The sequence below is a fragment of the Oncorhynchus keta genome, chromosome 7 (genome assembly GCF_023373465.1).
Source record: "Oncorhynchus keta strain PuntledgeMale-10-30-2019 chromosome 7, Oket_V2, whole genome shotgun sequence".
Classification (NCBI taxonomy): Eukaryota; Metazoa; Chordata; class Actinopteri; order Salmoniformes; family Salmonidae; genus Oncorhynchus; species Oncorhynchus keta.
In genome coordinates, this window is record NC_068427.1 from 32,954,516 (window position 1) to 33,177,231 (window position 222,716).

Consider the following 222,716-nt stretch of genomic DNA (forward strand, 5'->3'; position numbering starts at 1 on the left):
GGGGGAAAAAGGTCACTGATCACAAGCAATGGCAATTTAATTTTGTGACATCATGAATACAGTATACAATATACAGTATCAAATATTGTAAACCATATCCCAAAATAAACTAATTATAAACATAACAAAGCATTAGGCTATACAACCTTTTCAGGTGTTTCCCAACATCTGCAAAATGGCGACGTCCTAATTGCAAAAAGTACCAAATCATTTTGTTCTTCTTTTAATAGTGTAGCCAAGGTGGGGCATTGAACATAAGTTGTGGTTACTGAAGATACCACGGCATCTTACAGCAAGTGTATGGCTGTTAACCCTGTTCTGAACAAATACTCAACCTGGCCATACCATTATGGCAAGCTTATTGTTCCAAGCTTCAAAAGCTCATTCACCCCTCACTTCTCCATTTTGCATTAGCACCCAGATTATTGAATGTTCTCTATCAATTTGCTAGTCAAATAAACAATACAAAAGTTTTGGTTGGGTTTAACACCAAGTTAATTCAGGAATTGTCCATTTTTTTCCAATAGGATGCTTTCAATTTACAGTTTATTGTGAATGATCCCATATATTAGTCATTTTACAGTCATTTCTCAATATACAAACGTTTCTAAAAGAAATAGGATGTCCAGATGTATACATGATGTAATATGCTTGATTCAGAGGGGTTGGGTTAAATGTGGAAGACACATTTCAGTTGAATGCATTCAGTTTCCTTTCCTTGTTGGTTACAATCCTTTTAGTTGTTACATTTTCAATAAATTATTTTGACAAAAATATTTCACAGCTAGATATGAACATGATTGGCATACTAAACCGGTCAAGGCATTTAACGTTTCCCAGAAGAAGGATGTTGAACATCTTCAAGCAATGTTGTTACCAAAGCAGGTTACAAAACCTAGAGTTATCTAACACTCAAGTCTTACTAACTAACTTGGCACTAATTATCAACACATATAATCTGCACTAAGTCTACTGTACATGTTGGTACAGTACACCAACATATTGCCAACAGTTTATATTATAATTTGTTTAAATCTATGGGATGTAACTAGCATGGTGACTAATAGTGTAAATATTGCATTTGTTCCTCTTGTAAAGGGGTTCGTCTTTAGTTTGAGTGACAGGGACAGCCACTCTCTCCTTTTGGTCACCAGCTATTTAATGAGTCAGAGTTACTTATTTTTTGTACATTAATTACAATATTAGTTTCTGAAGTGTTAAGTTGATTTAAGTTAACTCCATGTTAATTATCACCTTTTATGAAAGAGTAAATATTAGTACCCAAACAAAGAGCAATGAAACGCTGATCTCCCACCAGTGTGGAGTGAGTGACAGGTGTGAGCTTGCATAAATGGCTCCTTTTCCCATGATGCCTCTGACAGGGTGGCCAATGGGGAGTGGCAGTGAAGTGATGATGCTGTTTTGTCCCCAAGTATATAAAGTTAAACAACCATATTGGTACTTCTGAGCAGTTGGAGCATTCCCAGCCTTGCCTCAGGTGTAGGGATTTGCAAGGAGAAAAACAGAACTACACAGCTAAGAAACTGTGTGGTTTTGTTTTTGGGTGGTTATTTTGGAGGCTCAACCGTTCTCACCTTGGATTTTCTGGAAACATTTCTGGATAAAGAGATAGCTGCTGAGGCTATAGCCATCTGGGCACTGTCCCATCTGTTCAAGGCACCCTTGTGGATACAAGTAAGTCATTTTTACTTGGTAATCAATGATGCAACATTTCTTATTTCCTTAATCGTTCTTTACATTGTTTGTTGCTAAACAATAGTTTTAGCAAGAATGGTTCCACAGTATGAACATTGTTATATTTGATTGTAAATATTTATAATACTTTGTCACTTACTGTTAATTGAATATCTTTACATTAAAAACACTGTTGCTGATAACTGCTGTTTTGGATCCCTCAAGGTTACTTTATGGTGCATTTGGATTGGTGCTATGATTCAGAAAGCCAAGAATAGCCCCTGATAGCATTAGAGTGGTGTCCCAGCTGCGGAGCAATGTCTTTTTAAGGGAATCAGCAGCAGGGCTATCAGTTGCACCTCCAGTTATGTGCCACATGGTGACTGTCAATCAAGCAAGCGGGGGACAGATTATTTTTGGAGACTGCCATATCTGTCGCTCAGATTCCAATCTTGAAATATCTGAAGTTAATTCAGTTTTGTACAGGTTTTTATTGAATGCTAACGTCTAATGACATTTGACATGATGGTCCAAGTTTTTTGATGTATTGGAAAAACATGTATTTATGGTGGTCATAAACCCCCTAAAACAGGGGATTTGAGCAGGCCCTCCCATAGGAATTCATAGGAGTCAAATAGTTTTGCATTATCACTTGGATTATCCTACGTTTAAATCCATGACATTATGATACTCTCAAAGCAATTCTTATAGACTATTGTGTAAATGTAAAATAAGGAAGATATTTGTTTTTGGATAATGTTTTGATATAGGTAAAGTTCCTCCCCAGTGACAGAGTTGATTGAGATTTTGACTGACAGGGACAGTCTGGTAGTGTCACTTCAGTTATAGCAAGGCCATGGTATCGAAGTGAGTTTACAGAAGGGCTGCCTGTGATAGAAGAAATACATTGCCCTCAATTTGATGTTTAAAGAGATATTCTGTTGGAGTTTTTGATTCATTTTATTGATGTAGTATACGGATGCAATGTCATGATCAGAAATGTGTCAGATTAATGTGGACAGGGACATTTGTGTGCACCTGGCCTTTGTCATTTGCTTGACATAAAACATTCATTTTTCTCCAGTATGTTTTAATCCCAGGCTGATAACAGCCTATCCATTGACATTCAATTGGGATGATTTATTAGTATATTGATGTTGACAGTTCACTGTTGCATGGAAGTAGGCCTACACAGGTGTCTCAGAGACAGTTTCTAAAGAGGAATATTACATTTCCATATTGGATATCTGACTGCTTCTGAATAAGAGCTGATGGAGAAAGTTGTTGAGCCAGGGCAGATTTGAACTTGAGTAACTTATAAAACATACAGACTGAATTTACTAAACGTTTTGTGAATTGTGACTATGGTGAAGTAAATTGGTTTAAATGTTATAAAATGTAGCCTATGTTCTATGTGCCATTGTAGAATAACATGGTTACATCCTAATTTATTGTCAAACAACATAGACCTAGTATTTTGTTATATTATAATGAAAAAATGAAAGTGACAACTGAACTTTGGTCTAATTGGTTAAGTTGGATATTGATATCTTATAAATTGTATAATGTAGGCAGAAACTTGGTACTTGTAATGTAAGCCCAGGCCTGATTCTTCTAGAATGTAGGACTGGTGCCTGTGAATGTCATGAAATAAGCCTAGCTATTTACGTCCAATCTTGCTCATATGGTTACATGCATGGTAATGTTTTTCTGAACCTGCCCATTGCAAAACTTTTTATGATCTATTTGAAACATTGTAGTGAAATATAAGACTTCATGGATTGCAGACTTGTGTTTGTGAGAGCTCTATAATACAGGTTAACTTCCAATTACATTTACATTACATTTAAGTCATTTAGCAAACGCTCTTATCCAGAGCGACTTACAAATTGGTGCATTCACCTTATGACATCCAGTGGAACAGCCACTTTACAATAGTGCATCTAAATCTTTTAGGGGGGTTGTTTGTTAATATAATAATCAATGCAAAAAGTAGGCATACATTTCTCATGGCCATTTCTGTTGTGTAATTACATAGATTTTTAAGTTTAGAGTGGCACTGTAAATTGTCTGTAGGCCTAAGCATTGTAGGCCACATGTTAACTGCCATTGAGTTCTGCTGATGGTCAGCCTCCAGTTGTTATTGTCTTGTCTTTGGGCTGACACTACTGTGTCCCAGGGTTTGGCCGGGGTTTGGCCGGGGTTTGGCCGGGGTTTGGCCGGGGTTTGGCCGGGGTTTGGCCGGGGTTTGGCCGGGGTTTGGCCGGGGTTTGGCCGGGGTTTGGCCGGGGTTTGGCCGGGGTTTGGCCGGGGTTTGGCCCTAACATCCAGACCCCATGGAGCCTCTGATTTCTGGAACTGACAGACAGACAAGCTGCTTTGGGCCAGGTGGAGGGAGCATTTCTGAGGAGTCCCTCAGCCTCATTTCTCTGCTGCTAAAAATATCCTGTTGTGCTGCTCTCAGATTGTTTCGGACCCTTCATATACTGTATTAAGTAAAACCATTTCACTCAGCTAGATATCAAATGGGTATTGTTGTGAGGCCAAAGTATAGACTGCAGATTAAAATGTGCTGTTTAGCTAAATCGGGCACTAATACACCTCAGTATTGTCTAAATTGTTGATTATTGTGTCGGCCTAATAATATAAATATATAATATGTCCCTGTTAAATAGCCTAAATGATATAAATAAACATGTCGTTCTATTGGATGTAGGCTATTTTGAATTAGTAGTTTAACTCTGTGATTTCATGTTGTGTCTTTCTTCCAGGGTGCCGTCCACAATGTCAACACAGGCGCCAACATTTACACAGCCGCTGCAGAGCGTTGTGGCACTAGAGGGTAGTGCCGCAACGTTCGAGGCGCAAGTTAGTGGTAAGACATCTTTTTTTTGTTCTTGTCACGAAGTTCCAGTTGTCTGCAATTCTATTCACATCACACATGTTGACCTATCCACCGACCTTGTTTCTAGAACTTTAGCTACCAATTGATAATCTGAGTCAATTGTTAATTGATTCAAGCAAGCAACATGAATCTTAACACACGTCAGATAGTCTAGATGAATACATATTAACATTTGTCAACAGTATCATTAATAAAACAAATGACAAACTTTACCTCCAGGTAATCCAGTTCCCGAGGTGAGCTGGTTCCGTGATGGCCAGGTTCTTTCCGCTGCCGCTCTGCCCGGCGCACAGATCTCGTTCAGCGATGGCCGAGCTGTTCTGATGATCCCTGCTGTGACAGCCGTGCACAGTGGAAGATTTTCTGTGAGAGCCACCAATGGTGCTGGACAAGCCACTAGCACCGCTGAACTTCTTGTTACAGGTGACACCTTGTATTTATTTGACCTGAGACCTGTTTTAATTGCTGGTTCAGTTATTGTGTGACCCTAACTAACACAAACGTTCTCTTACAGTGGAGACCGCACCACCCAATTTTATTCAGAGACTACAGAGTATGACCGTGAGACAAGGAAGCCAAGTGAGACTGGATGTTCGTGTTGCAGGAATCCCTACACCTGTGGTAAAGTTCTACAGAGAGGGAGCTGAGATACAGAGCTCTGCTGACTTTCAGATTGTTCAAGAAGGAGACCTTTACAGTTTGTTGATTGCCGAAGCCTTCCCAGAGGATTCTGGAACTTACTCTGTAAATGCTTCAAACAGCAGTGGACGGGCTACCTCCACTGCTGAACTACTGGTTCAAGGTGAGACTGCATTACTCCTTTTCCTTGAATCATTAATGATGGGAAACAGGAATCATGTGGGTAGATGAGCAGAGAATGAGCCAAAGCTTACTCATATTGGTATTTATGGTTAGAACTAAAATACATTAGTAAAAAACATTTAAGAAAACATGTAAACTAATGTAATTTATTATTTCTGTATTTTGAATTCATGCTGTATCAATAGATTAAATGCTCATCTATATATATATATATATATATATATATATATATATATATATATATATATATATATATATATATAGAGAGAGAGAGAGAGAGAGAGTTATATATATATATATATATAGAGATGAGCATTTAATCTATTGATACAGCATGAATGTCAAGTATTTATGTTAATTCTACATATAATTATTTTCCAATGTCCAGGTGAAGAGGTAGCAGTCCCTGCTAAGAAGACAAAGACTATTATGTCAACATCTTCTCAGATGACGTCTTCTCAGTCCCGCCAGACCAGAGAGACCAGAGTAAGATTCTACTGTCGTCTTAGTCCAAAGTCATATATAAGCTTAAATAAAAATTGAACTCAGTGAGAAAAACTACATTCTCCATTGAAAAGACATAATTTCAATCAGTTTCGCCGATTGAAAAGACATTTCAATCAGTTTCGCCATTGAAAAGACATAATTTCAATCAGTTTCACCATTGAAAAGACATAATTTCAATCCGTTTCGCCATTGAAAATACATAATTTCAATCAGTTTCGCCGATTGAAAAGACATTATTTCAATCAGTTTCGCCATTGAAAAGACATAATTTCAATCAGTTTCACCATTGAAAAGACATAATTTCAATCCGTTTCGCCATTGAAAAGACATAATTTCAATCAGTTTCTCCATTGAAAAGATGTAATTTCAATCAGTTTCTCCATTGAAAAGACATAATTTCAATCAGTTTCGCCATTGAAATTACATCTTTTCAACCAGTGTTGCTCACTGGGAAGTATACCTTTAACAATAGAAAATGCTATAAAAGATATGAAACCTTGCTTACTCCAACTAATGTTCTTCTCTTTCAATTCAGAGAGTGGAGTCACATTTCCAGTCCAGCTCTATGATGGAAATGCGCGTTGAAGGTGGTGTAGTGACCCAGACATTGGCACACAAGACCCCACCACGTGTGCCTCCAAAGCCAACCTCAACCTCCAAGTCCCCAACACCACCATCTCTTGCAGCCAGGGTTGCAGGTGGACGTCATCAGTCACCATCACCTGTGAGACATGTCAAGGCGCCCACTCCGGCCCCTGTCAGGTAAGACATTTGATTTTCATCCTATTGGAAAACACAGAGCTGGTTTCCTGGACTCAGATTATGTCTACTACTGATCTACAAAAAGCATGCTCAATGGGGATTCTCCGTTCAAAGATCTTTGTAGTCCTGGACTAGGCTTAGTCTAGGTCTGGGAAACCGACTCACATTGCTATTGTAGTAGACTTCAAACTCGTACATTTGTGTCTATTCTGAAATAACTTCTGTGTGCCTGTTTTCCATTTTCAGGTCTGCCTCTCCCACTTCTGCCTCAAGACTGTCTGTGTCACCAATCAGACCAGTCAAATCCCCACTGACCACACGCAAACAAGTATCCCATAGTCCAGATGTGCCTCCACCATGGAAGCAGGGAGAGGGATTTGTGGCGGAGTCCAGCTACAGCATGACCACTGCCTCTAGTGCCAGTCATGTCCAGTCTTCTGCCACCCATGCTCACATGGAGCAGCACTGGGAGGGCTCTTATGGATTGAAAACGACTGGTGCCGCTGTATCTGGTGTCGCTGTGAGAGAGGTAAGGAGATCACCATCTGGGCCGCTCACTCTGTGGGAGTGGATCCATCTAGTGGTCTACTGCAGGGTTTCCAAACTCCCTCCTGCCCCTCCAGCTTGATGATTAGTTGATTATTTGAATCAAATGATTTGTGTCGTGCTAGGGCTAGGGCAAGAAACAAAATGTGCACGGGGGGAGAAAAGAGCCTCAATAGATGTGAATATGGCAAGTTGAATGGTTACACACAACAGAATGTTTTAATGAGCAAATAACTACACGGATATGTTGACTTTTTGTCATCAGTGTGATGTTTTCCTTGTTCAAAGTTATTACCGAGATCCACAACAGGAGGTTTCAATAGGAGCAAATTACTACACAGATATTACTGATAGTCATACATGTGATACGTTTTCCTTGTTCAATTTTCTTATATGATGTTCATGCATTTGATTGCTTCCTAATCACACTAACAAATGGAAGCACCAGCATCATGATACGGATGATAAAGTGATTGCTGTAGTTGCCGTGGTAGCAGCGGTGGACCAGGCACGTAGCTGCAACTCCCAGTCTGTAGATGGATCTTGCACACATGCACGCTCTGCTGCTGTGTTTATTGCACCAATACAGGAGCAGGTAGTTTAGAAATAAAACACTCTCCCCTCCATATCCACCAGAGGAGGCTGGTGGAAGGAGCTACAGCAGTACAGACTCGTTGTAATGCTGGAGTGGAACAGTCAAACATGTGGTTTCCATATGATTAATGTGTTTGATACCGTTCCATCCATTCCATTCCAGCTATTACAATAAGCCTGTCCTCCTAAAGCTCCAGCCTCCTCTGATATCCACCTAGTCAAGGTTTCCCCTTCATATTTTGAGTGTCCCTACTGACTTTCCCCATCAATCTCATACTGCATAAAAAAATTGCAACTCTTTACAATTTTCTACCTTCTGTCCTTGCACCTCTCCTTGTCCATATCCATCCCAGATATGCACATTTCCCCCACGCAATATGAATGCTGACGAGGAAACAAACCGTTTCAACCTTTCATTGCTGTTTGGCAACATTTAGCTTACACCAGACATCGTGAAAATAACAACAGCAACCAAGGCAATAGTGGTGGCAGCAGTTGTCAAAATGGCTAGTGAAGCAGAGGGAGAAACTGTCAGCACTGAGATCCAACATGGAGATAATATGGGAAGCTTCACTGCTTCAAGTGTGATGGTGACTACTGAGGAGCAGGTGACTGAGGTGTGATGGTGACTACTGAGGAGCAGGTGGCTGAGGTGTGATGATGACTACTGAGGAGCAGGTAGCTGAGGTGTGATGATGACTACTGAGGAGCAGGTAGCTGAGGTGTGATGGTGACTACTGAGGAGCAGGTAGCTGAGGTGTGATGGTGACTACTGAGGAGCAAGTAGCTGAGGTGTGATGATGAGTACTGAGGAGCAGGTAGCTGAGGTGTCATGATGACTACTGAGGAGCAGGTAGCTGAGGTGTGGTGATGACTACTGAGGAGCAGGTAGCTGAGGTGTGATGGTGACTACTGAGGAGCAGGTGGCTGAGGTGTGATGGTGACTACTGAGGAGCAGGTAGCTGAGGTGTGATGGTGACTACTGAGGAGCAGGTAGCTGAGGTGTGATGGTGACTACTGAGGAGCAGGTAGCTGAGGTGTGATGATGACTACTGAGGAGCAGGTAGTTGAGGTGTGATGGTGACTACTGAGGAGCAGGTAGCTGAGGTGTGATGATGACTACTGAGGAGCAGGTAGCTGAGGTGTGGTGATGACTACTGAGGAGCAGGTAGCTGAGGTGTGATGGTGACTACTGAGGAGCAGGTGGCTGAGGTGTGATGGTGACTACTGAGGAGCAGGTAGCTGAGGTGTGATGGTGACTACTGAGGAGCAGGTAGCTGAGGTGTGATGGTGACTACTGAGGAGCAGGTAGCTGAGGTGTGATGATGACTACTGAGGAGCAGGTAGTTGAGGTGTGATGGTGACTACTGAGGAGCAGGTAGCTGAGGTGTGATGATGACTACTGAGGAGCAGGTAGCTGAGGTGTGATGATGACTACTGAGGAGCAGGTAGCTGAGGTGTGATGGTGACTACTGAGGAGCAGGTAGCTGAGGTGTGATGGTGACTACTGAGGAGCAGGTAGCTGAGGTGTGATGATGACACACCAGTGATCACTCCCCATTTCCGTCTTTGTTTTTATTCATTACACAAAATTATCAACAACTTACATCTCTACATCAAACATGTCTAACAAAACAAAACACAGGTATAAACAAGAAAATACTAAATACATAATATATATATATATATATATATATATATATATATATATATATATATATATATATATATATATATATATATATAAATAAATAACATAAATAGAAATATTTCTTCCATTTTACTCTCTCACTTTCCCCATTTCTTTTGTCACATTCTTTCTGTTTATAGTAATTATGTGACTAACCCACTTCATAATATTGCTGTGAATGCACGGTATGATGCCATGATATGTTCAATTACACAAAATGTTCTTTGTAGATGTTTTGTTACATTCATTTGTATGTTATGTTTTGTTATGTTATGTCAACTTTTTGTTGTTACTACTGCCATGGATGATGTGTATGATCTATGTGCTGTATGTGTTACATTCACTGCTTGTTGTCTCAAAGGTTGAGGGTGGGAAAAAAGCGGAGGCAAAGGCTACAGTGGTTGCTGCTGTTGACCTAGCACGTGTTCGGAAGCCAATGCACGGAGAGAGGGGTCATGCTGAAGAGGAAACCATAGATTCTGATATAAAACAGCAGTCGATGCTGTCTACCACTGAGCAACAATTCTCAACGAGGACTGAGGCTGGGCAAATGCAAACAACAATTCAAACACTTGCTCCTGAACAGAGTATTCATGTCTCCCAGGTTAGACGTGACTTTTAAGTAGACAATAGAAGAAGAAAGAAAAACCTTTAAAAATTAGTCATTTGTTATATTTTGGGGGTTGTAATCACTCAATCTGAACTCCATTGGTTATTTTAGATGCAAAGAACTACCACTCAAGTGGATACTGGCCTTGCACCATCCCCAATTCCACATTTCACAGTTTCAAAAGTTATGGTTCCTAAACCTGACCATAGCTATGAGGTAAGCATAGGTCAAATCAGGCAAGCAGTGCAACATAACAGAAACAAGAAAATAAATCAATAATTGTCTATCTTATATAGAGGTAGATATTTATACATATGTAAAAGTGGTTCCTGCTTGCCTGAGATGCAACTTTCTATCTTTGTAGCAATCATTCAGATGAGAACTTAATACAAAATGTAATCTAAACAATAATGATTTGATATATTTGATTTTGGTCTTAATCGCTCCCGTCCTATTACCATTAATCAATAATTATACTAATAATGTCATATTCATTTGAATAATCCTCTAACATACTGTAGTTTTATACTTTATTTAAAACCCCTCCATTCATATAGGCTTTAATCAAACTAACTTAGATTCCCCATCTTGTGGCTAAACAAAACAAACCCAAGACGTTCATAATGCTTTGTTCTGATTCGTGATGATAATGGTATTCTCCTTGGGTTGATCAGGTTTCGATAGCAGGTTCTGCTATTGCCACACTGCAGAAAGAGTTATCCTCTACCTCTTCACATGCTGCTCAAAAGATCATCAAGACAGTGAAGCCTCCATCTCATAAGATTGTGGTGGCGACAAGAGTGACGCCAGAGCCGACCCCGCCTCCGTTTAAAGATATCGCAGACAGATATCAGACACATTTCGACACTCAGTCACAGCAGAAACAGATAGGCACTTCGTTTTCAGGGGGCATGGAGCAAATTTATGAGGACTGGGAACAACAGGTTTGTAACCCAGGTGTTTTTCAGATACTAGTCCCCATGTGTTAGAACCTCTCCTCTCCAGTGTCTTAACAGTTCTCCTTAGTTGCTACTAATCTTAACATCAGCCTTGTATACCTCCCCTCCTACGACAACCTCTAACTAAACCAGTCCATTTGTCTTTTGTCGTCCAAGTACATTTTTGTCCACTGCAAAAAAAATGCACACACACACACACACACACACACACACACACACACACACACACACACACACACACACGGTGCTAGAAATAGTATGACATTAACAGAGATGTGTCTATTCCCTAGGTTGTTGAAACAGCAGTTGTTCCATCACCAATGGAGGAGCCAACTGTGCCACCTACTCTTGTGGCTGTAAGTATTGTAATATTTTTGATTCCTCATTCTTTAAAAAAATATAAATATATATATTTTTCATTACTTTTACCTATAGATTAGCATTTTACTGAACATGTGTGTGTGTTGTTTTCAGGGCTTGAACAACGTGACTGTGACTGAGGGTGAATCTGTGACTCTGGAATGTCAGATCACTGGTCACCCTGCCCCTGGCATCATGTGGTTCAGAGAGGACTACAGAATTGAGAGCTCCATTGACTTCCAGATCACTTATGAGAGTAAATGTGCCCGTCTGGTCATCCGCGAGGCCTTCGCAGAAGACAGCGGTCGCTTCACTTGCACTGCTACTAGCGAGGCTGGAACTATCAGTACATCCTGCTACCTGCTTGTCAAAGGTAAAGAGCATAAAGATAATGTTATGTATGTCTACCTATACCTTATTGGAATGATTAAACCTGACTTTGATTAAACCTGACTTTATATTGCAGTGTCAGAGGAGATTGAGAGCAGAGAGGACACTACTGTGTCTGAATATGTTGAAACTTCTGCAGAGCATCAGTGAGTAGAAAACAGCATGAACTATTAACAAATGTGTTATTTACGAGTTTGCATTGAAAGCATACAACTGGATAGTTTTTTGCTCAAGATATTAGATAGTTAAATCATTAAACCTTCCTTTTAGGATTAGCATTGGAGCCAAGGAGGAGACCATGTCGGAGGTGAGCGCTGTTGCAGAGACTGTGGAAGCAGCTCCCTTCTTTGTCAAGAAGCCAACTGTGCAGAAGTTGGTGGAGGGCGGAAGAGTTGTCTTTGAGTGCCAGATCGGAGGCAGCCACAAGCCCAACATTATCTGGAAGAAGACTGGAGTGCCCCTTACTACAGGATACAGGTAACACATTCCTAGTCAATCACAATATTGCATTTTTGTATTTTTTATTGTGTTTTCTACATTACATTATATTTCCATCCATTAGATATAAAGTGCACTACAATAAGGAGAGTGGAGTGTGTAAATTGGAGATCTCCATGACGTTTGCTGATGATGCTGGAGAGTACTCCATCTTTGTCAAGAACCCTCTTGGAGAAGAGTCTGCCTCAGCCAGTCTGCTTGGGGAAGGTCAGTCGGTTTAATTTGTATTAGAAAATGTTTGCGGGGTTGAGTTATAGCCTTACACTAAATTGGTATTTCCTATTAAAGTTGGTATATCCCTTATTACAGAGGAATATGAAGAATACATGAAGAAACATGAAGTGACATATAAGACTGAAGTGACTACAATGGTACAGGAGTCTAGAGTGGCAGAAGTACCAACTGTTGCTGTTAGTGGCTATGAGACAGAACAGAGGATGTACATGCAAAACAGAATGGCTCAGCAGGCCCAAGCGACACGCACCTTCATCTCCGAGCAGGTATAGTGATCAGCTGAGGCACCTCACACTAAACACTACATCAACTTCACACTAATCACTACATCAACCTCACACTAAACACGACATCAATCTCACACTAAACCCTACATCAACCTCACATTGAACACTACATCAACCTCACACTAAACACTACATCAACTTCACACTAAACACTACATCAACCTCACACTAAACACTACATCAACCTCACACTAAACACTACATCAACCTCACACTAAACACGACATCAATCTCACACTAAACCCTACATCAACCTCACACTAAACACTACATCAACTTCACACTAAACACTACATCAACCTCACACTAAACACTACATCAACCTCACACTAAACACCACATCAACCTCACACTAAACACTACATCAACTTCACACTAAACACTACATCAACCTCACACTAAACACAACATCAACCTCACACTAAACACTACATCAACCTCACATTGAACACTACATCAACTTCACACTAAACACAACACCAACCTCACACTAAACACTACATCAACCTCACACTAAACACTACATCAACTTCACACTAAACACTACATCAACTTCACACTAAACACAACACCAACCTCACACTAAACACTACATCAACCTCACACTAAACACCACATCAACCTCACACTAAACACCACATCAACCTCACACTAAACACTACATCAACTTCACACTAAACACAACACCAACCTCACACTAAACACAACATCAACCTCACACTAAACACAACATCAACCTCACACTAAACACTACATCAACCTCACACTAAACACCACATCAACCTCACACTAAACACTACATCAACCTCACACTAAACACTACATCAACCTCACATTGAACACTACATCAACTTCACACTAAACACAACACCAACCTCACACTAAACACTACATCAACCTCAGACTAAACACTACATCAACTTCACACTAAACACAACACCAACCTCACACTAAACACTACATCAACCTCACACTAAACACAACACCAACCTCACACAAAACACTACATCAACCTCACACTAAACACTACATCAACCTCACACTAAACACAACATCAACCTCACACTAAACACAACACCAACCTCACACTAAACACTACATCAACTTCACACTAAACACAACACCAACCTCACATTAAACACTACATCAACTTCACACTAAACACTACATCAACTTCACACTAAACACCACATCAACCTCACACTAAACACTACATCAACTTCACACTAAACACAACACCAACCTCACACTAAACACTACATCAACCTCACACTAAACACTACATCAACCTCACACTAAACACTACATCAACTTCACACTGAACACCACATCAACCTCACACTAAACACTACATCAACTTCACACTAAACACAACACCAACCTCACACTAAACACTACATCAACCTCACACTAAACACTACATCAACCTCACACTAAACACTACATCAACTTCACACTAAACACCACATCAACCTCACACTAAACACAACATCAACTTCACACTAAACACAACACCAACACCAACCTCACACTAAACACAACACCAACCTCACACTAAACACTACATCAACCTCACACTAAACACTACACCAACCTCACACTAAACACTACATCAACCTCACACTAAACACTACATCAACTTCACACTAAACACCACATCAACCTCACACTAAACACTACATCAACTTCACACTAAACACAACACCAACCTCACACTAAACACTACATCAACCTCACACTAAACACTACATCAACCTCACACTAAACACTACATCAACTTCACACTAAACACCACATCAACCTCACACTAAACACTACATCAACTTCACACTAAACACAACACCAACCTCACACTAAACACTACATCAACCTCACACTAAACACTACATCAACCTCACACTAAACACTACATCAACTTCACACTAAACACCACATCAACCTCACACTAAACACTACATCAACTTCACACTAAACACAACACCAACACCAACCTCACACTAAACACAACACCAACCTCACACTAAACACTACATCAACCTCACACTAAACACTACATCAACCTCACACTAAACACTACATCAACTTCACACTAAACACAACACCAACACCAACCTCACACTAAACACAACACCAACCTCACACTAAACACTACATCAACCTCACACTAAACACTACATCAACTTCACACTAAACACTACACCATCCTCACACTAAACACTACATCAACCTCACACTAAACGCTACATCAACTTCACACTAAACACTACACCATCCTCACACTAAACACTACATCAACCTCACACTAAACACTACATCAACTTCACACTAAACACTACACCATCCTCACACTAAACACTACATCAACCTCACACTAAACACTAAATCATCCTGACACTAAACACTACATCAACCTCACACTAAACACTAAATCATCCTGACACTAAACACTACAACAACCTCACACTAAACACTACATCAACCTCACACTAAACACTACATCAACCTCACACTAAACGCTACATCAACTTCACACTAAACCCTACATCAACCTCACATTGAACACTACATCAACCTCACACTAAATACTACATCAACCTCACACTAAACACTAAATAATCCTGACACTAAACACTACATCAACCTCACACTAAACACTAAATCATCCTGACACTAAACACTACAACAACCTCACACTAAACACTACATCAACCTCACACTAAACGCTACATCAACTTCACATAAAACCCTACATCAACCTCACAATAAACCCTACATCAACCTCACATTGAACACTACATCAACCTCACATTAAACACCACATCAACCTCACACTAAACACTAAATCATCCTGACACTAAACACTACATCAACCTCACACTAAACACTAAATCATCCTGACACTAAACACTACAACAACCTCACACTAAACACTACATCAACCTCACACTAAACACTACATCAACCTCACACTAAACACTACATCAACCTCACACTAAACACTACATCAACCTCACACTAAACACTACATCAACCTCACATTGAACACTACATCAACTTCACACTAAACACAACACCAACCTCACACTAAACACTACATCAACCTCACACTAAACACTACATCAACTTCACACTAAACACCACATCAACCTCACACTAAACACTACATCAACCTCACACTAAACACTACATCAACCTCACACTAAACACTACATCAACCTCACATTGAACACTACATCAACTTCACACTAAACACAACACCAACCTCACACTAAACACTACATCAACCTCACACTAAACACTACATCAACTTCACACTAAACACCACATCAACCTCACACTAAACACTACATCAACTTCACACTAAACACAACACCAACACCAACCTCACACTAAACACTACATCAACCTCACACTAAACACAACACCAACACCAACCTCACACTAAACACTACATCAACTCACACTCAACCTCACACTAAACACTACATCAACCTCACACTAAACACTACATCAACCCTAAACACTACATCACCTCACACTAAACACTACATCAACTTCACACTAAACACAACACCAACATCAACCTCACACTAAACACTACATCAACACTAAACACTACATCAACCTCACACTAAACACTACATCAACCTCACATTGAACACTACATCAACTTCACACTAAACACAACACCAACCTCACACTAAACACTACATCAACCTCACACTAAACACTACATCAACTTCACACTAAACACCACATCAACCTCACACTAAACACTACATCAACTTCACACTAAACACAACACCAACACCAACCTCACACTAAACACTACATCAACCTCACACTAAACACTACATCAACCTCACACTAAACACTACATCAACCTCACACTAAACACTACATCAACCTCACACTAAACACTACATCAACCTCACACTAAACACTACATCAACCTCACACTAAACACTACATCAACCTCACACTAAACACTACATCAACCTCACACTAAACACTACATCAACCTCACACTAAACACTACATCAGATGTTATTTGACATATTTTTGTTTTTGTGGTCTTTTTACACTACAATGGAAATCCAATAATTCACTCAATAGCTTTACTTTTAAAAAAATGTTTACAGGAACTCAAGATTACTGTCGTTGAGGAGAGGATTATCCATGAGATTGAGGTCCGCATCATGCAGATTACATACCAACAAATTGTGACTGAGGATCGGGAAGAGATGGTGACTTGTGCAGACCGTGAGGCTGTACAGTCAGCCTTTGCCACTCCAGTTAAAAACTACAGAATCATGGAAGGAATGGGGGTCACTTTCCACTGCAAAATGGCAGGAACTCCATTGCCCAAGGTAGTCAGAAAACATGTATTTTTATATTTTGTGTCCATTCTACTTCATATAAATGTTGAGATGAAACATTTATCCATAATTTCGTGTCTCTCAAAAGATCGTATGGTACAAAGATGGCAAGCGTATCCATCATGGCGGCCGTTACCAGATGGAGAGTCTTCAGGATGGTAGAGCCAGCCTACGTCTTCCTGTGGTGCTGCCAGAAGATGAAGGTGTTTACACAGCATTAGCCAGCAACATGAAGGGCAACTCTGTAAGCTCTGGGAAACTGTACGTGGTGCCCACTGCAGGAGCAGAAGCTCCACAGATGCCTGAGTCACCGGCAATGCAGAGAATGAGGTGAGATGTTATGCTATGAATCCCACATGTAAGTGATGTAGCTGCTTAATAGCCTAATCATAAAGCCATCATAAGAACTTTTCATTTCTGTGTTAATTTCTCAGGTCCACATCCCCACGCTCTACAAGCCGCTCTCCCGGTCGTTCTCCCGGACGCTCTCCTGCTCGCAGACTTGATGACACTGATGAGAGTCAGCTGGAAAGACTATACAAGCCTGTGTTTGTCTTGAAGCCACAGTCATTCAAGTGTGCTGAAGGGCAGACTGCCAGATTTGACCTGAAAGTAGTTGGTAGACCCATGCCAGACACTTTCTGGTTCCACAATGGTAAGTGATGTGAAAACATGATACATCGTCTAAGATATGTTTCATAAAAAAAAATATTAAAAGTATTATTCCTTTCTTTGTTATTTTCAGGACAACAAGTTGTCAATGATTACACCCACAAGATAGTGGTGAAGGAAGATGGAACTACGTCACTGATTGTGGTTCCAGCCATGCCCCATGATTCTGGAGAGTGGACCGTGGTCGCTCAGAACAGAGCTGGAAGGACCTCTGTCTCCATGACACTTACAGTTGACGGTAAAGGCTCCATTTGAAATATGTGACTGACTCAGGAAAAAGGGAAACATTTTGATTTGTGCTCCAGTTTATATTTCAGGACATGAATCTATTGTTTATTTGTTATTTATTTTTATTCCATTCATTTATATGTGCTTGATCTTTGTTACATTTACAGCCAAAGAAAACTTGATCAGACCCCAGTTTATTGAGAAGCTGAAGAACATCAGTGTTAAGCAAGGCACTCTGGTTGAGTTGGCTGTCAAAGCCATCGGAAACCCCCTGCCTGATATTGTTTGGCTGAAAAACAGTGACATCGTCTCCCCAATGAAGCACCCAAATATCAAGTGAGTGTCTTGTCCATATCATGAGTTAAAATACAGTTAGTATGTTGTCCTCACATGTTGAATATTCCGAGTCTATTCAGATACATTACAGTAGCCTAGCAGTTAAGAGCATTGGGCCAGAAACCAAAAGGTCACTGCTTCGAATCCCTGAGCCGACTAGGTGAAAAAGCGGTTGATTTGCACTTAACCCTATTTGCTCTGGATAAGAGTGTCTGCTAAATGACTAAAATGTAATACAAAATGTATATATTTCAGGATTGAAGGCACCAAAGGAGAGGCCAAATTCCAGATCCCCCAAACAGTAGGCACTGATAGTGCCTGGTACACAGCCACAGCCATTAACAAAGCTGGAAGAGATACCACTCGCTGCAGGGTCAACATTGAGGTGGAAACTGCTGAACCTGCACCAGAGAGGAGACTCATTATTCCCAAGGGAACATACAAGGCCAAGGAAATTGCAGCTCCAGAGTTGGAATCCCTGCATCTACGTTATGGCCAAGAGCAATGGGAGGAGGCTGACCTATATGACAAGGACAAGCAGCAGAAACCACAGTTCAAGAAGAAGCTGACGTCCGTCAGGCTGAAGCATTCTGGTGCTGTCCACTTTGAATGCAGACTGACCCCTATTGGTGATCCCACTATGGTTGTTGAGTGGTTACTTGATGGCAAACCCCTTGCAGCTGCTAACAGATTGCGCATGGTTAATGAATTTGGCTACTGTAGTCTTGACTTTGAAGTTGCCTATGCCAGAGACAGTGGTGTCATCACCTGCAGAGCCACTAACACGTTTGGTGCCGATCAGACCTCGGCTACACTGATTGTAAAGGAGGAGAAGAGCATGGTGGAGGAAACTCAGTTACCTGAGGGCAGGAGGGGACTACACAGAATTGAGGAGATGGAGCGCATGGCTCACGAAGGAGGTCCTTCTGGAGTCACTGCAGATGAAGGGGCTGAGAAGACAAAGCCTGAAATTGTGCTTCTTCCTGAGAATGCAAATGTGCAGGAAGGTGAAATTGCAAGGTTCCGTTGCAGAGTAACTGGTTATCCTACACCTAAGGTCAACTGGTACCTCAATGGGCAGCTCATTCGCAAGAGCAAGAGAATGAGACTTCGCTATGATGGCATTTACTATCTTGAGATTATCGATATCAAGTCATACGATGCAGGAGATGTCAAAGTGTTAGCAGAGAACCCTGAGGGCACAGCTGAGCATCTGGTGAAGCTGGAGATCACACAGAAAGAGGACTTCAGATCTATTCTTCGTCGTGCACCAGAGCATAAGGCCCCAGAGCCTAGCACCATGGCTGAACATGGCAGAGTTTCCTTTGATGTGGTTAAGGTTGAAAAACCAACTGCCATCAAAGACACCAAAGAGGTAGTGCAACTAAAGAAGACCGAAAGAGTCATCCATTCAAAAGCCACAGAGGAGACAGACGAGTTGAAGGGCAAATTTAAGCGCAGGACAGAGGAAGGATATTATGAAGCCATCACTGCTGTGGAGCTCAAGTCTCGTAAGAAGGATGAGTCCTATGAGGACATGCTTAGGAAGAGGAAGGAAGAACTGCTTCACCATCAGAAAATGTTGTCTGAGGCTGAGAAGAAAAAAGAGGAGGAACGCAAGGTTCATGTTCCCTCAATGAAACCAGAGAGAGTAAAGCTCTCTCCCAGCATGGAAGCTCCAAAGATCATTGAACGCATTGCTAGTCAGACCGTGTCTCAGATGGAAGAAGTTCACTTCAGAGTCAGAGTTACCGGTAGACCAGACCCTGAGTGCCAGTGGTTCAAGAATGGAATTCTGCTGGAGAAAACAGATCGCATTTACTCATTCTGGCCTGAAGACAATGTATGTGAATTAGTGATCAAGAAGGTCACAGCAGAAGACTCTGCTAGCATCATGGTCAAAGCCATAAACATTGCTGGAGAGACTTCAAGCCATGCATTCTTATTGGTGCAAGGTAAAGTAATAATTTCAGTAATTTTTCTACATTGTTCATAGCATTAGTAGCCTATTGTCTGAGGTTGTGACACAAGATGCACAGTAGTAATGTTTCAGGGCCGGTCCTCGTTAGTACCAGGTGCTATAAGCAAAAAAATAAAATAAGCTGCCATTGATCATCATTCAGTGGAAATTATTAAATTATTGCAATCTGAAACCTAGATATCAAACCTTATTTAAATCTGTGTAATTGATATTCTGTATGAATCACGGCATCCCTGATACATTATACCATCTTCATCCTTTTAGCAAAGACAGTCATCACCTTCACACAAGAGCTAGAAGAAACCAACGTGAAAGAGAAGGACACCATGGCGACCTTTGAGTGTGAGACCAATGAGCCTTTTGTCAAAGTCAAATGGCTGATGAACAATGCAGAGATTTTCTCTGGAGACAAATACAGGATGCACTCAGACAGAAAGGTTCATTTCCTTTCTGTACTGACCATCAACATGAAGGACGATGCAGAATACAGTTGTGCTGTTATTGAAGATGACCACATCAGGACCACTGCCAGACTCAATGTGGAAGGTTGGTCATTTTTATTACCACTGGTGTACAAGTACTTTAATGACTGGGTTCTCAGATACAGATTAAGCCTAGTCCTAGACTAAAAAGCAGGTTCATTGGAGAAGAACTAAGTTTAATCTGTGGGAAACTTGTCCTTTTTCATCAGTAAATGTACTCTTTGTTTTCTGGAATAGATATACTAACAGTGCTCTCATTATACAGGTGCCCCACTGTCAATTGTAAAGAGGCTGGAGAACATTGAGGTGCCTGAGACCTACTCTGGGGAGTTTGAGTGTGAAGTGTCTCGAGAGGATGCTGAAGGTGTTTGGCATTTTGAGAACAAGGAGCTCACTCCCAGCAGCAAGCATGCCATCTCCTCCCGCCGAGGACGCCACAGTTTATCTGTGAAAGATGTAAAGAAAGAAGACCAGGGAAAATATACATTCACCACGGGTGAATTCAAGACTAGTGCCTCCCTGAAAATGAAACGTGAGTGTTCTAAGGATGAGGATTTCTATCTAGATGAAAGACAAAAATTATATAGTTTTTTCATGACCTATTAACATGTGTAGTTGCATGAAATCAAGTCTTACTTCAATCTCTTCTCCTTTAGTGCGCCCTGTGACCCTGTTGCACCCCCTCTCTGATATGACAATCTGTGAGGGTGACATAAGCCAGTTTGAGGTGCGATTCTCTCAAGAAGATGTTGAGGGCACTTGGATGAAGAATGGTGTTGTCATTGAAGCTTCAGATCGCATCCACATTGTTATTGACAAGCTCATCCATAAACTTCTCATAGAGGATACAGGCAGGCTTGATGGTGGAATGTACTCCTTTGTAGTTCCTGCTCAGGACATTTCCACCACTGCAAAGCTGACTGTTCAAAGTAAGTGATTTGATTTCATACTGTCCATACTAATTTGGAGTATTTCTTTATTTACTAGGCCTTATCGTGTTGTCTTTTTCTGTGTGTATTACAGCGATTAGCATCTTGGCCCCACTCAAGGATATTACATCAGTTGAGGGCACCAAGGCTGTTATGGAGGCTAAAATCTCTGCTGCAGATATTAGCTCAATTAAGTGGTTCCACAATGACAAGCTTGTGATGCCCAGTGAGAGAATCCAGATTGTTCCAAAGGGATCCAAACAGCGTTTGGTGTTCAATAGGACCTTCGCCTCTGATGAAGGAACCTACAAGCTATGTGTTGGCAAAGCTGACTCGAGCTGTAAACTGATAGTCCAAAGTAAGCTTTTGCACAAGTGATTAAATGCAACATAACTTCATACAATACTTTTTGTCAGTTACAGATATTATCCAACTACAACATACTTAACTTTTTTTTAACAGAAATTTCAATTGTGAAGCAAATGGAGGATCAAGTTTGTACAGAGACACAGCACGTCACATTTAATGTGGAGGTGTCCCACCCTGGCATTGATGGTATCTGGACCTTCAAGAAGCAACATCTGAAAAATGATTCCAAGTACAAGATAGTGACCAAGGGCAAGAACCACAGTATGACTGTCATTAACACCATGAAGGATGAAGAGGGGCAATACACATTCGCTGCTGGTGAACAGACATCCAGTGCAAAGCTTACCGTGTCAGGTAAGATAACTCTTGTCAAAAAAGTGCATTACACTGTAAACATATACACGTTATGGTGTAAAAGTTCAGTTGGATATTACAACAACCATTCACCTACCAAATCTAAAAACTTTTTAGGGCAGTTACCCAATTGGAGGAAATAAATCCAAATGTATTTGTGTTCCCAGGTGGCGCTATATCCAGACCGCTGCATGACATCATTGTGGCTGACTCTCAGACAGCTGAATTTGAGTGTGAGGTGGCCAACCCAACTGCTGAGGGCAAGTGGCTGAAGGATGGACAACCTTGTGACTTTGGTGAAAATGTCAGGAGTGAGAAAAATGGAGCTGTCAGACGTCTTGTTATTGTCATCACCAGACCCAATGACATCGGTGAATACACTTACCAGGTTGCAAACTCCAAGACAACAGCCAACCTGAGAGTTGAAGGTAGGTGTTACCTCCAGAGTAGAAATGTTAACTTATTTTCAACTGGTGTTAGCATTAATATATGACTATTATATTATTACTATATGCCTGCTGTTATGTCATGTTTGTGTTTGATTTCATAGCTGTGAAAGTCAAGAAAACCCTGAAGAACCAAACTGTCACTGAGACACAAGAAGCAGCATTCATTCTGGAGCTCACCCATGAGAATGTGAAGGGCTCACAATGGATTAAGAATGGTGTAGAGATCCAACCTAGTGAGAAATATGAAGTCACCGTTGATGGCATGATCCACACCTTGAAGATCAAGAACTGCACCATACACGATGAATCAGTTTATGGATTCAAACTTGGAAAACTATCTGCTAATGCCAGACTGAACGTTGAGGGTAAGTTAATATTTTTATGGTCACAAATTGCAACTGTTTGTTTACTTAAGATTTTGAAAGTTTTGACTCTCAATCTTTTTTTCAGCAATTACTATAACGAAGAAGCCTAAAGATGTGACATCACTATTGGATGCCACTGCCTCTTTTGAGCTGAGCCTGTCTCATGATGACATCCCTATCAAATGGATGTTCAATAACGTTGAGCTTAAACCAAGTGAAAACATCAAAATGCTGTCTGAGAGAAAAGCTCACAAGCTGATAATCCAGAATGTGGATGACCACAAGGCAGGAGAGTACACTGCTATGGTCGGACATGTGCAGTGCAGTACTCATTTATATGTTGAATGTAAGTGTTGACACATGAACAAATAGATGACTTAACCCACACATCAAATGTATCTTCAATATATTCATTATTGTTCGTTCTCTCCAGCTCTGCGTGTCACAAAACCCATCAAGAACATTGAAGTCCCAGAGACCCAGGTGGCCACTTTTGAATGTGAAGTGTCACATTTCAATGTCCCATCCACCTGGCTGAAGAATGGAGTGGAGATAGAAATGAGTGACAAGTTCAGGATTGTGGTGCAGGGCAAACTTCACCAGCTCAAGATCATGAACACTGGCAGTGAAGACTCTGCAGAATACACCTTTGTCTGTGGAAATGACAGAGTCTCTGCAACTCTGAAAGTTAGCCGTAAGTTTTCAACTAACCTGTACTTGAAATAATTTGTATCACATAGGTCTTTTTCTCTAATGACATTGTTTTTTTCCTTAGCCATTTTGATCACCTCCATGCTGGAAGACCTCAATGCACAGGAGAAAGACACCATCACATTTGAAGTGAATGTCAACTATGAGGGCATCACCTACAAGTGGCTGAAGAATGGTGTTGAGATTCGCTCCACTGACAGATGCCAGAGCCGCACCAAACACCTAACTCACTCTCTCACCATCCGAAATGTTCATTTTGGTGATGGTGCAGAGTACAAGTTTGCTGCTGGCTCTGCTGCAACTACAGCCAGCCTATATGTTGATGGTATGTTTTTTTTCATCCAGACCCTTTCTAAATATTCATCAAGAAAGTAATTTTTCTGTTGTTCATTAATGTATTTGCTCTCTCACAGCACGTGTTATTGAATTCACCAAGCACATCAAAGATATCAAGATCACAGAGAAGAAGAGGGCCACATTTGAATGTGAGATCTCTGAGCCTAATGCTCAGGTGATGTGGATGAAGGATGGACAGGAGCTGGAAATGTCTGAAAGGTACGTCTCATTCATTTATTTGTATATTATTCCTGTGAGATTCCTGTGAAATGCTACATTTGAATGATTCCTCTGTATCTTAAGAGTTATTTCTAAAATGCCTTGACAGATACAAGGTCTCCACTGAGAAATTCTTGCACCGTCTAATGATCCAGTCAGTCCGCCTGTCTGATGCTGCAGAGTATTCTGTGGTCGCTGGTGCAAGCATGTCAAAGGCTCATCTCACCGTGGAGGGGCGTGACATCCACATCACAGAACCCGAGGAGAAAGAATTCACGGTGAATACGGACAACATTACATTGAAGGAGGACAGTTTAAAACTGAATAGTTTAAAAATTATCAGTGTTAATATGAACATTTGTATTATTTATTTTCAGGTTGTTGAGAAACAAAAAGCGTCGTTTGAGTTTGAAGTCAGTGAGGACGACGTTGAAGGTCGCTGGCTGAGGAACGGTGCTGAGATGCAGTTCAACCTTGACGATAGGCTCCACTACATTGCCATTAGAAAGGTCCATCGCATGACCATCTCTGAAACCTATAGAAGTGATGCAGGGGAGTACACATTCATCGCTGGCAAGAACAGGGTCGTGGTGACTCTACATGTCAATAGTAAGTGTTTGCTCTCTTTTAACTCCCAATAACAAAAGTCACACTGAAATAATAATGCCATTTTCAAATAATGCAAATTTCAAATATGTTTTTACAAGGATGTATTTAAACAACTAAATCACAGGGTTTTTCTTCTTAAAAAAAATGTAAACTACCCAGTTTTCCCTAAGCTTGGTGTTCCTTCCTTTCTTCTCATCAAATGTCTTTGTTTGTTCCCATAACTTAGTCCCTGAGCCACCTCAGATAATTCGCGGCATGCAGGCCCTGTCTGTGGAGGCTGGCAAACCTGCTAGATTTTCTGTGGAAGTGACTGGCGTCCCCCAGCCCCAGGTGTTATGGTACAAGAACTCCCAGGCTCTCTCCCCTGGTTTCAAGTGCAAGTTCCTGCGTGAAGGAAATGAGCACACTCTGCTTCTCATCGAAGTGTTCCCAGAGGACGCAGCCTTGTACAACTGCGAGGCCAAGAATGACGTTGGGCTTGCCACCAGCTCAGCACCACTCAATGTGGAAGGTAAAGTGGAAAAACAATCACATATAAAGTACTGAAATAACCTCTTAATGAAAAAAGGGAAAAAAAAAGAAGATTTATTTTATTTCAGTTTCAGAAGTCGTTTCTCCTGACACTGGATCTCCACTGTCCAAGCCTGTGATCATAACACCAATGAACAACACCTCAGTCAATGAGGGAGAGGCTGCTAGGTTCCAGTGCAGAATCTCTGGTGAAGGTATCTATCTCTACTTCCACCACTAGGCCTATCTCTTACTTTGTTCTCTAAACTGTTCAATTAAAATAATAATAGTATTGCATTATTCATAAAAAGCAGCATTAATAATCTTGCATTATTAATACTATTGACATTAACCAAACGTTTCTCTTGCTAGATCTAAAGATCTCTTGGTACGTCCATAAGAAAGAGATCGGCCAGTCCGATGCCTTCAGGATGTCTCAGTTCGATGACACCTGCCAGCTGGAGATTTCCAGAGTGTACCCTGAGGATGAAGGGGAATACACCTGTGTTGCCAGAAACTCGGCAGGAATGGTCACTTGCGCAGGATATCTGGCACTTGAAGGTGAGTAAAAGTCTTAATGAACATAGTTAGTTCTGTATGTCCAATTTAAGTGTGCTTTTGTATTGTTAAAGGTTGAAAATAGATACCATTTGTCCTAGAACTTATTTTTGCTCTATGCGTGTACTTGTATGATTCAATTGATCTTTCTCCTTATCTTCCTATTGCCCTGGGGGATAATCTGTTTTCAAAGTTATTCAAATTTTCTTTACTCGTAGTATAGGTTCATTTTGATAGCAGTTGATTGTTGACCAAATTACACTCTTCTAATTCTCCCAGATCAAAATATGAAATCTGTAGCTAGGCAAAGTGTGTCAAGCACTGGGGGAACAATGATCAGTCATAAAATGGAAATGTATTCAGAAGGGTACCAGTCAGTGGATGTCAGTGGATCACACAGTGTACAGACCTATGAGACTGTGTCTGAGATGTCCACAATGAGGACGTCATCTTCATCAGTAAAGATGGTTGAAGTGACCACTGTTGAGAATTCTGAAATGAGCATCCCTAGAAGCCCTAAGTTGCTCTTGAAAATGAATGACGTCAAAGTTAAAAGTGGTGAGATGGCTCAGTTCAACTGCTCGTTCGACGGGCAACCCTTTACTGAAATAGTGTGGGATCATAATGGAAGGAACCTCACAGACACAGAGAGGGTGAAACGTACCCAAAATGGAGGTGTGCTGTTGCTTGTCATACTCAATGTTCAGCTTGGTGACCAAGGGACATACCTCTGTACCACAAAAAATAAACACGGAGAGAACAGAACTTCGGCACAACTCACAGTTGAAGGTGGATACAGTTTCTATTTAATATTTCCACTCTCTGGTCCATTTCACCTCCATTCCGCTTGATTCTTTTGTAAAACCTTTAAAACTTTTAATATTTCCTTTAGATTGTAACCGATTGGAATATAATGTAATAACATATTTATTTTGTAAGTATAGTTTTTTCCCCCATTCAAAGCATGCCCCTAATACCATCTCGCCATCTTACTAACTCCCAGTGTTTAGATCTAAGATAACCTCTTACTGATGTCCTCTGACTGATGTTCTTAATACCTAATAAATCTCCCTTAACTTTATTCTCACCCAGCCAAAGAAGTGAATCCCAAAGCCGAAACACCCATCCCTTCCGATTCTGTCAATAAAGACTCTAAGACAGACAGGGAGTCGTCTAAAAAGCCCTCTGACCAAGACAAGCAGGAGTCCTTAAAGAGTCTTGGACCTCTACCTCCATTCTCACAAAGAACTCAAAGGCAGATAAGCCATGAGTATTACCCTGATGTTATACCCTATGGAGAATACGAATGTGATTACATTGGTGCCACCTACCCAGAGTTCCTTGTGACACTGTCCCCAGAAATCCTTGCCAAACCTAGAGACACCGTGTCTCTCTTTTGCGTTATAAAGGGAATTCCTACTCCGTTTGTTTTCTGGCTACACAATCGGTTGATTGTCGAAGAGTCCATTTCTTACTCTCTGAAACACAAGGGGCCCTTGTGCTGCTTAAATGTTATGAACGTTGGTCCTAAGCAAGGGGGCGTTTACACTTGCAAAATTGTCAATTCAGCTGGAGACGCTGAATGCAGCACAGTGATGAAAGGTTGGCAACTGCATGCTTTGGTCCTTACCACCAATATGCACTCTTGGCCGTTATTGGCCGTTCTTGTCAATTCCACATTTCACACTGTTCCAAACTATTGGCCGTTCTTGTCAACTCCACATTTCAGACTGCTTTCAACTATTGGCCGTTCTTGTCAACTCCACATTTCACACAGCTCCCATACTGCCCTATACAACAAGAAAAATAGATTATAAAATGATAGCTCATGGACAAATGTGCTAAGAAACAGGTTGTCAAGTACACTGACTTAAATGTGAAAAGAGAGAGAGATGTGCTCCATTTACAACATGCTTTCCAAGAGACGGAATTCACTGTATGATCACATCGAAACCAAAGCATGTCAGATTGTTTTCATCATTGCAAAATAGATGTTGACAATATGGATGTAACTTATGTTACCTGGTTCTAGCAGTAAGTACTATATATATATATATTTGATAAAAATCACTAATTTATAAATGTTTGTCTATTGACAGTGGTTGAAAAGGAGGTGGAGAAAAAGGAAAAGGAAGTTAAAGGTAAATATATTTTCTTTATCATTAACATGTGATTGAATGTCAGATTCCTGGACTCAGATTAAGCCTATTCCTGGACTAAAAATCACTTTCAGAGTTGGAGGTTCTTTGCAGACCATGAGTCGGCTTGATCTGGAACTGGGAAACAGGCCCTTTATCTTTTTTTTTGCACAGGCCCATATCCTCTATATGTTGGGCATGTGACTATCCTGAACGGTCATAATATTTGCCTTGAATTGTAATGCAATAGGTGAAACCTACATGGCTATTATGTGAAATTAAAATAATGCATGTTTTTTGTCTTGCTGATTTCAATTCAAGAGGTGCTATCGTTAAAATGTGTTCCTTTATTTATTGCTTTATTGTTTTTTAAATCTTAATATTTATACATTATTGTAAGTGATAACATTATGTAATTATTTTACTCAGCTTTCTCTAGCTTCACTGTCTCAGCTGAAGAGGAAAAACAGGAGTCTTACTTCACTGGTCTACAATTAGGCAAAAGCAAAACACTTGAACTCAAGCCAGAGTCCAAACTTTATTCTAGTACAACAGAGAAGAAAAAAGAAAAGCCTGTTTTTGTGACCCAACTCTCACCAGTAGCTGTCACTATTGGAGACATAGCTAGATTTACTGTCACAATATCTTGTCTTCCAAAGCCTAATGTCCAGTGGTTCCACAATGGTCGGGTTATAACAAGTTCATCAGTTTACACATTTGTTCAAGAGCGAGACGAATATACCCTCGTCATTAACAAAGTAGAGAAGGAATTTGAAGGAGAATACTCATGTACTGCAAGCAACAGGTTTGGCCAATCAACCTGTACTACTTTCTTGAACATCCAAATAAGTGACACAAAGAAACCAGAGAGGCAGGTTGAGAAAATGTTCAAACCCACTGGCCAACCACCTGAATTTATTAAAACTATTGAGCCTGTACAATGCTCTGAAGGTGGTCTAGCTCTCTTCAAGTATATTGTCACTGGGAATCCTCTTCCAGAGGTTCAGTGGCTTAAAGGTAGTTATCAAATTCAGCCCAGTAAGTATTGTATTGTGGTGAACAACCCAAATGGCTCTGGCTTCATCAACATGAAGGGCATCCAACAGCAGGACAGTGGCCTCTACACTTGTAGGGCTTCCAACCCATCTGGGGAGGCCTCTTGTAGTGCTGAGCTAATCGTGTTCAGAGAGTCTGTCTCTATATCTCAGCACCAGGAACAACATGTGGTTGTTCAGAAACAAAAAGGTTATAAAGTATCCATGACTGAACAGGCTACAGAGTCACGCTTGTACATGGTCAACCTTCCTGGAGAAGCCAGGGCCAGAGATCAGATGGTGTACACCATAGGTACTGAGGAGAGACAGGTTATTTCCAGTGAGCAAGTGGACACCCTTAGAGAGTTGGATATCTCTGCTGCTACCCTTCATAGAGAGCAAGTCACCCACCAGGCTGCAGTGCTGCAGTCACATGAGGTAGAAGAGAGAGTGTCTGTGACTCCCACCAGACCACCTCCAGCCTCAGCTGCGCCTATTAAACAACTGCATATGGCCGCTTTTACATCTGCTGTCCAAGAGAGCCAAAAGCTCATAGAGCAACATTCTGATCGTATCCAAAGTCCGGAAATCTTAGAGCTTGAGCCTGCAAGGGAGCATCATTCAAACATAATGTCTGCCACATCAGAAGAGGTTATTCCTCTAATCACCGTGAGAACTGAGGTTTTAGGAGACAGAAAACCAGAACAGATTAAGTCATCTAAGGAACCAAAACAGGTTGTCAGTAGTCATCTAGTTGAAACCAGGTTACCAATTCTGAAAGAGAAATTAGGTATAACCACTAGGCCTGAGGAAGAGAGAAGCTTCAGAGTTACAGAGGGTGATAAGATTTTATATACCGCTACATTGACTGGGCAACTGCCACTATCAGAGCGCCATTGTGATACGCTATCAACATCGGATAAACCCACTCAGTCTCTGCTAGAGAAGGAACGTCCTAACCCAGTGGTCGCACCGGTCAGTGAGACTCAACATACTTTATCCAAAGAGCAGAGATTTGAAATACACAAACCTAAACAAGAGAGCGCTTTGGTAAGTAAAGATAGGTTATTGAAATCAGCCATGAGTGCTGAAGAAAAACATCTGCTCCAGACTGAACACTCAAAAGCTATTCCAGGTTTGGAAAGCGCGATGTCTTTGCAATTTGAAAAAGAAGAAGAACAGCTCTTACATCTACAGGCGATTAGTAAGCCAGATATATTACAGTCTGAAGGTAGATTTACTTGCGAGAAGCCATTGCCAGAGAGTGCAGATGCAAGAAAAAGCCCTACTTTGTTGCACACAGTCACCCACAATGAATGGAAATCTGTCACTTGTGAGAAGATATCTGAGTTTTCAGCTCAGCTGGACACAATTTCAATTGAACCAAGAAAAGAGGCCAAAGCTCCTTTACATCTTCAGTCTATTCAGTCAGAAAGTGTATTACCTAAAGAAGGTATACTTAGTCCTGAGAAGCCAGATCAGCAGACTGCAGTACAGAAACAGGAAAGAGCCCGCAAACATGCAGCAACCTCAGAGGATAAAAGGGAGTTTAGTGCAGATTGTTCCAAAGATCTTGATGTGTCCGTGACAGGAGTTCAGTCAGAGCTTAGAACAGAACACAGACCTCAGAACATTCTTCAGGTCACATCAATGCCCATGCAGATATCCAAAGAAACACCATTTACTAGTGATGTCAAACAGCACCGTGCATTAATCCAAAAGGAGGATCGCTGGAACATTATGCACTCAGTAACTGTGGTTGACACTCAAAGTATAGAAGAGGGGCATACCATAAATTCGAAAGCAAATGATGCATTCAAACCTGTAGTAAAAATTGAACCAAAGATCCCAACAAAGCCTGTCTATATTGAAGAGAAGGCAATAGCAACTGAAGGTTGTGCCATTTTACATGCAGCTGAACAGGATTTTGCTGTTCAGATCCACGAAGGTCAGTCAGTGAGACAATCAATATTATTGGAGGAGAAACACATCATTGTTGGTGAGCAATCAAGTGAAATTGGAAAATCCGCTGGATTGGTTGTCAGTGTAAAGACTCAGCCTAAAGGTGTATTATTTGTGCACGAGTCTCAGGAGAGCCAAGTTCTTCCAAAGGAACTTACCTTTGTGATCCCAATGCCAAAACCAACAAGTTTGGGCATCAGACATCAGTTGAAAACTGCGCTTCAGTCTGCTGTGGCTTGTGACCAGCCACTTATACTAGCAGACGTTGTTGAGAGATTGGAGGCTGTTGAGGTACAGGAAGTGAAGTTAGGCAGGGAAACTAAGGGTGCAATGTTCACCTACCTTATCACAACACCAGGTGCCTCCATGGAAATAACAATTGCTTTTGAAGGAGAATACCCTCAGACTGCTGATCTGAGGACAGAACTCCAAGCAGCTTTCCATGCTATAGTTTATAGAGAGCAACAGACCCTCATTTTGGACCAACCTGGCACAATGCAAATAGTCAAGCCTCAGAAAACAAATGTTAGCAGTGCAAAATCCAAAGAAATGCTATCATCGGTGGTGGAAACTGTCAGAGTAACAGAGAGTGCAGAGGGTTTCGAATCCCCTGTAACACAGTCTGCTGCTCAGAAGACTGAAACGATGGCTTCGTTCCAAAGCATAACAGCTCAGGATCGCACTGTGGTGCATGAATCCAGGCAGACTACTAGGCAGGAGACCAGATCTGTGACAGTAAAAAGCCATGATGAGAGAGATGTAGGTGCTGCAGATTTAACCACAGCAGTACCCTTCGCCTCTGTCCCTGTCGAACAGTCTCATGTGTTTATACAGAGAGAAACGATGGAGGAGTTTCTGTCAGAGGCAGTTATGATTAGTAAACTTCCTGAGCAATTCACTAAAGCTTATCCCATTATTGTAACTCCCCTGGAGGATATTTGTTCAGAGAACAATAGCATGGTTACTTTTAGTGTGACCATAATGTGTGTCACAAAAGTTAACTGGCTTTTCAATGGAAAGTTGGTCAAATCTGGCAAAGAATTTAAGTGTTCAAAAGACCATGACACATACACACTAGTAATCTGCAAGATTGTCAAGGAGAAGCACGAAGGAGCATATGTCTGTGAGGCTGAGAATGAAGCTGGCAAGGCTACAACAACATCAAGACTCACTGTTGTCTCGAGAGGTTGGATAATGGGGATATTTTCATATTTTCATAAAAATAGTAACTAACGCGACATAAACTTCCATTGGTGATTCCTAGCATGCATTCACTTGACTTTACTTTAAAATCACTATAAATTAACAGTAATATTTTTCGTTGATACCACCCCCATATCCTCCTACTTTCTTGTTCCAAGGTATCTTCTTTTTACCCATATCACTCTCTTAAAAATCCACCTCTGGTCCATTCCCCGTCATCCTCTTTGACTCCACATCACTCTTGTCTTCCCCATTGAGTCCTGAAACCCTCTTTTTGCATGCCTTCTTGGACATCTCATCTTGGTCTCATTTTCTTCATTGAAGTGTTTTGATCCAAACCTAACATCATTTCCCTCCACAGTCCCTCCTGGTCAGTCCTGTTTTGCAACCTTCCATCCCAGGTTCACCATTTCACCACTTTTAACTACATCAACTAGAATCATAGCCAGTGTGCTAATTGTACTATTTTCTTCCCTTTCCCTGCACATTATAGTGCCACCGGTTTTCAGGTACAAAATCCAGCCCCTGGAGATCAATGTTGGCAGCGGAGCCAAGTTCGAATGTGAGATTGAAGATGCACCAAATGTGCAGTTCAAGTGGTTCAAGTCTGGCACTCCTATCAAAGAGAGTTCAAATTGCAGGATCATCAGTCGGCAACTGACATCTTCATTGGAGCTTCTGAGCCCAACCAAAGCTGACAGTGTTGAATATACCTGCAAGGCTACAAACCAGAATGGCAGTGACACCTGTGCCGCCAATCTCAACGTAACTGGTGAGTGAACTGAACTTTTTCTTAATTTATTTCAACAGGTTGTTGTACCAAAGGTTATGGTTTTAGGAATATGATGTGCTTCTTCCCTCCACAAATCTAGTTATGGTCTCATCTATACTCGCTAAAAAAGCTCAAACAAATCATCTCCCTTGTGATTTGTCAGGTTATTGGATTTTGTCAGGTTTTGAAATAAATCTTAATATGTTGTTAATTATTATGTTTTATTATGTATTTTTTCCCTTTGTTATTTTCAAATTTCATAGAACTTTTCCCACCTGCCTTTATTACTAAGCCTGATCCATTGACATTGTATGTTGGGAAAAAGGCAAACATTCAGTGTGTAGTCACTGGATCTTCACCGATGACTATTGTCTGGCATAAAGACAACAATGCCATTTCTTCGGGGGGAAACTACAAAATCTCCTCAGAAAAGAATAAATATATTCTTGAAATATCAAAACTTGAACTTACGGATCAAGGTGTTTACCTGTGTAAAGCGTTCAACAGTGTTGGAACTGCTGTGTGCAGCATGGAGATGAAGGTCATCAACAAACCCTATTTTGTGAAAACACTTGAATCAGTGTCAGTCGCTGTTGGAAATCCACTGCACCTTGAGTGTCAGTTGGATGAGGATACCGGAGTGTCCATCACCTGGATAAAAGATGGCAAAAAGCTCCATCAAACAATGGATTGTAAACAGTCTTTTGAAGATAAGATGGTCACTCTTGATATTCCAAAAGGAAAACTTAAAGACACTGGAAACTATGTCTGTACAGCTGCCAATGATGCTGGAAGCACAAGTTGCTCCACTTCAATAAAGGTTCAAGGTAAGCCTAATCAGTTTATTTCCAAGCTTTCTGCAGTATTTGTGGCACAATATATATGCAGTTATGGAAATTAACATCTTTGGATTATGATCAGATAGATTTATAGATTTTGCAATATCTTCACCCATCTGTATCTTTTGGCTGCATCTTCAACTGCCTTTTGACAAAATCTCATACTTTTAACTTGTATTTGCTCCTCTTTTTCTGAGTTTTGTTCATTAGCAATGACTTCTTAAAACATTGTTTTGAATTGTTCAATGCATACATCCTGCAGAACCCCCAGTCTTTGTAAAGAGACTGGAACCCAACTTGGTTTGGAAGCAAGGCATAAGTGCACGTTTGCAGTGCACAATCAAAGGGTCACCTGAACTCCATGTCACCTGGTTTCTGAATGACAAAGAGCTCTCGGCTGGCGAGAAATACAAAATCACTTTCAAGGACGGTTTTGCTACTTTGGAGATCATTGAAATTGCTTTGTTAGACAGTGGAAATTACACATGTGAAGTCCTGAATGAAGCTGGCTGTGAGAGCTGTAGCACCAAGTTAACTATAAAAGGTTTGTTGTGTCAGTTATGTAGATAATTACGATCTTTGATATTGTCTTCTGAATATTATGTTATTGTGAAATTGTATCAAATATCTCTTCTCAGAACCACCATCCTTCAAAAAGGAATTGCAAATGGTTGAAGCAGTCAGGGGCACTGTTGCTCTCTTCCAATGTGAAGTTGCAGGCACTGCCCCATTTGAATTCAATTGGTTTAGGAGTAAGAAATCACTCACTTCCGATAGGAAATACAAGATTGTTTCTCAGGACTCGATTGCTTCTTTGGAGATCTGCTCATTTGAAAGTGCAGATGTTGGGGAATATCAATGTGTTGTGTCAAATGATGTTGGTTCAATCACTGCAAAGACAATTGCCAAACAGAAAGGTTAGTTAAAACCAAACACTTTCATGGAGGATATTCTTCTTCTTCTTATTCCTCTTACCTATGTATTCCTCTAAATTATAATGACTATTATTGCTATAATTGTAATTTTTTTTAGAACCACCATCATTCGCAAAGAAGATTGAGAACACTACAGCAGTTTTGGGCAGTGCTGTTAAACTTCAGGGTACTATAAAAGGCTCTGCCCCTATTACTGTCAAGTGGATGAAGGATGCTGAATGGCTTAGGGATGATGACCCTAATATCACCATGGCATTTCAGAATAATATCGCCATTTTGACAATAGCAGCTGTTGACATTTGCCATGGTGGAAAGTATACTTGCCAAGCAGAGAATGAGGCTGGTCAGCAAAAATGTGAAACCTCTTTAGCAGTTCAAGGTTAGATTCAGAATATTTCACACAAGTATGTTATTTTGGGCCACTGTTGATGTTTCAAATCTAAAAATCTTTGTATAATTACATTTTAGAACCCGCTAGAATCTTAGAGAAAGCCGCATCCATCAACGTGACTTCAGGGGAATCAGCAACCTTGGAATGCACAATTGCAGGAAGCCCGGATCTTAAAGTGAAATGGCTCCAAGATGGAAAGGAGATTACAGGAGGCCGAAAATATAAAATCACTCTTAAAGACAATGTAGCCATCTTAAAGATTGTTGCGGCAGAGAAAGGAGGCACATGTGAATACACGATGGAAGTGTCCAACCGCGTCGGAAAAGACCAGTGCTCTTGTTCAGTCACAGTGCTAGGTTTGTTTTGTAGTTTATGCTTTTTCCATAATTACGACTTGAGGAGCCACAAGAATGTTATAATGAAACAAGTTATATTCTCCTCAACAGATCGTGTTCTTCCACCATCTTTCACAAAAAATCTTAAGAAAGTTGATGGAAATATTGGTAACAACATTACTATGGAGAGCAAAGTATCTGGATCTCAGCCCATGTCCATCTCTTGGTACAAAGACGATAAAGAAATAACGTCTGGACAGAAATATCAACTTGAAATGAAAGAAACCACGGCTTCATTGGGAATAACCCAAATTGAAAAGTGTGATGAGGGAGTATATACATGTCGGGCAACAAATTCTGCTGGATTTAAAGAGAGCAGTGGAACCTTGTGTGTTAAAGGTTAGAATAACTATACTTATTAGAGTAACATAGTTTAATAGTAGTATAATAGTGTTACATTCTTTTGGCCATAATGAAGCTGAACGAACACATTCACATTTTGTCTCTTCCAAACTGATTTTAGAACCTCCAATCTTCACATTAAAACCTGACAACCAAGATGTCGTACCAGGATCTACTGTTGTCTTGAAGTCTGCTTTCACTGGATCAGCTCCTTTTACGATTAAGTGGTTCAGAGAGGACAAGGAGATAACCACTAGAGGCGCAAGTTTTATCAAGAAAGACGCTTCTTCAAGTTTCTTGGAACTTCACTCAGTGAAACCCAGTGACTCGGCTAACTACACTTGCCAAGTGGCCAATGATGCCGGGAAGGTGGCACACTCTGCAGTCTTGTTTGTGAAAGGTGCCTTTTCTTTGATCAATTATGTATATTTTTTTGTACAGCTTTTCTTGATGTTACTGTCTTCTGAAATAATTGTTATCATCAATTATTTCCAGAACCTCCTCAGTTTTCAATGAGGCTTGAGCCATTAAAACTGGTGAAAAATGGACAACCACTTACATTGACGTGCAAAGTCACTGGCAGTCCTGTGATCAATGTTAAGTGGCTTAAGAATGAGACTGAAATCACTTCAAATGATAAATGCAGACTGTCCTTCACTGACTCAGTTGCTTCACTGGATATTGTGAACTGCTCTGTTGATGATAGTGGAGATTATGTTTGTGTGGCATCAAGTGATGCTGGTAGTGACCACTGCAGCAGCACAGTTACAGTCAAAGGTGTGTATTCAGTATTCACTTTTACAGTTTATCTGTACTATGTCATTGTCTGTGTAGAATAATAACTTTACTTTATCTTTGTTGTAGAACCTCCCATGTTTGTGACAGCTTTTGAGTCCAAAGAAGTTGTGAAAGGGTCTGATGTTATATTCGAAGGAGTTATTTCAGGCTCAGCTCCATTTGAAATATCTTGTTATCAGGACACCAAGCAGATCAGAAATGACAAAAGGCATAAGATAAATATACAAGATGGTGTAGTCACTCTTCAGATTCTTAAATGTGAGTCTGGGGATGCTGGAAAATACCAATGTAACATAGAAAACGAAGTTGGGAAGACAACATGTGATTGCCAAATGACATTAAAAGGTTGGTTAAAATTCTCCATTACATAAATATACTGTAGCTATCTGTATTTGATAGACTGTGACCTGTTGTTATTATTGAATTATATCTTGACATGTATGGTCTTCCTTCAATAGAACCACCCTCGTTTGTACAGAAAATAGAGAACATCAGTTCTTTAGTTGGCTCAGAGATTTCTATGCAGTGCACTTTAAAGGGATCACTGCCCATGACTGTATCATGGATAAAGGAGGATCATGAAGTTAAAGAAGGCGAACATATACAGATATCTTATGAGACCAGAACGGCAGTGTTAACTTTAAGAAACACTCAGATGACACATGGTGGAAAATATATTTGTCAGGCACAGAATGAGGCTGGAAGTCAGAAATGTCTTGCCACGCTTACAGTCAAAGGTTGGTTGGATATTTATTTAGGTCTTTAACTTTTGCAATTTATACTTTTTATCACAGTATTGTACTATTGAATAGTGGATTGTTCATTTAATATTTTGTTTATCACAGAACCTGCAAATATTACTGAGCGAGTCAAGTCTATCAGTGTAACAACAGGAGATCCAGCTACTCTTGAATGCAGGTTCTCAGGATCTAAAGTCCTCAAAGCCATGTGGCTGAAGGATGGAAGAGAGCTGACATCAGGTCAAAGATACAAAGTACAGAGCAGAGATAAGAGCTCTGTACTGAAGATACTCTCTACAGTGAAAAGTGATAGTGGTGAATACACCTTTGAGGTTTCAAATGATGTTGGACGCAGCACTTGTGAGGCTTCAATCACTGTCCTAGGTTTGTTGATCAGTGGATAATTTTTATTTGAATCAATCTTAAATGTATGTATACCCCGCCGTCTTACAGTGTACAGCTACTCACCATATACTATTTACTTTTATGATAGATCAAACTATTAAACCATCTTTCACAAGAAGACTGGAGAAAATGGAGAGTATCAAAGGATCTTTTGCCCACTTGGAGTGTCTTGTGTCTGGATCCCTGCCAATATCTGTACTCTGGTACAAAGATGAGAAGGAGATCAAGAGCGATGAGAAACACAAATGCACATTCTTTGAGAACTCGGCATTTCTAGAAATTACTCGTCTTGATAGTGCTGACAGTGGCGGCTATACCTGCATTGCTAGTAATAAGGCAGGCAAAGACCAGTGTTCTGGTGCCTTGCTTGTGAAAGGTTTGTTAGCTTTGGATTGTCTTTTGATGTTAGATACAGTGTATATCCAGTATATTGGAAGGTAACAGCAACTTTGACAATGCACATCTTCCCCTTTAATCAACAGAACCGCCATCTATTCTAGAAAAACCTGAATCAATGGATGTTTTGCCTGGATCAAAGGTTCAGTTTAATGTCCTTTCGTCTGGCACGCCACCCTTGACCATGAAATGGTTTAAAGACAAGAAGGAGATCTTATCAAGCTCGGATTGCTCTGTGATTAAAGATTACAACTCTACTTCACTGGAGCTCTTCTTTGCCAAAACGTCAGACTGTGGAAACTATGTCTGTGAAATACATAATGACGTCGGCTCTGATGTTTGCCAGGCAACGCTCTTTGTCAAAGGTTGGCATTGACCTTCAACTTACCTTTGTTAATATAATTGGGCATTTTTATTGACGTTAATATGTATTTACGAATAGTTCATCTTTTTTGCAGAACCTCCCAGTTTCCTTGAAAAACCTGACAAATTATCAGTTGTGAAACTTAGAGAAAATAAACACTTTGAGTGCCATATTGGTGGCACTCCAGAAATACAAGTGCACTGGTTCAGAGATGGGAAGGAGATAAGTCGCAGTGACAAATACAAAATGTTCTTCGTTAAGTCTGTGGCGAGCTTAGAGATAATTGGTGCTGATGCCAATGACAGTGGAGTATACTTCTGTGAGGCCCGTAATGAGGCAGGCAGTGAGAGCTGCAGCATGGAGTTAGCCGTGAAAGGTTGGTTTAGCCTACTTCCAGTCTTTTGAGCCAGTAATTCAACATTTTACTCAGATGTTTATTGACACAATCCCCCCACTCATTTAAACCTGCTTCCTTATTTCAGAGCCCCCAGCATTTATTGGAGAGTTAACGCCTGTTGAAGTCGTGAAGGGCTCTATGACTGTCTTTGAATGCCAAGTGGCAGGAACTGGTCCATTTGAGGTTACATGGCACAAAGATAAAAAGCAGATCAAAACCAATAAGAAGCATGCAATTTATAAATATGGTAATGTCATGAGCCTGAAAATACAGGAATGTGATGCTTTAGATGTTGGTGGTTATCAGTGCACAGTTTCAAATGAGGTGGGAAGCTGTTCGTGTAGCACCACAATGTCAATGAAAGGTTAGTCACTTATGATGATCATTATTTCTCTAAGTCAATTTTCACATTGAAAATGTCAGCATTTTCAATTTATTATTCTGATGAAATGTTTTCTTCACATTAGTGAGACCGTCTTTTGTAAAGAAGATGGAAAATGCTTCCTCTGTTTTGGGAAGTGTCGCTACATTTCAGTGTGTTGTGATGGGATCGCCATCTCTGTCTGTACAATGGAAAAAAGATGAGAACTGGATCTTGGTAGATCCTAAAACTGAAAGGATCTTTGAAAATAATGTGGCAACTCTAAGGATTCCGATCTGTGAGGCCTGTCACAGCGGAAAATATACCTGCCAGGTCGCAAATGAGGCTGGACAGGACAAGTGCTTTGCAACCCTGATGGTGCAAGGTGTGTCTTTGCTTGATTTAAATGATGATCAAGTTTAACATTTTGAAGTTGATTGTTACGTTTGTAGCTAATCCTCATGTCTGCTTGTTTGTATTTTAGAACCACCTAAGATTATAGAAAAACCAGAGGTGATAAATGTCACTCTAGGTGATGCAGTCAGTTTGGAGTGCAAGGTCTCTGGCACCCCTGAGATCAAAGTAAAGTGGACAAAAGATGGAATAGAACTCACACCCAGCAGGCAAAATAAACTTAACTTTGAGAATAACCTCAGTAGTTTGAAGATTCAGTCTACACAACTGGAAGATGCAGGGGATTACCTGTTTGAGGCGACAAACTCTGTTGATACCTGCAGCTGCAAGGTTAAATTGATTGTCGTAGGTCAGTGCAAAATTACTGTGAATTTCTCAGTTCTAAAAACCTTTGGAATACAAAAGTCGATTTTACTCTCCATTGCTAATGGATTTTTGTTGTTGTTTTGAAACAGAACAAGTCATTGCGCCTACATTCATCAAGAAATTAATGGAGACTCAGGAGGTTTTGGGCTCTGTAGTTTATATGGAATGCAAAGTCGCTGGTTCTTTGCCAATATCAGTGCAATGGACCAAAGACGGCAGTGTCCTTGCAAGTAAAACCAAGTATCAGTTAGAGCAGAAAGACAACACTGTGTCTTTGGAAATTAAGAGTTTTGAGGAAGAGGATACAGGGGAGTACTTGTGTAAAATCACAAACAAAGCTGGAAGTAGTGATTGCAGTGGTGCATTAAAAGCAAAAGGTCAGAGTCATACTTTTAGTTTTTACTTTTACTCTTAAATCTTACTCTTACATTTCTCTAGGCACCAGTTGATGAACTCGTCTCTCATGTAATCTTTCTTCCAATGGTTTTTAGTGCCACCGAGCTTTGTATCTGAACCTGAGTCCCAGGCTGTCATTCCCAAAGCCACTGTACACTTCCAGGGTGTATTTCAAGGAACACCTCCTTTTACAGTCAAATGGTTTAAGGATGACACTGAACTGATCACTGGACCATCCTGTTCAGTTGGACTGGAAGGATTATCTTGCTTCTTAGATCTTTACTCAGTTGGATTTTTGCAAAGTGGAACGTACTCTTGCCAAGTTAGCAATGACGCGGGCACTGTGAAGTGTACAACCAATTTATTGCTGACAGGTTGGATTATACTCTCTTTTTGCCACCCTTCATTTATTTCATTCCATCTCTTTTTTTCATTTTCATCGCTCCTTCATCACTCTGCCTATAACCCATGCGTAACTATTTTTTTCCAGGGTTGTCTTTCTATGTAATATAACAAATGTATTCTCCCATCTAGCGAACCATTGGCTTCCTCCCATCATCATCCCATTCTTTGTTGCTGATAATTTTTCAATCCTTGAAGTTTTCCAAATTCTAACTTCATATTCTTGGGCTTTGCAGAACCTCCTGAATTCGTACTGAAATTGCCACATACAACGTTCGTGAAGCAGGGCGAGCCACTCCATCTTGAATGCAAAGTTACAAGTGCGCCCTCTCTGCGAATGCAGTGGTACAAAAATGACAATAAGATAACAGATGGTGACAACTGTAGAACTTCATTTGTTGACTCAATGGCAGTCCTTGAGCTGTGCTCCACAAGATCTGCTGATGATGGAGTTTACACCTGTGAGGCACAGAATGATGCTGGGGCTGTAAACTGCAGCACCATCATCACAGTGCAAGGTCAGCCACTGTAAAGGGACATTGCCTTTTGCAGTTAATTCATTCTCTATAGCATGAACCTGAATGTATGATTCCTCCTCCCTTTCACTGACAGTGACTTATTTTTGACATTGCCTTTTGCAGTTTATTGTCTGTGTTATGATGTCAGGTTTTACTTTAAAATAGTTGCAGCATGAACCTCAATGTATAATTATTCATTGACTTTCCCACCCTTTTTAAATTCCATTGATTGTGTTTAACTTACACCAATCACAGTTAGCATGGACTACAAAGCATGATCCTTTGAAGCCCTCTTTTCTCTTATGATTGCCAATATCCACTTGCTTGGGTAGATGCAACTTGTTTGCCCTGGAATCTTGAAACCTGCTTGCCCTGGAATATTGAACTTTAATGAAACTGATCGGCCAATTGGGTTGTTTTTAGATCCACCAAGTTTCATGAAAGTACCGAAACCTGTAGAGGGGATCAAAGGAAAAGATGCTATGCTATACTGTGAACTGAATGGCACAGAACCCTTTAAGATAATCTGGTACAAAGACAAAAAGCCACTTAAGGAAAGCAGGAAATATAAGATGATGAATGAGAGTAGCTCTGCCACTCTCCATATTCTTGCAGTGGACCCCTCAGATGTTGGTGAATATGAGTGCGGGGTCACAAACAAAGTAGGATATGAAACATGCCATACAACAGTTACGCTCAGAGGTCAGTAAACTATATCTTCAATGGATGTTCAACATATCTTAGTTATATTCATACATACAACATTACCAATATGATTGCTTCACCTCACCACAATCAATCCTTTCTCACTATTCAGAAGCACCTGTTTTCGTGAAGAAACTGGTAAACCAGTCAGTCAAATTGGGTGAAGAAGTCACTCTGATGGCCACCGTCAAAGGCTCTCAGCCTATAACTGTTTCTTGGGTGCAAGATAAGGATCATGTTCTTAGGGATGGAGACAACCGGAAAATCACATTTGAGAACAGCGTGGTCACCCTGAAGGTCTTTAAGGCTGACCAAACCACAGGTGGCAAATATACCTGCCAACTCAAAAATGATTCTGGAGTTGTGGAATGTGTTTCCAACCTCACTGTCTTAGGTTTGTAGGACTCCATGTCCCCACTCAATGAAGATTACATTGACATACATTTGGTAAGTTTCTGCTTTGTAAATATGAAGTGTGGTCCTACTTCATTTTCAGAACCGGCTACCATTGTGGATAGTCCAGAGTCATTCAATGTCAAGGCAGGTGATTCAGCAACTCTTGAAGTCACCGTAGCCGGAACACCAGAATTGAAATCTAAGTGGTTCAAGGACGGTGTCGAGCTCTCCTCTGGCACCAAGTATAAGATAACCTTCTCAAAGAATATCTCCAGCCTGAAAGTCCTGTCGACAGAGAGAGTTGATACAGGAGAATACAAATGTGAGGTCACAAATGAGGTTGGCAGTGTTTCCTGCAAGACAACCCTCACTGTCCTAGGTTGGTACCACTAGTATCATACCTTCCGATTAATTCAATTTGATATTTATAATCCATTGCCATTTTATTACATTTACAATCTGTCATTACTTATTATTTTTTAAACAGATAAAAAGATTCCACCCACATTCATCAGGAAACTGAGAGACACACATACTATTGTTGGTAAACCTGGTGAAATGGAATGCAAAGTTGCAGGTTCTCCACCTTTCACTATCTCTTGGCACCACATTGGTCAGGAGATCAAGAGTGGACCAAATCACGAGATTATTTGCAGTGACAACACCTGCAAAGTTAAACTGCCAACTCTTAAGTTGTCAGACTCTGGAAAATACACATGCAAAGCCGTTAACACAGCAGGAGCCAGTGAAACAAGTGCTTCTATGATTGTACAAGGTCAGTAGATATGTAGATTTGTCAGCATGGATTTTTATCCTATGGAGAAAAATAAATCCAACATGAGAAGTGATGTGTTTCCGAAAGAGAATACTTACGCTATACAACATTTATTTTTTCTTATTAAGAACCTCCATCCTTTGTGGAAAAACCTCAGGCAAAGGAAGCTCTGCCTGGTGCAAATGTAACATTTTCAGCAACAGTCCATGGAAGTGCCCCACTGAAACTTAAATGGTTCAGGGGCACCAGGGAAATTGTGTCTGGAAAGGGCTGTGAAATTGCTCTCCAGGGGAATGCAGCTACTTTGGAGCTATACAAAGTGGCCAAATCAGATGCTGGAGAGTATACATGCCAGATTATTAATGATGCTGGGAAGGAAAGTTGCCCAGTTAATCTGTTCATAAAAGGTTAGTTAACATGGTAATGAATTCTGAAATTACAAATTTTTTTCATGCATATTCTAACATACCGAAACTACAGCGATGTTACAGATTTGACTATTGCTCTTCCCAGAACCAGTACAGTTTGTGAAGAAGCTGAAGGACATGTCTTCTGAAAAGGGGAAACCTTTGAAACTTGAATGCACATACAATGGAACTCCCAAAATATTTGTTACTTGGTTGAAAGATGGGAAACAGCTCTATGCCTCTTATCAGTATAACGTGTTGACCACAGAGACTTCCTGCGTCTTGGAAGTACTCAATAGCGATAGCATGACTGCAAGTGGGAAATACTCTTGCGAAGTTACCAATGGAGTCGGAACTGATATCTGCCATGCTCAAGTGACCTTATTAGGTAAAAGCATCTCAATTCATTCATATGCATTCAATCATATCCATTTGATACTTTTTTTATTTAACCATTTTTATCTGTCACTTTAGAACGACCATTCTTTGTTGAGGAACTGGAACCAATGGAAGTCACTTCTGGTGATCCAGTTTGCTTGAAATGCCGCATTGGAGGAACCCCTGATATTAGTGTGTCCTGGTTCAAAGCTGACGGAAAGCTTTGTGCTACCAATACTTGCCAAATGGCATTTTCAAATGGCATTGCGACTTTGATACTAAGCAAACCGTCAAAGGATGATACTGGTGAATACACATGCAAAGCTGAGAACAGAATTGGATCTGCCTCAAACAGCTGCCGCTTATCAGTGAAAGGTGATGCTCGTCTTAGTTTTCTTTGCTTGCTTCATTTTTACCTTCACAAATGTTATGCATGGTAACAAATGTAAACATGCCTTCTGTTTAATTGCTCCATTCTAGATGTCAAAACACCACCTTCCTTCCCCAAGAAACTTACTAGTCTTGAACAGGCTGTAGGACAGCCAGTCATATTTGAGTGTCGTGTTGTAGGATCCTCTCCTTTAGAAGTCTCCTGGCTAAAAGACAATGGATCTTTAAAAAATGATGGAGAATACTTAATGTCTTATGATGATAACACTGCTGCCCTAAAAATTGCACGAGGTGAAATGCAACACTCTGGGGAATACACTTGTATTGCTACGAATAGTGTTGGAACTGCATCTTGTAAAGCTAAACTCCAGCTTCAAATTCAAGGTTGGTTGATTCTTTTACAGATTTCCTGTTCTTGCTAAAGTCTTTCATCGTTAAAAGTATGGCTTCGATAAGCTACAGCAAATACTACCACTGTGTTTGTGTTGAAAGAGTCTTTTTTTCATGCACAAACCATCCTAATAACAGTGATGTAACATAATTTCACTATTGCTCCTCTCAGAACCAGTACACTTCATCAAGAAGCTGGCAGACATTTCAGTTGTCAAGGGCAAACATTTGAAACTCGAATGCACATACTCGGGAACGCCCAGCATATTTGTCACCTGGCTGAAGGATGGGAAACAACTCTATGCCTCTTATCAGTATACTGTGACAACCACAGACACCTACTCTATGTTGGACGTCCTTAACAGTGACAGTTTTGAGGCAGCTGGGAAATACTCTTGCGAAGTTACCAATGGAGCCGGAACTGATATCTGTCATTGTCAAGTAAAAATAGGTAAAAATCTTTACAAAATCTTCTTACATGTATTTCTTATACATGTTTCAGGTACAGTATTTGATTACTAGTTGTGCAAGGTACAGTAAACACTAGTAGGCTGTATGGTTACCATTACTCATTTTTGTAATTTGTTGTATATATGGTTACCATTACCTTGCAATATTTTTGTATTTCCTGTTATTTCAGTACAGTTCCAGAAAAAATATGCCTGAACGCTTACAAATAATATTTGTTATCTACATCTTGCTATAGTGCACCTTATATTTTGATTCAAGGACATCATTTTCATATTGATGTATAATTTATTTTGTCACTAGAGCGCAAAATCTCCCCCAACTTCACCAAGAAGCCTGCAGAGACAATGGAAGATACAGAGGGTCATTTGGTGAACATTGAGGGTCGTTTATCTGGATCTCAACCCATTGACATCGTTTGGTCCAAGAATCACAGTGAAATTCACGCCTCTGATAAGTACGAAATGGAATTCAAGAGCAACGTGGCCATGCTGCATATCAAGAGCTCCCAACTCTCAGACAGTGGTGCTTATACCTGCACAGCCACCAATGAAGCTGGTAGTGCCTCCTACCAAGTCTCACTTAACATTTCAGGTACGTATCTTTGTGTGTATTGTCATATTATATTTGTATGCATTATGTTGCATCACTAGTCAACATTTTTGTGCATGCTTCTATGAAAAAAATCTTTGTTGTTCACTAAACATCACCAGAACACAAGAAGGGCCCAGTATTCGACATCCCTCTCAAACCTGTGACTGTAAACGAGGGTGAGAACCTGAAGCTTAGCTGCCATGTCCATGGAGCCCCTCCTCTGAAGATTAATTGGTTGAAGGAAAGGAAGGAGATAAAATCCTCCACAAACTGTAGAGTTGTTTTTTCTGATGGCACTGCCTCTTTGGAGGTCCTCCGCACATCGAAAACAGATGCAGGGGACTATCTCTGCAAGGCTACCAACGATGTTGGAAGTGAATTTGCAAGGTCCAGAGTGACAATTCGAGGTAACAAGGGCATATTGTGCAAAAGTATTTACTTGACATTCCTATGTTGTATACTGTTGCTGCAATTTGACATGTCATTGTGATTTTCCCTCTGGGCAGCTGCTTGACTGAAATTCTGTTTGATTTCAGAAAAAGAAGTCAAACCTGAGGCCACTGCTGCAGCCCCAGCTCCAGCTCCAGCAAAGACTCCAACAAAGAGATTTGACAAATTGTTCTTTGTAGATGAGCCCCAGAGTGTCAATGTAACAGAGAGTAAGTATGATTAACTTATTCTCAATTACATCTAAACATTTACCTCAACATCCTTAGAAAATACTTTACTGTGTTTGTGCATGATGCCAACTTTGTTGTTTCTGACTCACAGAGGGCACTGCAACTTTCATTGCCAAAGTTGGAGGTGATCCTATTCCTAACGTGAAATGGATGAAGGGCAAGTGGAGACAGATCACTCATGGTGGTCGCATCACTATTGAGCAGAAAGGCCCAGATGCCAAGTTGGAGATCACAGAAATAACCAAATCTGACTCCGGACAGTACAGATGTGTCGCTACTAACAAAGCAGGAGAAATAGAATGCAGCACTGACCTGAATGTTGACGAAAGGAAAGACACCGGGGGAGTAGATGGAGACTTCAGAGCAAAACTGAAGAAGTATGTGTAGTTGTAAAGAAATATGTAATGCCACCAATAACTTTAACATCTAATGAGAGACACTTGAAATTATTTGAACTACTATATATATCCCTCTCTTCACACACAGGACACCATCCAAACAGAAAAGTCCAAAGAAGGAGGGAGAGATTGACCTCGTGGAGATTCTTAGGGGTGTGGACCCCAAAGACTATGAAAAAGTTGTTAGAGAATACGGAATCACTGACTACCGTTGTCTTCTTCAGGCCATTGAGCAGCTGAAGAGGGAGAAAGAAGCGGAAAGTGGAAAACCGGTAAGATAATAAATAATTGAAATGGCCCATCTTGGACTAAGCATGGATCGACATTGGCACTGGCCCAGGAAAGGTTTCACCCTACAGGGAAGTAAGTCATCCACGATAACTTGCTGCCCACCACAGCTTTTTCAGAAGCTGTTTTGGGGCAGCAAAAACTACTCTGCTTTTATGGATTTATCATAATGTTGAGCCCTGCTGTAAATAACTCTTTATTGTGAGTATGATATATTATTATAACTATACATTTTTCTGATCCAGGAAACTGAGCATGGAGGAGAATCTAAGGATACGGCCAGGTTTATGGCTGAGTTGCAATCAAGAATGCAGGCTGAGGTATTAAATGTTCCTAAAATATTAAGTGTTGGAACTATCTGAATACGTCCACTAAAATGTGTTAGGTTAGACAGAATATCCACTGATAATAATACTTTTTATCTACAGCCTGTCACTCTGGTGAGCGACATCGAAGACCAAGATACCACTCCATTAAGCACAGCAACCTTTGAGTGTGACATCAAGATCAACTACCCTGAGATCACCCTGTCCTGGTACAAGGGAACTCAGAAGCTTGACAACAACGACAAATATGAAATCAGCATTGTTGGTGACCGTCACATCTTGAAGATCAAGCAGTGTCAAACCAAAGACCAGGGCAACTACCGTGTTGTATGTGGCCCACATATCTCCAGCGCCAAATTGACCGTTGGGGGTAGGTACTCATTTATGTTTTTTGAGTCCTCATGAAAGAGATGTACGGAATTGTTTATACTGGGAATTGATCTATTTCTTATTCCCATACTAATTTACAGATGGAGATCAACAAGGTAAGGGACCATAGTTTGAACAAATATTTTGGATTTAGGATATCATTTAGTTTGCCTCCAGGATATCACTTACTAACCTCTTTGCTGCTCGTATTGTACATGTCTTTGTTTGTTAGATTGTTCTTGTTCTTTATGTTTGACTTCTTTATGTTTTACTGCATTTAACATAGATTCACTTCGATATTTAAGATCCCACTTAAGAATCACAATTATATTTGTAATAAATGATTTTAAGAAAGGGTGTAACACTTAAGATAAAAAATGTTACTCATAGTTTTAAACAAAACCAAACTGCCAACGCTAAGAGTGATTCCCATGATCTGCTTTTAGCTGGCATAATTAACTTCACCAAACGCATCCGGAGCATTGAAGTGAATGAGAACCAATCTGCTACCTTCGAATGCGAGTTGTCCTTCGACAATGCTATCGTTACATGGTACAAAGACACTTGGGGACTTAAAGAGAGCCCAAAGTATAACTTCAGAAGTGAAGGCCGACGACACTTTATGACCATCCGCAATATAACCTCTGATGATGAAGGTGTGTAGATTTGAGTCAAGCAAATGTACTTTATAGTCGTACAAATAAAAAGATAATCATGAGAAACTCAGCCATCTTCATTACTAATCCTGTAGGCGTTTACTCGGTGATTGCGCGGTTGGAACCCAACGGTGAAGCTAAAAGCACAGCTGAACTTTACCTTTCAGGCAAAGGTCTGTACATTTACTAGCTAGATATGCCTATAGGCATTTATATACATCAATTATTATTCTTGTGTTATAATACCTTCACTTCCTCCTTTCACAGAAATTGAATTAGGAAGGGTTCCTTTTGGTGAGTATTATTTTCAAATTAACCAAATGCCAAATTAACAAATGTAGGACCAAATTTCAAAAATTCCCAAAGACCTTTTAAAGTACAGTAAAACCGCACGGCAACCTTGTTTGAACCAGAGTTTATAGGTTGGTCATTGCAATAGAAAACAACTGAAAATAATCACTGTGACAAAATATTTAGTAATTTTTTGAAACCCTTTATACTAAGGGTCTTCATGACATGAATATCAACATGAAATGTAAGGTATATTATTGGACAGGCATTGTTGGATATGTGAGGTTTTACTGCCATAGCAAATAACCACCCCAATCTAATATTCTGTAAACATTAACCATGTGTATATTGTCAGATTATATGTATACTTATTTATTACAACACCCTTAGATGTCCCAGATTCATCAATACAAGCATACAAAGGTAAGATTGGCACATGTTAATTGTTAAGTTGAACATTTACATAAACTAAACTGGAATATTTTATGGTACAATTAAGAATTTCTTCCGTTTTTAACCCAAAGAAGAATCAGCTGAATACTATTATGAAGAAAGGACAGAAATGAGAGGTACAATACCTTGTGATTTATCTTAATCCCACATGCGACTTCTAATACTTACTTAAATCCTTCATCCCTAATAAATACCTCATCCCTCATCAAGACCTCATCCCTCATCAATACCTCATCCCTAATATTAAATACTTATCATCCTTTAGTTGGGCCTGTTGTTTGGGCACTTTAACTCATCACAAAAAATCTAACAATCCATCATCACTTCCTTATCATTCATTCTTAATTTCATTGTTTTTGTTTATTCATTGTAGTTTAATTGTTTTTAGTGTCACTAGTAAGTTGATGTGTTTATTCTCTCATTCCTACAATGTATTATTACCATTGATTATTATCATTTGATATACTAACTAGAATTTGAGCGAGAAATGCAAGAAAGTTGGGAAATGCAAGAAGAAAAGATAGAACTTCAGTTCTCTTCATACACAGGTATAATAATAGTATTCTGGAGATAACATGTATCAGTCGATAAAATAACAATAATTACTAAATATCTGCATATGTCAAGCATATGTCTCTCTGTTTGTCAACTGTAATAGGTTCAAAGGTTGTGTGTGTGTGTGTGTGTGTGTGTGTGTGTGTGTGTGTGTGTGTGTGTGTGTGTGTGTGCGTGCGTGCGTGCGTGCGTGTGTGTGTGTGTGTGTGTGTGTGTGTGTGTGTGTGTGTGTGTGTGTGTGTGTGTGTGTGTGTGTGTGTGTGTGTGTGTGTGTGTGTGTGTGTGTGTGTGTGTGTGTGTGTGTGTGTGTGTGTGTGTGTGTGTGTGTGTGTGTGTGTGTGTGTGTGTGTGTGTGTGTGTGTGTGTGTGTGTGTGTGTGTGTGTGTGTGTGTGTGTGTACTTTATGTACTGTATGTCATGTCAATGTTCCCTTGTTTTCTTGTACTAACACTTTCATTTTATCCCTCTTTTTGTGTTTCTTCAGTTGTTGTACTGTAAATACAGGATCATTGATTAATCCCTAATATCACCATTACATCTATTTAAATGTTGTATGACATTGTTGTTTCTTCCATCCTATTTGATGATTATGATTTTTTTTAGGATATGTTGTGTCAGTCCTACATTTGTTAATTTTAACTTCTTTAAATTCCCTTAGCTAAGTTTGTTCCTTGTTTTTCATCAGGAGAAAGGATACCCGTTGATGAAAGTGTTTCCAAAACTCAAGTGGGAACAAGAGAAGGAGTACCTAAAGGTATTGACACATAAGACAGCTTATGGCTGTGAATTAAACTTGTAAACATGCCAAAATCTATGTTACTTTGTAACTTCTCTTATGGCCATTGGGTCTACATGTTGTCAAGGAAAAACACTCCTTTATGTGTTCGTCCAACCAAACTCTTTTGTCTGTCCAACTACTGTACATACCTGCTGTCGTCTGTGAGTCTGCCAATGTGAGGCAATATCTATTTGTATAAATATCAATTTAAATGTAAAGTGCTTCATTAACACAGTATTAATGCAACACCAAATTACTGCAGACAAAGCTTTGCAGTAGTATTAGCCTACTTACTAAGTTACTGTGTTTTTGTCTATTGGCATGTAAGGCAGTAGAGTTTTTGCAATAGTATTAGCCTACTTACTAACTTATCCCCTTTGTGTCTACTGGCGCATATGGCAGTAGTATTTGTGCAGTAGTTAGTATTCTAATGAAGGAATTATCTTTGAAGTTCCTGAAGCTTACAAGAAACCTGAGGAAAGGCCATCAGCTCCAGCTCCGACCAAAGGTATTCACATGACCCTGTGCTTCTAAGGTCATTCTTTCCTTTCTCTTTAATTCTATGTTGTTTGTCAACCATTCTTAATGACTGTTCATTTGTGTAAAAAATGTTTGGTTTATGTCAAGTATGTTTGATGTCATCAGTTATGTAGGATGTAAGATCTACAATGTACAGCGTACTGTATGTGCAGAGAAAGACATTTAAACAGAGTCACAATGTTTTCAAGTACCTGAAGCAAGGAGGCCTCATGAAGAAAAGATCACTCCACTGGTTGAACATGAAAAGCCCTGTCCCACTCCTACAGGTACAGTAATGTTGTGTGTTTGTGTTACTTTGTCTGTCCCTCGCTCTTTTCTCTGTCTGTCCTTTGTGTCTTTGTCTGTTGATCTCTTAATGCAAATAGCACGCTGATTTGATTCTTAGCATTTTAAATGTGTTTACTTTTATCAGATAAGTCTAGTACCTTTTTCATTTATCTTAGAAGAATATGTTGAACCAAAGCGGCCCATTTCACGACCAGAACCCGGCAAAGGTATTACACCTTTTTTTTATGTCAGCCAATGCTTTATATAAACTGTTTTTGATTCGTCTCATTTTCTGTGCGTGTTCAATGTGTCTTTTCTATGTGATTTTATTCCATATTTTTGAATGTGTCTGTGGCTTGTCATTGTTTGTGGTTTGCCAGTGGTGAAACATACTCACTGTTAGTATCATCAATGCCTGTGAAGTAATTCACTTGAGAGCATTGGATCATTTCTTATTGAACTGTTTACTGTCATGTGTGTATTCTTGCTTTCTCTTAGTCTTACATCTTTTATAAGTATATTCTTTACATTTGCTAATGGTAGTGTTTCTGTATTACCTGAAAGATGTGCCTACAACCATACCTCATATGGCTACTGAGCCCAAAGTGGCCCCTGAGACAAAAATGGCAACTGCAGCTAGGGTTGAAGCTCAACCAAAGCCAAAACCCATTCCCACAAAGACACCAGAAGCTCCTCACCCCAAAGGTACTGTTATATATTGTCTTTATTGCTCTTTCCTACTCCCGTCCTTTTATGACATGTATGCATTATTTTTGTCCAAGTCAAACACAATGTCTTTATGTCTACCTGTGTTTATTGATGTTTGTAATGAGATATGTATGCATCTGTTTGTTTTGTTTGCTTCACTCTGAATTCATTATTGAGCATTAAAACAAAACAAATGTTCTTTAAAGTTCCTGAGGAATACCCCAAAGCTGAGCCCATTAGAAAGCCAGAGTCACCTCCACAAGAGGAAATTTCAAAAAAAGGTAAAGCTTCCAGTTTAGCAAAAATGTTAACTCGTTGCAATATACTTTACATCTTAAGCTGTGTTGTATGTACATGTCTTCTAAGTGTTGTGAACAAGCTATCTCTTCATTCTTATTTATGCTAACCTCTTTAGCAGTGTTTTTTTATTGTTCCAAATTCTCCGAAATTACAATTCTTAAATTATCGTATGGATAATTAGCAAGCAATATTCGAGTCAGCAATCCAAGATTTGTTTGGTTTCCTTAGCCACAGCTTAAACAAACCCAAATATTGGATTGCTGACTCAATAGGTCCATAGAATATGTGCTTGCAATTTGTGATTTGGGTGAATCATCCATTTAATCACAATGTTCTTAAAAAGTGCCAGAAATAATCATCAAGAAAGAAGAACCCACACCTCAACCACCTGCAGCTAAGGTTGTTCCCAGAAAAGTACCAGAGATCACAAAGAAAGAAGAATCTGCAATTCCACCACCTAAACCTAAAGATGTTCCCAAAAAGACAGACACTACTCCAACAAAAGGTACTTGAAAGTCATATATCCTTGAGGGTATATGTACTCTTCTTATGCAATCCACAAATCTGATTGTTTCTTGATTTAAATAATGTGTTGTTTGCCAGTATGTTGAAGGTTTGTTTGTCAGAACTTGTTTTCTGTAAATTGTTGTCTTTTTGTGGTTATTTCTTGACTTAGCATGCTCTTTGTAAATGTGCAAAGCACTCGTTAGAGTGTGATTAGCACATACTGGTTTCTCTTCTTCATCCATCGATGATTTAAGTAGCAAAAAACAACTGACGAATGTCCTTTTAAGTTATCACGGATGTTAAAACAACGGAGAGGCCAAAGACAGATGCCGATAAGAAGCTGGAAACTAGCAAGCCTAGGCCCGTTGCAGCACCAACTGCACCAACACCAACAGATGCCGATAAGAAGCTGGAAACTAGCAAGCCTAGGCCCGTTGCAGCACCAACTGCACCAACACCAACAGATGCCGATAAGAAGCTGGAAACTAGCAAGCCTAGGCCCGTTGCAGCACCAACTGCACCAACACCAACAGAGACAGCTAAAAAAACAGCAATGAGCAAATCAGAGCCAGTTGCAGCACCAAAGGAAGAGGCAGTTAAAAAGCCACAGCAAGCAACAAGCACGGCAGAGCCAGTTGCACCAAAGGAAGTCCACACAGAGAAAGGTATATATTTCAACGTCTTTGGATATTGAAAATGCTGATATGGTTAAAAAATGGTTTTCTTTCCATTTTGAACTCTTCTTTCATCTTCAAAACTCTTGGTAGTCTTTTGAACAGAATGAATTCCTTAAGATTCTGTTTATATTGTGTTTGTGCTGTCACGCTTGTACTGTATTGCGATTTGTTTGGTAATGTCATGTGTGTCTTCAAAAAGTGAAACAGAAGGATGAGCCGCCTGTGAGAACACCAGTAACTAAACCTAAAAAGGAGGATGACGTTGCTGTCACAAAAGGTATGCTAGAAACCATGATTTCTCCTAAAGCACATGTTGGTACATACATGATTCTCAGTAACTTTGAGCTCCTTTTAGTGATTGCTTTTATTATTAACTTGTTTGAATAGAAGTCCCCCAGAAACCAGAGAAAGTTACTCCAGCTGCAAAATTAGAAGTCACACCTAAGCCCAAAGAAACCCCTGAAGTAAAAGGTATTGTACTGCATTACATGTGTTCTACAATTCTACAATCTAAAATGCAGTCATTACAGATCATTTGAAAGTCACATTTTGATATACATTGCTTTCGGAAAGTATTCAGACCTCTTGACCTTTTCCAAATTTTGCTAATCTACAGGTTTAAAATTTATAATTTGTTTTTATTTATTCATCAATCTACACACAATACCCCATAATGACAAAGCAAAATCAGGTTTAGAAATCTTTGCAAATTAAAAAATAACAATAATAATAATTCACATTCACATAAATATTCAGACCCTTTATTCAGTACTTTGTTGAAGTACCTTTGGCAGCGATTACAGTCTTGAGTCTTCTTGGGTATGATGCTACAGGCTTGTCACATCTGTTTTTTGGGAGTTTCTCCCATTCTTCTCTGCAGATCCTCTCAAGCTCTGTCAGGTTGGATGGGGAGCATCGGTGCACAGATATTTTCAGGTCTCTCCAGAGATGTTAGATCGGGTTCAAGTCCGGCTTCTCAAGGACATTGAATGGCCACTCCTGCATTGTCTTGGTTGTGTGCTTAGGGTCATTGTCCTGTTGGAAGATGAACTTTCACCCCAGTCTGAGGTCCTGAGCGCTCTGGAGCAGGTTTTCATGAATGATCTCACTGTACTTTGCGCCGTTCATCCCCACAGCATGATGCCGCCACCCCCATGCTTCACCGTAGGGATGGTCCCGGGTTTCCTCCAGACATGATGCTGCCACCACCATGATTCACCGTAGAGATGGTGCCGGGTTTCCTCCAGACATGATGCTGCCACCACCATGATTCACCGTAGAGATGGTCCCGGGTTTCCTCCAGACATGATGCTGCCACCACCATGCTTCACCGTAGAGATGGTGCTGGGTTTCCTCCAGACGTGACGCTTGGCATTCAGGCCAAAGAGTTCAACCTTGGTTTCATCAGATCAGAGCATCTTGTTTCTCATGGTCTGAGAGTCCTTTAGGTGCCTTTTGGCAAACTCATAGCGGGCTGTCATGTGCCTTTTACTGAGGAGTGGCTTCCATCTGGCCACTCTAATGGTTGTCCTTCTGGAAGGTTCTCCCAACTCCACAGAGGAACTCTAGAGCTCTGTTAAAGTGACCATCGGGATCTTGGTCACCACCCTGACGAAGGCCCTTCCCCTCCGATTGCTCAGTTTAGCCGGGCGGCCAGCTCTAGGAAGGGTCTTGGTGGTTCCAAACTTCTTCCATTTAAGAATGATGAAGGCCACTGTTTTCTTGGGGACCTTCAATGCTGCAGACATTTTTTGGTACCCTTCCCCAGATCTGTGCCTCGACACAATCCTATCTCGGAGTTCTATGGACAATTCCTTCGACCTCATTGCTTGGTTTTTGCTCTGACATGCACTGTCAATTGTGGGACCTTTTATAGACAGGTGTGTGCCTTTCCAAATAATTTCCAATCAATTGAATTTACCACAGGTGGACTCCGATCAAGTTGTAGAACCATCTCAAGGATGATCAATGGAAACAGGATGCACCTGAGCTCAATTTCCAGTGTCATAGCACAATTCAAAAAACCTGTTTTCACTTTGTCATTATGGGGTATTGTGTGTAGATTGATTTGAGAGAAGAAATATTCAATCCATTTTAGAATAAGGCTGTAACGTAACAAAATGTTGAAAAAGTCAAGGGGTCTGAATACTTTCAGAATGTTATTCAAACACATTCACATCTTCCAGGCAACCTTTTATGTAAAAGTGTCTCTGTGTTTTACTGTCATCTTCTTAGTCACCGCTGTATGGTGCAAATCTTGAATTCATATATTCTTCTTGTGCAAATCTTGAATTTGTGTTGTCATCGCAGTTCCTTCAACAACTGAGCTAACTGTAACAACAGAGACTGAAGCAAGAAAAGATGTTTCAGTGAAGAGGGATTCAGTGACTGAACAGCTGAAAGAAGTTTCACCAAACCTTAATTCAGCTTCTGAAGTGTGGCAAGAACTTTCAGTGAAGAAGACTTCAGTAACTGAAATGAGACAAGAAGTTTCAGTTAAGAGGGATTCCGTGACTGAAACATGGCAACAAGTTCCAGTGCAGAGGGATTCTGTGACTGAAGTGCCACAAAAAGTTTCGGTGAAGGTGGATTCAGTGGCTGAAAAGAGGCCAGAAGTTTCAGTGAAGAGAGATTCAGTGACCGAAGCACGGCAAGTAGTTGCAGTGAAGAAGGCTTCAGTAACTGAAGTAAGGCAAGACGTTTCAGTGAAGAGGGATCCTGTGACTGAAGCAGGGCAAGTTTCACAGAGAACAGGTTTCATTGAGAAAATTTCCCTGGCAGAGGAAGTTAGTTTCAGAGAAGAGGTATCATATGGAGACAAAGCTATGATATATGAGAGAGAAAAGGAATTGACTCAGATAAACGTAAGGGATGATATTTCTTTAGAAGAGGAAGATATACATCAAACTGAGATAGTAAAGCAAGACGTTCCAATAAAGAAAATAGATGATCAACCAATTCAAGCCATTGTTGCAAAAAAAGAGGAAGATGCAACCCAAAGAGATAGTGTTAGACACATTGACCCAGCGACAGTGGTTCCACCAAAGAAATCAGCTACTCCTACCACTAAGAAAGAAGCTATCTTAAGTATAAAGGTTATTCCTCAAAGGAAAGTTGTCTTGCCTAAGGTAGAAGCCATTCCTTCTAAGAAAGCTGTCTTATCTGAGGTAGAAGCCATTCCTTCTAAGAAAGCTGTCTTATCTGAGGTAGAAGCCATTCCTTCTAAGAAAGCTGTCTTATCTGAGGTAGAAGCCATTCCTTCTAAGAAAGCTGTCTTATCTGAGGTAGAAGCCATTCCTTCTAAGAAAGCTGTCTTATCTGAGGTAGAAGCCATTCCTTCTAAGAAAGCTGTCTTATCTGAGGTAGAAGCCATTCCTTCTAAGAAAGTTGTCCCACCTAAGGTAGAAGCCATTCCTTCTAAGAAAGCTGTCTTATCTGAGGTAGAAGCCATTCCTTCTAAGAAAGTTGTCCCACCTAAGGTAGAAGCCATTCCTTCTAAGAAAGCTGTCTTATCTGAGGTAGAAGCCATTCCTTCTAAGAAAGTTGTCCCACCTAAGGTAGAAGCCATTCCTTCTAAGAAAGCTGTCTTATCTGAGGTAGAAGCCATTCCTTCTAAGAAAGCTGTCTTATCTAAGGTAGAAGCCATTCCTTCTAAGAAAGTTGTCTCACCTAAGGTAGAAGCCATTCCTTCTAAGAAAGCTGTCTTATCTGAGGTAGAAGCCATTCCTTCTAAGAAAGCTGTCTTATCTGAGGAAGAAGCCAATGCATATAAGAAAGCTGTTTCACCTAATGAAGATGACATCCCGTATAAATCTAAAATATCACAGAAGACAATCAAACAAAAGGAAAAAGAAGAAGAAGAGAGAGTTCAGCCTCCAACACCTCACAAAGGTATTTAATCTGAGGGCCTCATTCTTATATATTGTCTGTCTGTCTTTGTGTATTCTTCTTACGTCTTTCCTTGTTGGACTGTATATTGTCATGACTAAATCTTTGTGTTGTCTAAATATTGCATAATACTTTTTCTTGTCCAGACCAAAGGGTCGCCCCTGAAGTGGTCCCTGTTTCAATTACAGATGATACCACTCGTCCACAAGGTACTAAAGGGACTCTTACGACTTCATCAAAAACTAAACTAAACTCTTACATCTTCTTCTTCTTACATCTTCTTGTTGTATTGTGTTTTCCTAAGTGTTGTCCTTAATGTTTCATGTCGCAATCTTCTTCAATCTGTTTCATTGTGTCAGTGTTTGTTTACAAATCTTAAACAAACCAAAATAGTTTTTTCTTGAATGTGACATTGGTGTACTTGTATTTAAAGAACCACCAGAGAAGAAAATCTCTCCTCCAACACCAAAGCCTTCACCTGCTCCCTATGTAGAAAAAGTATCATCCCCTGAAGGTAGTGTGTTTGTGTCATGCATGTTGTTTTCCTCAAATGATAGTCTGCTCTTTCAGTGTTTCTTTAATGAGTCTTTGGCCAAAGTGGTCAGTTCTTGATTGTGACCTTGGGGTACTTGTATTTAAAGCGACACCAGACAAGAAAATCTCTGCACCGAAGCCAAAGCCTTCAGATGCCCCCCATGTGGAGAAAGCTTCTCCCCCTGAAGGTAGTCTCTTATGTTTTTGTCATTCATGTTATGTTCTGTCAATGTTTGTGTTTGTTTAACAACTCTTAGCTCAAGCTGTCAGTTCTTGAATGTGACCTTAGAATACTTGTATTTAAAGTGAAACCAGTGCAGAAGAAAGCCTCCCCACCACCTCAGATACCAAAGCCTTCACCTGCTCCTCTTGTAGAAACAGTGTCTCCTACTGAAGGTAGTGTTTCTGATGTTTGTTTCAATTGAGTTTTTTCTTAATGTCTATCTGCTCTATTAAATGTTTGTAGTTGGTGAGCAAATTTTAGCTCAAACACTCTTGATTGTCCTGATGATGACCTTTGGCATATTTGTATTTAAAATGTCACCAGCTGAAAAGAGATCCTCCCCACCGATGAAAACGCCTTCACCTGTTTCACCTAGTGCTTCACCCCCTGAAGGTAGTCTTTCTTGTTTCTGTCATTCATGGTGTGTTCTTCAAATGTCTGTTTGCTCTTATTGACAGGTTCCTAAGGGCATGTGAGCCTCACACATGCTGCACTTAAGTAGTATGAGTGAACACACCTGTATGTATACAACATGTATACTTGCATTTTACACTGGCACTTAGAAACCAAATTTTATGTTGCTTCGTTTGTCTGTCTACTCTACAGCATACTTTTAAACCTTGTTAGAGGTTTATCTGTTTGTCTTTATCTCATGATACCTACTCACTTTAAGTGTGTACTTCTAACAAAATGTGCATGCTTGATAGTGCTTGCTTAGAATAAAGACACTTCTACACTATACTAGTGTAATAACTAACAGTAGTTACCCTGTACAGGCTAGTAAGTACATGCAGTACTCTTTTCTCAGAAAATATTGGCAATAGGGGTAAGTCGCATGCAACTGCCTGTACTTACACACCTGCTACAGTGTCATTACATTTCAAAAAGTCTTCATCAATGTGAAAAGGAATACATTGCTCAAATCATCAAAAGTCAACATATTGCATGACACACTTCTTCCTCTAACCCAAATATTGATACCCCTGCTTCTTGTAGTGTATATATGTACATAGTACATGTTTGATGTATGTGGCTGTAAGAGATGTGTATAATCTTTATGACATGGGTAATGTCCAATGTATGTATAGTGTATATGTTGAGTGTGTAATGTACAGTGTTAATTGTATACAGCTATACTGTGTCTCAAAGTACATTTTCCCCTCTTATAAGACAGTTTATCACATCCTATCCTAGTGATTAGCCACAAACGTATGGGTGCTTTCCCAAATCCCTTACAATATATTTTCATCCTATACCTTAACTGGAATCTTACATTCCTACATTCCTACAGATAAGGGCCCTGTAACAGCACCCGGGGGAGCTGGCAAAGGTAAGATTACAACAATACATCAAAGGGTAGAACACAATAACAATATATCAAAGGGTAGAACACAATAACAATATATCAAAGGGTAGAACACAATAACAATATATCAAAGGGTAGAACACAATAACAATACATCAAAGGGTAGAACACAATAACAATACATCAAAGGGTAGAACACAATAACAATATATCAAAGGGTAGAACACAATAACAATATATCAAAGGGTAGAACACAATAACAATACATCAAAGGGTAGAACACAATAACAATATATCAAAGGGTAGAACACAATAACAATATATCAAAGGGTAGAACACAATAACAATATATCAAAGGGTAGAACACAATAACAATATATCAAAGGGTAGAACACAATAACAATATATCAAAGGGTAGAACACAATAACAATATATCAAAGGGTAGAACACAATAACAATATATCAAAGCATTATTTTTACCTATTAATGCAAAACATAGTAAACAGATTAAGGGATCAAACATTAAAAGATAGCTTCATCATTTGATCAATGAATTACTCATTTAAATACATGATAGATACCAATTTACTTTATTTGGGAAAATGTCTGTTTAACTTGTCTGTTTGAAAATATGTCCCGTGAACTGTCCTAAATCTTTTGTTGCCGAGTGAATGTGGAGTGTACAGTATTGCTTTAAAATGTTTAATATTGGAGTCCTTTGTTGTTTTGTGATGCAAATGAATAATTGTTGGTCGTTGCTCTCTGTCTTAAACAAAATCTTACTACTTCAGCAAAAACAACTGCGGTGCCAACGATTATTAAGAAAAAGGGTAGAATTCCTGTTCTGAAGGAAGAAAAACTTGAAATGCCAACTTTGAAGAAAGTGACCAGAATTTCAAAGGACACTGAGGAAGAGCAGGATATCATTAAGCTGAAAAGGGTGACACAGATACCCTCAAAAGAAGAGACAGTTGAACCGGAGGTTCCGACCCAGGAAGCCTCAAGGACCATAGTTGTTGAAAGTTACGAGAGAGAGGAGTATATGTTTGAAACAACAGAAATAGCTGAGAGAACCTCAGTATATGTTAAGAAGCCAATTGAACAGGTGGAGTTTCACAAACCTAAAGAAGTTGCATCAAAAGATTCTACTGAGGAATCTTTGGTTCACCTGAAAAAATCCCAAAAGGTTCTGAAAGATGTCCAAGTTGAGGAGAAAATGGGTTTGAAGAAAACACCAAAGTTGCTGAAAGAAGAATCACCTGGCCAACCTAGTTTATCTCTGAAGAAGGTATCGAAATTGCCATCAGACGAGAAAGAGCAAGAAACTGTCAAGCTTAAACCATTTGAAAAACCTGCTAAACCGGGAACTTTTGAGCCAGAGAAAGACAAAAAAGACACTGAATCCAGAGCTGCTTATGATAGAAGTGAGAGACCACAAAGAGATGAAGCAGTTAAAGAATCAGTTTCTGCTCCTATGAAGAAATCTGAAACCATCTCAAAGGATACGAAAGAGCCACAGGCAGCCAAATTTAAACCAGTGGCCAAAGCTCCTGAAGATGAACACGTCGAAGAGTTTGACAAACCACTGACAAAGGTGAAGACAATTCCTTCGCAGGAGCAAGAGAAGGAAGAAGTTAAATTGAAGCCATTTTCTAAGTCACCAAAAGCTGAAACTGTGAAGCCTGAGAAGGAGCCTGAGAAGAAGAAAGAAGCTGAAAAACCTCTTCATCAAAAGCCAAGTCCTCCAAAACCAGTACCTGTAAAGAAAATTGAAAAGAGTCCTCAAGAGGAAAAACCAACACAGTTAAAAAAGGTGGAGATTGTGCCTAAAGAACCAGAAGAAAAAGAAAAAGACAAACCTTTGAAGCATGAAGAGACACTTAAGAAAAAGGTGGAACTGAAAAAGACTCCTTCACCTAAGGTTGAAAAACCAAAGCCAAAAGAAATTGAAAAAATTATTATGGAGAGGAAGCCCAGTGCAGAACGCACCAAAAAGCTCCCTAGACAGGTTTCACCTAAAGATTCATTTGAAGGTGTTACCCTAAAAAAGGTTCCAAAGAAAATATCACCAGAAGAGGAAGCATCACATAAAACTGTTAAAGAGAAGGTGCCAGCAATGAAGGAACTGTCCCCTGTACAGTTACGAAAGATTTCAACTCAGTTGGAGGAGGAAGTCTTTGAGGAGGAGCCAGAGAAGGAGCTGGAATCTGACAATGAAGGTTGGGGATGGGAACTTGTCCCTCGAGATAGTTCTGGGTCCACAGAAGACTGGGGAGAGGAACCTTTGGAAGGTGATGCACGTGAGACCCCTGGAATGCCAGGTGCCAGCAGAGGTGAGATTATGGCTGCTGAAACTTACCACTGGTGGCTCAGGAAGTGTCTCACCTGATCCATCCTCCATTCATCCATTAATCTATCTGTCCAGTTATCGTCGAGCTAGACATCCATCTTTCATTACCTCCATCCATGTCCATCTTTTTGCCTCACATCTTGTCCTCATTCTATGTAGACCAACCATGTCCATGTCCACACTGTGTTTTCCAACCATGTCCATCTTTTTGTCTCACGTCTTGTCCTCATTCTATGTAGACCAACCATGTCCATCTTAATGTTTTCATCTTCTCATCTTAATGTCTACATTTTGTGCAGTCCAAGTATCAACGTCAGTCATGTTTGTCCACTGTCTAGATGTACTAATATTTGTCTCCATTGTCTTGTACACATCAATTACAGCGTGTTCAAGCTCTCCATGTCAATTTCTGGCATTTTTTCAATTCTCTATGTCCTTGCCATCTTCTCATGTCCAATAATCTTGCCCTTGGTGCTTCATTTTGTATCCATTCATCTTTCCCATCTTTCACAGTTTTCTGTGTAATGTCCAACCATTTTGCCAGTTGTAGTCATATATTTGATTTCTTAATGAGAAAGTCATACAATTGTCTTTACTCAGATGGGAAACCAAAAGAGGATGCTGCCGGTAGAGGTAGAGGTAGAGGCATTCAAGGTGAGAATAAACAAAAACATGCATGTTGGTAATATGGGTGTGATAAAGATATAGAAACTTAAAGTGCTCAGAAATACCATGACTTTAACCTATATCCTTATATGGGTTTCCCTTATAGGTGTTTGTAATCATACCTATCTTGTCTTATTTACTATGAAAACTATTTTTTTTAAATGTTAAATGTGTTTGAATGTTTGAGTCCATATATTACTTCCTTATAGTCCGTATAGTATTGTTTTATTGTGTTGTTAACTTGCTTCATACTCTTCATCCTCTTTGGGAAATACGGTAATGCCACTTGTTTGTTGCCCTTGGCGACATGTCCAAGAGAGGTTTCTCTCTGAGGTTTTATGTTGACGTTCATGTACTGAAAAAATACAGTTCTTAAAAATGAAGTAAAACAAAACGTCTTAGCAAAGGTAGTGTTGTTGAACTTATCATGCATTTACATTTTTACGATTTCAGCTAAGCAAACCCCCTCACCTGGTGGTGGTCGGGGTAGAGGACTGAAGCCCGGTGCTGGAGGAGACAAACCCCCAGATGCTAATCCTTTTGGATTCCAGCTCAAAGCAGTTCCACTGAAGTTTACGAGACCACTCAAAGACATAGTGTTACAGGAGGCTGAGTCAGTCGGCGCTTCTGCTACGTTTGAGTGCGAGGTTTCGCCTTCTACTGCAATTACTACATGGATGAAAGATGACGCCAACATAAGAGAGAGCCCAAAACACAAGTTCTACTCGGATGGCAAAGATCGCAAACTGCTCATCATTGATGTGCAAGTTTCTGACACTGGTGAATATACTTGTGTTGCCAAGCTGGGCAACAAGGAAAAGACAACAACTGCCAAACTAATAGTAGAAGGTACTTATTCTAAATCCATACATATTTGTTCTGTGTCACAAACTTCTTTACATCTTTTCAACCTCTCTGATTACTTAAAGATAAGTCATATTTGATGTATGCTTTGGAATATGACTTTCTTTCCTCATAGAATTGCCTGTGAAATGGGTAAAGACTCTGGAAGAGGATGGTATGTCGGTCCTCAAGAGTCAGCCTATGTACCTGACCTGTGAGTTGAACAAAGAGAGAGATGTGGTCTGGAAGAAGAGTGGTGTCCCTCTTAAAAACATCCCTGGAAAAGTGGCTATCAATGTCATTGGAATGCAGCATGCCATTACAATCCAGGACACAGGAGATGACGACGCTGGCATTTACGCTTGCGAGTGTGATGACATCAGGACTAAAACAGATGTCAAAATCATTGGTATGTACAGGAGAATATCTATATTTGTAACTAAACAAATGCACTAATCATTTTAGGAGCAATTCATTTAACCAATCTAAATAATGCATTACTAGCCTATTCATAAGCACGGGAAAAACATTGTGTAATTGCTACATAGCTTGACATACTTGACTTCATCCTCTTGTCCCCTTTGGAAGCATACAGTGGCTTGCGAAAGTATCCACCCCCTTGGCATTTTATCTCTTTTGTTGCCTTACAACCTGGAATTAAAATAGATTTTTTGGGGGGTTTGTATCATTTAATTTACACAACATGCACTTTGAGGATGCAAAATATTTTTGTTGTGAAACAAACAAGAAATAAGACAAAAAAAGAACTTGAGTGTGGATTACTATTCACCCTCCCCCAAAGTCAATACTTTGTAGAGCCACCTTTTGCAGCAATTACAGCTGCAAGTCTCTTTGGGTATACCTCTATAAGCTTGGCAAATCTAGCCACTGGGATCTTTGCCCATTCTTCAAGGCAAAACTGCTCCAGCTCCTTCAAGTTGGATGGGGTCCGCTGGTGTACAGCATTTTTTAAGTCATACCACAGATTCTCAACTGGATTGAGGTCTGGGCCTTGACTAGGCCATTCCAAGACATTTAAATGTTTCCCCTTAAACCACTCGGGTGTTGCTTTAGCAGTATTCTTAGGGTTATTGTTCTGCTAGAAGGTGCCATCCATCATTCCTTCAATTCTGACCAGTTTCCCAGTCCCTGAGGATGAAAAACGTCCCCACAGCATGATGGTGTGGTGTTGGGGATGTTCTCGGGGTGATGAGTGGTGTTGGGTTTGCGCCAGACATAGCATTTTCCTTGATGGCCAAAAAGCTACATTTTCATCTGACCAGTGCCACCTTCCATATGTTTGGGGAATCTCCCACATGCCTTTTGGCGAACACCAAACGTGTTTGCTTATATTTTTCTTTAAGCAATGGCTTTTTTCTGGACACTCTTTCGTAAAGCCCAGTTCTGTGGAGTGTACGGCTTAAAGTGGTTCTATGGACAGATACTCCAATCTCCGCTGCAGAGCTTTGCAGCTCCTTCGGGGTTGTCTTTGGTCTCAATGTTGCCTCTCTGATTAATGCCCTCCTTGCCTGGTCCGTGAGTTCCGGTGGGCGAACCTCTCTTGGCAGGTTTGTTGTGGTGCCATATTCTTTCCATTTTTTAATAATGGATTTAATGGTGCTCAGTGGGATGTTCAAAGTTTCAGATCTTTGTTTTAACCCAACCCTGATCTGTACTTCTCCACAACTTTGTCCCTGACCTGTTTGGAGAGCTCCTTGGTCTTCATGGTGCCGCTTGCTTGGTGATGCCCCATGCTTAGTGGTGTTGCAGACTCTGGGGCCTTTTATATACATGTGTATATATACTGAGATCATGTGACAGATCATATGACACTTAGATTGCACACAGGTGGACTTTATTTAAGTAATTATGTGACTTCTAAAGGTAATGTGTTCATAGCAAAGGGGGTGAATACATATGCACGGACCACTTTTCCGTTTTTTATTTTTTAGAATATTTTGAAACATGTAATTTCTTTTCATTTCACTTCACCAATTTGGACTATTTTGTGTATGTCCATTACACGAAATCCAAATAAAAATCTCTTTAAATTACAGGTTGTAATGCAACATTCTGTGTGAGGGCTTCTGCCTCTTGCCAGGAGATCCCCATTTTACTCAGTTCCTGTGGATCGTCTCTAGTTGGTCTTCGACTTTCCCTGCTATGTTTTTGTATGTGGATTGTAGTCCTGTGCCTGTCTTCTCATGTTTGTTGTGTCTTGGCTACATGAAAAGGAGCCATTTTTTCAATATTAATTTTTATTTTATTTTACAGAAATTATCAGAGACTGGTTGCAGAAACCATTGAGAGATCAGCATGTGAAACCCAAGGCCACTGCCACTTTCAAATGTGAGCTCTTCAAAGACACCCCCAACTGGAAGTGGTTCCATGGCGACAAGGAGATTCCTAATGATCCCACTGACAAGACTGAGGTCAAGAAAGAAGGAAAACAACTGACTCTCATAGTTAAGAAAGTATCGCCTGATGATATTGGGCAATATGCCATGGAGGTTGAAGGCCGCAGATACACAGCTAACCTGACTCTTGGAGGTTGGTTGCACATTCTTATGTTACTTGTATGTTATGTTACGGTCTGCAATTCCATGTTATGTTGTCCACTAACGCTATCTACATGATAGCCTTTGCCAGCAGCATACCACCCTGCATCCCACTGCTGGTTTGCTTCTGAAGCTAAGCAGGGTTGGTCCTGGATGGGAAACCAGATGCTGCTGGAAGTGGTGTTGGAGGGCCAGCAGGAGGCACCCTTTCCTCTGGTGTAAAAAAATAAATAATAATAAATCCCCCAGGGCAGTGATTGGGGAAATTGCCCTGTGTAGGGTGCTGTCTTTTGGATGGGATGTTAAACAGGTGTCCTAACTCTTTGTGGTCACTAAAGATCCCATGGCACTTATCGTAAGACTAGGGGTGTTAACCCCTGTGTCCTGGCTAAATTCCCAATCTGTCCCTCATACTATCTCGGTCACCTGATCATCCCCAGTTTACAATTGGCTCATTCATCTCCCCTCCTCTCCCCTGTAATTATACCCCAGGTCGTTGCTGTAAATGAGAATGTGTTCTCAGTCAACTTACCTGGTAAAATAAGGTTTTAAATCAAATAAACATGAAGTGAATCCTTTAAAATATTTTTGATACTTTTACAGAACGTGAAGCTCAGATCTTGAAGCCTATCTCCAGTATGGAGGTTGTTGAGAAAGAGGAGGTTACGTTTGAAACTGAAATATCTGAAGAGGATGTGGCTGGAGAATGGAAACTTAAAGGGCAAGTCCTGCAAAGATCACCGGTAAGACATATCATTTGACTTTAATATATTTCTGGATTCTAACCACAATGATTGGAAATATGTACCGTACATGTTGTTTAAATGTTGATGTATTTACACTTTTGTTCAAATTCTATTTACATTTTTAGATGGTTGAAATCAAATCTGAGGGCCAGAAACGTTTCCTCACTCTGAAAAATGCTCAGCTTGACCAGTGTGGTGAAGTGTCTTATCAAGCTCTGAACGCTATCACGAGTGGGGTGCTCACAGTCACAGGTAGGAAAGTGTCAAAAATGAACAATATATACTGTCATGTGCTGTATGTGTTTGTAAAGTCTCTGTGATCCAAAGGAAGATGGATAATGCGTCAGTCATACTTAATCATTATTCATACCTCACAGAACTGGAAATGGACTTCACAGTCCCCTTGAAGGACGTGTCTGTACCTGAAAAGAAACAGGCTATGTTTGAGTGTACTATCACAAAGGATGTGCCTAAAGTCATGTGGTTAAAGGGGTCAGACATCCTGTCGACAGGCGATAAATATGACATTATTGATGATGGAAAGAAACATATATTGGTCATAAACAACAGCGAATTTGATGATGAGGGACAATACACTATTGAAGTCTTGGGCAAAAAGTCAACAGCCCAGTTGACTGTGGAGGGTAAGTACTGGCTGAAACGATTCTCAGTTAACTCTTCTGTTTTACATGGCGCTGAATCTTTGATCTGGCTTTGTGTTAGATATGAGCTGCTTTTAGTATGTTGTCATCTTAATTCTTTATTGATTCATTATCTTACTGGGCAACAAGACTGTTTATTGGGCAAAGACAGTAACACTGTTATGCACTCAACTAATATATTGTAGGTATGAGGCTCAAATTCATAACACCACTAAAGGACCAAACTGCCAAGGAAGGTCAAACAGCTCGGTTTGAGGTTGAGCTCTCTCATGAGAAGGTACCCCTGACATGGTACAAAAATGAAATCAAACTCCATGTGAGCAGGACCGTGCTCATCCATTTTGAAGGAAAGAAACACACCTTAGAAATCAAGGAGTTGACTCTAGATGATACCTGCCAGATTAAGGCAGAGGCTAAAGGAATTCCCTCAACGGCAAACTTGACGGTGCTAGGTAACCCCTACTCTGTACCTCTTTCTTTCATTCTCTTTGTCCTCTTTATGGCTCTTTGTTCATCTCCTGTTTTCTACATTGTTCTTTTATGCTATGCAACATGGAGAGATGGCATCATTCGAGAGTGTTATTGTTATTTGATCTACAGCAATTGATAAAATATTTTCCTGTTCCAGAGGGTGACGCATACTTCACAGTGAAGTTGCAGGATTACACCGCAGTCGAGAAGGACGAGGTCACTCTGGACTGTGAACTCAGCAAAGATGTCCCTGTGAGGTGGTACCATAATGAGACTGAAATTAAGGCCTCTAAGATGGTAACCATAAGGGCTGAGGGCAACAAAAGAACGTTGTCTATCAAGAAAGTGGAAGGAAAAGATAAGGGACAATACCTATGTGATTGTGATACGGACAAGACCATGGCAACCATCAGCATTGAAGGTAAGTCAATTCATTTTTACAATCATAAAATCTAATAGTAAAGATTGTTTTTGTTTTCTTGGTTCAATTAATTGCCCACTTTCCCCTGTTCAATTGCAGCTCGTGATATCAAGGTATCTCGCCCAATGTATGGTGTTGAGCTCTTCGATGGCGAGACCGCTCGTTTTGAAGTGGAAATCTCTGAGGATGATGTCCATGGCCAGTGGAAACTGAAGGGAGAAACCCTTTCACCTTCCCCAGATATTGAAATCATTGAGGATGGTGCCAAGCACACTTTCACATTATACAACTGCAAGGTCTCCCAGACAGGAGAGGTTGGATTCACAGCTGCCAATGCTAAGTGTACAGCCAACCTGAAAGTGAAAGGTAAGATTTCTATTTCTGATCTATTTTCTATTCTGTATTCTCCTTTTTTCACAATTGAAATAGTAGAACGACTGATATTCAATCTACTATAATATGTTGCCTATTGGTTTTATTCCAGAACTGCCACTGACCTTCATCACACCTTTGAGTGATGTGCAAGTGTATGAGAAAGATGAGGGAAGATTTGAGGTTGAGATTTCAAGACCAACCAAGACCTTCCGTTGGCTGAAGGGATCTCAGGAGTTGGAAAATGATGACAAGTTTGAGATTATCCATGAAGGAAAGATACACACTCTGGTGGTCAAAAAGGCTGCATATGAGGATGAAGCTAAATACATATTTGAGGCTGAGGACAAGAGGACCACAGGAAAACTAGTTATCCAAGGTAATTATTGAGATCATGGATGTTTTGAAATAATCAAATAATAAATAAAGAAAATATTTGAGATTGTATTAATAAAATGGTGATTTTTTTGTGATAAGGTATACGCCTTGAGTTTGTCAAGCCCATCAAGGATGTCACAGTGAAGGAGCGTGAAACAGCAGAGTTCAGTATTGAACTGTCACATGACAAAATCTCTGTCGTCTGGTACAAGAACGACGTCCGTCTGCACCCCAGCAAGGTTGTGCACATGTCAGACAATGGAAAAATGCACACCTTGACTTTCAAGCAGGTGTCCATTGATGACACATCCATGATCAAAGTAGAAGCCTTGGGCAAGAGCTCTGAGGCCATGCTCACTGTTCTTGGTAAGCTATTGATTGAACTGTGGTGTCATTTAGTTTGAGTCATTTAATTCACATAAAGCCTGCTGTTCAAATCAAATGTATCTATATAGCCCTTCGTACATCAGCTGATATCTCAAAGTGCTGTACAGAAACCCAGCCTAAAACCCCAAACAGCAAGCAATGCAGGTGTAGAAGCACGGTGGCTAGGAAAAACTCCCTAGAAAGGCCCAAACCTAGGAAGAAACCTAGAGAGGAACCAGGCTATGTGGGGTGGCCAGTCCTCTTCTGGCTGTGCCGGGTGGAGATTATAACAGAACATGGCCAAGATGTTCAAATGTTCATAAATGACCAGCATGGTCAAATAATAGTAAGGCAGAACAGTTGAAACTGGAGCAGCAGCATGGCCAGGTGGACTGGGGACAGCAAGGAGTCATCATGTCAGGTAGTCCTGGGGCATGGTCCTAGGGCTCAGGTCAGTTGCAACTGGAGCAGCAGCATGGCCAGGTGGACTGGGGACAGCAAGGAGTCATCATGTCAGGTAGTCCTGGGGCATGGTCCTAGGGCTCAGGTCCTCCGAGAGAGAGAAAGAAAGAAGGAGAGAATTAGAGAACGCACACTTAGATTCACACAGGACACCGAATAGGACAGGAGAAGTACTCCAGATATAACAAACTGACCCTAGCCCCCCGACACATAAACTACTGCAGCATAAATACTGGAGGCTGAGACAGGAGGGGTCAGGAGACACTGTGGCCCCATCTGAGGACACCCCCGGACAGGGCCAAACAGGAAGGATATTAAACATAACTTACATTTCCTCATAATTTCCTCTTTGTGCTTGACAGAGGGAGAACCTTACTTTGTCACAAAACTGCAAGACTACACTGCCGTTGAGAAGGACGAAGTGATGCTGGTTTGTGAACTTAGCAAGACCTCTGCTGAGGTGAAATGGTTCAAGGACGGCCAGGAAATCATGCCTTGCAAGAATCTGATCATTAAAACCGATGGAAAGAGGCGTTTGCTGACAGTGAAGAAAGCAGAGAAGGGCAACATTGGAGAGTACACTTGCGATTGTGGTTCTGATAAAACCACAGCCAGGCTGGACATTGAGGAGCGTGACATTAAGGTTGTTCGTCCACTGTACAGCGTGGAAGTGACAGAAACTGAAATTGCCAAGTTTGAGACTGAGATCTCTGCCGATGATGTCCACGGTCACTGGAAACTCAAAGGAGAGGCCCTTCATCAGTCTCCTGTAAGTGGTATTTGACTGATTTATTTGAAATATTTGATTTATTTGAAATAGCCCATGTGAACAAGACCATTTATTTGGTTGTATTATGTAGTGACTGATGTTTCTGTGATCTGTGTTTTCAGGACTGTGAGATTAAGGAGGAGGGTACAAAGCATGTCCTTATCCTATACAACGTTCGCATGGATCAGGCCGGAGGTGTCGACTTCCAGGCTGCCAATGCTAAATCCAATGCTCAGCTCAGAGTTAAAGGTGAGAATCCTATGACACAACATACATACACACATTTTCATTTTGACTAAATATTATGGCATTCCTCTGACAAGTAACTTTTTGTACGGCAAGTAGTACATTTTGGTAGTGCAAGTTGTACTCCACCATTTTGCTAGTTGACTGACGGCAAAAGATACTAAAGCTCAGCAAGGGAGAGCTGTTGTCCAATCAGGTGTTGTGGCTATTTTAGAAGCCTCATGCCTTATCTGGAGTGGGTGGTCAGTGGTTATGATTGGTGGAGCTACAACATTCACAGTGAGAAGACACTCTAAATGCAAATAACTAGGACAGTCCATGATAACCCGATTTTCCCTCCAGCCCTTAGTTGTCCTGGTAGTTTAGGGACCAAGGAGAATATGCCTGTTAAGAATTGGGATACAAAGATGTCTGGTGAAAGGACTTGTTTCTTATGAGTCAGTCAACTAACCATGTCTTCTCCTCGATCTGAAGCGCGGAGTATAGGGCTTATGCGGCCTCTCAAGGATGTTACTGTTACTGCCGGGGAGACCGCCACTTTCGACTGTGAACTTACTTATGAAGGAATCGTTGTAGAATGGTTCTTGGGAAGCACCAAGTTGGAGCTAGGTGAAAGGGTAAGTACTGCAGAATTTACATTCACATAAACTGCTGTATAGCCATAAGCAGATATTCTTTATGAATTGATATATGCAAATGCAACTAATAGTTTATAATTGACTTTACAAATGTCAATATTATTCAGCTCTTTGTTGGCTTTACAAATAATTTATATGACTACCTCAGTCATTACAATCACTTTAAGTAAATGTTTTCCACATCTTTAGAGCAAAGTGATAGGGTAAGTACAGTACAACTTGCATTCACATAAACTACAGTATAAGACTTTACAATACTTAATAATTGACTTTGTACCCGCACATGTCGTGGAGGCAGCTTCCATTTCTTCCTTTAAAATGCAACTAAATACCTACCAATCTGAAGACCAAGATAGCTTTACATTTGTATTTGCTTAATCTGCTTAATGTCTATGTTTTGCATTAGTAGGTCATGTTTTTATGTATTGTGATTGTTTATCTATATTTTAATGTATTGTTGACAGTCTTTGTTTTGTTTCTACCTTAGGCGCATTGAGTGTGGAAAATATGCTCTTCAAATTATATGTTATTATAATATAAAACATATCTTCACCACCCACATACCCCACTTACCTCAGTCATAATAATCACAAGTGAAATAAAATACATATTTTTGTCACCAACATATTTTAAACATATAAGGACATCGACACTTCAGGTCATTGTGCAGCATTATCTGTGTTGAGATAACATTTGACTGTTCATTCCTGTGAGCGTTGCTTGAGTTATTTTTAACAGCTTCAAGGGTTGGTGAGCCACCCAAGTGTTGGTGAGCCACCCAAGTGTTGGTGAGCCACCCAAGTGTTGGTGAGCCACCCAAGTGTTGGTGAGCCACCCAAGTGTTGATGAACCACCCAAGTGTTGGTGAGCCACCCAAGGGTTGGTGAGCCAACCAAGTGTTGGTGAGTCACCCAAGTGTTGATGAGCCACCCAAGTGTTGGTGAGCCACCCAAGTGTTGGTGAGCCACCCAAGTGTTGGTGAGCCACCCAAGGGTTGGTGAGCCACCCAAGTGTTGGTGAGCCACCCAAGTGTTGGTGGGCCACCCAAGTGTTGGTGAGCCACCCAAGGGTTGGTGAGCCACCCAAGTGTTGGTGAGCCACCCAAGTGTTGGTGAGCCACCCAAGGGTTGGTGAGCCACCCAAGTGTTGGTGAGCCACCCAAGAGTTGGTGAGCCACTCAAGTGTTGGTGAGCCACCCAAGTTTTGCACTTTTGCTGTAATATTTCATAACTGTACATTTAAAATGTCATTAACAACGCGTTACATGTTTGTAATCAAGACAATTAATCAGGCTTTATCAATCTGTTTGACTGGCGTCCAGGTGGTGTACTTAAAGCTGCTTCACTCTACAGATACAGGAGAAAGACTGCTGCCCTGTGGGCCGTTCTGGCTCAGACAAGGCTTACATACATATTAAACTGTTTCATTTCCTCAGGTGGTCACCAGAGCAGAAGGCAAAGTACACAGCCTAACTATCAGAAATGTCAAGCTGACAGAGGCTGGGGAAGTCAGGCTCACTGCAAAGGACTTCAAGACCCAGGCCAAACTCATTGTCAGGGGTAGGTTATCATTTACATTTACATTTAAGTAATTTAGCAGACGCTCTTATCCAGAGCGACTTACAAATTGGTGCATTCACCTTATGACATCCAGTGGAACAGTCACTTTACAATAGTGCATCTAAATCTTAAAGGGGGGTGAGAAGGATTACTTATCCTATCCTAGGTATTCCTTAAAGAGGTGGGGTTTCAGGTGTCTCCGGAAGGTGGTGATTGACTCCGCTGTCCTGGCGTCGTGAGGGAGTTTGTTCCACCATTGGGGGGCCAGAGCAGCGAACAGTTTATTTGTTAAATCATTATGAAGATTATCTGACATACCACTAGAGCTCCCTGAAACTGAGAGGTCCTTGTTATTAAACATGTTAGCACACATTTGTTTGTCTAGTTAAGCATGGCATGCAGATATTTTCAAATGGAAGAAGATCAATTACATAAGTGTGGGTGCAGTTCATTTATCTACAGTGCCTTCAGAAAGTATTCACACCCCTTGATTCTTTCAGCATTTGTTCTGTTACTGTCACGTTGGCATGAAGGATCGGAAGACAGGCACAGGAATGCGTAATAGTTTTTTTATTAAGCCCAAATTACGAAGTGCCGTATAAAGGCACGGGGGCGAAGACCAAACAAACACAGGGTTGAAACCCAAACAAAAGAGCGAGGAGTACCTCGAATAAATACACATGCGCGCATGATGATTAACACACGGGACTACACCTGGAATCATCTGCGCAATCCACAAGGGCAGGAAAGCCCAAAACACACAGCACAGATACTCAGACACACCAACGGACATTGTAACAATAATTGACAAGACCATGGAAACCAAAGGGCACATATATACAAATACTAATCAGTGGGAATAGGGGACAGGTGTGAGTGATGAAAGTTCCGGAGGGATCCGTGACAGTTACAGACTGAATTTAAAATGTTTTAAATTGAGATGTTGTGTCACTGGCCTACACACAATACACCATAATGTCAAAGTGGAATTATATTTTTTTCAAAATCATTACAAATTAATTCAAAATGAAAAGCTGAAATGTCCTAAGTTAATAAGTATTCAACACCTTTGTTATGGCTAGCCTAAATAAGTTCAGGAGTAAAAATGTGCTTAACATGTCACATAATAAGTTTCATGAACTCACTCTGTGTGCAATAATAGTGTAACATTATTTTTTAATGACTACCGCATCTCTGTACCCCACAAATACAATTATCTGTAAGGTCCCTCACTAGAGCATTGAATTTCAAACACAGATTCAATCACAAAGACCAGGGAGGTTTTCCAATGTTTCGCAAAGTATCCGGAATCAGAAAGTATCAGGAATCAGGTAGGACCCAAGTGCAGACCTTGTCGAAGTTACAATGTTAATTGCAGCAAACAGAGGCAAAGGTACAAGGCGGCAGGCAGGCTCAGGGTCAGGTCAGGGAGAGTTCAGAAATCCAGATATGGGCAGAGGTACCGGACGGCAGGCAGGGTCAGGTCAGGGAGAGTTCAGAAATCCAGATAGGGGCAGAGGTACCGGACGGCAGGCAGGCTCAGGGGCAGGCAGAGTGGTCAGGCGAGTGGGTTCTGGGTCAGGACGGGCAAGGGTCACTAACCAGGAGGGCGAGAAATAGAGATGCTGGGAAAAGACAGGAGCTGACAGGACAAAACGCTGGTAAGCTTGACAAACAAGACGAACTGGCACTGACAGACAGAAAACACAGGTATAAATACACAGGGGATAATGGGGAAGATGGGCGACACCTGAAGGGGGTGGAGACAAGCACAAAGACAGGTGAACCAGATCAGGGCGTGATGCATAGAAGGATACCTATTGGTAAATGGGTCAAAATAAAAAATCTGACATTGAATTACACTTTGCATGGTGTATCAATATACCCAGTCACTACACAGATACAGGCGTCCTTCCTCACTCAGTTGCCGGAGAGGAAGGAAACCACTTATGGATTTCACCATGAGGCCAATGGTGACTTTAAAACAGAGTTTAATGGCTGTGATAGGAGAAAATTGAAGATGGATCAACAACATTGTAGTTACTCCACAATACTAACCTAAATGTCAGAATGAAAAGAAGGAATCCTGTACAGAATATAAATATTCCAAAACATGCAACAAGGCACTAAAGTAAAACTGCAAAAAATGTGGCAAAGAAATACACTTTATGTCATGAATACAACACGTTATGTTTGGGGCCAATCCAACACAACACATAACTGAGTACCACTCTTCATATTTTCAAGCATGGTGGTGACTGCATCATGGTATGGGTATGCTTGTCATCAGCAAGGACTAGGGAGCTTTTCAGGATAAAAAGGAATAGAGCTAAGCACAGGCAAAATCCTAGAGGAAAACCTGGCTCAGTCTGCTTTCCAACAGACACTGGGAGACAAATTCACCTTTCGGCATTACAATAGACTAAAACACAAGGCCAAATATACACGGGAGTTGCTTACCAAGATGACATTGAATGTTCCTGAGTGGCCTAGTTACAGTTCTGACTTAAATTGGCTTGAAAATCTGTGGTAAGACTTGAAAATGGCTGTCTACCAATAATCAACAACCAACTTGACAGAGTTTGAGGAATTAAAAAAAAATAATAATGTGCAAATAGTGTACAATCGAGGTGTGCAAAGCTCTTAGAGACTTTCCCAGAAAGAAAAGCTGTAATCACAGCCAAATGTGTGAATACTTATGTAAATGAGATATTTCTGTATTTTATTTTCAATACATTTGCAAAGAATTCTAAAAACATGTTTTCACTTTGTCATAATGGGGTATTGTGTGTAGATGGGTGAGAAAAACATATTTAATCCATTTTGAATTCAGTTTATAACACAACAATAAGTAAAGGAGTATGAATACTTTCTGAGGGCACTGTATATCTATATTGCAACTAATATAATGGTCTCCTGCTTTACAGAGCCACCAGTTGAGTTTACCAAACCTCTGGAGGACCAGACAGTTGAGGAAGAGGCCACTGCTTCATTGGAGTGTGAAGTCTCCAGGGAAAACGCTGAGGTCAGGTGGTTCAGAGACACACAGGAGATCCGCAAAACGAAGAAATATGACCTTATTGTTGATGGCCGAAAGAGAAGACTCATCATTCATGGCTGTACTCTAGATGACTCAAAGACATATACATGTGATGCTAAAGAATTCAAAACCTCTGCTTTCCTGAATGTTGAACGTAAGTAAAATAATGATTCAACAAAAATAAATATAGCAAATGAACAGAATTCGCAAGCAGAGTTTTAGAGAGTATATAATATATATTTTTGCTTACAGCTCCACATGTTGAGTTCTCTAAGCCACTCCATGATGTTGAGGTCAAAGAAAAGGAATCTGCCAGATTTGAGTGTGAGGTGTCTCGTGAGAATGCCAAGGTAAGTGATTATGAATGAAAATACTTAAAAATAATCAGCTCTACCTAAATGAAAACAGAGGAATCAATTATCATTGGTTTACACGCACAAGAATTCTGATGATATATTGTTGTCTGTTCAAACAGGTCAAATGGTACAAGGACGGCAGCGAGATCAGAAAGGGAAAGAAATACGAGATCATTGCCAATGGTGTCAAGCGTATCCTTGTGGTCACCAAGACAGTCTTCGATGATGAAGCAGAGTACGAATGTGACGCTAAGACCTCCAAGTCCTCTGGCATGCTGACAGTTATTGGTAAGGCTTTGTTTTCATTCTCAGTTACTACGAGATTCATATCTATACCATCAACCACATATTTGACTGATTACAATATCTTCTCCTTGCAGAGGAAGAGGCTAAGTTTACCAAGAACCTGTCTAATGTGGAGGGAACAGAAACAGACAGTGTGAAGATGATTTGTGAAGTGTCGAAGGCCAGCGCTGAGGTCACCTGGTGGAAGGGAGATCAGGAACTGCCAGAAGGAGGAAGATATGAACAGGTCACGGATGGAAGGAAGAGAATCTTCATTATTCAAGATCTCAAGATGGAGGACGCTGGAGAGTTTAACTGCAGACTGCATAACGCCAAGACATCTGCAACATTAACACTGAATGGTAAAGAAATCAAATATGAGCTGTAAATTGAAAACATATACATTCTTAAAAATTATATAAATTATGTGCATATGTTTTAGTGCAGGTTAAGCTGCTGATACAAATGATATGCATCTCCACTCATCTTGCTTTTTTGTTCTTCTAGAACTGGCTGCGGAGTTCATTGCCAGGCCTCAGAGTCTTGAGGTGGTTGAGGGAGAAAAGGCTGAATTTGTCTGCTCAGTCTCTAAAGACACCTATGAAGTCAAATGGCTCAAGGGTGACAAGGAGATTGTATCCGGAGATAAGTATGACGTTGTCTGTGATGGCAAGAGAAGAGCACTGATAGTGAAGAATTGTACACCACATGATGAAGGAGGCTATGTCGCCTTCATTGGGACTACCAAAGCCTCAGCTGACTTGTTTGTCATTGGTGAGTACTTGTACAAATACTGCATAATTTGTTTATTGCTGTCTTCTGTGTCTAATAGAAAACTATAGTTATGCTGACACTGTTTTTTTCTCTCAACAGAGAAACTCAGAATCATCACACCCATCAAGGATATGCAAGTGAAGGAAGGACAGGAGATCATTTTCAACTGTGAGGTGAACACTGAGGGAGCTAAAGCTAAGTGGCTGAAGAACGAGGAGACCATGTTTGAGAGCAGCAAGTTTGTCATGATCCAGAAAGACAACGTGTTCTCTCTGAGGATCAAGGGTGCTCAGAAGGCAGATGAAGCCACGTATACTATTACATTGACAAATCATCGTGGTGAACATGCCAAGAGCGATGCCAATGCCAAAGTACAAGGTAAATACAGTAACTTATTTAATTTTGCTGGATACAAATACTGTAGGATGTTATTGAGGAACTAACTTGTCTATCATGTGAATTCACAGAGGAGAAGCTCAAGATTATTGAGCCTCTTGAGGACTGTGAGACACAAGAGAAGAAGACCATCAGCTTCACTTGCAAGGTGAACAGACCTGATATCACCATCAAATGGATGAAGGCTGGTCAGGAGATCACCATGAGCAAACGAATCCTGTACCGTGTGGAGAAAGATAAGCACACACTGACCATCAAGGACTGTGTCATGGACGATGAGGGTGAATACACCGCCATGGCTGGTGATGACAAGTGCACTGCTGAGCTGATCCTCAACGAAGCTCCCACTGACTTCTCCACACCACTCAAAGACCAGACCATCACTGAGTTTGAGGATGCTGAGTTTTCTTGCAAGCTGTCTAAAGAGAAGGCTGTTGTTAAATGGTACAGGAATGGTCGTGAGATCAGAGAGGGACCCAGGTACAAATTTCCCATTGATTGAATGGTTGTGTGTTGATAACGTTATGAGTATTGAATAGAAAGGTCTGAAAAAGTTGTCTTGCTTGTGTTTTGACAGATACTCATTTGAGAAAGATGGCAGGATTTGCAAACTCAAGATCAAGAAGTGCAGACCAGACGATGAGTGTGAATATGCCTGCGGCGTGGAAGACAGGCGATCCAGGGCCCGCCTCTTTGTTGAAGGTAAGTTGTTCATTTTCTAATGCTTTCTAATACACAATCACGCTTTGGGAGATTCGTTATCCTGATGTATTATGTTGTTCTTTCTCACAGAGACACCAGTTGAGATCGTCAGACCACCTCAGGATGTGTTTGAGCCTCCAGGCTCAGATATTGTGTTTGAGGTGGAGCTCAACAAAGACAGAGTTGAGGTCAAATGGATGAGGAACAACATGATCATCGTCCAGGGTGACAAGTACCAGATGATGAGCGAGGGCAAGGTCCACAGACTCCAGGTGTGTGAGGTCAGGCCTCGGGACCAAGGAGAGTACAGAGTCGTTGCCAAGGAGAAGGATGCCAGAGCCAAGCTGGAACTGGCAGGTATGTCAGAGTCACCATCCTGAACTCTTGAACACTTCTCAGTATAAACGGTTGTTTTGTATTCACACTTGTCATTTTCCATCACAGCTGTGCCAAAGATCAAGACAACTGATCAAAACCTGGTCACAGACGCTGGAAAGCCTTTTGTCATGGCGATCCCCTACGATGCCTATCCTCGTGCAGAGGCTGAGTGGTTCTTCGACATAGTTAGCCTGCCTGTGCAGAACATTGACACCTCCGCAGACAAGACAGAATACAGGCTGAAGAGCCCCAAAAAGACAGATCAGGGCAGGTACAAGATTGTCATCAAGAACAAACATGGACAGGGAGAGGCATTCATCAATCTGGATGTTATTGGTAAGTTTAGGACTGTCATGGTTCTACTCTTTTTGAAAATCATCTAATGGATTACAGTAGTAAGATAGTCCAGGATGCTTGAAAAGTTGGTCATTAATGTTTTTGTGATCTCCAGATGTCCCTGGACCTGTGAAGAACCTCAAAGTGGTTGACACCGCCGACGGTGAGGTCAGCCTGGCCTGGGAAGAGCCAGAGAGTGATGGTGGCAGCAAGATCATTGCATATGTGGTGGAGAGGCGTGATATCAAGCGCAAGACATGGACCCTTGCCACTGACCGTGCTGACGCTCCAGAATACTCTGTTAGCGGTCTCCAGAGGGACAACAAGTACCTCTTCAGAGTATGTGCTCGCAACAGAGTGGGCACTGGACCCACTGTGGAGACAGACGAAGCTGTCCAGGCCAAGAATAAGTTTGGTAAGCAATACTTGACTACTGTAGAACACAAATGCATGAATTTTCCCAATACTAAGTACAACTGTACTGTGATGTCCTATGACCATTATAGCATCAAAAGCTAAACAAATAGGGCCTCCTGGGTGGTGCAGTGGTCTAAGGCACGCATGGCTCTCAACCTTCATCTCTCCTGAGCCCGTATGGGAGTTGTAGCTATGAGACAAGACAGTAACAACTAACAATTGGATACCGTGAAATTGGGGAGAAAAGGGGGGTGAAAGAAAAGCAAAACAAATAATCATCTTTAAAATTCTTTCTCTCTGTTTTTACTTCAGATGTGCCAGAGGCACCTGAGGACGTTGTGGTAGGCATCGTGAACAGGTTTGGAGCCACAGTCTCCTGGGAAAAACCAAAGTCTGATGGCGGATCTGAGATCACCTCCTACATCATTGAGTTCCGTGACAGAACCTCTGTGAGCTGGGAGGTAGCTATGATCGCCAAGGCTCTGGACCGCACAGCCACTCTCACTGATGTCGTTGAGAACAAGGAATACATCTTCCGTGTCAAAGCCGAAAACAAGGCTGGCATTGGCAAACCAAGTGCTGCCACCGATCCAGTTAAGATCATGGACCCTATTGGTGAGTCAAGATAATGTTGTTCTGACCAACTGACCCCAATGTTTATATGGCATAGACAACAGTTGAACACTTTCAAATCTATTACAGAGAAACCAAGCCCACCATTGAACTTCAACTACACTGACCAGACAAAGAACTCTGTCCAGCTGACATGGGAGACCCCCGCCAGCAATGGAGGAAGCATGATCACTGGCTATATTATTCAGAAGTGTGAGGATGGAACAGACAAGTGGCTCAGATGCAATGCCAGGCTCTGTCAGGACCTTAACTACAAGGTAATTGCCACTTTCTTTTTTCAAGCAGTGAAATATGCTTGTTGCCAGTTTGTTCAATTTGTACTGTCATTTGTATTGATTCCCCTCCCTCATTACATTGTACTGATTGACTTTTGTTGTTGTCCTAGGTATCTGGACTGAAGCAGGGGATGCAGTACCACTACAGAGTGTGTGCAGAGAACGCAGCCGGAGTTTCAGATCCAGCTGATAAGCTTGGACCTCTCTTGGCAGACGATTGTCATGGTGTGTTGTTATTCAACGTTAACTTAAAACAGAGAAAATTGATACTTTATTTATTTTTTATTTTTTTTATAAATACAAAATGCAAATATTTAATTTGGTTGTAAACATAATGTTGTTTTTTCATTTTAGTTGGACCTTCCATGGATCTCAGTGGATTTAAGGATGGCCTGGAGGTCATTGTTCCTCATCCACTTGTTATCCGCGTCCCTCTTCTTGGATATCCCACACCCACCGCCAAGTGGAGCTGTGGTGATAAAGAGCTCACTGCTGGTGACCGTGTGTCCATGGTTACAAGGAGCACCTACACAGAACTGACAGTGGCTCCAAGTGTGCGTCCAGACAAAGGCACATACACTCTGCACCTGGAGAATGATGTGACCAGTGCCTTTGGAGAGATTGAAGTCAATGTTATTGGTAAGTTATACCCTTGTGATGAAAAAACAACTAGTCTTCATGTTACCAACTTAATTAATATGTTACAGCCCTCTCACCGTGTAGTAGTACTGGCAGTATTTGCTCATTATTTGCAATTTGTGTTTAGCATCACCAAGTGCACCCAAAGACTTCAAGGTTTCTGAGGTGACAAGACACCATGTCCACCTGATGTGGGAGGCACCAGAGCATGATGGAGGAAGCCCAGTTATTGGCTACCAAATTGAAAAGAAGGAAGTGTCCCGCAAGACCTGGGTCAAGGTATATCTTATGAGTACACTTTGAATGACAAATTCGTGTTCCTATAACCATAACCGCTAAGGAATAAATGTGTCTATATGTATATGCTCCCCATTCATCCTAATACTCATTTATATTGTGATTGCTTTTCAGGTTTGCATGGGTGTACAGGACCTGGAGTTCACTGTGGCAGATGTCATTGAAGGCAAAGAGTATTTGTTCAGTGTTACTGCAATCAACAAGTGTGGCCCAGGAGAGCCTGCCTACATTGACGAGCCAGTCAATGTGTCCTCGCCTGCCAGTGAGTACTTACCCTTCTCAGAAACTGATTACAGTAACATATTCATTTGTACACTTCAACTAAATCATACACAAGTTCTACCACGATCTGAAAATGTAAACCATGTGTTTATTCCAAGCTGTGCCGGATCCACCTGAGAACCTGAAATGGAGAGACAAGTCAGGAAAGGGCATCTTCCTGTACTGGGAGCCACCCAAGTACGACGGCGGAGCTTCAATCAAGAGCTACGTTGTAGACAAATGCCAGCGTGGCACAGACAAGTGGGAGCCATGTGGAGACCCACTGCCTGAGCTGAAGTAAGATCCTAATCTCTATCATTGTTACTCTAAATTAGTGTTGTACACAGCCTGAGGTTCAATCAGATTTAGATTTTTGGATAGTGGTGCATTTCCTGATAGTTTAGCATTCTTTCAGAAGTATGTTTAATTTGCAATTGATCAAACCCCATGCTGAAACTTTTCAGTGACTAAATAATACTAAAACTGACAGTTGATCATGTTCTATTCACAATGAAAGGGAGAATACTTATTTTCTAAGTTTAACCAGATTGTTGGTTCCCTTTAGATTCCAGGTGACAGGTCTGATTGAGGGACAGTGGTATGCCTACCGTGTGAGGGCCATCAACAGGCTGGGAGCAGGCAAACCCTGCAGGGCTACAGATGAGATCCTGGCTGTTGATCCTAAAGGTAATCAAATCAAATCAAATTGTATTAGTCACATGCGCCGAATACAACAGGTGTATAGTGAAATGCTTACTTATAGTGAAATGCTTACTTATGAGCCCCTAACCAACAATGCAGTTAAAACAAAATACAGATAAGAAATCAAAGTAACAAGTAATTAAAGAGCAGCAGTAAAATAACAATAGCGAGACTATATACAGGGGGAACCGGTACAGAGTCGATGTGCGGGGGCACCGGTTATTTGAGGTAATATGTACATGTGGGTAGAGTTACTAAAGTGACTATGCATAGATGATAACAACAGAGAGTAGCAGTGCTGTAAAAGAGGGGGAGTGGGGAGGGGGGACAATGCAAATAGTCTGGGTAGCCATTTGATTAGGTGTTCAGAAGCCTTATGACTTGGGGGTAGAAACTGTTTAGAAGCCTCTTGGACCTAGACTTGGCGCTCCGATAGCAGAGAGAACAGTCTATGACTAGGGTGACAGGTGTCTTTGACAATTTTTAGGGCCTTCCTCTGACACCGCCTGGTATAGAGGTCCTGGATGGCAGAGAACTTGGCCAGATGTACTGGGCCATTCACACTACCCTCTGTAGTGCCTTGCCATCGGAGGCCGAGCAGTTGCCATACCAGGCAGTGATGCAACCCGTCAGGATGCTCTTGATGGTGTAGCTATAGAACATTTTGAGGATCTGAGGACCCATGCAAAAAAATGTCAGCCTCCTGAGAGGGAATAGGTTTTGTCGTGCCCTCTTCACGACTGTCTTGGTGTGCTTGGACCATGTTAGTTTGTTGGGTGATGCGGACACCAAGGAACTTGAAGCTCTCAACCTGCTCCACTGCAGCCCCGTCGATGAGAATGGGGGCGTGCCCTGTCCTCTTTTCCCTGTCGTCCACAATCATCTCCTTTGTCTTGATTACGTTATTGGAGAGGTTGTTTTCCTGGTACCACACGGCCAGGTCTCTGACCTCCTCCCTATAGGCTGTCTCGTCGTTGTCAGTGTTGTGTCATCAACAAACTTAATGATGGTGTTGGAGTCGTGCCTGGCTGTGGGTTCAGGAGTGAACAGGGAGTACAGGAGGGGGCTGATCACGAACCCCTGAGGGGCCCCTGTGTTGAGGATCAGTGTGGCGGATGTGTTGTTACCTACCCTTACTACCTGGGGGCAGCCTGTCAGGAAGTCCAGGATCCAGTTACAGAGGGAGGTGTTTAGTCCCAGGGTCCTTAGCTTATTGATGAGCTTTGAGGGCACTATGGTGTTGAACGCTGAGCTGTAGTCTATGAATAGCATTCTCACATAGGTGTTCCTTTTGTCCAGGTGGGAAAGAGCAGTGTGGAGTGCAATACAGATTGCATCATCTGTGGATCTGTTGGGGCGGTATGCAAATTGGAGTGGGTCTAGGGTTTCTGGGATAATGGTGTTAATGTATAGGTAATGTATATAATCATGATAATAATACATAGGATTTACATAGCTCTTTTCTGAATCCTAAAGACACGTGCCCTAGTTAAACTCTCATTGGTTTGTTGCAGAAATGTCACTCTGTTTCCAATTGATCCCAACAGAGCCTCCAGAAATTCAACTGGACGTGAAGTTGCTGGCTGGTTTGACTGCCAGAGCCGGAACCAAGATTGAGCTTCCAGCTGATATTGTCGGAAAGCCCGAACCCAAGGTAAAATGGACCAAGGCTGACCTGGTCCTGAAGGGAGATGATCGCATCACCATCGATACCAAGACGGGAAACTCCACTTTGTCTATCGCCAAAACTGTCAGAGAAGACACATCTACCTACATCATTGAGGCAGTCAACAGCAGTGGTCGTGCTACCGCAACTGTTGATGTCAACATTCTTGGTACGATATATTTTTTACCCTATACAATATATTTCTTTCCCCTAAATGTCAATGTCAATAAATGTCAATTAAAAACTTTGGAACAACACATTTTTTCATGTTTATAACAATATTTAAATGTCACCCTACAGATAAGCCTGGTCCTCCAGCTGCGTTTGATATTTCTGAGATCACCAACCACTCCTGCTACCTGGCCTGGAACCCTCCCAGAGACGATGGAGGTTCTGTCGTTACCAACTACATTGTGGAGCTTAGACCCTTCGACAAAGAGGAGTGGACTAAACTGTCATCCACTGTGAAACAAACCACTTTCAATGCCACCAAACTCACTCCTGAAAAGGAATACGTCTTCAGAGTACAGGCTGAGAACCAGTACGGCATCGGCGCCCCTAATGAGCATGTGCCAATCATCGCCAAATACTCCTTTGGTACGTTATCTACTATCTTATATTTATGTTGTCACTGTAATATACTTTATACACTGAAACTCATTAAACATCCTCTGTTCTATTATTGCATTATATATGTGTTGCTGTTGTCTTTTAGATCCTCCTGGTGCTCCATCCAGATTGCAGCCTTCTGATATTGCTAAGGACTCTCTGACTCTGACATGGTACGAGCCAGATGAGGATGGTGGCAGTCCTATCACTGGGTACTGGATCGAGAGGTTCGACCCAGAAAATGACAAATGGATCAGATGCAACAAGCTGCCCATCAAGGACATCACCTTTAGGTACAGTTGGCCTGTTTAGGTTCTATAATTACACTATACTATAGTTTACTATTATTTTACATTTTGTCATTTTGTATGTGTATATCCACAGTCGTATCAAATATGTCTATATATTAATTTCAGGGTGAAGGGCCTGCCTACCAAGAAGAAGTACAAGTTCCGTGTCTTGGCTGAGAATCTTGCAGGACCAGGAAAACCAAGCACTGAGACTGATCCAGTCTTGGTCAAGGATCCAATTGGTATGCTGTGTTATATTGATCATTTAGTTATATTATTTTCAGATAGCTATATCATTTAAAGAAAACAAGTATCATCAGCAAAATAACACCTGTCATAAACCTGTCATGTTACTTGTTTTCCAGATCCTCCATGGGCTCCTGGCAAACCCTTCATCAGAGAAATAGCTAAGACATCTGCCTCCCTGCAATGGACCAGGCCAGAGCACGACGGCGGTGCCAAGATCGAGGGTTACATCATTGAGTTCCTGAAGACTGGTACCGAAGCATGGATCAGAGCAGCAGAGGACGTGCCCCAGACTGAGCACTTCCTGAAGGGTTTGATGGAGAAACAGGAGTACTCATTCAGAGTCAAGGCTGTCAACTGCGCAGGAGAGAGTGAGCCCAGTGACCCAAGCGATCCTGTGGTCTGCAAGGAAAGACTCTGTAAGTCATTATGCTAACTCCGACAATTAGGCTGAGAGCAGGGATCCCCAACTGGCGGCTCGCTGGCCAAATTTGATTGTGGGTGATTTTATTTGGCCCCCCAAGCTTGATGAAAAAATAAAGTTTATAAATGTTTAATATTTTTATTGTTGTACATAATAGACTGTAAAAACACCAGCAAATCAGCTCCAAGTGATTTGAATCTTGGAAATCTGTTCCAAAGTATTCCCATGCATAATATAGAGGTATATGTGATCGTATACAAATGTAAGCAAGATTTGAAATTCTTATGTTTTTGTGAAATATTATATATGTTTGGTCTTCTTGCGGTCACATTGCAGTCTACAAATTATTTGTAATTATGTTCCGGCCCCCTGACCATCTGCTCAACAAAAAATTGTCCCTCAGCTGAATCCAGTTGATGATCCCTGGCTTTGAGAGACAATACCAGTTGGATGACTATTTGGAATTGGAAATTATATGAGCTTAATTTTGCCTTTTCTATTCAACAGATCCTCCATCACCTCCTCAATGGCTTGAGGTGGCCAACATCACAAAGATCAACGCTGAGCTGAAGTGGCAGGCTCCTGACAACGACGGTGGCTCTCCAATCACCAACTACGTTGTTGAGAAGAGGGATGTCAGGCGTAAGACCTGGACTGCGGTGGACACCACTGTGAAGGAGCTGAAGTACACTGTCACTCCACTGAATGAGGGCTCTCTCTATGTGTTCCGTGTGGCTGCTGAGAACGCAGTCGGACAGAGTGATTACTGTGAACTGGAAGACTCTGTTCTAGCTAAAGATACTTTCAGTACGTTTCTATCCGCTCCTGCTTCAGTCATTCTGTTGTTGATGGAGAGTTAAAGTCAGTGGAGTAGTTCTTACAACGTATGAACTTTGCTTTCATCTTTTTCTTTCCAGCCACTCCTGGGCCACCCTATGCCTTGACTATTGTGGAGGTGTCCAAGAGACACGTTGAACTGAAATGGGAAGCTCCAAAGAGTGATGGTGGGAGACCCATTACAAAGTAAGTGAATAACAAACTTGTAATTGTCTATATGTTTGTCATGACAGTATTTGTATTAAAGTAATTTTAAACCGTTTTAAAATAATACATACCATTTGCTTTTTAGGTATGTCATTGAGAAGAAAGAGAAACTTGGAACCCGCTGGGTGAAGTCTGGAAAGACCCCCGACGCTCTGTGCACCTACAAAGTCACAGACGTGGATGAGGGATCTGAGGTTCAGTTCCAGGTCCGTGCTGAGAATGAGGCTGGTGTTGGACACCCTAGTGAACCAACAGAAGTAGTCACCATTGAGGATGCTACAAGTGAGTTGTCTGTTACATTTTCAATGTATATTCATATTATACTGTAGTATGATTATTTAATATAACTTTGTCTTGGCATGGCAAAGGCAATCAATATTAGGAAGGAAAAGGTGCAACTCTCGCTCACACCCCACGAGACACCTCTTCTTCCATTGGTAGAGTGCCTTCCACTACTTTTCAAAGGCAACCAATGTGAATAATGTGTTTTTTCTTCTTCCCAGGTCCACCATCTCCTCCTGTTGACTTGGTCATAGTTGATGCCAGTAGAGAGCATATCAACATTACCTGGAAGGTACCATTGAAGAATGGAGGTAGCCCCATCACAGGATACCATGTTGAGCTCCGAGAGGCTAAAGCTGAGAAGTGGATGAGAATCAACACTCGCCCAGTCAAGGAGCTCAAATACAAAGCAGAGGAAAGCATCAAGCCAGAGAAACAATATGTCCTGAGAGTCCGTGCCATCAACTCTATTGGTGTCAGCGATCCTTCTGCCATTTCTGAGAAGGTCTTTGCCAAGGATCCAGACAGTAAGCATACTTACCATAACCCAAAGTGGCAAATGGAAATAAATCTTATGCCACTTATTGAAAATAAATGGGAAGTAACATATACATCTCTTTATCCACTCTCTCAGGTATTCCTACTATGGATATGGAGGCCCTAGACATTGTGGTGGTTGAGGGTGACAAGCTGCATATCAATATCCCATACAATGCCGTCCCCAAACCAGAGATGGTCTGGAGCAAAATCATCCACACAGATACTGCCTCTGACACAAAGTTACAGAATGACGACAGACGGTTGATGACTTGTGAGCTCAACAGTGTTCACCTGGAAGTGATGAAGTGTGTGCATGATGATGCTGGAGAATACTCCGTCACTCTGGAGAATGCGATTGGAACAGCCACCAGAATCATCAACGTTAAAGTTATTGGTAAGATTCACGTATAGTATGTACTTGAATTCTTCAGTGTGAAAATATTTGGTGTTAAGTCAAGATATTTTTTACTTCAAATGCAGAAAACAGACTGTATAGCATATTCTGCGTTATATTCACAGGTCTGCCCGGCCAATGCAAGGACATCAATGCAGATGAGATCACTAAGAACTCCTGCAAGCTGACATGGGAGGCTCCAGAGAGTGATGGTGGTACTCCAATTCTCCACTACGTTCTGGAGCGTAGAGGGGCTTCTAATAAGACTTTCAGGCCTCTGATGTCAGGAGAAAACATCCTGACCTACCAGGTCAACGATCTCAAGCTGAACGAAGAATATCACTTCCGGGTCAAGCCTGTCAACAAGGTCGGCTCTGGGCCATTCCTGGAGCTCCGCAACCCTGTCATCACTATGGAAGTGAAACGTAAGTGTTCTGGAGCACTTTCCAACTTTTCACAGTTGGTTAGAATTGCTTGATAGTTTCTTCACCACCATTTTTGAAGGAGCAGGAACGCATTATATAGGAGAATGTGTTGGATTTATGAACCTTTCCTCTGCTCCATGGATTATGGATTGCAGAGATATGTATTGATGTTATTTTTCCTGCTTTGTTATTTACAGAGAAACCAGATCCACCCATTGATGTTGAGGCTCATGATCCAACCGCCAACTCTATCACACTGACCTGGAAACCACCAGTGTCTGACGGTGGTTGCGCCATCACTGGCTACATCCTGGAATGCATTGAGAAGGATGGTGATAGATTCCAGAGAATCAACCCATCCCTGGTGCCTGGTTTCACCTATGTGGTGAAAGATATGACAGAAGGCAAAGAGTATCAGTTCCGTGTTCGCGCTGAGAACGCTGCTGGAGTCAGCGAGCCGTCTCGCAGCACTCCACTGACCATGATCGCTGCTCCCGTTGGTATGGCTACCTTTTTGACACTGTTTCATTTTTGTTTGTTACTTGTTCTGTATTGTAAAACGCCTTTGGGTCCTTGAAAAGCGCTCCAAATGGACTCTGATGGCATCTGATGTACACCAATTCGAAAGATCAAGTGCTAGATTCTATCAGATCCGTGCTAGCCGACACGCGCATGTTTTGCCGGTGTCGGAGATACAACTGTGTTAGAGCTGTGAAATCCACAAGCAGCTCCTTGTGCTACCTTGTCGTGAAAACTGCCATTGGATGCAACGAAACCACACCCAACTTTATTTCTGACAAATCCCATGCAGCCGCGTTAGAAGTTCATGCAGCCACGTTACAAGTTCAAACACTCGAATGCGTGATGTTTTCTTGTCTACACTATTGTCTACACTTTGATTAGACTGATAGGCTATAAATCCCCCCATCCAAATTAACATGAAAACATGCATTAGCCTGTCACTATTTCTATAATCGATAGAGCTTATACGATATTGCCGTTTTGAACTTCTAACACAGTATAGGGATAATAAGGAAGGGAGTGGTTCGCTCATACCACAGCTACACCTCCAACACACTATGTGGATGTCGGCCAATGCAGTTGACGCTATATCTGATTGAATCGAGGCCGAAGTGTATGTCTAATAATAACATGTAGTTTAACCCATACAAATAGAATAAATAGAACAGGCTTGGAAGCTTTAACCCTAGCAATGTTACTGGAAAATGTATTGTACACTCGCAATGGCTGCCTGGTCTTGTGATGCAATAACTTCCATGGTGATTTGAAATGTTCTATCAACCATGCTTGATTGCCATGGTAATGTAGAATGTTCATTGAAATGATGCAGCTCATGCAATGGAATGTATTTTTTATGTCAGTTGAGTTGACTCAACAAATCAGATTGAAGGGTACACTTCCTGCTTTTACTTCCTGGCATGGATACACTCACAATGGCTACCAGTCTTTCCATTATGCCATTATTGACTTGAATGGGGACACCTGTTATATTCATTCTATTTCTATGGTTTATTCTTTGTGTTGTAAATTCTTTCAGAAAAACCCAAGGTGTCCCTCCATGCTCGTCTGCAGCACGGCCTGTGCATCAGGAAGGGTGAAGAGATCCGCCTGGACGCCTACATCTCTGGCGCTCCATACCCAACTGTCACCTGGCTCAGGAACAAGGAAGACGTCAATAATGTACCAGAGAAGAAGCCAGTACTGCCTATTCTGAAGAAGAAGGGGGGCAAGGTTGAACCTGAAGAACCTGAGGTGTTTGTAACCCCTCTTCATGAGCGTCTTTCTTATGCTGTAAAGAAGGGCGAGACCTCAATCATGGTGCGAGACTCCATCAGAGCTGACCACGGTCACTTCTGCATCCAGGCCGAGAACTCTCATGGTGTTGCAACTGCATACTGTGACGTCAACGTCCTTGGTAAGCCAATGATCCTCATCACAAACTATTTTTGGTCATTTTTCAGAACTTTACTTACTTACTTAGTCATTTTACTCCTCCTGGAGCATAACCCATCAACAAGAGTTTCAACATTCTCTTTTCTATGATTTGTACAGATAAGCCTGGACCTCCAGTGAACTTTGTCTTTGAGGAGATCAGGGACACCTCTGTCATCTGCAAGTTCGACCCTCCTCTTGACGATGGTGGTAGTGAGATCCTGAACTACATCCTTGAAAAGAAAGACAACAAGAATGAAGATATTGGATGGATCACGGTAACTTCAACCCTCAAGGTTTGCAACTATCCTGTTACCAAACTGATTGAAGGAAAGGAGTACATCTTCCGTATTACCGCTGAGAACAAGTTTGGCTGCGGACCTTCATGTCTCTCTGAGCCAGTCGTTGCCAAGAACCAATTCGGTAAATATCTACAATGACATTTCTGTTTTTCCTTTACTATCAGTTATAAACGTTTGTTGAAATGTGTATTTTCCCTTTACTATCACTGGTATAAGTGTTTGTTTTTGTCAATAACTGCCAATTACAACATTCTACTTTTCCCCTTCTATTCTTTCAAGATCCACCCGATGCTCCAAACACACCCAGAATTGGAGAGGTGACTGCCAACAGTGTGTTCATCTCCTGGCATGAGCCCAAGGACAACGGTAGTCCCATCCTGGGCTACTGGATCGAGAGGAAGGAAATTAACAGCAAACACTGGACTAGGGTGAACCGATTCCTGCTCAATACCCTCTCTGTGAAGATTGAGGGTCTTATGGAAGGCCTGGTATACATATTCAGAGTCTGTGCAGAGAATCTGGCTGGCCCCGGACCCTTCAGTGTCCCAACTGATCCCCAGATTGCTATGGATCCAATCTGTAAGTTTATCTGAGAATAGATACCAACACTGTAATATATGGTGTAATCCTGAGTTTTTTTTCTTTATTACTTAGACAAACATTGATGTCAATGGGAGCTTATGTGAAAATTTGTTATAAGTGGAAGTTAGGATTCACCCCTATATGTCTTAGTTGACCCACTATCATCAATATTATAAGCATTGACTCAAGTTATCTCTTTCTGCCTCTACAGTGCCACCTGGCCCACCCACTCCAAGAGTTATCGATACCTCTGCGACAACAGTTGATATCGCCTGGGTTCCCCCCCTGTACAATGGAGGAGGAGATATACTTGGCTACCATGTTGAGAGTGTTCTGGCTGGAGAGAAGGAATGGAAACGTAGTACAGAGTTCAGATGCAAGGAGCTGAAGTATACAGTGACTGGGCTGACAGAGGGCGCTGACTATTACATCCGGGTTATTGCTGTCAATGATGCCGGACCGGGAGCACCTGGCATGACTGAACCAGTCACTGTGAAGGAGCCTCAAGGTATCTATAAATCAATCAATCAAACAATCAAATGTATTCATAAAGCCCTTTTTATATCAGCAGTTGTCTCATAGTGCTTTACAATAACCTGGCGTTGACTCCAGAGAACAAGCCAGTTAACTCATATCGTGAAATCATTCAGCTTCACCATTTAGCTCAACCAGTCAGCTCATATAGCGCAAATATGTCACCGAGCTAATGATATCATACTACCATATAATATTTATATATTTTTTTATTGGCCTAAAGTGTACTCATTAAACAAACATTTCTATGTCTATGTCCCCAGAGCCCCCAGTGGTTGACTTTGATGCCTCTGTGAAGAACGGAGTCATAATCAAAGCCGGCGAGGCACTGAGACTGCCAGCGTTCGCCATCGGCAGACCACAACCGGAAGTCAAATGGATGAAGGATGAGGCTGAAACTGACAAAGAGCATGTTGTGATCGAAACAGAAGGAAAGAACAGCCTTTTGTTCATCAAGTACGCCAAGAGAACTGATCACGGAAAGTACCAGATCTCTGGAACCAACAGCAGTGGAACCAAATCTGCTGTCACTAGAGTTGACGTCATGGGTAAGTGCGCAAGCAATCAATTGCTCACATAGGCCCCATCTCAGAGGAGAAGTGCTGATCTAGGATCATGTCCCCACTCTCCATATAATCTTGTTCATTATAATCTAAAAGGCTAAACTGATCCTAGATCAGCACTACTATTCTGAGACGTTTTATGAATACAGGCCATAGTTCTCCTATCATGGGTTTTCTCATCCTCTTAATTTTGACCCTTTTGTGTGGTTGTAACTAGATGTCCCTGGGCCTGTGGTTAATCTGAAGACTACTCATGTCACTAAGAAGAACATCAGCTTGAGCTGGGCAGATCCTCTAGATAACGGTGGCAGCGATGTCATCGGCTACGTAGTGGAGAAAAAGGATGCAAAAATGAAGCTATTCAGACAACCTATCGAGATTGCTTCATGCAAGTGTGACATTCAGGGTTTGCTTTCAGAGGAAGAGTACGATTTCCGTGTTTTTGCAAGGAACAAGTACGGTGATGGCGCCCCAACGGACATTGGGCCTATTCTGGCTTCGGATCCCAAAGGTATGACGAGTGAAGAAAATGGCTTTATTGGAGAAAAAAAGCTAATTCAAAGATGTTAGAATTTTATCTGGTTCTAAGATCCATTACATTGTTTGTGGAGAATATACAATCACAATGTGCTGGAGTGTCTTTCTTTTTATATACAGATTTTAATATCTAAAAATCATTCTGAAATTGAACTCCTCTCTTCCAGCTGTTCCATCTCCACCATTGAAACTGCACTACACCGAAAGGTGGACTACTGCTATTGCTCTTGCTTGGGAGCCACCTCGCAGTGATGGAGGTAGCCCAATCACGGGTTACTATGTTGAGAAGATGAGAGCAGATGGAACTGAGTTTGACGTGGCCAATCGCAAGCTCTGCAAAGACTTACACGTCAAATTGGAAAACCTATCAGAGAACCACGTGTATCAGTTCCGTGTGTTTGCCGTGACTGAGGTGGGAGAGGGCGAACGCTCCAAACCAATCAGTGCTAACATACAGGATGATGAAAGTAAGTAATGTTACACTCTTCTATAAACCCTACCATAAACAATATATTTGTCTTGGATAATAAAGCAACCACAGTAAACTGCTTTTTTTGTATTCATCTTAACGAAATGCCTTGTGTGGTCTGTTATCATAGTTCCCCCCGAAATCTCAATCTTGGAGCATTTCAAGAGAGATACAATCATTGTGAGGAAGGGAGCAGCAATTGAGATCCCTGCTGAGGTGGTGGGTCTGCCAATGCCAGAGGTTCAGTGGTCTAAGGATGACGTCGTCATCCCCATGGCTACTGAGACACTGTTGATGGAGTTCGAGGAGGTGGCCCGCACCAAATGCACCACCAAGATCAGCATCCCTGAGACTATCAGAGGAGACAAGGGAGACTACAAACTGGCTGCCACCAACTGCCATGGCAAAGCACACCGCATCATCCATGTGGAGGTTCTAGGTAAACATTTTCAGCGATCATTAACATTTTCAGCAAACAGATCTGTGATAAACATACAATTATAATATTAGTATAATCGTACGTAGGTGTGTAAGCGCCACAAAATGTCTTAATGGGGCAATCAGCAGTTGCTACATCAATTTCTGGACTTACACTCAGTTAATTAGGTACGCCCATCTAGTGCCAGGTTGGACCCCCCTTTGCCTCCAGAATAGCCTGGATTCTTTGGGGGATTGATTCTACAAGGTGTGACATTCAAATGTTGCTCACTTGGCATCAAGGGAGCTAATGTGTGCCAGGAAAACATTCCTCACGCCATTACACCACCGCCAACAGCCTGTACCATTGACACAAGGCAAGATGGGGCCATGGACTACTGCTGCTTATGTCAAATCCTGACTCTGCCATCAGTATGACACAACCGGACCATTGTCGGACCAGGCAATGTTTTTCCACTCCTCAATTGTCCAGTGTTGGTGATCTCGTGCCCACTGGAGCCGCTTCTTCTTGTTTTTAGCTGATAGTAGTGAAACCCGGAGTGGTCGTCAGCTGCAATAGCCCAAGACAAGGACTGATGAGTTGTGTCTTCCGAGATGCCGTTCTGCACACCACTGTTGAACTGCGCAATTATTTGCCTGTTTGTGGCCCGCCTGTTCGATTGTACGATTCTTGCCATACTCCTTCGACCTCTCTCAGCTGTTATCGCCCACAGGACTGCCGCTGACTGATGTTTTTGTTGTCACACCATTCTTTGTAAACCCTAGAAACTGTCGTGCGTAAAAATGCTGTTTCTGAGATACAGGAACCTGAACGCCTGGCACCGGCAATAATACCACGCTCAATGTCGCAAAGGTCACTAGTTTTGCCCATTCTAATGTTCAATCTAACAGTAACAGAATGCCTCAATGCATGTCTGCCTGCTTTATATAGCAAGCCATGGCCACATGACTCCCTGTCTGTAGGAGTGAACCATTTTCGTGAATGTGGTGGTGTACCTAATAAACTAAATTAGTTATACACTAAGTGTACAAAACATAAAGAGCACCTGCTCTTTCCGTGATATAGATTGACCAGGTGAATCCAGGTGAAAGCTATGATCCCTTATTGATGTCATCTGTTAAATTCACTTCAATCACTGTAGATGAAGGTGAGGAGACAGGTTAAAGAAGGATTTTTAAGCCTTGAGACAATTAAGACATGGATTGTGTATGTGTGCCATTTAGAGGGTGAATGGGCAAGACAAAATATTTAAGTACCTTTGAACGGGGTATAGTAGTAGGTGCCAGAGATACTGGTTTTTGTCAAGAACTGCAACACTGCTGGGTTTTTCATGCTCAACAGTTTACCGTGTGTATCAAGAATGGTCCACCACCTAAAGGACATCCAGCCAACTTGACACAACTGTGGGAAGCATTGGAGTCAATATGGGCAAGCATCCCTATGGAACCCTTTCGACACATTGTAGAGTCCATGCCCTGACAAATTGAGGCTATTTTGAGGGCAAGGGGGAATGCAACTCAATATTAGGACGGTGTTCTTAATGTTTTGTGCACTCAGTGTATGATTTTTGAAGAATTTAACTTATAAATGCCTCATGACCTTAGTTCAACTATCCTATCTCATCATAACCCAAATATAAACATGGTTTACTCCAATGTTTGTCAACAAAGTAAATGTAAACACAACATAACCTCAACACGTGGTTAAAACTATAATTTGAATATCATGGATCATCAGTCCTTGCATCCATAGCTCCGTATATGAATTTGAGAGTGGTTACACTTTCTAGCCCAATCCCTTAGTTTTTTACCAAAACAGGGGCGGGGAGTTCACTTTGTTATTGTTTCTACTGTTGATTGCTTGTTGATTGATTGCTAGTTTAAAGAAACTGTGGTACTTATCTATGTATTGTCATTATAGATACTTTCAAATAAGTATTTTGAGTCTTTCAAATAAGTATTTTGAGTCTTTCAAATAAGTAAAAACGATAGCTAGTATTTTTTTTTAAATAGCCGCAATATTCTCATACTGCTTTGTTTGCCTTCATAGACCGCCCTCTGCCACCACGTGACATTGTGGTGTCTGACATCCAGGCTGAGTCTTGCTATCTGACTTGGGCGGTCCCAGAGGACGACGGGGGAAGTGAGATCACCAACTACATAATCGAAAGGAGGGACGCCAGCAGGAAGAAGTCTGACTTTGAGCAGCTCACCTGCAATATCATTGATAGGAGATATGGGGTTAGTCCAAACTCCTGTTAAAGGTCAAAACTAGTCAAATACTGCTTTAATGTGGGGTCTGGGGTTATGTTTCACCTTGGTACAGAGCAACATCCCCTCCCCCAATCCTAACCTTAACCATTAGCTAGTGGGGAAAAGTGCAAAACTGGCCCAAGATCAGTATCTAGGGTCAACTTCATTTTACACCTTCAATAGGATGGTTAGTTAAATTATAATAATATGATGGTGATGATTACTAATGCATTGATATCACTCCTTCTAGGTGTACAAAATGGACAGAATGGGCCAGTACCAATTCAAAATCAAAGCTGAGAACAAGTTCGGAATCAGTGACGGTTGTGAATCCGAGAAGGTCGTTCTCAAGGATCCATTCGGTCTTCCTGGTCCACCTCGCAAACCAAAGGTCATCGCAGCAACTTCCACTACTATGACGATCACCTGGGAGCCTCCACTGCAGAACGGTGGCTCCTCCATTCAGGGATACTGGCTGGAGAAAAGAGAGAGAGGAGCTGGGATCTGGGGTCGTGTGAACAGAGCTCCAGTCACCAAGCCTGCAGTGAAGGGTTTGGAATACACAGTCCTCCGCCTTAATGAAGGGGCTGAGTACCAGTTCAGAATTAGGGCTCAGAATGCTGCTGGAATCGGACCTCCCAGTGAAGCATCTCCATGTCAATTCGCTGTTGATCCACGCAGTAAGTACAGTACTCTTTCTTTGATATTGTAGAATAGCTACAGTGCACTCGGAAAGTATTCAGACCCCTTCCCTTTTTCCACATTTTGTTACATTACAGCCTTATTCGAAAAATGGATTCAATAAAAACATTTCCTCATCAATCTACACACAATACCTCATAATGACAAAGCGAAAACATGTTTTTAGAATTTCTTACACATTTATTCAAAATAAAAACTGAAACATTATTTACATAAGTATTCAGAACCTTTGCTATGAGACTCAAAATTGAGCTCAGGTGCATCCTGTTTCCATTGATCATCCTTGAGATGTTTCTACAACTTGAAGTCCACCTGTGGTAAATTCAATTGAATGGACATGATTTGGAAAGACACACACCTGCCTATATAAAGTCCCACAGTTGACAGTACCAAGCCATGAGGTCGAAGGTAATTGTCCGTAGAGCTCCTAGACAAGATTGTGTTGAGGCACAGATCTGGGGAAGGGTACCAACAAATCTCTGCAGCATTGAAGTTCCTTAAGAACACAGCGTCCCGGCCAAAGTGAGCAATCAGGGGACAAGGGCCTTGGTCAGGACCAAGAACCCGATGGTCCCTCTGACAGAGCTCGAGAGTTCCTCTGTGGAGATGGGAGAACCTTCCAGGAGGACAATCATCTCTGCAGCACTCTAACAATTAGGCCTTTATGGTTGTGGCCAGACGGAAGCCACTCCTCAGTAAAAGGCACAAGACAGTCCGCATAGAGTTTGCCAAAAGGCACCTAAAGGACTCTCAGACTATGAGTAACAAGATTCTCTGGCCTGAATGCCAAGCGTCACGTCAGGAGGAAACCTGGCACTATCCCTACGGTGAAGCGTGATGGTGGCAGCATCATACTGTGGGATGTTTTTCAGTGGCAGGGACTGGGAGACTAGTCAGGTTTGAGGGAAAGATGCACGGAGCAGTACAGAGAGATCCTTAATGAAAACCTGCTCTAGAGTGCTCAAGATTGGGCCGAAGGTTCACCTTCCAACAGGACAACAACCCTAAGCACACAGACAAGACAATGCAGGAGTGGCTTCGGGAGAGGTGTCTGAATGTCCTTGAGTGGCCTAACCAGAGCCCGGACTTGATCCCGATCGAACATCTCTGGAGAGCCCTGAAAATATCTGCGCAGCGGCGCTCCCCATCCAACCTGACAGAGCTTGAGAGGATCTGCAGAGAAGAATGGGAGAAACTCCCCAAATACAGGTGTGCCAAGCTTGTAGCGTCATACCCAAGAAGAATCGAGGCTGTAAATGCTGCCAAATGTGATATTTGTAAAATTTGCAAAGATTTTTAAACCTGTTTTTGCTGTGTCATTACGGGGTATTGTGTGTAGATTGATGAAGGGAAAAAAAAAACAATTTAATCCATTTTAGAATAATGCTGTAACGTAACAAAATATGGAAAAAGTCAAGAGGTCTGATGACTTTCGGAATGCACTGTATGTCAAGAAGACTATGTCATAATTCATTATTATGGCAGATTCCCCTTTGGAAAGATCTTCTGACCTCAACGGGACTTTCTGTTTGAATAAGGATTAAATACATGCATAATTACATTTGAGTAAAACTTGCATTGACTTTTTTTCAGATCCCCCTAGTGCACCAGGAATGCCAGTTGTTAAGGACAAGACCAAGACCAGTGTCACTCTCACCTGGACCCCGCCAGAGAAAGATGGCGGCAGCCCAGTCAAGGGCTACATCGTTGAGGTTCAGGACACAGACTCCCTGGATTGGAAGAGAGTCAGTGACCCTGAGAAGCTGCACCCTACCACTGAGATCACTGTTCCAGACCTGAAAGAAGGCCAGAAGATCAGATTCAGAGTCACGGCTGTCAACGCTGCTGGCAAATCTGAACCAAGCGCACGTTCTGCTGACATCACTGTCCAGGACATCTTAAGTAAGTCTCAGCTCTGTTGCCTTTCCAACTTCTATGCCATTGTCACACCACAAACTGAACTGGCACTATAAAAAGCATCTAGACATTATCTCACATTTTTGTAGACTAAAATGTAGTTTTCAACAGAGGAGATTTGTATAAACCTTGCTGTTTGTCTCTCCGACATTTGAAACATTGTTTCAATATCAAATTTGATCCCCAGCTGTCCCATAGTAATGAACGAGTCTGGACCAGACGGACAGACAGGTAGCGTTTCTCAGGCAATCGAAAATCATGAATCAGGTGGCATCATTTTTATGGATATATACAAAGAATAGACAATTAGAAAAACGTCAAACAAAACACAGTGCAGCTAGTTTGCAGTCTTTCCAGCTTCAGTGTGAAGCGATTGTATTAGCTGTGTTGTTGGCTAGCTCCTCTGAACAACAGTGTCCTGACAAGTGAGCACATTTTCATTAGCTCATCATTATGGATGTATCTAAATAAATGTCACTAGTAAACAGCTTTAACAAATGAATATTCAGCTACTTTGCTGTTATTCTGGCTGCACCTTTTCGACTTGATTGTAAGTTAGCCATATTTGGCTAGTCAGCAAGCCAGCCAGTATGGCAATGGAACACTTAGAATGAACGATTAGGTCGCGTCCATAGATACAGAACAAAAAGACTGAATGACTGGGTCGTGGCTCTGGCAATCAAACCGATAGAACGAACAACCAGCTGGCTTGGGTAGCAACCCTAGATTTGTGTCGGGACTATATCTTATAGAAGGATGAAATAGTATGAATAAATTCATAAAAATAATGTTTTTAATTAAAATATATGAATCATTATTTGAATATGTTGGTAACCTGTTGTATAAAGGTGATAATGCCCTCGAAGCCGGTGTTTGGAGGACATTTTTTCCACGGTTTACCAGCACGAGACTCGTGCCAATATATCCACCAAACACCAGCTTCTCTGGCATTATCACTTAATTATGTGTGAGTTTGGCTTGTTGATTTGAGTTTTACTGGTGTACTATACTATGCTTTTTACTATACTAATGTACTTTTTAATTTCACAGCTGAACCAAACATTACTCTGGAGGTCAGCGCCCATGAGCTGTTGTCCTGCAGAGCTGGAACTACCATTAAAATACCAGCTCTCATCACCGGCCGTCCCACTCCTAAAGTTACATGGGAGTTCAAGGATGGAACAGCAGAGACCGAGAAGAAGAATGACATCCATATCCTTCCAATCGATTCAAAGGTAATGAATCTATATAAATACAATAGAGAAATCTATAGAAATCCAAGCTTTGTTCTTTTTTAAAGGGATAGTTATTTTCTACTTTTGTACGATCCAAACCATTTTTTATGTTTTCAGGTCTCATGTAATAATCGTTGTGTATTTTGTAAATGTCTCTACTCAGATCGTGTCAACTGATACAACATCAGTCATTACCATCCCTGAGAGCCACCTCAAACATGCCGGACGTTACATCATCACAGCGGAAAACGCAGCTGGACACAAGAACATGAAAGTCAGAGTCAATGTCCTTGGTAAGTAAAAACAAAATAACACAGGTGGATAAACAAATGGGCCAAGTCTTTTACAAGATTCCTAATCATTGGCAAAACCTTATTTTCAGATCTGCCTGGCCCACCCAAAGACCTCAAAGTCACAGACATCACAAGAGGCACATGTAGACTTACATGGAAGGCTCCAGATAGTGACGGTGGTGAGAGGATCAAGAGTTACTTCATTGAGAAGAAGACTGTGGAAGGAAAAGCTTGGACCAAGTGCAACCCAGCCTGTGCCGCCCAGTCCTTTATTGTGCCCGACCTCATTGAGGGACAGGATTACCTGTTCCGTATCCGGGCGGAGAACCGCTTTGGATTTGGACCACTGGTTGAGACCATTGAATGTTCAAAGGCTAGAGATCCTATCCGTAAGTGAACAACATTCACTTCATTCACAGAACCAACTTGTTCTATAGAACACACACCTGTTCTATTGTGCCAGCAGTTTCTAATCAGTCCTTGTATTATTTTTGTTCAGATCCTCCTGATGCTCCCACAAGGGTAAAGATTCAAGAAGTGACTAAGGGCACAGCCACCCTGACTTGGAAGCCACCCAGGAATGACGGTGGAGCTCCAGTGACACACTACACTGTTGAACGTCTGTGCTGGGACAGTAGTGGATCTCAGAAGCAGTCCTGGAGACAGTGCAACAGACGTGATATTGAAGACCTCACCTTCAAGGTTGAGGATCTGACTGAAGGAGAAGAGTATGAGTTCCGTGTCAAGGCCGTGAACGAAGCCGGCCCCAGCAGACCATCATCTACTGTTGGACCAGTTGTCATCCAAGACCAGACACGTAAGTTGATATGAAGATGTATAGATGGTTGCTTCATTTAAACAAATGCGTTGTTCTATGGTGTTAAAATGTTAAGTGTTAGGCAGGAGCGTTATGCTGGTCCAGAGTGGGGTGGTCCAGAGAGGGGCTAGGCCCCGTCCGTGAATTGGAGAATTGAGCATTTTTCAAACATAATAATTATGGATAATTCTATGTGAAAAATATATAAGTATTTTCCTGCATATCTAAGCATACCTCTTGACCTGTCTATATCCTCCTGACTGGGGGTTACTTTCTTAAACTAAATATGCTTCTCTGCATATCTGCTGAAATCTGGGTAAAATTGAAAGGAATGAGTCTTATTCAGTACATTTAGTTATTGCTTGCATTTCTAAAATCTACCAACCTTGCCAGCAGGCATGCCAGCTAAGATAGTTCGACAAGCTATCTACTCTAACTTGATCGATTACCTGAAATCGCTTCTTGGTAGCTAGTTACGAGTTTGGGAACTTATTTGGGATAGCTAAAGCCAACTTCATAAAATTACTAGGTGGCTAGTAGTATTACAGAGATAGAGAAAAAATATATATACAGTATATATATATATATTTTTTTTAAGAGGACAAATCTGAAGCATGACGCCTCTGGTGTTAAAAGGTGTTTAGTGTCTAAAAGAAAATAAGTGATTTTCTAAATTGGTTGCCATTGTTTGTCTCTCAGGTGCTCCTGCTATTGACCTGGAGGAGTTCATGGAGGTTGAACAAGGAGCTGATATCAGCATCAAGGCAAAGATCAGGGGCTGTCCATTCCCCACTCTGACCTGGCTCAAGGCTCCAGCCCACAAGGGTGACGACAAGGTTGAGGTTGCATATGACGAGCACATCAACAAGATTGTGTCTGATGATAGCTGTGTACTGCTGATCCAGCAGGGAAAGCGCTCAGATACAGGCCTCTACACTATCACAGCCAGTAACAGCCTAGGAAAGGCCTCCAAGGAGATGAGACTCAACGTCTTGGGTAAACTTCTTTACATTTTAGTAATTTAGCAGATGCTCTTATCTAGGCTGACTTACATATCAACGTTGAAATTCAACATGCTTTATTGTCATATTTTCACAGCCAAGAAAATCAACAAAATACATTATTAAAAGTTTTCTTTTAACTTAACAAATGGTACCGCTTCCTTTCTTCAGGACGTCCTGGACCACCATCCGGTCCTGTGAAGTTTGAGGAGGTCGACGCTGAGAAGATCACCCTGTCATGGCTGCCACCTAAGGATGACGGTGGCTCCAAAGTGACCAACTACGTCATTGAGAGGCGTGTAGCCAACAGGAAGACATGGATCCCTGTGACCAATGAACCCAAGGAGCGTATCTGGACGGTGGAGGGCCTGATGGAAGGGCATGAGTATGTGTTCCGAATTTGTGCTCAGAACAAATATGGAGTTGGAGAGCCTCTGGACAGTGAACCTGAAGAAGCCAGGAAACTCTATGGTAAGCGTAGAGAGCAAAATATCATGTTTTCATGAAAGGATTTGCATCAATCAATCAGATGTATGTAGAAAGCACTTTTTTCATTCATAGTTGTCATAAAGTGCTTTACAGTGACCATTCACATCATAATACACAAGTCTGATGAAAAATGTTGAAGTCGAGATTAACAGAATTCATGTTTGTTTGTTTTTTATAAAGCTGTTCCCGGCCAATGTGAAAAGCCAACCATTTCAGCTGTTGACCATGATTCCATGATGGTCAACTGGGAAGAGCCAGAAGACGATGGAGGCAGTCCAGTGACTGGCTATTGGCTGGAGCGTAAGGAAACCACCTCTAAGCGCTGGAACAGGGTGACGCGCGACCCCATCCGGGCCATTGCTTTCGGGGTGTCCCATAATGTGACTGGACTCATTGAGGGGTCACAGTACCTCTTCCGGGTCACAGCTATCAACGCAGCAGGATGTGGACCTCCTAGCGCGTGCACCGACCCCATCTTTGCCAGAGATCCTATCTGTAAGTATTGTATGATACTTGATTTTACTCCTGCCCTTGGCGTTTTAAAATAGCACAGGCCCTTGACGAATGTCCTCCATCTCACTTGGCTTAAGGCAAGTTTGTAAAGGTTGCACCGGTTGACAGTACGATACTTAAGTATGGCATTGGTTGAAGCTCAATGTTAAATATAAATCTCTCAACCATCATATCTCAGTGAATATGACACTAATGTCAATGAAAATTCTCAAATTCACTTAGAGGTACACAACACACTGCCTGCTGCTCGTCATGACCCGTCCGGCTGAGAACCACAAACCGAAATGATAACAGGATCGTTAGGAATTGAGTTTACATAGCATTTTCTGCAAACACCTAGTTTAAAACGAAACTATATCATCAATAAAGTGACTTAAAAGTGACTATAGCATCAATAAAGTGACTTAAAAGTGACTATAGCATCCATGAGTGACTATAGCATCCATGAAGTGACTATAGCATCCATAAAGTGACTAAAGCCTCCATTGGACATATAGCATCCATAAAGTGACTATAGCATCCATAAAGTGACTATAGCATCCATAAAGAGACTATAGCATCCATAAAGAGACTATAGCATCCATTGGACATATAGCATCCATAAAGTGACTATAGCATTCATAAAGTGACTATAGCATCCATAAAGTGACGATAGCATCCATAAAGTGACTATAGCATCCATAAAGTGACTATAGCATCCATAAAGTGACTATAGCATCCATAAAGTGACTATAGCATCCATAAAGTGATTATAGCATCCATTGGACATATAGCATCCATAAAGTGACTATAGCATCCATAAAGTGACTATAGCATCCATAAAGTGATTATAGCATCCATAAAGTGACTATAGCATCCATAAAGTGATTATAGCATCCATAAAGTGATTATAGCGTCCATAAAGTGATTATAGCATCCATAAAGTGATTATAGCATCCATTGGACATATAGCATCCATAAAGTGACTATAGCATCCATAAAGTGACTATAGCATCCATAAAGTGATTATAGCATCCATTGGACATATAGCATCCATAAAGTGACTATAGCATCCATAAAGTGATTATAGCATCCATTGGACATATAGCATCCATAAAGTGACTATAGCATCCATAAAGTGATTATAGCATCCATTGGACATATAGCATCCATAAAGTGACTATAGCATCCATAAAGTGACTATAGCATCCATAAAGTGATTATAGCATCCATAAAGTGAGTATAGCATCCATAAAGTGACTATAGCATCCATAAAGTGATTATAGCATCCATAAAGTGACTATAGCATCCATAAAGTGATTATAGCATCCATAAAGTGATTATAGCATCCATAAAGTGATTATAGCATCCATAAAGTGACTATAGCATCCATAAAGTGATTATAGCATCCATAAAGTGATTATAGCATCCATAAAGTGATTATAGCATCCATAAAGTGATTATAGCATCCATAAAGTGACTATAGCGTCCATAAAGTGATTATAGCATCCATTGGACATATAGCATCCATAAAGTGACTATAGCATCCATAAAGTGACTATAGCATCCATAAAGTGACTATAGCATCCATAATGTGATTATAGCATCCATTGGACATATAGCATCCATACAGTGACTATAGCATCCATAAAGTGACTATAGCATCCATAAAGTGATTATAGCATCCATTGGACATATAGCATCCATAAAGTGACTATAGCATCCATAAAGTGACTATAGCATCCATAAAGTGACTATAGCATCCATAAAGTGACTATAGCATCCATACAGTGACTATAGCATCCATAAAGTGACTATAGCGTCCATAAAGTGACGATAGCATCCATAAAGTGACTATAGCATTCATAAAGTGACTATAGCATCCATAAAGTGACTATAGCATCCATAAAGAGACTATAGCATCCATAAAGTGACTATAGCATCCATTGGACATATAGCATCCATAAAGTGACTATAGCATCCATAAAGTGATTATAGGATCCATTGGACATATAGCATCCATACAGTGACTATAGCATCCATACAGTGACTATAGCATCCATAAAGTGACTATAGCATCCATAAAGTCACTATAGGATCCATTGGACTTATAGCATCCATAAAGTTACTATAGCATCCATAAAGTGACTATAGCATCCATAAAGTGACTATAGCATCCATTGGACTTATAGCATCCATAAAGTGACTACAACATACATTGGATTTATAGCATCCATAAAGTGACTATAGCATCCATAAAGTGACTACAACATACATTGGATTTATAGCATCCATAAAGTGACTATAGCATCCATAAAGTGACTATAGCATCCATAAAGTGACTATAGCATCCATACAGTGACTATAGCATCCATTGGACTTATAGCATCCATAAAGTGACTATAGCATCCATAAAGTGACTATAGCATCCATAAAGTGACTATAGCATCCATAAAGTGACTATAGCATCCATAAAGTGACTATAGCATCCATAAAGTGACTATAGCATCCATAAAGTGACTATAGCATCCATAAAGTGACTATAGCATCCATACAGTGACTATAGCATCCATTGGACTTATAGCATCCATAAAGTGACTATAGCATCCATAAAGTGACTATAGCATCCATAAAGTGACTATAGCATCCATACAGTGACTATAGCATCCATTGGACTTATAGCATCCATAAAGTGACTATAGCATCCATAAAGTGACTATAGCATCCATAAAGTGACTATAGCATCCATACAGTGACTATAGCATCCATTGGACTTATAGCATCCATAAAGTGACTATAGCATCCATAAAGTGACTATAGCATCCATAAAGTGACTATAGCATCCATAAAGTGACTATAGCATCCATAAAGTGACTATAGCATCCATACAGTGACTATAGCATCCATAAAGTGACTATAGCATCCATACAGTGACTATAGCATCCATTGGACTTATAGCATCCATAAAGTGACTATAGCATCCATAAAGTGACTATAGCATCCATAAAGTGACTATAGCATCCATACAGTGACTATAGCATCCATTGGACTTATAGCATCCATAAAGTGACTATAGCATCCATAAAGTGACTATAGCATCCATAAAGTGACTATAGCATCCATAAAGTGACTATAGCATCCATACAGTGACTATAGCATCCATTGGACTTATAGCATCCATAAAGTGACTATAGCATCCATAAAGTGACTATAGCATCCATAAAGTGACTATAGCATCCATTGGACATATAGCATCCATAACAGTGACTATAGCATCCATTGGACTTATAGCATCCATAAAGTGACTATAGCATCCATAAAGTGACTATAGCATCCATAAAGTGACTATAGCATCCATACAGTGACTATAGCATCCATTGGACTTATAGCATCCATAAAGTGACTATAGCATCCATAAAGTGACTATAGCATCCATTGGACTTATAGCATCCATAAAGTGACTATAGCATCCATAAAGTGACTATAGCATCCATAAAGTGACTATAGCATCCATAAAGTGACTATAGCATCCATACAGTGACTATAGCATCCATTGGACTTATAGCATCCATAAAGTGACTATAGCATCCATAAAGTGACTATAGCATCCATAAAGTGACTATAGCATCCATACAGTGACTATAGCATCCATTGGACTTATAGCATCCATAAAGTGACTACAGCATCCATAAAGTGACTATAGCATCCAATGGACTTATAGCATCCATAAAGTGACTACAACATACATTGGATTTATAGCATCCATAAAGTGACTATAGCATCCATAAAGTGACTATAGCATCCATAAAGTGACTATAGCATTCATAAAGTGACTATAGCATTCATAAAGTGACTATAGCATCCATAAAGTGACTATAGCATCCATAAAGTGACTTTAGCATCCATAAAGTGACTATAGCATTCATAAAGTGACTATAGCATCCATAAAGTGACTATAGCATCCTTAAAGTGACTATAGCATCCATAAAGTGACTAAAGCATCCATTGGACTTATAGCATCCATAAAGTGACTATAGCATGCATTGGACTTATAGCATCCATAAAGTGACTACAGCATACAGCATAAAGTGACTATAGCATCCATAAAGTGACTATATCATCCATAAAGTGACTATAGCATTCATAAAGTGACTATAGCATTCATAAAGTGACTATATCATCCATAAAGTGACTATAGCATTCATAAAGTGACTATAGCATCCATAAATTGACTATAGCATCCATAAAGTGACTATAGCATACATTGGACTTATAGCATCCATAAAGTGACTACAGCATACAGCATAAAGTGACTATAGCATCCATAAAGTGACTATAGCATCCATAAAGTGACTATAGCATTCATAAAGTGACTATAGCATTCATAAAGTGACTATAGCATCCATAAAGTGACTATAGCATCCATAAAGTGATTATAGCATTCATAAAGTGACTATAGCATCCATAAAGTGACTATAGCATCCATAAAGTGACTATAGCATTCATAAAGTGACTATAGCATCCATAAAGTGACTATAGCATCCATAAAGTGATTATAGCATTCATAAAGTGACTATAGCATCCATAAAGTGACTATAGCATCCATAAAGTGACTATAGCATCCATAAAGTGACTATAGCATCCATAAAGTGACTATAGCATTCATAAAGTGACTATAGCATCCATACAGTGACTATAGCATCCATAAAGTGACTATAGCATTCATAAAGTGACTATAGCATCCATAAAGTGACTATAGCATCCATAAAGTGATTATAGCATTCATAAAGTGACTATAGCATCCATAAAGTGACTATAGCATCCATAAAGTGACTATAGCATCCATAAAGTGACTATAGCATCCATAAAGTGATTATAGCATCCATTGGACATATAGCATCCATAAAGTGATTATAGCATCCATAAAGTGATTATAGGATCCATTGGACATATAGCATCCATAAAGTGACTATAGCATCCATAAAGTGATTATAGCATGCATTGGACATATAGCATCCATAAAGTGACTATAGCATCCATAAAGTGATTATAGCATGCATTGGACATATAGCATCCATAAAGTGACTATAGCATCCATTGGACATATAGCATCCATAAAGTGATTATAGCATCCATAAAGTGATTATAGCATCCATTGGACATATAGCATCCATAAAGTGATTATAGCATCCATTGGACATATAGCATCCATAAAGTGACTATAGCATCCATAAAGTGATTATAGCATCCATTGGACATATAGCATCCATAAAGTGATTATAGCATCCATTGGACATATAGCATCCATAAAGTGATTATAGCATCCATTGGACATATAGCATCCATAAAGTGACTATAGCATCCATAAAGTGATTATAGCATGCATTGGACATATAGCATCCATACAGTAACTATAGCATCCATAAAGTGACTATAGCATCCATAAAGTGACTATAGCATCCATACAGTGACTATAGCATCCATAAAGTGACTATAGCATCCATAAAGTGACTATAGCATCCATACAGTGACTATAGCATCCATAAAGTGACTATAGCATCCATACAGTGACTATAGCATCCATAAAGTGACTATAGCATCCATAAAGTGACTATAGCATCCTTAAAGTGACTATAGCATCCATAAAGTGACTATAGCATCCATAAAGTGACTATAGCATCCATAAAGTGATTATAGCATCCATAAAGTGACTATAGCATACATTGGATTTATAGCATCCATAAAGTGACTATAGCATCCATTGGATTGACTAAATTTGTGATTGCAACAATTTATTGCTCTCACGTGCCCATTTCTGTCCATTAACAACCAATGATATGCTACCTTTTTGTAGCATTTCTTGACAACGCTAACATATTTTTCAGCCGAAGCTCAGAGTTCTAGCACCGGGTCAAACAACTCAGTTGCTTGGCAACGATGCACACTCGACATCCCAACTGCCACCAATATTCCACATTAGAAAATCTATTTGTGCACATTCTCCTGGGAGCGGTCTTGTAGTAGCTAGCATGACGTGCTATGAAACACGGGCAGTGCACTCAGGGAGTGACAACAGAGTTGTAAAAAGAAAATTACATCTCTCTACTTCCGCACAGAATATGTGCAAGTCTATCGGTCGCCAGTGATTGCATCAGCTGATTTGGCTTGTTGTAGACTGCCTGCTGCTCGCTAGCCGTGGTTAGCTGCAATTTCATATGAAGTGGCTGGCTCATGCTAAGCTAGCTAGATAACTTGTCCATTAGCTAGCTAGCTTTCATGTACATTATTAAACGTTAGAAATACCACCCCTTCAAGCACTACAGTCCTTTGCTAGATGTGCGACTAAGACCAGCTCTGCAAATACTTTTAGATGTTTTAAGATTTCTTGATTTATGTTGACTTATTCAGATTATTTTTTAAATGTACTTGTTTGTACTTGATCGTGAACGCGCATATCAAGTGATCGAGTGTTCACACTGGGCACACTGGTTGAATCAAACTTGTTTCCACGTCATTTCAATGAAATTACGTTGAACCAACATAGAATAACCATTAAATTGTTCTCCCAGTTGGCGCAGTGGTCTAAGGCACTGCATCTCAGTGCAAGAGGTGTCACTTCAGTCCCTGGTTCAAATCCAGGCTGGATCACGTCCAGGGCGGTGCACAATTGGCCATCATTGTAAATAAGAATTTGTTCTCTTGCCTAGTTAAATAAATATAAAAATGTAATAATTCTGTGCCCAGTGGGTTTGAAGTGTTCGGTTTGAGATTCAGACATAGTAGTTCAAAGCTGTGTGCATGGGTGGAGTAGTCATTGTGGTGCTCATGTGAATTTACTTTCTTTTTCGGCTTCAGACCAATGTAGTTTTTTGTTTTTAATAGCTTATTGCACAAATTTTTCAACCATATTTCAGTGTTTTAAACATGGTTTGAATTTGATTGTGTAGCTGTCCCTGGACCTCCAACACCAAAGGTCACAGACTGGACCAAGTCATCAGTGGATCTAGTCTGGATCCCACCTCTGAAGGATGGTGGATCTAAGATCACGGGATACATTGTTGAATACTCAGAGGATGGAACAGACAAATGGGTTAAAGTAAGTATAATGATTGTTTTTGTAATTTGAATGTTTTTTTCCCAATAAGGTAACCTGTATGTGCACAAGTTTTACATGACATATGTTTTTGTTTCAGGCTAAAGACAAGGAGCACAGAAGCACCAAGTTGGTCATTACTGGATTGAAGACCGGTGGATTCTACAAGTTTAGAGTGACAGCGTTGAATGCTGCAGGCCCCAGCGAACCCGGTGAAGTCCCAGACGCTATTAAGGTTGAAGACAGGACAAGTGAGTTAACTTCTTACATTTCTCCTTCTTGAAATTATGATCTCTTGTTTTAGGAGAAATAGATTGATTAATAGATTAATCATTATCCTCTATTCATACTTCATTGGAATGTACCTACCGACAAACCAATGTCCTACATTTCTTGACTTTTCCTGCTTTTCTTTATTGATCTGTTTACATCCGCATATGATAATATCATGGTTTTAAATTCTTCATCTGCTCCCTGAAATTGTGATCTAGTTGATCTGTTTGGGATAAATGGAATGATAATATTATGTTTTTATGCCTATCACAGTTGCTCCTGAGGTTGACCTTGATGCCACAGTGAAGGAAAGGATGGTGGTCCATGCCGGTGGTGTGATCCGCATCCTGGCCTTTGTGTCTGGCCAGCCTGCTCCAAAGATCACATGGAGCCGTGATGACGGTGCTCTACCACCAGAAAGTGCAGTTGAGACCACCGCCATCAGCTCATCGCTGGTCATCAAGCCCTGCACCAGAAGACACCAAGGAGTCTATACTCTGACTGCTGCTAACTCAGGAGGAGAAAAGAAGAGATCTATCATTGTTGATGTCCTGGGTAAGTGTGTAGAAATTACAGGAAAGAATCAATAAATAAGATAGGAACTCATACACATGCAGAACCAGGACGACACTTAAAGAAGTGTGTGTGATACTCAAGTTGAGATACTCTAATTAGATTGTAATGTGGAAAAACAATGTTGTGTCTTGTACACAATTTATTTTTATTTTTTCTCCGCTGTCCCTGTAGCAGCTCAATAACAACCATGCATGTTACCACAAATAGAACAGAGGTCTCACAATCTTTCATGTTCTTCCTCAGATGTCCCTGGTCCAGTTGGCGTACCCTTCACCTCAGAGAACCTCACTAGCGACTCCTGCAAGCTGAACTGGTTTTGTCCTGAGGATGATGGTGGTTCTGCCATCACCAACTACATCATTGAGAAGCGCGATGCGGAGAGGAAGGCCTGGACTGCCCTGTCCTACACAGTCACCAGACACACTGCTGTGGCCCACGGACTGCAGAATGGAAAAGCTTACTTCTTTAGAATCGCAGCTGAGAACTCCATTGGAGTTGGACCTTTTGTTAACACCGCATGCGAAATCATCATAAAGGATCCCATCAGTAAGTCTGGTCTACATACATAACTATATCGAGATTAATTTTTCTTGGCCTGGGGTGGTCAAGCGGTATAACCCACTGCCTCTCAAGCACATGTACAGTACATTGTACCACTGCCCGTATGGGTTTTTTCAGCACTCTCTCCTAACTGCCCCACTCCTATAAAAAAAATATTAAAAAATGTTATTTCTTATTATGACATTTAAAAAATGTGATGTGATGAGTAATCTATTGTGTTGTGTTACCCAGCCGTTCCAGACCGCCCAGAGGACCTTGAAGTAACAGCAGTTCATAAAGACTATATCAGCTTAACATGGAAACCTCCTGTGTCTGACGGAGGGTCAGAGGTCACCAAGTACATCCTGGAGGCCCGTATGATCGGCAAGGACAAGTTCACACGTCTGACAAAGGAGAAACTGATGGAGAGGAGATTCACCTACGACGGTCTGAGAGATGGGGACACCTATGAGTTCAGAGTTAGCGCTGTGAATGAAATTGGGCCCAGCAAGCCATCATTCTGCACCAAACCAATCACCTGCAAAGATGAACTTGGTGAGATGGTCGCCGTTTTCTACTTTGATTCTACCAAATCACTTTGATTAAACTTGATTGTAGAATACCGAAAACAGAGGATGTTTTGAATTGAAATCTTATCTTGAAATATAGTAATGATGTTGAATGTCCTTTTTCAGAACCACCAACTATTGAGCTTGACTTCCGTGACAAGATCATCATCCATGTTGGGGAGAGCATGGCTCTCCAGGGTCGCTACACCGGAAAGCCCTCTCCATCTATCATGTGGTACAGAGATGACGAAGAGCTGAAAGCAGATCAGCACATCAAGTTCAAAAACTCACTGACCACCATGACTTTAGGCCTTATGAAAGCCAAGCGCGAGCACAGCGGCAGATACTGCGTGCTGGTTGAAAACAGCACCGGCTCTCGAAAGGGCATTTGCAATGTGACCGTTGTAGGTAAGTTGTTATTCAGTCAAGCTGAAAATCTCACATCAATGGCCTCTAATATTATTTGTTTAATTGATGTAAAAAAAAAAAAAAAAAAACAAAGTTAAAGTTTTGAACCAAAGTGATCAAACCATTATCATAAATGATGAACCAAAGTGACCACCAACACATTATGGTTTTCTATCCAGATCGCCCAACACCACCAGTGGGTCCAGTCATCTTTGATGAAGTTCACAGAGAGTTTATGGTGATCTCTTGGAAACCTCCTATTGATTCTGGCGGAGTGGACGTGTCCAACTACATCATTGACCAGAGAGACGTCAATAGTGACATCTGGAGGAATGTAACATCTGCTTCGACGAAGTTGACGTGCAAAATCCCCAGGTTGATTGAGGGAAGAGAGTACATCATGAGAATCTGTGCTGAGAACATGTATGGAATCAGTGACCCACTGGATTCAGAGGAGATGAGAGCCAAAGATCTCTTCAGTACGTAATCACTGCAATAGATTGAAATTATTTAGGTTGTGTCTCAAATGGCACCTTATTCCCTATATAGTGCACTACTTTTGACCAGAGCCCTATGGGCCTTGGCTAAACGTAATGCACTATACAGGGAATGGGTTGCCATTTGGGATAAAACCATTATTTACTTATTTTTTGTCCACTTGAATGCCGTTGTTGCTGTTCCTAATGTGACTTGTTATCCTGTGTTTTACAGGAGTGCCTGAGGCACCAGAGATGCCCAACGTGAGGGAGGTGTATGCTGACAACTGCCTTGTGCTTTGGAGCAGACCTCGTGATGGCGGCAAGCCCATCACTAACTACATATTGGAGAAGAAGGAGCCAGCTGCAAAGAGATGGTCTCGTGCCACCAGAGAACCCCTCTACCCAACTACTCAGTTCAGGGTGCTTGACCTTATTGAAGGCTGTCAATATCAATTCCGGGTTATGGCAGAGAATGAAATCGGCACTGGTGACCCTAGTCCCCCATCAAACACAATTCTTGCCAAAGATCCAATTGGTAAGTCTATTAACTATTTTAAAAAGCCCAGTAAGCTATTTAGTCTATTGTAAATTATTGATATGAAGTTAGGATTGGTAACTGATGCATTTTCTCTCTGTATAGTTCCTCCCAGCCCCCCTGTACTGCCAGAGGCAATCGACAAGACCAAGGATACCGTAAGCCTGAAATGGCAGCTACCTCGCCATGATGGCAAAGGCAAAATCTTTGGTTACCTTGTTGAGTACCAGAAGGTTGGTGCAGTAGAATGGTCACAGGGCAATGAGACTCCTGAAGAGTGCCCAGAATGCAACTATGTTCTAAAGGGCCTGGAAGACGGAGCAGAGTACAACATCAGGGTCTTCACTGTGAATGCTGCTGGACGCTCTGAGCCTGCCCCTTGTAAACAAACAGTGAAAGTACATGACAGACTGGGTAAGTAGTTCATTTTTATTTATTATTGACTTTATATCAATGTGGAAATGATCATCAATAATTCTATGTACAACTTGTACAATAATATAATTTTGTTGTATCCCTATACAGAGAAACCAGAGTTGCTGCTTGATGCCAATATGTCCCGTGACCATCTTGCGATGGTAGGAACTAATATTACTCTCAGTTCAGTGATCAAGGGCATGCCACCTCCCACTGTAGCATGGCAGAAGAACGGAGAAGAGGTTCCCGCAGATCGTTGTACCATTGCTGCCACTGCCAATGGCAGCAAACTTGTTATGCTCAACTGTGTCCGCTCAGACAGCGGCAACTACACACTCACTATTGAAAATGCAGCTGGAAAGAAGTCCGCTACATGCACAGTGCTCACCTTAGGTATGTTACATTTAACTGAGAACAATTAATAAGAAGTTTGTTTATTTGAGAAAAATCCCCAAAAATATTTGCTCTAATTATGCATAGTTAACACAAAATGCAATGTACTGTATGCTGTTTATTTTCGGCTTGTTTGTTGGGACATATCATTTATTTAAGTAAAAGAGGAACGTGTTGATTAATTCATTAATATTTGCGTGTTTATCTAGATAAACCTGGACCTCCTCGGGATCTGAAAATCTCTGAGATCACCAGTGAGTCAGCCTACCTAACCTGGAAGGTTCCTGAGGATGATGGAGGGGCTGTAATCTCTCACTACGTTGTGGAAAAGAAAGACGTGGCGGCTGAGAAATGGGTGCCCGTCGCTGCAGCAAACAAAAAGCCTAGTCTGATGGCTCTGTATCTTATGGAAGGAGTCCAGTATCTGTTCCGTGTTGCTGCTGAGAACCAGTTTGGCAGAGGTTCCTACATCATGACTAAGACGCCGATCAAGGCTGTTGATCCTCTTTGTGAGTACTGATAACAAGAATGGAATAGAATGGAATACCCTTACGGAAGTGTTCCAAAAACACCTGTTTTCACATGATTTCACATGAGAAATTTGATTTTCCACATGTGAAATAATGTGTTTTTCTGTAAGGGATAAAATCGCTTAGAATGTTATTGCCCATCGGAGGATGGTAGAAAAATATTTGCCATCCTCAGATGGATAATAAAGTTATATTCAATATGTTTTTGAACACTTCGGTGACAATTTCCCAAATGTTTACCAACCATCTATTACGATTCATCATTTGATTTTCAAAATTGAATGACTTTCAGATCCACCCGGTCCACCAAAGAATCTACACCACATCGACGTAGATAAGACTGAAGTCTGGCTCCAATGGGATTGGCCAGACCGCGACGGAGGAAGTGAGATCACTGGATTCATCGTTGAGCACCAGGAGGGAGAGGGAAAAGACTGGGTCACCTTCAAGACTGTCACCAATCCTCATAGCCATGTCACTGGACTGGAGGAGGGAAAGACATACAGGTTCCGTGTGAAGTCCCAGAATGCTGTTGGCGTGAGCCGTCCTGACACCAGTGTCCCAGTAACCTGCCAGGAGAAACTCTGTAAGACTTCTTTGATCAACAATAAGAATAAATAACAGCCCACATGCCTCAGAGTCTAACATTGATGTTTCTTTTTTCAGTGCCACCAACTATTTCAGTGGATGTGAAGCTTATTGAGGGTTTGATTGTCAAGGCTGGAAGCACTATCGTACTCCCAGCAGTCATGAAAGGAATTCCTACTCCCACAGCCAAGTGGGTGAGTGACGGAAAGGAACTGGAAACAAAGGGCAACGTCAAGATTGACACTGAGGGCATGAACACATCTCTCACCATCACTGGATGTGTCAGAGGTGACACTGGAGAGTATCTCCTCACCGTGGCAAACCCTGCTGGAAGCAAGACTGTTGCTCTGCACGTCACTGTGCTCGATGTCCCAGGTGCCCCCATTGGCCCGATCAACATCCTTGAAGTTACCCCTGACCACATGGTCATCAACTGGAGACCACCTAAAGATGATGGTGGCACTCCTTTGACATGTTACATTGTTGAAAAGAAGGATACCAAAAAGGCATGGGAACCATGGTCAGTTGTGTGCTCAGGATGCACTGGTACAAAGGCTAAAATTTCTCGATTGGAGAAAGGTCGTGAATATATTCTGCGTGTCCGTGCAGAAAACAAGGTGGGCATTGGTGCTGGACTTGAGAGTCCTCCCACTATTGCCAAACATATGTTTGATCCACCTGGCCCTCCAGGCCAGCCAACCTGCTCTGATATCACAGAGAATGCTGTGACCATAGAATGGACTCTGCCTGAATTTGATGGTGGCAGTCCAGTCAGTGGCTATGTAGTAGAGCGCAGAGAAATGACAGGGAAATGGATCCGCGTCAACAAGACACCTGTATTGGATCTCCGATACAGAGCATCAGGTCTGTTTGAGAACAACAGCTACGAGTTCAGAATCTTTGCTGAGAATGTTGCTGGCGTCAGCGAGCCCTCTCCTGTATCAGATCCAGTGAAGTGCACCCGTCCTATTACTAAGCCAGGACCCCCATTAAACCCTAAGCTGAGGGACTGGAGCAAGTCATATGCTGACTTGGTGTGGACCAAGCCAACAAGAGATGGAGGCAGCCCCATCTTAGGTTATATAGTTGAATGTCAGAAATCAGCCAGCGCCAAATGGGAGAAAGTTCATAAGGATCTCATCCCGATGTGCGCATTTAGAGCAATGGGACTTACTGAGGGCATGGAATACAGGTTCCGCATTAGCGCTTCCAATATTATTGGAGATGGAAAACCTACAGAGCTCTCAGAAACAGTCCTTGCCAAGGACATTCTGGTTCCCCCAGAGCTGACAGTTGATGTTGCTTGCCGTGACCTTCTGACAGTTAGGGTGGGACAGAGTATCAATCTTGTTACTAGAGTTAAAGGTAGACCAGATCCTGATATCACTTGGTCTAAGGATGCCAAGATTCTAGGCATAGACAGGCGTACTGAGATGAACAACAACTTCCCTCTGGTTGAGCTGGTGATTTCAGATGCAGTAAGGCAAGATTATGGAAAGTATGCTATCCTTGCTAAAAACAGCAGTGGTCAAGCACAGGCTACCATTATTGTGAATGTGCTTGACACTCCAGGCGTCTGTCAGAATCTGAAGACCACTTACGTGACAAAAGAATCCTGCATGGTTTCCTGGGAGAACCCAGAGGATAATGGAGGAACTGAAATAACACAGTACATTATTGAGAGCCGTCAACCTAGTCAAAGGAATTGGACAGTGGTATCAAATGATTGCACCAAACGCCTTATGAAGGCACCACTCCATGAGGGTTGTGAATACTTCTTCCGTGTGAGTGCAGAGAACAAAATTGGTGCCGGACCTTCAACAGAGACCAAAACAGCCATCCTTGCTGTTGATCCCATTGAGAAGCCTGGTGACCCTATTGACTTCATTATCTCTGAGATCGGCAAGACATTCGTCTTCCTGAAATGGAAGAGACCAGACTATGATGGTGGCAGCCGTAACCTGGGCTACCATGTTGAAAAGAAACCTAAAGTGGCAGAGGAATGGGAGAGACTGCACAAGGGTGCGATTAAGGAAACTTACTTCATGGCAGACAAGTGCATTGAAAACGAAATTTACCAGTTCAGGGTACAGACAAAGAATGAAGGAGGTGAGAGCAACTGGGTGACAACTGCTGAGGTTGAGGTTAAAGAACAGTTAGTGGTGCCAGAGATCAAGATGAAGTTGCAATGGACTCTAGTGGTTAATGCCGGTGATGCCATTCCAATTGAAGCTGATGTCAAGGGAAAACCAGCTCCGGAAGTAAAGTGGACAAAGGAGAAAGACACAGGGGACATCACCAAGAGCCCAAGGCTGCAAATAGAAGCCGGTGTAGAATTCTCTAAATTCCTGTTGACAAACTCAAGACGTGGAGATACTGGAAAATATAACATCACTGCTACCAATAGTGCTGGAACAGCCACTGGATGGGCGAATGTGTGTGTGCTTGATAGACCTGGTCCTATCAGCAACCTAGTTGTAAATGGTGTTACAGTGGATAGGTGCATGTTGACATGGGATATGCCAGATGATGATGGTGGATGTGAAATTTATAACTACATCATAGAAAAGTGTGAGAAGAAGAGAATGGTGTGGTCCATACATTCTTCTGCTGTGATCACCAACTCTGCTAAAGTAACCCGCCTTGTAGAAGGAAATGAATATATATTCAGGGTGCGTGCAGAAAACAAGATGGGGGCAGGTCCTGCAGTGGAGAGCGCACCTATTGTGGCAAGGACCGAATTCAGTAAACCTGGCATTCCAGAAGCACCAGAAGTTATCAAGATCTCCAAGGAGGAGATGACCGTTACATGGAACCCTCCTGAGAATAACGGTGGAAAGGAAATCTCTGGTTACATTCTGGAGAAAAAGGAAGAATTCGGAGTACGATGGTCTCCTTGCACAAAGCATTCCATTGATTCGACCCAACTGACTGTCACTGGTTTGCTGCGTGATCATGAATATCAGTTCCGCGTCAGGGCTGAGAATGAAATAGGACTTGGTGAACCAAGCAAACCCTCAAGATCACTCGCCGCAAGGGATTCTCTTGGTATGTATAGTACAGCAGTTCTAAATATGATAAAATCATACATTCACAATGGTTTTGCTTTAGCCTTTGTATATCCAAAGTATCTGTGTTAATATGCAGTTTGTTTATTTCATTTTGATATTTTCAGATGTCCCAGCCCCTCCAACAAATCTGAAGGTTGGTGACAGTACAAGGACCTCTGTAGCACTGAAGTGGACAAAGCCTGTTTCTGATGGTGGAGCTCCTATCATTGGTTATGTGGTGGAAATGAGGATCAAGGGAAACAAGGATGCGGCATGGAAGAGGTGTAATGTCGCAGCCCAGCTAATTGTATGTGAATTCACTGTCTCCAGTCTGGATGATCATGAATGGTATGAATTCCGCGTTTCTGCTCAAAATCAATGCGGTATGAGCTTAACGGCGGATCTTACGATGCCCGTGCAACCCAAGGATATCCTTGGTGAGTCCTAAAATACATTTACATTTTACATTTTACATTCACATTTTTGTAATTTAGCAGATGGGCTCATCCCGATTGACTTAGTCAGTGAATAGTAAATAGTACTAGAGTTTGTTTAATGTGGCATATTTCAGTGTATCATCACACTAATACATCTATCTACACCTTCTTCGACCAACAGAGGCACCTGAAATTGACATGGATGCTAGTCTGAAGGACGGTCTGACAGTCAGGGCCGGATGTCCCATCCGACTGGTGGCAACCATCAAGGGAAGACCAGCTCCCAAAGTCTGCTGGAGAAGAATGGGTGTCGATAACGTTGTCAGGAAGGGCCATGTGGACATCATTGACACAATGACCTTCCTGGTTATCCCTGAAAGTACACGGGATGATTCAGGCAAATACTCCCTGACCCTGTCCAGCCCAGCTGGGGAGAAGGCAGTGTTTGTCAATGTCAAAGTACTGGGTAAGTAGTGTGTTTTCGCTCATCTCAGAACTGCTGCATTGCAGTTTGAATATCTGCCCATAATCTTATAATATGTTGTACTACATAAACATGTCAATGTGACTACATGTTTTTCCCCTCAACAGATACCCCAGGGCCTGTAGTGGGTCTGGATGCCACAGATATTAAACAGACGTCCGCCAAACTGGCATGGTCACCCCCTGAGAACGATGGTGGCAGTGCAGTCACTCATTACATTATTGAGAAGCGTGAAATCGATCGCAAGACCTGGGGACCAGTCGCAAACAATATTGAGCAGACTGAAACCAACGTCAAGAAACTTGTTTCAGGCACAGAGTATTTCTTTAGAGTCACTGCTGTGAATGAATATGGTCCTGGAGTTGCGAAGGTCTCGCCAAAGTCCTACATGGCATCTGATCCTGTCAGTAAGTACCCTTTTGGTTGACCGTTTCATTAATGATCTAAGGACCATTCATTAGATGCATTAGAAGCCTAGCCTTCAAATATTTAAGTCTGAAGTTTGACAACATTTTGCTGGTTTTCTTCTCCTCAGGCAAACCTGAACCATGCCCGAAGATTGATGTATTGGAAATTACAAAGAACAGTGCACTTCTGGGATGGCTGAAACCATTGGGTGATGGAGGAGCTAAGATAGATGGTTATATAGTTGAATATATGGGGCTCATCCCACCCAAACCAGAACCAGAACCAGCAGAACCAGTAGAAGGAGAGGAAGCTGCTCATCCTCCGGAACCTGTACCTGCACCTGTGGTTGTGGAAGAACCAGCGGAAGAGAAGCCAGAACCACAATGGATGGCATACACAACTGTTAAAAATTTAACCCTTTCAGTTAGCGGACTCAAGGAGGGTATGAAGTATAAATTCCGGGTGGCCGCAAGAAATATCATGGGTCGCAGTTCGTACACTGAAACTAGGGACGCTTATGAGATCAAGGAACAGATGCGTAAGTTTTCTTTTTTTTGCAACCAATGTTATTCACAACATATCCACTCATAATAGAATTGTGATTTGTGTGTGATGAGGGATTATTTTTCATCAAATGAAGTTAACAAAAAAATCATTTTTATTTGGTTTTCAGTGGAACCCAAGATTATGATGGCGGAGGCTGTGTCTGCCAAAGCAGGAGCTAAACTCAGAGTGGAAGCTCTTGTGTCTGGAAAGCCAGCACCAACCTGCACATGGATGCGAGGAGATGACAATGTTGTTTCCTCTAGTCGTCTTGCTGTGCACAAATCTGCAAACATGTGTGTGCTCATCATCAAAGACGTGTCCAGAACCGACAGTGGAATATACAGTTTGGTTGCTGAGAACAGCTGTGCTAAAGTAGATCAGCATATTAAAATCATCATCAGAGGTTTGTATCTTAATTGCATAAAATAATTAGTCGGTTCTATTTTCAAACTATTCAAATGAAAATTGTGTTAGATATGAATGCTGATAATGACTGTATGTTAATGTTTCAGATATCCCCGGAGCGCCTGAGCCTCCATTTGAGATCAGTGACATTGACGCTGATGCCTGCACACTCTCTTGGAAAGCACCAATTGAAGATGGCGGAAGCCAGATTACAAACTACGTAGTGGAGAAGTGTGACGTGATCAGAGGTGACTGGGTAAACGCTGTATCGTCCTGTGGCAAGACTGGCTGCAGACTGGGAAAGCTCATCCCTGGAAAGGAATACATCTTCCGTGTCCGTTCTGAGAATCGCTATGGAATCTCAGACCCCCTAACATCTGACAGGATGATTGCCAAATTCCCCTTCGGTGGGTTTCACACAAAAAATCTACTAAACTCTGTTATATTGGTGTATCGTTCACTTAATCTAAAACTTGTTTTTATTTGATGTATTTTATCAATAGATGTGCCCAGTGAGCCTTTAAACTGCCACATCACCAAGGTCAACAAGGACTGTATGTTTGTAGCCTGGGACAGACCTGAGAGTGATGGTGGCAGCCCTATTACTGGCTTCTACATTGAACGCAAAGAGAGGAACAGTCTCCTTTGGGTCAAAGCTAACGACTCAGTTGTCAGATCAATGGAATATCCCTGTGCAGGCCTTATTGAGGGCTTGGAATACAACTTCAGAGTATCTGCAATCAATCGTGCTGGACAGAGTAAGCCAAGCAAGAAGTCTGACTTCGTCACAGCAAGGACACCAGTTGGTATGTGTATTTTTTATTGCTTTTTTCATAAATCGTACGACTTCTTCCTCAAACATTGTGTACTTGATTTATTCCTGCACAGACACACCAGGCAAACCAGAGGTTCTTGATGTTACCAAGAATGCAGTCACCTTGGTCTGGACTAGACCAAAGAATGACGGTGGAAGCAAGATAATTGGATATTATGTTGAGGCCCTGAGGCTCCCTGGAGACAAATGGGTCCGTTGCAACACCAGCAGTCAGAATGTACCCAGAGAAGAGTACACTGCAACTGGACTGGAGGAAGACATGGAGTACCAGTTCAGAGTCATCGCAAAGACCGCTGTCAACATGAGCCGGGCATCAGACATCACAGACCCAGTTCTGGTCTCTGCAGAGAAGGGTAGGAATAGTGCATTGACATTTGTTTCCTCTAAATTAAGTACATATATGTATATACCATGGATTTGATTGGATTTTAGTGCATTTTTGACCATGTCTCAATGATAATTTCAGTGCCACCAAGAGTAGAAATTGGAATCCCAATGAAGAGGCTTAAGCCAGTGAAGGCTGGGGCAAATGTACTTCTTGAGGCAGAGGTGTTTGGAAAACCGATGCCCAAGGTTACATGGAAGAGGGGAGAGGAAGTATTGAGAGCTTCTGAGACGTTGAAGATGTCCCAGTTGAGACATCTCTTCAGCATAGAGCTTCTTGGAGTAACAAAGGAACACACAGGAGAGTATACTATTTTGGCAGAAAATGCAAGTGGATCCAAAACTGGAGAAATTAAGTTAACTGTTTTCGGTAAGTATAAAGACAGACAAAGATATATTTCAAGATATTTGTTTTTTTCAACTAGAAACATATTACATTTATTATAATCAAGAAACATAAACAGCTTCTTCTTCTTAGATGTCCCCGGTCCACCAGTCTCTGTCAAGTTTGGTGACGTGTTTGCCAATAGTGTCCAGATTAGTTGGGAGGCGCCTCTTGCCGATGGAGGCTCGGACATCACAAACTACATTGTTGACAAACGTGAGACCAGTAGAGCTGAATGGGCTCGGGTCGCAGGCCATATTCAGGGTGATGTGTTTGAACTCACCACAAAGAAACTGATTGAGGGACGAGAGTACCAGTTCCGCGTCCGCGCAGAGAATAGATTTGGGGTTGGAGAAGCCATCGTGACTGATCCCGTCTATGCCAGGAATCCATTCAGTAAGATTTCTATTTACTTTTTTCATGTACTTTAATGCAGTAGTTTTAATACAGTAAATCATTTAACAGACTGTTGGTTTAATACTTGAATCATTATTTTTAGCTGTCCCTGGGGCATGTGAGGCACCAGTCATCACAAACATCACCAAAGAGCACATGACCGTTAGCTGGAAGGAACCTGCCGATGATGGCAAGTCAACCATCTTAGGATACATAGTGGAGAAGAAGGGAACCAAGGAAGTCAACTGGACTAAACTGAACAGGAAAGCCTTGATAGAGAGAACCCTGGAAGTTGCTGGTCTGTCAGAGGGAGCAGAGTATGAATTCAGAGTAATTGCCCTGAACAACGCTGGCCTTGGCAAACCCAGTGAGCCATCCACTGTGGCTTCAGCCCACGATCCTATTAGTAAGTATCCAAACTTATTAAAACAATTTACCCAACATCATTCTGGATGACAATCATTCTGGATGACAATGCACCTATAATATGCAGCTTGATTTCTACCTATAATATGTACATTTATATTTACTTTTAATATAAAAATGTATACTTGATATTTATTTAATATACTTTTAATATATTCACTGAGTGTACAAAACATTAAGAACTCTTTCCATGACATAGACTGACCAGATTAATCCAGGTGAAAGCTATGGTCCCTTATTGATGTCACTTGTTAAATCCACTTCAATCAGTGTAGATGAATGGGAGGAAACAGGTTAAATAAAGAAGCCTTGGTATAATGAAGACATGGATGATGTATGTGTGTCAATCAGAGGGTTAATGGGCAAGACAAAAGTGTAAGTGTCTTTGAACGGGGTATGGTAGTAGGTGCCAGGTGCAAAGGTTTGTGTTAAGATCTGCAACGCTGCTGGGGTTTTCACGCTCAACAGTTTCCTGTGTGTATTAAGAATGGTCCACCACCCATCCAGCCAATTTGACACAACTGTGGGAAGCATTGGAGTCAACATGGGCCAGCATCCCTGTGGAACGCTTTCGACTCCTTGTAGAGTCCATGCCCTGATGAATTAAGTTCTGTTCTGAGGGCAAAAAGGGGTGCAACTCAATATTAGGAAGGCTTTCTTAAAGTGCACCCAGTGTATATACATTAAATACATTTTTATGCTTAATTTTAATGGTCCTTTGTAGCTCAATTGGTTGAGCATGGCAATTTTAACGCCAGAGTAGTGGGTTCAATTCCCAGGACCACCCATATGTAAAATATGTGCACACATGACTGTAAGTCACTTTAGATAAAAGCTTCTGTTAAATGGCTTATATAATATGTACCTTTTACAGTAATGTTGCCCCCTGTAGATTTTATATTATGTTCAAATATATATTTATTTATAATGACCTTTTATATAACATAAATGTGCTCCTCAATAGATCCTCCTGGACCCCCTGTGAACCCGATGGTCACTGACGTCAGCCGCAGCACGATTAGCCTGACCTGGACTAAACCAGCCAATAACGGAGGCAGTGACATCCTGGGATACCTTGTTGAATGCAAGAGAACAGACGCAACAGACTGGATCAGATGCAACGTGCCCAAGAACCTCCAAGACACATTCTACCTTGTTCAGAACCTCATTGATAAATCTGAATATCAACTGCGTGTGTCTGCCGTGAACAAAGTGGGCTTCAGTGAAACATGCGAAGTGCCAGACAAACATATAGCAAAGGACATTTTGGGTATGCTAACATTTGAATATTAACCCGATTGAATGAGTATACTGTAGGCTAACTTTAGGATCATATGTAAGAATAATAATAATAATAATAGTAATTGATTTGGATTTATACATAGCCTTTCTGGTGCGCAAAATGCTTTACAAGGTAAGGGAGGAAAGTCACCTCTATCACCATGTAGATTTATTAACTTTGTTTTTCAAGTATTCAAGTTTATAATGAGCTTACAATTAAGTCTATGTACACACCCAACATTGTGTAGATTGAAACAAGTTTTCTTGCTTTGATTTCAGTTGCTCCTGAGGCAGAACTCAGTGCTGACCTGAAGGAGGTTCTGGAGCTCCGTGCTGGGTCCCAAATGAGACTTTTCGCCACAATAAAGGGTCGTCCCACGCCCAAGGTGATCTGGGCAAAAATGAACAGCAACATCAAGGAAAGACAAGGCATCGTTATCAAGAGCACCGACACTGACACTGTGGTGTTAGTCCAGAGTTGCAACAGATATGATGCGGGAAAATATATCCTGAGTCTTGAAAGTCGCAGCGGAATGAAGATGTATACAATTGTTGTCAAGGTTTACGGTAAGCAGAAATTATTGTATTTAAGACTCGATTCATGAGATCTTAAATAAATATGGCTTAATCTGTAATCCTTAATGTATTTATCTATCTGACATACAGATACCCCTGGGCCACCAGTCAATCTCATGGTAAAGGGGACAACAAAGGACAGTGCAAAGATCCTTTGGGATACTCCTCTTATTGATGGTGGAAGCGAAGTGACCAGTTACATTATTGAAAAGCGTGATGCAGAGAGAAAAGCTTGGTCTCTAGTTAAAGATAACTATGCCAAAAACACTCTCAAGATCCCTGATTTGGAGGCTGGTAGATCTTACTGTTTTAGAGTCAAGGCTGTGAATGAATATGGTGTTGGCGAGGCATGTGAAACCGCAGATTCAGTTAGAGCGTCTGGTGAGTGATCATGCATTATATCTAATATAATCTACATTGTTTTGTGTGGAGAGAATGTTCTTCTAATCTCATTTGATATTACAGAGGAACCTGGGCCGGTCATGGACTTCAAGGCCTTGTTGATCACAAAGCAAGGATGCACCCTTGGATGGAAGAAACCTCTCAGTGATGGCGGTAGCCGCATCATTGTGTATGTGCTTGAGGTTATGAATGGAGATGATAACTGGAAGGAGCTAATGAGTTCCAAGAACATGCAGTACAGTGCCAAGGATCTGGTGGAAGGAAAAGAATATAAGTACAGAGTCAAAGCAGTAAATGACTCTGGTGACAGTCCGTACAAGGAGCTGGATGTGGTGGCTAAAGACCAGATCAGTAAGTCTTTATCTGCATCCCAAATGGCACCCCTTTCCCTATATAGTGCGCTACTTTTGACCAGGACCCATAAGGAATTCCTCCTCATGAACTATCTGTGATTTATCTCACTACCATTGTTTTTCACCGGCAGATATTAACCCTATTCTTGTCCTCTGTCTTTTCTAGTTCATCCTGGAGTTGACTTGCGGGGCATTCCCAATCTGTGCTACATTGCAAAGGAGGGAAGTATAGTCCGCATCAAGCTCCCACTCTACGGCAAACCTACTCCTAAATGCTCCTGGAAGAAGGGCGAGGATGAGGATTTGACCGATACTGGAAGAGTGTGTGCAGAATCCACAGCAGTCAACACTACCCTCCTGATCCGTGACTGCCAGAGGAGCGATGCCTCTAAGTACACAGTCACACTGAAAAACATTTCTGGAGTAAAGGAATCCACCATCTTCATTAGGGTGGTTGGCAAACCAGGAATGCCTGTCGCACCAATGAAGTTTAAGGATGTCACTGCAGATGGGTGCACCCTGAGATGGACTGCACCTAAGGATGATGGTGGATCAGAGATAACCAACTATACTCTTGAGAAGAGGGATTCTGTAACCAACATGTGGGTTAGCATTGCTACCGATATTGAAGCAGTTTCCAATACTACCACCTTCAGAGTGACAGGTCTTCATGAGGAGACGGAATACATCTTCAGAGTCTGTGCACAGAACAAGCATGGTGCTAGTGAAGGACTCAAATCCGAGCCTATTGTTGCCAAGCATCCATTCAGTAAGTTAAGTTTTCTTCTAAATTGTATAGATCATTTTTTGTCATTAGATGTAATTTGGATATTCTTGACTGATTGTAATGTTATCGCTCCTTTCCAGATGTACCTGAGGCACCACCTGCACCTGTGATCATGAGTATGCGTCATGATTCATCATTCTTGGCCTGGTCTGACCCTAGGAAGACCGGAGGCTCTCCAATTACTGGTAGAGTACAAGTGTCTTTTTTAGCATACAGTAGCAACTCTGTTTTCTGAGTTGATGCTTGTGGGAGTTATCAAGTGAATGATTTTGTGTATATTTGTCTAAATTCTGTCAGTGTGTTCGGTTAATTGAAAGGGGACGTCAGAACAACATCACCAGGTCATATTCCTGGTACATGTACTTGGCGAATAAAAATTATTCTGATTAACAATCATAACAATCTATGAACCCTTGTGATTTCAGGCTACCATGTTGAGTTCAAGGAGAGGAACAGCATGCTGTGGAAGAGGTCAGGGGGAGCCATTAAGATGAAGGAACACAAGGTCACTGGCTTAACTGAAGGACTGGAATATGAATTCAGAGTCATGGCCACGAATCTGGCCGGTGTTGGCAGAGCAAGTCCACCAACTGAGGCGCATGTTGCCTTGGATCCAATTGGTAAGTGGAATATTCTTTCAAGGCTTGTTCATTGAGGTGTCCCATGGCATCCATAGGCCAGATTGGATTGTGTCTTGTTTGTCCCCTTGGCAATTGGTTTTTGTAATATTTTCACTGGAATAATCATGAGACCAGAAAACGGTGAACAATTACATAAATGTGGGAGGTTTTGTCTTACAATCACATTGAGCATCCTTCTTGTTTGTATTTCAGATGCCCCTGGAAAACCTGATGTGATCAGCATCACAAGAAGTACTGTAACACTTCAGTGGACTGAGCCCAAGTACGATGGTGGACACAGACTGACAGGCTACATCGTGGAAAAACGTGATTTGCCTTCCAAGATCTGGCAAAAGGCTAACAATGTGAATGTTGTGGACACAGCATACACTGTGAAAGAGCTGCAAGAGGGATGCAAGTTTGAGTTCAGAATCAGGGCAAAAAATGCCGCTGGAGCATTGAGCCCTCCCTCTGAACAAACAGATACACTTGTGTGCAAGGATGAATACGGTAAGATATATATTTATATTGATGATTGTATTATTAATCATGAAATGAAGTAACAGAATGTGGTGTGTTTACTACCATGAAGGTAATTACTATATTGATTTATTCAACAGAGGCACCAACCATCACTATTGATTCCACTGTAAAGGAGGGACTCACAGTCAGAGCGGGTGACCACATCGTCATAACTGCAACAAGTATTGTAGGCAAACCCCCACCAACATCAGTGTGGTCTAAGGGTGGAAAATACTTCAAGCCTTCAGATATCTGCCAGATTGAGTCCACTGCAACGTCCTCGACATTGACGGTCAAATACGCCGGGAGATCGGATTCTGGAGAATACACAATTACAGCCAGCAATCCATTTGGTGTCACAGAAGAAGTTGTGAAAGTGAAGGTTTTGGATGTACCCGCAGCTCCGGGTCCTATTGAGGTCAGTGGAGTTTCGTCTGAGAAGGTCACACTGACATGGACACCACCAGCTGAAGATGGTGGATGTCCAGTTAAATATTACACCCTCGAGAAGAGAGAAACAAGCCGCCTCCTTTGGACCATTCTGTCAGAAAAAGTACTTGACTGCCACTATATTGCCAAGAAGCTAATCCAGGGAAATGAATACATCTTCCGTGTGAAGGCAGTTAATCACTATGGTCCTGGAGAAGCAGCAGTATCTGGGCCAGCTAAGATGGTGGACCAATTTGGTATGTAAAACTGACTTGTTTCATTTAGTTGGATTGAATAATGGTTATGTAAATGTTCACTAATGCATCCTAAATACTGTGATATACTTTGTTTGCAGGTCCCCCTGGTCCTCCATCAAAACCAGAAATTGAAGAGATTGGAGGACACCATGTCAAAATCAACTGGAAAAGACCGATTGATGATGGTGGTAGCGACATCACAGGCTACATGGTTGAAAAGAAAGAAAGAAAGGGCATGAGATGGGTTAGGGCAGCAAAGAAGTCCATTGCTGAACTCTCATATGAAGTAACAGGACTCACAGAGAAAGTCGAATATGAATTCAGGGTGGTTGCAGAAAACAAAGCAGGCTTCGGAGAGCCAAGTGAACCATCATTGTCTGTTACGACCAAAACTGTTAAATGTGAGTTAAAAAAGCTGCATCTATCCATATACGTTGCTTTTATGTAGTCATATTTACGTAGTCATTCCACTTTACATCCCTCACTTTTAGATATCTAATATCTGTCATTGTTGTAATATTGAATCATTATATATAGGGATTTGCCTTAATGTTATCTTTTAATCATATACTGATCACTTCTATTACTATTTTAGATGCACCTGGACCTCCAATCAACCCAAGAATTACAGATACAACAAAGACTTCTGCAACATTCTTCTGGGGGAAACCACTTGAAGATGGTGGGCTTGAAGTCACAGGGTACTTTGTTGAGCATAAAAAAGATGGAGAAGAGGAATGGTTCAAGGACACACCAACTGCTCCACTGAGAATTACAGAATTTGTTGTTCCTAACTTGAAAGTGGGAGCAAAATACCACTTCAGAGTCAGTGCAATGAATGCAGAGGGAGTTGGTGAACCAGCTCAAACTGAAGAACTGGTTGAAATTATTGAACGTGAAGAAGAGCCAGACCTTGAACTGGATGTTGAGCTGAGAAGAACCCTTGTTGTCAGGGCTGGATGTTCCATCCGCATATTTGTGCCCATTAAAGGTCGCCCAGCTCCTGAAGTAGCTTGGACGAAGGGTGAAGACACACCACTCAAAGGACGTGCTAACATTGACAGCACAGAGTCATACACTATGCTTGTCATCCCTGACTGCACAAGAAATGATGCAGGAAGATACAACTTGATCCTTACGAATGCTGCAGGAGAGAAGACTGCTCATGTCAATGTGAGAGTTCTGGATTCACCTGGACCACCAATTAATCTGAAGCCAAAGCACATTGACAAAGAGAGCATCACTCTTCAATGGGAACTGCCGCTTATCGATGGTGGTGCAAAGATAACAAACTATATAATTGAAAAGAGAGAGTCAACACGCAAAGCATATTCCACCATAATATCAGTGTGTCCAAATAGCACAGTTAGAATTCCTGATCTAGCAGAAGGGTCAGAATATTACTTCAGAGTGTCGGCTGAAAATGAGTACGGAATTGGCGAGTCGGTTGAGACTACAGATCCAATTCGAGCATCTCAAGCACCAACACCCCCTGAGAGCGTTTATGCTACAGATGTCACCAAGACCTCTGTCAGTCTTGCATGGACAAAGCCAAAACATGACGGTGGTAGTAGAGTTACTGGATATGTCCTTGAAGCTCAAAAGAAGGGAGGAGACCAGTGGTCCCATGTGACAACTGTCAAGACAATGGACTTCATAGTGAAGAACCTGAATGAAAATGAACAGTATATATTCCGTGTCATGGCTGTAAACCACTCTGGAAGAAGTGGTCCTTGTGAAAGCAAGCCTGTTACTATCAAGGAAACAATAACAATGCCAGAATTTGACCTGCGTGGAATATGCCAGAAAATTGTCATTGCCAGGGCAGGAGATGAGATTAAAGTTGAGATACCAGTTATGGGACGTCCAAAACCAACTGTTTCATGGACGAAAGATGGTCAGCACCTCAAGATAACCCCAAGAATAATCACTGAACGTACTGCAACCACAAGTATCCTGAATATAACAGAATGCATAAGGAGTGACACAGGACATTATGGCATGACAGGGAAGAACATAGTTGGCTCAGTGACAGATACCATCATAGTAAAAGTGCACGATGTCCCTGGACCTCCAAAGGGACCAATAAAAATAGATGAAATCTCCCGTACCTATGCTGTCATCTCTTGGGGAACGCCTGAGAATGATGGAGGTGTACCAATCAACAATTACATTGTTGAATTAAGGGAAACTACAGGAACGTCATGGATAGAATTGACATCATCGGTAATCCGTACAATATTTAAAGCTACTCGTCTGAAGACTGGTGCGGAATACCAGTTCAGAGTCAAAGCTAAAAACAGATATGGTGCTGGTCAACCAATCATCTCAGAGTCAGTGGTTGCTGCATATCCATTCAAACCCCCTGGGCCACCTAGTACTCCAAAGGTTGTGGCCTTTACCAAAGACACAATGACAATTGGCTGGAATGAACCTGTTTATGATGGTGGAAGTGAAGTCATTGGATATCACATTGAGAGGAAAGAGAGAAGCAGCATCCTTTGGCAAAAGATCAGCAAATCCACGGTGAAAGATAATCAATTCAAATCAAGTGGACTGGAAGATGGAGTTGCATATGAATTCCGCGTCACTGCTGAAAACATGGCGGGAATTGGTAAACCAAGCAAGGCTTCAGAAGCAATGCTAGCCCTTGATCCAGTGGATCCACCAGGTCAACCAGAGCCAATCTTTGTTTCTAAGAATATAGTAACAATTCAATGGACAAAGCCTGAATATGATGGTGGGTTCAAGATTACTGGCTACGTAGTGGAAAAGAGAGACTTACCAGCTGGTCGTTGGATGAGGGCCAACTTCACAAACATAATTGAGACCACTTTCACTATAAGTGGGTTAACTCAGAATGAGGCCTATGAATTCCGTGTACTTGCCAAAAATGCAGCTGGTTCAGTAAGTGAACCATCTGAGCCATCGGATCCCATCACCTGCACAGATGATATTGTGGAACCACGAATCATGGTTGATGCCAAATTCAAGGATGTGATTCTACTGAAAGCAGGGGAAAACTTCAAACTTGAGGCAGATGTTGCAGGCCAACCACTACCATCCATGGTGTGGACCAAGGGTGGAAAGGACATTGAAAATACGATGAAATTGACAATTAAAATGACTGACTTAACAACAACTCTGATTAACAAAGACTCGTTAAGAAGAGATGGAGGTGAATTTGTTCTGACTGCCACAAATGTTGGAGGGTTTGCCAAGCATATCTTTAATGTCAAAGTCCTTGACAGACCAGGTCCACCTGGAGGACCCCTGGTGGTGTCAGATATCACATCTGACAACTGTATTTTGGAATGGGCTCCACCCGCAGATGATGGTGGTGCAGAGATTGACCATTACGTGATTGAAAAGCGTGAATCAAGCAGGCTTGCATGGACCAATTCGGCCTCAGGCTTAACTGATACCCAATTTAAGGTGAACAAGTTACTCAAAGGAAATGAGTACATATTCAGAGTAATGGCAGTCAACAAATATGGAGTCGGAGAGCCTCTAGAATCTGCTCCAACTATTGCAAACAATCCATGGGTGCCAGCAGATCCTCCAAAGGATCCTGAAGTAACAATAATCACTAAGGATTCAATGATTCTTATGTGGAAGGCTCCTGAGTATGATGGTGGAACTCCAATCACAAACTATAATATTGAAAGGAAAGACAAGATTGGTCTTCGCTGGGTAAAATGCAACAAGAAGAAAGTAAAAGACTTGCAGTTCAAGGTAACTGGGCTTCTAGTAACACATGAATATGAATTCAGAATTCTTGCAGAGAATGCAGCTGGATTAAGCTTACCAAGCAATTCAAGTCCTTTCTACAAGGCTACTGACACCCTCTACGAACCAGGCCCTCCAGGCAACCCAAGAGTCGTGGACACAAACAAGTCGTCCATTACGATTGCATGGAACAAGCCAAATTATGATGGTGGTTCTGAAATCACAGGATACATTGTGGAGACCTGCATTCCTGGGGAGGAGGAATGGACAATTGTTACTCCGCCAGGAGGACTAATGGGTACATCGTTTACCCTTATGAACTTAGAGGAGGACAAAGAGTACATGATTCAAGTTTCTGCCGTAAACAGTGAGGGTATTGGAGAGGAAGCAACTATTCCTGGCACACCGAGAGCTCAAGACAGGCTGCTTCCACCGGAATTTGACCTGGATGCTGAGCTAAAGAAGGTTGTGAATATCAGAGCCTGTAACACATTGAGACTTTTTGTACCTATCAGAGGAAGACCATCACCCGAGGCAAAATGGGCCAAAGAAGATGGTGAACCTATTACGAGAGCAACCATTGAAAGCACAACTTCTTACACATCACTGGTGGTGGAAAATGTCAACCGATTTGACAGTGGCAAGTACGTGCTCACAATAGAAAACAGTTCTGGATCCAATACAGCTGCTGTGAATGTCAGAGTGCTAGATACCCCAGGTGCCCCGCAAAATCTCAAGATCAACAGCGTCACTAAAGAATCTGTCACTCTTATCTGGGATGCTCCAGTAAATGACGGTGGAGCAAAGATTAAGAACTACATTGTTGAAAAACGTGAATCAACAAGGAAAGCATATGCCACTGTAAATTCTAACTGTCATAAGAACACCTGGAAAGTTGACCAGCTGCAGGAGGGGTGTAACTACTACTTCAGAGTTTTAGCTGAAAATGAATATGGAATTGGCCTACCAATTGAAACCCGTGAATCAGTTAAAGTTTCTGAAAAACCACAGCCTCCTGCCAAAATCACCCTCGCCGATGTTACCAAGACTAGTGCCACCCTGTCTTGGGAGAAACCAGAGCATGACGGAGGAAGTAGAGTGGTATGCTATGTTATTGAGATGCTGAGCAAAGGTGCCGAGAAATGGGTCCAGTCTTCCATTGTCAAAACATTAGAAGCAGTTGTCCCTGGACTGACACCAGGTGAAGAGTACATGTTCCGTGTAGCAGCAAGAAATGAAAAAGGAACAAGTGATCCACGTCAAATTGGTGTGCCAGTGATTGCTAAAGATCTTGTGATTGTCCCATCAGCTAAAATGTTGTTCAACACATTCAGTGTTCTAGCAGGAGAGGATTTGACAGTACAGATTCCGTTTATTGCTCGTCCCCGAGCAACTATTTCATTCATAAAGGACAATCTACCTATGAAGCGTACCAGCAGAGTTAACTTTGGAGGATCAGATAAACTGATCAATCTTCAAATCAAAGAGGCATGCAGAGAAGATGTTGGTCAGTACCGAATCATACTTGCAAACACCGCTGGGGATACATCTTTATACATCTCAGTAGTTGTTCTTGACAAACCTGGACCACCAAAGGGCCCAATTAAAGTTGAGGCTGTTACTACTGACAGTGTGCTTTTCTCCTGGACTCCTCCAGAGTATGATGGTGGTGCAACAATCAACAGCTACCTTGTAGAAAAGAGAGATACGTCCACACAAACTTGGTTGGTCGTGTCTCCAAATCATGCAAGAACAACGATTAAAGCTTCGAGGCTGAAAAACGGTTCAGAGTACCAGTTCAGGGTGACAGCTCAGAACAGGTATGGAAAGGGCCCATCTCTGACCTCAGGGTCTGTTGTTGCTGAGTATCCATTCAAATTACCAGGCCCTCCAGGAACACCATCTGTACAGTCTTCCACAAAGGATAGCATGGTAGTTGTGTGGAATGAGCCTGTTAATGATGGTGGAAGCACTGTGCTGGGATATCATCTTGAGCGCAAAGAGAGAAACAGTATTCTCTGGGTGAAGCTCAATAAGTCTCTCATCCAGGATACATCTTACAAGACCACTGGTCTGGAACCAGGACAGGAATATGAATTCAGAGTTTACGCTGAAAACATTGTGGGAATTGGAAAAGTTAGCAAACTTTCCGAAGGTCACATTTCTAGGGATCCTTGCGATCCCCCCGGAGATCCTGAGGCTACTAAGATAACAAAGGATTCTGTAACAATCACATGGACAAAGCCAGAGTATGATGGTGGTGCCAATGTCACCGGCTATATTGTAGAGAAGAAAGAGTTGCCAGAAGGCCGCTGGAACAAAACCAACTTCACAAATATCATTGAAACCGAGTATGTGGCAACCAGCCTTGTGGAGAACCAGAAATATGAGTTCCGTGTTATTGCAAGAAACGCAGCAGGTGTTTTCAGCCTTCCCTCATACAGCACTGGACCAATTACTGCTAAAGATGAAATCGACCCTCCTCGTATTAGCATTGACCCACAGTTCACACAAACTGTTTATGTTAATGCTGGAGATGGCTTCAAAATCGATGCCGATGTTCATGGTAGTCCAATACCCGAAATCCTCTGGATGAAGAGTGGCCACGAGGCACCCCTTGCAAACACTATCACCAGAGACATAAAAAATACAGACAGCACCACTTTGTTGACTGTCAAAGAGGCTAAACTTGAAGATGGAGGCAAGTACACTTTACTTCTAAAAAATCCAGGAGGCGAGAAGTCAGTGAAGATCAATGTGGTTGTTCTGGATAAACCTGGGGCACCACAAGGTCCTATCTCTGTCACTGGCATCACAAATGATCAATGTTGCCTTGCTTGGAAATCCCCACTCTATGATGGCGGCAGTAAAATCACTCATTACATTGTAGAGAGAAGGGAGACAAGCAGATTAATTTGGACTGTTGTTGATAATAAGTGTGAGTCAAATTATCTGAAGGTTACAAAACTCTTGGAGGGAAATGAGTATATTTTCAAAGTCCAGGCAGTAAACAAATTTGGACTCAGTATGGGTCTGGAATCAATTGCTGTGACTGTCAAAGACCCATTCGTTCCCCCAGATTCACCAAGTAGGTTGGAGGTTTCCGATGTCAAAAAGGATTCAATGGTGATTACCTGGGAGGCTCCTGGATATGATGGTGGCAGTAATATTATTGGATACATTATTGAGAAACACGATAAGGAGGGTGTGAGATGGACCAGATGCAATAGGAAGACAGTTACTGACTTAACCTACAAAGTCACCGGACTTATGGAAAGTCATATTTATGAATTTAGAGTTCTGGCTGAGAACGTCTCTGGAGTTGGAGAGCCAAGCTCCCCAACAGTTTTCTACAAGGCTTTGGATCCAATATTCAGACCAGGTGCACCAATTAATCCTAAAGTAACTGACATAAGCAAAACTTCAGTTTTCCTGTCATGGGGCAAACCTATATATGACGGAGGATGTGAGATTCAAGGATACATTGTGGAGAAATGCGAAGTGCCATCTCCCGCATCACTCACTAAGCAATCCATCGTTGTGGAACCGGCCACTAAGGCACCAGCTGCTGAGGGAGAGGAAGCACCCGCTGAAAAAGGAGCAACTGAGGCAACACCTGCTGAGGCAACACCCGCCGAAGCAGCACCTGCACCTGCAGACGCAGTACCTTCCAAGGCAGAACCCGCAGAAAAAGGAAGTGCAGAAGGAGCTACAGAGGAAGAACCTGCTGAGGTGTGGACAATCTGTACTCCACCAAGTGGCATCAAACAAACAAGATTTGAAGTTAGAAAATTGGAGGAAATGCATTTGTACAAGTTCAGAGTCTGTGCTGTCAACAAGCTTGGTGTTGGAGACCATTCAGATGTCTCTGGAATCATTCTTGTCGAGGAGAGGATTGAGGAACCAGATCTGGACATTGACCCAGACCTGAGAAAGGTTGTGAACATTAAGGCTGGATCTTCCCTCAGACTGTTCATTCCTATCAGAGGGCGACCTCAACCTGAAGTCAAATGGGGAAAGGATGAAGGTCCTATTAAGGAGAATGCACAAGTTGAAGTGACAAGTAGTTACACGTCCCTTGTGATTGATAATGTCAACAGATTTGACAGTGGAAAATACACGGTTTCTGCAGAGAACGCCAGTGGTGAAAAATCTGCTTTAATTACCGTTAGAGTTCTTGACACACCTAGTGCCCCAGTCAACCTCAAAGTGAAAGATATCACTGGTGAATCAGTGACACTTACATGGGATGCCCCTGTGTTGGATGGAGGAGCTAAAATCAGAAACTATATTGTTGAGAAGCGGGAAAGCACCAGGAAAACCTATGCAGCTGTGGTGACAAACTGCCACAAATTATCATACAAGGTTGAGAACCTTCAAGAGGGTTGCAATTATTATTTCAGAGTCCTTGCTGAAAACGAACATGGTGTTGGCTTGCCTACAGCAACCGTTGATCCCATCAAAGCCTCAGAAGTACCCCAAATCCCACGAAAACTGAGTGTTGTTGACCAAACCAAGACAAGCATCTCTCTTGCCTGGGAGAAGCCTGAGCATGATGGTGGAAGTAGAATCATTCATTACCTGCTAGAGATACAACCTAAAGGCTCTGAGAAATGGTCAGGTGTTGCAACTGTCAGAGCAATGGAGTCTGTTGTCAACAATCTAAATCCGGGTGAAGAATATCTTTTCAGAGTGTTTGCTATCAATGACAAAGGAAAGAGTGACCCAAGAGAACTTGCACTTCCAGTGACAGCAAAGGACCTTGTTATCGAGCCTGATGTTAGACCTGCATTTAGCAATTACAGTGTTCGGGTTGGTAAAGACTTCAAGGTTGAAATCCCGATCGCAGGACGTCCTAAACCAGCAGTTAAATGGACAAAGGATGGATCAATCCTACTCCACACCTCAAGGGTTAAAATCACTAACACACCAGATAGCACAACTCTAAGTATCACAGAGGCTACAGGAGAAGATGGCGGAATGTATGGCATTAATGTTACTAATGTAGTTGGGGGAAAGAACGCAACAATTGAAATCATTGCTCTTGATAAACCTGGCCCACCAAGTGGACCTGTAAAGTTTGATGAAGTTACTATTAACACTGCAACTATTTCTTGGGGTCCTCCAAAGCATTCTGGTGGCTGCCAGATTTCAAATTACATTGTTCAGAAAAGAGACACAACCACCACAACTTGGGAGAATGTTGCTGCCTCCGTGGCAAGAACTACGCTCAAGGTGCAAAGGCTGAAAACTGGGGCTGAATATCAATTCAGAATCATTGCTCAAAATCGATATGGCAAGAGTTACGGTTTGGACTCACATCCTTTGACTATAAAGTACCCTTACAAAGAACCTGGCCCACCCGGCACTCCATTCATTGCATCTCTCTCCAAGGAATATATGGTTGTGGAGTGGCATGAACCAGTCGCAGATGGAGGTAGTTCTGTTCTAGGCTATCACCTTGAAAGGAAAGAGAGAAACAGCATCCTCTGGACTAAGCTTAACAAATCACTCGTTAAAGACACCATTTACAAAACCGGTCCCTTAGAGGAGGCTGTTGAATATGAATTCAGAGTTTATGCTGAAAATATTGTTGGTATTGGCAGATGCAGCAAAATCTCAGAGGGTTGTGTTGCACGTGATCCTTGTGATCCTCCTGGCACCCCAGAGGCTATCATTGTAAACAAAGAGTCCATCACCATTGAATGGACAAAGCCAGAATATGATGGAGGAAGTGTGATTACTGGTTATGTTGTTGAGAAACGTGACCTTCCAGAGGGACGCTGGATGAAGGCAAACTTTACCAACGTTATTGAGACCAGGTTTACTGCTACTGGACTAACTGCTGATGCACAGTATGACTTCAGAGTCATTGCTAAGAATGCAGTTGGAACATTCAGCAAGCCATCTTATAACAGTGGACCTATAACAGCAAACGATGAGGTGGAAGCGCCAAGATATTCTATTGATCCTGCGTTCACCAAAACGATCATTATCAATGCAGGAGACACATTCAAACTTGATGCTGATGTACATGGAAAGCCAGTACCCACAATCCAGTGGTTCAAGGATGATGTGGAAATTGAAAAGAATACAATGAGATTGGAAGTCAAAAATACAGAAAGCGTCGCAATGATAGTTGTGAAGGATTCTGTCAGAGTTGACGGTGGAAATTACAAACTTGTCCTGACAAATGTTGCTGGATCAGAGTCAGTTCCATTCAAGGTGAATGTACTAGACAGACCAGGACCACCAGTAGGTTCCCTCCATGTCACTGGAGTCGCTTGTGACAAATGTACTCTGTCATGGCGTGCTCCACTACATGATGGAGGCAGCAACATCACACACTACCTCATTGAGAGGCGTGAAACCAGTCGTCTTGCTTGGACTATGGTTTCTAACAGCTGTGAGACCACAGTGTATAAAGTAACTAGTCTCCTGGAGGGCAATGAGTATATTTTCCGTGTCATGGCTATCAACAGTTATGGCATTGGTGAACATGTGGAGTCTTCAGCAGTAATAATGAAAAATCCATTTGTTGTCCCTGGTGCACCACATGTTAATGATGTAACGAACATTGCCCGGGATTCCATGACTGTCTGCTATTCTGCACCAGAGACTGATGGGGGAAGTAACATTACTACTTACATCATTGAGAAGAAAGACAGAGCTGGAGTTAAATGGACCAAATGCAACAGGCAAAAGGTCACAGACCTATCTTTCAGAGTAACAGGTCTGACATCAGATCATGAATATGAGTTTAGAGTATCTGCTGAAAATGCAGCTGGTATTGGTGAGCCAAGTCTACCAACATCATACTTTAAGGCCAGTGATCCCAAGTACAAACCTGGGGCACCCACACATGCACATGTGATTGATACCACAAAGAGCTCAATCACAGTCGCATGGGGAAAGCCTCTCAATGATGGTGGCAGTCCTATCCAGGGATACATTGTAGAGATTTGCAAAGCTGAGGAGGAGGAATGGACAATGTGCACACCACCAACAGGCCTGCGGGTCAATAAATTTGAAATCACAAAACTTACTGAGGGTCAGGAATATCAGATCCAGGTCTGTGCTATCAATAAACTGGGTGTTGGTGAACTAGCTGCTGTATCTGGAACATCTAAACCAGAGGAGAAGGTAGAGGATCCAGAAATTCAACTGGACTCAGAATTGAGGAAAGGAATTGTGGTGCGTGCTGGAGGATCTGTGAGAATCAATGTACCATTCAGAGGCAGACCAACGCCAGAGATTAAGTGGTGTAAGCTGAAGAAGGTTGAAGAAGTGGAAGAAGAACAAGAATTGCAAGAGAAAGCAGTGGTTGATAAAGGTCTCAACTATACTCAGCTTTCCATTGACTCTTGTGACAGAAGTGATTCTGGAAAGTACAATGTGACTGTGAAGAACAGCAGTGGTACCGTTTCTGAATTTGTAACTGTGAAAGTGCTAGATACACCAGGTGCCCCTCTGAATCTCAAACTGACAGAGATCAAGAAAGACTCCATAACTCTTGTTTGGGATGCCCCTCTTACTGATGGCGGAGCGAAAATCAAGAATTATGTTGTTGACAAACGTGAATCAATCAGGAAAGCTTTTGCAAATGTAACAACCAAGGTCAACAAAACAACCTATAAGGTTGAAAACCTTGTTGAGGGGGCTATGTATTACTTCAGAGTTATGGCTGAGAACGAATATGGAGTTGGATCGTCGACTGAAACAAAGCTTGCAACAAAGGCCTCTGAGGTGCCTCTTCCAGTCGGAAAGATATTCTTGACTGATGTTACTAAAGTCAGCGCATCATTCAGATGGGAAAAACCAGAGCATGATGGTGGAAGCAGAATTACTGGTTACCTAGTTGAGATGCAGCAAAAGGGAGGGGACAAATGGGGTGTTGCAACATCCACAAAGGGTGATTGTCATGGCACAGTCACTGGACTTACTGCTGGACAGGAGTATCTGATCCGTATCGTAGCTTACAATGAGAAGGGAAAGAGTGAGCCTAAAGCACTGGCTATGCCAGTTGTTGCTAATGACATGACTATTGAACCAAGCTTAAAACTCATGTTCAACACCTACACCGTCAAAGCTGGTGACGATCTGATAGTAGAAATCCCAGTGTTTGGTAGGCCGAAACCCCAAATTGTTTGGAAGAAAGAGGGTCTGCCATTGAAAATGACAACAAGAGTGAATGTGATAAACACAGCAACAACTGCTACCATTAAAATTACTGAGGCATGTAAGGACGACTTTGGAAAGTATACCATTATGGCAACTAACACAGCTGGCTTATTCTCTGAAGACATAGGAATCACAATCCTTGACAAACCTGGTCCTCCAACCGGACCCATTAAAGTCCTTGAAGTAAGCAATAACTCTGTCAGTCTTTCATGGGGAGCCCCGGAGTACACAGGCGGATGTCAAGTAAAGCATTACAATGTGGAAAGACGAGATACAACACAAACAGCATGGCAAAGTGTGAATGCTCAGCTAGCTAGAACAGCTATCAAAATAACCAAGCTGAAAACTGGCGCAGAGTACTGTTTCAGAATCTGTGCTGAGAATAGATATGGAAAGGGCGCTCCTTTGGACACAAAATCAATTGTGGTGCAATATCCATACAAATCCCCAGGACCACCTGGAACTCCATACATCAAATCTGCAACAAAGGATCAAATGATAATTGAATGGAATGAGCCAGTCAATGATGGTGGTAGTACGGTTATTGGATACCATCTTGAATCTAAAGAAAGAACCAGCATTATGTGGATGAAACTCAACAAAGCCCTCATCGCTGATACCTCCTTCAAGATATGTAATCTTGAGGAGGACATTGGATATGAATACAGGGTCTATGCTGAAAACATTGTTGGCATTGGCAGAGCATCCAAAATATCAGAATCATTCGTTGCTCGAGATCCAGTTGATCTACCAGGTACCCCTGAGGCTACTGTTATCTCCAAGAATCACATTGTGATTCAATGGACCAAGCCATTGTATGATGGAGGCAGTAAAATCACTGGATATATTGTGGAGCGGAGAGATCTAGCCAACATTGAGGGTCGCTGGATGAGAGCCAACTTCACAAATGTCATTGAGACAGAATTTGCCATCTCTGGCTTGACAGAAAATGAAAAATATGAGTTCAGAGTGATTGCAAGAAATGCCGCTGGTATTTTCAGTGAGCCTTCTGACAGCACTGGACCCATTACTGCCACAGATGAGATTGAAGCACCAAGAGCCTCAATGGATCCTAAATACAAGGATGTCATTGTTGTTAATGCTGGGGACAACTTAGTTTTGGATGCTGACATCTATGGCAAACCCGCTCCTGAGGTCTTATGGTTGAAGGAAGGAAAGCAAATGGACAAAGCTCTTCGAATTGAAGTGAAAACTACACAGAAACGTGCAGCTATGCATATCAAGGACTGCACAAGGTTAGATAGTGGAAACTATGACCTCAGTCTCACCAATATCGGTGGGGTAAAGACAATCCCAATCACTGTGAAGGTCCTTGATAAACCAGGTGCACCCACTGGACCACTGAGAGTCACTGGGCTGACTGCCGACAGATGCTTCCTATCTTGGACTGATCCTTCTCTGGATGGTGGTGCAGCTATAAGTCACTATATTCTGGAAAAGAGAGAGACCAGTCGGTTATCCTGGACTGTGGTTAACGCAAATATTCAAGCTACAAATTTCAAAGTGATCAACCTACTGGAATTGAATGAATATATCTTCAGGGTTAGGGCTGTGAACAAATATGGCATTGGTGATCCTTTGGAGTGTGAGGCAGTAACTGCACGCAATCCATACAAGCCTCCAAGTGCACCCGGAACACCTGAAGCAAGTAAAATAACAAAGGATTCTATGGTCCTATCATGGTCAAAGCCAGAGAACAATGGTGGAGCAGAAATCGACTGCTACCATCTTGAGAAACGTGACAAGGATGGTGTAAGGTGGACCAAATGCAACCGGCAGCCATTGACTGATCTACACTTCAAAGTGACTGGGCTTTTGGATGGTCACTTCTATGAATATCGTGTTTCTGCAGAGAATGAAGCTGGAGTGGGAGATCTGAGCGAACTCTCCCTGTTCTACAGAGCATGCAATGCTACAACAGCACCTGGACCACCACACCATCCTAAGGTGACAGATCACACCAGCTCGACTGTGTCCTTGACTTGGGGCAAACCCGCTTCTGACGGTGGAGCATACATCAAAGGGTACATCGTTGAAATGAGAGAGGTGACAGAAGAGGAGAGGAAAGCAATGGAAGAGGAAAAGAAAAGGAAAGAAGCAGCAGCAGCAGAAGAAGAGTATTCGGAAGAAGATGAGGAAGTGGAAACAGCAGCAGTAGAAGAGGTGAAAGAACCTCCTAAGGAGTATGAATGGACCATTTGTACACCTCCAACTGGCATCCAGGCGACACACCTCACTATTAAGGACTTGAAGGCAGGACTAGAATACAAATTCCGTGTCTGTGCTATCAATTCAGAGGGAGTTGGTGAGCCTGCAGATATACATGGCACTGTGATTGCTGCAGAAAGAGTTGAGGCACCAGAGATTGAACTGGATGCCAACCTCAGGAAGGTTGTCTCTGTCCGTGCAGGTGGATCTCTGCGTCTGTTTGTCACAATCAGAGGAAGACCTGAACCTGAAGTTAAATGGGCAAAGTTGGACGGCGAGCTGACAGAACGTGTCATGATAGAATCCACAAGCTCATATACTATGCTTGTAATTGACAATGTAAACCGATTCGACAGTGGCAAATACACATTGAACCTTGAGAATAACACTGGTGAAAAATCTGCACTTATCAATGTCAGAGTGTTAGACACACCAAGTGCTCCACAGGCCTTTGCAGTCAAAGATATCAAAAAAGATTCTGTAAATCTTGTTTGGGAAACACCACTCACAGACGGTGGATCAAAAATAACCAATTACATTGTGGAGAAGCGAGAATCCACCAGAAAGGCTTACACTGCCGTGACAACTAACTGCTTATCTAATTCCTTCAAGATTGATGAGTTGCCAGAGGGATGCATTTTCTACTTCCGTGTATGTGCTGTAAATGAGTATGGCATTGGGTTGATGGCTGAAACCAAAAACCCAATTAAAGTTTCTGAAGTGCCTATGCCACCACGAAATGTCAGAGTTACAGATCTCACGAAAAACAGTGTATCACTTGCCTGGGAAAAGCCAGCTCATGATGGTGGAAGCAAAGTAATGTGCTACAACGTTGAGGTGCAAGGTAAGGATGACAAGGGTACCCAGAAGTGGAATCCTTCATGCACAGTCAAAATCCTGGAAACAACTATTGCAAACCTAGTAGCAGGTGACGCATATTCATTCAGAGTCATTGCAATCAACGAGAAGGGAAAGAGTGTACCAAAGGAACTTGGTCTACCTGTGACAACAAAAGATATTGCTATTGAACCCTCAATTGAGGTGTTATTCAATACTTACAGTGTGAAGGCTGGAGGTGATCTTACAGTTGAAATCCCAGTTAGGGGCCGACCTAAACCTGTTATTGCATGGAAACATCATGGCCTTCCTTTGAAGCAAACAAGCTCATTGACAATTCTGAATACCAAGACCTCATCCAAAATTATTATAAAGGAGGCGGGCAGAGAACATGTCGGAAAATATGAAATTACTGCCGCAAACCCAGGTGGATTGAAAATAGCAGAGATTGGAATTATTGTCCTTGACAAACCTGGTCCACCAACTACTATCAAACCAACTGCTGTAACTTCAGACAGTATTTCATTGTCATGGGCTCCACCAGAGTATGATGGTGGTTGCTGCATCAACAACTACATTGTAGAGAAGAGAGATACAAACGCAACAGATTGGCAAATGGTCTCAGCAAATGTTGCAACAACAGCAATTAAAGCCTCCCGATTGACAAAGGGTGCTGAATACCAGTTCCGTATCTATGCTGTAAATCGTTATGGAAAGAGTCAACATACAGATTCCCGTGGAATTACAGCCCAGTATAACTTCAAGCTACCTGGCCCACCATCGACTCCTAAAGTGGTACATGCAACCAAGATTTACATGCTTGTCACATGGAATGAGCCAGTCAACGACGGAGGCAGCACAGTTCTTGGATATCATTTGGAGCGAAAGGAGAGAACCAGCATCATCTGGAACAAGATGAACAGAGGTCTCATCAAAGATACAGAATACAAAGTGACTGGCATTGAAGAGGGCATGGGGTATGAATACCGCATTTACGCTGAAAACATTGCTGGAATTGGAAAATGCAGCAAAGCTAGTGAGGCTGTTTCTGCAAGAGATCCATGCGATCCCCCTGGCGAGCCAACAGTGACAGGTATCACAAGAACTTCGGTATCCCTCGCTTGGATGAAGCCAGAGTACGATGGTGGAGCCAAGGTTACTGGTTACATTATTGAACGCAGAGATCTCCCAGAAGGCCGCTGGATGAGGTGTAACTTCACCAACGTGGTGGAAACCTACTATGACGTCACAGGCCTTACCAAGGACCAGCAGTATGACTTCCGTGTCATTGCAAAGAATGCTGCTGGATGCTTCAGTGACCCATCTGATTCCACTGGTTCAATCACAGTCAAGGATGATGTGGATCCACCACGTATCATGATGGACGTGAAGTACAGAGCTGTTGTAGTTGTGAAAGCCGGAGATGTTCTTAAAATCAATGCAGATGTCGCTGGTCGTCCACTGCCAGTAGCATCATGGAAAAAAGATGGCAAAGAGATCGAGCTCAGGGCCAGAATTCAGATTCTTGCAACAGATACCAGCACCTCAGTAATTGTGAAGGACTGCATTAGGCGTGATTCTGGACAATATACTTTGACTCTGCAAAATGTTGCCGGAACAGTATCTACACCAGTGGATGTTGTGATCCTGGATAAGCCAGGACCTCCCGCTGGCCCCCTGGCGACTACAGGCATTACAGCAGAAGATGTCACCTTAGCATGGGGTCCTCCTCAAGAAGCAGGCGGCGCAGATATCACACACTACGTTGTTGAGAAACGTGAAACAAGCCGTCTTGCTTGGACAGTGGTGAATGCAGATCTGAACAAGACACATTTCAAGGTCACAAATCTCCTCAAGGGTAATGAATACATCTTCAGGGTCATGGCCGTTAATAAGTATGGACTTGGCGAAACCCTTGAGAGTGAGGTCGTCAAAGTGGCTGATCCATTCACAAAACCATCTGCTCCCACAAATTGTGAGATCACGGAGGTATCCAGTGAGGAGATGAAGCTTGTCTGGCAGAAACCTGTTTCAGATGGAGGCAGTGAAATTACTGGATATGTAATTGAAAGGCGCGACACGGCAGGTATACTCTGGGTCCGTGTGAACAGAGAGCTTGTGACTGAATTGACAACCATAGCAACTAAACTACGAAAAGGATATGAATATGTGTTCCGCGTGTTTGCTGAAAACGCTGCTGGTTTGAGTCCTCCAAGTGAAGCATGCCCATCGTTTAGGGCTGAAGATGAACAGGTCGAGCCAGACCCACCAAGTAAACCAAAGGTTGTTGATTCAACCAAGAGTTCAATCTCCATCATTTGGAACAAGCCACTAGAAGATGGTGGAGCTCCAATCCTTGGATACTGTGTGGAGTATAAGAAACTTAAGGACGAGGAATGGACAGTGGCCATTCAGAACCTGAAGAGCATGGAGTTCACCGTCTCTGGACTTACAGCAGATGAAGAATATGAGTTTGCTGTTAAGGCAATAAACAAGATTGGTGAAAGCGAGCAAAGTCCAATTTCTGAGCCTATCGCAGCAATGGATAGAACTGTGGAGCCTATGTTTGATGTTGACATAGAAATGCGCAAGACATTGATTGTCAAGCATGGCAACGCATTCACTCTGACTGTACCTTATAAGGGAAAACCTGCACCATCAGTAGAATGGAGCAAGGAGGAAGTAGACCTCAAGGCAAGAGCAACCATTGAAACAAATCACAGCTGCACTTCACTAACAATTGAAACGGCATCAAGAAATGACTCTGGACAGTACAATGTAACATTAGAGAATGGCATTGGAGACCCAGTAACATTACCAATAGTTGTAAAGGTTCTTGACTCTCCTGGACCACCACTTAATGTAGTTGTTAAGGATGTCACCAAAGACACTGCTACCGTTACATGGGCAGCTCCAGAAAATGATGGAGGTGATGCTGTGAAGGCCTACCATGTTGAGAAACGTGAAGCCAGCAAAAAGGCATGGGTGGGTGTGACCAACAACTGCCACGCGTTGTCCTACAAAGTGGAAGATTTACAAGAGGGAGCCTTCTATTACTTCAGAGTCATGGGAGAAAACGAATTTGGAGTGGGTGTAGCTGCTATCCCCAAGAATGGAACAAAGATTACAGGTTTGACATTTCTTTACTTTGTATGTTATTTTGCTATTTTATACTTGCATGAAGAAATTACCCCATACAATCTTGTTTGTTTATAACTTTTGTTCTTAATATTTGCAGAAAAACCAAGTCAACCTCAAAAGCTTGGGGCTATTGCAGTAACCAAGGACAGTGTTACAATCGGATGGATTAGACCAGAACACGATGGTGGAAGCAGAGTAACTCAGTACTTCATTGAAGCACTTGAGAAAGGACAACCCAAATGGTCGAAGGTTACTCTTGTGAACACAACTTCCTTCCAAATCAAAAACTTGAAGGAAAATGCTGAATACTTCTTTAGAGTTAGTGCTCAGAATCATGCTGGACTCGGCGAACCCAAAGAGATGATCGTTCCTGTTGTAGTGAAAGATCAACTGGGTAGGTTTTCAACTCCCCTCTTCTCATTTATAATTTTTCATTATATAAATATTGTCAGCATATCTGTCATGGCTAATCGTGTATGTTAACTGATAATTAGCTAAATCATATATGCTGTGACTGTTTGTTTTACAGAGGCCCCAGATTTTGACATGAAAAACTACCCCAGCAATACTGTCTATGTGAGATCAGGATCAAATCTGACCTTTGAGCTTCCTATGACCAGCAAACCTTTGGCAAAGGTTATTCTGTCAAGAAACACTGTTATTCTGAAACCGTCCAAGAGATTGGTCACTCAAGTTACTGCTGAAAGCCTGATCATCAAACTAAATGAGAGCATTGCAAGTGATGCTGGCAGATATGACATCAGCGCCTCCAATACAAGTGGTATCACCAAGATGTTCATCAACATCGTTGTGTTGGATAGACCTGGTCCTCCAACTGGTCCTATTGAGGTTGGCGAAGTGACTGAATCCACAGTGGCTCTCAAATGGGCTCCTCCTGTGTATGATGGTGGCAGCCCAGTTACCAACTACGTTGTACTGAGACGTGAAACAAGCACACCTGCTTGGACTGAAGTGTCTTCTCAGGTTGCGAGAAGTGCCATAAAGGCCGGCAAGCTTACCAAAGGAGAGGAATATCAGTTCAGAATCAAGGCAGAGAATCGCTTTGGTATCAGTGACCACATTGACACCCCACCAATCACAGTGAAACTTCCATACAGTAAGTGTCTCTATCATTTATTAGTATACCATCCATTCCCACTACCTTAATAACTATCTAAATTTGTCTTTGAATTAGACTGAAATTTACAGGATTACATTGTTTATTCTAGCATTCCCTGGTCCTCCATCAACACCATGGGTAACCATGGTTTCAAGAGAGAGCATTACAGTCAATTGGAACGAGCCTGTCACAGATGGAGGAAACACTGTCACGGGCTACCACCTGCAGATGAAAGAGAGAAGCAGTATTCTGTGGCAAAAGGTCAACAAAGTAGCAATCATTGGAACACAGCTGAGAGTAACAAACATCTGCCCTGGCCTCATCTACGAATTCAAGGTGATAGCAGAAAATGCAGCTGGTATCGGAAAAATCAGCAAAACATCAGAAGAGGTGCTCGCCATTGATAACTGCGGTAAATGTCTTATGGATTATTTTTGTTTTTTTTGGTCACTGAATTTATTGTGGATGGTGTTGGTATTTTTCATCAACTGTTCTTGATCAATTTGATTTTGTATTTCAGAGCCCCCGGCAGCTGTAAGAGTCTCTGAGATCACAAAGAACTCCATCAGTCTGGCCTGGGTTAGGCCGCCTTATGATGGTGGCAGCAAGATCATTGGATACATGGTGGAGAGGAAGGACTGCCCAGATGGCAGATGGACAAGGGCAAACTTCACTAACGTGATTGAGATGAACTTCACAATGTCAGGCTTGACCCAGAATGAATCCTATGAGTTCAGAGTTTACGCAAAGAACGCAATCGGTTCTATCAGCAATCCATCTGATGTCGTCGGTCCAATCACTTGTGTCGATTCATGTGGTGAGTTGAGCTCATTTTACTTTTCAGTGGTTAAAGAAACTGTCATTTGCTTGATATTTGATTTATTATTTTGTTGCTAATATTTTGTTTTTCTCGTGTTCAGGTGCCCCTGCGATCGATCTTCCTCCAGAGTATTTAGATGTTGTGAAATACAAAGCCGGATCCATGGTTAAGATCAGAGTGGGGATTCTTGCTAAGCCTCTGCCAACAATTGAGTGGTACAAGGATGGAAAAGAAATGGTGTCAAGCACTACACTCTCCATCGAGAGCACTACTGATTCCTCTAGTCTTCTCATCAAGGACGCAACTCGTAGCCACACTGGCACATATGAAATAAAGATCAAAAATGCTCTGGGTTCGGCATCTGCCACCATCAGGATAGAAGTTCTAGGTAAAAAAAAATAGTAATTTAGCTTATGTCATGTAATTGTTTCATACATTAATTTGCAACAGACATGTTGCTATGAGTTAAATAATGTATTAATGCACTCAATGTTTTCTCCTTTTCACCAGACAAACCTGGACCACCTCCTGGCTTGATTCAGTTTATGCTAGTCACAGCAGACAAGATCATTCTTAAGTGGGAGCCAATCACTGATGAGGGTGGTGCTAAGGTCAGCCATTACGTTGTGGAGAAACGTGAAACCAGCAGAGTGGTATGGTCTACCGTGTCTGAGAGACTAGAAGAGTGCTACATAGGTGTCATGAAGTTGGTACGAGGAAATGAGTACATTTTCCGTGTAAGGGGTGTCAACAAGTTCGGAAATGGAGAGCCCCTGGACTCGGAGCCTGTTGTTGCCAAAAATTTATTTGGTAAGTATAAAACAAAACAGGACATAACATTGTAGCATATAAAGTAAAAAACACTATTTTGAAACACACAAACGGAAGTTGTATCTGATGGAATATAAAGCAGGCATTCCCCAAAATGATCAACTTGACTTACATATTAAGTCTTCTATTATAAAAGACATAAAAGACAGTTACTCCTCTGTTTTTGGATTTATTTTTAGAACTTAACCTACTCTTTATATTAATTCTACAGTTACCCCAGGACAGCCTGCCACACCAGAGGTAACAACTACAACCAAATCAACAATGGTAGTTGTATGGGACAAACCAGGTGTGGATGGCGGTAGTCAAGTAACTGGCTACTACCTTGAGAGGCGTGACAAGAAGAGCCTTCGCTGGATAAAGGTCTTGAAAGATCCGATTAAGAACAACACTACGACTATCTTTAACCTAACAGAAGGCAATGAATATCAATACCGTGTGTGTGCGATCAACAAAGCCGGAGAGGGCCCCTTCTCAGATGTGTCTGACTACTACAAAGCAGCTGATCCAGTTGGTAAGCAAAAAACTTTAACATCCATCTAACTTATGTAATAAGTAAAAGTCATATCCTCTACTTCTCTATGAAAACTATATCTACATTATGTGAATTATCTTTATTAGAACCACCATATGAACCTACCAAGCTCAAAGTGGTTGACTCAACCAAGACATCTATCACCCTTGGATGGGCCAAGCCAGAGTGGGATGGAGGCAGTGAGATCCTCAGCTACGTTGTTGAACAGCTGACAGACGTGGAGGGTCTACGACGCAAACCACCCAAAGAAGAATCATCTGAATCAGAAGAAGAAGAGGAGGAAGAAGAAGCAGACAATGGAGAATGGGTTGTAATCAGCCAGAAGGGAGAAGTGAGGACAGCAGAGTACGTTGTGTCCGGCCTAACACCAGATGTTGACTACTACTTCCGTGTATCTGCAGTCAACATTGCAGGGCGTGGAGAGGCCATTAAGATGAAAGAGCCTGTTCATGCTAAGGACATTCTGGGTAAGTTAACACACCTCATGGTTTCATTGCATATACATTGACATTTTGTTTCATAAGATTTTGTCCCTTTTCCTAGTATTGAAAAGTCAGTAAATAAAGTATGTATCTTTTAATGATTTTTACAGAGGAAGCTATCTTCGATCCAGATGTTGCCATGAGAACACACTACATCGTAAAAGCCAAGCAGGATGTGGAGATCACAGTGCCCCTCAAGGGCAGACCTGCACCTAGTGCTACTTGGATGTTCGGAGACGAGAACATCGACAATAATAAAAAATATGAAATCCACCACACAGATTCTACATCAACCCTTGTTATTCCAGAAGTCAGCCGTAATGACACTGGTAGGTACACTGTGAAGATTGAAAACGGTGTAGGAGAGCCAAAGTCAATGACACTGTCTGTGAAGGTTCAAGACTCACCAGCTGTCTGCACGAACCTGGTATTGAAGGATGTCACTCGTGGTAAAGTAACCATGTGCTGGGAAGAACCTGAACTTGATGGTGGTGCTGATATTACCAATTACATCATTGAAAAGAGAGACTCATCCAAGAGATCCTACTCTAGTGTGACAACCAAATGCACAGAACAATTTTATACCATTGAAGATCTCTCAGAGAAAACATCCTTCTTCTTCCGTGTATCAGCAGAGAATGAATTTGGAATAAGTGATCCTTGCAGCACAGTTGAACCAGTAAAAGCTACAGAAACTCCTGGTCCAGTCAAAGAAGTTGCTATGAAGGATGCCTCAAAGACCTCTGTAACACTGCAGTGGGTGAAGCCTGATTATGATGGTGGAAGCATCATATCTGACTACGTCATTGAGAAGAGACTCAAGGATGAAGAGGACTGGGCAGCTGCCGGCTGCAGCAAACAATGTGAACACGAAGTACCAAAACTCAAAGAAACCTCACAAATGAATTTCAGAGTTGCCGCCAGAAATGAAAAGGGGAAGGGTGACTTCATTGAAATTGGACCAATTGAAGTGAAGGACTTTGTCATCCCACCAGAGGCCAACCTGGATGAGTATCCAGGCGGGGAAATCAGTGTCCGTGTGGGCCATAATGTACACATTGAGTTACCCTATAAGGGTAAACCCAAACCTGCCACGTATTGGCTTAAGGACAATATGCCACTGAAGGAGAGCGAACTAGTACGCTTCAGGAAAACAGACAACAAAGTTGTTCTCATGATCAAGAACGTGAAACCAGAGCATGGTGGGAAATACACACTTACGCTTGATAACAGGGTGTACAGGAAATCCTTCAACGTTTTTGTCATAACTCGCGGACCACCATCAAAGCCTGTCGCACCCATCAACTTTGATGAGGTCAGAGCAGACAGTGTCACAATATCCTGGGAGGAGCCAAATGACTACGGAGGTGGAGAAATCACTTGCTACTCTGTAGAGAAGCGCGACACATCTCAGAATGACTGGAAGATGGCATGCTCTAGTGTCACTGACACAACATTCAAGGTGCCCAACTTGATCAAGGGAATAGGGTACCAGTTCAGAGTGCGTGCTGAGAACATATATGGAGTCAGTGAGCCACTGGTGTCACCAAGCGTTGTCGCTAAACATCAGTTCAGGCCTGCAGGTCCACCAGGAAAGCCTGTTGTGTACAACGTCACCAACGACGGAATGACCATTCAGTGGGAGCTGCCCGTCTTCAATGGTGGCTGTCCAGTCAAGGGCTACCATGTTGAGAAGAAGGAGAAGAACAGTGTCATGTGGCAGAAGGTCAACACTGTGGCTATCCCTGGAACAGACTATAGAATCCTTGGCCTTATTGAAGGACTGGAATATCAATTCAGAGTCTACGCTCAGAATGATGCCGGATTCAGCCGCAAGAGTGACGAAAGCAACACCACCATGGCAGTTTCTCCAGTTGGTAAGTCCTTATTCAAATGGAAACCAATCATGGTTTTCTGTTAATAATGGTAAACTGTTATTAATCCCCAGGCTGAACAAGGCAGTGAGTTTCAGGTCAGCAATGGGTGCAGCATACCTTTTCATTAAAGTGGCAATCAGCAGTAGAAACAATAACAAAGTGAACACCCCGCCCCTGGTTTTGTAAAAAAGCTGAGGGATGGGGCTGGAGAAATGTAACCACAATCAAATTCATAGACAGAGCTATGGATGAAAAGACTGATTATCCATGATATCAAAATTATATGTTGAACCATGTTTTGAGTATAATTAGTGTTTGTTAACATTTTATTTGTTTACAAACATTGGATTAAAACAAGCTTATATTTTAGGTTCTGGTGGGGAACCTCATGAGGCATGTATGTTATATGAATATGTTATATTCTTCAAGAATCAATAGGTACAAATCTTTAATTTATAAGTCCAAAAATTAATTTAGCAACTGCTGATTGCGACTTTAACGTACAGATTCTTACAATCAACACAATTATGGTATGAAATCCAATGCCTTTGAAAGTGCAAGTACCATGAATATCTTATGTAATAGGGAAGTATAAACCAAGTGATATAAGCACGTTCCCAGACTTAGTCCATGTGTGATTCAAACATGTGAAAGTGAATGATAAAAAATGTGTTCCTTTTTTAGATCCACCTGGTCAACCTGACTACACTGATGTGACCAGCAATTCTGTTGCACTGAAATGGGATGCACCCAAACGTGATGGAGGCAGCAAGATTGTGGCTTACAATGTTGAAAAACGCCAAGGACAGGGCCGCTGGCTGAAGAGCAACTTCACTGATGTCCACGACACCCAGTTTACTGTCACTGGTCTTGCTTGCAATGAACGCTATGAGTTCAGAATTATTGCAAGAAATGCTATTGGCGTAGTGAGTCCCCCATCTAACTCATCTGGACACATCGTGGTCAGAGATGAAAGTGGTAAGGGTGCATAATATATTGAAATAATAATAATACGTTTGACATGATAATATGAACATGCAATATGATTTGCTTTTTAATATACAAAACACTAATGATGTACATGTTCACCTTCTGTCTTTCCAGCTTCTCCAAACATTGAGTTTGGCCCGGAGTATTTTGAGGGACTCACAATCAAGGCAGGAGACAACATGAGACTAAAGGTATCGATCACTGGACGACCACAGCCCAAGGTTGTGTGGTTCAGAGACGGCTTGCAAATCACCAAGTCGATGATGGACACCACCACAGTTGCTGGATCAAGCATGCTCTTTGTACGTGATGCTGACCGCAGTCACAAAGGAACTTACACAGTGGAAGCCACCAATAGCCAAGGAACCAAGAAGGAGGATATCATTGTCCAAGTCCATGGTTGGTTTCATTTTATTCTCACAACATTCAAAGCACTGTGATTTATCTTGTTTGACATCATTGTAGATGGTGGATCGGTCTTGTACTGTACATGTCAAATGTTAATGATCCTCTATTCTAATCTAGATACTCCTGGAGAGCCGGTGGGACCTATCATTTTCAGTGATATCTCTGAAGGAAAAGTGACCATCACATGGAATCCACCGGAGAACGACGGCTGCTCTGACATCTCTCACTACATTGTTGAGAAGCGTGAGACCTCTAAGATCTCATGGGCACTTGTCTCGGATTGCTGTAAAGAAACAGTATACCACGCCACCAAGCTGATGAAGACCAATGAGTACCAGTTCCGTGTTTCTGCTGTCAACAGGTTTGGTACCGGCCGACCATTGGATTCAAGTCCCATCATTGCACAAATGCAATACAGTAAGTCCAAGGGCTCAATAGCTTCAATAGCATTCACACTGATATAGAGGTTAGAGGCCTAATGTAAATTGCATTATGGCTGAGCATGGACATGCCAAACATTGTCAATAAGCAAGATTAAATTAATTATTGAAAAGGCCTAAAAAGAGAACAAATAATTATAATAAAATTCTAACTAAAACGAAACAACAACTTGTTTTAAATACGCTATGTCACACTTACAGCCACCATAATTTCTCCTCGTGGGCATAAAATATTAAAACAACGCACATTCCGACTTTTCACAGTAGCTGGACAAAGATCCAATACAATTAGAAAGGGAGAATGTCCACTCATCCTTATACTGCTCCCAAATAGGCCTATATTTTGTGAACATAATCAGACCCATCTTACAGATCAGATCGCATTCACACATCTCAAGAAGTTGCTTTGCAAGTGTGCCAAGGACGTTTTTACCATAAAACCAGGAAGATGAATCAATTTGGTTGTAATAAAATGTAACAAAAATAAATGTAATTATATCATATAACCGCCAGAATAAAAAAGACACGCATTGCTGTTGAACCAGCCTTTGTTATAGTAGGCCTAAGTGAGTTTTGAACATACAGGGTATAAAACGAAAAAATAAGCCATTTTTACAGATTACAGGTAACTTCTAAATATGAGGTTCACCAGTATTCACAGAGGCTCTCATCTCTCATTTCATGATGGGCATGGACACGTAGCCTACATCATGGAGCCGGTTTTAAGCATGCCCAAAATAATGTGGGCCTGCCTACAATGCATAGATAAAAAGGGAATGTCAGCTCACTGTTTAACTCCTCTCAAACATTATATTTCAATAAAGCTTTGGTGATTAAGATTTATTTCTAAGCGGTATCAGGCGCCAAGCCCTTTATTCACAGTCTTGACTACTTCATTCTTGCATTGGGCAGGTAAAAAGCATTAATTGAGAGAAGGGGAGACTATGCTCAAATAAGACAAAATGGGAAAAAATTATGTTTCTAAATACAAAGTATATAGGCACCAAAAGCACATTAGGCTACTCTTGTTCCATGCGCAGTGTGCGTCATGGCTGGATAGGCTGTTTCCGCTGTCAAAATTCATGCCATAACCAACTGCATTACTGCTAAAATAAGCTTTTGGTTGGTCTTTAAATAGCCTTATCAGTGCTGCCTGAAATTATCACTTTGATTCATGTTTTTAAGGACACACCTCTGATATTTTCAGCCGGCCCCTCTGAGTGCAAGGGAGCTGATATAAAACAGGTCAATTGCTGAACCTGGTGTTAGGCTTGGAAAATGCCAGTGCGGCAGTTTTTACATGACGAAATTGCAAACTAACATGCGTTTGATACTAGCGCCGCTTCAATGCCAGCTGAAAATAGAGCCCCAAGTTTGAATATGATTTTAGAATTTAACAGTTCACTTTACCAAAATGTCTTTATAATTTTTGACCCCCTTTTCCTACAGCTACTCCTGATGCACCTGGCACACCTGATTCCACTGCAGTTTCTGGAGACAGTATCACACTGGCATGGGAAGCATCCACATCTGATGGAGGCAATCCTATTCAGTACTACATTGTTGAAAAACGCGAGAAGAAGACTGTCCGCTGGGACAAGGTGAGGTCAAAGAAGCCCATTGTGGAGCCTGCTCACCGGGTGGATCATCTCACTGAAGATATGGAGTATGAGTTCCGTGTGATGGCAGTAAACAACGCCGGTATTGGAGCACCCAGTAACATCTCAATGGCCATTAAAGCCAGTGAGCCAAAAGATATTGCATGCGCTTCATCTGTGGTTCATGTAACCGACTCTACAGATACAACTATCAGTTTGGAATGGACAAAGCCTAAAGACGATGGTGGCAGTTCCATCCATGGATACGTCATTGAGTTGCACAAGGTATCTAAGGAAGAACTAAAAGAAATACTAGCTAAACCTAAGAAGGTGGTAGACAGCTCAGAAGAGGAGGAGGAGGAGGAGGAGGAAGAGAAAGAAGAGGATACCAGAGAATGGATCAGAATCAATGAGGATCTGGTCAATGATACAAAATACATTGCAACTGGTTTGGAAACTGGTTCATACTACCTGCTTCGTGTTTCTGCCCAGAATAGTATTGGAAAGGGAGAGGAGCAAGAGATTCCTGAGCCAGTACAGGCTGTTGACAGACACGTAAAACCTGACGTTGATATTGACGCTACCTTCAAACATACACACATTGTGAAGAAGGGAGGCACCGTCTGTCTCCGTATCGCTTACAAAGGAAAACCAATTCCTTCAGTTAAATGGAGTAAAGAAGATGAAGAAGAACTTGGTGTCATGACAGATATTACGACTACAGAGACCTACACTGCTCTGACGATAGAAAAGTGTACCAGATACGATTCTGGAAGATACACTCTTACTCTGGAGAACAGCAGTGGTGTAAGGGAAGTTGATTTCATTGTAAAGGTGTTGGATACACCTGGACCTCCAGGACCTATTGCCTTTGCAGAAGTGTCCAGAGGAGCACTGACACTGGTTTGGGAACCTCCAGCAAATGAAGGTGGAGCTCACGTTCAACATTACATTGTAGAGAGGCGTGAGGCAAGTCGCCGTACCTGGAACCAATCCGGTGGCAAGGTCACTGCGCTATCCTTACATATCCAGGATCTTCTGGAAGGTGTTCCCTACTTTTTCAGAGTTTCAGGAGAGAACCAGTACGGTATTGGTGAACCTTTTGAGACGATAGATCCCATTATTGCTACTGCAGAGCCTTCTTCACCAATGAGATTGGATGTTGTGGACGTCACAGACACTACAGCAACACTCTCCTGGGTCAAACCCGAGCATGACGGTGGTAGTCGTATCACAGGCTACATCATTGAGCATAAGGCAAAGACCACAGATAAATGGGTCGTTGGTGGTGAGACCAAGAACGAGAGCATCACTCTAGAATTATGTAGGACTGCAGAGTATGAGTTCCGCGTTAAGGCAAAGAATGATGCAGGCAACAGCTTACCAAGAGAAGCACTATCCTCAGTGTTAATCAAAGAGCCACAGATAGAACCAACTGCAGATCTCAGTGAAATATCTAACCAGGAGGTCATCTGTAAAGTGGGTAATACCTTTGCCATCGATGTTCCCATCACTGGTAGACCAGCACCGAAGGTAATCTGGAAACTGGAGGAGATGAGGCTGAAGGACAGTGAAAGGGTTGCAATCAAGACTGTCAAAAACAGGACAACTCTGTCTATCAGAGACGCCATGAGGGGCGATGGTGGCAGATACTTCCTCAGTCTTGAAAATTCTGCTGGATCCAAGACGTTCTTCGTTACTGTCAATGTCATTGGAAGACCTGGTCCCCCCCTTGGACCCGTTGAAGTTTCATCCATAACATCAGAATCATGTGAGATTGCTTGGGAAGCACCAGAGGATGACGGTGGAACAGATATCACCAACTACATCGTTGAGAAGCGTGAATCTGGCTCCACTGCCTGGACACTCATCAACTCCAGTGTGAAACGCACCAACCTCAGTGTGGGACATCTAACAAAGTACATGCAATACACCTTTCGCGTCAGTGCTGAGAACAGATTTGGCACAAGCAAATCAACTGAATCTGAGACCATTGTCGCTGAGAATCCATTCGGTGAGTATAAGTTAAGAGAAATCTACGTTTTACATGTTTCGTTTTGTCACATGTTAATTGTTAAGAGTGAAAAGTATCAACTGAAATTGAGTGATATTGTTTGTGTTGATAATAGGTCCTTCTGGTGCACCAACCAGACCTTCTGTATACAACGTGGCTTCCACCACCTGCCACATTCGCTGGGAGGAGCCATACCACGATGGCGGCAGCAAGGTGACTGGATACTGGATTGAAAAGAAAGAACGAAACAACATCCTTTGGGTGAGGGAGAACAAGATCCCATGCTTTGAATGTGACTACAGAGTGGAGGGACTTATTGAAGGCCTTTCGTACCAGTTCCGTGTCTTTGCAATGAACAGCGGTGGCCTCGGCAAAGCTAGCGAGGCATCCAAGCCTATGGTGGCTCAAAATCCAGTTGGTGAGTACTGATTCCCCCAAAAAACTTTGGGATACTATTACAGGTCTATAATACATGTGTTTAATTAAGGAAAGCATACTCCTGATTCCCATTAATCTTGTGTCTAGATCCTCCTGGTAGACCAGAAGTAACTGAGGTAGGCAGATCTACAGTGTCCATCAAATGGTCTACACCACTTGACGATGGTGGCTTCCCAATTGTGGGTTACATTGTTGAGCGCAAGCCATACACCATCACTGGCGAAGGTCGCTGGCTGAAGTGTAACTACACCAATGTCACAGAAAATAACTTCTCAATCACTGCACTTGGTGAAGGAGAGGTCTACGAGTTCCGAGTCATTGCCAAGAACTCCAACCAAGTTTTCAGTATGCCTTCAGAGTCAACCGGCGCAGTCACATGCAAAGCAGAATACAGTAAGATATATACTTTTAAATATATTGACTTTAAGTTATATTATCATTTATTAAGTCGGATTTTCACTCTTTTTTTTCATTCGTAGCTCCTCCAAAGGCAGACCTTGACAGCAAACTTCTGGTTGACACGGTTACAATCAGAGCCGGCTCAGACCTTGTTCTGGATGCTGCTGTTGGTGGTAAACCTGACCCCAAAGTGTTCTGGGCCAAGGGAGATAAGGAACTGGAGCTGTGTGAAAAGTACTCCCTGCAGTACACCAGCACACGTGCCATGGCCATTATCAAATTCTGTGACAGAGATGATACCGGGAAGTACGTTCTCACTGTAAAGAACGCCAGTGGCATCAAGTCAGCCGAAGTTAACGTGCAAGTACTTGGTAAGTGTAAAAAAAAGTAAATAAAGAAATTAAATGACAAAGTTTGAAACAAACGGGGCTTACCTTGATCTCATACCATAAATGAATGTGTTCCTTTCAGATACACCCGGTGCTCCTGACGGCAAAATCACCATCAGCCATATTTCTGAAGAGAAATGCACTGTGTCTTGGAAACCCTCTCTGGAGAGTGGTGGTGACCCGGTGACACATTACATTGTTGAGAGACGCGACACCAACAGACTCAACTGGGTGATCATGGAAGCTGAGTGCAAGGAACACACCTGTGAGATCACCAGACTGTTCAAAAACACAGAGTACCTCTTCCGCGTGAGAGGTGTCAACAAGTATGGATCCGGCGTTCCACTGCAATCTGGTCCTATCATCGCCAGAAACATGTTCAGTAAGTAGAACATATTCCATATTATCTTGCAACATGATGTTTAATTGCTTTCTATGATATACTCAAGTGACATTTGGAAAATAGAGTTGTAATCTCAATATGCTCTCCTGAATAAATAAAGGATAAATAAATACAAATAAATTATTGATATTGAGATGATAATCTAACAATAAATTATTATGTCATATTACAGCTGTCCCATCTGCTCCTGGCACACCAGAGATTCTTGCTGTAGGAAAAGATTTTGCTAGTATTGAATGGTTAAAACCAGAGAGCGACGGTGGCAGTCCTATAACTGGCTATCTGATTGAGAAACATGAAAAGAAGAGTGCCAGATGGATCAAGGTGAACAGAGATGCCACACTTATGGACACAAGCTTCAAGATAACTAGCCTCGTGGAGGGCAACATCTACCAGTTCCGTGTATCAGCTGTCAACAAGGCTGGTGAGAGTGAACCCAGTGAGCTGTCTCTCTATGCTGTCTGCAGAACGCCAACAAGTAAGTGTCCTACAATTCATATATTGCACAATATTCTATGTTACCAGTACACTGTTAAATAAGTTAAACTAAGTTAATTTAATATTGTTACGTTACTGACTGTTGTTCTGTTTCTTGTTTCTTTTTCTTTTTGTTGGTCATTGGCACATCGGGTGGGTGGTTGTTTGGTTGGGCTGGACTGGCTCCGAAGGGGTGGAGATTGGGGGGTCTCGGATGGTTGAGGGGCGGTTTCCGAGAGGGGGTAGGGGGTGAGCTCTTGGATGGTTCGGGTCGGCAGGTGTCCTGGCAGTTGGGAGCATTGGGCCGCTGGCCGAGAGGTCGCTGGTTTGGGTCCCAGAGTGGGCTGGGTGGGGGATCTGTCAATGTGCCCTTGAGCAGGGCGCTTGACCCTGATTGCGCTTGTGGGTCTCTCTGGATAGGAGTGTTTGTTAAATGACTGGAATGTCATGTAAATGTTGAGTGGCTTTACAACAGGTGGATTGTATGTTAAAAAAAGTTAAGTTACTGACTGTTAATATTGTATTTCCCTCAGGTACTCCTCCACCTCCCACAATTCCACGTATTATTGATACTACCAAGGACAGTGTCAGCCTTGCTTGGACCAGACCCTTGGAGGACGGAGGTTCTGATATCATTGGATACGTTCTGGAGAAGCAAGAACAGGAGGAGGGAGCTGAGAAGCCGCCTGAGCCAAAACCGGAGAAGGTACCTGAGAAAGTCGTTTCGAAGGGAACCAGTCTAGGAGCCAAGAAAACAGTTGTGTTTGTGGAGGAAGAGTCGTCAGAGGAGGAAGGCGATGAGGAAGAAGAGGATGAGGAGGAAGAGGATGAGGAGGAAGGTACAGGTGTGTGGGTTAAGGCCCATGAGAAGAACCTGAGACTCACAGAACACATTGTGACTGGCCTTACAACTGGAAAGATGTACCGCTTCAGAGTGGCTGCAGTTAACTTCAATGGAGTCGGTGAATTTAGTAGAGCCTGCGCAGCAGTCGAGGTTATCGAGAAAATTGGTGAGTTAGGATCACTAGCCTAGCCTAAGGAATAGGAATGATTCAGCATTACCACTGTAGAACTTGAATCCCATGAACCATGAGTTAAAAATTCCTCCCACAAACAAACAAATAAAATTGTAGCCTACACATTGTGATTTTTCCTTCATTCATTTTGATTCAGTTTGATAGTTTCCCATGATATTAATAATTACCTATCTTTTAACACAGAAACTCCTGATATTGAGCTTCATGATGATATGACCAAGACCATCTGCCTGAGAGCCGGAGGTTCTCTTCGTCTCTTTGCCACAGTCATTGGACGACCAATCCCTGCAGTTACCTGGAGCAAACCTGGTGTCGACCTCAACAACCGTGGCTTCATTGAAGTCACTAAAACTTCCACACAAATCATTATTGACAAAGTGCACCGCTATGATGCTGGCAAATATACCATTGAGGCAAAGAATGAATCTGGCGAAAAGACTGCTACCATTATTGTCAAGGTCTATGGTAAGATTTGATGATGTTATGTAAATTTTTTGCATATAAGTCTTTACCCAGTTGTTATAGAATGCTGTCATAGGTATATATGTTTTTAACCTTAAATGTACTTTTCAGATACTCCTGGTCCAACTGGCCCAATTAAGGTCAAGGAACTTGAGAAGGACTCCATTACCATTGCATGGGATCCTCCTACTGTTGATGGTGGAGCACCAGTGAATAATTACATCATTGAGAGACGAGAAGCATCAATGAGAGCTTACAAAACTGTGACATCCAAATGCAGCAAGACATCATACAAAATCGACGGACTCTTCGAGGGAATGCTGTATTACTTCAGAGTCCTCCCAGAAAACCTGTACGGTGTGGGAGAGCCATGTGAAACCCCTGATGTCATTTTGGTGTGTGAGGTGCCTTTGCCCCCTGCGACACTGGAGGTTCTGGATATCACCAAGACCACAGTAACACTTGGATGGGAGAAACCAGAGCATGACGGTGGAAGCAGACTCACAGGCTACATCATTGAAGCTTGTAAATTTGGCACAGACAAATGGATGAAGGTGACAACAGTGAAGACGACTGACTTTGAGTTCACCATGACTTCTTTGACTGAGAAAGATCAGTTTATGTTCAGAGTCAGAGCTGTTAACAGCAGGGGAGCCAGTGTACCAAAGGAGCTTGTTGCAGCCGTAACAGTCCAAGAACAAAGAGGTTTGAAATGTGTAAACTTCATAAATGCCAAATATATAATCTATATATCCAATTTAACTAACCTATCAACTATTCAAGCACATTTTTACATAACATTTCTTTCTGTTTTACAGTTCTGCCAAAGGTTGATCTGTCTAGCATCCCACAGAAGTTTGTCAATGTGTTGGCTGGTAAACCACTTGAGCTGCACTTGCCAATAGTCGGTAGACCCCCACCAGTTTGCTCATGGTACTTCAGTGGTCAGAAGCTGAAGATCACTGAGCGTACGAAGATTCAGACCACTGGAAAGTTCTCTAAGCTAACTGTGCTTGATACTTCCATCGATGACAGCGGTAACTACACTCTTGAAGTGAAGAACGTCACAGGAGAGACATCTGAGATCATTAAAGTGATCATTCTTGGTATGTAACTTCTATCATAACACAAACTGAGGTCTTCACGTACAGTAAGTTATGAATATAAGACAATGACAGTACCATTCCTTTGTTTTTTTTCTTCAGACAAACCTGATGAGCCTAAAGGACCGGCCAGGTTTGATGGGGTTGATGCCACTTCAGTGACCATCAGCTGGGATCCTCCAGAGAGAAACGGAGGTGCCCCTGTCAGCGGCTATGTTGTTGAGCAGCGTGAAGCCCACCGTCCTGGATGGCTGCCAGTATCTGAGTCTGTCAGTAGACCAACATTCACCTTCGTCAAACTGACAGAAGGAGATGAATACATGTTCCGTGTCGCAGCAGTCAATCGCTACGGTGTTGGTAACTGGCTGCAGTCTGAAGTTGTGATGTGCAAGAGCGCAACGAGTAAGACATGTTTTTATACTATATCATGTAGCATACTTGAGTCGTTGCTCTTTATTTAAAAATCAGAAGCAAACAGGAATGAATATCCTGGACTCTATTTTAACAAACCTAAAGCAATGGTAAATTTAAGCGCAGGCGGTCGAGCTATAGGTTCAGGGGTGTGTCAGAAATATGTTTTCTATTTTCACTATCACAATTATCGACACACTTATTGGCGTTGGCGTGAGAGGGCTAGGTTTTGATGAATAAACAAGTTGTGGGTGTGTCGAGGCTAGGCCCCTCACTGGCCAATCAGAACTTGCTCCATGGTGCGTTTTGGCTGAGCATGGACATACCAAACAGGCTGTATCACAACCGGCTGTAATTGGGAATCCCATAGGGCTGCGCACAATTGGCCCAGTGTCGCCGGCTTTGGCCGTCATTGTAAATAAGAATGTGTTCTTAACTGACTTGCCTCGTTAAATAAAGGTTCAAATAAAATAAAAATACAACGGCAAGATATAAAAAAGACGCATTGCTGTTGAACCAGCCTTCATTATAGTAGGCCTGAACAAGCCGTTATATTAGGCCTGAACCAGCCGTTATAGTAGGCCTGAACCAGCCGTTATAGTAGGCCTGAACCAGCCGTTATAGTAGGCCTGAACCAGCCGTTATAGTAGGCCTGAACCAGCCGTTATAGTAGGCCTGAACCAGCCGTTATAGTAGGCCTGAACCAGCCGTTATAGTAGGCCTGAACCAGCCGTTATAGTAGGCCTGAACCAGCCGTTATAGTAGGCCTGAACCAGCCGTTATAGTAGGCCTGAACCAGCCGTTATAGTAGGCCTGAACCAGCCGTTATAGTAGGCCTGAACCAGCCGTTATAGTAGGCCTGAACCAGCCGTTATAGTAGGCCTGAACCAGCCGTTATAGTAGGCCTGAACCAGCCGTTATAGTAGGCCTGAACCAGCCGTTATAGTAGGCCTGAACCAGCCGTTATAGTAGGCCTGAACCAGCCGTTATAGTAGGCCTGAACCAGCCGTTATATTAGGCCTGAACCAGCCGTTATAGTAGGCCTGAACCAGCCGTTATAGTAGGCCTGAACCAGCCGTTATAGTAGGCCTGAACCAGCCGTTATAGTAGGCCTGAACCAGCCGTTATAGTAGGCCTGAACCAGCCGTTATAGTAGGCCTGAACCAGCCGTTATTTTCACTGATAACTTCTAAATACATTGGTATTCACAGATCTCATCTCTCGTTTCATGGTGGGCATGGACACGTAGCCTACATCATGGAGGGGTTTTACGCACGTCCAAAACAGGACTTGCATGGATAAAATAATGTGCACCTGCCTACAATGCATAGAAGAAAAGAGAATGTCAGCTGTTTTACTCCTCTCAAACCTGACATTTTAATAAAGCTTTGGTGATTAAAGATGTATTTCTAAGCAGGAGCTAAAAAAATTACCTCAGGAGCGAAAACCTTTATCAATAGGCTTGACTACTTTTGCATTGGGCAGACAAAAAAAGGGGAGGCTATGCTTGATTTTTTAATTAAATAAAACAAAGTGGAAAAAAAACATTATTTTATTATACCTTTATTTCAACAAGGAACACAGACTGAGACCAAGGTCTCTTTTATAGCTGGGCCCTTCGTATACATGTTTACACATACAGTTTAGGTACAATGATTAAGGAACTACACTAGACAAACAAAACCATCACAAATAACATAAAAAAATACAGCAGCAGATTGTTACATGTGCACACAGGTTATTCCCCTAACAGGTTATTCCCCTAACAGGTTATTCCCCTAACAGCACAAGAACTTGCATTACCCGAAACAGTTACAAGCAATACAAAAATAAAAATCCTCCAATAAATATTTAAAATGGGCAACAGGGGGACAAGAGTCTGAAGTTTAAGTTTAGTCTGCAGGCTATTCCAGAGGCAAGGAGCGTAACAGGAAAAGGCAGCCATAACCAACTCTGTGGAAATCGCATGGGCCTCAAGTGTAATCCATGCTTGAGACCTGCTTTTAGGAATTCTAATTCTAATATTGATGAGTGATGATAAATAAGAAGGTCAATAAGAAGATAAATTCAGAAGTGCTTTATAGACAAACATGAGAGCATGTTGTTCTCGTCTCATGGACAGCGAAGTCCAACCCACATTTTGATATAAAACACAGTGGTGAGTTCTGTAGCTAGCACCCGTAATAAACCTAAGTGCGCAATGATAAGTAGCATCCAGCAATTTAAGTGTTGATTCCGTAGCATGCATGTAGATAATATCCCCATAATCTATAACAGACATAAAAGTAGCTTGCACAATTTGTCTTCTATTTGTAGAGGACAGACATGTCCTGTTTCTATAGAAGAAGCCTAGCTTGATTATTAGCAGTTCACAAAGTTCATCAATATGCATTTTAAAAGACAGTTTATCATCCAACCATATCAACCATACCAAGTATGTATATGCAGAGACCTGATTAATTCGAGAACCATCTAAGCTCGTAAGTGCAAGTGTATTTTCAACCAACTTTTTGAACCTATTAAAAATCATAAAATGTGTTTCCTTTGCATTTAAAACAAGTTTCAGCTGTATTTGTAATATCTTCAAATCTGTCTCCAATAGTGATAATGCTTGGTCAGCCGTTGAAGCGATAGAGTACATTACAGTGTCATCGACATTTTAATGAATTTGACACTTTCTTATCCCATCACCGATATTGTTTATGTAGAGAGTGAACAGTAATGGACCGAGTATAGAGCCTTGTGGGACGCCTTTAACCAACTCCAATGGCTCCGACTGGATGCCGTCGACTCTAACAGTCTGACTTCTATCCTTTAGATAGTCATGAAACCAACGACAGGCATCCAATCCCAGCCCTTTTGACGACAGCTTACCCAAAAGTATTGCATGGTCTACATGTTTTTTATGTTTCTAAATACAACGTATACAGGCACCAAAAGCACATCAGGCTACTCTTGTTCCGTTTCCGCTGCCAAAATTCATATCATAGCGAACTATGTTACCGCTAAAACCAGCTTTTGGTTGATCTTAAATATCCTTATCAGCACTGCCTGAAATGAGCACATTGGATCATGTTTTTAAGGACACACCTCTAATATTGCCACCCTATCCATCTGAGCACAAGCGAGCTGATATAAGACAGATAAATTGCCGAAATTGGGGTTATGGCTGGAAAATGCCAGTGTGCCATTTTTTACATGGCGAAATTGCAAACTAACGTGCGTTTGACACTATCGCCGCCTTAACGCCAGCCGAAAATAGAGCCCCCTATGTATCTTGTTTTTTTTTGGTTTACAGACATCCCTGGACCTCCAGGCAGACCAGCAGTATTTGACATGTCTCGTGATGGCATGACCATTGCATGGCTGGAACCAGAGGATGATGGTGGATCTGAGGTGTCTGGATACATCATTGAGCGCAAGGAGGTCAGATCTGACAGATGGGTGCGTTCTAACAAGAACCCAGTCACCATGACCAGATACAGATCAACAGGTCTGATAGAAGGCCTTGAGTATGAACATAGAGTAACGGCAATCAACGCTAGAGGTGTTGGCAAACCAAGTGTTGTCTCCTTAACAGCAGTGGCAACTGATCCCGTTGGTAAGTACTCTTTTTTGGATTTAATTCCATTAAATCACTGTTTGTATCATTTATTGAATTTAATTGCATATACTTAGAATAAATATTAGATAAAGACATTAAATACACTCAGTATACAAAACATTAAGAACACCTGCTCTTTCCATGACATAGACTGAGGTGAAAGCTATTACCCCTTATTATAATTATTATTGATGTCACTTGTTAAATCCACTTCAATCAGTGTAGATGAAGGGGAGGAGACAGGTTAAAGAATGATTTTTAAACCTTGAGACAATTGAGACATGGATTGTGTATGTGTGCAATTTAGAGGGTGAAAGGGCAAGACAAAAGATTTAAGTGCCTTTGAACGAGGTATGGTAGTAGGTGCCAGGGATACTGGTTTGTGTCAAGAACTGCAACGCTGCTGGGTTTTTCACACTCAACAGTTTTCCGTGTGTATCAAGAATGGTCCACCACCAAAAGGACATCCAGCCAACTTGACACAATTGTGGGCAGCATTGGAGTCGACATTGGTCAGCATCCCTCTGAAGCATTTTAGAGTACATGCCCTGACGAATTGTCATAGTTATATGGGTTCTGAGGGCAAAAGGGGGGTTGCAACTCATTTTAGGAAGGTGTTCCTAATGTTCGATATACTCAGTATATTTGACATAATTGGAGATTGAGATAGACAGAGACAAGGATATTAATTTATTGGTTCACCCTCACAGATCCACCTGGCTCACCCCAGAACCCAAGAGTCACAGACACCACAAAATCATCCGTGTCCCTGGCCTGGAGTCCTCCTGATGAGGAAGGTGGATGTAAGGTCTCAGGTTATCTGATTGAGATGCAGAAAGCAGGCTCAGTCACCTGGATCAAATGTAACACAACACCTTCTCTGATCTGTGAATACACACTCACCAAAATGCCCCAAGGAGAGGAGTTCAAGTTCCGTGTGATGGCTTGCAACGCCGGTGGACCCGGAGAACCCGCTGAGGTCCCTGGAACAGTCACTGTGAAGGAAATGCTTGGTAAAGTCGTCTGCAAAAACACTGCCATTTCCAAAGCTTACTTTCTGGTTCCGTGACAAAGAATTTATTGCATTTCTAACCATTTCACCATTCTTAATTTCAGAAAAACCTGATCATGAGCTGGAAGCCAAGTACAAGGATATCTTTGTCGTCAGATATGGCAGTGTTGTCAAACTCTCAGTGCCCATCAAGGGTAAACCAGTTCCTACATGCAAGTGGACAAAGGAAGGCGCTGATGTGCCTGAGAGAGCAATGATCGCTTCCAATGACGACTGCACTGAACTGGTAATCAAGGGTGCAGAAAGAGTCGACTCTGGCACTTATGACCTACTGCTTGAGAACAAGTGTGGCAAGAAGAACGTTCACATCAAGGTGAAGGTTATTGGCCGTCCAACTGCTCCAGAGGGACCACTTGGATTCGAAGACGTCCAGGCACAATCTGTTAAGTTGACATGGAAGGCTCCTTCAGATGATGGTGGCACTGAAATCCTTGGATACATTGTTGAGCGACAGCAGGTTCCAAAGACAGCCTGGTACACTGTAGAAACCAGGGTGGTGGACACATCTTTCATTGTGAAGGGACTCGAGGAGGGACAAGAGTATCACTTCAAGGTGACAGCTGAAAATACATTCGGTATCAGTGGATCGCTGAAGTCAACAGAACCCCTCATACCGAAGACTCCTCTCTGTAAGTATTACTTTATTGATTCCTCTTTGAACATAGTCATTACATGAGTCTGCAAAGTGTAAATATATTCTAGTCTAAAACATGCTTTTTCTCTCATTAAAACAGGTCCCCCAGAGACATCAAGCATCCCACCAGAGGTTATGGATGTGACTAAGAGCTCTGCCTCTCTGTCTTGGTCAAGACCTAAGGATGACGGTGGCTCTGCCATTACCGGATACTATGTTGAGTACAAAGCAGTATCCTCTGAGACATGGGTTCGTCATGAGAAGAAGGTCGTTTCAACCCAGTTTACCATCCCTGGACTCACTGCTGATGCTGAATACCAGTTCCGTGTCATTGCTCAAAATTATATTGGAGACAGCGAACCAGGACCTGCATCCGAACCAGTCACATGCAAAGATCCATTCGGTGAGTTAGGAATTTAGATAACCATGTCTAATGTTACGTCATGATTGATGACATGGATATACATTGAACTACTACGTTTTTACATTTGCCCTGCTCTGTCTCCCAGACAAACCAAGCCAACCAGGCGAGATTGACACAGTAACTGTCACAAAGGACGCAGTCGCCATCAAGTGGGCGGCGCCAGAATGCGATGGTGGAAAGGAGGTCCTTGGTTACTGGGTTGAATACAGGAAGTCTGCAGAGGCTACCTGGAAGAAATGCAACAAGACACGCACCAAGGAGAAAAAGTTCACCATAACTGGTCTGGCCGAAGCCACTGAGTATGAGTTCAGAGTGATGGCTGAGAATGAGACCGGAATCAGCAGACCACGCAGAACAGCCACATGCATCAAGACCAAACTGAGCAGTAAGTGACTGAAGCAATTAATTATTTCATAATTGTATGGATGAACACTACATTGCCTTCTGTAGCTCAGTTGGTAGAGCATGGCGCTTGTAACGCCAGGGTAGTGGGTTCGATTCCCGGGACCACCCATACGTAGAATGTATGCACACATGACTGTAAGTCGCTTTGGATAAAAGCGTCTGCTAAATGGCATATATTATTATTATTATATTATTACTTGTTTATAATACCTTGCGAAAGTAAGGTGATACAATTCAAATTATGATTTAACTGTTGTTTTTCCAACAGCTGGAACTCAACCAAGCCTGAGGAAAGAAATGGATGAAGTTACGACTAAATTATACCAACCAGGAATTATGAAATGCCAGATTATTGGTAGACCTCTTCCCGATATCAAATGGTATAAATCTGGCAAGGAGATAATTGAGTCTCGTAAATATGAGATGAGCTCTGATGGCCGTAACCATTCACTGACCATTATGACAGACCAACAAGAGGATGAAGGAGAATACACATGCAAGGCTATCAATGATGCAGGTGAAGCAGAGACCAGTGGCATTCTCGTTTTGGAAACTGCTCCACAGTTCAATCCTGACTTCCCATTGAAGAATACCTACTATGCCGAAAGCGGCACTACTCTGCGTCTACATGTTGCCTACATTGGACGCCCTGAGCCTAAGATCATGTGGCTTTATGGAGCTACAACTGTGGTGGCTTCTGAGAATATCAGCATTGAAAACACAGAGCATTACACTCACCTGGTGATCAAGAATGTGCAACGCAGGGTACATGGAGGAAAATACAGAGTCAGACTGCACAATCACTTTGGCAGAGCTGATACTCTCATCAACGTTGAAATCCAAGGTGCTTTAACATTGAATTAGCACAAATCTACCAATTGTTTATCATCTACAATGTTTTTTACAATGTGACTACAAACTAATTGTAACTAATTTACCTCTTGTTTTCAGATAAACCTGCAATGCCTGAAGGTCCCATTGTACTTGATGCCCTGTTGAAGAACTCTGTGATTATTAGCTGGAAACCACCAAAGGATGATGGTGGATCAATGATCACAAACTACATCGTGGAGAAGCGTGAAGACAAGGAGGTTGATGACTGGACACTCGTGTCCTCGTCCATCACAGGCACAAACTGCCGCATTGCCAACCTCGTAGTAAACGCTGGGTACTTCTTCCGTGTGTATGCTCAAAATCGTTATGGCAACAGTGAGCCACTGGAGATCCCTACTCCCATCCTTATCAAGAGTTCAATGGGTAAGTTGTATCTCACAATATAGTTACATGATCATATATTTGTACAAATATGAGATGTTCAAGGCTTTGGATCCTTACTAACGTTATTCTGTTATATTTACAGATAAACCTTCACCACCACTGATGCCAGTGGTTTCTGGTGTGACTAACGTTTCCTGTGTGTTGTCCTGGAAGCCTCCACTCATTGATGGTGGCTCCAAGATCAAGAGCTACTGCCTTGAGAAGAAGGAGAAGAAGGGCGAATGGACACCTGTCACTACTGATGAAATCAAATCCACAGTCTTTTCTGTCAAACGCCTCACTGAAGGATGTGAATATATCTTCAGAGTGAACTGTGAAAACCTTGGGGGAGTGAGTGATTGGAGTGTGGAATCTGAACCAGTTGTTCCAAAGACGCCTGTTGATGTCCGTGCTCCCGCCTTCAAAGAAGAACTGAGGAATATGAGTGTCAAATATAAGAGCAACGCCACCTTTGTTTGCAAGATCACAGGACAACCCAAGCCTGTAATTAAATGGTTCAGACGTGGCAAGGAGATCCAATCTGACGGAAAGAAACTGAAGATTCAAGAGTTCAAGGGAGGCTATCACCAACTGGTTATCTCTGCTGCTGATGAGGAAGACTCTACTGTCTACCAGATCAGAGCAACCAACCAGGGTGGATCCATTTGCACCACTGTCTCTCTGGATGTTGAAGGTAAGATCACAAATGTGTATGCAATAATATTTACATAGTATGAATACAATTCCATGTATTTGTTCCACATATCAAGAACATTATTAGTACATTCCTAATCGTTATTTTTTTATACTAATGATGTTTAAAAAAACAATTTTCTATCTAGTCCCTGCCAAGATTAACCTGCCCAAGAATCTGAAGGACAAAGAGGCTATCCCTGCCCTCCGTGGAGAGATTGTGAATATCAAGATTCCATTCAGTGGCAAACCTGATCCTGTCATCACCTGGCAGAAGGGACAAGACCTCATTGATAACAACGGATACTACCAAGTCATCGTCACAAGGTCATTCACATCGCTCGTGTTCCCCAACGGAGTTGATAGGAAGGATGCCGGTTTCTACATCGTTTGTGCCAAGAACAGATTTGGTATTGACCAACAGACAGTTGAACTGGATGTTGCCGATGTACCCGACCCACCACGTGGTATCAAAGCAAGTGATGTTTCTAGAGACTCAGTCACTCTGAGTTGGCAAGTACCTGCTAATGATGGTGGAAGCAGAGTAGCCAGCTATGTTGTGGAGAAGTGTCCCACAACATCTGACAGATGGGAACGTGTTGCCCAGTCTCGTGATACTCGCTACACCATCATCAACCTGTTCGGAGGAACCAGCTACCAGTTCAGAGTCATAGCCGAGAACAAATTCGGTCAAAGTCAACCATGTGAACCAAGTAGTCCCGTTACAACAAAGGAGGACAAATCAAGAGTCCTTGGCTATGACAGCGAGGTTAGTGACAGAGATGTTCCCAAGCAAAAGGCTCCACATTCATGTGCCAAGAATGTGCATACCAAGTACATGATTGCTGAGGAGCTGGGCCGTGGCCAGTTTGGTATCGTTCACCGTTGTGTTGAGACCAGCTCTAAGAGGACATACATGGCCAAATTCGTCAAGGTGAGGGGTGCAGATCAAGCATTCATCAAGAAAGAAATTGCTACACTTAACCTGGCCAGACACAACAACTTCTTGTGTCTTCATGAGTCCTTCGACAGCACTGAGGAATTAGTCATTATCTATGACTTCGTCTCAGGTCAAGACATCTTTGAACGCCTCGGCACAGCCGACTTTGAGCTGAATGAGCGTGAAATCGTCAACTACATCAGACAAGTATGTGAAGCTCTTGAGTTCTTACACGACAAGATTTATGGCCACTTTGACATCAGGCCTGAAAACATTGTGTACACCACAAGAAAGGGCAGTAAAGTCAAGATCATTGAGCTAGGACAGGCAAGACACCTGACTCCTGGCGACCAGATCAAGGTTCAGTATACTACAGCTGAGTACGCTGCTCCTGAGATCCACCAGAATGACATGGTCAGCAGTGTTACTGACATGTGGCCAGTAGGTGTTCTAGTCTATGTCCTTCTCAGTGGACTCAATCCATTTACTGCCGAGACTCATCAGCAGATGATTGACAACATCTCAAATGCTGAATACAGTTACGATGACGAAACCTTCAAAGTACCTTCTGTTGAAGCATTAGACTTTATCAACCGCCTTCTCACCAAGGAGCGCAAGCACCGTATGACTGCTGCCCAAGCTTTAGAACATCCTTGGCTAAAGATGCAAGCAGAAGTACTCAGTGCCACAGCAATAATAACCACAAGGCATAAGAGATACTACCAGGCCATGGCAAAGAAAGAATGGGCCACTGTCGTTGCAGGAGCAAGAGTTGCTAGCGGCGGTGCAATCAGAGCCCAGAGAGGTGTCACAGTTGCCAAAGTAAAGATCGCACCATTTGAACATGGCCCAGTCGGTGGTCAAATCATTCATACAGTGGTGGATGTGGGAGCAGATGTCAAATTTGCTTGCAACATTGAAAACTATGACAGTGCCACAGAGGTAACATGGTACTGCGGTGTGCGTCAACTAGAGGCAAGTGACAAGTATGAAATCGACTATGAGGATGGTCTAGCTGTTATATGTATCAAGGGAGTCACGAAAGCAGATGACGGCACCTATAGATGCAAGATCATCAACGATTATGGTGAGGACAGTGCCTACGGAGAGCTCTTTGTAAACGGAGTCAGATCATACCGCGAGTACTTCACAGCCCGTGTGGTGAGGAAAGTGAAACGTAGAGTGGACACAGCAAGACTGCTCCAGAAACCACCAGAGTTCACCCTGCCCTTGTTCAACCATGCAGCTTACATCGGAGAAGATGTTCGATTCGGTGTGACTATCACTGTGCATCCTGAGCCTCGTGTTACATGGTACAAATCTGGCCAGAAGATTGTTCCTGGTGATGATGAGAAAAAGTATACGTTCATAACCGACAAGGGTCTTTATCAATTGGTGATTCACTGTGTTGATGCTGATGACGATGCGGAGTACTCAGTTGTGGCCCGTAATAGATTTGGTGATGACAGCTGTAAGGCAAAACTGGCTGTGACACCTCGCCCAGCACCAGCAGACAATACCTTGAGGCCCATGTTCAAACGTCTCCTGGCAAACGTGGAGTGTAGGGAAGGCCAGAATGCACGCTTTGAAATCAGAGTGTCAGGACTCCCAACTCTGAAGTGGGAGAAAGATGGCATGCCATTGGCATTTGGTCCACAAATTGAAGTGGTCCATGAGGGCCTGGATTACTTTGTCCTGCATGTGAAAGATACTCTACTTAACGATTCTGGCTGTTACAGAGTTACTGCAACCAACTCAGCTGGATCTGCCAGTTGTCAAGCCATTCTCAAGGTGGACCGCATCACCCATGTGAAAAAGGTTTACGAGAGTGAAAGAGACAAAAAGAAACAAGCAGAGAAAGAACAAATCGAGAAGAAGGTCAGATTATCTCAAATCATGTCTGGAACTGATGTCATGCCACTTCCTACTTTGGCACAACAAGCTTTGAGAGAAGCGACATTGTTGTGCCAACCGGTAGAGGCAACCAAAAAGGACAAGACTGAAGCCGAAGATAAGAAACGGGCAGAAGAAAGGAAAAAGAGAGCAGAGGAGAAGAGACTGCGTATGCCTTATGATGTTCCCCAACCTCGTGAACGTGGCCCAACTGCTCTTTTGGAAGATATGGAAATCAAACACTACAAACCTTGCTCTGACATGAAATGGTACAAGAAACTCCGCGATCAATATGAGTTCCCTGAACCAATGGACAAGATTTCACAGAAGAGACTGAAACGCATCCGTCTCTCCAGGTGGGATCAGTTCTACGAAGTCCCTCTGCCAAGAATCAAGGAATCTTACAAGCCAAAGTGGCGTATTCCACAAGTTTCACAGGATGATTTGGAGACTGTCAGACCTTCAAGGCAGCGCACTCCATCTCCTGAAATAGAAGCATATCACAGAATCAGAAGAAGGTCTCTTGGTGATCTCTCAGACGAGGAGCTTCTCCTGCCAATTAATGAATATCTGGCAATGAAGAGAACTGAGGAGGAGAGACTTCAACTTGAGGAAGAACTAGAACTTGGCTACTCTGCATCCCCACTAAGCCTTAGCCCTGTACGCTTTGAATTAGGTGCACTGCGCCACACATCACCAAGACGCACAGTCTATGAAGATGTGGGTGAGGGTGAAGAGGTTCCATTATATGAAAACTATCGTATTCCTTCTAAGTATGAGGCTGGTCCAAGCTATGTTGACCTTCGCCTGCGCCATGACAAGGCTACATTCCGACCGCCAAGACAAAACCAGAGAGTGTTGGAGGAGAGGGAGGATCGAGAGATGCTGAGAAATGTGAAAACGACTCAAAGAATAACCGGTTACAAGAGTGAACTGAAACACATGGAGTTTGAAGAAAAAACTAGAACCGTGAAGAAAGACAGAACTACAACTTCCCATGTGTCAACATATATAGCAACTAAAACTGAGGGGAGAAGGTCACCCACCCCCGAAAGAACCCGTCCGCGTTCCCCTAGTCCTCTTGCTACTGTCAGATCAGCCTCCAGATCCAAGGTGGAGACTGTACAGTTGGCAAAGGTTGACCACCTAGCAAGATATGAGTCAAGAAAAGCCGTTCTGAGATCCGAGCGGACATCAGTAGAAAGGAAGGAGGTTGTAAGTATGCAGCCCTTCAGCCTCGACCATACCCCACGAGTCACTGTGAGGATGCGTTCCCATCGTGTGCCATACGGTCAGCACACCAAATTTACACTGAACGTCCAATCAAAGCCAACCGCTGAGGTGAAGTGGTACCATAACGGACAACTGATAACCGAGAGCAGGAGGTACCGTATATCCAACCTGAGCGGAGTTCTGTATCTTCAAATTCTTGACTGCACCACAGAGGACAGTGGCACTTACCGTGTTGTCTGTACTAATGCAGTGGGAGAATGCTCAGACTATGCCACTCTGGATGTCGCAGGCATGGGAGAGTATTCTAGCTATATGGCACCTCGCGAAGACGAGGAACCCCCAGCTCTTCCTGTGGCAACCAAGATAGGTGCTTACCAAATATCCTCCAAGACGGTGAAGACTGTTGAAACACACGAAACACACATGGAGGAGTCCAGCACATTTAAAGGAAAGAAGACTACTCTACCCGCATCTATCCTAACAAAACCACAGTCCCTCACCTTAAATGAGGGAGAGACTGCAAGATTTGCATGTGATGTTGACGGTGAACCAGTGGCAACTGTAACTTGGATGCGTGAGGGACAAATTATCGGATCTTCTGTTCGCCACCATGTCACTACAGAACAGTACAAGTCTACTTTTGAAATCACCTCTGTTGAGATGTCAGACGAAGGCAGCTACTCAATCATGGTGGAAAACTCTGAGGGAAGCCAAGAGGCGCACTTCAGTCTAACCATCCGCCGATCGGAAGCCAAAGAGGAGGTCTCTTCTACAGTGACATACTCATACGAAGAGCCTCCAATGCATTCCCCTAGTCCAGTCACGTCTCCACCAAGGATGAAGTCTCCTGAATCAATCAGCTCTCCAAAGAGAGTTAAGTCCCCTACCAGCCCTACACCTAAGTCACCCACTGAGAAAGTCACCCTCAAAACCAAGCCCTCCATCTCATCTGGTCTTCAGGACATGACCGCATCTGCAGATTCCATCATCAAGCTGACAGTGAAAATGACTAGAGATCCTAAAGCTGAGATCTCATGGATGAAGGATGGAAAGGTATTTAGTCACATTTGATTTAATATTCACACTTGAATAGACATTTCAAAGGTATTAAATATAGGTTGAAATATATGCTTTTGTACTTTCTTTCTTTCTTTTTCATTTGCAGACTCTCATTCACGGTGGAAAATATGAAATTCATGAAGAGCATGATTCGGCACACCTTGAAATCTATGAATCTGAGGCCTCTGACAGTGGAGTTTACAAATGCACAGTCACCAATAGTGCTGGGTCATCATCCACAAGCTGCATTGTCTCTATTCAAGGTATGCATACTCTATACTATACTATATATATACACATATATAAATAAATGTTTTATTGTCACATACACTGGATAGGTGCAGTGCAATGTGTTGTTTTACAGGGTCGGTCATAGTAGTACAGCGCTCCTGGTGTAAATTAGGTTTAAGTGCCTGGCTTAAGGGCACATTGACAGATTTATTACCTTGTCGGCTTCGGTATTTGAAACATTTCGGTAACTGGCCCAATGCTCTAACCGCTAAGTTATCTGCCAATGTAGGAATTATTTATCATAATTAAGGCCCGGTTCTGGTGATATTGTTATGTTTATATTATTTATTAAATCAACTTATCTCTTGATAAGTCCAGTATCTATAAACCTTATAATTCTGCATATGGCCTAATATCTAATCAATGTATCTCCTTTTCTCTGTCTTAGCCTCAAACAAATCCAAAGCACTTGCAACAAAAACAGAAATTTCAGAGCAGGTTATTAAAAAGGAAATTGTCTACGGAGAGGTTGAGTCTTACACAGAAATCAAGGCATCCCATACTCAGATGGCCATGACTGAAGGCCAGTCTCTCACCCTGAGAGCCAACATCCCCAGAGCTTCAGATATCAGATGGATCCTGAACGGAATGGAACTGGCCAACTCAGAGGACTACAGATATGGTGTGTCTGGAAACAACCATACTATGACCATCAAAAAGGTCAGCCAATACGAGCAGGGGGTCATCACATGTGAAGCCAAAACCGAACATGGCCTTGTCAAGTGCCAGTTCAACACTACTGTCACTGAAGCACGATCAGATGCACCATCATTCCTTGTGCAGCCACGCTCTCAGAATGTCAATGAAGGACAGAACGTCAAGTTCACATGTGAGATTGCAGGAGAGCCTGCCCCTGAAATCGAGTGGTTTAAGGACAACATAATGGTGAGTAGGCTACCAATGATTTTGTAAATAATGTTTGATTTGATTTCTTCAATTAAATTACATTGAATACGATAGAACTGTATTCATCCAATCCGGGGCAATCAGACAAAGCAAGTCAGGTTACAAACATCACTTGTATAGGTACTTGATTAATACAAAACAGAAACGAATATGTTATTATTTTGGCTCTCTCGGTACAGGTATCTATGACCTCAAACACAAAACTGAGCCGTTCCAAAAATGTATACACTCTGGAGATTATTGAGGCCACAGTTGCAGACAGTGGCAAATACACCATCAAAGCCGAAAACAAATATGGACAGTGCTCTGCAACATCATCTCTCAACGTCATCAGTAAGTTGTCATTGCTTCATCAATCCATTGTTTAATTAACAGCTTACAGTACAGTGTGATAATGCAAAGCTTCCCAAGTTTTTTGAAAAATGAAACTTGAGTCTCAAAATTTTACTAATAGCTTAAATTAAAGACTAATCTTTAATTTTCCTTACCAGTATTTTCCATAGAATGTTAACAAAATGGACACGCCATTTTGTTTATATTCATATAGAAATATACACAGATGGATTTGAGTATCTCCATCGAGAAATGACCATTTAGCCATGTACCTCATCATTTGCGTTATTCTCACAGCTCTTGTTGAAGAACCTGCCAAAATGGTTATAATGGAGCAAAGAGCTGCTGCTGCCAGCTTGCACAGTGACAGTTTCTCAGCCACATCAGTCCATATGGCTGGAGCATCAATGACACATGAAGGTTCTTTCCAAAGACAATTTGAAAGCATGTCTGCTGCTAGCATGTCCGCCATGACATCTGAATCAATGGTATCCATGAGCTCCAGCAGTATGATGAAAATGTCAAGTGAAATAACGTCAAGTCATGCTAGTTCAATGTCAACTCATGGATCCTCAATGACTGCTCTTACTCATGGTGTTGGTAAAGGTGAGATGAATTACCCTTACCTATACATCTAGTAGTGGTATTAGTAGTATAGTCTGAGTGACTATCGTATGTTGTTCCTCTGCTTTCAATAAGAAGTTGACACCTTAATTAATTCCTATTTATTTTTTTCTCATTGCCCTGTAGCTCCCAAAATTGAATTTCTCCCAGAGGATGTCAGCATTGAGCCAGGAAGGCCTTTGAGCGTGTCCTGTGCTTTCTCTGGAGACCCAACACCTGAGATTGAGTGGACCCGCACAGGGAAACAGTGTGATGAAGACAGTGACCGGTTCCACATCGAGACCACGGAGGACCTCACCACCCTTGTAATCCCCTGTGTGAAGGAAGACGATGCCGGAGCGTACACCCTCAAACTGTCCAACAAGCTTGGATCTACCATGGCAACTGTCAACATTCATATTCGATCCATGTAAAAAACAACAACACGTAAACATATCATTTCTATCCCCCATTTTCCCTCCTCCAGTACCTTTTTATTTATTGAATTAGCAAAAATAATCTTTACTTGATAAAGACCTGGATTTCTGTTCTTGTAAATATGAACTATTTTTATACCAAACTTGACATAAATTTATGCCAAACTAGACTAAAGTCTAAAGTTGTTATAAAATGTGCCATATTGGATAATTATGACTAGGATTTTTGAACCACTTTTCTGTGACATGTACATAATGTATATAGCCGAATTTAACGGTTATGGAAAATGTATGAATTGTTATTTATGACAATATTAACTGAAACAAAAGGAACTAAATGTTTAACAGGAGAAAGTTTCACATGAAACGAATACCCTGAAAAACCTGAAACTAAACTCCGTGCCTCAACAAAAAGTTGAAGTCTTAAGATTTCCTCAACAGGTAGAGAGGTTCCCTGTTGAAGTTTATACTAAATCAGAGAAAGACAATGTTATGCACCGTGCATCTGTGCGTGCAATATTACAAATACTCATATGAATTGTAACATGATCATAAGACCCTGAGTGCTGTTTGCATAAACCCTCATGTAAGTAGCACAACTAGGTCTTGTGTTCAGACTGACTATGTCATACCACCATTTTAATGACATGCTCAAGGTGCGAGCGGCCTGCACTTTGAGCTCTATTTTTTTGTGCTCTGTTTCCGGCAATGGACAGTTGAATTGGCTTTTTAAAACGTAACATCACCTGGCCATTAAAAAACAAAAGTCAATTCAAGTACTTCGTTGCAGAAACAGTGCCACCACTTGGAGGATTGTTAGGTAATATTTTGTGTGTGTGAGTGTGTTTTAGTTTTAGAATTTCACCTTGCCAGTAGTCAGGGTAACCATCAAGTGAATGTACCATGGTGATACCATCTACCGTGAAACAAAGAAAGCAAAAAGCATGAATAATAATGCCCTGCACTTTGATTTAACTGAGTCTATTGATGTAGAATTACTACTATATTCATCCTCCTTGAGTTTTATTTGACTGATTTAATAAAGCATGATTTCAGCACTAGTGAACAACTCTGTTTCTTTATTCATCTCAAGAACCTTGTATTGATGTTCAGTTTCCTTTCCTTATCAATGATTCCTTCACTTTCACATGCAACACATAGCCACTAATGTAGAGGGGAAAATAAGAACTAAATGGATACCACAGTCACATGTCACAATTTGATTATACAGAATATTACAGAACAGTACAGAATATTAACCTGTTTAGGTAGCTCATTTCGGGAGAGCTTAGGCTGGAGTACATATTGTCCCACGCTTTGTCAAAGTTATATAGCTTAGGCTGTGTGTTATTTTGAAAGTCTATAACAGGGTTCATCAACGTTTTGTAGGCCTACATACACTATATGACCAAAGGTATGTCAACCATCTCATTCCAAAATCATGGGCATTAATATGGAGTTGGTCCCCCCTTTGCTACTATAACAGCCTCTACTCTTCTGGGAAGGCTTTTTACTAGATGTTGGAACATTGCTGCAGGGACTTGCTTTCATTCAACCACAAGAGCATTAGTGAGGTCAGGCACTGATGTTGGATGATTAGGCCTGGCACACAGTCGGTGTTCCAAATCATCTCAAAGGTGCTCGATGGGGTTGAGGTCAGAGCTCTGTGCAGGTCTGTCCTGTTCTTCCACAATGATCTCAACAAACCATTTATTTATTTAGCTTTTCATGTTTGATCCCTTTTTCTCCTCAATTTCGTGGTATCCAATTGGTCGTTACAGTCTTGTCCCATCGCTGCAAGAGGCGAAGGTCGAGAGCTGTGCATCCTCCGAAACACGACCCAGCCAAGCCACACTGCTTCTTGACACAATTCCTGCTCAACACGGAAGTCAGCCGCACCAATGAATCGGAGGAAACACTGTACACCTGGCGACCGTGTCAGTGTGTATGCGCCAGGCCCAGAATCACTAGAGCGCGATGGGACAAGGAAATCCCGGCCTGCCAAGCCCTCCCCTAACCCGGACGACGCTGGGCCAACCCCGATTTGTCCGTCAGACTGCCAGATGGTGAAGAGTGATTCATCCCTCCAGAGAACCCATTTCCACTGCTCCAAAGTCCAATGGAGGTGAGATTTACACCACTCCAGTCGACACTTGGCATTGTGCATTAAGCTTGTGTGTGGCTGCCTGGCCCATTTCATGAAGCTCCCGAAACAGTTCTTGTGCTAACGTTGCTTCCAGAGGCTAGCCAGACACTGATGAAACTGGGTTTGCACAACCAAAGAAGCTGAAAATGTCCCAGTTCTTCCAAGGCCTGTATACTCACCAGATATGTCAAGCATTGAGCATGTTTGGGATGCGCTGGATTGACATGTACGACAGCGTGTTCCAGTTTCCACCAATATTCAACAATTTCGAACACAGCCATTGAAGAGGAGTAGGACAACATTCCATAGACCACAATCAACAGCCTGATAAACTCCATGCAAAGGAGATATGTGACGCTGTATGAGGCAAATGGTGGTCACACCAGATACAGACTAATTTCCTGATCCACGGTATCTGTGACCAACAGATGCACATCTGTATTCCCAGTCATGTGAAATCCATAAATTAAGGTCTAATGAATTTATTCACAGACCCAGTTTAAATCAAACCAGGTGTAGGTCTAACTCTGGTCTATAAACCAAGAACTAAGAATTAAAAACCTTTCAATTATGCGTTTTGCGACATATGATATATCAACACCCAAAAAATCTCCACTGACATTGCTTTATCTTGAAAACTTGATTGCTGACATTAATTATTTGGAGGGATTGTATTAACAGTGGACTAATGGATAAAATAGTTAATGGTAGTTTTTAGTTGCAGTATTCCTTCAACACAGCATGACATGACATCTAAAGGTAGCCAGGTGTAAAGGTCAATATCATATACAACTGTGATTGATTGTGTCATACATACACAACTTCAGTGACCTTACAGTCTGCTGGGCTTTGAGCCAAATATCAGCTACACTCTGTCTGAACACAGACGGACCAATACCCAGGTTAAAGGGGCAATCCACAATTCAAATAATAACAAAGCGGGCACACCACCACTTTTTGGGGGTTAATAGCTGTTACCACTCTCAAATTCATAAACAAGAGCTACAGTATGGATGCAAGGACTGACCATCTATGAGATCAAAATTATAGTTTTAACCATGTTTTGAAATACATTGTATGTTTATGTTGACATTGTTTACAAACATTGGAGTAAAATAAGCTTGTATTTTGGGTTCTGATGGGGTATGACAGATGAACTAAACTCACAAGACATGTATAAGTTCTATTCTTCAAGAATCAATGGCTATATATATTTAATTTAACAGTCAAAATGGATGTAGGAACTGCAGATTGCATATGCAGAGGATGCAGATGCAGGAATAGTATCTACTATAAGAGATGTCGTTTTTTGTTCCACCATATCAGCACATGTAGCAAATGCATCAACCTGACACATTTTGAGATTCTGAGAATTTAGCCCGATGAACTGAAGGCTAAAAAACTGCATCTCTTTGGCACTGCAACAGTATTACTCATTATTTAATTATTTTTACTCAACTACTGCCAGAGTTGCACTTCCATTCTTATTGAGATAAGTGGATATATGGTGCAAGCTTGCAATTTGAGATCCAACTACAGTATTGGCCCCTGCAATCAGGACTATCAGAGAAGCAACAGTATTGCTACGGCGGGAACAGAGCTTACAGTGAGGTAAGACATTCAGTAGATGTTATTTTTAAAAATGTATGGAAATATTTACATTTGAAAGTAGTTATAAGATATAAATCTTAGGCTATGTTGATGATGTAGGGGGGTTTCGCAGTCTTTGGCAGTACTCCTGTGTTGATGCTCTGAATAGCTGGCTAATGGCTATGCTACAAGTTATTGGAGGCTAGATATCAGGAAAACTAGCCTTATTAAGGTTGGGCTTTGCCCCACAGCATATGATATACAGTAGTCATATTGACGAGTTGACTTGCAACTAACTGGCAAGTGTTTGCTTTCAGATCTTGAGGTAACATGCCAAAGCAATATGCTTTTATACTCCATCTTTTCATTGGCTGTACTGTCATAGTCACAGAAGCTACACCATCCTTCCGATCAGGTTTGTAGTGATTGTTGGTAGTGTTTTCAATATAAAAAGACGATAAAAATATGCTGGACTGAGACAAATAAGGAACTATGAGATGAATAACTTTTTTAAAAGAGAGAAAATAAAAAAGGGGCTTACCTTGTTCACTTGATTATTTTTCTCACCTTATTCACTTATTCAGGTAAGAAGAATATCTGGTTGGTTCCGAAATGCAAAACATTTCTGTCTCCTCCTCCACCTCCTCCTCCGTTTCCTCCATCGACACGGACATCTGCCCTACTGGTAATGGACATAGCAAACAGCACATAAACAATTCAGACTATGTTGGTTTACAGTGTAAGATGCAAGTTAGATGTCTGTCATATGTTCTTGCTGACTGTTGTTTCAGGTTGATATAACGGAATATCTCAGGGGACCAAAGGGTGAAAAGGTAGTACTCGCTTGATTTCTATATACTGTAACTGATAATAATAATTATCATTTTTATTAAGTTATTATTTATGCAGTTCATTTTCACGGTTTCTCTTTAAAGGGCTGCAAAGGACCAAAGGGTCAGATGGTATGAATATATACATTATAATAAAAAATAATACATAGGATTTATATGAGACTTTTTAGAATGACACTGGAACGCATCAGAAAGACACAATCAGTAGTGGGACAGTTATGTGACTGGACATTGTCTTGCAGGGTCGACGCGGTCAAAAGGGAGAAGAGGGAACCCATGGTTCCCCTGGTGTGATAGGAATCATAGGCCAAAAGGTCAGTGACACAATCTCAAATGCAATTGGGCTCCCTTTCTGGTATATAAGCTGTAGTTTGAATAATGGATAGGTATAGAGAGTGCTACATCCAAAATAAGTTTTAGTCTGTCTTTACTCATCGCTAGGGAAAGAAGGGGGATAGAGGCTGGCGTGGTTTATTCGGTGACATTGGCAGACCTGGAACACATGAGGTAAATTATCCACATAATAACTAATGCTGTGTTCTACCGGTATATTTCACGCTGCTTTTACAACAAATGTACATTTGTGTTTTTACAGGGTCCTCAAGGACGCACTGGTTCAAAAGTAAGCTTTTACTGCTTTAATAATTCATAGTTTCACAAATAATATACTTAACACAATAATAGTGTATGTCTAGCACCAAGTAAACTAAAATTACATGTGAAAATGTGATGTTTATGATATAAACAGGGCGAGAAGGGACTGAAAGGTGACCCGGGACAAAAAGGTGGAAAGGTAAATTGTCAATCAAGTTTCATTCCCAATTGGAACGTCTCATGTACTTTTACTCAACCTTCAACTTGTGTGTTATTTAACAGGGTTCCACTGGAAAACCTGGTCTCCATGGACAGAAGGTGAATGAATAGTCAGCATTCTCTTACATTAAAGGCTAAAGATGCTGAAACAAACCCCTTAGCCAGCAAACCTGGATTTGGAGAAATGCCAATGAACAGCAATCATTGAAAATGTCTAATTGAAGAAGCATTTTGTAGCCAAAATATTTCAATTTTAATGGTTACGTTTTTGATTATATAGTTGTATGCTTAATGGTTTAGGGTGACCGAGGACTAAAAGCATACACTGGATTACGAGGACTGGATGGACCTAGGGGAAGCACCGGGCATAGAGGGACAATGGTAAAGTGTCTCTGCTGTCTCTGCTGTCTCTGTAGCCTACAGTTTTTTCTGAAAATAATTAATTTTGCAATAATGATTAACTATCTTTCATTTTCAAAAGGTTAGACTAAACAAACTTCCTTTGATGTTGTTCTGCACTACTCCATATTGTATTTAGGGAATAAAAGGTCATTGTGGACCGCATGGGTTAACTGGATATCATGGAGTTGTGGGCAAACAGGGCACAACAGGAAAAACTGGTGCTCCAGGGGAAGGTTAAGTATATTATTGATATCATATATCGTATGTATGCTGAATGTACAAAACATTAAGAACACAGGTTCTTTCCCGTGACAGAGACTGCAACTCAATATTAGGAAGGTGTTCCAAATGTTTGGTATACTCAGTGTATATCTATACATTATTATATAGGCCTACAGTGCCGTGAAAAGCATTTGCCCCCTTTCTGATTTTCTCTATTTTTGCATATTTTTCTATACTGAATGTTATCAGATCTTCAACCAAAACCTAATATTAGATAAAGGGAACCTGAGTTTAAAATTACCCCAAATATATACTTATTTTATATATTTAATTAGCAAAGTTATGCAACACCCAATTCCCCTATGTGAAAAATCAATTTCCCCCTTACACTCAATAACGAGTTGTGTCACCAAATGCTTCCTGTAGTTGTTGATCAGTCTCTCACATCGCTGTGGAGGAATTTTGGCCCCTATTGCATGTAGAACTGCTTTAACTCAGCGACATTTGTGGGTTTTCAAGCATCAACTGTTAGTTTCAAGTCCTGCCACAACATCTCAATTGAGATTAGGTCGGGACTTTAACCATTCCAAAATGTCAAATTTGCTGCTTTTTAGACTTTTTCATGTAGACTTGACTGTGCGTTTTGGATCATTGTCTTGCTGCATGACCCAGCTGCACCTCAACTTCAACTCAGACGGATGGCCTGACATTCTCCTGTAGAATTCTCTGATACAGAGCAGAATTCATGGTTCCTTCTATTAAGGCAAGTTGTCCAGGTCCTGAGGCAGCAAAGCATCCACAAACCATCACACTACCACCATTATGCTTGACCGTTGGTATGAGGTTCTTACTGTGGAATGCAGTGTTTGGACCCATGTTGTCCAAAAAGTTGACTCAAGTTTGCCAAAAAGCACCTGGAAGCACCTAGATGATCATCAAGACTTTTGGAAGAATGTTCTATGGACATATTATTTAAAAGTATAACTTTTTGGATGACATGGGTCCCAGTTACTGGGAGTAAGGGGCAATAACTTTTTCACACAGGGGCATTGGGTGTTGCATAACTTTGTTTATGAAATAAATGAAATAAGTATGTAATTGTTGAGCTATTTGTTTACTCAGGTTCCCTTTATCTAATATTAGATTTTGGTTAAAGATCTGATAACATTCAGTATAAAGAAATATGCAAAAGCAGAGAAAATTAGAAATGGGGCAAAAACTTTACACGGCACTATATATACATTATTCTGAGTATAAATGATGTATTACGATATATTATACAAACAGCTATTGATTTGATTAAAAAACGTTCTTGTGTTTTCTTCTAGTATATGTTATTCAAGGACACAGAGGGGAGAAAGGCCATAAAGGACCTTCTGCCTTTTGTAATTGTTCTTCAGCAAATTCCTTCATGCCAATCCCTGGCACTGGAAAATATAATGCTGATAAGGCAGTATCTGTAAGTGTATAATAAGAATCGTTCTATGCTTGAATAACATCATGATGTTTGGGTGATATCAAACAACTTAATCATTTAATAATTTGATCCATTTTTTAACCTCTTTGAACCGTCCATTGAATACATTTTTTAACCTTTTTATTAATTGAACAATAGATTTACATTGTGAATGGTGAGAGCGAGATGTCGGAGTTAAGATCTGAAAATGTTATGGTCCTGAGGAGAGATACTCGCATGCTGTTCGTCTACAGTGGCTCTGAATGGATTGATGTTATGGCTCAGGTAAACATGCACTGATGTTTTAGTACGTCTGACATTCTTAGGCTACATTTGGAAAAGTGTCCATGACTGCATCCCAAATGTTACCCTATTTCCTATAGTGTACTACTTTTGATCAGGGTCCCTAGGTGTTGTGACACTAGGACTACTGCCCCATAGGGCTCTAGTCAAAAGTAGTGCAGTATAGGGAATCTGGTGCCATTTGAGCTACACCCCTGTTTTTTCACAATGTTTTGTCTAATCTGATTGTTTTCCTATTCAATTCCATGAACACACTCTTGGTGTTGTGGACAGAACAAACATCCCATTGCATCTGCTCTGTGACTACCCTCCTGCAAGAAGCACCCCCATGTAGTATGTGGTTCTGTCCTTGAGCTGTTGTCTGTTGTCAGGTTCTGTAATATGTCATGTTTCATGTTTTGTGTGGACCCCAGGAAGAGTAGCTGCTGCTTTTGCAATGCGGATCCCAATAGAACACCAACAAATACTCAAAACAAATGAAGAAGCCCTGTCTGTCACTATAGGCTACTGTGGAATAAAATGAAATAAAATTCACATCCTAATTTCTATTATGTCTGTCTGACTCAGTGCACTGAATGTCCACACTATGTAATATGTCAATGAAAAGTTAATAAAATATATACAATTTCGTGGACATTTTTGTTCCATTTTTACACATGACATGGACATTCTTGGATACATTACCGGTGTGGTTAGAAATATTGTTTACCGTTTAGCATGCAGCCCTTGTATTGCTCAGATAGAAGACTTTTGTTGTGAAGCTTTTTTTCAGAAACATTTGACGACCCGGAAGTGGCGATGTAAGCAGGGTCACAGATAGAACAGTGATCTTTGGCTAAACTAAAGGCTAAAGCTAGCAAGTGACACACGAGTAAAGTGGGTTTCACCGTCCTAATGAGGAGTAATAAGATACATACCTATCCATAACATAGTGGTGGAGCGGCATAGATATCTATGTGAGTTGTGATTATGTAGATAGCGATGAATGAAACAGGATTTGAAGCACGACTGTCGCTGGACATATGATGGCGACGGAGCTGAGACGCTTTTGGAAGCTGTTTGGGTCACTGAGACGTATTTTCACCTTCTCACTTCTATTTTTGTTTGTGCATTGTCATACGTGTAAACATCAAGTCCCATCTCTGTCGGAGGTATGTCGTTTATCGCAATTTTCTCGTAAGGAATCAATTAACCAAGGAGGGCGCTCGAGCAATGTCAATAGGGGCGTTCCGTGTCGATTATTTTAACATTTTAGCTCTTTCCTCTCAAATTATTAAACGTTTCATTTAATGCATGCACTTAAATGTATTCTTTACATGAAAAAAAACGATGCTAATCATGTGGTTCACTCATCTCAAGGTGTTTCTACATGATAATCAGTACCCAATTGTCATAAAAGTAGATACTAAACCTTGAGAAAAAATTACTGAAGTAATTACTGAAAATTACTGAAGTAAAAGTGAATGTCAACCAGTAAAATGCTACTTGAGTAAAAGTGTAAAAGTATTTGGTTTTAAATATAATTTAGTATTAAAAGTCAAAGTATACATTTCAAATTCCTTATAAAGCAAACCAGACGGCATCATTTAAGAAAACGTTTTTTTTTTTAAATTTACGGATAGCCAGGGGCACGCTCCAACACTCCGACATAATTTACAAAGCATGTGTTTGGTGAGTCTGCCAGATGAGGGGCAGTAAGGACGACCAGGGATGTTCTCTTGATAAGTGTGTGAATTAAGCAATTTTCCTGTCCTGCTAAGCATTCAAAATGTAACGAGTACGAGTACAGATACCCCCAAAAACGACTTGTATTTTTTACTTTAGTACTTTACACCACTGATGATAATACAGTAGCTGTTTTGCTTTCAACAATGCTTCTTCTTGTAGGTTGTCCATAAAGTATATCTGAAGTCGGAAAGATTAACCAAAAGAAGCTCTGATCAACAATTAAAGATAAAACTTATTTATGATTCAAGTGTGGACAAGTAAGTTTATTTCTGTCCTACTATTCTCGAAGTTTATAAGTGTGTTCCTGGCCTTACCGTAATGTTATTGTATACATGTTATGTTTTCTTCCAAAGGTTAACCTCAGATAAAAGAAGACTTGTGAAGGTATGTTGGTGTGAATGAAGTCCGAGCTCTTTCCTGTTGACATGCAGGTGTGTGTGTAGTTTAAGTCGGAAGTTTACATACACCTGAGCCAAAAGCATTTCAACTCAGTTTATCACAATTAAGACATTTAATCCTAGTAAAAATTCCCTGTCTTAGGTCAGTTAGGATAATCACTTTATTTTAAGAATGTGAAATGTCGGAATGATTTATTTCAGGTTTTATTTATTTCGTCACATTCCCAGTGGGTCAAAAGTTACACTCAATTTTATTTGGTAGCATTGTCTTTAAATGTTTAACTTGGGTCAAACGTTTTAGCCTTCCACAAGCTTCCCACAATAAGTTGGGTGAATTTTGGCCCATTCCTCCTGACAGAGCTGGTGTAACTGAGTCAGGTTTGTAGGCCTCCTTGTTCGTACACGCTTTTTCAGTTCTGCCCACAAATCTTCTATGGGATTGAGGTCAGGGCTTTGTGATGTCCTCTCTGATACCTTGACTTTGTTGTCCTTAAGCCATTTTTCCACAACTTTGGAAGTATGCTTGGGGTCATTGTCCATTTGAAAGACCCTTTAACTTCCTGACTGATGTCTTGAGATGTTGCTTCAATATATCCACATCATTTTCCTCCCTCATGCCGTCATCTATGTTGTGAAGTGCACCAGTCCCTCCTGCAGCAAAGCATCCCCACAACATGATGCTGCCACCCCCATGCTTCACAGTTGGGATGGTGTTCTTCGGCTTGCAAGCCTCCCCCTTTTTCCTCCATAACAATGGTCATTATGGCCAAACAGTTATATTTTTGTTTCATCAGACCAGAGGACATTTCTCCAAAAAGTATGATCTTTGTCCCCATGTGCAGTTGCAAACCGTAGTATGGCTTTTCTTAATGGCGGTTTTGGAGCAGTGGCTTCTTGCTTGCTGAGCGGCCTTTCAGGTTATGTCGATATAGGACTGGTTTTACTGTGGATATAGATACTTTTGTACCTGTTTCCTCCAGCATCTTCACAAGGTCCTTTGCTGTTGTTCTGGGATTGATTTGCACTTTTTGCACCAAATTACATTAATCTCTAGGAAGCAAAGCGCGCCTCCTTCCGGAGCGGTATGAAGGCTGCGAGGTCCCATGGTGTTTATACTTACGTACTATTGTTTGTACAGATGAACGTGGTACCTTCAGGCGTTTGGAAATTGCTCCCAAGGATGAACCAGACTTGTGGAGGTCTTTCTGGTCCTTCTGTAGCTCAGTTGGTAGAGCATGGCGCTTGTAACGCCAGGGTAGTGGGTTCAATCCCCGGGACCACCCATACGTAGAATGTATGCACACATGACTGTAAGTCGCTTTGGATAAAAGCGTCTGCTAAATGGCATATATTATTTATATTATCTACAATTTTTTTTTTTAGGTCTTGGCTGATTTCGGTTCATTTTCCCATGATGTCAAGCAAAGAGGCACTTAGTTTGAAGGTAGGCCTTGAAATACATCCACAGGTACACCTCCAACTGACTGTCAATTAGCCTATCGGAAGCTTCTAAAGCCATGACAATTTTCTGGAATTTTCCAAGCTGTTTAAAGGCACAGTCAACATATTGTATGTAAACTTCTGACCCACTGGAATTGTGATACAGTGAATTATAAGTGAAATAATCTGTCTGTTATTAACAATTGTTGGAAAAATGACTTGTGTCATGCACAAAGTAGATGTCTTAACCAACTTGCCAAAACTTCATAATTTGTTAAAAAGACATTTGTGGTGTGGTTGAAAAACAAATTTTAATGACTCCAACCTAAGTGTATGTAAACTTCCGACTTCAACTGTGTGTGTGTCATGTTTATCACATCTACATGATAATCTTACCTTTAAGTTTGAAGTTTTGTTGCACCAGGCTAATATTATGTTTTGTGTATCCTAGCTGGCTGCTGGTGTCATAGGTACTCCCTTTTTGTTTTCTACAGGATAAACTTTTTCCACAAGCAATTGATTATTTACAGAAGGTTTTTCAGGTTCGCCGGAAATCAGGGCCTATACTACTCAGCAGGTAGAGAGCTCACCTCCCATCACCCTCCAACACAGTCCAATAACATGTTCTAATCTCAAGAAGAAAATGCTATATTTTCACGTTTGTAATTCAATTGGGGTGTGTAGCATTTTAAAATGTTCAAGATAATCTATTTTATTGAATAGACCTTAAACAAGGCTCGATCAGAGGGTCAGTATCTTTCTCTTGCATTATAAAATTGTCTGTTCCTGTTCAGACAATGTGTGACCAATCAGTATCTGAGGAAGAAAGATGACCCTCACCGCTACTGCCAGGGATCATGTGCAGACATCACAAAGTGTGGACCCGTCATTGTTCCTGAGCATCATCTGCAGGTCTGTCTACGCCACTGAGGTGTAGTGACCAGGTAGGTTGGTTGATAGAGTAGGTATTACTAATAACTAGTCTATCAACCAACCTATTTAGTCAGTGTTGGTTACTGTTATTGGTCGCCGTTATTACCTTGTGATTTCTGGTGGTGAATTATTATTGATGAAAATGGACAACTCATACGCACATAAAATAAAAAAGGTTTTTACCAGATATTGTTCATCCTGATCAGACAGGTTTTTTACATGGACAATATATTGGAGATAATATACGACAATTACTTGAAACAATTGAACATTGTGAAACATCAAAGGTGCCAGGCATGGTATTCATAGCAGATTTTGAAAAGGCGTTTGATAAAGTACGACTAGAATTTATATATAAATGCCTGGACTACTTTAATTTCGGTGAATCTCGTACAATGGGTTAAAGTTATGTACAGCAACCCCAGGTGTAAAATAGTAAATAATGGTTACTTCTCAGAAAGTATTGGGCTGTTAAGAGGAGTAAAACAGGGCGGTTCGGTGTCTCCATATCTATTTATTATGGCCATCGAAATGTTAGCTATTAAGAGTCAGATCCAACAAGAACATCAAAGGGTTAGAATTCCGGGAGTTAAAAACAAAAGTGTTAATCTATGCCAATGACTGGTTTTTTCATAAGACCACAATCAGGATCCCTGCATGGTCTCATTGAAGATCTTGATCACTTTTCTAGCCTTTCAGGACTAAGACCCAATTATGACAAGAGTACCATGTTATGTATTGGATCGTTTAAAATACATGTTTACACTGCTTTGTAGTTTACCAATAACATGGAAGGATGGTAAAGTAGACATATTCATGTCTGAAAAAAAATACATTAACTTAACACAACCAGTTTGAAAAAGAAATAGATACGATTCCGCAACCATGGAGATGTAAATACTTATCTATTAATGGAATAATCACATTCATCAACTCTGGTCCTATCACAGTTTACCCTTTTACTAATGGTACTGCCTACTCCAGACGATTTGTTTTTTAAATCATATGAGCAAAACGCTAAGCCAGAAAAAATTCAAACCAGAAAAAAATGTTACATGCCTATTTATATAATGAATATGAGTTTGGGGGTTTGGGGGTTAAAATTATTTAAATATTAAAACATTAAACCTCTCACTAAAAGCATCACTCATACATAAGTTATACTTAAACGTGGTTCTCCAGTAGATTATTAAGAAAGGCTCATCCTTTGTTCAAAAATTGCTATGTCACACATTCGTTCCAAAATAAATGGCAAGAGATTTTTGATGTACCGATTCCATGGCACATGGTATATGAACTGATACAAAAAACGACACTTGATTTTTCAATGTATTATTATACAAAATTCTTGACACTATCAGAATGCTATACATACATACATACATACATACATACATACATACATACATACATACATACATACATACATACATACAGTGGGGCAAAAAAGTATTTAGTCATCCACCAATTGTGCAAGTTCTCCCACTTAAAATGAAGAGAAATGCCTGTAATTTTCATCAGACTTCAACTATGACAGACAAAACGAGAAGAAAAAAAATCCAGAAAATCACATTGTAGGATTTTTTTAATGAATTTATTTGCAAATTATGGTGGAAAATACGTTTTTGGTCACCTACAAACAAGCAAGATTTCTGGCTCTCACAGACCTGTAGCTTCATCTTTAAGAGGATCCTCTGTCCTCCACTCGTTACCTGTTTGAACTTGTTATCAGTATAAAAGACACGTGTCAACAACCTCAAACAGTCGCACTCCAAACTCCACTATGGCCAAAACCAAAGAGCTGTCAAAGAACACCAGAAACAAAATTGTAGACCTGCACCAGGCTGGGAAGACTGAATCTGCAATAGGTGAGCAGCTTGGTTTGAAGAAATCAACTGTGGGAGCAATTATTAGGAAATGGAAGACATACAAGACCACTGATAATCTCCCTCGATCTGGGGCTCCATGCAAGATCTCACCCGTGGGGTCAGAATGATCCCAGAACCACACGGGGAGACCCAGTGAATGACCTGCAAAGCGCTTGGACCAAAGTAACAAAGCCTACCATCAGTAACACACTACGCCGCCAGGGACTCATCCTGCAGTGCCAGACGTGTCCCCCTGCTTAAGCCAGTACATGTCCAGGCCCGTCTGAAGTTTGCTAGAAAGCATTTGGATGATCCAGAAGAAGATTGGGAGAATGTCATATGGTCAGATGAAACCAAAATATAACTTTTTGGTAAAAACTCAACTTGTTGTGTTTGGAGGACAAAGAATGCTGAGTTGCATCCAAAGAACACCATACCTACTGTGAAGCATGGGGGTGGAAACATCATGCTTTAGGGTTGTTTTTCTGCAAAGGGACCAGGACGACTGATCCGTGTAAAGGAAAGAATGAATGGGGCCATGTATCGTGAGATTTTGATTGAAAACCTCCTTCCATCAGCAAGGGCATTGAAGATGAAACATGGCTAGGTCTTTCAGCATGACAATGATCCCAAACACACCGCCCGGGCAACGAAGTAGTGGCTTCGTAAGAAGCATTTCAAAGTCTCCAGATCTCAACCCCATACAAAATCTTTGGAGGGAGTTGAAAGTCCGTGTTGCCCAGCAACAGCCCCAAAACATCACTGCTCTAGAGGAGATCTGCATGGAGGAATGGGCCAAAATACCAGCAACAGTGTGTGAAGACTTACAGAAAACGTTTGACCTCTGTCATTGCCAACAAAGGGTATATAACAAAGTATTGAGAAACTTTTGTTATTGACCAATACTTATTTTCCACCATAATTAACAATCCTACAATGTGATTTTATGGATTTCTTTTCCCTCATTTTGTCATTCATAGTTGAAGTGTACCTATGATGAAAATTACAGGCCTCTCATCTTTTTAAGTGGGAGATCTTGCACAATTGGTGGCTGACTAAATACTTTTTTGCCACACTGTACATACATACACACACACATACATACACAGTGAGGGGGGGAAAGTATTTGATCCCTGCTGATTTTGTTTGCCCACTGACAAAGAAATGATCAGTCTATAATTTTAGTGGTAGGTTTATTTGAACAGTGAGAGACAGAACAACAACAAAATCCAGAAAAACGCATGTAAAAATTGATTTGCATTTTAATGAGGGAAATACGTTTTTGACCCCTCTGCAAAACATGACTCAGTACTTGGTGGCAAAACCCTTGTTGGCAATCAGAGGTCAGACTTTTCTTGTAGTTTGTCCCTCTGCTCTTTGCACATCTTCTCCAAGTCATTAATGTTTCGAGGCTGACGTTTGGCAACTCGAACCTTCAGCTCCCTCCACAGATTTTCTATGGGATTAAGGTCTGGAGACTGGCTAGGCCACTCCAGGACCTTAATGTGCTTCTTCTTGAGCCAAGGAGGGAAGGAGGTTCTCACCCAAGATTTGACGGTACATGGCCCCGTCTATCGTCCCTTTGATGTGGTGAAGTTGTCCTGTCCCCTTAGCAGAAAAACACCCAAAGCATAATGTTTTCACCTCGATGTTTGATGGTGTTCTTGGTCATAGGCAGCATTCCTTCTTCTCCAAACACGGCGAGTTTAGTTGGAGCCAAAGAGCTCCATTTTGGTCTTATCTGACCACAACACTTTCACCCAGTTGTCCTTTGAATCATTCAGATATTCATTGGCAAACTTCAGACGGGCATGTATATGTGCTTTATTGAGCAGGGGGACCTTGCAGGCGCTGCAGGATTTCAGTTCTTCACAGCGTAGTGTGTTACCAAATATTTTCTTGGTGACTATGGTCCCAGCTGCCTTGAGATCATTGACAAGATCCTCCCGTGTAGTTCTGGGTTGATTCCTCACCGTTCTCATGATCATTGCAACTCCACGAGGTGAGATCTTGCATGGAGCCCCAGGCCGAGGGAGATTGACAGTTCTTTTGTGTTTCTAATGTAAAATATATTCACTTAAACATTGACTTAAAATGAACCTTAAAAATAACAGTGTTGGGCGATTTGGAAAGCCATAGTCAGTCAATCAATAATATAATAATAATACTCAGACATTTTTTTTTATCTTTAGCTCACATTCTGTGGATACTGTGATTTTAAAAAGGTTCCAAATTAATGTAGAAATTAACAGCATAATTTAAAAATATATGGCACATGGAAACCAAATGAGGGAGGTCTACGGTGATAGGTGGGATGGGCTGAGAGTGGCTGAGGGGTAGGAATAAAGAGCTCATATTCGGGAATGTATTATTGTAATATGATTGCTGTATGTAAAAGTATGTCAAATGTACAGTATATGTAAAGTGTGATATGTACAATTGATGTATATGTTGCAAAAAAGCTGTACCAACAAATATTTGTCTTCCCCGAAGAGGTGGGTTAATAAAAAATACATTAAAAAAATAACTCATACGTTGTCCACCAGGGCACCCCTGGACCATTCTGGAGTTATGGGATTAGCTAATGCATCCTACGCCAGTTCAGCTAAATATGGATTATGATACGGCTTAGGTCGGAGTGCGTACTCACTGACCTGACAGCCTCAAACATGATTAGCCCTTCCGAGTCAAGGGTCATTTGAGGCACGCATTTATTTAAACCGCTCTCCAGGAGCTTTTGTCTTAACTCATATAATATACAATAGCAAGAAAAAGTATGTGAACCCTTTGGAATTACCTGGACTTCTGCATAAATGCCGCAGCATCTCAATCGGGTTGAGGTCAGGACTCAAGGCGTATTTTCTTCTGTTGAAGCCATTCTGTTGATTTATTTCTGTGTTTTGGGTCACTGTCCTGTTGCATCACCCAACTTCTGTTGAGCTTCAATTGGCGGACAGATAGCCTTACATTCTCCTGCTAAATGTCTTGATAAACTAGGAAATTCATTTTTCCGTTGATGATAGCAAGCTGTCCAGGCCCTGAGGCAGCAAAGCAGCCCCAAACCATGATGCTCCCTTCACCATACTTTACAGTTGGAATGAGGTTTTGATGTTGGTGTGCTGTGCCTTTTTTTTTCTCCACACACAGTGTTGTGTGTTCCTTCGAAACAACTCAACTTTAGTTTAATCTGTCCACAGAATACTTTGTCAGTAGCGCTGTGGAACATCCAGGTGCACTTTTGCGAACTTCAGATGTGCAGCAATGTGGAGGTGGCATTTTCATGCTGGAGGGTCATGTCAGGATGAGCCTGCAGGAAGAGTACCACATGAGGGAGGAGGATGTCTTCCCTGTAACACACTGCGTTGAGATTCCCTGCAATGACAACAAGCTCAGTCCAATGATGCTGTGACCCTCCACCTCCAAATCAATCCCGCTCCAGAGTAGAGATCTCTGTGTAACGCTCATTCCTTCGACGATAAACACGAATCCAACCATCACCCCTGCAGAGACAAAACCGTGACTCGTCATTGAAGAGCACTTTTTGCCAGTCCTGTCTGGTCCAGTTATGGTGGGTTTGTGCCCATAGGTGACGTTGTTGCAGGTGATGTCTGGTGAGGACCTGCCTTACAACAAGCCTACAAGCCCTCAGTCCAGCCTCTCTCAGCCTATTGCGGACAGTCTGAGTACTGATGGAGGGATTGTGTTCCTGGTGTAACTCGGGCAGTTGTTGCCATCCTGTACCTGCCATCCGCAGGTGTGCTGTTCGGATGTACCGATCCTGTGCAGGTGTTGTAACACATGGTCTGCTACGGCGAGGGCGATCAGCTGTCTGTCTTGTCACCCTGTAGCGCTGTCTTAGGCGTCTCACAGTACGGACATTGCATTTTATTGCCCTGGCCACATACATCTGCAGTCCTCATGCCTCTTGCAGCATGCCCAAGGCACGTTCACACAGATGAGCAGGGACCCTGGGCATCTTACTTTTGGTGTTTTTCTGAGTCTGTAGAAAGGCCTTTTTAGTGTCCTAAGTTTTCATAACTGTGGCCTTAATTGCCTACTGTCTGTAAGCTGTTAGTGTCGTAACGACCGTTTCACTGGTGCATGTTCATTAATTGTTTATGATTCATTGAACAAGCATGTGAAACAGTGTCTAAACCCTTTACATTGAAGATCTGTTAAGTTATTTGGAATTTTACAAATTATCTTTGAAAGACAGGGTCTTGAAAAAGGAACATTAATTATTTTGCTGAATATAGTAGATTCGTCAACAGAGATGTTAGCATGTTCCAGAGATTTCTTTGTCTTTAGCTGACACTGTAAGATTCTTCTTTACCTTATTGAGCATTCTGCGTTGTGCTCTTGCAGTCATCTTTGCAGGACGGCCACTCCTAGAGAGAGTTGCAACAGTGCTGAACTTTCTTCATTTATAGACCATTTGTCTTAACGTGGACTGATGAACATCCAGGCTTTTAGGGATACTTTTGTAACCCTTTCCAGCTTTATGCAAGTCAACAATTCTTAATCTTTTTAAACTTATTTTTATAGAGCAGGGCAGCTCTAGCCAACATCTCCAATCTTGTCTCAATGATTGTACTCCCGGTTACCTGACTCCAATTAGCTTTTGGAGAGGTCATTAGCCTTTGGGTTCACATACTTTTCCCAACCTACACTGTGAATGTTTAAATGATGTATTCAATATAGACAAGAAAAATACATGAATTTGTGTGTTATTAGTTTAAGCAGACTGGGTTTGTCTGTTGTATCTTAGATGAAGATCAAATGTAATTTTATGACCAATTTATGCGTAAATCCAGGTATTTCTGAAGGGTTCACATACTTTTTATTGCCACTGTATTTATTTTAGTAGTCACTTTTATCCAAAGCGACTTAGTCGTGTGCTTACATTTTATGTATGGGTGGTCCCGGAATCGAACCCACTACCCTGACGTTACAAGGGCCATTCTCTTCCAACTGAGCACAAAGGACGACCTCTATTGCTTGTTACTCACCTTTTAAGCTTGGCCTTTTTAACCAGTGACATTGTTCTTTTAGACATACAGTACATTTAATCACTTTAAATACAGTTTTATTTGACTTGGCCTGAAGAAATGAATAGTTGACCTATGCTTACATGCTCAACTGGGTTTCCTCTACAGGATATCTTCTCACCTGACTTGCTATTATTACGTTCTGCTGCTATGTTGAACAGGTCTTTCTTCAAAAGACATTATCTCAATGAGACTAACCAAGAGACCTGGGTCACAATGTGACTTTCCTGTTTAAATAAAGGTTAAATAAATAAAATGAAATAAAAATGGTATTCTGTGTATCGGATTTCCAGCAATGCAAGGTGTGCAGCGAGACCGGGAGGTCGTGTGGCTCGGCAGGAGCTCCGGACGGGGAGGGGGTGGAAAGGGCTGATTTTGTCCTCTACGTCAGCGGGGTGACTACAGAACGCTGTGGACAGGAGAACATTGTGGCCTATGCTGCATACTGTCAGCTGGAGTCTGAGCTGGACAGGTAAGCCTGCAACCCTATACACCTTTTATTAGGGGTGTAACGGTACATCTTTATTAGGAATGTCAAATCAAATTTTATTGGCCACATACACATGGTTAGCAGATGTTATTGCGAGTGTAGCGAAATGCTTATGTATGTAACGGTACACGTATTCGTTCCCCAACTGTTCGGTACAGGGACCTCAGTTCGGTCCACAATGTGAACTTGAATAAATACATTAACTCCAAAGGCTGCAGGAATCGAATTAGCATAATAAAAATCCCCATAACAATCTGTCAGTTTAAACTAGAGATATCAGCTTTTTTGCATCCACCTTTGAAAGAGCAGTGTTTGTCAGATCATGAGACATCCCAAATATCGTCTGTAGCGTCCGAACGGTTTGGTCTACAAACTATTATGACCCCTCTATGGAAAGATGACTCTCACGAACACGTTTTGCTCTACAACCCCACAAGTGTCTTGGGACTCGTCTGAAGTCGCTGCAGCCGATCTGCCAACTTCTGTGAGTGGTGTGCCAACAGTTTGGGCTACACACTAGTATAACCCCTCTGTGTAAAGGTGAGACTCTTGCTTTGCTCTAGGACGCTCACAAGACTTGTCTGAAGGTGCCCCGGTACCAGTCAAAAAAATATATGGAATTATTAAGACTGTTTTAGTGACAAAAAATAAGGGGTTAAGTACATGTCAAATATGTTTCCTAGATCTTTCTGATATCTCTCACATATACAGTGCCTTCGGAAAGTATTCAGACCCATTGACTTGTTCCACATTCTGTTACGTTACAGCCTTATTCTAAAATGTATTAAATATTCACAATACGCAATCATGACAAAGCAAAAACAGGACTGGAGGTCCTCTGTGGAGATGGGAGAGCCTTCCTGAAGGACAACTATCTCAGCAGCACTCCACCAATCAGGCCTTTATGGTAGAGTGGCCAGACAGAAGCCACTCCTCAGCAAAAAGCATGAAAGACAACCCGCTTGGAGTTTACCTAAAGGACTCTGACTATGAGAAACAAGATTCTCTGGCCTGATGAAACCAAGATTGAACTGTTTGGCTTGAATGCCAAGTGTCATGTCTGGAGGAAACCTGGCACCATCCCTACGGTGAATCATGGTGGTGGCAGCATCATGCTACGGAGATTTTTCTTTCAGGAGCAGGGACTGTGAGACTAGTCAGGATCGAGGGAAAGATGAACCAAGCAAAGTACAGAGATCCTTGATGAAAATCTTCTCTGCTTGTTCAATGAAGATGCTAAATTATAGGACTGTTTTGCTATCACAGACTGGAACATTTTCCGGGATTCTTCCGATGACATTGAGGAATACACCACATCAGTCACTGGCTTTATCAATAAGTGCATCGAGGACGTCGTTCCCACAGTGACTGTACGTACATCCCCCAACCAGAAGCCATGGATTACAGGCAACATTCGCACTGAGCTAAAGGGTAGATCTGCCGTTTCAAGGTGTGGGACTCGGACGCTTACAAGAAATCCCGCTATGCCCTGCGACGAACCATCAAACAGGCAAAGCGTCAATACAGGGCTAAGATTGAATCATACTACACCAGCTCTCACGCTCGTCGGATGTGGCAGGGCTTGCAAACTATTACAGACTACAAAGGGAAGCACAGCTGTACGCTGCCCAGTGACACAAGCTTACCAGACAAGCTAAATCACTTCTATGCTCGCTTCGAGGCAAGCAACACTGAGGCTCTCCATAGCCGACGTGAGTAAGACCTTTAAACAGGTCAACATACACAAGGCTGTGGGGCCAGACGGATTACGAGGACGTGTGCTCCGGGCATGTGCTGACAAACTGGCAGGTCTTCACTGACATTTTCAAGATGTCCCTGATTGAGTCTGTAATACCAACATGTTTCAAGCAGACCACCATAGTCCCTGTGCCCAAAAACACAAAGGCAACCTGCCTAAATGACTACAGACCCATAGCACTCATGTCCGTAGCCATGAAGGGCTTTGAAAGGCTGGTAGTGGCTCACATCAATACCATTATCCCAAAAACCCTAGACTCACTCCAATTTGCACACCGCCCAAACAGATCCACAGATGATGCAAACTCTATTGCACTCCACACTGCCCTTTCCCACCTGGACAAAAGGAACACCTATGTGAGAATGCTATTCATTAACTACAGCTCAGCGTTCAACACCATAGTACCCTCAAAGCTCATCACTAAGCTAAGGAACTTGGGACTAAACACCTCCCTCTGCAACTGGATCCTGGACTTCCTGACGGGTCGTCAGGTGGTAAGGATCGGTTAGGTAGCAACACATCTGCCACGCTGATCCTCAACACTGGAGCTCCCCAGGGGTGCGTGCTCAGTCCCCTCCTGTACTACCTGTTCAACCCCGACTGCATGGCCAGGTACGACTCCAACACCATCATTAAGTTTGCAAACGACACAACAGTGGTAGGCCTGATCACCGACAACGACGAGACAGCCTATAGGGAGGAGGTCAGAGACCTGGCCGGGTGGTGCCAGAACAACAACCTGTCCCTCAACGTAACCAAGGCTAAGGAGATGATTGTGGACTACAGGAAACGGAGCACCGAGCACGCCCCCATTCTCATCGACTGGGCTGTAGTGGAGCAGGTTGAGAGCTTCAATTTCCTTGGTGTCTACATCAACAACAAACTATAATGGTCCAAATCCATCAAGACAGTCATGAAGAGGGCACGACAAAGCCTATTTCCCCTTAGGAAACTAAAAAGATTTGGCATAGGTCCTGAGATCCTCAAAAGGTTCTACAGTTGCAACATCGACCGCATCCTGACCGGTTGCATCAGAACCTGGTACGGCAATTGCTCGGCCTCCGACGGCAAGGTACTTCAGAGGGGAGTGCGTACGGCCCAGTACATCACTGGGGCAAAGCTGCCTGCCATCCAGGACCTCTACACCAGGCGGTGTCAGAGGAAGGCCCTAACAATTGTCAAATACCCCAGCCACCCCAGTCATAGACTGTTCTCTCTACTACCGCATGGCAAGCAGTACCGGAGTGCCAAGTCTAGGACAAAAAGACTTCTCAACAGTTTTTACCTCCAAGCCATAAGGCTCCCGGACTATTTGCATTGTGTGTCCCCCTACTCTCTGTTTATCATATATGCAGTCAATTTAACTATACATTCATGTACATACTACCTCAATTGGCCCAACCAACCAGTGCTCCCGCACATTGGCTTACCGGGCTATCTGCGTTGTGTCCCACCACCCGCCAACCCCTCTTTTTACACTACTGCTACTCTCTGTTCATCATATATGCATAGTCACTTTAACCATACCTACATGTATATACTACCTCAATAAGCCTGACAAACCAGTGTCTGTATATAGTCTTGCTACTGTTATTTTCATGTCTTTTTACTGTTGTTTTATTTCTTTACTTACCTACACACACACAAACACACACACATATACCTTTTTTCACACTATTGGTTAGAGCCTGTAAGTAAAAATTTCACTGTAAGGTCTACCTTCACCTGTTGTATTCGGCGCACGTGACAAATACACTTTGATTTGAATTACTGAACATGCACCTGTGGAACGGTCGTTAAGACACTTAACAGCTTACAGACAGGCATTTAAGGTCACAGTTATGAAAACTTAGGACACTAAAGAGGCCTTTCTACTGACTCTGGAAAAACACCAAAAGAAAGATGCCCAGGGTCCCTGCTCATCTGCGTGAACATGCTGCAAGGAGGCATGCAGATGTGGCCAGGGCAATAAATGGCAATGTCCATACTGTGAGACTCCTAAGACAGCACTACAGGGACACAGGATGGACAGCTGTTCATCCTCGCAGTAGCAGACCACGTGTAACAACACCTGCACAGGATCGGTACATCCAAACATCACACCTGCTGGACAGGTACAGGATGGCAACAACACCAGTTCCTTGAGTTACACCAGGAACACACAATCCCTCCATCAGTGTGCAGACTGTCTGCAATAGGCTGAGAGAGGCTGGACTGACGGCTTGTTGTAAGGCAGCTACGGCAACTACGTCGCCTATGGGCACAAACTCACCATCTCTGGACCAGACAGGACTGGCAAAAAGTGCTCTTCACTGACGAGTCACGGTTTTCTCACACCAGTGGTGATGGTCGGATTCGCATTCATCGTTGAAGGAATAAGCGTTACACCAAGGCCTGTACTCCGGAGCGAGATCGATTTGGAGGTGGAGGGTCCGTATGGTCTGGGCTGGTGTGTCACAGCATCATCGGACTGAGCTTGTGGTCATTGCAGGCAATCTCAACTCTGTGCGTTACAGGGAAGACATCCTCCTCCCTCATGTGGTACCCTTCCTGCAGGCTCATCCTGACATGACCCTCCAGCATGACAATGCCACCAGCCATACTGCTCGTTCCTGCAAGACAGGAATATCAGTGTTCTGCCATGGCCAGCGAAGAGCCCGGATCTCAATCCCATTGAGCACGTCTGGGACCTGTTCAATCGGAGGGTGAGGGCTAGGGCCACCCCCCACAGAAATGTCCGGGAACTTGCAGGTGCCTTTGTGGAAGAGTGGGATAACATCTCAAAGCAAGAACTGGCAAATCTGGTGCAGTCCATGAGGAGATGCACTGCAGTACTTAATGCAGCTGATGGCCACACAGGATACTGTTACTTTTGATTTTGTGTCTCCCCCCTCTTTTTTTCAGGGACACGTTATTCAATTTCTGCTCGTCACATGTCTGGAACTTGTTCATGTCTGTTGAATGTTGTTATGTTCATACAAATATTTACACATGTTAAGTTTTCTGAAAATAAAAGCAGTTGACAGTGAAGGGACGTTTCTTTTATGCTGAGTTTAAATGCAGTACCAGTCAAAAGTTTGTACACACCTACTCATTCAAGAGTTTTTCTTTATTTTTACCACTGTATACGTTGTGGAATAACAGTGAAGACATCAGAACTTGAAATAACACATATGGAAATACAGTTGAAGTCGGAAGTTTACATACACCTTAGCCAAATGCATTTAAACTCAGTTTATCACAATTTCTGTTATTTAATCCTACTTAAAATGCCCTGTCTTAGGTCAGCTAGGATCACCACTTTATTTTAAGACTGTGAAATGTCAGAATAATAGTAGAGAATGATTGCTTTATTTCAGCTTTTATTTCTTTCATCACATTCCCAGTGGGTCAGAAGTTTACATACACTCAATTAGTATTTGGTAGCATTACCTTTAAATTCTTTAACTTGGGTCAAACGTTTCGGGTAGCCTTCCACAAGCTTCCCACAATAAGTTGAGTGAATTTTGGCCCATTCCTCCTGACAGAGCTGGTGTAACTGAATCAGGTTTGTAGGCCTCCTACGCTTTTTCAGTTCTGCCCACACGTTTTCTATAGGCGTGAGGTCAGGGCTATGTGATGGCCACTCCAATACCTTGACTTTGTTGTCCTTAAGCTATTTTGCCACAACTTTGGAAGTAAGCTTGGAGTCATTGTCCATTTGGAAGAGCCATTTGCGACCAAGCTTGAACTTTTTGACTGATGTCTTGAGATGTTGCTTCAATATATCCACATAATTTTCCTCCCTCATGCCGCCATCTATTTTGTGAAGTGCACCAGTCCCTCCTGCAGCAAAGCATCCCCACAACATGATGATACCTCCGTGCTTCACAGTTGGGATGGTGTTCTTCGGCCTGCAAGCGTTCCCCTTTTCCTCCAAATATAACAATGGTCATTATGGCCCAACAGTTTTATTTTTGTTTCGTCAGACCAGAGGACATTTCTCCAAAAAGTACGATCTTTGTCACCATGTGCAGTTGCAAACCGTAGTCTGGCTTTTTTTATGGTGGTTTTGGAGCAGGAGCTTCTTCCTTGCTGAGCAGCCTTTCAGGTTATGTCGCTATAGGACTTGTTTTACTGTGGATATAGATTATTTTGTATCTGTTTCCAACAGCATCTTCACAAGGACCTTTGCTGTTGTTCTGGGATTGATTTGCACTTTTTGCACCAAATTACGTTCATCTCTAGGAGACAGAAGGCGTCTCCTTCCTGAGCGGTATGATTGCTGCGTGGTCCCATGGTGTTTATACTTGCGTACTATTGTTTGTATAGATGAACATGGTACCTTCAGGTGTTTAAAATTCCTTCCAAGGATGAACCAGACTTGTGGAGGTCTACAATTTTTTTCTGAGGTCTTGTCTGAATTCTTTTGATATTCCATAATGTCAAGCAAAGAGGCACTGCGTTTGAAGGTAGGCCTTTATAGTACATCCACATGTACACTTGACTCAAATTATGTCAATTAGCCTATCAGAAGCTTCTAATGCCATGACGTCATTTTCTGGAATTTTCGGAGCTGTTCAAAGGCACAGTCAACTTAGTGTATGTAAACTTCTGACCCACTGGAATTGTGATACAGTGAAATAATCTGTAAACAATTGTTGGAAAAATGACTTGTGTCATGCACAAAGTAGATGTCCTAACCGACTTGCCAAAACTATAACAGTCTCTGCAGAGGTAACGCTGGGTCTTCCTTTCCTGAGGCGGTCCTCATGAGAGCTAGATTCATCATAGCGCTTGATGGTTTTTGCGACTGCACTTGAAGAATTCTTGACTTTTTCCGGATTGACTGACCTTCATGTCTTAAAGTAATGATGGACTGTTGTTTCTCTTTGCTTATTTAAGCTGTTCTTGACGTAATATTGACTTGGTCTTTTACGAAATAGGGCTAACTTATGTGTACGACCCCTACACATCACTGTCATGACTCTCTAGCTTGGCGAGGATCAAAGGCGCCAAATCAGCTTGGCACAGAGTGCCAGACCCCCCCTTCTCTCCCACTAGAGAGGAAGGGGGAGTTGGGATGGTTTTATGACTTAACCCCGGTCGTAAAGTGTCTCTCTCTTGCCTTGCAGTATTGAACAGAGGAATGTGCTGTGTCTTGAGACTCTTGCCAAAACTTCAACATTAACGAACAGACACTGGGACAATATGTTTCAACATTCAAACGTTGGGGATGACGAGGGATGGAATATTGAAAATTAATGTATATTTTTTGATGTCGTTAGAATTATCAGAAAGACTATGTAACAAGATAACTGTGACTCTGAAAGTGTACACGTGCTATTTATCATGTTTTACATCTAAATGTTGTATAAAATAAATTATTAAGAATACTTCTGAAAAGATACAAATGTGATTTTAGCCTTCTTAATGAGATGGCTTTTCATATAAACCTGGGCCCAGTTAGTAACCACACCAACGTGAACACAGACATTGTGTCAACAGGACGGAACGCCGTCCAAGGCCAGAGTGCTTAAAAGGACTTTAAATACTGACCAGAGAATGTGAGGACATGATCCACACGTTGAAATGGTTAAATCTCCAAGACCAGAAAATGGTAAGACCCTCTGAAACTCTCGACGAGTGAAGAAGATGGACTAGACCAAAACATGCACCGTCTGCAGGTCTGCATGTAAAGTAGTCTAGGACAATTGACCAAAGACTGGAGAGAAGAATAGATCCCCATCACCACCGGGTGGTACACCTCTGACGTATCTATTCTAACGAACACTCCAAGACAAAGTAGCATACAACTAAGGACATTGTGACTTCTGGTGGACATCCAGAAACTTACATCGAACTACTCGCCATAGACTGAGTGGTTTCAAAAGAGAGACATCTATGCTTAAAATTTGTTGCATTTCAAATCTGAATGAGTGGTTGTTATGGGGCTAAATATTCTGACTACTGTGAGCGTAGTTTCCAAACCGTGTATGTGTTTTTATGTATTTAGTTGTTAAAGAAAATATTTAAGCCAATTAGTGTATCGCTGATTCATCACTTAAGTTAGCGTTTGTGCAGATTTACATGGTCAACGACGTTCAGAATAAGACTGATATAAGGAAATAATAATTTACTTATTGATGAAAGAAGAGCTATTTTAGTAATCTTTAGAGTTTAAGTCGGGAGATAGTAAATCGGTAAACAAGTTTTCCCATGGGGTCCCAAATTCCAAGTTAATTGTTTCCTGATTTAATTGAGGATCATTAATGTGATTACTGCTGTTTATCGAATAATTACCTCCTACGTTTAATTAGTCACCTCACGACATCACAATTAATTGGCTCAAACGCATTAATTCCCCAAATTCACTTTTTAACCTCTCTGCGCACCGAACCCGTTAGCAGAATGAAATTCGACAACATATCGTGATCGCTACATAAATAGTCATATTAAACATTCATAAAAATACAAGTGTCTCACATGTTTCGAAAGCCTAGAATCTTGCTAATCCAACTGCTTTGTCAGATTTTTAAAAGGATCTACTGTGAAAGAATATAATGTGATTATCTGAGGATAGAGCACCATAAAAAACAACTATTTCAACCAGCACAGGCTTAACAAAATCACAAACTGCAATAAAATTAATTGTTTACCTTTGACGATCTTCCTCTGTTTGCAATCCCAATACTCATTGTTACACAATGAATGGTCTTTTTGTTTGATAAAATCCATTTTTATAGCCTAACACGAAACATTTTGTGAACCGCTTGTGTCGTGAATTCCGTCTCATTCCATTTTCAACGACACATTCGATGTAAATACACACACTAAGCGTGACTTTTCCAGTCATGTTTGGTTTCATTGCAATCAACATGTTTGGTTTCATTGCAACACAACCAAACCTGATGGGTCATTTCGCGGGACGTATTGACTGAAAGAAACCGATTTGAAGACAACAAGTAATGACATCATTGTGCACCAATGATATGACCGCTGTTTCGTTGATTGACTGTATTTTAACCTAATGACCACTGATCGTCTTGAAATCTAGCTGGGTGAGCCAATGAGCTGAGGTAAATGGCCATATGTGATGTTTATGTGTTGAAGACCAACCCATGTAGTAAACTCCCGCGTAAAGAGGGTCATTCGCCATTGAAGATTCATACCGGAAGGAGCCATGCATGTTACGCACAGTGTTGTTTTGGTAAAGCGCATCTTCAGCTGTTTATATATCAATCAGTATGGCGACTAAGTCAGGGAAAGCTAAATCTAAGTCTAGATATACAGATGTACACACAATTTTAGTAGAAATTGATCGGGAAAGTGAGACAGAGATTGTTGGAGGATGATTCATTTAGCGATACCCAAATGGAGGAATATTTTGTGAACGGAGAGGACATCGTTTTGGACTGGTAAGTTCTTCTCATGCTAATGCCTTCATTTGAAATTAATCATCTAAAATATGATTTGCGATTTTTTTTTAAAACATTTATTTTAGTAGCAATATATAAAAATAATGTAATGAAATGTGAGATGCGTGTGTCTGCCGCCCCACCCCACCCCCACATGAAATAGCCTATTTGAGTCTGTTGAGGGGAGGGCAGGCCCACAACAATGGCCAAAGTGAAATGGAGACAGTAGATACAGCTGGTCTGTTGTAATATAATAAAGACTGTAGATCTAGCTGGTCTGTCATAATATAAATGAGACTGTAGATGTAGCAGGTCTATAATAATATATTCAACTTTGTTCCCTGTACTCTATATATATCTGTTCATTATACCTGTTGATACAGGGCTCATATGTGAAACTATTCTAACTGAACATTTTCTTTCACAGTTCCACTGACTCTGAATGGGAGCACCCAGTGCCAAGTTGTCCATCCCCCACTGAAGCTGGTTCATCCAGCTCCTGCCACAAGTGGTGTTCATCTCCCCAAATGTATTTCTGCAGGCATGGATGTGCCTCAGGGCCAAAAGGGCACAGCACGGAGACGTCGCTGTGTTCTTTGCAAAATGAAGTCCCCCATCACCTGCACCACATGCTTGGTGACCCTCTGCTTTACAGCAGAAAGAGACTGCTATGGCACCTGGCATCAGCAGCACAATATTGTGTAGAGGACTGAGGGTCTTCCAAATATTGAAAGTGTTATTTTGTAAATGTATATATTTTATATATATTTTTTCATGTTTTTTCTCATTTTTTTTTTTTTTTTTGGGGGTGTTAGAATACCATTTTGGTATTTTGTATATAGTTATTCCATTCAAAATGTATAACTTCACCAATTTGGCCACTTGGGTACATTTGGGCTACTTGTGTGGGACACCTGGGTGACTTCATGATAAATGTCATGTAGCACACTCATTTTGGAAGTTATCATTCTGAAACTTTGCACACGTACTGTTGCCCTCTTATGCTTTTCACTGAAATTGTCCCCATCATCCTATCTCAATGTTTGTTTTGTCTTGTTCATTTTAAAGATGATACAACAATAAAAATGAAAAAAAGTGTTTTTTTTCATTGTATTATTTAAACCAGATCTATTGTGTTATATTCTCCTACATTCAATTCACATTTACACAAACTTAAGAGTGTTTTATTTCAAATGAAACCAAGAATATGCATATCCTTGGTCCTGGGCCTGAGCCTGAGCTATAGGCAGTTAGATTTGTCTTCAGGTGGAAATGGAAAAAACGTAGGGGGTAGCTGTAAGAGGTTTAACAAGGCACACTTGAAATGCATTCCAAGTGACTGCCTCATGAAGCTGGTTGCGAGAATGCTAGGTGTGCAAAGCTGTCAAGGCAAAGGGTGGCTACTTTGAAGAATATAAAATATATTAAACTTTTTTTTGGTTACTACATGATTCCATATGTGTTCTTTCATTGTTTTGTCTTCACTATTGTTCTACAATGTAGCAAACAGTAAAAATAAAGAGAACCCTTGAATGAGGTGTGTCCAAACGTTTGACTGGTACTGTATATGTTTTTGATGCGTCAAGGGGTCTTAAAATTCCAAATCAAATAGCTAAATTATCCTTGACTTTAACCTTATTAAAGCAATTCCGTGTAGTTTAGTTGTCCTCCATTTATATCTCCAGTTTTGAAACATTTTTGCTTCCAAGTAGATTACAACGGCGATGGACAGAGAGTTGTGGATAAAATGTTAGCATTATGTCCCAACTAAACGACAACAGCATATGCAGCTGCCAACACCTCTGATATGTTGACACATTTTTTGCCGACATCACCCCAGTATACCGGAGCAAGATGGTAACGCAAAGAAACAACAACACGTAGTCTCCCATGCATTCAAGCAGCACTTGGCAGGTGATTCTGACCAGGCCAAAGACAATACAAGAGCGGTAGGTAGGCCATGTTAATATTTTTTGTCGCGGATCTACGCCCATTCTCGGTAGTTGGGAATAAGGGGTTTCTTTCAGGACCTCGTGAAAGTGCTCGAGCCACATTACGATCTTCCCTCTTGCACCCATTTCAGAACACGGGTAGTAACCGCTTTATGTAAGCCAACCAAAGCTGAAGTTTTCAATTAATTGGCCAATCACAGTGGAAGCCGTACCACGCTACAAACACGCCCCCGTTTATAAGTGCGCATCTGGCACTGAAAGAGGCAGTGTCATGGTGCGTTCGTAGCCTCGTGGGAAGTTACCACATACAACTGGGAAAATCCACTTGAACGGCCCTCAAACTGGTAATTACTAGTGGAAAACTCACCCTAAGCACCCACTTCTCCCACATGGTAACCTCTGACGTCACCTACTAAGGAAATGGCCTCTAACAACATTTTCAGCCGTTACTGTAAATGCAACAAGAAAGCATTATTTAAAAGAAGAAATCTATTAATGTTGTTTTTTAACTATATAATTTGTTTTATATGTATGATAGCTGTACTTTTAGTTTTTGGTTGCCACAGCTTGTTGGCCATTAGCCAATCAGCGTTTCTCAACGAGTTCAAATCACGCAAATGAATCCAAGTAGTATTTACGAATTCATAACTGGTCAATTCCCACCTTCCACATGGTTACAAACGCAGCATCACAATTTGGTCACAACAGACAATGCAAGGAACATTGTGAATGCTGAACATTGTAAAAAGCATTTAATGTTCCTGCTGTACAGAAACTGAACAGTGGGTTTGGGGAACCATTGCACCCCTACTGTTTATACACACCTAGTTACATACACCCTTAGAATATACTTTAGAATGGCAGCATTTTAGGATATTTCAGATTGCCGTAGGTAGTGATTGGGTCTGGTAGGTGACATGGTAGTTATTGGCCCCTGAATAGGTATTTTAACCCAACGATATCATATGAATGTCAGTTTCACTCTCTTTACCTTTTCAGGCCCATTGCTGGATATGCCAACTTGTGCCCCAATATGATATCCACCCAACCTCAGGAGTTTGAGAGCATGCTGTCAACCGTCAAACACGAAATCATACATGCCTTGGTGGGTGCATTGGAATCTACTTTATATTCCTATTGGGGCAAAGCATGTCATGAATTACTTAAATAAATACAATAATTAATCGAACCTGTCCTCCACAGATTTCATTATTGATTGAGTAATGTAATCTTTACGTATCTGTCCAAAAGGGTTTTTCAGCAGGGCTGTTTGCGTTTTATCATGATTATAATGGCAAGCCATTGACACCTCGGTTTGCAAGTGGACTACCAGCATTCAACGAGAGGTATGTATACTTGATCATTTTCCTCTGCTGTCAGACTTTGTTTTTATAATCGTGCTGTTTGTAATAACCAGTAGGCTTAGATGATATTGTAATTGTTTTTCTGTTGTGCATTGTATTTTCTCATTCATTTTGTTAACATTTAAGACTATTTTTGTCTATTATAGTTTAGGCCTGTATCAATGGAGTGATGCAGTGATACGTAGAGTGACTCGATTATGGGACATCCGTGGTGGAGTGATGGTCCGTCACGAAGTGCATCTTCTAGTGACGCCGCGTGTTGTGGTAAGAATCCTCGTTTTAACCTCCTCATCATTTAATTATGTATTTACATGCATTTGTCATGGGTAGATACAGTATGTCCCTTTTGTAGAGGCTATGCTGGGCTGTTCTGTGTGGTGTTGTGCTATTTTGTTATGTTGTGCTGCGCTGCCCTGTACTGTCCTGTAATGTGGTTAATGTTTATGTCCTGTATCCCTGCATGTGTTGGCAGGAGGAAGCGAGGAGACACTTTGGTTGTCCCATTCTGGAGGGTATGGAGCTGGAGAACCAGGGAGGGATGGGTACTGAGCTGAACCACTGGGAGAAGAGGCTACTAGAGGTAAACGGAGGGCTGAAGATTGGTGGCATTGTACTGTGCTTAGTTTTTATTGTTATCTGAAATGATTCCTTTCTGTACAATATGTGTAGCCTACGTTTGTGGTGTATCTTTACTCAGCCTAGTAGAACTGATGTCTGTAATGGAATATAGACCTAACCACACCATACCCTTTCACTCAGTTTCATAGTCTGTATAGCTATTGTGAATTCTGTATTTCTTATTTATCTATAGTTCACTACTCATCGTCAGCATTTATATGCTCATATAGGTTCATTATTAATCTATATATGATACTTTGATGATTCTCCTGTTTGTATTGATAACAGAACGAAGCAATGACTGGATCGCACACACAAAACAGAGTGTTTTCTAGGATCACCTTGGCCATCATGGAAGACACCGGGTAAGGTTGCTGACTGTTTCCAGAAAATATATGGAATACAAGAAAATAATGACTTTTACATTTGATGTAATTTCAAGAGCTTTGACTATTAAACAACTTGGTTCTTTTTTCTTGAGCATTGGCGTGATTGAACGTTTTGACTTTGACACATGATTTGTATTGAAGTTCAAGAGTTTACCTGACTTGATGTACAATGTGTTCGGGTCATCTTTGTCTCCTATGTAGTTGGTACCAAGCCAACTACAGCATGGCAGAGAGGCTGGACTGGGGCAAGGGTCTGGGCTGTGACTTTGTGATGAAAAGCTGTAAGTTCTGGATTGAAAGGCAACGTCAGAGGTAAGAAGGTGTCTAATCAGAGTTAAGGTTTCTTATTGTACACAACAGGCTGAAACATCTAAATGTCTAGGCACATGGCATGCCCCTAAACAAATTTAAAGTAGCACCAGACAATGCACCCTGTCTCATATGTCAACATTTCTGTCAACACAAACATCAAGCCTTAGAAACTCTATTAGAAATTGTAACAAACTGTTTTTTATTCATTTTTTTAAACACAATAAAAACATTTAAGTGACAAACTGTGGCTCTACCTGATCCAACCCTCGGTGTGTTACTGTTTTTCAGTCGTAAAGTGGTGACCCCTTACTGTGACACGGTGCGTGCCACACCCCTCCAGCTAACCTGCAGGCAGGACCAGCTGGCTGTGGCTGTCTGCAACCTGCAGAAGTACCCTCAGGACATACCCCTGGACTACCAGGTAAAATACTAGTCTCACAATGCCATCCTTCAAAGTCACAAACTCTAGAAATCGAGGCTATGAGAATACACCCAGTGATAACCACATGATGCTAGCAAGAGTCTGTGTCAGAAACCTATTGGACCACTACAGAGGATTAGAAGACAAACATAAATATTGCAAGTGTATGACACTCAACGATTTACTTAACACTTGCACCCAAACAAAGTTTGTACCTATAAGACAAAAAAAGGCAACAAAACCAAACAAAACACACATTTAAAATGGTCTTTATTTAAGATGTTGTTGACCACTTGTGACCTGCATAGTACACCCCATATAGTAAATCTTGTCCACTTCCCCTCCTGCAGTACTTTGACCATATCCCTGATGTCTCTGTGAGGGACATTGCCTCCTACGGTGGAGCTGTGGAGATCGCTGACTACTGTCCCTTCAGCCAGGAATTCAGCTGGCACCTGAGTGGAGAGTACCAACGCAACTCCTACTGCAGGGTCCAGGAGAACCAACCCGGTAATATCCATTTCCTTCTTGCATTGTTCTTGCCTCTTGGTGCCTCAGACCCGGCTGGACCTTGGACAATGTACTGTGAGACTGTTCACTAACTAGAAGGTCTGCAAAATTCCGGAAACATTCACAACATTCCCAGGTTTTCCATAAATCCCAGCTGGAGGATTCCCAGTTGGACGATTCCCTGTTGGAGTGTTCCATTTTCCCTCTCTGCTTATTCCCTCCTAATTCTGGGAATCTTCCAACTGGGATTTATGGAAAACCTGAAAATTGTGTTTCTGGGAAATGTTCCTTCATTTTGCAACCCTACTTACGAGTAGGTTACCTGACACTGCTTCCAGATTGGTGGAGGAACTATGGCGCTGAGCAGTATGGTCCAGACTCTGTGTGTTTGTACCAGAAGACATCCTTCATCATGGAGCAGTGTACCAGGCGCATGACCTACCCTGACTGGGGAAGTGGCTGTTATAGGGTAATGCAGAATAAGTAAAAAATTAAATAGATATCTCCATTTCAGCATCTCTGCAATCTATGTTTAGTCACTTTTCCATATTTTGCAAGCTATGTACTAAGCTATGTACTGTGGGAGTCTTCTTGATAATGTTTAATAATGTTTACCACCTTTAAGTCTCATCCTTTTATCACATGATCTTACAGAATCACAAATTCTCAGTCTAATTTATGTGTTTTGGGTTAACAAATAGGTAACCCTGTTATAAATGTGTGACAGGCAGATATTTAAAGTGACCCATACAAAAAACAAATAATTAAATGTTATATTGTGGTTGTTTCCAGATGTCTTGCTCTACCCAGGGTCTGACAGTATGGGTGCAGGATACTGAGTTTCAGTGTGTGCATACCGGTCAGCTGCTGAGAGTTAGTGTGCGTGTTAATGACTGGGTCTACAACGGGGTTCTCGTCTGTCCTGCCTGCTCAGACTTCTGTAGCGCCTGCCCTCTACCACAACAGCTGCCTCCCCTCAATAGTACCAGGAGAGTTCCTATTGGTGAGTTCCCCTGCCTGTCTTTCCTACCTTCCATATTCATGCACACACATATATACTTTATATAACTAGATACATTATATAAACCTTTTGGTATTAAGGAAGTGTTTTGCCTCTCTTCCAGACCCGTGCTCCAGTTCCTCCAGCTTAGTGGTAACTCTGTGGCTTCTATTGTTAAACCTCATCCCTCTGCTAGCCGGATTTATCCTGTGTGTGCGGAACTGACTGACTGACTGTGTGACTGACTGACTGGTTGGGTGACTGACTTACTGACTGCAAGGTTCTGTGCCTGGGGCAGTGGACCAGATGACACCCTATTCCCTACATAGTGCATTACTTTTGATGGGCTGGGCGGGTGGCTGGGCGGGCGGGTGGGTGGGTGGGTGGGTGGGTGGGTGGGTGGCTGGCTGGGCGGGTGGGTGGGTGGCTGGCTGGCTGGCTGACTGATTGAAAGGTTCTTTGCCAGAGGCTGAGGCTCAGATGACACCCTATTCACTACATGGTGCACTACTTGTGATGGACCTATTGACTGGTTGGGTGGGTGGATAACTGACTGGCTGGCTGGGTAGGTGGGTGGGTGGCTGACTGACTGACTGACTGGCTGGGTAGGTGGGTGGCTGACTGACTGACTGAAAGGTTCTCTGCCTGGGGCTGTGTATCAACCCAGGCCAAAAGTAGTGCTCTATAGGGAATAGGATTTGATCCTTGGAAAATCATCAAGGAAAAGTCAGGACTGTTGTTTAGGAAACAATCACATTAGCCCCATCAAAGTCAGGGAAATGTGTCATACTTTTGAACAAATGTTATGTTGATTCTTAATACAAAATGCAGTGAAAAATGTCTATGTATTATAAATGCCTGAAAGAAGGATTTGAACCACAATACCTTATCTGTCTAGTTTAAACACATTTCTACAACCTAGAACTTCTTTTAATGTTAGTTTTGAAACAGACAAGACAGTGGCCCATTGTCAATGACTGTTCATGAAATTGCTAGATATAATCAATGAAAACAATACTAACCTTTGTCCTTTGAATGTCTGAGGATAGGAAAGGCATTGAAATTACAGTTGGAAAGTCTTAATGTTCTCTATACGTTTTTTTTTCTCTCCTCTCTCTGAACAGTCTCCAATCCCAGTCATGGCACGGTTTGTGGCACATTAAGACAGTCCCAAATGGCATCCTATTTAAAGGGAATAGGGTGCCAATAGTGCACTATAAAGGGAATAGGGTGCCATTTGGGATGCACAAAAGGGAGAACTCAAGAGTTTAGGTTCTCAATGTCCTCCTGACACACTACTTTGCCCTTTTAGGGCCGCTGTACGCCAGACAGTATCATCAGAATACTGGAAAGGTGTGCGCCAAGTAAGGCTACTATCAGAAAAGGGGAAAATAAGCCATTAATTGCACTTTTTCTTTATCGAATTAATGAAGGAGATGCCAGTAAGCTGTAAGCAAAATCAGAAGAAGCCATACCTCAAGAGTAGCTAGCTGATCATGGTGAGGTGCCAGTGCTTCGTTATGAATTACCACCTACCATAATTTCAGGACTATAAGCCGCTACTTTATTCCCACACTTTGAACCTCGCGGTTTATACAATGACGCGGCTAATTTGTGGATTTTTCCCGCTTTCGCAAGATTCATGCCGCCAAAAAACTGAGCACCGTCACATAATGTGACGTAAATCGAGCGCGCTCAAACTTCCCATCATTCTGATTACGGTAGTAATTTTGTCACCCTCATCATGACAAAGACACGGAGAAATGCTTATGATGCAGCTTTCAAGTTGAAGGCGATCGATCTGGCTGTTGGAAAAGGAAATAGAGCTGCTGCATGGGAGCTTGGCCTTAATGAGTCGATTATAAGACTTTGTAAACAGCAACGTGAGGAACTGACTCAGTGCAAAAAGACAACAAACCTTTCAGAGGGAAGAAAAGCAGATGGCCCAAAGTATGTGCAGCCACTCGACATCAGTGTAAATCGTGCATTTAAGGTGGCGCTCCGTGTTCAGTGGGAGGCTTGGATGACAAGTGGGGAGAAATCCTTCACTAAAACGGGCCGCATGCGAAGAGCAACTTATGGTCAAGTTGCCAGTGGGTCCTGACAGCGTGGAGCATTGTCAAAAAATCCACTATCATCAAAGGGTTTCGAAAGGCTGGACTGCTGAGTGTTGAAGGGGCAGCATGAGCTCAGCGGGGAATTTGCCTCCGGATGAAAGTGACGAGAGCGACAATGAAAAAGATCCAACATCGGATGAAGCAATTCTGAGGCTTTTCAACTCTGACACCGAAGGAGATGACTTCAGTGGTTTCAGTGCACAGGAGGAGGAAGATAGTGACCAATGACTTTCTTGGTCGGCTACTGTTTTAATTTTTGTTACAAGCCGTGTTTCGTTAAAGCCTATTTATTTTTGTTACAAGCCGTGTTTCGTTTAAAGGCTGTGTAAAGTTCATTTGTTTCAATGTACCGGTAGGCACCTGCGGCTTATTTATGTACAAAATACATATTTTTTAATAATTCAGTGGGTGCGGTTTATATTCAGGTGCGCTTAATAGTCCAGCAATTACGGTATTCTAAATGTAATACTTTATTCCCCTCACCGGAACTGTAAAATGAGGATGTTCAGTTTCCTAGTGTTGTCGTGCAAGGTTTGCAACATTCTCAGACCTTACAGTATATGAATCAACTAAATTTTAATCAAGCCCTTTTTCAGTTAACATTTTATGACATGTCCAGTGATGCAACACTATTCAATGTAACAATGCAGTATTTCAATTCATTTTTACAGCAGATTGTTGTTAACGTGTAGTTCTTTCCTGGTGAAAGCTCCATATCTAGTGGGATTTTTAAGTTTTATTTTATTTAACTAGGCGAGTCAGTTAAGAACATATTCTTATTTATAATGGCGGCCTACAAAAAGGAAAAAGGCCTCCTGCGGGGACGGGGGCTGGGATTCATTAAAAATATATATATATATATATATATAGGACAAAACACACATCACGACAAGAGAGACAACACTACATAAAGAGAGACCTTAGACAACAACATAGCAAGGCAGCAACACATGACAAAACAGCATGGTAGCGACACATGACAACAACACGGTAGCAACACAAATTGGTAGCAGCACAAAACATGGTACAAACATTATTGGGCACAGACAGCAGCACAAAGGGCAAGAACGTAGAGACCACAATAAATCACGCAAAGCAGCCACAACTGTCAGTAAGAGTGTTCATGATTGAGTTTTTAAATTTAGAGATTGAGATAAAGCTGTCCAGTTTGAGTGTTTGTTGCAGCTCGTTCCAGTAGCTAGCTGCAGCAAACTGAAAAGACGAGCGACCCAGGGATGTGTGTGCTTTTGGGACCTTTAACAGAATGTAACTGGCAGAACGGATGTTGTATATGGAGGATGAGGGCTGCAGTAGATATCTCAGATAGGGGGAGTGAGGCCTAAAATGGTTTTATAAATAAGCATCAACCAGTGGGTCTTGCGATGGGTATACAGAGATGACCAGTTTACAGAGGAGTATAGAGTGCAGCGATGTGTCTTATAAGGAGCATTGTTGGCAAATCTGATGGCCGAATGGTAAAGAACATCTAGCCACTCAAGAGCACCCTTAGCTGCCGATCTATAAATTATGTCTCCATAATCTAGCATGGGTAGGATGGTCATCTGAATCAGGGTTAGTTTGTCAGCTGGGGTGAAAGAGGAGAGGAAACCAAGTCTAGATTTAACTTTAGCCTGCAGCTTTGAAATGTGCTGAGAGAAGGACAGTGTATTGTCTAGCCATACTCCCAAATATTTTTATGAGGTGACTACCTCAAGCTCTAAACCCTCAGGGGTAGGAATCACACCTGTGTGGAGAGGGGCATACTTCTTACCAAACCACATGACCTTTGTTTTGAAGGTGTTCCGAACAAGGTTAAGGGCAGAGAAAGCTTGTTGGACACTAAGAAAGCTTTGTTGTAGAGCATTTAACACAAAATCTAGGAAGGGGCCAGCTTAGTATAAGGCTGTATCATCTGCGTATAAATGGATGAGAGAGCCTCCTACTGCCTGAGCTATGTTGTTGATGTAAATTGTGAAGAGCGTGGGGCTTAGGATTGAGCCTTGGGCTACTCCCTTGGTGACAGGCAGTGGCTGAGACAGCAGATTTTCTGACTTTATACATCTCACTCTGAGGTAGTTAACAAACCAGGCCAGAGACACCGATACTCCTTATCCGGCCCACAAGAATGGAATGGTCTACCGTATCAAAAGCTTTGTCCAAGTCAATAAAAATAGCAGCACAACATTGCTTAGAGTCGAGCGCAATAGTGACATCATTAAAGACCTTTTAAGGGTGCAGTGACACATCAATAACCTGAGCGGAAACCAGATTGCATACCTGAGAGAATACTATAGACGTCAAGAAAGCTAGTCCATTGGTTATTGACACGTTTTTCCAACATTTTCTATAAACAAAGCAAAATAGAAATAGGCCTATAACAGTTAGGATCAGCTTGATCTCCCCCTTTAAGTAAAGGACGGACCTTGGATGCCTTCCAAGCAATGGGACCCTCCCCAGAAAGGAGAAACAGGCTTGGCGATGACATGGGCAGAAACCTTAAAGAAGAAAGGGTCTAAACCATCTGACCCAGATGTTTTTTTGGGGTCAAGTTTCAGGAGCTCCTTTAGGACCTCGGACTCAGTGACTGCCTGCAGGGAGAAACTTTGTTGCAGGGCAGGGGGAAAAGAGGGAGAAGCATCGGGGATAGTCGCATTAGAAGGGGTGGGAGATGAGGAACTGTTGGACGGGCAAGGAGGCATGGCTGAGGCTAATAGGAATCCTGACTTAAAGTGGTGGTTAAAGAGCTCAGCCATGTGCTTCTTGTCAGTAACAACCACATCATCAAATTTAAGGGACATGGGCAGCTGTGAGGAGGAGTGTTTATTCTCTAGGTCTTTAACCATTTTCCAGAACTTCTTGGCGTTAGACCCATAGAGAGAGAACTGCTCCTTGAAGTAACTAACTTTGGCCTTCCAGATAGCTTGAGTGCACTTCTTTCTCATTTGCCTGAACCAGAGCCAGTCAGCCTGAGTATGCGTGTGTTGAGCCTTTCTCCAAATGCAATTCTTGAGGTGGAGTAACTCGAACCAGGGGCTGAACCTGTTTTTAATTGTAATTTTCTTTATGGGGGTCTGTTTAACAATACCACTGAAAATATAAAAAAAGATTAAAGCGTCTTTGACAGAGGGGATCAAGCTGATTATATACCATTTTACAGAGGCCAGTTCATAAAGGAAGGCTTGCCCATTCAAGTTTTTTATCAAGCGTCTATGACAGATCAGGACAGGTCGTTTCACTGAGCAGCCATTACGAACACAGGCTGTAAAACAGTGATCACTAAGTTAATTTAAGAAAACACTAGACTGATACCTATCAGGATTATTTGTGAGGATAACATCAAGGTGCTCTAAACATTTTTGCCTCAGTCAGGACTTAAATTTTGTATTTTTTGGGGGAGGGGTATTAGATGTTGATGATTTTGTAGATGCGATGTGACTGAAATGAAGATGCCTCTAAGACTATTTCACAGTACAGTAAAGTGACAGGAAGTCTAGTAGTGACAATGCTTGATGTAGATTGTAGTTAACTTTTATGATGATTTTCATAATTATGTATTTTAGTAAGGACTAATATATTATCTAAAAAATAACATCTTACTGGTGATGGAGGGAACAAGATTGATTGTCTCAGTGAATATGAATATTTAAAGTAAAGATATGTTTTTGTTCAATTTATTATGACGTTTAATGCCTTTAAATCCCCTGTGACGAGCTAGAGATTATGTTGAATTCCCCTTGATCTCTACTGTAAATGTTGTGTGTCTGTCCATGTGGAAAAAATAATTGTGAACAGCCATAATGTAGACCTGCTGAAGTGAATAGGGACTTCTCAGTTTCAGATACTCTCTTAGGTTCAAAGTTGGTCAGGGCATTATTCCATAGTAACTATAATGGAATAGATTTAGTAATGCAATTATATAGTACTTACATGCCGTTATACAATATTACGTACAGTTGTATATTCAATTTAAAGTTAAAGGGATAACAAACAAGTACTATATGATGGTATTATACCTGTAGCATTTCATTGCCTCTGGTGTAAGCCCAATGTAATGACTCGAGTGGCTGTTATTTTTCATGTTTGTTTTGTCTTATTTCAGTTGATATGGTATACTATTACCAAATGTTAATGTTCCTCTATTCCTTAATTGCACTGGACAATACAACATATCTTGATTAGTAAAATGAAGTAACATCAGTTCATTTCGCTTTTTAACTTGATTCTTGTAAGTTTTATGCTGCATGGTATGGCTTTTATAAATACAGCACAATTAGATGCTTTCAATTGTCCCTCTTGTCTAAGCTCTATACAGAATAATGACTAATTCATTTGGGCATATATTTGGTATGAAACAATTTGGCAATCTTACATTTTTGGTTTATTTTATGTGCCAGAGGCTGGATTTTTACATACAGTACATTGAAAATGGTATCAAAGATTACAAGATGACAGGACAAACAAATCCTTGCCATGTCTATCATAGGTGTAGTTTAACATAGCCTAAAAGCAACAAACAGTAATCAGTACAGTCTACACAGGAGTATGAACTAAATACCTTATTGCACTACAGTTAAAGAAATGCCACTGACATGCTGTTTTATATTGTATATGGTCCTATGTACACTGTAAAGCCCAATATGCTGTCATTACTTCAAATCTTTTGAGGAAATCTCTTGCACTTAATATATCCAAGTACAGTTACTTAGTGATTTTGTAGTCATTACTCAAACACTGTGATCCTGTAGGGTGTCCAGACTTGAGTTGTATCAGCTTGAAAATGTTAAGTAACGTCCCGAAAAAAACCTTGCCTCCAATATTATTTTCCAGTGTTTCTTGTCTTTTCGAGTGAATTGTGGCGTTACCACCCATGACTAGATTTGTTAGTGACAGAGACATGGTTGTTGAATTCATTCATTTTCAGTCCTGTGGCCTTCACCAAGTGAGTTAATAGGCGCATGTTATCATTATAATTCAACTCTATGACAATGCATTACATATCTCATAAGGCCTTATTTTGAGGCCTAGCTTTACCCTAATGCAAGCGCCTGAAACTCATGGTTTAAAGGCCAAATCAGTCCTGCAAGTAGGATTGCAAAATGACGGTAAATTCCCCCAAAATACCTGGTTGAAGGATTTTCACGAGTCTTCCAACCGGGATTTCTGGGAAAAAAATGGAAATTTACCAGAATTTTGCAACCCTACCTGCAAGTAACCTCATGCTAGCTTGCAAAGAGAGGTGTAATTCCTATTTGATATCCAACAATTACATTATTCACCCATTCATAATGACTGTCAGGGTTAGGAACAGTGTGAGGAGAATACCTAAGCCATTTAAACTAGAACAACTATTTTAGTAAAGGGTGCAATAAATCTAACTAAATTATTTGGATTAGTTTAGAAAATGTGTTATTTATCTTTGTGTAGCAAAAGATTAATCAATCATTCAATGTACATGCAAAGACCGATATTAAAAACAATTCCAAAAAAACAACCTCCAGTTGAGCATGCTGGGGGGGGGGGAAGGTTTTCTGTAATGGTTGCAAACAGGGCCTACATCAATTCTGGGAACATTTGTATTTTCTCGTGATAAGGAACAAAAGTAATGTGTTGATGAGGTTGATTGGTTAAGAGTGGGGATGTTGGTCTACCTGTTAATTGAGATGACTACTAGAATGCTGCCTAAGGGGATAGTTTCATATTTTTTAGGGAAAAGACGTTAGATTATTCTGTTTTTGTTGTTTGTACCCATGCAGTTGTCTGCATTAGAATGTCTCGTTTGTTTTTGTTTTCTGTCCTTTAGTTGTTTGTTACATTCAAGAGCGAAGTGAAGGACGACAGTGCTTTTATTTATGATCATGTTTAGCCTTGTACGAGAGTCAATTGTATAATATGTGTGTAGAAAATGTGTTGTTTTTTCGCAAGCTGAAAAAAAGATGGGTGTGTTTTACAGCTCACTTGGTGGCAGTTTTCTGATGGTCAGTGTGAGCGAATTTGAAAAAAAAAGACATTTATA

General features: G+C 41.7%; 3 protein-coding genes across 3 annotated transcripts; all 3 read left to right on the forward strand.

Moving 5' to 3' along the window:
• Positions 1-1,487: 1,487 nt before the first annotated feature.
• Positions 1,488-180,237, forward strand: ttn.1 (titin, tandem duplicate 1). The gene is made up of 235 exons (XM_052522660.1): positions 1,488-1,695; positions 4,467-4,570; positions 4,820-5,023; positions 5,115-5,402; positions 5,811-5,908; positions 6,465-6,691; positions 6,938-7,220; positions 11,381-11,446; positions 11,565-11,823; positions 11,917-11,986; positions 12,111-12,317; positions 12,403-12,545; positions 12,648-12,838; positions 17,002-17,229; positions 17,327-17,568; positions 17,673-17,893; positions 17,984-18,148; positions 18,306-18,474; positions 18,730-20,429; positions 20,720-21,001; positions 21,203-21,469; positions 21,594-21,866; positions 21,961-22,224; positions 22,329-22,589; positions 22,757-23,017; positions 23,140-23,403; positions 23,489-23,749; positions 23,837-24,097; positions 24,179-24,439; positions 24,528-24,669; positions 24,779-24,947; positions 25,047-25,278; positions 25,505-25,789; positions 25,878-26,003; positions 26,161-26,349; positions 28,446-28,487; positions 33,177-33,455; positions 33,719-34,282; positions 34,557-34,838; positions 34,933-35,211; positions 35,327-35,608; positions 35,698-35,976; positions 36,067-36,354; positions 36,479-36,757; positions 36,853-37,134; positions 37,222-37,500; positions 37,614-37,892; positions 38,001-38,279; positions 38,389-38,676; positions 38,783-39,061; positions 39,155-39,436; positions 39,543-39,821; positions 39,925-40,203; positions 40,303-40,581; positions 40,688-40,975; positions 41,090-41,368; positions 41,633-41,914; positions 42,338-42,616; positions 42,732-43,013; positions 43,116-43,394; positions 43,503-43,790; positions 43,919-44,197; positions 44,304-44,585; positions 44,672-44,950; positions 45,056-45,349; positions 45,528-45,806; positions 46,127-46,417; positions 46,537-46,824; positions 46,954-47,076; positions 47,189-47,474; positions 47,584-47,767; positions 48,029-48,103; positions 48,212-48,479; positions 48,580-48,594; positions 48,925-49,134; positions 49,230-49,307; positions 49,402-49,428; positions 49,816-49,848; positions 49,950-49,994; positions 50,352-50,426; positions 51,119-51,187; positions 51,663-51,719; positions 51,940-52,017; positions 52,195-52,245; positions 52,583-52,723; positions 52,933-53,007; positions 53,370-53,531; positions 53,821-54,198; positions 54,410-54,487; positions 54,598-54,681; positions 56,521-58,101; positions 58,245-58,307; positions 58,532-58,612; positions 58,740-58,820; positions 58,939-59,028; positions 59,180-59,248; positions 60,147-60,185; positions 60,954-62,495; positions 63,113-63,166; positions 63,632-64,027; positions 64,158-64,430; positions 66,296-66,571; positions 67,183-67,322; positions 67,451-67,577; positions 67,703-67,969; positions 68,173-68,439; positions 68,616-68,879; positions 68,979-69,245; positions 69,364-69,630; positions 69,729-69,995; positions 70,820-71,226; positions 71,349-71,475; positions 71,947-72,089; positions 73,546-73,669; positions 76,597-76,863; positions 76,962-77,059; positions 77,185-77,353; positions 77,446-77,712; positions 77,858-78,124; positions 78,224-78,502; positions 78,592-79,000; positions 79,098-79,222; positions 79,313-79,579; positions 79,667-79,936; positions 80,052-80,351; positions 80,666-80,968; positions 81,056-81,243; positions 81,372-81,486; positions 81,616-81,900; positions 82,028-82,179; positions 82,312-82,459; positions 82,578-82,755; positions 83,024-83,145; positions 84,708-84,995; positions 85,127-85,423; positions 85,542-85,728; positions 85,852-85,967; positions 86,091-86,390; positions 86,903-87,202; positions 87,313-87,418; positions 87,525-87,721; positions 87,943-88,248; positions 88,356-88,655; positions 88,781-89,080; positions 89,278-89,580; positions 90,639-91,016; positions 91,154-91,456; positions 91,615-91,914; positions 92,129-92,425; positions 92,715-92,999; positions 93,232-93,525; positions 93,719-94,018; positions 94,151-94,459; positions 96,509-96,699; positions 96,962-97,391; positions 99,007-99,315; positions 100,381-100,565; positions 100,729-100,858; positions 100,948-101,247; positions 101,358-101,675; positions 102,375-102,671; positions 102,848-103,147; positions 103,346-103,660; positions 110,605-110,753; positions 110,851-111,001; positions 111,297-111,578; positions 111,843-112,145; positions 112,392-112,694; positions 112,835-113,116; positions 113,296-113,595; positions 113,828-114,130; positions 114,236-114,544; positions 114,656-114,940; positions 115,150-115,449; positions 115,763-116,056; positions 116,137-119,106; positions 119,234-119,545; positions 119,727-120,011; positions 120,137-120,436; positions 120,565-120,975; positions 121,111-121,386; positions 121,496-121,795; positions 121,892-122,194; positions 122,277-122,576; positions 122,690-122,977; positions 123,086-123,388; positions 123,492-123,794; positions 124,779-125,084; positions 125,375-125,662; positions 125,762-126,052; positions 126,137-126,424; positions 126,593-127,195; positions 127,294-127,398; positions 127,639-127,833; positions 128,047-128,343; positions 128,454-129,041; positions 129,140-129,442; positions 129,637-147,147; positions 147,256-147,552; positions 147,688-148,275; positions 148,388-148,690; positions 148,799-149,095; positions 149,199-149,486; positions 149,609-149,908; positions 150,141-150,443; positions 150,551-150,931; positions 151,057-152,823; positions 153,508-153,801; positions 153,928-154,212; positions 154,339-154,638; positions 156,111-158,273; positions 158,389-158,691; positions 158,799-159,104; positions 159,191-159,481; positions 159,582-159,881; positions 160,075-160,380; positions 160,913-161,389; positions 161,600-161,881; positions 161,990-162,583; positions 162,697-162,984; positions 163,084-163,383; positions 166,691-166,993; positions 167,707-168,009; positions 168,113-168,697; positions 168,803-169,105; positions 169,212-169,511; positions 169,800-170,375; positions 170,483-170,788; positions 170,892-171,482; positions 171,631-176,600; positions 176,713-176,869; positions 177,286-177,782; positions 177,983-178,136; positions 178,434-178,742; positions 178,887-180,237. The coding sequence occupies exons 2-235, from the start codon at positions 4,480-4,482 to the stop codon at positions 179,171-179,173; spliced, it is 91,293 nt and encodes a 30,430-aa protein (XP_052378620.1). The 5' UTR covers positions 1,488-1,695; positions 4,467-4,479; the 3' UTR covers positions 179,174-180,237.
• Positions 180,238-183,118: 2,881 nt separating this feature from the next.
• LOC118385850 (collagen alpha-2(I) chain-like) lies at positions 183,119-186,671 on the forward strand. The gene is made up of 12 exons (XM_035773006.2): positions 183,119-183,327; positions 183,497-183,597; positions 183,704-183,745; positions 183,848-183,874; positions 184,006-184,077; positions 184,205-184,270; positions 184,359-184,385; positions 184,512-184,556; positions 184,640-184,675; positions 184,877-184,957; positions 185,115-185,211; positions 186,529-186,671. Exons 1-12 carry the CDS (start codon positions 183,243-183,245, stop codon positions 186,669-186,671), a joined length of 822 nt encoding a protein of 273 aa, XP_035628899.2. The 5' UTR covers positions 183,119-183,242.
• Positions 186,672-187,741: 1,070 nt separating this feature from the next.
• On the forward strand, positions 187,742-214,950 carry lmln (leishmanolysin-like (metallopeptidase M8 family)). The gene is made up of 17 exons (XM_035773981.2): positions 187,742-188,110; positions 188,847-188,944; positions 189,041-189,071; positions 191,020-191,102; positions 191,320-191,437; positions 198,668-198,846; positions 210,972-211,077; positions 211,224-211,318; positions 211,483-211,600; positions 211,809-211,916; positions 212,243-212,319; positions 212,545-212,655; positions 212,944-213,076; positions 213,427-213,586; positions 213,925-214,055; positions 214,379-214,589; positions 214,711-214,950. Exons 1-17 carry the CDS (start codon positions 187,982-187,984, stop codon positions 214,809-214,811), a joined length of 1,989 nt encoding a protein of 662 aa, XP_035629874.1. The 5' UTR covers positions 187,742-187,981; the 3' UTR covers positions 214,812-214,950.
• Positions 214,951-222,716: the final 7,766 nt, after the last annotated feature.

What these genes read in the sequence shown, in the direction of transcription:
- ttn.1 (XM_052522660.1), top strand. Translation starts at nt 4,480, where the DNA reads ATGTCAACACAGGCGCCAACATTTACACAGCCGCTGCAGAGCGTTGTG. An exon ending in CAATGTGTCCTCGCCTGCCA is followed by an intron (nt 82,460 to 82,577) that starts GTGAGTACTTAC and finishes GTTTATTCCAAG; the next exon opens with CTGTGCCGGATCCACCTGAG. An exon ending in TGAGATCAAGGAACAGATGC is followed by an intron (nt 120,976 to 121,110) that starts GTAAGTTTTCTT and finishes TTTGGTTTTCAG; the next exon opens with TGGAACCCAAGATTATGATG.
- LOC118385850 (XM_035773006.2), top strand. Translation starts at nt 183,243, where the DNA reads ATGCCAAAGCAATATGCTTTTATACTCCATCTTTTCATTGGCTGTACT. An exon ending in GGGGACCAAAGGGTGAAAAG is followed by an intron (nt 183,746 to 183,847) that starts GTAGTACTCGCT and finishes TTCTCTTTAAAG; the next exon opens with GGCTGCAAAGGACCAAAGGG. An exon ending in AAGGACCAAAGGGTCAGATG is followed by an intron (nt 183,875 to 184,005) that starts GTATGAATATAT and finishes ATTGTCTTGCAG; the next exon opens with GGTCGACGCGGTCAAAAGGG.
- lmln (XM_035773981.2), top strand. Translation starts at nt 187,982, where the DNA reads ATGATGGCGACGGAGCTGAGACGCTTTTGGAAGCTGTTTGGGTCACTG. An exon ending in TAGTGACGCCGCGTGTTGTG is followed by an intron (nt 211,601 to 211,808) that starts GTAAGAATCCTC and finishes ATGTGTTGGCAG; the next exon opens with GAGGAAGCGAGGAGACACTT. An exon ending in GCCATCATGGAAGACACCGG is followed by an intron (nt 212,320 to 212,544) that starts GTAAGGTTGCTG and finishes TCTCCTATGTAG; the next exon opens with TTGGTACCAAGCCAACTACA.